Source organism: Pseudonaja textilis, chromosome 1, assembly GCF_049901715.1.
Source record: "Pseudonaja textilis isolate UNSWEBS1 chromosome 1, rPseTex1.2, whole genome shotgun sequence".
NCBI lineage: Eukaryota > Metazoa > Chordata > Lepidosauria > Squamata > Elapidae > Pseudonaja > Pseudonaja textilis.
Genome location: NC_141990.1, coordinates 223,103,028 through 223,391,385, shown reverse-complemented (window position 1 = coordinate 223,391,385; position 288,358 = coordinate 223,103,028). Strand labels below are relative to the sequence as shown.

The 288,358-nt window shown below is 39.7% G+C and overlaps 6 protein-coding genes across 12 annotated transcripts; 3 read left to right on the top strand and 3 right to left on the bottom strand.

The window, feature by feature from the left end:
- Positions 1-2,147: 2,147 nt before the first annotated feature.
- On the bottom strand, positions 2,148-32,705 carry FNTB (farnesyltransferase, CAAX box, subunit beta). Its single transcript, XM_026708061.2, has 12 exons — positions 32,470-32,705; positions 22,301-22,365; positions 20,339-20,411; positions 17,417-17,508; positions 14,488-14,634; positions 12,724-12,807; positions 11,533-11,619; positions 10,319-10,448; positions 8,480-8,612; positions 7,401-7,512; positions 5,915-6,029; positions 2,148-4,489 (listed from the first exon to the last, which is right to left on the bottom strand). The coding sequence occupies exons 1-12, from the start codon at positions 32,626-32,628 to the stop codon at positions 4,382-4,384; spliced, it is 1,305 nt and encodes a 434-aa protein (XP_026563846.2). The 5' UTR covers positions 32,629-32,705; the 3' UTR covers positions 2,148-4,381.
- Positions 32,706-42,486: 9,781 nt separating this feature from the next.
- Positions 42,487-66,728, top strand: RAB15 (RAB15, member RAS oncogene family). Of its 2 annotated transcripts, none has more exons than XM_026708063.2 (7): positions 42,487-42,699; positions 55,655-55,715; positions 58,896-58,956; positions 59,886-59,963; positions 61,275-61,364; positions 61,939-62,004; positions 63,022-66,728. In XM_026708063.2, exons 2-7 carry the CDS (start codon positions 55,669-55,671, stop codon positions 63,178-63,180), a joined length of 501 nt encoding a protein of 166 aa, XP_026563848.1. In that variant the 5' UTR covers positions 42,487-42,699; positions 55,655-55,668; the 3' UTR covers positions 63,181-66,728. The 2 variants fall into 2 exon arrangements, with proteins under 2 accessions (XP_026563848.1, XP_026563847.1); XM_026708062.2 differs by having other exon boundaries at positions 42,514-43,138.
- Positions 66,729-70,054: 3,326 nt separating this feature from the next.
- On the top strand, positions 70,055-77,202 carry GPX2 (glutathione peroxidase 2). Its single transcript, XM_026708065.2, has 2 exons — positions 70,055-70,346; positions 76,718-77,202. The coding sequence occupies exons 1-2, from the start codon at positions 70,122-70,124 to the stop codon at positions 77,066-77,068; spliced, it is 576 nt and encodes a 191-aa protein (XP_026563850.1). The 5' UTR covers positions 70,055-70,121; the 3' UTR covers positions 77,069-77,202.
- A 5,547-nt stretch (positions 77,203-82,749) lies between these two features.
- CHURC1 (churchill domain containing 1) lies at positions 82,750-90,766 on the bottom strand. The gene is made up of 4 exons (XM_026708067.2): positions 90,608-90,766; positions 88,014-88,149; positions 86,882-86,952; positions 82,750-84,151 (listed from the first exon to the last, which is right to left on the bottom strand). Exons 1-4 carry the CDS (start codon positions 90,644-90,646, stop codon positions 84,059-84,061), a joined length of 339 nt encoding a protein of 112 aa, XP_026563852.1. The 5' UTR covers positions 90,647-90,766; the 3' UTR covers positions 82,750-84,058.
- Positions 90,767-99,670: 8,904 nt separating this feature from the next.
- On the top strand, positions 99,671-219,230 carry SPTB (spectrin beta, erythrocytic). 6 transcript variants are annotated; one of them, XM_026708072.2, is made up of 37 exons: positions 99,671-99,925; positions 115,839-115,925; positions 142,070-142,250; positions 148,064-148,215; positions 149,908-150,081; positions 153,563-153,654; positions 155,843-155,923; positions 156,941-157,056; positions 160,532-160,644; positions 161,664-161,851; positions 163,664-163,781; positions 164,867-165,025; positions 165,240-165,542; positions 168,011-168,161; positions 169,256-170,126; positions 171,776-171,913; positions 173,207-173,963; positions 174,696-174,898; positions 175,045-175,135; positions 176,983-177,129; positions 181,063-181,326; positions 182,673-182,888; positions 183,973-184,062; positions 184,568-184,852; positions 185,945-186,075; positions 186,217-186,421; positions 188,085-188,456; positions 188,880-189,124; positions 189,307-189,445; positions 190,441-190,525; positions 190,723-190,919; positions 192,261-192,370; positions 193,311-193,386; positions 209,944-210,206; positions 212,372-212,545; positions 214,764-214,806; positions 215,815-219,230. In XM_026708072.2, exons 3-37 carry the CDS (start codon positions 142,103-142,105, stop codon positions 215,980-215,982), a joined length of 7,065 nt encoding a protein of 2,354 aa, XP_026563857.1. In that variant the 5' UTR covers positions 99,671-99,925; positions 115,839-115,925; positions 142,070-142,102; the 3' UTR covers positions 215,983-219,230. The 6 variants fall into 6 exon arrangements, with proteins under 6 accessions (XP_026563857.1, XP_087776777.1, XP_087776775.1 ...); XM_087920649.1 differs by lacking the exon at positions 99,671-99,925 and adding an exon at positions 100,127-100,479; XM_087920650.1 differs by lacking the exon at positions 99,671-99,925 and adding an exon at positions 101,600-101,676.
- On the bottom strand, positions 218,458-274,277 carry PLEKHG3 (pleckstrin homology and RhoGEF domain containing G3). Its single transcript, XM_087926228.1, is given in 18 exon segments — positions 218,458-221,551; positions 223,419-224,832; positions 225,662-225,754; positions 226,654-227,001; positions 228,020-228,066; positions 233,840-233,944; positions 234,407-234,440; positions 235,138-235,224; positions 235,703-235,795; positions 236,897-237,079; positions 237,670-237,801; positions 239,453-239,603; positions 240,872-240,918; positions 241,526-241,595; positions 242,729-242,829; positions 243,490-243,857; positions 244,476-244,549; positions 274,009-274,277. Coding segments are annotated over 18 exon segments (4,389 nt in total). The 3' UTR covers positions 218,458-220,778.
- Between the last annotated feature and the right edge of the window lie 14,081 nt (positions 274,278-288,358).

The following is a 288,358-nucleotide window of genomic DNA, read 5'->3' as shown; positions in this document are numbered from 1 at the left end:
ACATTTATGCAAGTGACAGGCAAAACTATTTGTGCTGTACGACTCTTCTCAAGAAGCAGAATTCTACCAAACCAACCTAAGATTAATCTAGCCACCAAGAGCCAGCAGCAGCATATAATTAAAGTTTTCTAGAGTTAATAATTATTTAATCATTTAGAAATCCGTTCGCAAAAGTCCATTGGAGGGCACCAGGGGGAAATATATATATTCTTAAGTTTTCGCAGGTACTTACATGTATGGTATTCAACTTTGTCCGGGTATTTTCCCACGTCATTATAGTTGTGCTTTTAAAGTTGTAGCAACATTTCAGCCGAATCTCATCTGTCATCATCAGGCTTCTGTATTGTGTTCGGACGAACACAATACAGAAGAGTTGTGCCATCATCAGGCTTCTGTATTGATTCTACCGAAACGTTGCTACAACTTTAAAAGCACAACTATAATGACGTGGGAAAATACCTGAACAAAGCTGAATACCATCTATATCTGTCTGTCTATCTATCTATCTATCTATCTATCTATCTATCTATCTATCTATCTATCTATTTATCGGCGTATAACACGCACAGGCGTATAACACGCATCTTCATTTTAAGAGGGAAATTTCAGGAAAAAAATAAGGGTAGCTCAGAACTGACATCATGTCACGGCGCTGCGCCGCCGCTAGGCACTATTGGGAACGGGATCCCTTAAAGAGGATTCGCTCCTGGTTATCGGCGTATAACACGCATACATCATTTGCCCCCTATTTTCAGGGGGAAAAAGTGCGTGTTATACGCCGATAAATACGGTATCTATCTATCTATATTTGTGTGTGTGTGTGTGTGTGTGTGTGTGTATTTGTTGTGGCTCCAGGCTTGGATTCAGCTCCTGTGATTGATATGAGTTCAAGTGAAGAGGTTACGTCAGAACAGTTTGAACCAGCCTGGCTTACTGATTGGACTGATAACCAGGATGAGGAGATGGACGTGACAAAGGACGACAGACCTGATGTATTAGAATTGTCAGGACCTTTGATCTCCTCTGGTTCTTTATCTGATGAACAGCCGGAAATGGCTGACAGGGAAGTTTTGAGAGAGTCTTCTAGTGGAGATGAGAACTTGGAAAATTTGTGGTTAAATGTAAAAAATAGAAGACGGTTGAAAAGGCAAAATCAGCTGGAGCAAATGAGAAGAGCAAGTCAGTAAATTAGCACGTTGCCTTAATGAGTATAAAAGGACACAGCTGGACTGGTGCATTTCGCCAGAAACAAAATGACTATTTGAGCGAGGACGTTACAGCAAAGAGCTTTGAGGCTGAGGATTTATTGCCAGGACTGGTTTGCCGGACAGAGTAAGATTTATGCTGTGGTTTCTGCCAGCCGTTATCTAATAAGACTTCTTTCCGTTTGATTTAATTGTGAAACGGCTGCTTTCTGTTTTGTTCGTTTGAATTTCGAAGGGGAGTCATAACATATATTTGTTTATATGTATGGCATTCAGCTTTGTTCGGGTATTTTCCCACGTCATTATAGTTGTGCTTTTAAAGGTGTAGCAACGTTTCAGCAGAATCTCCAGACGAACACAATACAGAAGCCTGATGATGGCAGATGAGATTCTGCTGAAACATTGCTACACCTTTAAAAGCACAACTATAATGACGTGGGAAAATACCCGAACAAAGCTGAATACCATACATGCAAGTACCCGTGAAACCTTGAGGAATATATATATATGCACAATTTAACCTAGAATGCAGGCAAGATGATTGAAAGTTCCAATGACACATGAGGTCATATTGTTTTAATATAGGTAGAATATTCCGATCCCTGTTCTTACCATGCAGGACAAAAATACAACCCCAAGAAGATTAAATGTAATTATTTTTCTTAATGTGTAACCTAGTACTAAAAGGGTTTTAAGGCAGCCCTCTGAATTAAAACACATTTACTGTGAAGAATTTTATTAAGTCACAACTGTACAAGTAATAAGAAAGGAATTAGTGTATACAGTACATTCAGAAAGTATTCAGACCTCTTCACTTTTGTCAATTTTGCTATACTGCAGCCTGATAGTTGTTGAAAGTCATTTTTTCCTCATTAATCTACATTCAGTACCTCAGAATGACGAAGTGAAAACAGAATTTTAGAAATGTCTGTAAATTTATTAAAAAGGAAAAAAAACCTGAAATATCACATTGACATAAGTATTCAGACCCTTCACTCAGTGCTTTGAAGCACCTTTGGCAGAAATTACAGTCTTAAGTATTTTGGGGTATGACGCAACAAGCTTTGCACACCTGGATTGGGGGATTTTCTGCCATTCTTCCTTGCAAATCCTCTCAAGCTCACTAGCTTAGTCAGGTTGGACGGTGACTGTCAGTGGATAGCCATTTTTAGGTCCCTCCAGAGATATTCAATGGGGTTCATATCAGGGCTCTGTCTGGGCCACTCTAGGACATTAAAGAGAGTTGTCCCTAAGCCACTCCTGTGTTGTCTGGGCTGTGTGCTTAGGATCATTGTCATGTTGGAAAGTGAACCTTTGGCCCAGTCTGGCGTCCTGAGTGTGGTGGAACATGTTTTATTGACGATATCCCTGTACTTTGCTCCATTCAACTTTTCCTCAACCCTGACATATCCCACTCCCTGCTGCTGAAGAACACCCCCACAGCATGATGCTGTTGCCACCATGCTTTTACTGTTGGGATATTGGACAGGTGGTGAGCGGTGCCTGGTTTCCTCCAGACATAACATTTAGAATTGAGGCTAGATCTCAACTCTTGGTTTCATTGGAGAACCTTGTTCCTCACAATCTCGAGAGTTCTTCGGGTGCTGCAATGGGCTTTCATGTGTTTTGCACTTAGGAGAGGCTTCCATTTAGCCACTCTGCCATAAAACCCAGATTGGTGGAGGACTGCAGTAATGGTTGTCCTTCTGGTACTCTGCCCCATCCCCACAGACGATCTCTAGAGCTCAATCAGAGTGACCATCGGGTTCTTGCTCACCTCTCTTACTAAGGCCCTTCTCCCCCAATTGCTCAGTTTGACCAGCGACCAACTCTTGGAAGTGTCCTGGTTGTGCCACACTTCTTCCATTTGAGAATTATGGAGGCCACTGTGTCTTAGGAACCTTCAGTGCAGCAGAAATTTTATTGTAGCCTTCCCCAGATCTGTGCCTGGCAATAATCTTGTCTGAGCTCTACAGGCAGTTCCTTTGACCTCATGGATTTTGCTCTGCTACAGTATGCCTCAGCTGTAAGGCCTTCTATAGAGAGGTGTGTGACTTTCAAATCATGTCCGGACAATTTAATTTACCACAGGTAGACACTAATCAAGGTGTAGAAATATGTCAGCAATAATCAAGAGAAACGGGAGGCACCGGAGCTAAATTCCAAGTGTTGTTGCAAAGGGTCTGAATATGTCAATGTGAAATTTACAGACATTTCCAAAATTCTGTTTTCATGTCAGTATGGGGTAGCAAGTGCAGATTAATGAGGAAAAAAATGAATGTCAAACAACTGTAGAATCAGGCTGTAGCATAAAAACTGACAAAAGCGAAGGAGGTCTGAATACTTTCTGAATGCACTGTATAGATATATTTATATATACTGTATATATCTTATAAAATGCATAAACATCATTGTATAATCAATCCCATCCCTTGACAAGCCGTTTGCAAGGGAAATAAAATCTCGCAGAAGCATTCTTATCCACCTTTTTTTGCTCTAGGCAGAAAGAGACCAATTTTAGTACCAATCTTCACGACCACACTTTCCCAGTACGCTCCAACATGTGATACAGAACTACATAGTGAGGATACGCATACACCATTTAGTTTGGTTTTCTTTCTCCTGATGTATCCAGTAGCTGGGAAACTAATCTCCTGGCTAGAAATGTTTAGTATTTCTCAGGGAATGTAAATAGCCAAATAAAGAAACTGCCTGCCAGAGCAGGAGGACAATGTACCATCTCTGGCCAAGCCATCATGCAGCTGAGGATGAAGCTGCACCCCACCCCCCCCCCATTCCTCCCACCCCCATGATGCTTAGCATAGTGCAAATGAAACAACAGAGCTGCTTTGCCAGATGCTTACGATAGTAACATGCTGCATTGTTTCAAAAACAAAGCTGCTCCTTAATGAGACAGCTTCCTGCATAAGTGAGCACCCAGCACGACCAACCATACACCATCACGCAGCCAATCAGCTATTCCGTTCTAAAAACTGGTATATTTTTGGTATGGCTAGCAAAGCTCTCTCAAAAGACAGACACACACGCACAAAGTAGAGCCTGAGGAAGTTAGCTTCATGGCTCAAGTCCCACATCAGCCAAGACGAGAGGCAGCGTTATGGCGCCGAACATCAGGACAGTACACCGCAGAGTCTCTCTAAGGGCAGCGAAAAGGCTCAGTTAGTGAAAGTCTCTTCTCTGCTTGGAATTGGCTTTTTCAGGAAGTGCATCACAGCTTGCATCACTTTGCCAGGGGAGATGTTGTAGACAGGATGTGTTGGCTGCTGTTTGGGGATGAAGGAAAGGGGAAAAAAAAGAATTAACCGCAATTCTGCTGCCTGTTGGCAGTTCTCTAACCAAAAGAGGAGGAGGAGGAGGAGGAGGAGGAGGAGGAGGAGGGGGGAGGGGAGGAGGAGAAAAAGAAGAAGAACAAGAACAAGGAGAATGCATTTCATTTTTCTTGATAAAAGCTTGACCGCAGAGCTGAGGGAGGCCCTGACTTACCTCACAATTAAATTCAGTTCAGTATCACTAAGCAAGATAGTCATTAAGCGAGGCAATCCAGATTATGACCTTTTTTGCTATGGACTTTAAGTGAATTTGATTTCCATTATTGGCTTTCTTGGTTGGGAATCTCCTGGGAAGGTCACAAATGGCAATTACCTCACCCTGGGATGCTGCAAACATATAAATGTGAGCTAGCTATTGTCAAGCACCCACATCATGATCATGTGACCATGGGCCACTGTGATAATAATTACGAGGCCCAACTGTAAGTAACTTTTTTCTGCACTGTTGTAACTTTGAGTAATTGTTAAACAAATGGTCGCAAGTTAAGGACTACCTATGTGCCAAGTTCTGACACCTCAGTTCTGGACCACTAGAAAATTTCCTCAACTTTCCTCTGACCAATGACCAATGTATTGTCAAGCTCAGTTTTATGTGACTCAACACCCTTTAGCTGTTTTCAAGGTTTAGCATTGAAGAAAAGACACGTTCCTGTGTGGCTATGTCAACAAAGCTTGCTTGCCTATCTCTACACAATGAATATAAGATTCTGCAAACTCCTCTGCTTTGTCGTCTGCCATTGTTCTAAGGCTGGTGGGGAAGATCTTTCCTTCTGATTATCAAGTCGGAAACTTATGTGAGGATGAAGGGAAAGAAAAATGTATGCAAGATTGCAGATGGACGTTTAACCTCAGTAAAATTAAGATCCCTCGTTTATGGAACATCGAGGGATTTGTAACCTAATGTGTAAGAGGCAGGGACTCTGTTGTCACAGGAAGAGTGGTATCTTCAATCTTCTTGATGTTAGAGCCAGCGGGGACTGTGGAAGGGAAACGGGGAGACACTACACAGTACACTAATATTCCCATCCTGCCTCTTCCCCGTTGTTGTCTAACGTTTGCCTCACAAGAGTATCAGTTTATATACTGTTACATATTGGGTTCTTACCTTGCACCAAGGCATGTGTTTTAACATCACTAAGCCAGCTATCCTGGTTTGTACACATATAACACTAAACTGTGGTTTACAAGCCACATTACAGTTTAGTACATTGCAAGAACCTGATTTTAACCCATTTCAAGGTACCTGTTATCCACACGTAGTTATAATTTTAAAAAGTTCTGCTTAAGAGGCTTGACAAACATAACCAATCCTGGGCATTTACATGCATAGATATCAAGTTTGGTTTAGATGGAGCTTACCAGGCGGTTCTCTGGCACTCCTACCACGACTTCATGTAAAAGATCTCCACTGCCAAAATGCTGTGCTATCGACAACCCACTCAGGCAGTAGCATGTATGGTAAAAATCTCGAGACCTGGAGGGGAATCACATACGAGGTTGAGGTAACAGAAACCAGAGTGTTTTTATGCTAGGCTTGTAAGCTTTTATGTAGAGTTCATTTTTGAAATTAGCAATAGCACTAGCACTTTGACTTATATACTGCTTCACACTGCTTTACAGCTCTCTCTATGTGGGTTACATATTCCCCCTCCCCCCCACCCAACAATCTGGGTCCTCATTTTACCAACCTCAGAACGATGGAAGGCTGAGTCAACCTTGAGCTGGTGAGAACTAAATTGCCGAACTGCTGGCAGTTGGCAGTCAGCAGAAGTAGACTGCAGTACTGCATTCTAACCACTGCACCACCACAGCTCTTGAAATTAGGTTTAGAATATGTAGAAAATCAAGCCAACAGGTAAAATAGTTAGAATAAGACTCAAGCTGTGTACAGGCCCTTGATATAGGTAGTCCTTGACTTACAACCATAATCGAGTCCAAAATTTCTGTTGTTAAGTGAGAAATTTGTTAAATGAGTTTTGCCCCATTTTATGACCCTTTTGCCTCAGTTGCTGAGTGAATCACCGCAGTTGATAAGTTAGTAACCCAGTTGTTAAGTGAATCTGAGTTCCCCATTGACTTTGCTAGTCAGAAGGTCGCAAAAGCTGATCACATGATTTTGGGACAAAGAAACGGTCATATAAACAGTTGCCAAACATCTGAATTTTGGTCACATGATGATGGGGATGCTGGGAAGATTCTAACTGTGGAAAAACAGTCATATCACTTTTTTCAATGCCATTGTAACTTTGAACAGTCACTAAATGAACTATTCTAAATCTAGGACTATCTGTACCTCACATTGAGTCAATGGGTAACCCAAAGAAAGGCAGAAAGATCTGAAGGGTGATGGTCAAATTCCAACTCCTCAGAGTCTTTAGCTGTCATTTCTCAAGTCTTTGTCTGGCCACCAATGCATATATTAATCTGGCTACATTTACCTTCACAATGGAACACAAGGCAAATGGGAAGTGGCTTTAAAGTTTGGTTGAGTTAAACAGAGTTGCCAATAAGTTTGGGATGAGCTGTTTCTCCTGTCAAGTTAAAGCAAAATTATGGCAATTTAGGCTAACTTAATTAAATGGATTGCTGAATTCTGTTTGCTCTTGACAAAAAAGTGTGGAAGTTGTTTGTTTCGGAGCAGATTACTCAGATTACCTAATTCAGATTCTGATGCTAGCACCTCCCTAATTCTAGCTCTCCAAAACACCTTCTCTGCCTATGATTTTAATGCATTTCTATTATGCAAAGGGCTTTTAAGTACCATCTGACCAAGATTTTTGATAAACCCAAATTTATCATTTCCAATAGCAAGGAAGACGCCTGTCAACAATCACCCAGTACTCACTTTCCGGGCTTGTCCAAAAGACCTCCTGCAGGACATTGGCAGCACAACAAGATGTACTCTTGAAGGGCTTGTTGGTCAAACATCCAGTGTGTCATACTGAGAGCAGGATCACCTAAGAGAAACATCACATCAATAAATACTTGTGAAAAACAGTTGAAAATAGATCCTGTACACCATACTAATGGGAATATACAAAGGGAAGCAACTTGATTCAAGTTTAGTTCTATAGCATGACCCTATTGGAGAATTATATTTCCAATTTTATTATTGTATAGATTCACTCTTCCCAAAATCTTGGACATTATCCAAGATTACTCAGTTCAGCTCTTCAGTTTTTTACGGCCAACATAGTCATTGCTGAGAATTTTGGAGTCAAAGCCGTTTTGGAAGATAAGTTAGGTAAAGCTACGTAGATGGACTCCAACATTCATTGTGCCCAGCCAGGCTTGGAGCTAACATGAGGAAGACACCAGGTCGAGAATATCCTCATGGTACACTCACAAGGGTCATTTGTAGCAAATGTGGCTCACTTAATCATGACCAATATGGCACCTCTATTTCACCCTACTGAATTTTAAGGAGACTCTGCAGGCAAGAACTAAGTTTCTAGCAGTTGCTGGCAGCTGCTGGTTTTATCCTCTAGTCTAGCCTTTCCAATTATAGGTACTCAAAAGATCATCCACTTGCCACATGATGTGCTGCAAAACAACTGGATGATCCAGTTGCTAAGGAAATAATCAAGCCCAAATGAGTACTGAGCAAGAGAGAGGTTGGAAAAGAGACAAAACTAAAAATGTACTTTGCATATCCTCGGACATGACATTTTTCATGTGTTTCTAATCTTTTGCCTGTCAGCAGTCTGTTCCATTACATGCTTCCTAGTCTTATTACTAAGTTGAAAGAAGAGCATTTCCCAGTTGCTACAAAATCAGAATGCAAAAGCTAAGATTATTCTGTGTTCTTTGTTCTTGAGCCTTCACTGAACTCCAGCATTCTTGTCTACCCCAAAGAGGAAATCAGTGTCAAGAAACTGTACCCAGTGGGGAAAGCACGGGTAACATTTTGAAGTTCAAACTTACCTTTGGCATGTAAAGCTCGATGTAGGAGAGGCAGTAAACCAGCCTGCCAGAATGAGTAGCAGCCATCCACCAGCTTGTTACAACGACCCTGAAACCCTCCTTCAAAACGCATTTGACGGCTTGTAACCCAGTGCTGGCAGAGAGAGCAAAGCAATCATCACTCTTGCCTACAGCAATCAGAGAAGCTGTTACACACAATCAACCCAACTTAGACAGTCACAGATATTTGCCTGTTTTTATTTCCTTTAATTTAATACATCTTTGTTGCAACAATGTATCCAAGTGGCCATCCTTAGTTATAAAATTGAAAGGAAACAAAAAAAACCAGACTGCTCATTCAACATACTCAAAATAATTTTATTTAACACCATTATAACATGATAAAGTGGCTATCGAGGAAAGCTATTGAGAAATGATGGTATAGCAAATATTCTCTACGCAGTCATGGATGTGACTGGTTTTCCTCAGAGAGATAATGGACCGGAACATTCACTGTTATTATTTTTAGTGCTGTGACGGTATGTTTTGTTATGTTTTCCATTTTGTATTATAATAACACAACAAATATCTATCTAAAATAATATTTAATAACTTTGGAAAGATGCTCACAGCTTTATGAAACTGAGTGAAATAAAATTGGCAATACTAAATAAATACCAGAAGTTGTGTATAAAATTTTTAATTGAAATGCTGACATGAAATGCAGACATCATTGCTAAAGCAATCTTCTACGATGGAATGAATCCTGAACACAGATCCCATCATCAAAGCCAGCAGTCCTAGTGCTGGACCGCGGATGATTGGATTGATCTGAAGCAATGAGATTGAGAATTTAAGTAGTAAACTAGTGAAGTATTTTTACAGAGTTATGGATTAGACGGAGATTTGAGACATAAGAAATAATGCTAGACTGTTTCTCCAGAAGAAATATTTACACAATGTAGAGCCCAGTTATGCAATTTTGTAATATGACAGAAATGTCCAAGTGCTAGATTTGGGGAGCAGTAAAAGAGGAACATCAACAACAAAAATGATAAAAGCAGGTTAGGGTTAAACGGGAAGCCTATTAACAATGCATTAATCATGAATTAGACCCATGATTTATTTTTGAAACTGCAATACAGACTTGGACTTATGGACAGCCAATTAGAAAAAACCTATGGAAGACTGGTTTGGATATAGTGACTGCAGCAGGCTTAGTATATAAAGATGAAAAAACAGTGAGATACCCACAATGGAGAAGTGGACAGTAAAGATGGGGAAAAATGATCTGATGATTTATGGATTTGCCAATTTAAAAGGGTTGAATAGTGGGGAAATATGATGTAATTTTAAAGACAGAAGTGTGTAGATTTACTTGTAACTGCTGTAAAGGAGATGTGGAGTCACTCCTTTATATATTTTTATTTTCTGGTTTCAGTTTGCTTTTCTCTCCCTTTGTTTTTTTCACTTTTTCACTTCATTTTTCTTCTTTTTCTTAATTTTAGTTTAAAATATTTTGTCCCAAAGGTGCTTTCTCAAGAGGCAACTGGACTTTCTGGTTATTCTTTAAAGATGTTTTGCTTCTCACCCAAGAAGCTTCTTCAGCTCTTGAAAGAAATCAACATACTCAACATATGTCTTCAAAGAAAAACCAGGAAGTCCAGTTGCCTCTTGAAAAAGCACCTTTGGGACAACCATGACCTGGATGACTGAGAATCTCCATAGACATTTATATTACTTTGTTTTATATCTGAGAACATTTTAATAAAAATTATGAAACTGTAATTCAGATGCATTTGATTTCTGTTCTTTGAATAGCATGAAATAAATAAGCGAATCTGACAAATGGTTACTTACTAATAAACTTTTCAAATTCAAAACTTGTTCATTTTTGAGAATGACCAAGGCTGCCAGTCCACAAAACGTGTATCCTCCATGGGCTTCCATGCCAGGGACACCACCGATCCCGCCCTCCCAGTTCTGACATCTAATTCAAAATTAAAACACAAAAGCAGGGGCTGTATTCTTATTCCAAGATAGAAAATAAGATTAGATAGAGAGAATGAGATGGCATATAGGGCAGAAGTAGAGAACCTGTCTATCTGGTGTTCACAGAACAATCTGTCACTGAATGTCCATAAAACCAAAGAACTGATTATGGACTTTAGGAAACATGGACAGGACCACGCCCCACGCATCATCAAGGGAGAACGAGTGGAAACTGTCCCTATGATCAGATTCCTTGGCATCCATATTTCATCTGATATTTCCTGGTCCCCTAATACCAAGGCCATAGTGAAGAAGGCTCAGCAGCGGCTGCACTTCCTGCGGGTTCTCAGGAAGAACAATCTGGATAAGAAGCTGTTGCTGGCTTTCTATAAAGCCTTTGTGGAGAGCATTCTGACATATTGTCTGGGTGTGTGGTATGCAGACTCCACAGTTGAGGACAGGAAAACTGTACAGAGGGTGATAAACACAGCTCAAAAGATCATTGGTTGCCTTCTGCCCTCCCTGGAAGACTTAGCCAGGTCCCGCTGCCAAAGCAGAATCAAGGCCATTATAGAAGACCCCTCACACCCTGGCAATTATCTTTTTGATCTGCTGCCAGCATTTTAGATCAATAAAATCCCATACCACTAGACTAATACATAGCTTCTTTCCCTGGGCCTTCTGAACCGCAAATAAACACGAAGTCACTAACTTATTAAGATATGAAAAGATGTGAAATCTCAATACCTCGTTCAGATGTATAATAACATATTACAGTACAATCCATCTCTTGTGTATTATACTCGGCAAAGCGTTGGATGTATATTTTGTGTATATTCGTAGATATGGTACTCTCAAATTGCAAATGGAGACTCTCTTATCTTCATTTTTAAGTGCTTTGGTTTTATTGCATTGTGAACAGTTGCTGGGGTGCATCCACAGTTTCGTTGTACTTGTACAATGACAATAAAGTTCTTCTAATTCTAATGCTAATTAGTGGGGGGGGGGGTTCCCTGCTTTTCCTGCTCTGGGTAGCTTAGAATAGTCTAAGACTGTTAAATTGCCAACTAAGAGTTTCTTACCTTGCGATCCATTCTGCAGTTTTTTCAAAGAGAGACTGTGTAATAATGTTGCTAAGGGAAGCTACAGATGCAGCACAATAGGCACTCCTATGATTTAAGTAAAAGAATATTTAAAAGCTTTAGATGGAGAAAGAATAGACATGGCTCTAAGTAAGAAATCCTATATTAAACTGTGCTATCTATGACACACTCAGGATGCTGTTGAAAAATAACATGCATCATAAAAAGAAGGGGGCTATTACGTTTGAGTAATTCCGCCACTCTCAAAAAAGTCTACATCCAATGAAACAGCTTTGCGTAGAGAGGAGGAGAGAGATGGTAACTCTCTGTTGACAGAGGATTTACATCACCAACACAAGGAAGGAGACAATTGCTGGCAGGTTCCCATCTGTGCTATGGGCAACCTCCCACTCTAAACTGAAAACGTTCCCCGATTTTCAGAATAGAGAGCTGAGGGGGAATGTGTCGAAGGGGGCATCGTTAACAATTGGCTTCCTTCCTATACTGCTGACAGCTGAATGAAAAAGGCTTCTGTCAGCAAAGCAACATCAATTGGGCACATTTTTTAAAGCACAACAGAATGGAAATTATACCAAAAGCTAAAGTTGGACTTTACATTCACCATTCAGTTCACCAACTCGTAATTTAATTTACATTTATAATTACCAAACATACTGTGTTGCTATTGATATTACGACAGAGAGACCGTTCTTATATCTTTTCCTTAAAATCTCATGGAGGAGAGGGGAAGTTCCAAAGAAGTTGTAGTCTTACACAAACATGCAATCATTTATTGGTTTCCCACACTGAATATTGTAAATTAAAGTTCTGTTTTAAAAGTGTTTTCTTTCTTCAATTTGCTGTACCAAAGCAAAACCTGAGCGTGTGTGCTGGGTTTTTTTACAGCAGCATGGAGCTCCTCTGAATTATAATCACAGCAAGACAGCCTTGTTGACTCTTATGGAGGGTGTTTCTGTAGAGCAGTAGCCAAGGCCTCAACCTCTTACTTTACTTCTAGCCGTGTCATTATCAATCTATGCAGAACATTAAATGCACTTCAGGAGAAACCTCCTAGTAATTAATAGCTCGATTTGCTTTTTGCAAATCAAACTACATACTACACACCAAGGAAAGGCAAAGGCAAAACTAGTCTGTAACAAGCAGCAAAAACATGGAATGTTTTTGACGTACCGGACATCAACTTCTCCCCCTATGTGCATGATGAAGGAGCCATCAGGCTGCTTCAGGGAATACAGGTATTCCAGAAGCTTCTCTCTGAAAATGAAGAATTGGTAAGATGAAGAACATCAAAGTAGCAAGAATGGTTCAGAATTTCTACACACCAACTCTTTTTCACTTTGTTGATGGCAACCACCCCACAATGTGCTTTCCTGCAGAACCTTGGGCCCTCATCATCGCTGCCTAAGGCATTTCCACAAAAACACCTGGATTCTTCACAACAGCTGCCTTCTTACCACCGCCACCCCATGTGCTGTAATACTATATCTTTGCATATACTCTTTGTTATATCGCATATCAACAAAGACCAATTCTGAGTACTGAACCAGGTCAGACGTCATATGAAACACCATGAGGCCAAATCAAGCCACATAATCGATTCCTACTCCTGGAATTCAAAGCAACTGGCCAGTACAATAAGGGAGATAGTGTACCCAACCCCTGCAGAATTCCTGGAGGATGATCTCAGAACCCTGGTTACATATTTAGCTCCATACATATTTTCTCACCTTACAACTCCCAGGCTAATTTATTTTATGGCCCAACTGTGATATTAGCAAGGGTTACAGGTAGTTCTCAACTTACAACCACTCATGTACTGATTGAAATTACAACAGCACATAAAAAAATAACTTATGACCATTTTTTATACTCATGACCATTACAACATCCCCATGGTCATCTGATCAAAATGTGACACTTGGCAACTGATATGTATTTATGACGGTTGAAGTATTCTGGGGTCATGGGATCACTTTTTGGGATCTTCTGATCAGTAAAGTTAATGGGAAAACCAGATTCACTTAGCACCTGTGCTACTAACTTAACTGCAGTGATTCACAACAACTGTGGCAATAAAAGCTGTAAAATGGGGCAAAACTCACTTAACAATGATCCTGCTTAGTCATGCAAATTTTGACCCCAACTGTGGTCATAAGTCGAGGACTATCTGTATTTCTCTTCCTTTCTCCAATTTGTGTTAAAGAGCATCATTTTATACCTTTTTGAGCAGTGCCATGTTATCTTTTCAGACTTATACCTTGAAGATCAATTGTTCCTAATATGAACGTGTTTCTTGACTAGTTTGTTTAATGTGCATGTAAATAAATACTCTTATCAACAGATCAATACTTCTCCAAACCCCATTGTGGGAGATTGTACAAACACAGTGGATGAATCCAGTGATGGATCAGCCATATGACGGCACCACATAAATCTGGGGGTTCTGCTGGTTTTTTAAAAGAAAAGTGAACGTAGCAGATTCACTTTTCTTTGGCAATTGGAGAAAAATGGTAACATTTCTGAATCTCAACTGATTTAGATTAAGCAACAGAATGATAGATAGCAGGTGAGGCTATTGAATGTGCTGCATCTGCCTGTAGTAGGGACTACACAAACATAATTCTAAACAATGTGGAGAGGCATTGGTTTCTGTTTGTTTCCCACTGTTCATCATAACCTGTAAGTCTCAAGAGCCAATTTGGCTACCACTGGTAGGGAAGGGAATGAAAGCAACAGAATGGGCTCTAGTTGCCAAAGAGCATCTGTTGGCAAAGGCTGTAAGAGAAAATAGTTTCTTGCTTGCTTTTCAGTTGTCATTTCCTCTGCATGAAGTGAAATATGGAAGCCTGGGGGAATAGTAGGGATGTTCTAGACATCTTGTATCACAAATTGAACTAATAATCCCTTGGATCCCCTTCTGAGCTATGATTTTACCTGTTGATAACACTGTATGCTTCTTCAGTGCCAATAATACAGAGAGCATTCACAGCAGCATATGTTGGAGCAAGATGTGGGTGTTGGCCTGGTCCTCCTCCAAAACCTCCGTTTGGGCTCTGACAGTGGCTCAGGAATTGACACACACTACACACCAAGGAAAGGCAAAGGCAAAGGCAAAACTAGTCTGTAACAAGCAGCAAATGCTACATTTCCTCAATAGTTCAGTTTTGCTAAAACTCTTGTCCAGTACACCCATTTCTGAAAACAGCTATTATTCAAGACTTTTTCAAATGTCTCCCTCTTGTCATGTATCACCATCATAAGGTAATTGAGGGGGGGAGGAATCCAGAACTTTTATTCTAGTGCAAATTTTATCATCATTCCCATGCCACTATATTCCACTGACACAGAATTCATATCTTCAACTGATTGTATCAAATCCGAAAAAACACAAGTGAGACACCACTTGGGCAATGAAGCTTATGGTTGCTTTATGGCTGCTCCTGAAAATATAAGGCAGGATAGGATGCCCAAGTGCATCAGGAGGGAACGTTTTGGTTTCTCTTCAAACTATAAAGGGGAGGGGAAAGATCTGCAGAAAGAGGAAAGCAGGGGAAAGGAGTGCAGAATAACCATTTTGTGCTCCTACAGGAGAAATGTATAGTGGTTGAAGAACCAAAATATCTGCTCAAAGATTGTCTCTCATTAAAATTACTTAGCTAACTGCATGATTTCCACTATGGTTTGATTCTGGTCAGATATGATTTCTGAATGCTCTCCCTTAATTATTCAGAGTAACCTTATCACTTGCTCTGATCTAATCAGGTTTCAACACGTAATAATCCTATGAATTAAACTGCCTTAATTATAGTTTGTCAAAATAGACCAATTTCTCAGCAGAGTTCATGAAATTAAAATGATCCACACTTTAGGATACAGACCACACAAGTTGCAGTTATTTTTTTAAAAAAGGAGATGAGGCATATGGCCAAAGCTCAAGGTGACTCATCCACATCATATAAAACCAGCTTAATTATTGTCCAAATGCAGTCACAGCCTTGATAGGCTTCAGTAGCTGGTCGAACATGGATGATCGAAGAAGCAAGTTAACCTTGAATTGTACCTGGTTTGGGAGGGGGGGGGGCACACTTCCAAAGGATTCCAGGGCTACTGAAATCAGCTCAAGAGCATCCTTACCCTTTAAATTCATGGTTCTTATCAGTTTTCTTGTGTGTTGGGGTTTTGGGTACAGGATACAGTACTGCCAAAGGATTCCATTGGTGATGGGACTGAACATGTGAGTAGCAATGAAGGAAGGTAAATGTCGCCCACCCCTCTGCAGCTCCAGGGCCCTCAAAATCTGTCCCAAATGATTGATTGATGGACCCCTCCAGGGCAGATTTTGGGAAGGGCTAGGACAGCGGTTCCCAACCTTCCTGGCTTAGTGGACTGGCAGGGGAGGGGAGGAGATTGGATGGTGCTGTGTGAGTGAAAGGGAGTGCATGAATGCACGCAACTCCATTTACACCAGTGGTGAGCACGAGTGCCCACTGCACACACAAATGGAGCTGTGTGCACGAGCGCCTGCTGTTCACACAAGTGGAGCTGCACACACATACACACTCGCCTGCCATTTGCATGGCCCGGTTCTGAACAGGCCATGGCCCGGTGGTTGGGGACCCCTGGGCTATGGGAGAGAAGAAAGCCCTGCCATCTGTATGAAGTGGACTGAACAATCCGCCAGTCAAAGGTGAAAATCTTGCCTCCTTGTTTGGATCCCAGGCAGGGAATCTCTGTCAGCTTTGATCTACAATGTGATAATACAATATATAATATTGCACTGTATTTTGCTAAATTAGTTGTGAAGCCTGTGGGAATGCAATGTTTTTAAAATGGGAGAAATTATAAGACTATCAGAAATGGGTCTGTGCCTCCAAAGAACAAGTCCGGTTGTTTCTCCCTTTTTTCCTCATAAACTGCAGAACTTTACTCTTGTCAGAAATGTGGCATATCTGACAGTGGCTTGTAGGGAAAAGTAGTATCTGTTGTGTCTCTCCCCTTACCTTGCAAATCTTCTCTCCCCAGAATCTTTCCTCTACATAACAGAGCTCTTGCCACCACCATTACCTAAGCCCATCACAATAAGTACTAAAAGCTTCTACTCAAGAACAAGTTATTAAGATGTTGTTGGAGCAAAATGAATGAGACAATGCACTGTTGTAGTTTTAAAATAATCTGGACACATGATGCATGGGCAATGGGATGTTAACTCCGAAAGTCAAGTGCTCTGCATAGCTGATGAAGATTTCAGAATATCAATGTCTACAGTCATTTTTTGCTGCAGAAATGTTAAAAGTAGTGGAACAGAGCTCCACTTCATATTATACTTACCATTTCCCACTATGTGAACTCTGGGTTTTAACTTTAATACAATTATTTACTGATAAGGTAGTAATCTGTCTCGCATGCATCCTGCTTCTGCATAATCATTTGTCTTTTCCACCCCAAGCCTCATTCCAATTTAAATGCTACATCAGTATAGCCACTCTTTTCATCTAATGAACTGAACTCCAGCTCATGAAAGCTTGTGCCTTTTAATAAAATGAGTTAATCAGAAAAAGTGCCACCAGGCTCTTTCTAATTTTAATTTTAATTTAGGTAACTTTATTGAGTAGCTTGTTGGAAAAACAGAATTAAAGATGCATAGAATCCAAAGCCTGATTAAACTTTTCTTGATTTCTACAGTAGAGGTTAACTGCAGTATTTTTTTAAATCTTCAATGAGGACTGGAAACTTTTAAGGAAATCATTCTTCAAAATAAGAAGAGTTATCCTCTGTTCCTATATCACATATTGTACACTGTGCAATTTCTGAGTAAATCCCCATAATGCTAAAGAAAGAGTACATCTGATAAAACCAAACTTACTCTGATGCTACTGAATCTGGTATTGGTTCCCCCAAGAGCTCCAGGCTGTGCAGGATCCAATAGCACAGCCATGGGCGGCTGGCATCCAGACACTACAAAAAAAAGAGAACTACACCTGTTCAAATCTTACACAACAAGCAGTACTATATTTGCCTCAAATGAGGGAGCATTTTGTGCAGGAGATTGCTTTATCAGAACAAAAATACTGAAAAGCAAACAGCTCATCTAAGAGCAAAGGAACTTGAACTTGGGAGTATTCTGACAGTGCCAAAAAAATTGTTATGATTTGTTCAGTAGTAACCTCTCTTTTTATTTATTACTATCCGGACAAAGCAAAAACCATATAAGTAACTAATCAATGGAGTCCCGTCCCCCCCGCCCCCAGGTCTGGCCCTCTACAGATGTGCTGAGACTGCAATTCACAGAATTCCCCGCACTTATCTTCTTTTTGGGAGCAATAGCTTAGAATTCTAGAGAGGGTTGATCCTCCAGCTGAAAGAGCTAACAAAGCCTAACAAAGCCAGCCAATAGAACTCAATTTGTCTCCTTCTAGCCCACCTAATATTCAGGTGTCTGAGAAATAGTAAAAGCAGAAGCAAAAGAGGAGAGTATGAAACACCAAGGACATTATAGACCATGGTCAAATCTATGATTAGAAACCAACAAACTGCAAACATAATCGGGAAGAAGGCGGAGCCTCCTCGCTGACGGACCGTAGATCGCGACTCTCTGCGGCTATGGTCCGTGCTCTTTTGTTGGAGAGCCCCGATCATTACGATTAGGGGGTGAAGCTGCCTTGGAGGGGCGGCGGAGTAAGGGGAAGCCGCAAGCCAGGTTGAGGGGAGCCGCATCTCCCCTCCTGGGCTTGGTCTTTCCCCTCCACCGAAGACGAATGCAGCAGTGGTTTAAAATGGCCACCCCGAAGAGGAGGACTCAGCTGGATTAAGCTTTGTGCAGGAGGGAAGAAAGAGGTAGGTAACATCTGAACCGGGACAACTGGGCAATACAACTAAACAAAAGTATCCCAGGATTAAGGTAACATGGAATTTTTAAGAAAAGAAAAGTGAGCGGCAAAATTACAAAGGCACAGGAAAAAAAATAAGAAAATATTTTTGACAGCTAAGTGGGGCTTTGAACCGGGAAAGAAAGAAGCCGGAACTAAAGATTTAACTAAATTGGAATAAAATATTTTGGCAATAAACAGGCATAAAATAAAGCTGGACTTAAGATTGTCAAAAAATAATAATAATAAAGTTTACAAATTGAAGACTGGACTGTGCTGGAATACTGAGGTTCGAAAAACCCTAAACAAAAAAATAGGGGAAAAAGGTGAAGACTTTGTATAATGGAGACTGCCACCTTTTGACAAAAACTTGAGCTCAAACAAAAGGGAAAGCATCCTGTTTCTCAATGAACTTGTGTGGATATAACACAAAAGAAATATTGAACAAAGTAAGAATCTTAGAAAGTGAAAGCAGAACCAGAATAAAGAAAAAAGCAAGGAAAGACTGACTGTGGGATTGATTGATGTTTTTGGTATAGACCCTGGGCTGGAATAATTGAGAACTTTAGAAAATTGAAAGAAGAAAGAAGGAAAGTAAAAGTGGTTTTTTTGTGGACTTTAATGATCATAAAATACAAGAGTGTGTAATGATGATATCTCTTCGGGAATTAAAAATGGAACTTAAAAATATGAGAGAATTACTACAGGAAAGAGGCGAATCACTTTGCTCTGTGTTAGAAAAAATGGAAATGGCGATTGAAGAACAAGAAGAAAGAGCTTCAGAGGAGGAGGAGTTAATTTAAGGAGAAGACATTTTAAATAGACAAAGAACATTACAAAGAAGTGGGGAAAGAAGGAAGGTTAAAAAGTTGAGATTTAAGAAGGCAATCAAAAGGGGGAATACCTGTGAAGTCGGGAAAGGCAGAAAGACCCAGCAGAAAAGGGGAAAGGAAGATATTAAGAAAGAGAGGGATATAAACTGGAATGAGAAAAGATATGAGGAAAAGAGGGGGAGGAGAAGCAGTAAGAAACAGGTGCATGAAATAAAGAAATATGGAAATAGTAAAACGTGGAAAAGAAATTGTTTTTTCAGAGATAATGGTTGATGAATTAAAAAGGGGATTCTGCAGGGTGACAAGGGGTAATAAGAATATTTCTGCAATTAAAAATATTTAGAAAATAGGGTAATACAGATACTGATAACTTTTATTAAAAATTAAGGGGGGAAAATATGCTGTGGAATCCAAATGAAAAGATGTAATGATTATTATTGTAACTTCCTAAAAATAATGGTTTATTGGGAATCAAGATGAAGGAATAAAGGTATATTTTAATCACTGAGGTGTCACACTCAAAGCAGTAAAAGGGGGGGAACCTATACTTGTTTTTTTCTTTAGTGTTAAAATTTATATTAATCTAGAATTTATAAAAAATGTGTAATGGAAAGGAAATATGACTAAAGAACCAACTAAATTAATAAGTTAATATAGACTATTAAAAGCAAGGAGAGACTTTGGTAAACTATTATTATTATTATTAATTATTATTATTATTATGCGAACATATTGTTTATCTTTATTTTTAAAATAAATATTAAAGGATTATATTTGAAATAGTTGAAATGAAACAAAAAAATGTTTCAATTGAGATTAGTGAAAGAGGCTAGAATTAGTGTGCTTGTTTCTCTCCTTACTGAAAATTTGGAATGGAAAAGGTAATAATAGAATTAAGTATGCATATATGAATGTATAATTGCTGTCTTATTTGTATGTAAAGGTGATGACCCGGAAATACGTTGTCCACTAAAAAGAGATTTTTGTTTTTAATGTGAAAAACTGAATAAAATTTGTTAAAAAAAACCTGCAAACATAATCAATAAGGAAAAAAGTATACATTTGGTTCAAATTGCAAAAAATTACCTCATAGGCATCTGTCAATTGCCTCAGTCCTCTCTTCAAGTAATGGAAATGTTTCTCTTGTTGCAAAACATACCTGATGGATTGACCAAAAGACATACAGTTTAGCAAAGTTATAGAGTACCATCAGAGTGATGAACAGACTTGCTTTTCATTCAGTTAATTAAAGGGACAAAGAATAACCTGTATTTTCCATAAATATAGTGTATATATGGAATTTGGTATGTTTGTATTTATGGATATATTCCTTGAGCAACTATCAGACCACTTCACACAAAATGAATTCTGGCTTATCAATATACAAGCAGCTTTATCTTTCTACAAACAAGCAAAATGAGTTTGGATTTAAATCAGGAATCTGATCTTATTCTTACTGGAATAAGTCTAGCCTGAGGCTCATGCATTACACTATGCAAGCTGTGGCAGTTAACTATATGTTTGTTAACGGTACTCTCTTGAGGAAGAAGCCAAGGGATCTAAGCTGTTCAGTCATTAGTTAGCCATATGGTTTGTCATCAGTTGCAAATGCAGTCACAATACACTTAATGCTATGTTAGATCAAACCAAGGTCCATATAATGGACATTCTTGTCCGGAGCCAAATGAATGCTCAGACTAGAAGTATGCAACCATTTCAGGTAATGAGGACCAGTATACAATTACAAGCAGAGTTTTGGTGACTTCAGAACTTTCGTTCATGATTTTATATATTTAACTTTGAAAAAGATTTTGTTGGATAGTAAAGAAAAGATAAACAAGATTAATCTACCTGTAGTGCCCACAAAGTAGGGTTGTAGAGAAAATAGGTGGTAGATTTATTACTTGCCCAACCCAACCCCTAATAAAGTCATTCGTTTTTTTTATGAAGGGAGAGCAATCTAAGGAGTCTTGTCATTGTAAAGTTTGAGAATCCTGCCATAAATTAATAGTGCAATGTGGTGCATCAATAATTTGTGTCAAACTGTCAGTTAATTTCCGTTGGATAAACATGAAGAATAACAAAATAATTTCCACTTCTTGCAATTTTATTGCAACATTAATGATTAACAGTGATTCTGCTATTGCTTATTACAAAACATCCAAAATAATTACCCAGTATAAAAGATTTTAAAACAAATTCACTAAAAAGTGTGTTCTCTGAAATCATGAAACATTTGGGAAAAAAACATTAAAATGGAAGAATCAGCCAAGGTGAACATATGTGATTGAAAGATTGAATTTAATAGGCAGGTCACTAAAGGGTGAATCAAAGAAATATTGTGGATCGGGCAAGGATGTTCTAGGAAGCAGATTCCTACAGATTTCAAATAATAATATAAAACCAAGAAAAATACATACATGCATAAACCCAAGATAACAAAAAAAGTCAGTGAAATGATTGATTTTATAAGTATTTTTTATTCTGCCTGTTTCTTGGGGGAGGGCTTTTTTTTGGCTAAGCCACAATTGCTAACTATGTAAAGTTTTAAAAAGAATAACAACAAGAAGTGGAGAAGAGGTAGAGATGAGGATGAGAAGGCTCTGGGGTGGAGTTTCCTCCCCTCTCCTCTGTTGTTTGCACTGGAAGAAAAGCTCCCATTCAGAACAGCAGACTGTCATCCAACACAAAAACAACAAGGGTGACTTCATGATGTTTCTCTAAGATTTAATGAATGGAACACTATAAAATATTCCACAAGTGGGCATTAAAGCTGCATACACTTATACACGCTTGAATATTTAGATACATAAACCCTTCCCATCTGCCCCCATGATTGCCCCCAGTTGCATCTTCCTTCACAAGGGCCTTTGTAGGGTTGAGAGATAATCTGCAGATGTGAGAATAAGTGTAGGAAACTTCTATAAAAGGAACACATTCCTCAAAACAGATAAGCCAGCACAATTCAAAATCCAAAATCCTTAACATAAAAAGTTTATGCTTTTTTTAACTATACAGAAGAAAAGGAACATGAATACAATAACTTACTGGGTGTCGTGATGGTTTCTCTTGTAAACATCAAAAACTTCTTGAACAATATCCTCCACTTTTGTCTGCATCAAGCCAAGGGGACAAAGAAGAGTCACAGAAAACATGGAAAAAGAAAGCACTAAAATTAGCACAATAATTGTTATGTGAAGAGGTCAGTCATCACATTACAATACAATGATGTCATAGCATAACATGTCAGAAGTATTTTAATGATTGTGAATGCACCCAGGTAGAGTCTTTTGTACCGCAAACACTTCTCTACTGGTGCAGAAGACATTTTCCATGCTGAAAGACTGCACTGGTATCAACATGGCTTTCCATAATCTTAATTAATACTTCTAGGATCAAACTATTTGAGAAACCCTATGATGTCTCATTTCCATAGTGGAACACAATAACAGAAAAATGCTAGCAATAAGTTCTTAATGAACACTAAAATGTGACACATAGCATATATTTTACTTGAATAAAATGGCAGAAGATATTTAAAATATTAATAGTAACATGGGTAGCAGCAAGAAACATTAACTGAAGAATGCTCTCAACAAATGACTCAAACTAATAAAGATCTATTGTTCCTTTAAAAAGGGGCAGAGAATTTCAATTTTCTATTATATTATTGTTTGTTCAACAGAGCAAACTTACAAAGAAGTACTTCCATTGGCAAATTAGCGGCTCCATTGTCAAAGTTTTTCTTGCCTCTACTGAACAAGGCTGTTGCTTAGTTTGCTGGCATCCCACCAACATGGTAGTTAATATATTTTTTTATTTGTATCCCATCATTATTATTTTTATAAGTAATTCAAGGTAGCAAACATATCAACATACTGTCCTCTTCTTATTTTCCCTTCAGTATCCCTGGGCCAGGGGTGGGCTTCAAAAAATTTAGCAATGGGTTCTCTGCCCGGTTGCTGGGTGGCAGTGGCCTAGTCAGCCTCCTGCACTACGGCAGAGGGTGTGTGGTTTCGCCCTCCCCAGGCTCTGGAGGCTTTCCTTGAGCCTGGGGACGGCGAAAATGGTCTCCCTGGGCTCCAAAGGCTGGAAACAAGCCTGTTTCCGGCCTTCCGAAAGGCCTATTTTTTGCCCTCTCCGAGCCTCTGCGCAGGCCCTGCACTTATCTGGGATCCAAAACGGGCCATGTGGGGACTCCTGGGAGGGGAGGAGTGGGCAAGGCTAGCCAGGAGTAGGATTTGCTGGTTCACCAAACTGCCCATAAAATTAATAACCAGTTCACCTAAACCAGGGTGAACTGGTAGCAGCCCACCCCTGGGTTGGGCTGAGACAGAGTGACTGGCCCAAGCTGTCTTTCATGGCTAAGACAGGGCTTGAACTCATGGTCTCTTGCTTTCAAACTTAATGCTAGATGCTTAATGTTTAACCCTAGACCAAACTAGCTATAGCACACATTACAATACCACACATGAATCAGATGCTGGCTGTTATGCCGGTAAAAAGTACTTTGTGGTAGGTGATCACCAAAATTCAAACCTAGAGCCTAGAAGACGAAATGAAATGAGCAATCAAGGAGGCAAGTTATTTATATTCTATTACAAGGCTCCAGAATTCTTCTAAAAGGGGCGTTGGTTCTTACCTGATACGCTTCTTTTCGTAGAGCTGCAGAGAGTGTCCAGGTTGGGAGGTGCTCCAGTCTCGGCTCTCACAGGCTGAGCTTGAAATTGAGGAACGCCTCTCACCATCACGTGGTCCTCTGGGCGCTCCCCAGTTTTGCGAAGACGAGAAGGAAGGCCCTGTTCTCATCCTAACTAAAAATTATTAGTTTGCTTGGTCGAACAGCGAGGTTCCCCACCAGACGGACTAATGGGTGGGGCTGGACACTCTCTGCAGCTCTACGAAAAGAAGCGTATCAGGTAAGAACCAACGCCCCTTTTCCATAGAGCTGCTCCGAGTGTCCAGGTTGGGACATACCAAAGCTTGGCGAGTCCTGCGGGCGGGCTCCCGTCTGGGGTGGAACCTCCCCTGGAACCTCGAGGACTCGCTGAAGGACCCGCCTGTCACAAGAAGACTCGGCGGATGCGAGTACATTAGTCTTATAATGCTTGATGAAGGGAGATGGGGATGCTCAGGTGGCAGACCTGCAGGTGTTGATTATAGAGGCTTGTGTGGCCCATGCGGCAGAAGAAGCCGCATTTCTAGTGGAGTGGGCGGTGATGCCCATGGGAACGGGGAGGGACTGTGCATGGTAGGCCTTGGCGATGGCGGCCCTAATCCAGCGGCCCACAGTTGTGGGCGTCCCCTTGCGACCGAGGGAAGCAGGTTTGAAAGACACAAGCAAGGCCTCTGACTTGCGAAAGGGCTGGGTGCGTTTGGTATACACTCTCAAGGCGCGCCCTATATCAAGGGAATGCTACTGTCTCTCCCTCTCTCGAGAGGGATTGGGGCAGAAATAGGGAGTATGAGCTCCTGAGCTCTGTGAAAGGTTGAATTTATTTTAGGGGTTGCCATCTCCGAGATCCGACGAGCGGATGTGATGGCCGCAGGAAAAAAACAGACTTGAGGGCGAGAGACTGTAAGAGAGTCTCCCTGGGGTTCAAAGGGGGGCTTGGTAAGAGCGACTAGGACCTTGATGAGGTCCCAGGTCAGAAGCGGCATATGGTCGGGGGGGGAAGAGACAACCGTTGCGAGGGCAGCGATATGACGCCTTAGGGTGTTGGTAGACAGTCCCTTGTTAAGGCCCTCCTGAAGAAATCCAGGATCTGGGTGATGGAGAGAGAAAGAGGGTTAATTTGGGACTTGAGGGCCCAGGCACCGAAGGCGACCCACGTAGCGTTGTATATACAGGTGTCTATAACCTGGCTGGAAACATTCTGCGCTTTTAAGTGGTTTCGCTCGACCCCCAGACGGCTGGTTGGGGCCATGGGGGGTTCGGATGTAGTAGAGGGCCCCGGACAGGGGACTCCTGTCGGGAGGGTTCTCCAAGGGGCACCACCAAGAGGTTGCGGAGGATCGCGAACCAAAGGCGTCTCGCCCGAGGATGATGGAGGTGGAGAGAGGCATAAAGGAGCCCCTGGGGCCCAAGGCAACAGAGGGCATTGTGACTCCCCGCCCCTTGGGGAGGGTATCCGGGAAGAATCTCAGTGGTTGGGCGTTGAGAGAGGGTGCACAGGAATACACCATGGGGAGCCCGAAGATTGAGACTGTCTCCTTGAAAGGGAAGGGTGGAGGGGCCCTTGTGTTTGGGCCAGAGTGGCCCTGCCGAACCAAGCTGCTTAGGAGTGTAATGTTCCCGATCTGTGACCTGCCCTGATGGAGGCCAGATTCGGTTCCCGCCAACGGCAAAGGCGTTCGGCTTCCCTCGTGAGCCTTGCTGACCGAGTGCCCTCTTGTATGGGGATATGTATCTTTGTGGTGTTGTCTGTGAGGACTATAACGAGAGGCTCGCGTACCTGGGGTAGGAAGCTGCGAAAGGCCAGGTGCACAGCGAGGATCTCCAGATAATCTATGGAGCGGGGTAGATCTGTTGCCGACCATTTGCCCTGAGGCAAGATGAGGAGGGCGAGAGCGCCCCAGCTGGGAGCCTCGCGACCGTGGTGACGGGTAGCCTGTCGGGTACCTTGAGGTAGTGACCCTTGTTGATGGCCGGCCCGGTCCCTCAAGGGAGGGACATGAGGACTTTTTGGTGGGACTCCGACCCGAAGTCGCGAGTTGGTCCTTTCTGAACGTTGGTACGACAGCAGAAATCATGTAGAGACGTTTGTTCCGGGTCTCGGCTAAGAATGGATCGAGAGCCGGTCCAAAGAGTTTTCCCCCAGAAATGGGGGCTGAGGCTAGCTTAGCCTTGTTTTTGACGTCCGCTTGCCAGTGGCGGAGCCAGAGCAGGCGGCGGGCGGTAACCTGGGACGAAATGGCCCTGGTAGAAAATTTTTGCAGCCTGGAAAGTGGCGTCCGCCGAGAACTCGGCCGCGGCTGTGAGCTTAGCGATGTCCTGCTGCGCTCTGAGGTTGGTTGCGGGGACATGCTATTTGAGCTGTCGAAGCCACTTGATAGAGGTTCTGATGAAAAAGGACGCGGCAGTGGAAGCTCTGACTGCCCAGGCGTCAGAAAGGTGAGCGCGGCGCAGGGCCAGCTCAGCTCGTTTGTCCTCGGGCTTGAGTGCCTCGAGGGCATCGCTAGGAGTTGAACGGGAAGCTAGGCCCACCATAGGCTCGTCCACAGGAGGGGGATCGAGCAAGAGGGAGAACTGCGGGTCAAGGTTGAAAAACCGCTTGTCCTGAGTGTTGGGAGGGGGAGGGGGCCCCGAGGAGGCTAGCTGCCTGGAGACCAGGTCGGAAAAGATAGGTGGGACAGGGATCACCTCAGTTTTCACCACAGGCTGGGAAAAGATAGAGTCGAGAGGTTCCCCCGAGGCCACTGGCTTAGGCAGAGTGGGAGGGGTCAGGCCAGAGGTATTCTTGGCCTTGAATAAAAGGGACCTAAACAGGTGCGGTTTAAACAGCCCCACAAATGCGGGCTGGTCCGGAGTGAAGCCCTCGTCCTCCAACATGTCCCCCTCCAGTGGGTCTGCTCCCGGGAAGAGCTCACTGCCCATGATGGACCCCAAATCGAGGTCTTCCTCGTCCCCAAAGAGGGAAAGTCCTCCGGGCTCCTGTGTTTCCATCTCCTCCATCCCCAAAGGCAAGGGCAAATCCCCGTGGGATGCTACCTGACCGTGCGAGACCGCTGATCCGGAGAGCGATCGAACAGATGGTACTTGAGCCTCAGGGGCCACAGGCCGTGGGGCCGGTCCGACCTTCTGCTGGAGCTCTTGCGCTATCACTTGCCGGATGGCCAGCTCCATCCATTGTTTCAGGTTCTCAGGGATCTCCACCGTGTGGGGTGGATGAAGCTCCTCCGGGCGCAGGCCTGCAGCAGTGGGAGTAATGGTGGCCTCAGGGGCCTGTATAGGCTGTGAGGAAGAGGAAGGAGCAGGGGAGGAGGGGAGAGGAGGGTGGGCGGAGGTTGAGGGAGTGGAGTTGGAAGGAGCCAGGGGCACAGAGCATAGCTCTCTGGACCGCCTGTCAATCTCCTTCTCAAGTGCCCTTTGCCGCCTGAGGGCATCCCTCTGGGAGGCCTTGGAGACTTCCTGTGCCTGTTTGCGCAGGTGGTGAGATTTTGACTTGGCCTTCAAAGAAGTGCCACGAGATGCTTTGTCATCTGCCATCTGGAAAAAGAAGAAGAATATTTTTGAATTAATGTGAGACGGTTGGCACGTCTGGATGCAGCCTACATAGAGGCAGGGGATCCCAACGCTTGTTTCACGCCCCCCTTTTGATCAAAAAATTGTTTGTTCTTTTTTTTTTTTTTTAAAGGTTAATGAAGAGCAGGGCCTAGCCCAAGAACCCAATCAGCCAGAATGAACGCCAGGCAGCTGCCCCTTCCGGGCGGACCGGGGGAGGGGGATGACAATGCTGCTACCTCGCCGGCTGGGAAGGCTGGGGGCCAAAGGCCTGTAGTGCTTGAAAGGGCTTCAAGTGAATACTTGAAGGCTGAGCAGGAATATGAGCAGTCCAGGGATCTGCCTAGTGATTAGAGCCTTATATGTGCGCAGACAGTTAGGAGAAAGGAGCCTAGAGAGAACAAGTCAGGGGCCGGAGCATGACTACAGACGATCGGCTTTGCAGGCACAATCAACATAGCGGCGACATCTGGGCGCGCCCGGGATGGCAGCCGCGATCTATTTGAAGCCAACGAACCCAGCGGCGGAAAAAAATTCTCCCAGGGAGAAGGAGAAGGGCCAGAGGGCTGCAATTGGTGGGAGAATCAGGGGATAGACTTCCCCTGAGCTAAAGACGTTCGTGGGGGGGAAACAGCGACCGGAAAAGGTGAGGCAGGAAAAAAGCGGCAGCTTCACGCTGAGCGAAGGAACGGCAGACGAAGGGGTGGGGGGCAGCGCTCGAAGTGCTAGATTCTGCCCCTAGAAGTGATTAAACAGTCCCCCCTGATAGAGAAGAAACCCTTAAGGAGTTCAAACCTCTAATCTGCGCTGCGAAGAAAGAGAGGGTCCAAAAGTAAAGAAATTTCAATGAATAGGAGTGCTGATCGACCAGAGCTGAGAAACAAACAGCCTGACTATCACGAGGCTGAGCTAAAAACTGGGGAGCGCCCAGAGGACCACGTGATGGTGAGAGGCGTTCCTCAATTTCAAGCTCAGCCTGTGAGAGCCGAGACTGGAGCACCTCCCAACCTGGACACTCGGAGCAGCTCTATGGAAAATTCTGTAATTCTAGTTCTTAGTGAATTGTTAAGAAAAAAACATATATGAAGCTTCTATTTAAAAAAATGTTGGGCCCTAAGCTCTCTGAGATATATAACAAGAGGTAGAAAAATAGAGCAGTGGAAATTTGATGTCAGCCCTCCAAAGTAAACCAAACTTACAAACCAAAGACACAATAGCTATTACTACTTTTACTATAAGATGATAGTAACAGAACCTTGAAAGTCTGAATGCATCCCATTCCTCCACTCCACCCTCTTATCTTTGTAAGAATTTGAGAGGAACATGTTTGAGACACTTTCTCAAATTACATTTCTGCCCTGGACACAGATTCCTTTTATCTAACCCATTGTCTTGATTGCAGCTCTTCCTCCTATTCCTCAAGTTGTTCCTTACTGCACTGACTGACCTGATATAGAAATGGTAAATGGACAGGAGAGAAAACATTCAAAACTTGGATGGTTTAGATAATGAAAGGCCTCACAATTAGGGGATTCAAAAGCCATAAAGGGATATGTACATCCCAATTTTCATTGCTTAAAGTAATAGCCAGCCTTGTTTTTCCAAACACAGGTTAGGCAAAAGCCAAAACAACAAAGATATTTGTGTGTGTCTGTTTTCTGTTCAAGCAATATATATCTTCTGGGAAAGCTCAAATTGCATTCTACAACTGGTCCTTGTGTCCAATTAAAGAAACATTCTGTTCACATTTTTTTGCAGGTTACCTTGTAGTATTTTCTTGTCTAAATTTTTTAAAAAATATTCTCTTCTTTCATGGAAAGATCTCCTGGAATGATGACAGTTATTGTACATCAGAGATATTTTAGGTTTCTAGCAACAAATCTCAAATCTAATTGTCATTCTGGCCTACAGTATAGAGAAGGAAAACAAGAGCAACTAAACTTAACTGTAGGCCATGGAATCCTAACACATTGGATAATACAGAATTGTTTTGACAGCTGACTTAAACATGCTTCTCTTCAAGGATTTAAGAAAGATGTTTGGCTGTTTCAAGTTTTTCTATGAATGCAGATTATAGGATTGAGATTATGCATCTTTTAAATGGCAGAATAAATATAAAATTGCAGAAAATACAGTAACCAGACAATTTTTGCTTCCTAATCTTTTCTTTTTCATGGGGAGAGTCATCTTAAAATCATGGACTTCCGTTTCCTTTGGGATTAATACAAAATAGTACTAGGACTACCAACTCAGGTTTTTAACATAGTCTTAAAAAGCATGAGCCCCTTTACCTCAAATTAAACTATACTGTGTACCTTTGCTCTCACCCTGGTGCTTCTTAGGTGTGCACTAATTGCATTTCCCCAATTTGCAGTCCCAAAGAATTTGGTGGTGTTAGGATGGTGAAAGCTAAGCTTACTAATCAGCACCAAAGAGCAGCCCAGTCCAGATGTTATAGGCTTTTCCTGCCCCTGCTTAATTCCACAAATGAATGAGAGATTGTATATGCCAAGCATAAGTGCTCTACGTCTAACTTCAAACTCCCTTCATTGTCAAGCTTAAAAAGTCTTAAGGAACAAACTATTATAGTATCACCACCAAATTAGATTTTATTACCCGAAAGGTACTCTGAACATGAAATAAGATATACTTTACAAAAAAAGAAAAGGACATTAATATAGTTGAAAATAAACTAGAATCTTTTGCCCAGTCATGCTAAATTTCTCAGTTACCTTTTGAAACAATGCATATAGCATGTATGCATGACAGCAAAATTAAGTGTATCTTTATGCAAAATATTTCTTTCCCAGGATTATATTTCATATATCTAATGGTTTGTGACCTATTAAAACTTGTGATAATAAAGTGGTTCATTTGTAAGTTTTCACAAGATACTGTTTAAGATGCTTTATTTTCTGGAACTGACTAATCCAGAATGACAGCTATGTTGATCTGTTATAACAAGTGCACAAAGAATATAGGAGGATCAATAGACTTATTGTGTTATAAAAGCTTTTGTGGACTACAAAATATAATTTGGCTATAAAAGTACAGTATACAACACAATAAATCTTCTCTGCTTAAGGATTCTTTTTGTACTGATTTATTAATGTAACTGCTATGAAGCAGTTATCTTTAAGAAAAAGCAAGCAACGGAGAATCCTAATATGGTAATAGCTTTTAACATGATATAACTCTTAGTATCTTCCACTCCTGAAAAAGAATTACAGGTGCAGATAATTTTGCCCATTAAAATTTAAATTTTGCCCATTACTTAAGCAAACTTATATAAAACATATGCTTGAGTTCTTACAATTTCAAAACCTAGAATAATTATAGCTTATAACTGACTGAACACCAGAATTTATGCTATTATCTTCCTCTCAGTGACCTGATTGTCAGGTGCAGTAAGTTGAACTTCCACACTATGAATCTACTTCCTTTTAATCAATTACTACTTTTTCAATCCATTCACACCAACTTAAAACTCTAAGGTACATTTCAACACATACACTAAGTAAAAGGAATGCCTTTGTATTAGCTACTACAGTCAAAATGTCACCCCTACAATCCTTATCAGCTTAAGCCATAGTTCTAAACTCTTATATCTTCCCTGAATGCCCCACAAAAGTTCCTAGCTACCTTATGAATACAGAGAGCTTGTGAAACTTAGAGAAGTATTTAGACTCCAGGGATTTTGCAAATCTTCCTTTAGATTTAAAAAGTTCTAAATAAGTACTTTTTTTGCAACGTTTTCAAATAAAAGAATCTGTGGCATAATTGCAGGAATGGAGAAAAGGTCACTAAAGGAGGGACTTGAATGAAATACAAAATCTTTATCTAATTCTTCTGAATGACCACTATCTGTACTTTCCACATTTCATTCTGCTCTCCTTATTGTGACTATTTCTATCTGCCTCTATAACAGGTAGTCCTCGACTTACGACCCAATTGAGCCCAACATTTATGTTGCTAAGTGAGAAATTTTTAAGTGAATTTTGCCCCATTTTACAACTTTTCTTGCCAGATTTGTTAAGTGAATCACCGCAGGTTGGTAATTCACTTAGGTTGCTAAGTGAACCCGGTTTCCTCATTGATTTTGTTCATCAGAAGGTTGCAAAAGGTGATCACATGACCCCAGGACAATCCAAGTGTCATAAATATGATACAGCTGTCAAACATCCAATGTAAATCAGGTGACCATGGGAATGCTATAATAAGTGTGAAAAATGGTCATGTCTTTTTTCAATGCTATTGTAACTTGAAACTGTCACCAAGTGAACTGTTGTAAGTAAAAGACTATCTGTACTGCTCTATGTGAGTGGATATTTCTATCTCAAAGGAAATGAATGCATTCTGTACCTTATGAAATGGTACATCCACATAAGCTGAAAGCATAAACAATGTATTATTTGATGTTTCTATTGTAACAAATCAAAATAGTTATCTAAAAACCACAGCAAATTTTAAGGACATCGGAAGATACAGACAACAGTGCTTGTGTGTATGTGTGAATTTACAACATTCAGCATTAACCATTTATTTCCACCAAAATGTTTCCTGCAGTTTCTCAACAACAGTTCTCCGGTTTTATAAAGTGATTCTCTAGGGAAGAAGACAAGGAATTCAAATATAGGGAGATGTGTTCACACAACACATTAATTGGTTTACCGAATTAACTGGGTTTTCAGTACCCACTGGACCATAACACTATCAGCCCACTACATTTCAAGTGTCAGGTACGGCCCAGTTCCTCACCAGGCAAGCACAATCAAAGAAAACATTGGATGAACGCTTGGGAACCGCACCTGGCATGAACTTCCCCATGCAATGAACTCGCACGCTTAACGGAGGGTAAACCGAATGACGCGCCCCACAGCCCGGATAGTTCTAGATATGCTCATCTAGCCCGCTAAAGCCTGAAGCAGCGCACAATGCACCCTGGGAGTTGTAGTCTAACTGCAAGAGAAGCGGGGGCGGTGTCCAGTCCTACCTGCTCCGCCGAAGTGAGGGTCCGAACTCCGTCGTCGTTCAGCCGCTCCCGATACGCGTCCCCGCTCCCGCCACACTGATGGCGCCTTCTCTCGGCGCCGCCGTGGTGGGTGGAAGCTGCTGCTGCTGCTGCTGCTTCTACCTCCGCCGCCGCCGCCATGCTCTTAGAAAAGGGCTCAATCCGCACGAACAATTCCGGCTGCCCGAAAGGCAATGGGCTTAAAACTCAGCTACGGCAGCCCGGAGAGGACAATGGTCTCAACGCGCAGTTATCGTTTAATTTTGCTGACCTTGCTTTCAGGCGCTTGCGAAATAGCTATGGCTCGCTATCGACCTCACGTGGCGTGTCGTTTGATCTCTCATTTCCAGTGGGGCCCAAATACTGGTATTAAGTTAGACACAATAAACGACTCACCTGGGTTATGTGGAACGAATGGAAATTCTTCCTTGCTTGTGACCTATACAGATAATGCTCGAGTTACGACCATAATCTTGAGGCCAAAATTTATGGTGCTAAGTGAAACATTGGCTAAGTGAGTTTGCCCCATTTTACGCCTTTTCTTGTCACAGTTATTAAGTGAATCACTGCATTTGTTAAGTTAGTACCATGTTAAGTGGCTCTGGTTTCCCCATTGACTTTGCTTGTCAGAAGTTTGCAAAAGCTAGTCACATGACCCCAGGACACCAACCATCTTGGTATGAACCAAGTATCTGAATTTTGATCATGTGACCATTGGGATGCTGCTAAGGCTTTGTGAAAAACTGATACTGTAACTTTGAATGGTCACTAAATAAACTTGTAAATCGAGCACTACCTGTACTGTTTTGTTTTGTTTTTTGCTGGATTTAAAAAAAAATGGATGGATTTGGTTTCCTGAGTTAAGCTACATTGGCTTACATCACATAAACCATATTATGGCCTAGTGTGCTTGACTTCATAAGTACACTAAGCTTTACTGTAGTTTATTTTATTTTGGTTTTGTGTGTGGAGGAAACCCAGCCAATTATATTTTATTCAAAAACACAGTTAAATCTAATTGAGTATGATGCAAAATTCATAAATATACTTTATGCCAGCATGGTACATAACTCATAACTTATAATTAGGTGCATGGTGTGAACCAAGAAAATATTTATCCATAAATTCTAGTCAAGCAAATTATGGTTAAGCTTTATAGTATAGAGTATGTCCTTTTATTAGCTTGATTAGAAGAGTATTTTTCCCTTTCCACAGATTGATTTATATTAGAAGGAAGAAAAACCAAATTACTTAGGATTTAATTGTTGTTTAACATGCCTTTACTCACACAGCTATTATATTAAGTAGATTAGGCCTTCTGTAAACCTTTAAACAGACTGCTTTGCAATACATTCCTTCCTGGCATAGACAGGTGGCACGTGGGAAGAAATCCATTTGTTCAAGTTGTAAAATTCCAGTTTTATGCTCTTTAAAGCTCACCTTGTTCCCTGTCTTTAAGCACGATGGGACCAGGAGAATGATTTCATATAGATGGAACAGGGTTTTTTTTTTTTCAGAATAGGGTAACCTTGTTTAATATAGATCAGAAAACAGCAGAGTTCCAATGAAATATCAAAACTGATAGAAATATAATTTTATCACAGTTATAAGAACTGCATTTCATATTTCTGACTTTACAGGGATTAAAATATATATTGACATAATATTATTACCCTTAGTTGATTCCCTCAACTCGGTATCTTCCAGATATGTTGGTCTTTAATTTCCAGTATTCCCACAGATAAGGAAGGAAAGGAAACATAATCCAATACACATAGATTATGCTCATGTATGTTGTGGCAGACAACTGCTCACCTACACTGAGGTACTGTTATTAGAAGGATGAAGAAGCTTGCTTATTTGTTGAGTTTTAATGCTTACACTGCTCATTGTTATATGTTTGTTTTTCAAAATGTAATCAATAAGGGATAGCAGAAGAAAGGATGGATGGACAAATGCTGTGGAGCATAGCACTAATACCATTAAAAACTAACATAAAATATATTTGGAGCTGGAAAGCAATTATGGAGGAAGTAAAACATAACACTACAACATGGGAGTGCTAAATGTAGAAGAGAACCAAAGAGAGAGAGAGAGAAAACAAAAGAACAAGAGAAAAGACAATTCCAGAGAAGCCAAATAAACTATTTTCACTGAAGAAGACATGTGGTAGATGCCAGTCCTTGAACTGGTATCTTTAGAAATGAAATGTGATTTGGCAGCATTACTACAAAACCTACAATTCTCACCACAATATTACAGAATAGTGTATTTGCTTATCCTCCAATATTATCTTTGTGCTCAAATGTCATTGCATTTGACATTTGACAAAATTACCATTTTTAATACAAATCTGACATCAAATAAACCAGTAACTTACAAGCAGCAAATAAATATTTCACCTCCGCAGGACACTGACTTTAATGTGCCTAAACTTGAAAAAACAAAGGTCAGTTGTATCAAGAAATATTTGAACTAAAAGTTATCAGTTTAACATTTATCAAATATTAAACAGATAAACATTTCCTATTACATATTGATAATATGTAGATGTGTTTGTATCATACATAATTGTTATTTTTGAGTTATCAGTAAATGTACTCCTTGTGTAGTATAACATTTCCAAGTTGCACTCAACTTCTGACTACTTCATGAATATATCGTTAGTTTCAGGGGTAGGATTCTACCAGTTCGCACCTATTCACTAGAACTGGTTGATAACATTCCAAGCAGTTCAGATAACTGGTTGTTAGAAGAAATTACTGGCCTAATCCTGTAAGGAAGGCAGGAAGGAAACATTCTGGTGTTACTTACAGAAACTGCCTCTCCGTTAACCCTTATTACATTCTTGGCAGGACTAGACTTCCTGTCTCAGGAATGTCTCTGGAGTTTTTTTCCCCTCCTTTGCTGGTACTTTGCTTGTGTGGAGTGACCATTCAAAGTTACAATGGCATTGAAAAAAGTGACTTATGACCATTTTTCACACTTACGACTGTTGCAGCATCCCCACAGTCATGAGAGGCCAGACGAAATAAGTGCCTCGATGTGAGTAATATTAAGTTGGCCACGCCCAGCCAGTCACAAGACCACCAAGCTACGTCCACCCAATCACATGACCACCAAGCCACGCCCACCAACTAAGTCACACCCACAGAACTGGTTTTTTTAAAAAGTGAATCCCACCCCTGGTTAGTTTTCTTGGCAACTGAACAGAAGAGCTTTAGCACAGAATGATTTCTAGGTTATTTTCACTTTGAGTTTAGCCTATAGTACTAGTTCTAGCCAAGTACAAGTATCCTAACCAAATACTAACCAGGCCCAACTCTTTTTCAAAAAAATTATATGCCATCTATCTTACTAACCAAAATGACTGGAGGTTTTAAATTTTTAATTTCTGAATCCAGAAAAGTCATTAAAATGCTGCCACAGCCACTGATTTTATAATCACATCTATGCATGGTAACTTTTTACAACTTTTAATTGGGCAAAATGGTGCCTCAAAGAGCAAAACCTTTTGAACACTAGAACTTCAAATGGGCTAACTGACAGAATTCATCCAAAAATCAGAGACCCATGAATATCCTGTGATGTTGAAATTTGGCAAATTTTATAAAATGTTTATATAACATAAATGTCAAATATAAAACGTGTATACAAAATGTTTTATGAGTTGACTCATAAAGTATCAGTATCTCAGAGTTGGCTATGCCCAGGTAAATGCTGGACGTAGAATGTTATCTTCAAATAAATTTTTTTTAGTTTTGGCAGTGTGGCTCGAGGCTCATGATTTAATTGGAGTAACTGCCAGAATTCTGACAATAAAATTATCATAAATACAAATGTCTTAAAATATTTCCTGTGGTCAATTCCTGATGTTTGACTATGCTATACATTTCAAGATGGGCTATTTTCAAGGTAGATACATCTCTGAATATCTCTGTGAATGTTTGAGAACTTTTCAAGAACATTAGAAGCTCTGCTATTGTTGAAGGCATTAAAGAATCTGGTAAGGAAATATCTCTGAAATGATGACCCAAGGGATCAGAGGTATGTGGAGTGTGATAATACATTTGTAAGATGTTAAGATCACATGAGTCATATTTGCTGCAGAAGACTCATGACTCCTTACTGTGACATGTTGATAACAATAGAAATTATCCTTTCTTTGTTCAGTGTGAAAAACTGAATATCCATTATATGTGAATGGGATATGCCAGTGGTGGCTAACCTTTTTGGACTCCTGTGCCAAAAATCGTGCATGTGCTTGCACTCGCATGCCAGCACCCAGAAGGCAATGTGCAACCCCCCCATGCCCCCTACGCATGCAATCCTCACCCACCTCCGCTGCCCCCTTACCTGCACTGTGCCTCACAGCTCATTTTCGGCCAGTTTGAGGCCTTTTTCGGCCTCCCAGAGGCTTGAGGAAGGCTTCTGCAAGCCAAGAATTAGGCCCGTTTTATCACTTCCGGTATTTTTGAAAAAATAGGAAGTGACGAAATGGGCCTAGGTTTTGGCCTGAGAAGCCTGCAGAAGCCTCCCTCAAGTCTCTGGGAGGCCAAAAAAGGCCCCAAACAGGCCGAAAATCAGCTGTGAGGCATGTGCATGCACAGTGAGGTAAGTTTGCATGCAGCTCGCGTGCCAGTACAAATGGCTCTATGTGCCACCTGTGGCATGCATGCTATAGGTTCGCCATCACGGGGATATGCAAACCAATCATAGGATGATTTTTATCACATCTAAATTTACTAACATAATTTGGCAAAATAGGATTGGTTTTTCAAAATCAAAGTAAGATATGTTCCCCATGCTAACCTCAGTATTATTAGTATTTTTGTGTATAATTTTAAAATCTATAGGGATTTCACAATACATAATACTGAACCTACAGGTTAGATGGTCTACAAACTAAGGAAATGATGTAGGAAGTAAATCAGAATTGTGATTTATTTCAGTTAGTTCATCTTTCCTCAAAGATGATGATTTTACTAGGTCAGAGGTGTCAAGCCCGATTGCATTGCGGGCCATATCATGATGTATCGGGGTTGGTTTTTGCCCTTGCAGGGCTGGGGTGAATATAGGCTGCATGGGCTGTATCTGGGTCGTGGGTCATGTGTTTGATATGCCTGGACCAAGTAATGAGAGGTATTGATACTTGGAAAACAGTGAAAGCTGTTTTAGGGTTTACGTGTGGATTTGTTTAGCATTGTCAGATGGGAGTCTTCAGGTGTTAAATGTCACTTCTAGATCCCCTTTTCAAGAAATAACTCAAAAAATAAAGAATTTCCACATAAGCAAGAAAAGTTAAAGTCAAGTTCCATAGCATCATATCAAATAGATCCTCTTAATTACAGGTTGAGATTTCTTGCTATCCCTTAGTGCAAACTATGTTTATTGTATGTATATATTTTTACTCCCTCTGATTATTCTTTATCAGTCTGATACGTGTCATCCAGAAATAACAAAATAGTCTTGTAAGAATGGGATATCTTGTTTAGCAGCCTATGAATCACAATGAACTGGTTCTCTCTAAATTTCTTCTGTCCTGGTGCAGAGACGATGTTAAATGATGATCCAGAAGATACGTAAGATCTATATACACTAGGTCTATATACACTGAGCAGCTCCTGTTTGCAATGGAAGTGAGATTGCTATCATAGAAATTTACCATAGCAACAACACAAGTTAGTTAGATTTAAAGGAGGAGCATACCTGTATATGATTAAGGAGTTTCCTATCCAGAATGGAAGTCCTTACACTGGTCCTGTTCCAATTATTATGATTTACAGTGTAAGCATGCTTAGTTATAAATAAGCACCATTTGAAAGGAGCTTATTTCACAGTATAAGTCCCCAGAATTATACTGTGCATACTGCAGACCCTAACTGCATATTCAGAGTTACGGATCAGTTATCAATCCTTATTTAAGGATTGTGACAGCTTGTATTGTACCTTGCTAATATGTAGATTACTTGTGTGGCATTTAACTTACAGCTCTTATGCTCGTAGATTATATACTGACAATTATATATACTGAGAAGTGAAATGTCTTCAAGGAAAAACAATGAAAGTTCAATTGCCTTTTGAAAAAAAACACACCTTTGGGACTGAGAATTATGGGTCTATTGTTCAACTTGCTCTATGATTAACAGCAAAATGTGTTACATTTGTTCAACTTGCTCTATGATAAACAGCAAAATGTACTATATTTGCTAAGTGTTGCAGAGTCTTTTTTTTTTAAAAAAAGTTACTAATAAGGGAGAACATTTGTAGGTCAGGGTTGACATGAGGGGCCCTTAGTGCTCTCTGAGCTTGCTTGTTTTCTTGCAGATGTTACCCAAACTAGGTAACATCATGAATGCCACAATCTTCCAGTGTAGATTGTAGCATTCAGCACTTTCAGAACAAAACAACGACTAAGTTAATTTATAAATATTGTGTAATAATTTGACTTGATTTTGATTTAGCATGCTGTATGAATCCCATTCCTGAGATCAAGATAGTGAAAGTCATAATAGCTTTCTGAATTACCTTCAAGGATTGTAGCACTGTTTTATTGTGGTTCTCTTTTCTGAAGTATCAGTTCCAGTTGCAGAGGAAGGTGAACAAGGAGAAGTCAAGACCAAGGACACTCCACTCAACACTCTTGTCCGTATTATTTTTTACATGTTTAAGGATAACCAGTTTGACGTAGACATGGGGAAAGTCCTGCCCTAAGGAATGAAACTAGCTGGACAGTCATGCTCTCTCAGCTTAGAATAAAGGCAATTATGCCAAGAAAGACTCATCTATGTAGTCATCAGAAGTCAAGACTGACTCAAAGGCACCCTTGTCTTCCATTCCAAACAATTCTATTTTTGAGGCAAATAGATGTGGTTAATGTTCTATCCCTGTTCCTCGAGGCTGAGGAACAGGGTTAATCTCTGTTCCAATCAAATTGATACATTTTAGGTTCAGAAACCTTCTGATTTTTGGTTCTGGACAGAATTGGCCTTCTCCACATAGAACTGATTTGGAGATCCCTATGTATTTTCAATCCTGGTTTGAAGAATGGTGGCAACAGAGGCTAGGAAATTTTGTGGATCAGTTACAGCCTTTGTTAGTTCAGAAAGCAATCCTCACTATCACTCATGACTTGGTCACCTCTTGTTTGGACAATTGCAATGTGCTCTATTTGGAATGTCCCTTGAAGACCCAAAGGCTAAATATGGTAGAGATGTCTGCAGCTGAAGTAGTTAGAGACACTATTTGCCCACAACAGGTACTTCTCGACTTAAAACAGTTCATTTGTAAGTCACTGAACGACACTGTAAAAGATGACTGGTGACCATTTTCAACATATATAACCATTGCAGCATCTCCATGGTGAGATGCTTGGCAACTGACTCCTATGTATGATGTCCTAGAGTAATATCATCTTCTGACAAGCAAAGTCAATGGGAAAGGCAGATTCACTTAAATTATTACTAATTTAAGAACTGTAGCGATAATGAAATGGACAAAACTGACGTAACAACCATCTCACTTAGCAACAGAAATTTTGAGCTCAATTGTGATCATAATTTGAGGATTACTTGTACAACAACTGCTTCACAGTGCTTACAACCCACTCTAAGTGGTTTACAGAGTCAGCATATTGCCCCCAACAATCTGGGTCCTCATGTTACCAACCTCGGAAAGATGGAAGGCTGAGTCAACCTTGAGCCTGGTGAGTTTCAAATTGCAGACAGCCGGCAGTCAGCAGAGGTAGCCTGCAGTACTGCATTCTAACCACTACACCACCATGGCTTATCGTTTCTTACTACTAGTAGATTTTTAGGTGTAATTCAAGGTGTTACTTTGGAAGACCTAAATGGTTCAGGATCTGGGTATTTGTGAGACCATTTACTTTTGAAGAAAAATCTCCATGTACCCAAGGAACATCATCTACATGGAGCACAAGGGCTGGTCATTCCTGCCACTATTTTCTCTGGAACAACATTCTTCCCAAATGTAGGTTGGCCCCAAATCCTTTGGCCTTTCAAATAATATTAAAATGTTGCTTTTAAGGGAGGTTTTAGATCTGCTGTGCTGTTTTCTTCCTGTAAGAAGGGATTTTTTTTTTTGATTTTTTTTTTGTTATTTGGATGGGAAGCAATTTGTAATACAGGTACTCCTCAACTTACAATCCTAGCTAGGCTCAAAATTGTGCTAAGCAATAAAGTTAAGTGAGTTTTGCCCCATTTTATGACTTTTCTTGGCATAGTTAAGTGAATCAATGCAATTGTTAATTTAGCAATATGGTTAAGTGAATCTGGCTTCCCAGATTGCTTGTCATTGTCTTTGACATTGCTTGTCAGAAGGTCGCAAAATGTGATCTCATGATGCTGGGACACTGCAAAAGTAATAAATACATGGTAGTTAACAAGCATCTTTTTGATCACATGACCATATTGCAATAGTATTATAGTATGATATTGCAATAGTAACTCTGAAAAATGATCATAAACCGCTGTTTTCAGTGCCATTATAACTTCAAATGATCAAATGAATGGTTGTAAATTGACAACTACCTGTACTATCTGATTGTATATTATTTCAATCTTGTTACTAGAATTAAGAATGCAAATTGTTCCAGGTACATTGTAACGAGAGCAGCACATGAACCTGTTTATTTTAAAGAGGGGAGTAAAGAAATAAACCTGAAGGGAAGTAATTCAGGCTACTTTCTAGAAGGGGAGAGGCAAAAATTATTAAATCTGAAGATGAAACTTCCTTAAGTACAGTACTAAATGCTGTATTTCATTGACACTTAAATGTAGTTGTTCTGTACTCTGACAAAATGCCTAAAGACAGCTTGACATAGTAAAACCAGCTAGGTGGTTTTAGGTGCCACCACTTGAGATCTTATTCATCCTTAAATTTATAACCTGCCAATCTTCCAGAAGCTCAGGGCAGCAAGCTTGTCTCTCTCACTCCTTTTTCCTTTTATAATTATTTCAAATAATCAGTTGAGGTAGGCTGAGAGATATTGGCTAAGTTCATATAGCATGCCAAGTAAATATATGGTTTGACTTTGCCTTAACATGTTGTGCGAAGCAAGCTGATTTTGGTTTATCCAATCAGCCATAGTTAAGCTGGTCATGAACCAGATCAATTTCTCTCTCTCACACACACACACACTTGTTCTGAGGGTGGTTATTACACTGTCAGAAACAGCAGAGTACCTAGTGTGCTGCATTATATGTTCCAGTAACCAGTTTTAGATCAGGGAGAACAAATCCCCCTTGACATTATCTAAAATGAATACATGTCATAGTATTAATATCAACCCCCAATGTTTTGAGCAACTATTCATAAGCATTTGCTGCATGGAAAATATGATCATAATCTATGGAATCTATGAATATAAGTTTATACTTCCAACAGTGGCCAGGTTAATGGATTTTCAAGCAAAGCCTTAACCGCCTTCTAGCAAAATTAAAATTTAAAAAACCCAAACCGCCCCCCCCAACCCTCCCTAGCACCTTTGTAAGTTTCTTCTTAGTGCTTTTCCTTTTTCTAAAAAGTTGTTTTGCCCCAAAGGACTAAATTTTGGTTTACAACAGTATATGTTGACTGATATGTTGACTGATAATAGTGGTCCTTACATATAGTACCACTTTTGTTGGCACAGATAAATCCCCAAGTGGCTTCAGTGGCTCTCAGAGAACCTGTTAACGACCCGATGACTGCAAAGAAGCATAATCCTTCCAAACAAGCACCCCAAGATGCTGCCAGAACTAATCCTTCCATCCCTCCCCCCATCCAGAACTGATGAAGCTTTTTTTTAGAAGCGAAACGTCTTCCTCAAGGGGAAAAAACAACAACAACAACAACACATCGCCCTGTTGCCTTTGGAAATAATAGCACCTTTAAGATAGAGGCACTTTCAACCTCCCTGCCCGTTCTCCGGCAATTTGAGGCAACCAGCGGCATAAAACTCCGCCCACTTGAAGGTTCTCAGCCTCCTCCTCCTCCCTTCATTCCCCGCCTTTTTCGCTGGTCGTCAGCACGCGGGGCAAATCGCCGGATCTCGAAGCCGGGTGCGCAGGAGAGGTCAGGGGTGGGGGTGGGGAAGGTCTCGGTTCCGCGCGCCCGAAGCGCTCCCTGCGTGGGTTCTTCTGTCACCTCCACTCTCCAATAGGAGCAGCAGCTGCCTTCCACTCCTACCCGAGAGCCGCGCTTGGAGGAGAGGTGATTTTTCTGCCAGCGGTGCCATCATCCCCACCACCAACCGCCTCCCAATTTCTCCCGCGTTCTTTGGATTTCCTCCTAGTGGATCCTAAGTGATCGAAGAGGCGCTATTGCTCGTGCTCTGTCGCTTCCTCCCGCCCCCCCATCCCCCACTTCCCCGCTTCCTGCAGCGCCTGCTTTCCCGATCGCCTCTGAGGCTACCTCCGCCCCAGACCAAGAGACGCCGGGAGCGGGAGGCGCTCGGCTGGGATGGCAGCCGGCGCAGCGCGGGGCTGAAGCCCGACCGGGTGTCCCCCCCCCGCCTTCCCCCCCGCCATGGCCAAGCAATACGACGTGCTCTTTCGCCTGCTGCTTATCGGGGACTCCGGCGTGGGCAAGACCTGCTTGTTGTGCCGCTTCACCGACAACGAGTTCCACCCTTCGCACATCTCCACCATCGGTACTGGGCGGCGCGGGAGTGGAGGGGTGCGGGGAGGAAGAAAGGAGGAAGGATCCCGGCTGGACGGGACTCGGTGGCCTCTCCGCTACCTCCTTCCTGCTGGCAACAGCAGACAAAGGCATCCGGAGGGCTGAGCGGGAGGGTGCCCGGGTCGCTTATTCGCCGTGCAACATGCCTTCTCTAGATGACGGGCGATTGTTGAGGCTGGACCCTATCCCTTCTTCTAGGGATCTCATACGGGGCGGGCGGGGGGGGGGCGTCTCACACGGTAAGCCACTGCGCCTTTGGCGAGGGTTAAGCCGCGGGTGTATCTGCACTGCCGCTTCTCATAATCTGGAACGCGGGGGGGTGGGTGGGTAGGGGTGACTTCAAACCTGGGAATCCGGCACCCGAGGCAGAGCCGCCCGCCACTTTTAGGAAAGTGGGGGGGGGGTTAGAGAGAGAGAGAGAAAAAAAACCCGTCCCCCAATCTTTTCCCTGTGCCTGAGGTTCCGATTATACCTGTTCGATGCCGCCTCCGTGCCGGACCTGCTACGGGTGCCTTCAATTGCAGGGAGTCCGTTTTTAAGTCAATCAGCGTCCCTGGATCTTGAGTTACGGGGCGGCTTCTGGTACTGCTGCTCTTGGATGCAGTAATGCCAGCTCACCTCTAAGGTGAAAATAAACGCGACGTCAGTGTTGTAAAAGCATGGGGAAGGCATATATATCCATGAGTCAGATGTGGAAGGCGGAGGTGGTGGAGTGGGGGGGAGAGAAACCAAGCACCAGAAAACAGCTATTTGCTTATTGACTTTCATTGAATGGTTATGTTGAAGGGGGGGGCGTGGAGAAGTCCCCTTTTCAAGAGTTTTGGGGTGTTTTTTCCGAAAAGACTGCTTACTTGAATCTTTGGGGGAGGGAGCCCCCCCTCCGTTGAAGAGTGCATTTCCTCAGGGCTGTTTTACTGGGCATACATGAACCAAACATACATGAACCAAAGGAAGAACACTGGATCCTGATAGCCTTCTTTTTCTCTCTGAAGCAGAAAAGTTCCAGGAAAGGGACAGATAGCTCCTGTCAGAGTTCTGAATGCTGCTGGTTGGCCTCTCATGGCCGTTGTTGAAAGTGCTCACAGACATATCAGTAGAAGTCACTGGAAATTGTGTGGAATAATGATTTTGGTTGATTAGCAGTCATTGGAAGTCCGTGAGTAGAAGCTGGTCTGGAACATGAGACCCCTGTGCTTCCATCTTTTCTCGACATAGTGACAGAGGTATGAAGTAATGGAAGGGTCTACTGGCAATCACATCTAAAGATTACAGTGATTGTAGTGTTCCAGGTAAAACCTTCAATCACTAGATTGTTCATCAAGATCAGCATTCCCCATACTTTCTGGCTTGGCAGTCCGGCCGGGGGGGAGGGGGGATGGTTCCGTGCGTGCAGCAGGTGAATGAATGCACAGCTACATTTGTGCAAGCGGCGGGCACATGCACCTGCTGCTTGTGCAGATGGAGGTTTGTGCGCGCACACTCACCATTTGCGTAGCCCAGTTCTGAATGGGCCATGTCTTGGGAGTTGGGTGCCCTCCATCTTGTTTGTGGGACTTCTAATGGAGCTTTGGACCAAAGAAAGCCAAGGAGCTTCCTTTGCATAAATCTTTGCTTGTTCATAAGTGCTGGATGTAGGCAACCAATAACCTCAGAAGCTTGGACATGAGTTTCCTGGCTGCATAGTTAGCATGAATTGTGACAGCTTCTGCGATTAAACATTTAGAAGGAACCTGAATCTTATATCTGGCATGTTCAAGGCATAGCAGAATAGTCAAAAGTTTTCTATTGCCAAATGCTCAGCATTACAGCCTGTCTTTTTTTTTTTTTTTAGCTTGGTAAGGGACGGGGAAGTTAGACCATAGTGTGGATGGTGAGAGTCAAGGAGTGATTGTTCTAATCCTTAGTATGTATAAATGTGTGCATGTATTTAGAAATGTATATAGCCATTGAGCTTAAATACATACCTCCAAGCAAAATACAGCAGCATTTTTCATCACTTTTTTTGAATCGAGAAAAGTCAACTTACTACTTTAAAATCCAAACTCTTCTACGCATTCTGCAACCGGATGCTAAAAGAGATATGATGGAAACTCAATTTTTAAAAGACAGATTCCCCTTTCAGCTCCCTTTTAAACCGCATTATAAGAATCACCTAATGCAGTGGTTCTCAACCTGTGGTCTGTGGATCCCTGGAGAGTCGCAATGTTGTCACAGGACGTCTGCAAAGGCTTGAAGCAATGTTATGATTTAAATCTTGGTAATTATGATTTAAGTCTTGGTAATTCGTGATCATGGTCCATGGCCACAAAAGGTATTTAAAGGGTCTGTGCTGAAAGTTGAGAACTTTCTAATGGATAAGCAAGCCATGTCTCAATGTGATACGTGCACTGAATATATCTTTATTACAACCAAAAGACAAAGATTTGTGGAGGTATTAAAGTCACTAAGGAATGTCCTGAAAGTGATGGCATTTTGGTTACTGTTTCTTTGATAAAGCCTTAAGCTAAACGGGTGAATACTTCTGTATTTAACTTTCTGGAAAATAAGAATGTATACATTCCAGTTATCAATTATTGTAAGTAATGTTAGCATAGGACGAGATGCTCCTGGCTCTCTATTTTTTTATGATACATTTGAAGCATAGAAAATTAAAGTCTGTACTTCCAAGAAACAGAGTGAGAAGGTATAGTATGCACAGAGTAAGATTCTGCACTTAGGTAAGAAAAACAAATGCATGGTATAAGATTAGTAGAACTTGGCTTGGTAGTAGTGCTTTTGAGAAATATCTGGACATCCTGGTAGACCAACAGATGAAGCATCGGCTAGCAATATGCTGCAGCTGTCAAAGAGCCAGTGCTGCATCAAAGAAGTATAATAATTCATGGGAAATGGTAATTCCACTACTATATATTATCCTGATCAGATCTTATATGGAATACTATGTCCAGTTGGCAGCTTTAATAAAAAATCTATGGAGGAACTAGCAGGAGTGGAAAGAAAAGTGACAAAGATAAGAAAGAGCTTTGATGATACACCCAGTGAAGAATGATGAGGCCTAGACGAATCTAAGGAAAAGAAAGAAAATGTTAGCAGTCTTCCATTGCCTGAAAATCCTGTAGATTTGTTCCTTTTCTTTGAACATAAGACATGGACCAACGAATGAGTTTTCAAAGGAAACCCAAGCTTAAATTAGATATTTCCTGACCATGAGAGTAGTAAACACTGTCTGCTAGGGTTGGGGAGCTCCATTACTAGAGATTTTTCAGGGAAAGATTAGACACCATTTATTAGATATGTTTCCTGCTGGATATTGGAAGTATTTTTCTACTTCATTCCTACTGTTTTTAAAATTGGGGGCTGTATAAAATAGGTTCCTAAAAACTTCCATCAGTTGGAAGTTTGGATTCTTAGAAAGAGGGCACCAAGAGGACACATTTCTTTGATTTTGAGTGATGCAAAAAGAAAGAAGTATTTTAAATCAATACTGAATGTAATTATATTATTAGTTTATGTTGGTGATAAGAAGGCAAATCTATTATCACATTAGTGGCATTATCTGAAAGGTGTAGGGCAGGGGTGTCGAACTTGATTTCATTGAGGGCCGCATCAGGGTTGTGTTTGACTTTGGAGGGCCAGAGGTGTGTGTGTGTGTGTGTGTGTGTGTGTGTGTGTGTGTGGCTAGGTGTGGAGGTAGTCATTGTGGGTGTGGCCAGGGTGGGCATTTGACACAGGTTCAAGATGCATTTTTTCCCTTCTTTCTTTCCATGTTCTTTATTATAACCATTTTTCCTATCTCTTCTACCAGATATTACTGGCAAATATTTATTACTTATTCTTCATATTCCACTAAACTTTTTATTTCTAAATTTATACCCCATTGTTTAATGGTCAATTGCTTTTCCAGGCAGGAAAGCTATTTATACTATTGTATTTTTATTATTCAACTAATAATAAAAATACAATTACATAAATAACATGATAATACAAAATCTAGCACAGTGGTGGGATTCAAATATTTTTACTACCAGTTCTGTGAGCATGGCAGGGGAAGAATACTGTAAAATCTCCATTCCTACCCCACTCTTGAGGGAAGATTATTGAAAAATCCCTCCCCACCCAACTAACCTGATTTCCAGCTCTGTTCTATGCAGGGCAACTAAAGAAGACTGAGCCAATCAGCTGAGACTCGGGAGGCAGAGAATATCTAGATGGGGGCCGGGGCAGGTCAGGGATGGTATTTGCCGGTTCTTCAAACTACTCAAAATTTTCGCTACCAGTTCTCCAGAACTGCTCAGAACCTGCTGAATACCACCACTGATCTAGCAGCAGAAGTAAATTTCCAGGATAGTAAATAGAAATGGCTGTCAATTATAGATTGTTAATTGTAGATTAAATGGACCTATGGTGTGTAAAATCTGGCATTAAACTGTAGCATTAACATAGGGTGTTCCCTGTTTTCTATCCAGATCAGGCACTTACTTGAAGCCACATAATTGTAATCCAGTCAAATCCAGTCCTTTGCAGCACTTTGCCGGCAGAAAACAGGCCATGAGGCCTCCACGCGGCCCATTTTTGGCTGACAGAGGAGGCAGGAGGCCATGGAGGCTGAAAATGGGCTGGTCCTTTGATATTTCCAGGCCGGCCCCACGGGCCAGATTTAAGAACACCGTGGGCCGGATCCATCCTGCAGGCCTTGAGTTTGACAGTCCTGGTATAGGGGGTTATACCTATTGCCCCTTTAAGCAATATTAATTTATTATCATTTCAATTTCAGGAATCATCCTACTGATCTGAAATTAGAGAGGTTTCACCCAAATTTAAACATCTAAGATATAAATGGAAAAACTTGCTGTTTTGGTATTTCTACAGTATACGCTTGGGTTTCTGCTCTGCAGTTTTAACTGCTTATCTTCCATGCATAAACCTACTTGGAATGAATTTGGTTTTAAAAATCTCCTTTCTTGATTTCAGCTGCTTCTTTCACTTTCAGCTATGATGATGGCAGGCAGATGTTCTGTCTGAAGCAGATGCACAGATCCTCCAACTGGTAGATCCCTCTTTTTCGTTGTCTCTCCCTCTGAGTGCACATCTTCATGGTTTCACTAGTTAACTTGTAAAAAACAATAGACAGATCAATTATTTCACTATTCCATCAATGAATTTTAAAAAAAACAAGTTTTCATTGTTCTTCCAGATAATTTGTTTTTTAAAAATGGCATGGAGAGCTGTGATTGGAGGGAAGAGATATTCCTGCCAGAGAGTGAACAAGCTAGTCAGAGTAAAGCCATTTGTACAATGAGCAGTAGGTAAACGAGGCAACACTGTTTTGACACAAATTAAAAAACGCTACTTTCAGCCCACTGAAGAAACACATGGGAGAAGGTTGTCCTCCTAGTGGATCTGGAAGCAGGCAGAGGACATTGTATGGTATTTCTGCTCTCAAGAAATAGTCAGTGGCTCACATCAGACAATCTGGTTAGGTGAACCAGTTCTAGAATATAAGGTCAGGAAAAACCCATTTTGCAGATCTGCTCCTTAAGAGAAGTATAACCCTTCCAAAGTGAGATCTAGCACCACCAAAGAACAATTTGAACCATTCAGCTTGAACAAAATGAGCTTGCTTTGACCTATCTGGACCTCTAGGCACCAGGTCAGGATTTCCATAGCAACCTTGGCTGTGATGGAGTATCTGTATCATTCACTATCATCAGGATACTTCATCCCAGAGTTATGAAGCCCTGGAATTTTCTCAGAACTTTTTAAAGATGTGGAATAGTATGGATAGGGCAACCATTAGATCATCATTTTTCACTGAAACCACTCACTAAAGAAAGACTGAGGCCACCATGGAACAATTCCTCCAATCCTCAGAAGCACCAGGACGATACCATAATTTATGATAACAGGTATCACAGAGAGGTAGACTCCCTCCATCCCAAGAAAAGACTGTCTTTCAGAATGACCCGTGCTGTTTCCATCTTAGACTCGGGCTTAAAATTCATTAGAGAATAATCCAGAAATCCATTTCTTCCAGTACCCTGTAAAACTGAAGTTGTAACAGGTTCTCCAATTCCACCCCCTCTCAAAAAAAAAAGAAAAAGAAAAAAAAGAAAGGTTGGAGATTTGTCTAAGCTGGCTAAATTGAGAAATGGGAGGACCAGCTCTTTGAAGGGTTGATTGATGGCTAATGCTTAGCTATCTCCCAATCCAGGTACATACACTCTCTCAGTTGCACAAATCTGCCAGACAGAACATGAATCTGGCTTGTAGGTGATGGAGCATGGAGGCACATTCTGTTTTCCCAGTTCAGCTAGGACCCCTGGTGTGGGTGGAATATCTTTCACCCCATTGTATATAGGGGGGGTGTTTTCCGACTTCCCTGTTGTGTGTTTTTCACCTATGAAATAGCCTTAATATTTCTCTTGTCTTATGGCACAGAAACAGATCTTCAGCACAAGCTTATTGGTAGAGCAGCCAATTAAAGTGGGAGAGAAAGACAACCACCTCAGATATCAGTGGCCTCCTAAGTGTCCCTCTGCTGTTATATGTCTGTAGTTGAGAGCATTATTTATTTCCTTCTTTTGCTGGCCTGCATTTACAGATCCTATTGGTTCTCCTTTCACAGCAGATTGACAAAGAAGCCTTCTAGCCTTTCATAGTTCGACTCATCAAGCCCGATCTCTTGCTATTGACTTTCCATGAAACAACTCCATAATGGCATCGACAGTTTCAAGATCTCATACTAAATGAGGTCATGGCAATGCTGGAACTCTTCCTTTCCATTGATCCTCGCTTTTATTTTCAGTTTTCTGATGTCATCACACAGGCCAGTTCTTCTTTCCACTTCCATTTCTCCCTTCCCTTCCCTTCTTCTTTCAAATGCTTTTATCCAGTGCTATCTCATTCTTCTCCAGTTATTTACAGGGCCACATTTCTATGTCCATGATCACCCTTCACACCTCACTTCATCTACCACTCATCCATTATTTACATATGTGAAACCCAGCCCTATCAAATGCTAAATCAATCCCTCTTACCCATACATACACTCATCTTAATGGTGTATTGTCCCAAGTGCCATCCAAAATCCCCAGTATATAGCACTTCCACCATCAGAAGTATCTATTTGTATCCTAACTTATCTCTACTTCCTTTACATATAATCCAGAATTTTAGTTTAGTTTAGTTTACTTTATTGTCATTGCACCTTGTACAACGAAATCAAACACCGTCTTCAGTGCACATCATGACCATGAGCATGAAAATAAACACAAACACACATCCTTCACCCTTCACACATTGAACCGGAAACCCCCGACACCACACCAACACTGCAATATACAGCAGAATTCAAAAGAGCTACTTCCCTGGGACAGAAGCTGTTTTTCTGTCTATTTGTCCATGTTTTTATTATTCTGTACCATCTGTCAGATGGTAATCATTCAAAAAAAGGGTTCCCAGGATGAATGGATCTTTGAGAATGTTTTGAACTTTTTCAAGGCAGCGGGAGCTATAAAACTCTTCCAAAGAGGGGAGAGGGCAACCAATGATCTTCTGGGCAATGACATTAACCCTCTGGAGTGCTTTCCTATCTGCCACTGTGCAATTGGCAAACCATACAGAGGTGCAGTATGTTGAAATGCTCTCTATGGTGCAGCGGTAGAAGAATTGCACTGAAAGACATATGAGTTTAGAGAATAAAGTCACTAAAATCTACTAATGAACTACAGAAAGTTTTCATAATCAAAGACCACATTTTGCCTTACATTTGAGATAGGTTACTAAAATTTAGCTGGTAGACTAGAACAAAAACTACATTTGATAGAATTGGATTTGCATTGTAAACATTTTTTGAAATTTCCTCATTCATGAGGGATATGTGACCCTGGTCTAATGACTTCCTTGAGAAAAAGTATGCTAGTCATGAGGGTATATCACAACCTGCATCTGCAGAGAAGAAAATTGATATGAATTAAGTACCAATCTTATATTGAAAAAGGCAGCTTTATTTGGCCAATCATAAATCAGAAAACTTTGCAAATAGGACAGAGGCTTAGTTACCTGTTCTTACCTCTTACTTAGAAACAATTATGGTTTACCTTGTCTTTTTTTATTTCTTACTTAATTATCCTATAAGATATTTTTCCCCTAGTGTTGCATAGAAATAATCATATTTTGTAGAAACTTCTTTGCCATTGCAGAGGTCATTCTAAATTCACCAAGGATTTTTCTAAGCTGCTATTGCAAATTTTTATAGCAATAGCAGTAATAAATGTGCCACTTCCTTTCATGATAGACTGTAGTCAATGTTAGGAATTGATAGTCACCTAATAGTTGGGTTGGAAATATATAAACCAGGATAGACATTTAATACTGTCTCTTTAAGGGAATGATGTAATTGCAATTGGGTGTGGTTCCTCAAATGGCCATAAGATGGAGCCAGAAACCCAGTTTCCCTGTTGCTAGATGTTGCTAGATGTTCTGATGTTTGAGGATGGTTGGTTTGCATTTTTCCCTATTGACTGTTGCTGATCGTCGTTCTTCTTGGATTGCTATGAGTCTGTTTACTGAACTGTTTATGATACTGGACTTCGTTATTTGGATTATCCCTGGACTGAAAACTGACTGCTTTAACTGTGTATGACTTGGACTGTTTGTTGGACTTTGATTAACTGTTTACTGGAAGTAAAACCTACATTTTACTATTCAGTGTATCTGTATGCTGGTTGTGTGTTATTCAACATCACTCTCACTATGCTTCCCTGAGAGCACTCATTCTCCTAACGGGGAATACCTCAACAGTCTGCAAAAAAAATGATACCATAATAATTGTCTTTAAACTGCCATGAGACATTCTGATATGTGTGGAGTCTTAACTCATTCATTATACTTTCTTTTTTTAAAAGCTATTTAATCAGGATGGAAAGAATGTACTTTGATACTACTTTTGTAGGCTTGCAGCAAAATGAACTCTTGCCAGATTGTTCATAATGCTATCCACATTTTTTTCTTACATTGAGAACTCCGTGTAGTAGCATCCTAATGCTGATGACCTCTAAGTCAGGTGATAATGTGCTCCATAGCTCCCATAATGCAGTGGTCCCCAACCTTTCCGGCTTTGCGGACTGGCCGCCAGGGGGGCAGGAGAGAGGGATGGTTCCGCACAAGCAGTGGGTGTCCATATGTGCCTGGGCACTGCTCCATTTGCGTGACCAGCAGGCAAACATTCCTGTTGCTTGTGCAAATGGAGCTGCATGCATGCATGTGCTCATCTGCCACTTCCGTGGCCTGGCTCCGAACAGGTTGGGGACCCCTACCATAACGGAGCTAGAATAGTCCAATATAATTGGATTGGCATTACAAGAGTTGAAGCTCAGTCCATTTGCAGGGCTCCTGGGGATGGATGTCTCTATTGGGAAAAAATGTATATAGTACTGCATTTTTTTCAACTGAAGAAGCAGAGAAGATTATTGCCTGGCTAGATTTTCAGGCCCGACTTTTCCAATTTCCTGAATTGCTGAGATGGAAGATTAGCAGAATCACAAGGGGTAATATTACAAATGTTGCCTGTCTTGAAAAGCCTGTTCTGTTCCCAAGGACTGTTTAGAATGTAAAACTGATCACAGATTATTTTGGCCAGGTAGCTATAAGTATGGATACTTTTGCAATAAGAACTTGCCATTCTCTCAGATACAATTTCTTCTACAATGAGCCATTTACAAAATGGTCTTGTTCTTCCCACTCAGGTGATATAAGATCAGAATCCTCGTAATAATGAGCGATATAAGATCAGAATCCTCATAATAACCTCCTGATGATGAAAATATCATTGGGGCAACTATGGGAAGTTTGCAAAGAAAAGAGTTTTGAAGTGCAAAACAGTTTGTTCCTAGTGAATCTAATGCAGTTTGTGAGTCACCATCAAAGACCTGTATGATCTCCTAAGGCAATATATTTAATCTTCAGTCAGAAATTTTTTCTGAAGAATATAGCTATTGGGATTTTTGAGCACCACAGCAACTCTTCCAGTGTTGCTGTTATTTAGCCTAATCAACCAAGCTAGTCATCTTACAGTAAATTGAATTGTATTGATTCTTTCCAATCAGTGTTTGGTTATCACACGTTAAAATGGTAGGTAGATTCTTTGGATGTTTTTATTGATTTGTTCCTTTTAATTGTTTTAATTCTTTTATAGTTTTAGAATCCAGAGTCACTGGATGAGATATATGACTAAATAAATAAACAATAGTTACCAGGAAGGACTGACACCATCGGTCCTTCTAACGTAATGCTATAAAGGCTTCCAGAGATTTTACCATTTTAATTGGACATTTCATGATTAAAGCTGGCAAAGCACTCATGAACTAGTGTCCTTCTCTACTTAGAATGTTAAAGCCTTGCTGAATTATGGCCCTGTTTCTGGATTTTAACTTCTATACAGTTTCTTATGCTACAGCTAGCGTGAAGGCTGCTTAAAGGGTTAAAAACGAAGTTCCTTTCCTTCAGGATCCCTACACTTCTACATTTTGTACTACAAGCAAAAGAAGATGCAGGCCTCAAGGAGAGTTTGGCAACATACCTGAAATAGCAACCCAGATGTCCTTTCTCAACCTGTAGGGCAGTTTTGAGCAATCCATAAAGGTTTATTGAGAATTTATCTTTTCCTGGGTGACTTTAAAAGCTGCCTGCCAGGTAAAAATTCAATAGGGGAGATTTATATCCTGGTTTATATGCTTAACAATTTAGAGACAGACAGGAAACACCGATTGAATTTCTGCACTATCCATTATTATTTTCTTCATATTACTTGTTTGTATTTGTGAGTAGCCCCTTAGGAGAATGTTAAGTCACTTAACATTTTCATGCCTTTCTGTTGCTTCCTTGTCTGAGTTTGAAAGGATCAATGCCAAATAAGCCCTTGAAACATAGCATAGGGTTCAATCTTTTAACATCAAATATTACTTATGAGAATTTCATCTTTAATTGACTGAAATGAATTATTGGCTCTGCTGCTGAGGTGTTATGGAATGCTCACAGATATTTCAAGTACTAAGAAGACCAAGAATAGCTTGGTCTGTGTATTGTAACTAGGAAGAATTTTAAAAGGAAAAGGCTAGATTGCATCATCTTAATGTTGACTTAAACTGTATGTCTGAGTGTAAATACAGCATGGAGTTAGCTTTGTATATAAGTAAGTCAATTGCTCAAGCAATGGGGGTTTGTGAAAAGAAAACAAATATAGAGGAAAATAGCAATTGTATTGGAATATCTTACAGAGCAGGAAATATGGAGGGTTATCCAAGTCACTCTTTATTTGTTATTTGTATATTCCTTTTAATTATTAAGACATCAGTCAGTTTCATGTATAAATGCAGTGTAATAGCTTTTTGTATATCATTCTTGTCACCCACCCACCCCCCAAAAAAATCTGTTGCCAAGGATTGAAAGAAACTCATATGATATAGTGAAACTTGCCATTCTGAAGTTAAGAAAAACCCCTAACAAGCAATTTCCGGAAGTGATTTAAAAAGGAAGCTTGTAAATCCAGTATCTTTTTAAAAGTGCCAACTGCAGTTTGAGCAAAGATGGTGATCCCTTAGCTCCCAGAGTCTAACCCACTGAAGACTGCTATCTTACAGTCTCCTTGTGGGGAATTACTGCATGAGCACGAAGCCTCTCCTTGTTCCAGAGAGGAATTCTGAAAAGCCAATTCATTTGCTGGCTCTTTGTCCCACCATGGTCACTGGCACCACATTGCTAAACCAGACAGTTGTTAAGTGAGTTTTGCACCATGTTACAACCTTTCTTGCCACGGTTGATAAGTGAAACACTACAGTTGTTAAGTTAGTAACAGTTGTTAAGTGAATATGGCTTCCCCATTGACTTTGCTTGTCAGAAGGTCACAAAAAGTGATCACATGAGCCCAGGACATTGCAACCGTCATAAATGCATGCAAGTTAAGTGTCTGATTTCTGATCACATGACCATGGGGATGCTGCAAGTCATAAATGTGAAAAACGGTCATAACTCACCTTTTTTCAGCGCCATTGTAACTTTGAGCGATCACTAAATGAATGGTTGTAAATTGAGGACTATCTGTTTTAGGTGTAAGCAAATAAAGAATCGGACTCCATTGGATTTCACTATGTTGGCTTTGGGCTTTGGGCTGACAGAGAATAACTCTATCTTGATTAGACTAAGTAAAAATTGATTTGGGGAATTGTTTCAACAAGCATTCAAGCTTTTGTTATTTTACCCTACCAGCAATGAAGATCTTTTTGGAAATCCAGGTAGTTTTTGATCCTGAGTTTTCCAGACTTGTAGGGCTTGACAAACACACAGACTTACGTTTCTGCTTTAGCATTCTCAGCATAATTTAATTTCACACAGCAAAATATATTGGATAATTGCTAGGATTACTGTTTGGACTTCATGTGATTTTATTTTATTGTTTGGACTTCATGTGATTTTATTTTATTGTTCATAGGAGTTGATTTTAAAATGAAGACTATAGAAGTAGATGGAATTAAGGTCCGAATCCAGATCTGGTAAGTAATACAGGTATTAAGTTTTTCTTTCTTATGGATTAAATGAGAAATCTTAGACAAGTTACACATTTTAGTATAAATTGACAGGGAATGTGATCTAATTTAAAGGGTAGTTAGAAAGTAAACATATACATACATGTATTAAAACACTTTGCAAATCACAAGCTTTTTAAATTATTAGTAGCAGGAATTAATATTCTATGCTGAACATTTTCAAGTAGAGATTCAGTGAAGCTCAGATGTTGCTTGGAGATAGGCATGGGTATCTGCAGCAGAGCAAGTGATACCACACATGTTGTGACATCATTGTGCAGCTGATGAGCTGCATGTCATGAGGCAACTAACTTAAAACACATCATTCCCATTGTTTCCATTTTGTCTTCATGATACAGTTGATAATAATGACACAGCTTCAACCATAACAATACAAGAGCAAACAATAGATACAAAATCAAGGTTAATCGCACCAAACTTGATTGCAGGAAATACGACTTCAGCAACAGAATAGTCAATGTCTGGAATACTCTACCTGACTCTGTGGTTTCTTCCCCAAACCCCCCAAACTTTAACCTTAGACTGTCTGCTGTTGACCTCACTCCTTTCCTAAGAGGTCTGTAGGGGCCGTGCATAAGCCCACCAATGTGCCTACCGTCCCTGTCCTACTGTTTTTTTTTCTTATATGTATCCATTTCATGTATTCATAACTATGTTTATACTTATACCTGTTATCTTATAATCGCTTGACAAAATTAATAAATGAATAAAATAAATATCATTATGCTTTTACTGTGTGTTTATGGTGTGAGCTCAGCAGTTCATTTGTGTAGGGTTGGGACAATCAATTCTTTGGCAGAGGATAGCACAAAACCGGGATTGAAAGCTTGTGCTGGGTTGGGCCAGAGCCAAAGCTGATGAGACAGGCAGATCTTACCCCATTTCTTCCCTGCCCAGTTCTCTCCCTTCATCTGGGATGAGGGCTTTCCTCAGCTTCCCTTCTATCTTCCATTCTCCTGACTACGGGATTGAGGAATTTTAATCCTTTGATCACACAGCAGCACATTGGGATTTGGCTGTGCCTTTTTCCTAGTGCAAATTGCAGATATTGACAGCTTAAAGAGAAGATGCAATTGAGTAATGCCCTGTTAAAAACGGATGCCTCATTGTTCATTTATGGCATGAAAGGGGGTATTTATTTTCCGATTGTTTTTAAGAGGAATACACTTAAACCTATCCAGCAGGGGGCAGCCGAGTTACACATGCTTCCCAAACTGAAATTTGAAACCTACCCTGTGTACAGTATGTTCTCAGATGGATTGACTGGGAAGTCACACCTTGTAAAAATATTAGTTGTGGCCAATTTTGGGCTGGAATCCAGATCAGATATAAGAAAGGCTGTAAAAGCAGAAAGATAATCAGTACACAGCAGCTGCTTGGACTCTTCCACTGCCCTTTACTGTCTTCATTCTGCAGTGCAAGTAAAGGAGCTTGGCCTTGGATGAAGAACAAAGCCAGTTGGAAATCGAGTTTGATTTCCAGCTTCACACAATTCAGAGAAACAGGTGGGAAAACAAGCAGTCTAATGGTTCACATTGGTCATCTGTTTAACCAATGTCCCTTAAGGCTCACTAGCCAACTAGTTTATTTTCCTCCCCTGTCCCCATCACTTTTCCTTTTTGTGTACAATACTGTATGTGTAATGTGAGCAAGGACCTCCATAGTTTACCGTAGATATGTTAAACATTTTTATGACATGATGTCAATAAGTATACATTTATCCATGAGATCCTGTTGGCAAAATTAGAATGTCATTTTCATCATGTGACCCTCAGTCCTTTGTGCTGCACCTATCCATTAGCCTTTTTCCCCCATGGATGGGCAATACATGTTAAATAGGAGGGGTATTTAAAAGAGCCTATTCTTACAGTGCAACTAGAAAGCATGTTTATCCAGAAAATTAAACCCCTTATTCCCTAAAAAGCATGCATAGAAGTGTCATCCTATTCTGAAATAAGCACCAAATGTATTTGACACGTATGCGGAAGTTTGGCATTGGCTGGTTTTTTTTTTGCTTATTTATGCTTTCATTTCAGTTCCTCTCCATTGTCCTTGTGCCACCATTCAATCATCATATGGTTTTACACCTTTTTGTATTGGTTTTGTTTTTTATATTCTTTATAAATTGCTGTCGTATATTTGAGATGAGTGGCTATATAAATTTAAATAAATGAATAAAATTCTGTCAATTAATATTTTAACATTAAAACTTAGAAATAGATCACCAGCGTTTCAAGCAGACTTAAAGCAAGAATGGTCAAACTAACTCCTCTTTGTCTGCCTTTTTTCTTCAAGTCACTCTGGCAATCTGCATATTCCTCCCCCTCCCTCTGTTTGGTGGCTCCAAGTGTACACCAATCTTGTCTAACATTGACATCCAGGATGCTCCAGTCTTTGGGCCAACCCCGTTGCCTATCCATATACTTATAAATAACCTTCACTCTGCTTTCCAAGCCAGTTGGTTTCTCAGGAACATTTGCCTTTTAGAATCTGAAAACAAAAAAGTTCTACAAAGCTGCACACAAACAGATATGCTACTTTTGAGAACAGTTTGAAGTAGATAAACAGGATGCATTCATAAAGCTTTGTCAAGATAACGTGCTTTCTATCTGTTGCTTCCTTTCAGTTTTCTCCCCTTTGTTCCCTGCTGTTTTAAAACATGCCATACAATGACATATCTGAAATCAACCTTCCTCCACGACATTGATAGATATGATAGGGAACCGATCCCCATTATCTCAGAGTTTCAGAAATTTCACCATCTTTATAATTTGGTCCCTAGCAGGTATTTATATGCTTAAATATTTTAATGCTTAAAATATTTTAATATTTAAGCTTAAATGCTTAAATATTTCAATGCTTTTATTGCTGTTATAAATCTTCTCCTTTTTAATTCTTCTTGCACAGTGGCTTGGGACAGCATATAAATGCCATCAATAAAACAACAGAATAAATTATTCCTAACTTTGTTGAGCTGCTCTGCTTTTTTTTCCCTGAAATCTGTGGGAAGTTTTGAGGTTGAGCTTTCTATCAATAGGATGCTGGTTTTGACTTCATGCCATAAATTGTGTTACCCATGAAAAGTGAGGTTTCCAGTCACCTTAATAACATCTGCTTCTGTTCCAGGGATACTGCAGGCCAGGAACGGTATCAAACTATCACTAAACAATACTACAGACGTGCCCAGGTATGATATTTTTGGCTAAAAGTAGAGACGAAATATGGTAGTCTGTGGAAAAAACTACAGTATCACATTGTAATCTGTACACTGTAAATTGCTGTATGTTTATTATATTTCCTAACACAAATGTATTTATTTTAATTTTCTTAAATGGCATTGAGGATGACCTGATTGGATGGACTGGGGATTACTGCATTTCCTTATGGCAATAATCATATTTGCTGGAAACTCCCCTTTGCCTGCCTTACTATTTTACAGTGCCCTTTTTCCTGCCCTTCCAGAGTGATGTCGCTGGAGCGTCAGACTAGTCTCACAACAGGCTCTGGGGATTTCTGTAGAGACCCTGACTAGTTTGTATTTTTCCTCACAGCAAGCTAATAGCATGTATACTTTTAGAATGTCAGGAGAAAGGCTGAGAGACCCTGGGGAGATGGGCTTGAAAAATTCATTATGTATCCTGTCCAGTCCCCAGTTAAGTATTTTCCTGCAATTCCATTTTAATCTTTTGAAAGGACAGCAGGCAATATTAAGTGCATGTGTTTCTGTGGGTATGTATGCACACACATCTTTAAATCGTTGTTAACTACCTGGGGTAGTCACGACAGGTTTCTTGGCAAGATTTTCAGAAATGGTTTTTTCTTGCTTTGTTCCTAGGATTGACAGTGATTGCTCTAAGTCACCCAGCTGATTTCATGCCTAAAACGGGACTAGAACTCACAGTCTCCTGGTTCCTAATCCGCTGCCTCAAACCGGCTCAATTACCATCTATATTAATGTATCATTCCCTAAATAGTTTCCTGTGCTCCTTTTCTGAGATAAATATTAGGGTGTGGCTTAATAGTAAATTTATTTTCCTCTGAGTAAAGGCCCCTTTTCCTTTTCACTTTGTGTGATGCTCACATTTCTTTTGCTCCCTTACCTGGTTCTCTTTGTAGGGGATATTTTTGGTTTACGACATTAGCAGTGAGCGCTCATATCAGCACATAATGAAGTGGGCCAGCGATGTGGACGAAGTAAGCATAAAAATTTCTTTGCTGTTTACTGGGGGAGGTTTGCTGGGGGAAGTTGTGGCCAAATGGCTATGCAGGTAATCCTCAAGTTACAACTGCAAGGAATCCTTGCCACCATGGTCCTAACTCATGATGATCATTAATCAGATCACCCAAGTGACTGATCCGATTTTATGAATTTTTCTGCAGCTGTCACTAAGCAAACATTGCAGTTGTAAAACAGATGCCACAGTCATAAAGTAAAAAGTGCAGTCATTTAGCGAACAGTGGCTTACTGTGGAGCCGTTTTGCAAAAACTATAAGTAAATGCTGTGTTTTGGCAAAGCCATCGTAAAACATGATCACATGACTGTGAGACACTGCAAATAACTGTAAATGCTGCCTGGGTGTTGAGCAACTGAAGAGCGGCCACATGACCTTTGGGGGGGGCGGGTCATCAGAACTTTGAATTCAGGTCATAAGTACTCCTAGAGAGATCCGTTGTAACCCCAAGTGGTTGCGAAGTGACCAGTTGTAAATCGAGGAATATATGACTGTTTCTGCACAGAAGGATGTTCTTTGACTTTTCTTTGAAGAAATCTTTCTCAGAGGTGTACAAGCATAGTTGGTAATAAATTTTCCATTTTGCCTCAGGATTGGCCACATAATTCTCACCCTGTGTACCAGATCAGTGTAGTATAGATGACAACGTGGGAGACCTTTTATGTTCTGCTTCCCCTTCTCTGAAATAATTTGCCGCCTTCTGAGTAAACTTAAAGGAAAATGTAATCAGTTTGGGATGAAGGAAACGCTTTGTCACACGATGCTGGGAATTAAATGCGGGAACTCATCAAGCCTTGGTGGCACAGTGGCTAGAGTGCAGTAGTACAGGCTACTTCTGCTGCAGCCAGCTGCCTGCAATTTGGCAGTTCGAATCCCACTAGGTGCCAGGTTGACTCAGCCTTTTATCCTTTCGAGGTGGGTAAAATGAGGACCCAGCTTGTTAGGGGCAACAGGCTGATTCTGTAAACCACTCAGAGAGGGTTATAAAGCGGTATATAAGTCTAAGAGCTTTCGCTATTGCTATTTGGTTAACTTTCTGGAGTCTGTTATACTCTGGGTCATTGACGCCCATTGCTTCCAAAACAAGTTGAAGTGCTTTATGAGATGAAGAATATTACCAGATGGTGCTCTTTTAATCCCAAGAAATAAAAGTGATTTTTCTCCTCGATATGCAAAGTACAAGAATGGATAAAAATGAGCAATACTTTTCAGCTCAGTTCTTACTTAGCTATGCGGATAGGAAAGAAGTAAAGACTCTCATATCCTTTGCAGTATGCTCCAGATGGTGTCCAGAAGATCCTCATTGGGAATAAAGCAGATGAGGAGCAGAAGAGGCAAGTGGGCCGAGAGCAAGGCCTCCAGGTAAAAATCATAGGCGGGTCCAGTTATAGAAACCAGATATTGATTGGGGTGATGGACTGGCCTCTCAGCTGACCTGCATCAGTCCAAGCAGCTCATGGCACTCAACGACATTCTATACAAAAGAACTTCCCTCCTCATGGAAAATTAGCACGTTAGGAATATTCTCACAGCTTCTATGTGAAGCTGTTATACATACACGGGTGTGTATATTTTGTGTGGGTGAATAAAAGCAATGGAAATCAATTTAACAGCATGATACACAAGTCTGTAGAAATGAAATAGGGAACCTGCTATCTTTTCTATATAGATCTCCTATATATTTTGTTCTAAATTGGGTGGATCATTGTTTTATATTAAAAATGAATTGAGGTCAGTATCGGAGATCTTGGTCAACCAGTGTCCTAACCATACATAAATAACATACAGTACAAGCTGTTGGACAATATTGCTCTTGCCTTCTATAAGTAGCTTTTTTAGATTTGGAGGTGAAATAGAGGTGGAAAGGTAGATTTGAAGATAGTAGTAGAAAAAATATACTAGCCCTCATTTGGTTTATATGTCAATTGTCTTTCAGCTAGCTAAGGAATATGGCATGGATTTCTATGAAACAAGTGCCTGTACCAACTTGAACATCAAAGAGGTAAGAATTTTGAGGATGGAATAACTCAGGTGAGAGGCTTCCAGGTCAGTTGACATCTTTACCCTTCAATCTAAGATAAGGGTTTCCAGGTCACTAAAATTTAATGGAAATCAAGAGAACTTTGTCTTCCATTTATAACTCACTCTTTCTGTCTGTCTGTCTTTCTTTCCTTCCTTCCTTCCTTCTTTACTTTCCTATTGAAAAAGAAAATACAAAATACATATATAATGTATTACAGTATATTAACATATACAGTATGAAAAACATACTCTTAAGTATGTTCGAATTGTGTAAAGTGGGTGCTCAAATAGGTGACTTAGTGTTACTTAGCTTAAGTAGCACATTCATTTATTTCTAAACATCCACAGTCACCCATATTGCAAGGATCATAATTAAAACCATGATTGGGAGTGATGATGACTCAGTGATTAAAGATGATGAACTTATCAGCTGGAAAGCTGACAGCCCATGTTTGAGATCTGTGCGCCACGTGACAGGGTGAGCCCCTGTTACCTGCCCCAGCTCCTGCCCACCAGTAGTTTGAAAGTATGCAGATACAAGTTAATTAATACTGGTAGGTACCACTTTGATGGGAAGGTAACAATTTTCCGTGCACCTTGGCATATAGTCATGCTTGATACATGACCACGGAAATGTCTGTGGACAATGCTGGCTCCCTCGGCCAAGAAACAGATGAGCATTGCCCCCTAGAGTTGGACATGACTGGACAGGGGAAACTTTTACCATTATAACCAAAATTATGTGAGCCAGTTTGGTCTAGTAACCAGGAGACCATGAATTCCAGTCCTACCATAGGTCAGCTGGGTGACTTCGGGCCAATCACTCTTTCAACCCAACCCAATTCACAGGATTAATGTGGAAAAAACAGGAGGAGAAAGGAATATTAGGTATGTTCACTGTATTGAGTTACCTATAAAGTAATAAAGGCAGGATAAAAATCAAACAATAAATAAACATTTAAAACAAAAACAAGTCTTGGTTGTTCTTCTTTTTCAGTCTTTCACCCGTCTGACAGAGCTGGTCCTGCAGGCTCACAAGAAGGAGCTGGAAGGACTCCGCACGTGCGCAGCTGATGAACTGAATGTGGTTGAACTGGAAGAAGAAGCAAGCAAGCCGCAGGGCTCAGACCATTCTCCCAAAACCTGCTGGTGTTGAAAGCCTCCCAGCGTCCTTTTCCCTCACGTCCTCAGTGCAGGTAGAAAAGTTGCCACTTAGAGAGGGCTGACTCGCTGTACTCTGTCCCTCTTGTCTTTGGTTGCCAGTTTGCCCGCCATCTGCCCTGTGGGATCCTCTTTGCATTTCCTGGTGTTTCTCCTTGATTGGTGGTTTCCGTTGCCCCCAAACTCCCTGGATCCAAATACCTTCAGATGGCTCACACTATGCAGAACATGATCCTGCTGTCTTCACGGGGGAGCTGTGGTTAGCAGTCATGGCTGAGGCTTGTTCAATAATTCATCAGACTCCAGATTCTCTGAAGTCTTGCCTATATCGGTGGGTAACCGGCTTGGGGCTAAGCCTGCTCCCCAAGAATGGGAGAAGGAGTCCCCCTGTCCCATTCACTGTCCTCCAGCCAGATCCTCTATAGCAGGCCTGTAGGTGGCTTTCCCCACCATGTGCTTTGCCACCTCATTACTGGGTTTGTCCAAATGCTTATGTAGCATTGCACTCGGGCTTGGGGCTTTCCAGCTGCTTTGGGTGTAGCTTTCTTATTTCTCATAACTGGGTTCCCTGAAATTCACCTCAGCACAAAACAAACAAAAGACCTCTTGTTCTGCTAAGCTGCAGCTCTGGGAATAAGAAGAATCTGTCCCTAAAAAAGGGGGACCATATGGGTAAATTTGCACCTCTAGCGGTTAATAAGGTTTGCCTCTTCCCAGGCTAGATTTTCATTCTAGACTACATTAGAGCCCGCTGTTAAAGGGCAATCAGGAAGACCCTTTCCTGTGATTAACTCCAAAAGTCACAGGAAGCTTCCCGTTCTGTGTATTTTTGGCGGACCTCAGTCAATCAGGTATCTAGTTATATTAATCTCTCTGGACCAGGGGAAGCAGAAATTCTGCTCTCTGTGGCATGTGTCCAGACCTGCCTTTGATTGCCTCCTTTGAATGATTTCCCCACGATCTGCTGGAGCTCTGATCAAGGAACAGATTCTGTAATCTGTGCATCAGACCTTTTTATCATTTCTTGCTTTCAAGGTCTAACTTGTAAGAAGCTTGCTCTAAATCCATCTATCTATATCCTCTCTTTAGAATTTCTTCTGCAAGCTTCTGAAATTTAGTCTAGGGCACTCGGAGGACAGGGAGATTTTTGCCATGTGCCACTAACATGCTAAGTTACAACAGACTAAAACCAGCCTCTCTGCATGTTGCACCAGCATTGCCCTCTTGTCTTGGCATTTACTTGCTTGGTGGGGGGAAGCCTGACACATTCAGTGGCATGCCTGGTACTCTTATATGCCGCCTGTTCCAGGGTAGCAGTTCCTTGTGTGCCAAAACCATGGAGCTGCTAAGATACCTCTCTTATATATGTATTAGAAATGGACCATAGCTGATATTCCACAAAGAGCAGGTGTTTACTGGAGGCTTTGGGTGATGTGGAATTACAGTTTGGGGGTCCTTCTTTATTTGGCCTTTAGCATATGACTTTAGCCAAAGCCAGTGAGTCCATTCCAAATGGTTAATGTGGCTTTTGCTGCTAGATAAGCTGTCCCTTTCTAACAAAATCTGGATGACAAATGGATCTATATTCCTTCGCTCTTTTCCTTCTTCTCTGTATTAGAAATGACTGTTTTGCTCAAGCAAGGAAAGGGGGAAGCAGTATCAATAAGACAGGATTGGAGAAAATGCCATAGAGTGGAAATAAGTGCTGGCTGACATGACATAAGTCAAGAACAAGGAACCCACATTCTTCTAGAATCTAGAGGTTGTTGAACTTGAGTTTTAAGCATCCCTGTTTATGCTACCTGGGACAGTTTGGTTCCCGGAAGGTCATAAATTCCCCTCTTCAATGTCCTCTGAAAGGTAGAAGGTCTTGAAGTTCTGAAAAGCTCTTATTTTGAAATAGCTCGCTTGACCTCTTTCTTTGGGTTGGATGGATTTGAACTGGTGTCAAGCCATTACAATAAGTGGAAACACTGATATTCTACCCAACGGTGCCTGTTACTGGCAGAAGGATTCTTGTGCTACAGATTGCGGAGGGGGACTACAAATTTTATAGTTGCTGGTTTCACAGGGGAACTAATCCTTGCCAGAACTAGTTTGATACTTGAGAAACTATAGACACAGACATACATATAGCTATTAATTTATTGTAGCTTTACTAGGACCCAGAATATGTTGTAAAGGTTGAGTTATAGTGAATAAGGTCTGAGAACCTAGAAGTTTGTCATGGGAGAGGAAAGAGGAAAAGACCGAATAAAATGGGACAGACTGAAGAAAAAGCATTGGGTTGTTTTTTTTAAAAAAAAATTATTTTAATGTATCTTTTTCAAAGCCCAAACATAATCGGGCTACTTCTTTGGAGCATTATTTGCTCTTAGTTGCTTTTGTCTGTATAATGAGTTTGAAAAGTTAAATGAAGGCTGGAGGCCAGTTCGTATGTGCTCACTGCCCAATGCCTGATAACTATCTTTCCCCTGCCCAGTTCTTTCCTGCCTTGATGGTGAACAGGTTTATCATCCTTGGTGATAAACAATTGGTACAGTTGGCAGCTTTTAAAGACTGCTTCTAAACCTCTGCCATGGAAAGGTTATGTGGGATGACATGCCCAGTATAGTTTGAGATAGGAATAAAGCAAAGCAAAAACCAGATAGTGTCTCTACCTAGCTGGTTACTAAAATATGTGAAGCAGTTCCTGATTCTTTAAAACTTGCAATGCATTACTTTCAAGAAGGCCTGCCTAAAATTATGAAGGAGAGGTATGTTGCTGAAGGGATCAGGCAGCACTTCAAATTGCCAAAGCTTTGAAGAAGACCCAAGTTCTTCAAGCCCACATGGAAGTAAAAGCATTGGTCCTTGGGGAGATCCATGGGATGGCCCCACTAGCCTCTTCTGCCTGTTGCAATTTAGCATCATGTTGATGTGCTTGCTCTATTTAGGAACTGAGAGCATAGCTGCCGGTGCTGCTACTGATGCACAAAATTGACCCCACATTAAATTCCATATGTTCAGAAAATGAGACAAGAGAAGGAGCACATGAAACTTTTTGCCCATTGATGGAAGTACATGAGTTCTCATGATCTAAATCTACAAGAGCCAGCCTGGTTGCTAATCCTTAGTTTGGAAAACTGCAATCTGAGTGGCTGACAACTTATTGAAAGCAAACATCTCCCACTCGATATGAATTTTGGGGTGGGGTGGGGGCTAATTAGAATGATTCTCTCTTGTGGTCATAAAGGTGGATTTCAGACAGTACCCAGGAGGGGAAATGGGCTGGCTTCTGAAAAAGGTAATGCTATCCAATATTTGAGGCTCCTTCTGTCCTGCAAGTCATGGGCCATAGCAACTTCTCTCTCTGTAGCAGAAAGAGTTGCACATAATTTATTGTGGGATCCAATCAAATGTACAACTTTCTGAATCCTCTGCTGTGTCTGTACTTTGTGAACTTGGCACTCTGACTGGGTTTCCTTGTATAACCTGTCATTGTAATTCATTACTTTAAACAACAAATTAACAAAACATTTACAAATAAAGATCCTTAAAGTGGTTGGTGGCTCTCGTATTTCCTTACCAGCGAATTAATCCAGTACTTGCTTATGAGAACTTCATTTGGAGCAGGGTTCTGTAATACTTTCTGGTTCATCTTTCAGTTCCCATGTAGTGGGGAGAGCTGAACAAATATATTTAACTAAAAGTATAATTACTCTTGTCGTCTAGTAATTTCCCATTTTTGTTGCCTTAAAATAAAACCATCTTCTGGAGGCCACCAGGAGTGGAATTCAGCTCAAGGAGTTCTGACTTGAAGTACAGGGAGATCAAACTGCAAACCTTCCTCGGTATTTAGAGTAATGATGCATAGTATCTTTTTTTAAAATTCATACCACAATTAGGTTCTTTGACATACAAAACTCCACATGAAGTGAGGAAGCCAGGTTTAAGCATCAGTGCAACCAAACAATACAATGATCCTTGTTTAGAAGGGATTAGGCTAATGCTAATGTGTGAGCATGAATGATTGAAAGTGTTTTTTGATTAAAACAGCTGTTTTCAACACAGTTGTTTAAAAATAATACATTATAAAAATAAATATATTTTCCAATTTAAATATATTCTTCCCATTTAAACTAAGCCCACTAGAAGTTTGAATATAAAATCAATGACATCTACCCTTGGATCTTGCTTGTACTTCACATTCTGTAAATACGACTATATACAGTCTATGGCAGTAAGATTTGTCACCGCTGTGGATGACTTAGCCTTCTCTTAGTTAAAATATGATTCAGATTGATTCACAGAAGTTAGATAATGGTATATACAAGAAAAAGGGGAGCCTAACCTTAGGAGAAAGGAAGGCTGCTGTGAATTATTAAGATATTCCAGCAGGAATTTTAAAATCTGGTTTATGGCTTATAGTTTGGCAACAACCCATTATGGTTTGTTGAATGAACTATTACTGAAGCAAACACTTAGCACAATATGTGAACTCAGTGACTGTTGTGGGCATAACTGCTTGGTGTTTGGACAAAACGGCCCTTTGTCCTTGTATTCTCAGAATGCTTTCCCTTCGCACTGATGGAACTTGCATTAATATGAGTTTGCTTTCCTCCCTCTTTAGAAAATCATATCTGATTACTGGGCTCTGGTTACATGTCTTCTCTCTCCCTGCCTGAGCTCTCCGAGAATCTAATCCAATAGTTAATAATTCAGTGCATGTTCTTGTGCCAGGAGAAGCAGAAGGGCCCTCATTATCTGGCTAGAAAAGAGGATGTGTCATTTTTCTTTTCAGATGTGTTGCAATTCTCAGAACAGAGCAACTTGCCCTCAATTTAAGGAAGCTCACCATCCATTTTCAGTTGATTCAAAATATATAAATAAGAACTGCGCATGGAATATATGTACTGTAGAAATCTTGTTTTTCATAAGAAGGTAAACAAATATCTTAATCTTTTGCACTAAACACTTTTGTTATAGAATGAAAAATGAACGTTCATCTTTCTGTATCTACTGTATATGGCTAGTAATTGTTGACACCTATCAAAATAAACTGTCAAGTGGCTGGATAGCCTTGCAGGAGATTGATTGGTTGTCCATATCAAGGGCATATTTTGTCATAGAGAAGCTGTTTTATTTTTCCTCTTAAATAATTTCAGCCATATGGGACGTGCAAGATCTTTATTCCCACTTGTGCTGGAAGGCCAAGAAAAATGTGACTATTATGAAACATTTCACAGATATTTTTCAGCAGTTTCCAATGGAATGGCTCCCCAGAACAACCTCAAGAATGGTGCCCACGTACATTCGTAAAACGAGATGTTCTCACTAGAAAATAGTCTTGCTCCAGAATCTGCTTTCTTTGGCTACCCCTAAATGTCCAGCATTCTGGATTTCTATCAACCCAAGTCTAATCAGCACCCTCAAAAGCAATGCCTCTGCATCAACCATGCTTTGTTTTTTTGGTTTATGGCCTCAAGTAGTATCTTCTAAGAATGTTGAACTCCAGGTTCCCACTTATTTTTTTTAATTTTTATTGGTTTTTAAAACAAACATGAACAAACAAAACATAAAAACATCAAGCCATCTTCCATATATATACATACAGTGTGCCGATTAGTTTAGAAATTGCTTTGTGCTTCCATTTCGTAGTCTTCAATTACAATTACATTGTATATACTCTTGTACTTTCAATCAAATATTAAATACATTAATATCATTATTAATGAATCATTTGACTATACTTTTATTCATTCATGTTTTACGAAATAATCATATTTTACTTAATTTGTTTTATAACAGTTCATATTATCATCCCAAATCTATCCTAAAATCATTTTGTAGATATAATAAGAAAAGAATACATCTTTATATATTTATTATTTTCTAAGAATCTACATATTTTATTACTATAGTTTATTGTCTAACCATTGATAGATCCCAAATTTTATAAAATTGTTTATCATCTTGTTCTCTAATTTCAAATGTCAATCTATTCATTTCAGCACATTCCAATATTTTCTTAATGATTTCCTCCTGTGATGGTGTTTTCTCATTTTTCCAGTTTTTAGCAAATACAATCCTAGCCACTGTTAATACATTTACAATCAGGTATTTCAAGTGTTTACTATATATTTCAGGTAAAATTCCCAATAAAAATATCTCTGGTTTCAAATCTATATGCTTTTTTGTCATTTTTTTCCAACCACGTGTGGATTTTAGTCCAATTTTTTTAGCATCTGCACATGTCCACCACATATGGTAATATGAGCCAGCTGATGAAATTTCCAACATTTTTCGGATTTATTCTTGAACAATCTTGCTATTCTTGTCGGGGGGGAAATGCCACCGGTAAAACATCTTATACAAATTTTCTTTATATGCTGTTGACATTGTCATTTTATAATTTTGAGACCACAGTTTTTGCCATTTCCAGGTTCCCACTTCTTGAGCCAAAGGTACAACTAGGATAAAACTCCTAGCTGTATATCCACATAGTAACTTTCATAGCTTTAAAAAGTCAGCCAATTTTTTCTTGACTTCCACTTTACTTTGGAAAACTTAAAATGCCAGGCATGGCTTCATTCTCTACAAAAGCCCTATATTCAAAGGAAAAAAAAGTGGTTGCATCTCATGGATTCCATCTATCTCGTAGAATGAGTGTTTTTGTTGTAAACAGTATGAATTATTGAGGATTGTCCAAAGTATCACAATGGCTTAGATTGCAGGCTTGCAATGGGACTCATATCACCCTGACCTGCTGCTTTGTTCCCAATCTGGAAAGAGCTAAATGAGTAACAAGGAGGGGCTACACTCTACTGATTACCCTATGAAGAAAGGCACCTTGGTGCAACCCAACACACGAGTATACAGAACAGCACTTGAAGCAGATAGTCATTCCTGCAAGCATCTCGCATTGCTCCCCTTTCCATCTACTTGGTCTACACAATGATGACTCCCATAGCCAAATCTTTCTATGACCTCAGTGCCACTGATCTCCAAGGGGAGAAAGTGGATTTCAACAATTTCAGGGGGAGAGTGGTTTTGATAGAGAATGTGGCATCTTTTTGAGCCACCACAGTGAGGGATTACACCCAGATGAATCAGCTGCAGAGCAAATACCCTCGACGGCTGGTTGTGCTGGGTTTTCCTTGCAATCAGTTTGGCTACCAGGTAAGTCCCTTAATTTGATCTCTGTTCATGACTTTATGTGACAGTAGGTAGTTCTTTCTTCTGCAACTACAAAATCAGTTTCTTTGCCATTGTGAAATGGTTGTTCTTTCTTGAGTCCTTGTATTTTTAGAAACTAGGATTTTGACCCTGTACTCACTAACTTGGGAGCTGGGAACGGTGGGGCCTATACAGTAGGAAGGTCAGAGAACACTTGCATTCTATAACTGACATAATTTTCATTTCCTCTTGCTAGGATGTTACTCATCTAAAAAAAATCAAAGTGGTGGACACAGAACTATACATTGTTCAACCCTACAAGATTCTTAAAAGAGAGCAACAAATTGCTCCAGAAACACATTTCAATGTAAAGTTCATTAATCAAGCAGACATTGTACTGCTTCTGCTATTTAGAAAAGAGTGTATTCTTTTACACAAATATGAGTTTTTTAAACATTTTCCCTGTTTCCGAAAGAAGAGTTTTGTTGAGAGCAAAGAAAGTGCTATTTAAAATGTGTATTATTTAACAAATTTTTCGGCTAATCTTACTCCTCTGAAAAATCACTCTTGAACCAAATGATCTTGGGCAGCCTTTTCCAATTTTGTGTCCATGAAATGTGGTTGATTTCAATTCTCATGCTGGGTTGAATTTAAGGAAACCTGGCACCATGGGGGATTTGCTGCTATAAGGAAAAGGACAGACAGAGAATACATGGATAAATATGGCCAACTTAAATAATGAGAAGATAAAGAATTATTAGATATTTGATCATTGGTGGGATAAGAGAAAAAAGGAAAGCTAATCTATATCAACAAGAAATCCTTCGGCTCTTGAAGCTATTCTCATTTCCATCAAACTCGTACATCAATTCGATGTGGTGTTTTATCCCTTAAACTCTTTTTTTTTCTTCTTTTGGATCTCACCAATTCCATCCAACCACAACTTTCTTGGCCTTCCCATTTCTCTCAACCCATTCACTTTTCCTTCTTGTATTTCTTTTGCAACTCGGTCCTTATTTATTCTCTTTATATGATGAAACCTGTTGAAATCTTTCATATTGGTCATTCACTTTTTTGTTTCATCCTCATTAATTCATCACTTTATCTGTTGAGTTTTAACACAAACACTTCTTAAACAACCTATTTTCCATAGAGCTGTCTCGAGCGTCCAGGTTGGGAGGAGCTCCAGTCTCGGCTCTTCCAGGCTGAGCTTGAAATTGAGGAACGCCCCTCACCGTCACATGGTCCTCGGGCGCTCCCCAGTTTTTTGCTCAGCCTCGTGGCAAACAGGCTGTTTTTCCCTTACTCCGGTCGTTCAGCATTCTAGGCCTCTTCTCTCATCGCTTTCACGTGGATCACGGCAGGCAGCGCAGGAACTCAGGTTTGAACTCCCAGGAGTGTTTTTAATATCCGAGCCGTTCCTTAAGGGGAGAAAACGGCGCCGAGCGCTCCCGCTTCGTTTGCCGCCTAATCGCTCCGCGCGAGGCCGCTTCGTTTCTGCCTGCCTCTCCTTGCTTTAGCCACCGTTCCCCCCCGCGAACGCCATCTAGCCCAGGGTACGCTTCCCTGGTTCTCCCAAAGGGTCAATTTAATTTTCCCTGGGAGTTTACGCGCTGGGGCTGCCTCCGTTACTTGCGGCCTCCATCTTGGGCCCCTGTGGCGTCCACCATCTTGGGTGTGTCCTGGAACGGCCGCCATCTTGGGAGTGGCCGCATGGCCGTCCGCCATTACTAGAGGCCCTTTACAGGCCGCAGCCTTAACTGACTATTAGGCAGCCTGGGATTCCCTCGTCTCAGCCTGCCTTTCATTCTACCAACAGGCCTCCTGCAGAAATAGGGCCTGTTGGCCCTGCAGCCTTTTTCCCCAGCAGGCGAAGTAGCAGCTCTGCCCCCCACCCCTTCCCGGTCCGTCCGGCAGGGTAGCTGCCTGGCGTTCACCTTCTGGCTGATTGGTCTCTGGGCTAGGCCCTGGTTGTACCAAACCTCTATTTTAAACAGAAAAATTTTTTTTGACTAAAAGGGGGCGTGGAACGTGCGTTGGGATTCCCGGCCTCCACGTAGGCCGCATCCAGACCTGGTTTTCAGCTTACATTATTCCCTTCTGCCTGCGGCCCCAGGGTCATTGGTTTTTATCAGAGGCCTACCAGTAGGCCGCATTGTTTTCCTGACTCCTGGCAGATCCTGGGACTGCTCAAATACCTTGCAATCCTGCCTAAGTCTCCCCCAACTAAGGAGTTAGTTGCTTGCCATGTCCCTTCCCGGTTCGCCCGGCAGGGACAGCTTGGCGTTTATTCTGGCTGATTGGCCCCGGGTTAGGCCCTACTTCCCAACACGTTACAGAACAATTCTGTGGCCTTGACAAAAAGGGGGTGCAATCGAGCACTGGGAGTTCCAGCCTCTGCTTAGGCTGTACCCAGACCCGTTAACCGCCTCGCATTAACCAGGAAACTTTTTCCTTTTTCTCTCCTCTCCAGATGGCAGACGACAATACCTCTCGTGGCACTTCTCTGAAGGCCAAGGCCAAATCCCACCACCTGCGCAAACAGGCACAGGAACCATCCAAAGCTTCCCAAAGGGATGCCCTCAGGCGACACAGGGCCTCGAAGGGAAATTGACAGGACGCTCTCATGAGTCAAGTTCTGTGCCCCGGGACCCTTCCGTTCCATCAACCTCCACCCATCCTCCTCTCCCTCCTCTCCTGCTTCTGCTTCTCCCCACAGCCTGGACAGGCCCCTGAGGTCACCTTGACCACCACTGCTGTAGAACTGCGCCCGGAGGAGTCTCACCCACCCCCATGGCGGAAATACCTGAAAACCTAATGCAGGCTATGGAGCTGGCCATCCGGCAAAGGGTAGCGCAACAGATGCAGCAGCTGGCGGTCTGGCTCCTCGGCCCTGCCCCCAAGGCCCTAGGATCAGCGGCCTCGCATGGTCAGGCAACTCCCCAAGAGGACTTAACCTTACCTTTGGAGATGGAGGGGATGGAGGCCCAAGAACCCGGGACCCTTCCCTCTTTGGGGACGAGCAGGACCTTGACATGAGGTCCCTCATAGGCAGTGAACTCTTTTCAGGAACAGGCCCCTAGAAGGGGACATGTCGGAGGCGAGGGCCTCCCTCCAGGTCAGCCCGTTTCTAGGGCTCTTTAAACTGCACCTATTTAGGTCCCTCCTGTTCAAAGCCAGGACCACCTCGGGCCTGAACCCCCTCCCCCACCCAACCCAGCGGCGGCAGGGGTTCCTCCCGACTCTCTCTTCTCTCAGCCCGAGGACAAGCGAGCTGAACTGGCCCTGTGCCGCGCTCACCTTTCTGACGCTTGGGCAGTCAGGGCTTCCACTGCCGCGTCTTTTTCACCAGGTCTTCCATCAAGTGGCTCCAGCAGCTCAAGCAGCATGTTCCCACAGCCAATCTCAGGGCGCACCAGGACATTGCCAAGATCCTGGCTGCGGCCGAGTTTTCAGCAGACGCCACATTCCAGGCGGCAAAGTTCTCCACCAGGGCCATTTCGTCCCAGGTTACCGCCCGCCGTCTACTCTGGCTCCGTCACTGGCAGCGGACGTTAAAAACAAGACTAAGCTAGCAACAGCCCCCATCTCTGGGGGAAGCTATTTGGACCGGTTCTCGACCCATTCCTGGCCGAGACCGGAACAAGCGCAAGTACCTCCCTTCCCTCTCTAGGAGGTCCGACTTCAGAGGTTCCTCCCCCTCTCCTCGCCAGGGTTCTTCCCATTCCTCCTCCTTTTCCAGATACTACCGATCCTCTCCCTATAGATCTCCCTACCGGCGGAGCCGGATGGGTCCGGAGGTAATTCTTCCAGGAAGCCCTCCCGGGATCCGGGAGAGGTTCGTCCGTCGTCCCGATAATGCAGTCGTCCCCAGGCGCTTGTTTTTAAAAAAAAAGAGAGAGGAAGGAGTGCAAGAAGGCCTATCTCTACTCCGACCTTTAACCCCTGCTTGCAACAGGCTCCTACCCCAGGAGCACTCTTGTCCTCCTCACCCTGCCCTGGGCAACTGGTCGGCAGCACATCTACCCCCATCCAATGCTAGCTGGGGTCCCTTCTTGCGCTCCCGGGCCTCACACAGATCTCTGCCTTCACTACTACTTTGATCCCCAGACAAGGCGGCCCTCGGCCAGCTGGGTCCTTGAACAAAGCCGTCCGCCTCGCCGTTGGGCGGAACCGAACCTGGCTCCCCCCAGGACAGGCCGTGGTTCCGGGAACTCGCTACGTCCAGGCAATTGGTTCCCGGGGCCTTCCTGATCCTAGCAGAGGGGCCCTCCTTCTCTCCCGGGTCATGGAGGTAGCCCATTGCCGTGTTCCCCGGTCTCTAGTTTTAGGGCTCCTCTGCGCCTCCCCTCCTTCTCTCTGTCCCAGAGTTCTCCCAGGGAATTCCCAACACGGGTCGATCTTCCCAGTTTCTTGAATCCCGGTCCCAGTGCACACCTGTTGGCCTCTTTGGCGGGACTGCCTCCTGGATAGCTCCGCCTCCTCTTTAGGCCCCTTGTTGAGACATTCCAATATCCAGGGTTTCTCCTGTTGTGCATGCCTTCCAGCGGGTCATCAGGGTTCCAGGAGAGATTCTATACCAGACGGGGCCCCACCCGCAGGACTAGCCAAGCTTTGGTATGTCCCAACCTGGGCGCTCGAGACAGCTCTATGGAAAAGGGCGTTGGTTCTTACCTGATACGCTTCTTTTCATGGAGCTGTCGAGAGCGTCCAGCCCCACACGTAGGCCGTCTGGTGGGAAACCTGGCTGTTCGACCGAGCAATCTAATATATTTTTTTCCTGAGTGTGATGAGAACAGGACTTTCCTTCTCGTCTGTGCAAAAACCTGGGGAGCGCCCGAGGACCATGTGACGGTGAGGGGCGTTCCTCAATTTCAAGCTCAGCCTGGAAGAGCCGAGACTGGAGCTCCTCCCAACCTGGACGCTCTCGACAGCTCCATGAAAAGAAGCGTATCAGGTAAGAACCAACGCCCCTTCCACGTCATTTAACTTTTATGCTTCTTCTGACATCCCTAACTCTCATTTCCATAGAATGAAGTAGGCAAACGCATAGGCTTCTTTCAACATTAACCACAATAAACCACTAACTATCCAGTACTTTTCTAGAAGCATTTGCAGATTTTAACGTTTCTCCATTTCCTCAGATTTAGTATACGATCTATCTAGGTACACAGATACACCTACTTTCTTTAGTTTTTCACTGTGTATATACAGGTAGTCTTCAATGTATAACCGTAATTAAACCCCAAATTTTTGTTTGCTAAGTGAAACATTAAGTGAGTTTTGCCCCACTTTATGACCTTTCTTGCCACATTTGTTAAGTGAATCATTGCAGTTGATAAATTAGTAGCATGGCTAAGTGGAACTGGTTTCCCCACTGACATTGCTTGTTAGAACCTTGCAAAAGGGGATCACATGACCCTGGGATATTGCAACTGTCATAAGCATTTGCATTTTGATCACGGAAACCATAGGGATGCTGCAATGGTTGTTTAACTGTGAAAAAAGGTCATAAGTCACTTTTTTCAGGAACGTAACTTTGAATGGCCACTTAATGAACCATTGTAAGTCAAGGACTATTTGTATAGTTTGCAACCATTCCACTCCATTTTCTCTCTCAAATATAATTATATTTTTTATGAGGCATTACTTTTCAGATTAATTCTTGTGTTAATCTATCTAGTATTCGCTGCAAATCATTAAAAGTCTTAACAAGCCAGCAATGCAGCATTATCTGCATCCAAAAATGCAAATATAGGTAGTCCCCTCTTAACTATTATTTGTTCATGTATTACTTCAACTTATGACAATGCTGAACAAATGGTAGCTTTGGCTGGTCCTCAAAGTTATGGCCATCGCAGTGTCCCCACGGTCACATGAGGAAAATTTGTGAGCTCAGCATCCCAGCTGTAGTTCTGACCAGTTCTAATGCATTCAATGGCATTATGTATGCAAAATATTCCATAGTTCATGCCTATTCACTTTATCATATACAAGTAGTGTTTGGTTTAGGAGCACAATTGCGTCGAGAATTCCTGTTGCTAAGCAAGATGGCTGGTGGGGCTTTTGCTTGTTTGTTTGTTTTTATTTATATATAAGTATTTTGAAAACAGTGCATTGTCCAGGCATTTCAATTTGCCAAAGGTGGTGATTAAGTGAGTCACACCCAATTTTACAACTGTTTTGGTCACAATTCTTAACCAAATCACTGCAGTTATTAAATGAAGGACCAAGAAAACTTGTATTTGAGGGTAGAATCAGTACAAAACGCACCTAACTCTCTACGCTGATGCCCTCAAGACAAGCAAGGGAGAGGCCAACTTTGTTGCAGGACATTTTAGTTCTCATCCTGCTTTCTACTTCCTCTCAAACAGGAAAATTGCACAAATGAAGAGATCCTCCATAGCTTGAAATATGTGAGGCCCGGGTCTGGCTTTGAACCCAACTTTACTCTCTGCCAGAAGTGTGAAGTGAATGGCAACAACACCCACCCTGTCTTTGCCTACCTGAAGGATAAACTCCCTTACCCAGATGACGACCCTTCCTGCTTCATGTTGGAGCCAAAGTTCATCCTGTGGAGCCCCGTGCATCGCTACGACATCTCCTGGAACTTTGAGAAGTTCCTAGTGGGACCTGAAGGGGAACCTTTCAAGCGCTACAGCTCCAAGTTCCTCACTAGCAGCATTGAGCCTGATATCCAGCGCCTCCTGAAGCTTGCCAAATAAGAAAAAAGCAGAATCCCCAACATTATATACGTAGCCTTTACATAGGCGAGAAAAAAGACTAGGAATTCCTTGCGCTGTAATTGGAAGTTTATCTTCTCCTGATGGAATCACCCAAAGAAACAGGCATGCTCAGTTTTCTCTCTCCCCTCTTTTTCTGAGTGTTTGAGGTGCTTCATCCTGGCAGAGGCAACATCAGACTTCTACTGAATGACAGTCTCCTCTAAAAGCTTCAAGGAGGAGGCTTGAAAAGTGTAAAAGTATTGATTCCTTGGCTCTCTCATTGGCTGGTACTGTTGGTTTCACAAGTCAAATAAATGAGTTAAAGAACTTTCTGCTCTGTTTATTTTTAAATGAAGCTGCCATTAATAACACCCATTCTGAAAAACTTTTTTTTGGGGGGAAATCACCTCTACTTCCTATAGTTTGCCTTCAGATGCCCCAATTTCTTCCTGGTTCCTTAAATTACTCTAGGATGGCATTTCATATAAGGACTTAATGGTAATCGCTTAATATTCTTATCCTTTCGCAGCATAAGAGCTGCAAGGAGGAGGATTTAACCTACCGATGGAGGCATTCCTCCAAAGGTTTCCTGAGTAGGGGTGGGATTCTACCAGTTTGCACCTATTCACTAGAACGGATTGTTATCATTCTAAGCAGTTCAGAGAACCGGTTGTTAGAAGAAATTACTGGCCTAATCCTGTAAGGAAGGCAGGAAGGAAACATTCTGGTGTTGCTTACAGAAACTGCCTCTCCGTTAACCCTTATTACATTCTTGGCAGGACTAGACTTCCAGTCTCAGGAATGTCTCTGCAGTTCCCCCCCCCCCACATCGCTGGTACTTTGCTTGTATGGAGTGACCATTCAAAGTTACAATGGCACTGAAAAAAGTGACTTATGACCATTTTTCACACTTACGACTGTTGCAGCATCCCCACAGTCATGAGAGGCCAGGTGAGGAGATATGTGCCTCGATGTGAGTGATATTAAGCTGGCCACGCCCAGCCAATAACATGACCAGCAAGCCACGCCCACCAACTTAGCCATGCCCATAGAACCAGTTGTTAAATAATTTGAATCCCACCCCTGTTTCTGAGGGGTTTTTTTGTAATAAACTGCTACATATCACAGGTAGTCCTCAACTTATGACCCCCAACTGGGCCCAGAATTTTCATTGCTAAGCAAGGCAGTTATTAAGTGAGTCCGACCAATATTACAACCTTTTTTGCATGGTTGTTAAGAGAATCACTGCAGTTGTTAAGTTAATCACATGGTTGTTAAACAAATTCAGCTTCCCCATTGGCTTTCCTTGTCAGAAGCTGGCCCTGAACATCGCAAATGGCAATTACATTACTCCATGCAGAGGTGGTATTTAGCAGGTTCTGACCGGTTCTAGGGAACCGGTAGCAGAAATTTTGAGCAGTTCAGAGAACCGGCAAATTCTACCTCCAACTGGAGATTTTACAGTATCCTTCCCCTGCCACGCCCACAGAACTGGTAGTAAAAATTTTTGAATGACACTGCACCTATCATAAGTACATACCCAGTCGCCAAATGCCCAAATTTTGATCAAGTGGGGATGAGGATGCTGCAACAGTCACGTGCTGTAAGTCAGTACAGAAAGAGTGACTTACAGAGTCACTATTTTTAGTGCTGTTGTAAATCTGAACAGTCACTGAACAAATGGTTGTAAGTCAGGGGACTACCTGTCGATTGTCATTAGCCTTTTGCCAAAGTCCTCTCAAGTTCAGCTCCAGCGATTACAAGAAAGAGAAGGTCTGGATTTATAGCACTGTAAAATTCTGCCCAAATCCTAGAAATAAAAACCACTACTAAGCAAAAATCCTGAATATCCAAGAGGCGGTAGCAGTCTTTCTAGTCAAGCAAGCTCTAATAAGAAATTTTCTTTTAAAAGAATGAAGCCAAGTGACAGAGTTTGGTTTGGATTATTTATTTTACAAATTAATTTACCACCAAATATCTGAACTGTAAGAAACTCGCATCAAAAAACCCCAATAAAAATAACACAAGGATTAAGAGTTGAATTAGAAAATAGGAAGAATAGGAGCACACCGATAGCAACAACCACAGAATTCCTATTAAATTCAGCAGAGTATATCCAGCAATGCCTTGTAACATACATATTACATATTTTAACAACATCTTTGATCTCAGAGTATCTGCTAATTGCAAAGAGGATGGTCTGAAAGACAGTCTCTCCTGATTAAAATTCATTACAAGGGACTGGTTTTCTCTCTCTCCTTCCTAAATAATTAATCAGAGGTTGTATTGAAAGTAAAGGAGCTTCTCTAGGAGACTGTTGTTCGATCCAATCAAACAATATACACCACCATTACTGATGTGAGCAATCTAGCCAAGCATATCAAAAATTACCTTCTGGTTTCCCCCACCTTTGTCAATAACACTATGGTTGAATAATGAGAACACAAACCAGTTTTTATCAGTGTCTTCCATCAACGTATTTTAGGAAATAGACGAAGCATACATTTTGAGATGGTTCTGGGACTCAAGGTCTACAGGGTATTCTCTTTTAGTACTTGTCAAGGAATAGCTTCATTTTTTTTTATACTCCTGATTTTTCATAAAAAGACCACATTATTCTGTGTAAAAAAAAAAGAGGGGGGGGACATCATTTCAAGCTAATTTAATGGGATAGCACTATACAGTACAAGCATATTCAGAAGTCCCACTAAATTCAATTAAACTTACTCCTGTAATTGTGCATGGAATTTCAATCTTAATATGCCATGAATGTAACTCCATTCACTTCATTGGTCTTTTTTAATGCGTTCCAGAAAAAGAAACCCAAAATCAGTTATAAAAGAATGTCCAATAAAGATGAAATAAAATGAACATTGAGAAGCAGGGTTAATGTTATCTTCTAATGGTTAAACTTAAGGGAATATGTACTCTTGGACTACTTCTGTTATTTCCCTTCACACCTCTTTTTGACTGTTCATATCATACTTTTTGGAACACAGTCTAAACCAGGGGTTCCTAAACTTTTTGAAATCATACCTTCCTTCCTTTACAGTAGTAGTCTTAATGTACCTCCCCTACAAATCCAAATACTAGCATGAAGACAAATGAACATTGAAAAGAATACAATGAAACTTGGAGAAAGGTAGATTTACGGTAACAATGTTAGCTAAAAAGTTCTTCACTCCTCTCCTGCACTCTGTCCTCAACTCTCCAAGGAATGTAACTTCACAGTTGAGGAAACCCTGATCTAAACCATTATCATCATCTATATAAAAGATAAACTGTTTGCTGTATAAACATGCAGAGGTACACACACTCATGTAAGAGTTCACAAGTCTTCGCCATTTAATCAAAACATTATTTTACAGAGCACTCATATTTAACTGAGGATGGAGCATCTTTAGATGGAGAAATGGTGGAATGCGACAACTCACCACAGCCAATTCGCCATGGCCAACTTGCTGCAGCCAAATCGCTGCAGGGCAACTTGCCATGGCCAACTCACCATAAGACAACTAGCCCTGGGACAATTTAATTGTTTATTTTTTTTAAAAAAAATGTTGTCATTCATATTTCATTCCACAATTTCTTTGGTATTAGTGTAACTCTTGTCCTGTGGCAAGTTGACCATGGCAAATTGGCTGTGGTGAGTTGGTGGGGAGAACTGTCATAGACCCGAGAAACTTCCCCATCCAAAATTTGGATTTGAGAAAAGCTGTGCAAGTTTTATAAATCTACAGGCAGATGCAACATCTGTGTTTATTGTTCTCTCACCATCTAACTTGTGGATGCTGCTGCACAATCTGCTGGCGACATTCTATCCAATAAGTATGCAAAGACACACCATGCATGTAAAATATTTGAACAAATCCAGCAGTCCCCAGGTAAATAAGGGACACAAGATGATGGGAATTTATTTATTTATTTGAAAAATTTATATTGCCGCCTGTAGGAGAGGTGGCCGAACCTGAGGGCGGAGTCAAAAAATGAAACAGCCTAGGATCTCTATGTAGACCCAAATGGATCAAGTCCAATCCCGCCTTGAATTATCTCTTATCTAGCACCAAAATAGTGCTGTTAGTTGAGTAGACTCCTGTGCATAGGCCTGAGTGGCAAATCAGTTTAATTGGAACTTAAAATGTGGTCCTGGTTTTCATGCCTAACAAGAACCACAGAATCAAATAGAATATTTCCAAATGTGGAATAATGTTATACTGTAAGTAATATTCTATTTATATGCAAACCCCCCCGCCCCCCGCCACAGCCCACTACTGGGCTGCAGCCTATTCGGAACTGGGCTGTGTGAGAGGCAGGCCATTGCACACGTGTGTGCAGGGCCACACATGTAAGCAGTGGGCCGGCACACACATGCATCTGCACCAGGCTGCCGCTCAAGTGAGTGCCCATGTGTGCCGGCTGATTGCATGGCCCAGTTCCCCTCTTTCTCCCCCACCGGGCCACAAAGTTTGGGGACCATTGCCTTAAAGAGCAAGTCCAGCTTTTGCAGACTGGCTCAATGGTTCTCCATTAAAATCAGTAAATTTAGTAAATCTGCCACCATCACATTGAGAGTATATAAAATAATACAATACGGACACCATTAGCCATGCTCTCAAAACAGAATATAGTGAATAGCTGCAAGCCTTAATTCTTGAATGAATCCCTTCTAATGTTGAACTGAGAGGTTTCAGGAGTCTTCATTCACTCTGGAATACCAAGAGAAGAAAGGTAAGCCAAGTCTCTTCACGAATTTTGATTTGCTGCCAGAAACATTTCTCTTAAGCACCAAGTGCAAAAGTAGGAACAAAAACAAATGTGTGCCTAATGGTTCTAAGCAAAAGGTCAGGTCCTAGAGGGCCTCCTTTTGAGTTAAAAAAATAAACCCATTACTCTCATTAGCGATTTCACTTTGTCCAACCTTCCAGGAACTGAGATCAATACAGTTTTAAGATAACAGACCCATGAAATTATCAGTAAGCAAGTTATAAGAGTTATTCCTTCCATTGACTTACCCTGCCAACTGGCCTTGAGTGCCTTATATTCTATGCTCATAAATAGCTTGGCAAGATGACCAGTTTTAGTTTTAGTCTTGCGGTTAAAAATCAGTATCTAGTTGCTTCATTGAGCAGGCAAGGTAATCATGCAGCATCATAAAAATCTTTGGCAAGAAGCAGTCATCTCCATCTACATCAGAGAAGTTTGCTAATGCAAGTTACAGTAAGGGCAGATACCACCATCAGGATCAGTACAGCCTTTCTAAAAGGACCAATTTCCATAGAGAGGGATGCTTCTAGAATCCATTAGCAGACACCAGGTCTCTTTCTAATTTTACATATGAGAACTGAAGCTTACATTTGCTGATAGCAGTTTAAGGTAATTTGCATTCAAAAACGGTTTAGTGGCTAAAGATTTATGGCCCTTGACTAAGTTCCTTAAAGATGAAACTTCTGTTTAATTAGTCTCAGATCAGCTCTCCCTACCTAATTTCACAGTGAAATCCTAATTAAAATAGGCCATATACCACAGGCTGGCACCATCAATGAACCACAGAAGGCAGCCTTGCTGAATCAAATACAGTTCTGTGAAAAAGTTAAAGCTTTTTTTAGTTTTCTGAATTGATGTGCATCTTTCCCAATGAAATTAATGAGGGTCCTATTGATAAAGGGAATCCAAGCAAAAAATACTATAATGCCAACCTTTTTTCAGCTTTATTTCATTAACAACAATCACCCAATATACAATGTGCCAATAGAAAACACAATTTCCCCCTTTGATTCAAGAACCGCCCATGTCAGAGGGCATGCATCCCATGGCTTGGGAAGTTCAGTGCAATTATTTAGATTAGAATCAGCAAGATTTCTTCCTCTGTTCCTTTTCTAATAAGCGTGAAATTACATGACTCTCCTAGGAGTCAACCGTACATTCTGGAAAACTTGGAAGGAAAATGGAATCTTCTTTAATTGGGGGCAAAGAAACCGCCGAGAAACACTGACTAGTTCTATCCTCCTCTAAAGCTTTCTGTGAGATAATTAAATTTATTGGCCACCCATCTTACTGTAGGGTAACTCTGGGTGGCTTACAGTTACATATACAATTAAAACATAAAAAGTTAAAATCAGATATTAAAACCAAGGACACGTGGGGATGGCGGGGGTGGTGGAGTGGAGGAGAAGTGGGATCCGTTATTATTCAACCAACCACCTCCGTTGCGCTGTTCCGCCACATCTTTAAGCCCCTACAAAAAGATAGGAGGGTTGGGGCCAACCTCACATCAGTGGGGCAAGATGTTCCAGAGGGCAGGAGCAACAGCAGAGAAGGCGGCCCTCCTCCTGGACTCCAACAGCTGGAAAAATTGGGTTGACAGGACCCACAGCTGGCACGAGTGACATGGGCCAATCCCAGTGGGGTGAGACGGTCCCTCAAGTAACCTGGTCTTACCTCTTCCTCTATTTCTACATGGTGTGCTGGATGGCTCTGGGAAAGGCAATTTTCCTCTGACACTTTTGCAATAACAATAACTTTTCGCATACATTTTTGCATCTCCTGCAAATCAGTCTTCTTTCAAATAGGAAAGCTGGGGGCACTGGTCGGTATTGGAATGGGGTAGATAGTCTCAAAAAGGTCCTCTCGTTTTTATCCTTTCCAAATATTTCTGCAAGACACAGCATTCCCTTCAATGCCAATAACACCGACCACAGCATTCTGACTTGTAGAAAACATTCAAGAAGACCCAAAGCAGGAGGCAGCAGTTCTGCCTTTTCTATGAAGCTTTCAGCAAATGAAACTTTTCCTCTCTATTCCTTTAGTTTGCAGAAATCACTTCTGATGATGGTAAAATTAAGATAGCATTTTTTTTGACCCCATATCACTTGACTTCCCACATGGATTGAGCAGAGTCTGCATTTGTGTTCTGTAAATGTCATATCCCATAAGTTTCTGTCATTTAGCACAAGACAAGACAATGGCTGAGAAAAATCGAATCAAGGCACTTCAGAACAATGGAGTCATCAGATGAGGATCATCAGGCAAGACACTGATAGAATCTTCTGCCCTCCCGCAGAGCATGCATAGCATGGTATATTCCTGGAAGGAGAAACAAGATATATTTATACTGGGTGATTGAGAATAGATGCTTGTTTCACTTGCTGCAGAAATAGATCAATTTGTGTTAACCGAGGAATCGATAATAATACTCATGGTTCAAGCAATCCTAGATTTCCGCAACCTGAGGCCTTCCAGACTCACTACATCATAGCTCTCAGAAGTTCCTATAACCATTTTTTAAATTACTAACTACTTGCCAACACTTTAAAAGATATGGTGGGTATAACATGAGATTGGTATCAATTATAAAAGCCCTCTATCTCCCCGTTGTTCACAAGGAACTGCTGAAACTACCACTTTGCAATAACTGTGCCAAAATCTGATACCACGATTTTGGTAGTGTAAAGTCATGATTTATTTGAATGCAATATAAATAAATATCACTTATTTTCATAAAATTAAGTCCTGCAACAATAACTCTAACACCATCAAATAGCAACAACTATGCCAGGTCCTTAGAAAGGACCCGATAGGTAGATAAAAATGTCAAATCCAATTTCAATATCTTGATTGACTGTGTGAACCATAAATTAAACTGATATACTGCCTGCTTCACAGCAATTCTGGGTGGTTTAGAAATTATCTAAAACATTAAAATAAGAAAAACAACAAAAAACAAAAAGAACGGTAAAAATTGCAGAATGACAAAACTGGATGGGAACTAAGGAAAACCACTCAAGTTAAAAGGAGGTTCAGTCATCCTTGCTGAAAAAGTAAGTCTTCAATACCTTTTAAAATACCACTAGAGTGATGGCTGTTCAAATCTGGGTTAGAAACCTCACTCTAGAGCAGAGGTCGCCAACCGTTTGGACCTCAGGGACCACCAAATTCATAATTTTAAATCATTAACCAGTTCTGTGGGCGTGGTCTAATTTGTGGGTGTGGCTTGGTGGTCATGTGACTGGCTGGGCATGGCTTGTATGTAAATATTATAAATATTTATATAAATATTGATTTTTTTTTTATCAAAAAAGAGCATTTTTTACCCCAAATCAGGCAGGCAAATTGAGTTGCTCACAGAATCACAGATTCATTCAGATATCTATCTGCTATCTGCTACCTCAGTCTGTCACATACAATTTGCTTGCTGGGAGTCTGCACTGAATAATAGAACCTTCAGTCCTAAGAGAGGTTCGGTTGTGCTTAAAAGCAGAGCAGAAGATCTAAAGACTAGCTGGAAAGAAAGAAATTCAACGATTTCCTGCTTTCTAGCTAATCTAAATCTCCCGGCACAGCAGAACAGATGATGGTCGGAAAAAGGAAAAATAGCAATATAACAGGTAAGTTTGCCGGGTAAGAAGTGAGTGGGTCGGGAGGGTTCCCACGGGCCATATGGGTGGCGCAGCCTTGTGTTCCTGTGCAGCCTGGATTAATTGCTTTGGGAGGGTGCTCTGGGGGGTGAGATTTTTCTGCAGCCTACCAATATTTTCTTGCGGCCCAGGGCCGCTGTTCTAGACAGCAGACACTGTACAGAGAAGGCATGCTTCTGGTGTCCTGATGACATCCAGATTGAATTGGCTGAGTAGATACCAAGGGAGGCAGAGGGTCCCTCAAGTTAGTAAGCCATAAACCATCTAGGTTTTTATAGATAAATGATTCACATCTTGAATTGTACCCAGAAGTGAATTGGCAGCAAGTACAGCTTGTGAAGCAGAAATATTACATGAAACTGCTGAGTGAGGTCATCAGCCACTTTGGGGTTTGGTATCAAAAGTATGCTGATAGCACCCAATTATATTTATTAACCCTAGGCTGACCAAGTGAGGCAGTTAAAGTCTTGCCCAAGTGTCTGGGGGCTGTGTAGGTCTAGAAGGGGATGACCTGACTTCAATTCAATCCTATAAAGACTGACCGGCTCTTGATATTAGGGATTGCCAAGGATTTTTCACCTGTATCCTTAACGGAGTACCACTTCCTCCTTTAAGAATGGTGCAGAGTCTGGAGCTTCTCTTGGACTCACAATTTTGGCTTGAAGATCATGTGGCAGCTATGGCCAAGAGAGCCTTTGTACAGCTCTGCTGTACCAGTTATTTCTCTCTTTGGATGAACTGGTCCTTCACACAATTATCCGCACCTTGGTCATCTCAAGGTTCAACTCCTGCAATGTGTTCTACATGAGGTTGCCTTTGAAAACCAGTGATTGGCATGCCTGAGTGTGCCTATATGACATCTCGGCTTCATGAACTACAGTGGTTGACAGTACGCTTCCAGCTACAGTTCAAGGCATAGGGCTCGGTTATTTGAGGATCACACATTTTGGAGAGAGAGAAGTTCCCTGAGGATGGGCTCCAGCATGAGTCCAAAGCTCAGAAGAATAAACCTCTGGTCTCAGTCACTGACTCAAGATTGGATTCTGCAGCATTATCCTGGGACACATATATTTGTCTAGTTTTTATGATCTGTTGCATCTGCCCAGAGTCAATTTGTATTTAGACAGCACCCAAACTGAATTAATAAATTAATAATAGTTTATATAACTAAATCAACTGGCTGAGTTTGCACAGCATAACCACTAAATAACTACATCAGCTGGATTCACACAACATTCTAAACTAAAATGTGGTCTATTCATTAACAACGTCATACAGTATGAAAGAATATTGAATTATATGCTGAAAATTAATTAACAATGAGCCTCAAGAAGATAAAAAGTTGAAGTAAATAAAAGGTAAACAAATTTAGTGCTTGATCAATGAAAGGCTCTTATACCTGGTAATCATCCACCACACCAAAAGTGTATTCATGCCTGGCTATCACATGGTGACAATTCTTACATACATCTGAAAAGAAAACAAAAAGATTTAGGAAAACAAAATAGGCTTGAAACCTATGCTCTAAATTGTAAAAGAAATCAAGTTGCTTAAGACATACGCACATATAGGAATCAAAAGATAATATCTACAATACCAGTCATACTAAAAAGGTAGAGTCTAATGGAAATCTCAACCTTTTCTTATTTGGGCCCCCAATTTCCATTCTTAGCCTTTTATTGATTATTCCTACTATCATCAATTCTCTAAAACTATCGTTGCTATCGCTTCAATGGAAAAATGGTGAGAGCATTGGCATGTTCTGGCATTGCACATTGGTTCACTAAATACAGTAGAAGAAAAAGCAAAAGACATACAGGATTAACAATTCTTGGAAACTGAGCACACAAATGGCAATACAGAGAAGCAGGAAAGAGTAACAGTACAAGTAGACACTTGTCTGCTCATTAAAACAACATGGCTAGGAGACATTCAGCCCTGGGATGCTGTTGGAAAAGAATATTAATCTGTTTAAAATGTGTTTATGGGCAACTGGCAATCATTACGTAGAAAAAGTGAAAAGCTAAACCGAATCAAATAAAATTAAGTTTTAATGTGAGACCATTACGCAATCCAAGGAATGTAGATCAGACTGGGAAACCAGAAGAAGATAATGTACGTTATTTTGTAGTGTTGCCCCCTACCCCCAACTTCTACATGGGCATGACCAAATACTGTAGTTATCAGAAAAGATTAATTGAAAAGTTTTGGTCTATCCTCTCTTTTGTAATTACTTGGAGTACTACACTAAATTGCCTGAATTCTGCTGAAGAACAGGAAGAGTAAATTCATTTATTCCCTTATGCCTCAATTGTTAGACGGCAAGTATTACTGGACATAGCCCAGAATCCTGAAGTGCATTATTTAGGTAACTGTGATAACAGTTTATTACCATTTTGTTTTTATAATGGGAATGAAATACATGTCTCAGATACAAAAGCATGTCTGGACACATTTAACTTTCAACGGTAGATTTCTGGATGCAGGTTCTTAATGCCCATACAAACAACAGAAAAATCTGGCCATCTTACGATCATAAGTGATTATTTCCTCTCCATCCTGTTCTTCTGTTGCTTTGTTCACAATCATCACAAAATCCCGTGTTTTGCATTCAATGCAACCAACATAGTTCATTAAATAGGATCCATTCTCCAAGCAAGTAGTACCCTAAAAGATTCAAAAGTGGGGAAATATGGTAAAATAGCCAGTGATCTCTTCTTAAATTAAGAGCCAAATTTACAAATTATTTCAAAATTCTACATTCAAAACTTCTCATATTTAAAAAAAGCAATCAAGGGAGTGATTATGATTACAGAAAACATATAGAAGCTATCTAAGTACCCCACATTATTTTATTCTACATATGAATAATTCTGGCAGATTTCCCCCAGACCTAATTTCTTTCCAGATAGAATGTATTCAATCCAGTCTTCTAAACAATATCAGATAACAGATAATCAGAGTTGGAAGGGATGTGGTAGGTCATCTAATCCAACCCCACCCCCCCAAGCGGGAGACCCTACCTACACCATTTCTGACAAATGGCCGTCCAATCTCTTCTTGAAAGTCTCAACTGATGGCACTCCCACAACTTCCAAGGGCAAGCTGTTCCATTGGTTGATTGTTCTCACTGTCAGAAAGTTTCTCCTTGTTTCCAGATTAAATCTCTCCTTGTTCAGTTTCCATCCATTATTCCTTGTCTGGCCTACAGGCACTTTAGAAAATAGATTAACCCTTTCCTCTCTGTGGCAGCCCTTCAAATATTGGAAGACTGCTATCATGTCTCCCCTGGTCCTTCTCTTTAGTAGACTAGCCAAGCCCAGTTCCTGTAACCGTTCTTCATATGTTTTAGTCTCCAGTCCCCTAATCATCCTGGTTGCTCTTCTCTGTACTTTTTCTAGAGTCTCAACATCTTTTTTATAATGTGGTGAACAAAACTGGATGCCAGTACTCTAGGTGTGGTTGTATTAAGGCTTTATAGAGTGGTATTAGTACCTCACTTGATCTTGATTGTATCCCTCTGTTAATACAATTTAGGATTGCATTAGCTTTTTTGGCGGCGGCTGCACACTGCTGGCTCATATTTAGCTAGCTGTCCACTAAGACTCCAAGATCCCTCTCACAGTTACTGCTATATAGTAAGCTGTTAAAATCTGACTTCTCCCTATATGGGCTCATACTTAATATTATAAACCGTAACTAAAAAAGGTAAAGTCTCATTTAACACATCAAAAACAAGCAATCTTTCTAACAACCCACCTGACCCTAGTTTTCAAATACTGTTTCTTCTGTGGCATATTCTTTTCCATTCCAGAGATAGAAATCAGTCAACAATGACTATGAAGACAATAATGCCACCAAAGACTTTTCAGACTATAATATATACTCTGCAATCCTATATTTAAATCCTACACTTCAGTGATGCCATTTTCTTGCATTTTTCAAATTTTCTAATCAACTGGCACATCTCTGGATTTAAATGTACTACTGATTTTCAATTGATTTCTCAATACAATGTTCTGTTTGGTTGATGTCAAGTCAGTAATTTCAACATTACATTGAGAAATGCAATTAAAAAAAACACATACACAACCTAGAGATATGATAAAATATCTTTTAAACAGTTTACTTTTAGAAACTAGAAATAGAAAATATATTTCCTATCATACATCATTAGCTGAGTTTCTTGGAAACACATAGTAATTTATAGTAATTCTGCGTAAATTAAGACACCAGACTAGAAACTGAGAGACTGTGAGTCTTGCCTCAGGCACAAAGCCAGCTGAGTGACCTTAGACCAGTCACTTTCTCTCAGCCCTGGGATAGAAGCAATGGCAAACTCCTGGGGGTGGATCTTGCCAAGAAAACTGCAGGAAGCAGCCGCCAAGCAGTCAAAAACTGACTTGAAAGCACAGCACACAGATATTGAAAAAACATCTTCTCAAGAAGAATGGTTTTGTTACTCAGTACCTATTAAGGAGAAAACCCGTTTTCTATCCCCCACCCCTCTAACTGGTGAACTACAGTGCCCAGAATCCCATATAAGAAACGACTCAATAAAAATGCTGGAAGCTGTATAGTATCACCCAGTTAAAAGTGCTGACAATTAAAGGCCTGCATCCTATGGGCAGAAAATGAGGCCCACCCACAGCTATCAAATAGATCTGTAAGAATCTTTTAAAACCACAACAGGTTGGAATATGGGGGGGGAGCTTAGAAAAAAAAGCCGGGGAGGCAGCTTCGTGCTGTGCATGGAAAAATGAAGGCGAAAAATAGGAAAAAAGGATTCCTAATCTTATTTCGTCCTAGGGGAGGGGAAAATTCCAAAGGGTAGCGGGGAAATCCGGGAATATATTTATTAGTATTGCACTTTGTCCGCTGCTCAGCGTCATTTTGGCTGATCTTAATAAAGGCATCATAGAAGGCGGGAGAAATTAATTCTGCCCGCAGAAACCGCCCCCCCCCCTCCCCGCTTTGGATCTCATCTCCTCCCCGGCAAGAACTGGTAAGGGAGGGAGGGCAAACTTCGCAGGAAGCCGAAGATTAGGGAAGATAGCGACAAAGGAAGGGAACGTGGCTGCGCCCCCTTCCTGTGCCCTACAGAAAGCCCGTTCCCCACCCTTACCCGAGGCGGGTACTCCGTCTTCACGCAGCCCCCGCACATGCTACCTTCCAAACCTCCTTCCCGAATCCGTGCGTCCCTGTGACGTCACTCTCCGCGCGCGAGAGAGAGAAAGAAAGGAAAACGAATTCTTCTGCCCCAAGTGACTCTCCGAATGGAGAGGGTGGAGCCTGTGCCGAGGGCGTGGCTTACCAGACAGATTGAATTTGAGCTAAGGTTTGCGGGTACTTAGAGTTTGAAGGGAGGAAAAAATTGTGGTTTTCCCCAGCTTTGCGCGTTGGAGCGGCTGGGCTGCAAAATGCCCTTGGAGGGTTTTTGTTCTCAAGCTTGCAGTGCTGCTACTGTTTATCGAAAGTGGATTCTACTTTTATTTTTTTTAATTCATTAATTAAATTTTTTAAATGCTTAGGCGCTTGTTTTACTTCTCCCGTAAAAAAAAAACCAATGAGATGACTAACCTAGAGATTTATAGCGTAATCCAGGCATCGCCTTTGGGGGTGTATTACCGGCACTTACGTGCATCAGCTTTATATCGCCATAGAGGCTTCGGGAGGATGTTATGAATCACCAGTGGGAATCATCTATTATGGATAGGAATAAGCACCAAGGTGCGTTTCTCCTTTCAGTAGACTGAGAAAACAAAGGAGCTTAATTCACAGGCTTCTGCATCTAAGTCTCTGCGGTATTGAAACGTTTAGACAGAAACTTTAAATTTGAGAAGTAACATTTATCAGAAAATTTACAAGAAAAAGCGAAGAATGGGCGGGTCCTTAAAGTAAATATGAGCCTTGAACTTTCCGAGGTGTATTAGCTCGGTAGTTCAATCCGATTCAATTGGGAGGACTGCTTCGTGCTACCATCACGTGTGTTTAACATAACCAAGACTTCTTCCCCACTTTCTCTCTGTTGACATTGGGAAGAATAGCAGTACTATAGCTGCTCTTGTGTTTTTGCAGAGGTTTGGGGTGAGCCAAGCGATGGAAATAGAAGAGCCAGTTTGCTGTAGTGAGATATGAATCCTAGCGCTGCTTTAGGCACAAAGCCAGCTGGATGACCTTGGACCAGTCTCTTTCAGTCCTAGGAAGGAGGCCAAAGCAAACCACTTCTGCAAAACTCCCCAAGGAAGCCTAGGAAGGGCTAATCCAGGCAGTTACCAGGAGGCAAAATCCACTGGAAAGCACCCCTCAGACTCCCGAAGTGCTAAAAACAAACATTTCAAATGTATTAATTTTAGTACCTATGGGATACAGGCTTAACAAAATTCACTCATTTGTAAAATATTTTTGAGTTATTGAAAATATTTCTAATAGCAAGATTTCTCTCTCTCATTTCCTGCCTTTAATATCTGTTAGCTACTTCTCACTCTTTTTTTCCTTTTTTCCTTCCTTTGCATAATGCTTACTCCCAAAAAGAAAAAAACATAATGGGCAAAGATATATTGTCTGTTAATGAGTTCAGGACAAATGCCCACATATTGTCAACACCTGCATACAATTCATTTAAATCTATATTAAATTAATCTCAATTTAAATATATAGAGCTTATGTACAATGGCAACTTTTATTTTAAAAAGGACTCCAATTAAGGACTATAAGGGAAAGAAAAAAATATCCTGAAAACATAACTCCTTTGACTGTACATGTTTAATAATGAAAGAGGTTTAATCAGTAGCAGCTGCCTCCTCCCCTCCCCCCCAGCCTATTACTTTCTTTTTCTGCAGCAGTGCAACTTTCTCTTCTTTTACCTCTGTAAATTTAATTATGGTATTGGAGCTTAGTGGGTGGAATGGGAAGCAGATGGGAAAGAACTGGAACTTGCCATGGACAAAGCAAGTGGATGTACAATGGAACTTCATATGTTAAGAGATGACTCCACTATATTACTATATGTAACATTATTCCAGCCTAGGACTCAAACATTTCTGCATAATAATCAGTTAAAGGTAAATGCTAAGCAGAGCAGCTTTACCTATAGGAGCAACAGATACTTTTGTGTAAAGTTGCATTATTTCACTTAATTATCAGCTACACATTAAATACTTTTAGTTTAGTTTGGTCTTTAGTAAAAGAATAGGCCTATAGATTTCTATTTAAAAATATAACCCATTTGTGTGACCTTTCTTCCCACTTAAGATACTTAGGCATGGAGGAAGATAATCTAGTTTTGCTTACTTGAGATAAGTCTCTTTTTGTGTGTGTGTGTGTGTGTGTGTGTGTATGCAGGCTATCATTTATTAGGAAGCTAGGTTTCATCTGGGTGCCTGGTTGGGGTGGGTTTGAGCTGGAGGTATTGGGGTGGGGTGGGGGTCTGTTTGTGCCCTGATGTTTGCCTGGCTTGTGGTGTGGAGATTTTTTTGTTTGTGAGTGCAGGCTTCCAAATAATTGACAGTCTGGTAGAGTCATCTCTTCTATTCATGTTTAGGACTAGTGAGCGGGGTTTCCTATAATGCTAGGTGTTGCCCTTGAAGTCGATGCTAGACCTAGGCTTCCAATTGCAGGAAGTGTGTTCCAGCTTTTTGACTGCATTTTTGCATTGGTCACTGAATTAACCCTTGGTGGGTTGGGGGATGTTTCTTCACTCTTGCCTGAACCCCAGCAGCATGCTGGCGCCTCAACCCCTTGTTTCACCAGTATCAGAATGAAAAGAGAACTATCCTTTTACACCAGAAAGTCAGCTATGCAGAGAATTGGACACTGAGATAAATCTCAACGTAATTGTGAGTTATATTTGAGGATGCCTGATAAACCAATAAAGAGACTTTGTATGGATGCCTTTGTGGAGTAAGTCTGTCTGCCTTAAATTCAGCTAGTAATTATAAAGGACAGAACAGTCCTGTTGGGTTGCAGAACCAAACCAGACAGTTATAGAGGTGCAGATGATAGACTCAGTAATTCCTCTGTAGAACTGAATCAGCAGCTTCTTGGGCAGTTTGAGCTTCCTGAGTTGGCACAGAAAGAATATTCTTTGTTGTGCTTTTCTGATGATGTTTTTTGATGTTAGGTGTCCATCTTAGGCCATGTGATATAGTAGAATCTAGAAATTTGAAGGTCTCTACTGTTGGTACTGTGTTGTATTGTAAGAGGTGGTAATATGGGAGGGTTTCTTCTAAAGTCTACCACCATTTCTATGGTTTTGAGTGTGTTCAGTTCCAGATTCTTCCGGTTACACCATGAGGCAAGTTGTATAACCTCCTGTCTGTATGTGGATTTGTCCTTGTCTCAAATGAGACCAATCACTGTTGTGTCATCAGCAAACTTCAGTTTTTTAACAGATGGATTGTTTGAGATGCAGTCATTGGTATATAGGAAGAAGTGGAGAAAGCACAAAGCCTTGGGTGGGGGCTGTACTGATTGTACAGGTATCAGATGTGATTCTGCCTAACTTTACTTGTTGCTTCCTGTCTGTTAGGAAGCTTATGATCCAATTACAAGCATATTCAGTTACTGCTAGTTTGTTTAATTTACTTAGAAGAATGTCTGGAATGATGGTATTGAATGCTGAACTGAAATCTACAAAGAGGACCCTTGCGTAGGTATTTGGAGATTCAAGGTGTTGTAGGATGGAATGCAGAGCCATATTAATAGCATCATCTGTTGATCTATTTGCTCGGTATGCAAACTGCATGGGATCTAACAGCAGATCTGTGATGGCTTTCAGGTGGGACAGCACAAGCCTTTCAAAGATTTCAAAGATGGTTTATGGGCTGGCTTTCTTAATGTTTTCTTAATATGTACCAAAATATCTGCTGGGGGCAGGGAGCTGGGGTTCTGTTTCCTTTAAGATTCTTATTTCTCTTTTAGGGGAAATATTTTATCCTGCTTTTTTTAATATTTCCTAAAATATTTCATTCTTCTAGGAGAGGGGTAGGGGCTAACTTTCTACACTACCATCCACCTGTCCTTTCTTAACATAAAAATAACTTTTTTCCCTAAGGCTGGGCATATGAATTGGAATACTATAGTCTCTAAATGTGATGTAGCTTTCACCCTCAGTGTTGATAAGCAGTCAAGACTAGCTTCTCACACATTTTGGATTAAAGTACAGCAAAAATATAAATATATACTACAACTAATAATAATAACTACTCACTGAATTCAGCCATATGGCATTTGTAGCCATAAACTATTAACAAAAAGTATATTGGGAAGAAATTAAAAATATCCATTGTAAGGAAAGCGAACCTACATTTCTGCTAGCAAAAATGGAGCAGATGTTAGTATTATTAATTAAAGTAGGAATCCTGATGAAAACTTTGCAAAATTCCATGTAATTCATATATCATCAATCAGCTTCTGAGTTTTTTTAATGAGAATCACAAAATACGTTGATAACAATGATCTGGTAAACAATATTTGGACTTTTAAAAATCCTTGCAAAAGGCTTTTGACAAATCTCTGAGCAAATCTGATAATTGTGTAAGAAGATATGAACGCTTACTAAAGAAAAGAGGAAAGTAGGAACAAATGGAGAGTTGTTTTAACAGATACGTTTACCAAACATACATAATGGTATTAATTGATTTATTCATTCAATTTGTATAGCCATCCATTTCAAACCAGTGACTCTGGATGGTAAATAATAACCACCCTCATACAAATGCAATGAGAATGTGCACCTACTAGTCCCCAGAACAATCCCTCCCCCCCCCACACACACATGCCAGGCCGCCAAGCCAGAAAAGTTGGAGACCGCTCCTGTAGAGAATGAATGTTCCAGAGGATGATGGTTCTGGCAGAGAAAAGACATCTCCTGGTCCCTGATAGCTCACATTCCCGTGAGATTGGATTGGATGGGCAGAAACATCTGGAAGAAGTCCGTCCCTTAGGTAACCCAGTCCCATGCCATGCATTAAGGACTTTAAAAATGACACCCAGAATCTTGAATTGCATCTGGAAATACACTGGCAAGCATTTGGTCCCAAAAACAGTAATATTACATGTGTCAAACAGATTGGAGCAACTTGTTCAGCTGTGTTCTATACTTGCTGAAGCATCTGAATGCTCTCCAACTTGCATCCATTCCTAACCCCACAGCAAGGCTCTGCTCACTGTCACTCATGTCCTCATGTTCTCATTTTTGATACTGCAATGTAGTTGTAAAGCCACTCAGTTTTGCCTGGATTGAACCAACGCCTCATGTAGGTGTCTGATTTGTTTACAAATGCCTTGGAATTGGCCCAGTTTGTCAATGCCATTCAGTAGTTGTTTAATACAAAATATTATACAAAATAAATAGAGCTATAAAAGGTCCCTTAAAATTGGGACAGTTAGTATTCAGATAGCAAAGACAGTCCATGCAGAATGCAATTCTACCTGCAAGCTTTCACCAACATTCTTGCTCCTGCATTTTAAACCCCATGCAGTTTGTGAAGGCTGTTCCAAAAAGCCCCAAGAAAGGCATCCTGCAGCAATCCAATATACAGTGATCAAAAAAATAAAGGGAACACTTAAACAACACAATGTAACTCCAAGTCAATCACACTTCTGTGAAATCAAACTGTCCACTTAGGTAGCAACACTGATTGACAATCAATTTCACATGCTGTTGTGCAAATGGAATAGACAACAAACAGGTGAAAAGCATAGGCAGTTAGCAAGACATCCCCAATAAAGGAGTGGTTCTGCAGGTGGTGACCACAGACCACTTCTCAGTTCCTATGCTTTCTGGCTGATGGTTTGGTCATGTTTGAATGCTGGTGGTGCTTTCACTCTAGTGGTAGCATGAGATGGAGTCTTCAACCCACACAAGTGGCTCAGATAGTGCAGCTCATCCAGGATGGCACATCAATGCAAGCTGTGACAAGAAGGTTTGCTGTGTCTGTCAGCATAGTGTCCAGAGCACGGAGGCGCTACCAGGAGACAGGCCAGTACATCAGGAGACATGGAGGAGGCTGTAGAAGGGCAACTACCTAGCATCAGGACCGCTACCTCCGCCTTTGTGCAAGGAGGGACAGGAGGAGCACTGCCAGAGCCCTGCAAAATGACCTCCAGCAGGCCACAAATGTGCATGTGGCTGCTCAAATGGTCAGAAACAGATTCTATGAGGGTGGTATGAGGACCCGACTTCCACAGGTGGGGGTTGTGCTTACAGCCCAGCACCGTGCAGGGCGTTTGGCATTTGCCAGAAAACACCAAGATTGGCAAATTCACCACTGTGCTCTTCACAGATGAAAGCAGGTTCACAGTGAGCACATGTAACAGATGTGACAGGGTCTGGAGACGCCATGGAGAATGTTCTGCTGCCTGGAACATCCTCCAGCATGACTGGTTTGGCAGTGGGTCAGTAATGGTGTGGGGTGGCATTTCTTTAGGGGGCCGCACAGCCCTCCATATGCTCGCCAGAGGTAGCCTGACTGCCATTAGGTACCAAGATGAGATCCTCAGACCCCTTGTGAAACCACATGCTGGTGCGGTTGGCCGTGGGTTCCTTCTAATGCAAGACAATGCTAGACCTCATGTGGCTGGAGTGTGTCAGCAGTTCCTGGAAGACGAAGGCATTGATGCTATGGACTGGCCCACCCGTTCCCCAGACCTGAATCCAATTGAGCACATCTGGGACATCATGTCTCGCTCCATCCACCAATGCCACATTGCACCACAGACTGTCCAGGAGTTGGGGGATGCTTTAGTCCAGGTGTGGGAGGAGATCCCTCAGGAGACCATCTGCCACCTCATCAGGAGCATGCCCAGGTGTTGTAAGGAGGTCATACAGGCACGTGGAGGCCACACACACTACTGAGCCTCATTTTGACTTGTTTCAAGGACATTATATCAAAGTTGGATCAGCCTGTAGTGTTTTTTTCCACTTTAATTTTGAGCGTAACTCCAAATCCAGACCTCCATGGGTTGCTAAATTTGATTTCCATTGATAATTTTTGTGTGATTTTGTTGTCAGCACATTCAACTATGTAATGAACAATATATTTAATAAGAATATTTCATTCATTCAGATGTAGGATGTCTTATTTTTGTGTTCATTTTTTTGAGCAGTGTTGATGTCCTAAGGCAAGCATGCAGATCTGAGCCAACAGATAAAAACTAGAATCTAGAAATACTTCCATGCTGAAAACTAGATTTTTTTACAGGAAAGTTGAATTCTTTTAACCAAAACAGTGTAAATCCTATTTCAAATCCACCTGCTTGCTAGACAGGCATACCTCTGTCCTGTCTGGATAATGTTATTAATTCACATCCAATTCAGAGTAGAGTAAGATTCCCTGTTGGTAGATGAAAAAATGAAATAGAGCTGTGTGTCATTGTATTTTTATTGATTTGATTTATACCTCATTTTGCTAAAATTATACAAAAATATTTCATATATCAACATATGAAGGGCATATTTCAAACCTGATAAAGCTTCTGAGTGTTTTTTTTTGGTATTGAATAACTTGAGAGGTGAAAAAAAATCTGAAAAACATTTTGTCCAAATGACATCTTGTAATAGAAAATAGTAATCTTGAGCCAGGTGAAAAAAATGTAATTATTATTTTGTATATAGATCATCTCCCATTATTTTGGTACAATATGATGCAATCTAAAACACCATGGGATTTACAGTATAATAGCTTGAAAGGGCAGCAGTTTGGGGAAATTTGTTTCAGAGTTGTCCTTCTCCCAATAGTTATCCTGAGTGTGGATTTAAAAAGATTGTATCTGAGCAAACAATGATCGTCCATAGAAATCTCTTGTTTATATCACCCATGAAGCAGTTTAAGTTCAATTATCACCCTATGAATTGGTCTTAAAAATTAACCTAAGGGGATTGACATTTCTATTGATTTCTAGCAATATCTTTTTGCAAATGATAGCAGGTAAACAACTTTCTTCAAATGGAAAAAAATAGAGTTCTTGTAAACACTGGACCCTCTGCCGTCAGGATCAGGAAGCAGACTCGTTTTCCCTTTCCCGGAAAGCTGCCCGTTTGCAGCAGCTTCGCGTTGAATAATCCCCACTCCTCGCCTCCCTTCGCTGTGAAGAATTCACCCTGTAAGTGTCTCCGGTGTTCCTAACGGTTTTCCTCGGCAGAAAAGCAACTACAGTAGGCCTGCAGCACTCGAGCTATATACTACACGATGAGGTTATCCTCTCCTTTGCTTTGCATTTTTAGGCGCTTAAGCAAAATGGATTTTTAAACGAAGGCGATTCCCCTCCCCTTCAAATACTGGTGGGGGCCCGGCCATCTAGCAAATGAGAGCGCAGCTTCACCCTCCCTTCCCCGTCTAAGGACGTCAAGGAAGGGCCGAAGTACAAGTTGGTGCCGGTGACGAAGGGCGCCGCCGCCCGGTTTAAATCAGAGGCGTCAAGATATTCCCTTCGCGCGAGGAAAAAAGCGGGAAATAAAAGAGAGAAACCCTTTCCAGTTGACGTCTAGCCCAGGACGGCGGGTGGGTGAAGCAGGGACAAGGGCAGCCCTGTCACACGCGGCTTATTTCTGAAGCTCGAGGCTATTTGCAGAGGGTTTTTCACGAGCTGCCCAGAAGACGCGGGAACCCGAACCCAACCACCAGCCCTCCCCTCCTCATTGCAGCACGAGGGTTGGCGGGCAGCTCAGGCGCGCGGGTTTACGGGGCGGCCACCTTCCCGTCAGCCGCTAACGGAGCGGCGCTCCTTGGTGCCAGAGGCGGGTGCCAAGCTCTGTCTCTCTCCCTCCCCCCCTTTTAGTCCGGATAACCGACCCGGTAGAGCAGCTATCGGCGTGGTTTCAAGAGTCTCACGTCGCCCTACCACAATCCTCCTGCCACCTCGGTGAAGGAGAGAGCTCCGCGTTGCCCGTGAGGGGCACAGCCTGCGCGCCTCCCCCGTCGCCACCCTAACCTCCCTCGCTCCCCTATTTCTGTGGCTCTCGCAGTTTAAACCGTGGTGGGTTTTGGTGTCCCCCCCGCCCCCCGAGTATTTACTCGAAGCAGGAGCTCGAGAGATCAGGCTCTGCTTTAAACTGGGTGTGGCCCGGTTGTTGCCTCTCTGCTCGCCGGGCATCGTTTGCAGCAGGTAGCGGTGGCGGCGGTTGCTGCGCCGGGCATCGCCAGGTGCCGCTGCTGGCGCTGGCCTGGGGGGGCCGCTGTGCTGCATTGCAGAGCAGGCGCTTCCTCCTCCTCCTCCTCCTTTCTCTTTTCCCTCCCCCGGAGGGACACGGCTATCTGGGCCGGGCAGCCGAGCGGTCCCTGAGTAGGAATGTCCCTGCTCGGCCAGATAATGTTATTTATACCACCGGCTGGAAGGGCGGGTCCACCCAGCGCTCCCAGGACCACCCCGGCCCTCCTGGGACTCAGTCTCGCCGCTGCTCTGCTCTCTCTGCTGCCTCTCCTCTTGCTACTCTAGACAGGTGAGTTCGCAAAAGCTGACCCAGAAAAGGAGCGTTGCTGGACACCTGCGAGAAGGGAGTCTTTCAGGTGGCAAGAGGCGCCTCGGCGGGGTGGAGTTGGCTTTGATGAGACTCTGGTGGTGGTGGTGGTGGTGGCGCAGGCATCCCTCTCGCCCCCCAGCAGGCTGGGGCAACCTATTTATAACAGCGCGCTTGCGTTATAGGAGAAACACGGCGGGGTAGATAAGAGTGTACGTCCCGAATTTTTCTCTCCTAAGAGAGACAACCATGGCATCGGCCCGGGAAGAGAAAAAAAAAAGAATCGGAAGATTCTCGGCTGCTTACTACGTTTGAGGGAAAAGGGTAGAGAGAATTGGGATTGAAAAGAAGGCAAAGTTATGAGTTTGTGTGAATCTGTCTCTTGCGAGATCGAGGGACCGACTGGGGCGCATTGCTGGACTATCTGGAAGTGAGTTCTCAGAAGAGAAACACCAAGATAATTTGTACTTTAGTTATCCTTTTGTAAACTCTTGTCTGCGCCTCTTTGTCCACATACTGCATTAGTGGATAGCAAGGTATGTAACGATCAATAATACTTACAAGAGAGTTTGCCTGTTTAAATCCAACATGTTCTTGCATTTAAAAATAAAAGACAAAACTCGGCATCTTGGCCTTGTGTTATGTTTACCTCTAACAAATATATTCTGTCAGAAAGCTCTGTTGTTTTTTTCCTACTATCTCTTGGATTTATCTTTTATACAATTGCTCCTGGAGTCTGTTGTCAGTTGTGTCAGTGTAAAGTAGGTATGTAGATGATGCAATCTTTTTTTTTTCTTTTGCCTATTTGTAATAATTTCATTCTTGATCTTCAGCAGTAGAATGTCTCATATCTTTGGGCAAGGTCTGGTTATTGTTAAGACCACATGGAAGAAATGTGTGGATAATATTTTGATCTGGTACAAGTAAATTGTGAGAACTTAGTGTTATTCAGTTGATGCAAACACAGAGTTTTCTTTTGTAACCATTAGTTTATTTGCCAGTTGCTTTCAGGAAAAGTACCTTTACACATGAGGTAGGACACAGAACATCCTGTATTGCTAAGTTAATAGTTACATAAAACAATATGAATCTTGTTTCAATATCCATGCTGGATTGTGGCTGATTATGTGTCTATGTGTGCATACAGTTGATTACTTTTCTCCACTGAAATTATTTATTGAATGTGTCAATTTTAAGTTTGGTTTATTAGATTTCTGTTTCATTGTGTTACTTTTTACCATATGAATATTTAAAATAAACAAATGAACATCACATTACTCCCTCTTTCTTTCTGAACACTTAAAGTGGTAGGATGATTATTTTAAAAGCCATATTGTATAAAAGAATGAGAAATGTTTTAGTAAACTAACTTTGATTTAGAATGTTTTATTTTTATTTCAAATTTGCACATATGGTATATAAAATGGATTTAAGAAGGTGTAACTGTTCCATTCTGAAGTTTAAAATATTGCCTTTAATTTTAACTGCATAGTTTATTTTAATGTACTGGGGCACTTAAGAAGTGTTGAACTATAAGGCCCATCATTATCCATTCTTAGTTAGAATTGAATTTGTAATATAGGTTGCTAAATTGGGAAAAGCTGAGATAGACATGAATATTTTTCTCTATTTTTTTTTCCAACTTGCAACATCAACTTAGGGAGGAGCAGAACCTTGAAATTGACAAGTAATGGACAAAAATGGACTTGTTTGGCTTCTTGGGGAATCTTCTTGTACAAGTTTCTCTGTTAGAAAGTATTGGTGTAACAGATATGTTACCCATGTTATAAAAGTATTGATGTGAAAGTATTGGTGTAACAGATATGTTGCCCATGTTATAAAACTGCATTTGTCTTGTTGCTGAAGAATTCTGTCAGTTACCATATTGCATGATCTTGCATTCTTGTTCATACCCTACACTTTGATATTTATTTAAAGGAGATAGGATCTAAGCTAAATACGGAACAATGTAATACATTTCATGGCTAATTCATTTTCTTTATATTTATTATTACCTGTCAGCATGATAATAAATAATGATTCTTTCAAAATGTTTAAACTGAAATGTTTCATTTGGATTTAGTCAAAATAAACTGAAGGTAAGAAAATATATTATTCTTATATTATACTATTCTTATATTAAGAATAGGGCAGAGACAGAAACATAGATATGAGATGTGTTTTTAGAAATCTTGCCATGCTACCTTTAATAGGAGATTGCATGAATATTTGTGCCTGTTAGGCTGTGCTTTGGTTGCTTTCCAACTTTTCTCTGATACAAGTCATCTATATATGATAGTCTTAAAATAATCTTACACTTCTAAGCTCTATCTACAGTAAACTCCAAGATCTACTTTTAATCCCAACTGCCTTGATACTACCACATGTGCACAAGCTACATGAACATTTGCTTTGTGACTTTCATTCATGTTTTCTGTTCATTGACTGATTTGGAAAATATTGTTCTTAATCAAAGATCCTGACATACAATTACTGTACTCTGTGCAATAGGGGATACTCTCTTATGGAGTTAGATGGTTGATTCAGGTAACCCAGTTATTGCCAACAATGACTGTCAAGACAGACGGTTTTCATATCTATTAAAAATGCCTGGGGTAAAAATAGATGGTTATGTTGATAATGAGACTTGGAGGCTGTTTTTTAAACAGAATTGAGTTACAATCTGGTCTACCTTCTTAGACAGGACAGCAAAAAGAAAAAGGCTAACTGCTTTAAAATACCTAATTATAAGATATACATTTGAAAACAAAAGTGCATTGGGTTTTTTGGGTATCACCTTAATCTTTTTCTGCCCTTATTAATCAGAACATAGAACATTTGATTTAGTGAATGTTCATTTCTAATCCCAATTAATGTTTGAGAGTTTAGACACCAGATGTAGAACCTGAGGGTTTCTATATACAAAGGATGTATTCTATCTATCCTTACGTCATATTAACACATTTCATAACCCCAGTAAATTGGAGGCATATTAGGAGCTGGGCAATCACAGTGTGTTGTATCTTTCAATAATATTGCTGTAATTGAGAACAGTTTTGGCAGATGTGCAAGGTTCAATTTCATTCTTACTGACATTTTCAGTGGAAGGAGTTCTTGATTTTAAGAACTGAGATAGAACCAAGATGGTTTACACATGCTATACTATTTCTTCAAATAGAAGAAGATACCATTTATTCTTAATAAGAAGGTGTAAGTGGCTAGGATCAGTAAGAATCATGTTTGCTCAAAGTTTGTTTAGTTTCTTCTCTTGCAGAATATAGGGAGTCACTTTAAAGTAGGTACATATAGTATACTGTAAGTACATATAGTACTACTGTACATATACATATATTCTGTGGTTTGCCAAAATTTCAGGCTAATTTCTAATCTAATGACTCTTAAGTGATTGTGTCAGGAAATGAACATGTACATGTAAACCATTTTCTGTTCATTATAACATTGTACTTTCTGCATTTAAATTATTTAGGGCACATAGAGATAATCCTTGGCTAACAACAGTTTATTTAATGGCTATTCAAAGCTACAACAGCACTGAGAAAAATGACTTATCACTGCTTTTCACATTTATGACCATTGCAGAATCTCCATGGTTACATGATTAAAATTCAGACACTTGAAAACTGGCTCATATTTATGACATTTGCTGTGTCCCAGGATCATGTGATTACCTTTTGCAACCTTCTGACAAGCAAAGTCAATGGGGAAGCCATATTCACTTAACAAATATACTACTAACTAACAACTATGGCAAAAAAGGTCATAAAATGGGGCAAAATTCACTTAACAAGTATCTTGCTTAGCAACAGAAAGTTTGGGCTCAATTGTGATTGTAAGTTGAGAACTATCTAGTTATTGAAATCAAAGTAAAACCATATTTTGTGTCTCTTATAGGTTGTGACTCCAATATAATAGTTTAGCTACAAACTTTCATACAAATTAAAGGATAATACTTTCTGAGCATAGAAGATAGCATGCAATCTGATGCAGTATGCAGTATTTCAAGCATAGTTATGATTGTATTTTATTTTATGTGAAAACACAAAGATACATTTCTAAAACCAGGATATTTAAAGATGTGCACTTGCTTTCCTTTGATTTTGTTATGAGTAAAATTGCGTTTTATTAATTGGAAAAAACGTGCATATTTCTTTGCATATTATAGTAGCTTTCAATAGTAGCTTTCAATTTGAAATAATTTTATAATAAGCACAGCAGGTTCACTAATTAGAAAGTAAACTTGTTGTATGGATCGATTTTGAAGATTCGGCAATTAGTGAATTCATCTCTAGGAACTAATACCTTAGTGCGAACTAAGTAATCTGGACCTTAATTTTACTGACTTGATAATAAATAATCATGTATACCTGCAGATTTTATATGAGATTTGACAAAATAATTAGCATGGAAAAATAGTTTTCTTCTGTAAGCAATAATCACATGCTAAAGTTGAGTCATCTCTGATCAAATTGTAAATTTTAATGAATTCCTAAACATGGCATCTTGTACAAATTTGAATGCATATTTATTGTATGACTGCATGTTTATTATTTATATAAGATAAATAGTTCATATTAGAGGTACAAAAGTTTGGATACTGTTCCAGTTATTACAGTGTTGTTTTGAAAACCATAAAGGTGATAATTAAGTAGAGTTTTTCATGAGAGATGTTGGGAATTGCCCAGCCAGTCATGGAGGATGGATCAGGTGGGAAATTAGCTTTGAATCACTATACAGCCATAGAAATCCAGCCACAAGAACCCCTCCCCCTTAACCTCCATGGAATTTTATCTGTCTATTCCCAATGGAAGGCAAGCAGCTTGGGAGTTTCTTGTGCTATAAGCAGAATACAATAAAGTAGTTAGCTTGAACTGTGCGCATATGGAGTTGATCACTTGTATCTGACAACACAATTTTTCAAGGGAACAGATACTATAACCTTTCTAATTTATTGAATTGTGATTGTTCGGTTTTGTTTCAAATAATCATATCAAATGACTGAGCATTTGAAAATAGAAATAATTCATTATTTCAGAGTATGAAATGTTTCTAGTTAGCAGTTTCAACCATGAGGATTATTAGTATAAAAGTTAGACAGAACTAACAGAATAACAGTGTTGGAAGGGACCTTGGAGGTCTTCTAGTCCAAGCCCTGTTTAAGCGGGAGATCCTATACCATTTCAGAAAAAGGGCTGTCCAATCTTTTCTTAAAAACCTTTAGTGATGGAGCTCCCATGACTTCTGGAGGCAAGCTGTTACACTGATTAATTGTTCTAAATGTCAGGAAATTTCTTCTGATTTCTAGCTGGGTTCTCTCCTTGATTAGTTTCCATCCTTTACTTCTTGTCCTGCCATCGTGTGCTTTGGAGAATAGGTTGTTCTCCATTGAGCAGCTTCGAGCATCCAGAGAGTGGGAGGTGCTTAGTCTCTGCTCGGATAGGCTGGGCTTAATTGTCAGGAAGCTGCTACTCCTCCCTGGCGTCCCACAGTTTTAGCTCAGCCTTTGGTGTGATAGGCAGCTTATCCTTGGCCGGAGCTGGAACATTTCAGGTTTGCATACTCCTAACTTGACAGACTTCTACATTTTTTATATTTCTAAAGTCCTGACTGCAATTAGGGAGAAAGCAGTCGGAATGAACAGCAGATCGCCTTGGTGATCGGGCTACATTGGTGCCCATAGTGATCATAAATTCGATCCGTCTTTCGATAGCAGCGCCTTCTTCAGAGATTGCGGTTTGCTATTCCTTCACCGAACGCTTCTGTTTTGCCATTGCGATTTGATCTTGGAGCCGTTTTAAATAGAGCACGCTCATTTTTTCTCTAATTTCCTTTGCCAGTGGTGATTCCTCCCCCAGGTGTACACAGGGGCGGTAGCGGTGGAGCCCATCTTGTCCCCTCTTCATCACTCAGTCGCACAATAACCGTTTTTTTTCCCTTGAAAGACTGAGCGGCGAAGATTACCACTGTGTTGGGGCCAAAAACTGGCCAGCGCCATCTTAAATGAGGCCGACAGTTATTTTGGCGCACAATCTATAGGACACCGCCATTTTCACATAGCATCATGTGAGAGGCCTTAATTTCCCCGTAGCTCAACACAGCTTATAGAAAGTCTGACTCACAGACGAACACAATACAGAAGCCTGATGATGGCAGATGAGATTCCGCCGAAACGTTGCTACAACTTTAAAAGCACAACTATAATGACTTGGGAAAATACCCGAACAAAGCTGAATACCATACATGTAAATACCCGCGAAAACATATGTATGTATGTATGTATGTATGTATGTATCTCTCTCTCTCTCTCTCTCTCTCTCTCTCTCTCTCTCTCTGTAGGTCTAGGTGTGTTTGGGTCTTTTCCCGTGTAAGATTAAGAGTATCTTGGCGACGCTTCGGTGAGGTCCCACTCGCCATCCTCAGGCTGGTGCTTTCAGCTTCGTGCCAGTGCAAGCAGTGTGTGATCGGAGCTGCCGTCTCTCTATAAATACTGGTGGGGGGGGGGGCTGGTGTGCTGGGCTGGTTGGCTGCACTGCTGCCTCTTGATTGGTTGATGGAGTTGATGTTGGTGTAATGGGCTGTGTGATGGCCTTGTGAGTTTTGTTGTGGAGCTATCCTGGATCTTGTGCTGTAATCTCCTGGGTCGTTTGTTTTGATCTTTTTTCCATTAGCTTCTCATTTTTTAATGGCTTGGGTAATGGGTTGTGTGATGGGCTTGCAAGTTCTTTTGTTGTGGTATCCTGGGTCCTGCGTTGTAATCTCCTGGATCATTTGTGTTTTGATCTCTTTTCCATCTTTTCGTGCACTGGCACGAAGCCGAAAGCACCAGCCTGAGGATGGCGAGTGGGACCTCGCCGAAACGTCGCCAAGATAATCTTACACGGGAAAAGACCTGAACACACCTAGACCTACATACCTGTACCCATGAAAATCTACAAAAACATATATCTATATCTATATATCTATACATCTATACATCTATATCTATATATCTATCTATACACACACACACACACACACACACACACACACAAGCATACATACACATATTCATACCCTATACAGATTACCTCATAGATAGGGTAAATGAAAAATTGCAATAGCAAACAGAGGTGGCGCTAAGGCACGGACCCTAGATAAATCCAAAAAAGCTAAGGGTCCTTCAAAGGCTGCAGAAAAAAAATGCTGCCCGATGCCAGAAGGCACTGGAAAAGCAAATTGACAAATGCACCAGGAAGGCTGGAAGAACTTCCCAGCCTCCAATTCCACTGTCTCAGACTCAACAAACACCAGTAGCTTTAGACCTATCCACGCCACCCAGGCCGGCTAGCACTGTACAGGCCTCACCAGGCGGTACATATTCCCAGGTGAGCCCCTGAGTCCACCTTCACTCCAACAGCGGCTGGTCTACACCAGGAGGAGTTCCTGCCAGACGAGTTCCAGAAACGATGAAAGCATGGATGGAGCTTGTAATCCGCAGAGGATTCGCAGCTGGGGTACAACAATCCATGATGGCCAGGCAGATGCCAGTGTCGGAATGCGACTCACAGTCAGTAACATCTCTATGCAGAACTGATTTGCACTATCCTCAGGTACCTTCTCAAGGGGAGCTTTCTATAATTTCACATATGCATCCACATGACTTACAGGAGGAGGGAGAAAGTGAGCCCCAAATGGAGCAAGTAGACGCAGTATCAATTCACAAAAGCAAAGTTCCCTTGGAGGAGAAAATGCTAGAAAGAGGGATATCTGATGACGAGGACCTTAAGCCCGACCAATCCACTTTTACAGGGCTATTTCGTCCACAGCTTTTTAAATCTCTCCTCTTCAAGGCCAAAACCACAGCTCGCCTTGAAAAGTCTCCCTCCGCCCAACCACCAGAACCTCAAGAAGAATTGGAGGATTTGATTTTCTCACAACCTATTAATGAGGTTGCTGTTATTCCAGTTCCGCAAATGTTTTCAGATCTTATCCAGAAACAGTGGACCTCAGCAGCAGTGTATCCAGCCCCTACAACCTTTGATAAGAAATTCTTTAATTTAGTTTCTGAATTGTCTAATTCCTTGAATACCCCTGAAGTAGATGAGCCAGTGGTGGCCCTAGCATCCTCCTCTGCCATTCCCACTGAAGCGGAGGAGGCCCTTAATCCGGAGGAAAAGAAAGCTGAGATAGCCCTCCAAAAGGCACATCAGTCTGATGCGTGGGCCATAAGGGCAGCAACAGCCGCATCCTTCTTCACTCTCAGATGGCTCCATCACCTGAGGGACACCATACCAAATTCTAATATTAGGGCGCACCAGGACATCGCCAAACTGATTTCAGCCGCAGAGTTTTCTGCAGATGCCTCATTCAATTTGGTCAAATTTTCAGCTCAAGCCATGGCATCGCAGGTTACAGCCCGCAGATTACTATGGCAGACATTGGCAAGCTGATACCAAACAGAAATGGAAGCTTGCCTCTTCCCGAATTTCAGGTCATAAATTGTTTGCCGCTGCCCTGGATCCGCTACTAATCGAGACCAGAAGCAAGAAGAAGATTTTCCCCTCCCTCCTTTGTCATTCTGACAGCAGAAACTTTCAGCCCTTTTGGAGAGGCTCCTTTTGTCCCTATTACCAAGGCCCATTCTCTCCCAGATTCCAGAGAACACTGGGATACAGGGGAGCCCAGCTGTCTGACAGATTGGAATTCTCCAACAGGCCTCGGAGGGGCGGACAAGGGAAGAGACCTTTTAGGGGAACAGGAAACAGAAGTTTTCGCCGTCCACGATAAATTCAGGGATTTCACTCCCATTGGAGGACGATTAAGGCTCTTTGCAGACCGATGAGACTCTTCCACATCGGATTCCTGGGTTTGTGACACTATCAGATTTGGCCTGGCTCTAGAGTTCTCCACACCCCTGAACTTTTTCATGAACTGTCCTATCTCCTGGGATCCTGTTAAAAGGAACATGATGGAGACAGCGATCAACCACTTACTGGAAATTAAGGCCATCCAACCAGAAGCCCAGGATCAACAAGGACAGGAGTTCTACTCAGTACTTTTTGTAGTCCCCAAGAGTTCAGGGGGATGGAGGGCTACCCTAGATTTAAAACGTCTCAACCGTACTCTAGTCTATCGCAAATTTAAAATGAGTATGTCACAATCCATTCTGCTTAGCATAAGAAAGGGTGATTTTTTGACTTCCATCGATTTAACAGAGGCCTACTTTCACATACCAATTAGACCGTTACACACCAAATTTATCAGATTCTGCTATAACAACCAACATTTTGAATACATCGCCCTGCCCTTTGGGTTGTCATCTGCCCCAAGGACTTTTACAAAGATTCTGGCAGCTCTAGCCACACACCTTAGGAGCACTCCAGTGAGGCTCCAGTGCTGCCTGGATGACATTTTGAACTTATCTTCCTCATCCAGGCAAGCAGAATTGGCTACTCAAGTTACATTGCAGACCCTCCAACACTATTGTTTTTCCATTAATTGGGCAAAGAGTCATTTGTCTCCTTCAACCCGCTTAACTCACTTAGGTTCGATGATAGACACAGTCGTAGGAAGAGTGTTTCTATCCTCTGAGAGACAGGAGAGCTTTAAGAACTTAGTTCAACTTATCAGAACCCTCTTCCTCTAGCCGATTTGTCTAAATTACTGGGAAAAATGATCTCCTGTATTTCTATTGTTCCTTGGGCCTGCTTCCACACTAGATAGCTCCAATGGTACCTGCTTCCGTACCAAAGATCGGAACAAAGCAATTACCTGAGGAAGGGGAGAGGAAGACCTCCCAAAGGGACATGTTGATGATGGCACCTAGATGGGGAAGTCTGGTCATGAGAGTAAGATGGCTTTTCTTCACATTGAGAGAAAAGCCGTGGTCCTGCAGAAGTTGCATCGTCAATTGTAGGTTCGTAGAGCAGATTGGCGCAATGTGGACTGGATTAAGATGTCGTCCAGGTAACACTGAAGTCTGACAGGAACCGCCCGAACACTGCCAGCACTTTAGTGAAAACTCTGGGAGCCGACAACAGCCTGAAAGGAAGGGCCTAGTATTGGAAGTGTCTGTGCTGATAGGAAAAATAAAGAAACTGGCGGTGATGACTCCAGATAGGAATATGGAGGTTGTCCTCCGTAAGGTCTATGGAAGAGAGGAGTTTCGCCCTCCGGAATGCTCTCTAGGATGGAATGCAAGTTCTGCATTTTGAAATGCCTGTATGGGACGAACCTGTTTAAAAACTTGAGGTGAAGAATGGCACACCACCCCTCAGATGCCTTTGGGACCACAAAAAGCCTGGAATAAAACCCCCGCCTTGTTGGTCCACAGGAACAGGTTGAATGGCCCTAATTTCAACCAGATGCTTGATGGCCGATTCCACCAGGACCTGTTCGGCCCTATCCCGTGAAACTGAGGCAGGTCACAAAATGCTCTGGGGGAGGCAAGAGGAATTCCAGCTGCAGACCTGATCTGATTGTCCTGAGGACCCAGGCATCCGATGTAGATTCCTCCCATTTGGTGGCAAAGAAGGCCAGACCTACGATGGGAAGGGGAAAATAGGCATTTATTTGGAGCGTCTGAAGGCACAGCCTCCTCCTCCTCCTCGAAAGGGCCATTTATCTGTTTATTGGTGCTGCTGTCTGCCAGACGCCTCAGGACGTTGAGCCCTCAGATGCCGGGGGAAGCGAGAGGAAGGAACAGCCTGAAAAGGTGGAGGCCAGAAATAAGGAGCTGGGCGGTAGTCCACCCTCTTACCCGTCAACGAGAGGACTTTTCTCTTATCCCTGGTCTCAACTAAATATGGATCCAGGACCTCACCGAATAGCTTCTCACCAGCACAAGGAGCCAATGCTAGCTTCCACTTACAGTGTGAGTCGGATTGTCAGTTACAGAGCCAAAGTAGTCACCTCGCAGTGACCGAGGAAGCCATGGCTCTAGAGGCAAACTTGGCTGACTTCAGGGTGGCATCAACTGTAAATTGAGCCACTGCAATGATTTTGTTAAGATCTTGGTGAGATCTAAAATCAGACAGAGGAAGGCGCTCCTGTAACTGATGCAGCCAGCGGATTGATGCTCTAGTAAAAAATGACGCTGCTGTCGAGGCCCAAACAGCCCAAGCCGAGGCCTGATGGTTACGTTTGAGCGTTTGCTCCGATCTTTTGTCCTTGGCCTTGAGCACGTCCTCTGGTTCAGTTGGGGTACCAGAGGAGGAGAAGGAGGCCACTACTGGAGCATCCACTGAAGGGACCACAAGGATAAAGGCCAGGGCAGGTCTTACATTGTAGAAACGCCGATCATGAGATGAAGGTGTAGGCCCAGCAGCAGGAGTGGCACATTGTTCTTTGACAAGGTCCAGAAACAACAGAAGAGAGGGGAGGACCTCTGTGTAGACCACAGGTTTAGAGAAAAGAGAATCCCCTTGGGCAGAAGAATCCCTCTGGGGTTCTGGGGCCACCTCCTCTGGGGTCAGTTGGGTGGTGACCAATGCCTTTTGTAAAAGGGGTTTAAAGACTGCCATCGAAGGAGGCTGATCCTGGATAAAACTTCCTGCTTCTGACATATAAGGGTCTCTGATTTCGCCCTCTTCTTCCTCTGACCCTGAGGAAGGACTGCTCTCAGAAGGGTATGAGTACTGCCTCTCCTCATAGTCTCCCCAGTCAGATTGAGTAGAGGGTCCACTAACCTCCTGAAATCTGGAGTATTCCCTATGTTTGAGAGGAGCCCCTAGAGAAGGGTTGGGGAACCAATCTTGACCCCTCCCCATGGGACGAAGGAACTGTTGGAAACCCTCTGCTAAACCCCATTGAATGGCAGAAGACACTACCAATGAAATGTCAGAGGAACCACTGCCCGAGGGGGCTTCACCAGGGTGTAGGCCAGCAGCAATGGGAGTGAAGGTAGCTTTGGGCCTATGCCTATGACTCCCCTGAGATGGCTGGCTAGGAGATGGAACTAAAGAAGCCTGTTGAAAATTGGGCCCAGATCTGCTAAGGTCTTAGGGGCCCATTTCCTCCTCTGCTTCCACAGGAAACCAGGTTTGGGTATAAGAGAAGGAACTAGAGTGTGCCACCCCTTCCCTGGACCCCACACACTGTCCAACCTGTGCTTCCCCTGGGAGGGAAGCTTGCTCCAAACATCTCATCTGGTCCAGGGTTTTCTCAAGCTGCCTCTCAAGAGCAGCATGCCTCCTCTTTTCAGCCTTTAATTCAGCCTGAGATGTTTTCTTTGGAGTGAGGGCTTTGGCTTTGATTCTTGCAGCAGCCTCTCTTCGTGTTAAATTGCCTCGCTGCCTCTTTCTTTTTCTCTTCTGGGCCTGAGGACCCTGTTCCTCTAGGCCCAAACCTTCAGCTGCTCTGCTAGGTTCCATGATGATAAGTAGGAGGACACAAGAGGCACTGGAAACAACCTTCAATATGTGTCGCCTATAATTGGATCTACTCCAATAAAATTAGCATCATATATAATATAACTAAATTAATAGGGCCTAAGCCAATTAAAAATGGCCATCCACCACATGCATAATGGCTGCCGAATCAAAATGGCTGCCCGCACATAGAGAGGCTCTGGGAAAGGCTTCAAGAGCCTCTGTAGCTCATTAGGCGAGGAAAGCCCTGAGCTACAAAAGAGGATTTCAGCGACGAGCAGCAGCCTCTTAAGAATCAGCTGAGAGGCGCCGCTGGTGAGTGCTGCTTGCCACCGCAGCCCGAACTCGCTCAGGAGGCTGCATGGGACGTTTCTCAGCTCTGCCCTTGTCCACAGCCTCCTGGAGGCAGCGTCGGATTCCCCAATGCTGCCGGTGAGTGGATCCCCATTCTCCAGTTGGCACAGTCAATCGGAGCCCCGAGAACTGTGTCAGTGATTATTAAGGTAAAAAAGAAAACTCCTACAGAATCTGCTATTTATCAAATTCTGCTGTGCTTTCGCTATAAAACAACTTGCTTTCTAGACACGAAGCTCGATTGACTAAGGAGCTGAGTCAAAGCTGGGCATCTGGCAAGAGGTTAGCCTTTATATACGGCAGACTCAGCTCTATTATGTAATAGGGAGGAGTCTAACCCATCCTGGACTCTCGAAGCAGCGTGGAGGAGAATATTAGACATTACAGCATCAGAAATATTAATAGCTAATGAAACAGCTGGGCTCATTTTTTCTTCTTTGTCTCTTTTTTTGTGATATTAGATCTTCCAAAGATTGCATCACTGAAGCTTGCCAAAATTCAGTCCTTTGGGGAAACAAAAGTAAATATTGAAAAAGATATATTGAACCTCCAATGGGCTTAATATACCTATTTTAAGGTAAAATAAAATCTCCCTAGAATGAAATGTGAAAAATTCCACCCTCCTTTCCACAGTGTCATTTCCTGGCTATTCCTTATTGAACAAATGTGGTCCTAGTGACAGAAAAGTATGGTGGTGTGACCTGACACCAAATATTCATGTTCAACATTCACTTTTTCCATGAGTGACCTTAGATCACTTATGCAGTGGGATCAAATGTAATCCAGAAAAATCTTTGTAGCATTGGAGTTCAAGTGTATTCATATAGATGAGCAATTAGGCTTCTCATTTAGCTTTAACATAATTCTGCAGGATCAAAAGTCATATCACAAAATGTTGAGTTCTATCCTTTAATGTAATCCATAGTTTTCTATCCCTTTAAAAGTGTACGTGGGCAGGGGGTGTATATGAGTATGCACACATTTAAATTCAGTGCTTTATATCAAGTTTATCATAGGATAAACGTGTAGAAATATTGGTGTAGCAAATGGGAACCATATGTATTGAGTAAACAGTTTAATCTCTGAAGTTCCCTGTTTGACACTATTAAAAGTGTAACAAGTCCAAGTTCTTTTTTTAAAAAAAAATCTGTTATTTATCAAAATGTAGCAGTACTTACTAATATCTAGAAGCGAACAAAATATTTTTTTATACTTAAGATGCAGGCTGCAGAGTATAGAAAACCCATTTTCTACATTCACTTAAATGTTCAACGCAGAACACTGTATAATTTTCTAATTGATATCTGATACTGAAAATGGGTAAATTTTTATTGTCCTATTTCAATTTATTTTAATCTTGGCTATGTCATTGCATTGGAAAAATCACATGCAGTTATTTGTGAATCATAAAATCAATTTAAACACCTCATTTTATGTATGTTGTGTAGTGTAACTTATTTTATTTTGTCTTCTTTGGGGTCTGTTGTAATAACAACTCTGTAAATCCACCAAGCCTTTTTTTTTTTTTTGCTTGCACAAACATTTTTTCAAGGTCAAGATTGTTAACTCTACAAATAGTTTTTTTCCAACATGTTTGCAGCAGAAACCCTGATACATTGTAGCAGTGCTTCTTTCTGGTAGCATCTAGATTTTCTTCTTCGGCTCTTAGCTTTTTGTCAACATAAAATCTTTTAACAGTTAATACTTGCATGAATACTTTTAAGTTTTTAAAATTAATTTTTATTGTTTTTTTAAAACAAATTTTATTAAGTTTTACAAAACAATACACAAACAAAGCATAGAATGTAATAACATAAGAGATCTTTTCTGAGGAAATCAATAAAACACCTCAGTAAAACACCTTATTTAAAGACAGAATGATTCCAAATTATCATATTTCCATACAAGCACAATTTAATATATATATTTGCCTTATCTGTTCAGCTTCATATCTTAATTTTTATTGTTATTGCTACAGTATAATTTACAAAAAAGAAACTCATATGTAGATTGAAAAGAACAAAAAAGAACGAACCCACTCACCCAGTGGTGGGATTCAATTTTTTTTTACTACCGGTTCTGTGGGTGTGGCTTGGTGGGAGTGGCAGGGGAAGGATACTGTAAAATCTCCAGTCAGAGGTGGAATTTGCCAGTTCTCCAAACTACTCAAAATTTCCACTACCGGTTCTCCAGAACTGGTCAGAACCTGCTGAATGCACTCACCTCAAATACAGTTTTGAGTTACAGAATATTTTTAAGCATAGAAATTTAAATTCTTCCCAGTATTGAAAATAAAAATGAATAAGCAATAGCAAACTAAAATTGAAGCTGGATTATCCTATTGGGATATATGGTTTTGGAGTACAATTTAATTAAATAATTTTAGTTATATTTAAAAATGGAAATTAATTATGAAACATTAAATTGTAGTACTTCTGTATTTCCTTCTTTGTTGGAATATTTTTAATGCAATTGTGTGCCTTATGGAGCAGTACAATGAGCATTTTAATGGCAATGCTCCTATAAATCATAATGGAGTAGATTTTGTGTATGGATCTTATTGTGTCAGACAAACCATCTTACATTACTTGTTGCTTTTAGTGAAGTCTACTGTCTCTAGGGAAAAGCTCAGTTTGCCCAAGAAGCCACGTCCTTTGGTCACATATAGACATTTGTAATGTAGCAGCTACTTGTTTGCCATCACAGAAAATCTTTAATTTTCTCCCTTGCAAACCTCTGTATTAGAGGAAAGTACAATCGAGGGCTTATTTTGTCTTTCTATTATGATTTTTGCCTCTGGAAAGCTGTTTGCAAAACTGCTTACTGTATGATGCAATTAATACCGGCAACATTAACCGTAAATGCTTTGCTGGTTCACCAGAGGCCAACTTACCATAGCTCAGTGTAGATGGATCTTAAAGTTAAATAAAATTGAATTTTACTAGTCACAAGGTACCTTTCAAGACCTTTTTCTCCATGTAGACTGCTGACCCAATAATAGAGTGTATGTGTTGTGAATCCCTATTCACTTCTAGGCAACACAGATGGGAGCATGGAAGTGAGCATCCTGTTATGGCTCTGTTTAGCTGGAACAGCTTGCCTGCTGAAATGGGGGTGGCACTTTCCCTGGGGAAATTCAGAAAAGATGTCAAATTAATGAGTTTTTTTCCCCACAGAGATTTTGGAGATCGAATAAAAGATACATTGATTTATGATGTTTTCCCCAGTAACTGACAGCAGGTGCTTAGAGTCATCTGATTGAGGTAACATATAATTCTAAGTAGTAGATGAATAAAGATTTTGGGTGTGAAATAAAAAATAAGAAAAATGGAAGCTCTGAATTTTTTGAGTAGATTATATATGAAAAGGAGATTTCCAAGCCCTGTGTTTATATGTGTGTAATATTTATTTTTTTGTAACTATAATCTGTTTCTAGTATAAGATGTATATTGTGTGTGATATTTATTTTATGTAACTATATTTTTAGTATAAGATATATGTGGAGCATTGACACAAGACATTCAAGTCTGTATGTCTTTTGGGGATTACTGAAAGTAGTTTAGAATTATGGTGTCCAATTGAGAATTAGTTTGTTCCTGAGATTTTTTTTAAAATTAGCAATTCCTAGATGCTAGTGTAAATTTTGCCCAGTTCTAATACAGCCCAATGGATATTGTCTGCTGAATTAGTATTCACCTTGGCTTTATTCTGCCATGAAGTTGTTACTTTACATGATGAGTTTATACTAACACTTCCTCACATACATAGAGTGCAGTATTTATATCATAACATTAGCTGGTGATAAAACCAACCTTGTTTGAGCATAGATGGACAAAATACTGGAAATATTAAGAATATATTAAAAAACAATCAATAACAACTGTCTCTGTATTATAAGGAAACTGTGATGATCTGGGTCATGGCACAAAGGCAACACAGTCAAATAAGCAATAAGAGTTCCTTTATTATCTCCAACTTTGCCCCCAATGTCCAGGTTACCTTCAGCTGGAGAAAAACTCTCCCAGGAATAGCCTTTAAATGTAGAAAATTCAGGCCAAAACAAGGTACACACAAACTGTAATTTAAAATCCAAACAAACCAAACTGAAGTAATTAGCTTGACAGGGTAGGGGAAAGAATTTCAGACTTGAAAGCATGGCAAAACTCACACAGTTGGGAAGACGCCAGGAACACAGATAAACCACAATGATACAAGATAAATTCACTTTTGCTCCCAACAGCTTGCAGCACACAGCTTCCTTTTTTATACATTGTTTTCCCAGCTGCAGTTAGTGAAGGGAATCAGGGCCTTTTCCTCCCTCAGAAGTCATGCAACCCACGTTGCTCTCTTTGTTCCTCCCTGCGTGCCCTAGGATGAAAAGCGGGTGGGCCTGGGTCTTCCTCTGAATTCCCTCTCCCTTGTTCTACCTCTCTCTGCTCTACCCAACCGGACTTTGCCCTTCCCCAGTTTCTTCCACAGCCAACAGAACCACACTCCCACTCCCTGTCAGCTGTTTGGCTTCATCCTCTGAGTCAGATTCCAACAGGGGCATGACAGAAACTACTTGAATTAGTTCATGCTATTACCATAATTTACGTTCAAGTTGGAGGAAATTTACCTTAAACTGCTACTCTGCCAATGTTGGAGAAATGTAAAGTCTGAAATAATATAATTCATTGATAAGGACATGGTCATAGTCAGGAAAAATACTACATTTTTAACAGTCCAGAAGATAGTTATTTAGAGACTATTTTTCTTCTTTAACTTTTGTCTTTATGGATTAATTACCTTTGCTATCCTATTCCTTGTCCATGTCTGTCTCTTAATTTTATTTGTAGAGCAGTTTATCCAAGGCCATCCAACAAGCTGTATGGTTGAACAGAGATTAAAACTACTGTATATTCTATAGGTTGCTTTGTCTGTTCTGTACAAGTAAGGAAAGAACACAGCCTTTAATCCAGAGGGATGGTATATTCAAATCGATGGAGTGTATGCAGAATGTGATTGTAATGCAAGATAGTATACTGTGATAACAAGAAGAGATAGATTATATTGTCCCAAACAATATTGCTAGCGTTGCAATGGTCAAAGTAAAGACTTTTCTGAATAAAAAATATTGAAGTCTGATAATTGTTTTCTTCAATAAAAAGTTAACTGGGAACCAAATGCGCCCTTCAGGTGTAAATATTGAAACTCAGCTTTGATTTCAGCTATGAAATTCAATCACAGTTGATAAAATATAGAAAATGAATGCTTGAAGATCTAATGCAGGGGTCCCCAAACTTGACAACTTTAAGACTTGTGGACTTCAACTCTCAGAATTCTCCAGCCAGATATTTTGGGAGTTGAAGTCCACAAATCTTAAAGTTGCCAAGTTTGGAGACATCTGGTATAATGACTAAATCATAATCCGATTTAATAATCTTGTTTGATTTAACTATAATTCTATTTAATTGGACTTTCTCCCAAATACATTGTACAGAATTTCTACCTTGGCTTATATATGTATCTATGTACGGTATATCCTTTTATCTCATGAATATGGCTTACTTATGGACCAACCGTGTAACTTATTTAATTTGTGAAGACTGCATTTGTCCCTGGTAGTTGCAATAATACCATTACATCTTTATTCAAAAAACAAATTAATTGAATTGAGCACAAAAAGGGAAAGTTAATAAGAATGAGTACAAAAACTAGAGGAGCATTATTAATTGTGCTAGTGGGGTATTTGGCAGAATGCTATTTGAAAATTTATGGAAAGTAAAATGAATAAAATCTGAAAAATGCAGGTTGCCTTGCCTTTATGATGAATGGAGAATGTGTAGATCAAAACTGCTTTTCAGCAAAAAATGTTCCACAGAATAAGGAAGATGACTTTGACAGAAACAAAAAATACTTTATTTGGCCAAGTGTGATTAGACACACAAGGAATTTGTTTCTTGGGCAGAAGCTCTCAGTGTAACATGCAAGAGCCATTACATAGGCAAAAGGGATATGTATGAAAAGCAAAAATGACTACATATAAGAGTGTACAGCATGCCTTCCAATTTTGTCATATGAAATTAAGAATGGTGTATGTCAAGAGAAACATAAAAATAAACTGAATTCTGTGGGATGATTTTTGAAGAATTAAGTATGTGTGATAAAATAAGGGATAGGGGAAAGAATGAATGATTGCAGAATGAATGTGGATTGAATAGAAGAGTGATCAGTATGAAAGCAGTATGTTTAGCTACGATGGCATTAAGAAGGCATGGTTGCATGGGATTGAGATCCTTAAGAAAAGAAGAAAAGTTAAAGATCAAGTTAATATATTAATTAGTATTTATATGAATTAGGATATATACTGTATATATAGGTGTTATGTCCCACCTTCCAAAAATAAACAGATAAGGCTGAAAGCAGCAGTCCTCGCAAATAAAGGCAGCAACCAGGAATCTTCACTGATAACAGCCGCAGCCAGCCTCCACAAGATAGTCCAAGTTAACAGTCCAAATAAATCCAAGTCCCAACAAGATATTTCAGGTTTAAATCCTCCAAGCCAAAGTCTTCGGTTCTCTTTGCAAACAATTTGTTCCCGACAAGAGTGCAGAGTCATTCCTCTTCCTTTTATAGAGAAGCAGCTAATTACTGATCTGCCCTCCTCCTGTGCTCCCGTTGGTTTCTTCTGACATCCACCCAGTGATTATCTAAATTATTACTTTCACCTGAAGACTCCATAAGTTCCTCATTAACAACCGTTCCCGGCTGTTAACCTGATTGAGAAGCGAGGAGGTTGAAGGTTCAGGCGGTCCTGCAAATCAAATGTCCTCCCTTGTAACATTCTCATTCAAAACTGCAAGCAAAACTGTTAAGATTCCCTTTTGAAATTCAACAGTCATTTCACAATCAAATCAAACTAAAGGGAGTAACGTTCCCTGGTTCTGACGTCAATCCACGATCTAACAGTCATCAGATTCAAAGTTCCTAACAGGATTGGACCTTCCAATCACAACACTATCCCCACCTCAGGGCCCGTCCCCCGAGTCTTACGTTCAGGATGTGGTTTTGAAGGGAATTCTGCATGATATCTTGAACAAGGTCTGGGGCATGTACCTTGGTCACATCCTGCCAATGACGGATCTCCGTTTCATTTTCTACTCTTCCCACAAAGTACTGGAATCGTCCCTTTTTCCATCGTGAATCATAAATTCCAACCACTGTAGTATCTGTAACAGGTTCAGTGCGGGGCCTAGATGTGAAACGTACCAGACCTAAGGCCTCCTTAAGATCAGGTCTACGCTGTTTTCCTGACGAGCCAAGAGTGGTTTCAGGTACGGGTCTGCGGTTCCCTCTCCGATTGCAGGAATTAACAAAATGTCCCAGACCCCCGCAATAAAGGCACAAGCCTTCCTGGAACCGTCTCGAACGTTCCTGCTCTGTTAAGCGAGGGCGGAGTGCTCCCAACTCCAACGGCTCCTCTGTCATATCTATGGGTTGGAAAACTCTCGGTGGCGTGGGTTGTGTACGAAAAAATGAAGATGGTTCCATACTGAGCCGTTTGCGTCCACGTTGCTGCAAACGAGCTTCAATTCGTAAGCACTGAACTATCAATGCATCCAAAGTTAAAGCCCTCTCTGCATGGACCAGCTCATCTTTGATGGCATCAGACAGGCCTTCCTGGAATGCAGCCATATGAGCCGGTTCGTTCCAGTTGGAGTCCAAACACAGCACCCGAAATTCTGCAACGTATTCCTGAAGGGAACGTTTCCCCTGAGTAATGTCCCGTAACCGTCTATCCACAGTTTGTGATTTAATCGGGTTCTCAAACATTACCCTTATTTGTTGTAGAAATCCCTGGAAATTGTCTAATAATGGGCTATCCTGTACTAATAAGGGAGTAGCCCATTTGGCAGCCTGCCCAGACAAAAGGCTGAGAATGAATCCCGTCCTGGCCCGATCATTTGGAAAGTCTTCAGGCCTCCAGGACATAAATAATTGACACTGCCCCAGAAATGCCAGAAACATGTCCATTTGCCCAGAAAATTTCTCCGGCATGGATACTGGGCTTTTCCTCACAGGAGGGGCAGGGGGAACAGCAGCAGGGCTTGGTAAGCTGGAAACATAATTCAGCAATTGTGTTACCTGATTCTGAAGCGTCACATTGCTTTGCAGGAGCTGATTTATCTGTAACTGTTGCTGCTCGATCAAATTCTGCAGCTTTTTTGTATCCATCTTGGTTTGATGATAGTTTTTCAGGCTTGAAAGCAAAAAATGTAATGTCTTACCTATAAACTCAGATGAGCAGACGAAGTTTCAAAGCTCAAAATATTCAAACGTACACAACACCGAATTCAAAGGAATAAATTAACACAGATGTCCCGTCTTTTGGCAGACTTCCCGGACTCTTATCAGGCTAAATGGAAATTAATCAATTTTTTGGCAGATTTCCCGGACTCTGTCAGGCAACAAATTTTTTTTTTTTTTTTTTCTGATCTCACAAATACGCTGCAAACATATTTCTCTTCACACACCAGAGTTGATTTATAAGTCCATCTTACCTGAAAGATGGTTTGTTTTGGGTCGGGAACAATAATGTTATGTCCCACCTTCCAAAAATAAACAGATAAGGCTGAAAGCAGCAGTCCTCGCAAATAAAGGCAGCAACCAGGAATCTTCACTGATAACAGCCGCAGCCAGCCTCCACAAGATAGTCCAAGTTAACAGTCCAAATAAATCCAAGTCCCAACAAGATATTTCAGGTTTAAATCCTCCAAGCCAAAGTCTTCGGTTCTCTTTGCAAACAATTTGTTCCCGACAAGAGTGCAGAGTCATTCCTCTTCCTTTTATAGAGAAGCAGCTAATTACTGATCTGCCCTCCTCCTGTGCTCCCGTTGGTTTCTTCTGACATCCACCCAGTGATTATCTAAATTATTACTTTCACCTGAAGACTCCATAAGTTCCTCATTAACAACCGTTCCCGGCTGTTAACCTGATTGAGAAGCCGAGGAGGTTGAAGGTTCAGGCCGGTCCTGCAAATCAAATGTCCTCCCTTGTAACATTCTCATTCAAAACTGCAAGCAAAACTGTTAAGATTCCCTTTTGAAATTCAACAGTCATTTCACAATCAAATCAAACTAAAGGGAGTAACGTTCCCTGGTTCTGACGTCAATCCACGATCTAACAGTCATCAGATTCAAAGTTCCTAACAGGATTGGACCTTCCAATCACAACATATAGGATATTATGCTTTGCAAAAATAGGGAAATATGAAGAATAGTGAGTGGTGGTGGTATAAACTAGATTTAGATTAGATTTTGTTTTCTTTCACATTTAATTTCTTTTGCTACTAGCAAAAGACTCTGAGAGTTGCATAACATTGCTTGTCCCAGAAGGAACAATATGACAGGTTTGTATTTTCTTCTTTTGTATTTTCTTCGGCCTTTTCTTACAAAAATGAATAGGTGCTATACAAATATGCTAAATAAAACCTTTTACGTGTGCCAAAAAAGTGTATAAGCAGAAACTGTAATATCAATGGACAATTATAAGATTTTGATTGATTCTAAATTGAGAGAAACTTGAGAAAGAATTATACTGGTTGCCAATTGTACTGGTTTACAATTACAATTACCAATTATAATAGTAAATTGAGTTAGCAATGATCAGTTTAAAACATGGTTGTATTTATTTAGTTTTTTTATTTTAGTGAGTCAAAGTAGTGACCTCTATAAATAAAGCAATTAAATCTAGGACTATCAGTCACTGTACCTGATCCAGAAATTGTTAGGAAGGCTGATCTCATGTACAATGTTTTAATGTATCATTCCCCAGTAATAGGCAAGGAAGAGGATGAATTTTCTTTCTGTGATTTGATTCTTGTGAATCTAGGATTGCTTGATCTGGCTGGCTCTTTTAAAACTGCTCTTATTTTCTAAATGTGAAAAAAAAGTTCTCTTTATATGACCATATCAAGGGATATTTTTAAGTAATATAACTTCTGAACAATTTGCTTGCTTATTTTGAAAAATAAACCATTAACTTGCAATCTAGATGTTAATGACTTACACTTATAGCCTTCATAATTGCATTGGCTTGAATGGGTTTCATGCATTTTATGATTACTACTGTATTTCTTTAGACATTTTCCAAGGTGAATTATCTGAGGCCTCCCATGATCAGCCATCTGGCATAGTTAAAAACAAGAAAGATCAAGCTTATTTTTATACTTAATTGTGTTTTCTTCTGAACCTCTGTGGGGATTTACAACTGGATATACAAGAAACATAAACTATACTTATTTAGTGAGAACTTTTCTGACTCGAGGTCATTCTAATAAAATGACAAATAGAAGTTATAGCTTTGTTTTTAACCTGAAAAGAAGAGGAGAGACTATGCTACAGTCTTCAATTAGAAGTATGTACAAATTTAATCTCCCCATTTTTATCTAGGGCCGTAATAAAGATAATTGAATCTGTCATGATCCTTGATTAACCAGCTCAGAACCTATTGAGAATTCTGGTTACTGATCTGTTCTCATGGTTCAGATTTATATTTGCAGATTGTTTGTTTCATTAAATCTGTTCCCATGTTGGTACATCTTACTTGGGTTGTAATACCTAAAGAATGTTCACCCTGGCATATTCACTTGAATCTAGGATTGCTTGTTCCTTTCTGGATAGTTCTTATAAAGCTTTTTTTAAAAATAATTAAAAAATAATTTCTCTTTGGAGAGCCATAGATGCTCCATCTTTCTCATTGGCTATTTAAAAACACAGCTGTCTTGTAATAGGAAAGTTATACGTACAGTTTCCAAGAAAAAGAATTCCTAGATTACAAATGGTTTGATGCCAAGTAATATAATATAAAACAGCATTTTGGTGAAAGCCTACTTTTAGTTTGGTTTCCAAAAATTTATGAATTTTAGATACAACAAGCTGTTGTCCTGTTGCTGTTATTAACTTAAGGGTTGTGCCACTTATGATATAATAGTTATGCTAATCTTAATGAACAGTCATAGCAAAATCCACATGGATGCACAAGGACCATAAGTTATCCAGCATCTTCTATTATTTATCTTCTGTGATGTGTCTCCTGAAGATCTTCCTGTCTTGGGATTGTCAAAAATAGTGAGAATATTTATAGAATAACAAAATCATGGTATTGGAAAGAACATTTAGTCCAGGGTTGCAAGTATCAATAATTAAAACATTCCAGACAGAATGTTGGTAATTGGTTTCATTGTCAAGTATTCTTATTGAAGATATAGCTAAAATTCAATCAAAATTTGCCTTTCTGTAACTTAAAACTATGAAACCATGCACTTTGGAAAAAGAAAGAACAGAATTTGAACTTATTTTGTATGACATTTGCCCAGATATTTGAAGTGTTTTCATCTAATACTGTGTTTCCCTGAAAATAAGATCCAGTCTTATTTTCTTTTGGTCTTGAAAATAAGCACTCGGGTTTATTTTGGGAGAGGTCTTATTTTTTTGACGTGCAGGAGGTGGCGAGTGTGGGGGGCAATGGGAGTGGAGTGCAGCTACCGCTGGGCCTGCCCTCTCTGTCACACTGTCTGCTTGCCCACAGCTGCAATGGGCCAAGCTCTTGGCTCACCCTGGCCTCCATCCACCCTGCCTGCTGGCCCAGCTGCTACTGGGACACTTCTTGGCCGTGGTGGGCACCATGCTGGCCTTGCGGGGGCTGTTCGCCCTCCTGGCAGCATTTTTCTTGGCCTCCCGACTAGGCTGCTTCTGCCTGGTGTGGGGCAAGTCGTCTCAGATTGAAAACCTCTGGACCGCCACTGGCCAGCCAAGGCTCCTTCGCAGGAGGAGGGGCATGTTTGAGAAGTCTCTCCAAAAGACAGATAAGAAGAAGGAGAGCTGGAGTACTTTTTTTTTTCAAGTCCCCCCCTCAAAAAAACCCCTGAATGGTGACTACTTGACTATGGAGAACCAGATGAATTGTTAAGTTTTCAAGGGGGCAGCAGTTGACAGAACACTTCTGTTAAAGCTTTTGACTGTTGTTGAAGAATGGTGTGGCCTCTTTAACACCTAAGTTTGAAAACTGTTTTATTATGTTTGAATTTATATCATTGTATTTATGTAGTTTTGTGTACATTACAATCAGTCATATAGAAATTCTTTAAATACATAATAAAATACATAAATACATAATAAAATGTATTTAAATTCAGACATAAATAGGCAAGATCCTCATGAGCATTCTTCATATCTAACTATATGTAGCTGAATAAACATCTTGAATAATATTCCATTAGTTAATATTTTAAACCTCAATCAAGGATATGAAAGAAAGAGAAATCAATATATAGCTGTCTTTTAAAGAACTACAAATGAGGGAAAAAAATATGGTAGATTTATATTGCTGAATTAATCAACTCACTTGTTATGATAAAAACTGGCTATTAGTGTCTCTGTAGAAAATTAAATTATTTTAGAACATAAAAGGGGGAGAGAATGGATATGATGGGTGGACAGGGACAAGTTGAAGTTCTGTCCTTCAAAAAGATACAATTTACTTCGCATATAGGTTAGCCTGCAAATATTTGTCAATATTGTCATAATTGATTTGCATTTAATTTGTATTTAACTTTAATTTATTTTCACCAAGAAAATCAAAAGGAATTGAAAGATCTGCACAGATAAAACACCCCTGAGACTTTTGTTATTGGATGTTCACATTGTGTCTTTGCTACATAATATTTTTCCTTTTGCTATATGGTAATCATAAAAATGGGGGGGGGGGGGACCTCAAAGAGGCCCATTTTTCGCCCTCCCCGAGCCTCTGCGTGGGCCCTGCACTTACCTGGCATCCAAAACGGGCTGCATGGAGACTCCTGGGAGGGGTGGGGCAGGGTGGGGCCAGCCAGGGGTGGGATTTACTGAACCGACCATAAAATTAGATACCGGTTTGCCCGAACTGGGGCGAATTGGTAGCAGCCCACTCCTGAATCTCCATTCTGGCCTTTTGAAAATGCTGGTCTGTTTATACTTGCCTTATGTATTGTTGTTCCAGGCAATCTAGTAGTAACTGAGCAGATAATGAAAAACCATGCCTGTTGAGAATATGCAGTATTCTGTTATAAAAAATCCTCAAATCTCAATATCTTGATAGGTTACAAATATTAGGGAGAATGCTAGGAAAATATATAGGTATCTTTAACATACAGTGTTTGATTCAATTACATCAACATCGTTTTGGAGATTGTCACTTTAATATAATTATTACAGTTCAAAATGTGGCAATCTCTAAAACAAAGTTGATTCCAACCATGTCTTACTAAACTTTTTCTTATTCGGTATTCATAATTTAGGAGCTAAATAAACCATATCAATTCAAAATATAAAACTTTATGAAAGTAAAACAAAATCTATATCAGAAAGTTATTAACAATCAGATCACAGACTTTCTCAGTATTCAGATAAATTATAACTGCCAGGTACTATCTATTTTGACCTAGTCCAAAAACATAATTAAAAGTGTAATCTTGTCAGAAATTTGACAGCCCTTATAAATTAGTCTGAGCTGACTGAACAAAACTGGAAGAACAAGGTGAAATCTGCAGATATCTCAGCATCAAAATTTGTTAAGGAAATAATCTATATACACATACCATTTGTATCTTGTTATATACAGTAGTATGTGATTACCTAATGCAATAATAAGAATTTGTTCTGGAAACATAAAACTTGTTAAGTTAATACTTCACAAAGATCTAAACTGATAAGAAGATGAATGAGTCTCATAAACAGTTAAGACTTTATTGTTTCTGTTCAGCACTTAAATGTAACCCATTGTTGTTGTCTTTTTAATGGAGTATATGTAGATATTTATCTTCAAAGACACTGTTTTAGTAGTGCAAGATAGAGGGACTAAGTTGCAGAGGCAATGAGAATACTTTTGGGAGTTGTGCAAGAACAGGTTAGGGATATACTGTATTATCTTGGAGAAAATCTATCTATATAATTGCTAAAAGGTGAAAATGACTTAATGGGACATAATTAATCAGTCACTTCCAAATACAGGGAGTGTATGATGTATCTATGGCCACTTCAGTAGAAATTAAATCTGTCATTAACTGTTTCATTTGCTCATTAAAATCTTTAAATTTTTTGTAAAAACACGTTTAAGAACAATTTAAAAGAAGTTCTATAATTCCATTTTCTACAGAACTGAAAAGGACTGTCAATTCTAGAAGTATCAACAAACTGGGCTGTTTTGGCTGGCAGAGCTGGTCCTTTTATATTTTCAGGACGACCCCATAGGCCAGATCTAAGGACCCCACGGGCCTGATCTAGCCTTGAGTTTGACATCCCTGCTCTAGTATAAGGAATCTATAGGTGAAGATGGGCAGACAAAAGAACGAGATTCATATTGTCCTGAAGAATCTTAATACTTCTTAATAAGCCAATTATAAATGTGCCCAGACTTTTCACAATCTTCCAGTCTGAAAAGGTCTGTTATCAGACATAACCTGCCCGGTATTTAAACTGTGTTCACAATTTAATGCTTTCATATCCTGTCTCATTCCAAGGATAATGGCTGTCATTTTTCTAGTAAATTTGTAATGGAGGAAGATGGTGGCATATTATTCTTATATGCATCCAGACAAATAAAGCTGTCTCCAATTCAAAAAACAAAAAAGCAATATCCTGTATAAAAGTTATTTATTTTCTTAGTTACTTACTTAGCTTATATGATCCATGAATTGATTCTGAGTGGTTATCATTCCTACCATTTATAAACAGAGATAAAATAACAAAAATAACTAATAATAAACAATACAAAGAATAAAAATTCCTATGCTAAGGGATCACAACTTTATATAAAAATATATTCTTTAAACAAGATGAAACCCTCTCATATTATTTTCTTTTCAAAGATCTATTGAAATAGCTTATAATTACTTTCCTAATAATGTTAAGGTAATTAGAGGAATTTTTTTCCAAAAGGGCTCCCACATTTGCTTAAATGGTTATACTTGTCTGACACAATGGAATTTATAATATGATATAATATTTTCATCAGATAACTGCTACTAACATTGCCAATTTTTTCTTTTTTTGTGCTTCATTCCTTTTCTTTAAACAGGAAATCCCTATTCAGAGTCATTTCTTAAAATATTTTTGTAACCTAATTTCCAAAATAGTTTCTTGTACAGACAGAATGTGATTCTGAACTTATGAATCTCCTTTAAGTTACTAGTGAGTTGTCTAAATCAGTAGAGGTAATTCTTACTGAACAACTGCCTTGTGTAGTAATCATTGCAAGTCACAATTTTGGCAATCAATTTCATAGGGCAAGGGTCAAATAAACAAGTACATGTAGTTCTTGACTTACAGCCATTCATTTAGTAACCATTCAAAGTTAGCAACAGCATTGAAAAAAGTGACCAGTCCTCACACTTACGACCATTGCAGCATCCCCATAGTAACATGATCAAAATTTGGGCATGTGTTAACCAAAATGTTGCAGTTGCAGTATCCTGGGATCATGTGATCACCATTGTGACCTTCCCAGCTGGCTTCCAACAAACAGTCCATGGAGAAAGCCTGATTCACTTAATGGCCGTGTGATTCACTTAATGCCTGCGGTGATTTGCTTTACGACCATGGCAAAAAAGGTCATAAAATCGGGCACAAGTCACTCAACAACCACCTTCTTTAACAATAGAAATTGTGGACCCAATTGTATGTCAAGGACTACCTATATATCATAATGTTTCCTGTCCATTTTCTTAAAATTTTTAAGCTGAAAAATTAAAATATCAGGACAAAGAGTTGTTGAGTTACCTACCTGAATAAGGGAATCAAAGTTGAGGGGAATCTAAATTGACTTGTCCCCAGAGAATGTTAAATGCTTATGGCCGACCACAAGCATTCAAGACTTTGGACAATAAAGACTCTTGGCTAAACTTGGCTCTCAGTTGAAGTTCTAGCTTTCAAACTGAATTGAAGCAATGAAACAGGTTTCCAAGCATTTTTTAAAAAATTTGTACAAAGCCTGATATAGCATTCTCTTTGCAAGTACTTTAAAATACTTTAGGCACTAATCTTTTTCCTGTTCAGCTTGTTGGTCTGTCTTCATTAAGAGATTATAAAACAACTCTGAGTTTTACATTGGATATCTTAAAATTATGTATTTTATGGTTAACCTGAAGGACAATAAATGTGCAAACTGATTTTAAATGAGCAAGCTCATACTGGGAACATTTAATACTTTCTGTTTGCATTTAAAATGCAATGGTAAAAGAGATCTCAGATGTCAACATACTAACATGATTGTGTTGATAGTTATCTGAGATTAGAAGTATTTAACTTCCAATGTATGCCAAGTGTTTAAAATAATGTCTGTAGAATTCAGTGCTTCAGGGATGTTGTGCTAATGCAAATTTTGCTGAACATCTGTCAAAACAAAAACAGTGCTCAAAAGTATGTATTCATGACTTGTGTTTTCCTGATGTTACTGGCAAGGTAGCAACCCTGTATTTGATACCCATTCAAAATTTAAATGAAATAGCTACCATAGGTAGCACTGAATTATTGATAAATGTGTGCAGAATTGTGACCAAGGAAAAAAAGCAATATTCTGTGCCTGTTCTTCTGGGAGGCAGTTTGTCTCCTTACCTTACATGTGCATTTCCAAATCATTAGACGAAATAATTCTGAATTTTGGCCCTGGTTCAGTCAAGCAGAGATTCATTTGAAAGTGCTGGCAGAGCTGTAGTTTAAATATTATATTAACATTTGTTTAGCATATAAAAATTGTTATAATGTTACAAAAATTATTGATACATTAACATGTTACTGCAAAGGTAATATACGGTAGGCTAGAATTTAGTTGAATATACAGTATCAGGATTTTTAAACATTATTTTGCAATGTATCACTTCTTGTTTCAGGAGATAGATTAAAGTTATTAAAGTTATTTCACTGAAGTTTTTGTTCTCAGTTTCTTATTTTTTGTGCCCGGGGTTATTGAATTCTGGAGTGAATACATTTTATATAAAAGATAAAATTGTTTTCAAATGTTCAGTTGTTTTCATAAACCCTGTTTTGTTTCAAGGTATTTATGAAACAGATAGATTTCCTCCACTCCATTACTGCAGAGTTGATAGATGTGAGTCCAGAGATGTGTGTACAGCCTGGGGGCCTATTAGCCAGGTGGTCAAATAGTATCACAGATGACAACGAATGTAAGCATTCTTTTTTGCTTATTTTGATGATCTGCCTGCCTGGTTCTTTCTGTTACTTTGGCACACTTGCATATTGCCAGTTTGTAAAAAGTAAATTGTGTGCTCTGAAATTATGCCATAGAGGACAAAACAAGGCACCATAATGTCTTTTTTCTGATAGCAGAGATTGGTAGTAAAGGACTCATTCGTTTAGTAAGTAACATGATCTTGAACTTTCTTTTAACAGAAATTATGAAGTGATCACTAGGATAATAATTATCAAACTTAATGTAATCTACAAATAGTGAAAGAGGCATTACCCATTTTCCTATTCTGTATTGTAAAATAAATTATCTTAAATGAAACAAATTCAGACATTGGACTAAGCTGCCCCAAAGGTGCTTTTTCCAAAGCACCTGGAAAATGCATCTTTGGGACAATAATGACCTGGACGATTGAGAATCTCCATAGATATTGGACTAAGCTAGTGGTCACTGGGCTTCCTATTTTATTAAAGTTCACTTTTTCAACAAAACTAAATTGTTTACACTATGTTTTGCTTTTTATGATCCTTTGACATTTATCCTCAATTTTCAGTTAAATGATTGCTACAATCACGCTGTTTCTGCAAAACTTTCTTCATCTCACTATAACTGGCTATATCTCTTTAAATGTTTATCACGACATAGGAATAAGCATTGGGATCTTAATGTAATGGACGATAGAAATCTACCCCTAAATCATGTGGTTTGTTAGGTGATTTAGGCAAGTTACATTCTGTAGTTTGAACTATTGTGCTGAATTGTTATCAGGGTACTATGAAAGGCATTACAGTTATTCAAGATTCTGCATGCTAAAAGGTGTTATGGAAACTGATAGTGACTCCCAGTTGCTGCCCATGTTCTACAGATATATGCCGGGGGGTTCAAGAGAAAACCTGATCCTCTAAGAGCTGTTTTGAAATGACAGCTGTTTGTAGATAGTTTTAGCACACACTTGCTATCTATATCTTTGAAATGAGTTGCATTGGCATGCATGTTTTCCCCACCCTCTCTATCACGCCAGCCTGTGGAAGGAGAGAGGGAGGGACCAAAGAGAAAGAGGCAGTTACCATTCATTGTTACTGCTTTAATGCAAGCATATAATTATGGAATTGCCTGCATGAAGACTACCATAAAATCTTACTTACCCGTGGCCAAGGAAATTTGCGGTAGGCACCTTTTATGGATAAGTGTGTGTGTGTGTGTGCGCGCGCGCGCGCACACGTGTGCATTTGCGCATATGTGTGCCTGTGTGTGTTTGTGTGCTTGCATGCACACTTAGAAATATAGTTGGCCAACAATACAGTAGCAGTTTTGCACTCCTATTCAGTGAAAGTATTAGCATCAGACTTACAATTGCTTTTGAAATGTTTTGCTTGAGGCAGCATTTTTTACTTTCAGCATGGTGTCTGTATTTAAGGTTCTATCCTACTGAAAGAAAGTGTTCAATTACTCCGATTGGTGTGCATTTCTGTGTCTCATACATATATCTGGTCATAAGACTTTTCTTTTTAAAACAAGCAATAACAATTTTGCTGTTTAATTTGCCTCTAGCTTTGCAATGTTGTCAGAGAAGTCTGCAAACTGAAAACTGGTAGAACTGAATGAAGTGTGGCTGGAATTTATCATAGGATTGCCTACTTAATATTTGTCTGTATTATAGTGCGTCCAGTTCACAGAGGGAACAACCAATGCATTTCATGGCACTGTGGCAACATTCCACTAGAAAGATGGCTTATAGCCATAAAAGCACATGGCATATGCACTCTCAAAAATTAATAGGTATTCACAGGAAATATATTTTCTTTTCCATGAAAAGCTCCCACCACAGTGAGACAATTTGCTTTTATTTTCTGCACTGGAATATAACAATTTAATGGGTAGCTATATGTTTATCATTACACACACACACACACACACACACACACACACACACACACACACATGTGCTATTAAAAGGTGGGAAACCTGAAGCTCTCCAGATGAAGAACCACTGCTTCTAGCAGCCAAGTTAATACAGATAGTCCTTGATTTATAACAGTTCATTTAGTGACATTCAAAGTTACAGCAACACTAAAAAAGCGACTTATGATCATTTTTCACACTTATGACCATTGCAGCATGCCTGTGGTCATATGCAAGTGCTTGACAACTGTTTCATATTTATGCAGTGTCCAGGAAAACTAATCCCTCCATTGCAAAATTTGTTTCTGGGTAGAGACATAAGTGATGCAGGGGGTTAAAAAGCATTTTATCCTGAATGCAGAAATTCATCCTTCTTAGGGAAACAGTTTTAGAAAAATGTGGTTTAACTAATCCCAAACAGCAGAAATCCATGTGGGTTGTGTTGTACTTCAACACTTGTGCACATTGCAGTGAATCAGCTAGTCAAGAAGCACTATCAATGCCTGCACATGGAAGTAGGTAGGTGGGTGGGGTTAGTAGAAAAGCCAAACCAGACACAACCCCCCCCCCTCCCCGATAATTCAACTGCTAAATTGCAAGAGACTACGCCTTTCTTGGGTGTGGTTCAGTTCAGCAAGGGCATCTTCATCAAAGCATAAGAAAATCTGTCTCTTCCCACTTTCCCCCCCAAAATTGAAGGTACTTGAAAATAGGAATTGATTATCACATCCAAATTGCATCCTTTCATCTTCATTTCTTTGGATATAGAGATAATCTCTTAAGTTATAGAGCTTTCTTTAAAAACTGTCTTCAGCCTAAAAGTTTTTGTTCCTGTACTTAATATTTTATGATTCCTAAAGGGACCTACATTTTAGGTTCCCAAAATGTCTTTGCATACAAAAACAGTATTACAATATTCTGAAACTAAGCATGAAATCTCTTTGGATGAAACAGTTACATTTTAGTCACTATGGATCTCCGTGGATCAATGTGTACGACCATAAATATATGTGTTTATATATGTCCATGAGGAAATATTAACTTATATGGATACTGTGAATACACCAGACTGTTCTAATCATGTGTCTTCTGGATGAGTTAAACGTCAGCTTCTTAGTTAGCAAGATTTTTAGTCCTATGGATTATGGGACTTCAAGGTCTACTCATTTGAAGATGGTCAGATTGGGAAAGTTTGGAGTTAGGCTAATCTTTTTTTTTTCTTTCTCTCTGGAGTATTCTCAGTTATACAACCTACTCATGTACAAATCTATATCCCTGCCCCCATATAATACTCAAGAATTTTTTTTGTGTCTTTAACAAATGCTAGATATGCATGGAATTGAACTGTCCCACTCTTCTGTCAGTTAAAAAGCCAGTTCCAACCTTGCTTAAATAATTTTTACAATATAAAAATGCAATGGAGTGATGCCCATGGAAAGTAAAAGTAAAGTATGAACAGAAAAAATATGGAAACAACTCTCTTGTCTTAAACTTTAATGAAAGTCAGTTTAATCCTATTGTATTTGTGCTTCTTATCTTGTGCTGTAGCAGGAAAAAAAATTTATATTGCAGGTTTGTATTCAGAAACCCTTTAAGATATGTCATTTCATTTTTATATTCAAATAGAGAATTAAGAATAATCATTTGTTCAAATTTAAGAGTATAAGAGTGATGGAACATGAATTGTGCTCTCTTCCTTCATTGATTTTTATATGAGTTCCTTTAATGTAATCCTAGTTATACATCATACACTGCCCAACATTCCAGGTTATAATACCTGCCAAAAGCTTAGAAAGCCCTTTCCTTATCTAATGTTCCTATTTTGGCATCAGTGTAGCTGATGTCCTGAGCGTAATTTCTACCGGATACTAAGACATTGCTGAGGAAATTGGATGAGATAGTACAGGTACCTGCTTTATTTACGATCCATACTAGCTCACTTCCTGCTCAGAGCAGTGGTAACACTGTGAGCAGGAAAGCAATTCCAATGGACAAAAATATCCATGGATGACAGGAATGTTAGAGCTGGGTAGTATTATTAGAACAGTGCTTGGCATGGTATTCAGAGCAGACTATGCTTTCTAGAAAGCTTCATGCACAGGCCAAACACACAGAAGTATTTAAGAGGAGAAAGATATAGGGAATGAATATGGGAGGGGAGGGGAATTGAGGTGGAAGGAAAATAATATAATTAGGAAAAGTTATCTGCAGTTGGATGATAAAGATATCTACTGTGATTAACATACTATGATATAATATGGTCAGCAATACATTTCTGAGTAGAATTGTGCATAAAGTCCATTTAGTAAGATAAACTTATCTTGTTTAAGACATAGAAAACTTAGAGAAGTGCAAGGCAGAACTGAACATTACAAAAAAAATTGCCTATCTAATTTCTGGTCAATAGAGATAATTTTGCAAGAATGTCATGCCTTTCTAGATAATTTTTATATTCATAGACAAGTGTATCACTTATTATTTCAGGGCTGTTTTCTAACATGGGAGGTAATAGGGAAGTTAAACTACTGTGTAATTTATCATCTAGGGAAATAAAATAAGTATTTCATTTCCCATTATAAGGTATCCCAGGACACTTAAATAATTATTTCTCTAATACTTGTAATTGGCATAGGAAGTCAGGGACTTGGGTTAGTAGGCAAGATACTTTATTGAAGACACAAACAAGCTTAGTTATGGCAAAGGTTAAGAATGGGTTCAAAATAATTGTACTCCCCCAATTTAAATCCTGTGAGGTTTTTTTCTCTCCCAGTCTCATGATGATGATTAGTTGCACCTGGTCTGTGTTTACAAAATGCTCCTCTAGTCCAAGGCTGCTTTCCAAGGCCAGCCCTCATACCAGCTCTATTCCAAAGCAATAATGTTTGAAACAGTATTGTGTGTCTAGGTTAAAATAACTTTGTGACATTAGTAGCCATCTCCCTTGTTTCTTCCACATCTATTTGCATGTTTGCAACTCCAGTACTATGAGTTTAGTTGGAGGTGCTTAGCTTTTTTCAAGTGGTTTTTAACAATCAAGCAGTATCACATCAGATTGTTTGACAGGATTTTGAATAAAAGTCATAATAATTACACTTGAAGCAGCAATAATATTTATATAGAATCAAAGGCTTTAAGTCCTCTTCCCGTATCTGAAAAATAAACAAATTAGTCAGGTTGGTTAATAAACCAATTATAGAGCTACAGTCCTATCTGCCTTAGACCTGGACATAGGAGTGAAAGCAACCTTGATTTCCCTGATTATATGGGTATGGCTTGACTTGTGACTCTTCAGATACTCGATCTCCCATACTTCATAATTAAATGAGACCAAAAATTATTATGGTTAAATAAACACAAATTGGAAGAAGACATGTTTAGTATAGAATACAAGAATATATATCCTTTCATGATGATAGACTTGCCACTGCTCTTTTCACATATGGGAATGTGAAGGGATGCTTCACTGTGTTTACATGATGGTTTTGCCTGTTTTGAACTTACTTGCTTCTTGCTTTACTAGCTTCAACTCTCACATCAGCTCTCCATTTTCTTCTTCCTCTCCTTTTTTGGACTTGGTTGTACCAAGAGTATCTCCTTAATTCCACCCATTAGACATTGGAAGGATGAACTTGTGTTTTTCCATTTCTACATTTTGTAAACAGGAGCTGATAGAGACCCTCCCCTCCTTCAGATTTCAAGGGAATAATTTTCATTTCTTTTTTTTTGGTTGAAATCAGAGAAGTTCCTTTCTTTCAAGATTTCCCCCTCACCTTTTCCTAACACTAGACAATTGGAAATAAGGAAATTTCCTTCCCTTTGCAGGGGACAGTTCAGAACCAGGAAGCAATTGTGGAAAGCTGTACATATTGAGTATGGTTGGAAGCTGCAGATGAAAGGTGTCAGTATTGAACTGTGCAAATACTGGAAATAATGTAATAAATTTGACATCCTACTTCTTAGATGCCAATTGGAGGGGAGAAATCTAATGGCAAACTGGTTGTGGTTTCCAAAATTAATGTAAGACAATGGAAATGGTGGAGATCTTGTAGAAGACCTTTGTATGAGCCAGTTCTTGCAGTTATTGGAGAAATGGAGGGTATGTGGAATGGGGAAAAGTTAGGAAACATTTGGCAGGAAGCAGGGTTGGTAGCTGTAAGTGGCCTGAAATGGTGACATCTGAGTAGAGGCATGAACGATGTTATAATATGCAATTTCAGCCAGTTGTTGTATTAGTAGTTTACATAGCAACAAGGATATTACCCTAAGGTGGCATTTATCTTCTCCATTTCCACATCCGACTGGATGATGACCAGAGAACAGGTGGAGCTTAGCATCCAATAGTTGAAATACAGCCGCCTAAAAATATGCCATGAGCTATGTATCTCTATCAGAAATTAAATGTTTTGACAAGCTGTAGTTCAGGAAAACTTGTCAAACAAATAGATGAGTTTTCTTAGGAGGCCAAAAAAGGGAATGAAATGAACCACCTTAAAAAAAAGGTCAGCTACCACCAGAAGGGCATCTCAGGCCTTCGTATATGGAATATCAGTAATAAAATCCATGGATACTATGTCTGAAAATCACCTTAAGGAGTAGGGAAATCATTTATCTAGCTGACCTGGTGGTAGAAGTTTGGCCTGGTGACTAAATGACAGGAAGAAACACAACCATTGATATCCATCCTAACACAGGACTATCAAAAATCATGGTGGAAGAAAAAGGTAGTTTTAAATGGACAGATGCCACAACAGAGCTGTAAAACCTTTTATCTCACAATGTTCTATAAATCAGGCAACAACCAGCTTGAATAAAATTTGTGAGGTTACATGATTATATTTGGCATAACATTTTTCTTGGTCTCAAAATTAATCACTTGTATTAAATGTAGGGCCATGATGGCTCTGCAGTTAAAGACACTGAGCTTGTCAGCTGAAAAGCTGACAGTTCAGGTTTCAGACCCGAGCACCATGTGATAGAGTGAACTCCTTGCCCCAGTTCCTGCCAACCTAGCAGTTTGAAAGCATACAAATGCGAGTAGATAAATAGGAACCACTGGTGGAAAGGTTCCATGCGGCTTGGTGCATAGTCATGCTGGCCATATGACTACAGAAATATTTTTGGACAACACTGGATCTGTTGCAGTGGTGGTATCCTACCGGTTCGGCCCGGTTCTCCCGAGCCGGTAGTGGTGATGAACAACAGAGACCGAACCAGTTATCTCCGCTGCTCTGCTGTTGGGCCCACCCGACCGACCGGCTCCCATACTCACCTTTATCCTCTGCTTTTGAAGCGCAGCTACTTTGCGCAGCACAGCAGTTTCAGTGCTGCGCGGCAGCTGCTGAAACGACCAGGAGAGTGCAGGCTTGCAGGAGGTGAGTCAGAACGTCCCTTGCTTGTGCAAACACCTCTGCGCCTGAACAAAGTGCATGTTTGGCATGCTCATGCAAAGCATGCCCACCAAGCCATGCCCACCGAACCGGTGGTAAAACTTTTTGAATCCTGCCACTGCTCTGTTGGCTAAGAAACAGAGATGAGCACTGTCCCTTAGAATTGGACATGACTGGACAGGGGAAATCTTTACCCTTAGCTTCACCTATAATTGTATCTATTCCAAGTCATAATAACAATTCCTACCATAAACTAGCAGAGGTTAAGGCTGTTCAGAAGAAACCATTGGGTGCTAAGTGAATATTGGCAAGTGGAAATCTCACTTTTAATGTAAATCTATGTATGTGTGCACATGCACATATATGTACACGCATACCGAAGGGGTGAAATTCAAAATGTTTCCCTGCTGGCTCTGTGGGCGTGGCTCGGTGGGATTCAGTCCCTAAAAGGAAGAAGGTGGGCGGGCATGGGTGGGGCCAAGCAATTAAAACCATCCCTACCGCCTCTCCAAACCGATTCAAATAGTCCCTACCACCTCTCCCGAGGTAGTGCAAGGTGGTTGAATTTCACCCTTGACATGTTCTCATAACTGCCTATAAGCTATATGAATAAAATGTGGCATAAGAAAATAGTTAGAACAGGAGAAAAGAGCAAAGAGAACAAGATGGCCATGATTGGAATAATAAACAAGAAGAAGAAAGTTACTCAGTATTTTTAAATAAATAAATTACAGAAGGTGATATCATCTTTACCTATTCCCATTATTTTTATGCATCTGGTTAATATACAGATAAAATGAAGAAAATTAGGGCTACCAGACCTGGACTGGGTAGCAGCATTTGAATAAACTGCGTATGTTTCTTACTATCTAATGGGTATGTAGATTTTTGCTAAAGGAATTAATTTCCTAAAGGAAATTAAACTTCAAAAGTTAATTAAAAACAACCTATTTCTACTACTCCCATTACAAGAAACACCTTGTCTGGGTACTCAAGAAGGACTCTAATTTCTTGGCCCTGTCATTAATGATAATTGAGCATATCGACACTTGCTGCATTGGATAAGATATTAATCCCTTACAAGCAGACTCTTAAACTAGCACTTTCAGCTTTAATTACAAGTGGGACAATTTCTAGTAGCATTTGTAACAAGCTGAGATGATGATATTATGTAAACACTCCAATTATGTGCTTGTATTACGTGTGAGTCATGGCAACTGTAATCATTACACACATGATTTTTGTCCTTTGTGGATACAAGATATAAGATCAAATCACATGTGTATTGCTATAAAGGCATCAGTTAGAAGGGTCTTCGAAGAAAAAGAAAGCATTCCACAGATCATGAAGCAAAGAAATCTTACTAAAGTAAAACATTATTTTTTTCCATATGCTTAGATCATATTGATTTTTGCATAGATTAGATAAACTGTATTGGGTCATCTTGATGAAACTGATATAGTTTATGTGATCTTTATCTTAGTATGCAGATAATCCTTGATTAACAAACACTTGTTCGGTGACCATTCAAAGTTACGATGGCGCTGAATAAATGGTAATTAATTACTAATCCTTGATGTTCTGGCTATCCCAGCACTCCTATGGTTATCTGATAGTGATCTTGTAGGCCACCCACGCACCCTCCCCTGCTCAGCAACAGCCTTGTCCTGTTGCGTTTGTGCCTCGCTAGTCACCTGCACATCCTCTTGGCAGGGCAGCAGCCACTTACCTACCTGTCAGCCTGCTTGCAAGCTGCCTGAGACTTAATGATCCATGATCCTAGCATAGTGATGGCAACAGGGAGTGTCAGGATTGCCATCACTAAGTGATGTAGTCATGTGATATTGCACTTTATGGCCTCATAATTTAGCAACAGAAATTCTGATCCCAATGGCCATCATCAACTGAAGACTCCCTCTTAATGCATTTATAATTAACCCAGAAGAAACATATTGAAGTGGGGAAATCAAACCATTATCAAATAGCGGTGTTGTTTTACTCTGCTATTTTTAAAGCCTTTATTGTAGAGAAAGCTTGAATATATGACAGAATTTATGAAAGGGTCGGGAAGAAGAAACTAGGTATATTTTGGATGTGAATATTAGACGTTCTCCTACTGAAAGTATTGTGTAGATTATGATGGGGGGAAATCAGCTCATATGCAATGTAAACTGTGGATATGGATGAAGCACTTTATGCCTTCTGTTTAATAATAGCATCTACTGTGAGAGGGAATAACTAATAATAAAATGGGGAAACACTTTACCATCTAGCTATTTGTCTTATCTTTCATCCGTTGCTCCATCTGGATCTGAAGGAGGCTTCATCAGCTCCTGGAGAAATGCTGCCAGTCATTGTACATGCCCCTTTGTGAAGTTTTAAAGTGGCCCTAAAGAGCCATGCTATTATCCTACAAAGGAACAAAACTGGGGCTCAAATTTGCTGCTGTTATTGCTGCATAGTCTTATTAGATGTGCCAGGGAGATGGGGAAAAATAAAGAATGGAGGGAGTAAATATTAAGATAATTTTCAGAGGGAGAACCGTGGAAAGCTGCAGTTGTTTTTCCACTTTCCTGGGCCTTGCAGGAAAAGAAGAGCAGGTGTCTGGCTAGTTTTTCATACTTTCCTCCCTCCTTTCAAACAAATAAGTTAAAAGTGACAAAGAAGATGAGCGTCCTAACCTGAAAGTCCTTTTTATTACTACCCTTTGTAAGTAAGATCATGATGCAAAATTTAATCCTGGATGAAAGTACTGACCTGTCATGTATCATGAAAACAAGGCTGAGAAAAGAATACAACAGACTGAGATGGGAAACTGGAGAGGTGGCATGGTATGTCTGTAGGAATTCCATCTTAGTGACCAGAAGTTCCATCTGAAAAAATATGTCCATTTCAAGCTTATGTTGGAGGTACATGGGTGGAGTTAGACTGCTAGGACAGTGTAGGATTACTGTTAGTGAACAATCCAATCTGTTCTACAACCATTTCCCTGTGGAATTAGGGTGATTTTTAGTACAGTAGTCCAGTTCCTTAAGGGTTCTTATTCTGGGAGATTTCAGCACCCATGTAGAAGTTGTCCAGATAGGTGTGGGTGAAGTCTTCTACATATGGCATGATACTCATGAATCTGCCCCAATTTGTTTTTGGTCCTGTGCATACAGCAGAGAACATGCTGAAGTTGGTATTTTGTATAGCTAGGGCTGGGATTTTGAGGATGTAGGATCTCTCTCATGCTGTCCTAGATTGATCTCTTTCTGATCAGTTTTTGATATTTCTGTTTGTGTGTGTGTTACAAACTTGTGCAGTAGTTGAGAGGGTAGACTGATTTGACCTAGACAACTGTTCAGCAAATATGATTTCTCAAATATATTTGAGGAATTTTTGTTACTACTTCTCTTGAAGCCCTGGCCAGTCTGTGTAACTCCAAAATGATCCAGACAATTGATTTTATTGTTCCTAAATGCCATCCTCCCTCTAACAGAGAAAAACCAGCACTTACGGTACTTTACCATGCAGCTTTTTGTTGTTGCTTCTTTATTTTAATTTCAAGGTTTTTACAGATGATATTTTTACATTAAAAAGGAATGATTTGAACTTTTAACTTTTTTAAAAAAACCAACTTGTTACTTTTTAAAAATATATTATTTGCATCTTGATTTCTTTACATAGGCAGACACTTTAGTAACATGTTGGAAAATATTGGGGTGGGGGTTTGACTCATTTTAAGACTGGTTTATTTCATTTTGGGATACAGTAAATTTTGTACACAATTTACATAGTTTAGCTTTCTGCTAGTTAGTGTTTCATAAAACAGTATAAGTATAATATATATAGTATAATAATATTTCTTAAGTTTTCGCAGGTACTTACATGTATGGTATTCAGCTTTGTTCAGGTATTTTCCCACGTCATTATAGTTGTGCTTTAAGTTGTAGCAACATTTCGGCAGAATCTCATCTGCCATCATCAGGCTTCTGTATTGTGTTCGTCAGACAAACAGACAAACACAATACAGAAGCCTGATGATGGCAGATGAGATTCTGCCGAAACGTTGCTACAACTTTAAAAGCATAACTATAATGACGTGGAAGAATACCCGAACAAAGCTGAATACCATGTATGTATGTATGTATGTATGTATATATATATAAAAGTGAAATACCACTCACGCATCATCACAAAATTTCCAGAAACATAAAGCCTACAAACTTGAAATTTGGCACACATGTTCCTCTTGGCTTCAAGGTGCTAAGAAAGGATTTTTCGAAATGACCATCAGAGCATTAGTATTTTGTATATTATTATTAACACGCTCTGATGCTAAGGAGTTCTACTCCCCCTCCCTACCTGAAAAAAATATGTTCCAAATGCAAATCACAAGCAGAGGAGTTTCAGTTTTAGTTTCACAGCACCAAGCAGCTTTAGTACAGAACAGTTGAGCTAAGCCATGCCCAGTCTCACACAGCAAATACTGTTTCAGTTTCCAAACAGCCCTGAATTCTCTCACACACTGACAGAACACTAGCCAGATGAGTACCGATGGCTGCTGATAGGCAGAGGCACAATTTCCCCCCCCCCTTATTTTCCTCCCCCAAAACTAAGCCCAATCACATGGTTTCGTAGTGAAGCACAGGTATAAACCTAGTACTTTATTAAGTATAATCTTTCTATAACCAGACCTGTTGGTCACATTAATTCTGCTGTATTCAAATATTCTGATGAAGGTACTGCAATTCTCTAGGCAAGAATTAGCATACATCAGTGTGTAAGAGAGAATCATACTTTGAAGCTAACTTAAAATATTTGCATGGGTTGTGTCATGGAGTAGCTGTGAAAAACACAGGGCATTTTTATATTGGAGTAGTAACATTGGTTTATATCCCTTTTGATGATAGGTGAAATTAGAGAAACAACAACACTCCCAGAACATGACATCAGCAACTGATTTTGATCACTTGGAGATTCAGCCGCAGTATAATCGAATCAATGCTCGATGGGAAGCCTCCGATGATGAGTTGGACAATGACAACAGTTCTGCCAGACTCTTTGAGAGATCCCGGATCAAAGCTCTAGCAGGTAAATGTACTGCATTTTGCAAGCTGGGGCATTTATTAATAAATGGATCCCAATCTTTCTTTCTAAGGCAAGAATACATGCAACTGTGAACCTTTCCTTCTCTTCTTCCCTTCGTTTTGCTGCCTCTTCTTCTTTTTTCTCTCTTAACAGCAGCCTGAGAAATCCATTGTCATAGAATCAGGTCATACAATGTGTGGCTTCTAAGCCTAGCAAAATCCACCTGCCTTCTGTTGCAGGATATTGCTACTGGAATACTCTTCCCTTTTTTTCAACCTTCCAAATAGACAAGAAAAATTAGAGGGTTTTTTAAATTTAAAAGAATTGGTATCTATTCTTAGTATGGCTTACTGGGTAATATTGCATGGACCTATTTTGAAGCTTCATTGTCTTATGGGGAGAGGGAGGAAGTGCATTTGACTGAATCCTTATTGCAGAACAGTGGTAGAACATCAGAGTACAGCTAGTCCTCGACTTACAACCACAATTGAACCCCAAATTTCTGTTGTTAAGTGAGACATATGTTAGGTGACTTTTGCCCCATTTTACAACCTTTCTTGCCATAGTTATGAAGTGAATCAGTGCAGTTGATAAGTTAGTAACAAGGATGTTAAGTGAACCTGGCTTCCCCATTGACTTTGTTTGTCAGAAGGTCGCAAAAGATGATCACTTGACCTTGGGGCACAGCAACAGCCATAAATATGAAACAGTTTCCAAGCATCTGAATTTTGATCACGCGTCCATGGGGATGCTGCAAAGATCATAACTGTAAAAGATGGTCATAAGTCACATTTTTCAGTGCCGCGGTAACTTTGAATGGTCACTAAATGAATCATTGTATTTCATTGAATTTCAAATTCCCAGAGGTTGTGGGAGGAACTGTTGGCTGCTTGTGAAGGAAGCAGAGGGTGAGTAGAAAGAAGAAAGATAGTGGCCCGTGTGCCATTAGGCGCGCGAATCACATAACTATAAACCAAGAATACCAATAAGACATTTAGGGTGAGTGCGCTTGAGATTGTGATTTTATTTTATTTCAAAATGACCGGCTTAGTTCAATGTAATACTTGTTTTACAGCTGTCTTTCGCAGTACTCTTTTCAAATTTGGATACTGTCCTCTTTGTAAAAAAATTACCAGTCTACATGGACAGATTACCTATCTAGAATCTCTCATCTGTGCTCTCCAAGCAGAAATTAGTGCCCAAACCAGCCATCTATTGAGCTGCTGTGCTACCAGCCCCCACTATCACAAAGATCCTACAGGAAAAGGAGAGCTGAACATGTCACAGCCCCTGATGGAGTCATCACTTCGGTCATGAAGCACCAAAAGTCATGCATATAGTAAGGCTTGTATCTAGAGTAGATAGAAAGCTCCATTTTAATAAACCAGATCAGCTAAATGCAAAGTTAGGTAAATTCAGTGACTAGCAGAGGATGAGAGAAAGTTTCATTAGGAATGAACCTTAAAGATAGCTAGCAAGGTGTCTTCATGTCTCTTTAAGGGGGAAATACAGATAGTGTGATTTCAGATTTAGGATTTCACTTTCTATCTTGGTTTGGTGATATAATTAATATAATTAAATAGTATAATCATAAAACAATAGAATAGCAATTAATTAGAAATTAAAACTTTAAAATCTGCTTTGCTTTGCCTCACTTAGTGGAAACAGATGGAGAAGAGTAATTGAGACTGATCTAAATTCCTAATTAGATACATATGGAAGGAAGTGATCCTTGATCTCAGGTCTTAGCCTATTAAAGTAATCCTGATAACAGGTCTTAGCCTGTTAAAGATCAAAAACAGGATTTAAATGGATTTAAACTAGAAGCCAATGCAGACAATAAAACACATGTAGATTTAAATTGGCCAGTTTCACTTTAAAATCTAGCAACTGTATTCTAAATTAAAGCTATATTTACAGAAAATGCTTAACAAAACTTGGATTTTTAAATACTGTTTGGTATATCACAAACTGTTGGCTCAGATTGGCGTGTTTCAGAGCCTATATGATCTTCCATGACCATAGGACAAAGTCCATGGATAGTTATTGAGTATAAAAGACTGGAATTTCCTGTATTTTCTAGTTCATAGCAAAGAGGATACCAGGAATGTCACAAATCTGTCACTTTTCAGATGGTTTCAAACAGTGCTCTATCACCGCTAACACTTCTTCCCATCTATTATTGCTATTTTGGTTACTTTGAATATGGCATGAGCATTTTATAAAGCTTGAGTGCTTGATAGACTGGCACATTGCAAGATGGTTCTCAGATGCAAGACTTTATTTTAATGCTATAATGCTTCTCAAAACAAAGAAATCATTTGAAAATTAAAGTAAAACATGGCTTCCTACATAACAGAAAAAATATATAAATGTTTGGCCTAGAAATCCTTGAGTGAAGAATTTATTTCAGAAAATCTCAAAAGGAGAAAAAGAGTTGTTTTGTATATTTAGCCTCAGCTAAATAGAAATTAATTTACATGGGGTTAAAACTATGGTGCTGGGTGTTTATTCCCCAAATGAAGTAAAGTGACATTTTACAAACAAACTATGCATAGACTAGTAGATTTTTCTTATGAAAATTGGTGTTTTGGGGCAATTGGAAATGGATTGGTCTCTCCCCAACTGGATAGGATTCAACAAAAAATATTAAAATTACTCAAGGTAAATTACCAAACTCCTTTTTGTTTGAAGAACAATTTAGGATGGAAGATCAAGAGAGTGCACTTATTTTATTCACAAAGACATGGATTCTTTTCAGGAATAGACATAATTTGGATTTCAAAAGCTTGACCATTTTATTGTGGTGGAATCACCAGCAAAGGAGAACGTAAAGTAAAAAAGGCATTCTACCATGGAATCGCTCTGTGCAAGAAATGGCAGAGCACAAACAATTGAAGCCTATATTTGCTGATTCCTAGGGTCATGTAAGTCAGTCTAACGAGATTAATGTTAGGTGCGAGGAACCACAAAAACTTTGTGAATAGGCCCAAGCAGGTTCTTTATTACTGATCACCTCTTTTACAAGAATCTTGCCAGAGTGACTGCATTCCCTTGGGTACCAGCTGATATGGGCTTCAGTTGCCTGGCACTTGCTTTTTCCTCCTTTGGAGAAACTCCATGCTGGAGTGCTTTGTTACTTCCCCACTTTCCTTTAGTTGGTGATTCCACTACATTTACCAAAGACTTTTTCAGGCCAAAAAATGATTTAGGAGATTTTTTTTTTATCTGGTCCTTTTAGATGGAGACTAAATGAAATGTCATTACGAAGGGAAAAAAAGAAAGTATTAAACATTATGAAAAGAAATTAAAAGAATTATTAGAAAATAATTTAAATTAAGGTTATTGATTTGAGAATGGCTTGGGATGCTAATGAAACCATTATTAAAAGTTATTAAATATAACAAAATGTTGAACTTAAGAGGAAGAGGCAAGAGAAAACACAAAATATTTTGGATGAGATCAAAAGAAAAGAAAAAGATGGAATATAAATATTTTTCAACAAATTAGGATTTCATAGCAACTGCTATCCATGTTAACAGTAAGAGAACTGGAAATAAAATTGAGTTATGTTAAACAAAGAAATTTTGAATTTGAAAACAAACCAGGGAAAGAGTTGGCATATAAATTAGAAAGAAAATGATATTAAAATTACAAGAGGGAAACATCATATTAATGGATAGTTAGGCATATAAAACGTTTTATCAATATTATTCTAATTTGTATAGAAGACATAATATTACAATGGAAAAAATAGAGGAATATATCAGAAAATGAAATTTGAGGATTACAGAATAACAAAGATAAATTATGAATAGACTTATAATAGTAATGGAAGTTTCAGAAGCTACTAAAAAGAGAAATTGGGAAAGGTGCCTGGACCAGATGGGTTATCAAGTCTGCATTATAAGTGTTTTGAGTATGAACTCTTATGAATTCCCCTACAGAGCTTGATAAACTCTATTTTACAGAAAGGAAAGATGTGAGAGACTTGGAAAAACACTAATATTATTACATGAGCATCCAAAGAGGACAAGATTTCACTTTAGCAAGAAACATAGATTGATATCACTGTTGAATAATGATTATGTTGTCTACAACAATTTTACCTGAAAATTATCTGAAAATAATTTTCAAAGAATTTATTCATGAAGATCAATCTGGTTTTTTAATTTAAAAGATAGATGGCAATTTTAGAACTGTGCTAGATATTTTGGAATATTTGGAACAACATAATGAAAAATAAACCATGTTGTCCTCATGACATGGGCAGATATGCTCAGCTACCAGAATTTTACCGTCTTGCAGAAGTGCAAATGGAAGAAAGTTGAATCTCGTTTTAAAGAATGTGGTTCTCAGCTTAGGGAAAGTGAAATCAACACATAACTTACTGGTTCCCATATGCCTGTATTTATGCAAATTCTGTCATGTTGGGACAACCTGATAACTTCAGTGTGGAACTCCATATCTCTTATGGAGATGATAATTGAATAATTAATTGCATAGCTTAATGATATTAAGAATAACAGAAAGAGCCCATATGAAACCAGCTTAAAAGTTAGGAAAAACTGTATTTTGATCCAATAACTTATCCCCATCTTCCAAATCCTAACTAGAATAGAATAGAATAATAGAGGTGGAAGGGACCTTGGAGGTCTTCTGGAATCTAGTCCAACCCCCTGCTTAGGCAGGAAACCCTACACCACTTCAAAAGTGATGGCATTCCTGACTTCAACTTGAGCTGAGTATTTGGTGTGGGTTATAGCTAGGAAAAAAACCATGGATCTCTATTTTCATATATGACAACTGCGTTAAGATTACTGCATGCTCAAAAGTTTGATACTACCCTCAATAGTGGAATGGTTGGTGAAGATGTTCAAACTTGCAAAGGTGGCTAAATTTTCTTGATTTTCTTGGTTAGACTGGACTTTTTAGATCTAACAGAAAAAAATGCACATTACTTCTAGTTTTGATTATAAGAAAAAAATAGATAATAGAAAACAGTAAGCTTTTTGTAATCATAGAGTAAGAGATAATGTTATAATTACATTTGCTGCAAAGGAAGTCAGAAGCTTCTTTCTATTTTTTATCTTTTCTCTCTGCACTTTATCTATTTTTCTTTTCCTTTCTTTTCTTTATTCTATATTGTTTGTATAATTTGTATAGTTTGTTAGTTTTTCTTTTCTTTAAAACTTTCAATAAAATTTATATTAAAGAATTCAGTTATTTTGCATCCCAACTTCTGCATACATGAAGAATATTTGCATCTATTCTGGCCATGTCTCATTGCTCATTAGACATCCACATATAGGGGTCAATGACAGGGCAGTCAACATCACATTTGTTCAAGTTCCATAAACTCTCTATGTGTCCTCCATAACACCAGAAGAAGGAGTTATGTGGGAATATTAAGTATAGAGTTTAACAAAAACTTTTTTATAGCAAAAGGATAGCACAAAAGATTTGCAACCAACTGACACACTGTATGTATATAAGATGGAAGATGTTTTTTATGTTTTCTTTGTATATGTTCGTCTTAAAAAAATAAAAACTTTTTTTTAAAAAAATCTTTTTATAGCTTTCAGCATCTTTTTTGATATTGCCCAGATGGCTAATCTTTTTCTGAAGTCCTAGAAATTGATTAGCATTTTTAAAAAATACTAATATTTTTATTTTCCACTACATTTTCTACCGTTTTCCTAATTTTTCCCCTAGATAGTACACTAAAACAGGAATTTTTCTGAATTCGCACAATTTTGTAAGTTTTCATATGAATTAGTGTAGTTTAAGAATGTAGGTTTTTTTTCTAATTTCAGATGAGCGGGAAGCTGTGCAAAAGAAAACTTTTACAAAATGGGTGAACTCTCACCTGGCACGTGTAACTTGTCGCATTTCAGATCTTTATATGGACCTCAGAGATGGACGAATGCTAATTAAATTGCTGGAGGTGCTTTCTGGAGAGTTATTGGTAATGTTATTTTATTTCCCCACTTCTTATTTCCATATTTCTCTAGACTGTGTAAGGCAAGTCAATTGTCATTCTAATTCTAAAAGGAAATAACAGTATTTTGAAATATTATTACTATCAAATATTTGGGGGGATAGATCTATCTATTTATCTATCGGTCTGTCTATCTATCTATCTATCTATCTATCTATCTATCTATCTATCTATCTATCTATCTATCTATCTATCTATCTATCACATTTGTATAGCTGCTCATCATGACTCCTATGTGCATATCATAGGTACGTCCACAGAATGCTTTTTTCCAAAACCAACTCTGATCTATGGGTTTCAAACTGCAGTTGATATTTTCTGGCTCCACTGAAATCAGAGTAATGCTTAGGTGTTTCTTTGTAGTGCTGCTGCTCTATGGATTTGAGATTTTTCCATTGATTAGAAATCTTGATCCTCATTGTTTTATAGCTCTTGAACAAAATTGCCACTACCCTAAACCTTCAGATACTGTGGTGTCATTCCAAGGCAATATTTAAAATGCAATACCTTGGCAACTTTGCAGCTTCTCCTTAGCAACCACCTCATTTCAAAAACAAAAAAACTATAGATAGGAGAGAGAAAAACCAAAAATATATTTTCCCTTTTATACGGGTTAGGGCTAGGAATCCTCGTGGCTCCAGGATGGTAATAGTATAGGGCATACATAGTACCTACATATTTCTGCATTCTTCTATCAGTTAATACAATGAATATTTGTTCTCAGTTCTTCAAGTTGTTTTGAGGCCAACAGATGTAAAACAATATCATATCAGCTTCTCAGCAGCAGTGTGAATGCCAATAGGTAACAAAATTGTTGTTTCAGTATAGAGAATACATCTTCATAGCATGTGGAGGATGTGAAGCCATTTTCAGTATCTCCAAAGTCATTCTAGGGCCCTGGTTTTGAGGGGATTGGTATAGGTCCTGGTTTTGAGAGGATTGGTCATAATATTTTATCAAAGTATTGTATCTTGACCAATAGACTCAGATAAGTAAACCTAGGCAGGTTACGTTTAGAATCAAAGGGTCTGTCAGATTCCTAAAGTGATACTGCCATTCAACTGGGGAAAGGGGGGTGGGACCCCAAGTATATTTCTTTATTCCCACTTTTGACAACTGTTGCTTTATAACCTTTATCCTGGCACCTTAATGCCTTAATTCTAACTGTATTGCCTGAGGGAATTCAGAGTCTAAGTTGCTTTTGTTCTGCTATCACTTCTGCTCAATAAAAGGATCCTTTTGAAATACCAAGTTTCAAAAGTTTTTACTTTCTTGAGTAAGGAGGAGAGGCAGGGCCTTACAGAGTTCTAAGAAGAGTTTCTTTCAGTCAGCTATATGTTCTAAACTTGGCTAAGTGAAAGTTGTTTTTTTATATCTTTATTTGCATTATTCATTTTCTTTTTATTCTTCTCACACATAACAAGTTTCATTTTAACTAAGAGCACAATGTGTTTTATTTTGGTTCTAAGAACAAAGTCCAATGAAATGGAAAAATATAGAAAAATTCCCAGCATTATTGCAAGAATTAGAACCTCTTCTTCAAAAGAGAGTAGACTGGGTGTGTGCTCTCAGTTTAGAGTAGGGGGTAGCTAAACATATTGATAAACATATTGATATGTTTAGTGTACTAATGTAAAGCTTCTTAACTTAATTCCCCAGCCCAAGCCTACTAAAGGTCGTATGCGAATCCACTGTTTGGAGAATGTGGACAAAGCCCTGCAATTCCTCAAGGAGCAGCGTGTGCATTTGGAAAACATGGGGTCTCATGATATCGTTGATGGCAACCATCGCTTAGTGCTGGGCCTCATCTGGACAATTATCCTGCGCTTCCAGGTGAGTCTTCCCAGAATCATTAGTAGGAAACTAGAGACAAATCTACAATAAGGAATTTTCAGATACATGCATTTGCTTGTCCACCATTGAGAGTTTATACTTCTTCCCAGTCTCACCAAAGTAAAGACTGATGAAGCTTGGGTTTCATTATCTGTTAAAGTATATATATTAGTCCTATCATTTTTTATGCAACTGAAAAGCCCCAAAAAAAAAAAAAAAAGGAATAGAAGCTCTTATGACCTTAGGATAGAAAATTCTGCTGTAAGCAAGGGGCAAGGGAAGCACAAAGTGCATATTCCTGAAATCTAAGCTCTTAATACATAAAATATGTATTTTTGTCAAAATAAATAAAAGCACCCATCCCATCGCTGCTGAAAACCCTCTATGGATTTTTCAAATCCTAGAGAAGATTTTGGTGGAACTGTCACCACAATTATTTCAAGAATGATCTTATATACAAACATACACAATTATTGTTGGATAAAAGCTCCAGTCATATTGGGCTTTGGGCCACAGATAAAACCGGTCAATTACTCATGTCTGTTCTAACATTTGTAGAAATAAAAAATACTTGCTATTTCTTTAAGAAAGGAAATCCCTTTTACTAATCTGACTAATTATGGTATGAAAGGACAATGGCTTTCAAAATAAGTCACACATGAGAGGACAGACAAGATAGCAAAAAGGAAACAAGGTAGCAAAAAGGGGAAAAAAATATTCCCCCCCAGAAAGCAGCACCTGGTCTCTTGAAACAGCTTTGCTCATTATAGCCAATTTAAGATTTCATCCTCACAGTCTGCTAACCCTAACATGAACATGCGCCAGTAACTGATTTCAGAAGACCTCCATCTCCTTGTAATATTCCCTTATCCCCCAGGTCAGAGCTAAGAAAGCTAAAGTTGTCTTTAACTACTTTCAAGTAGCATTTTCACTCTTCTCTCAGTACAATTAGTGTGGATGTAGCATGTTCAACTTACAGTGTAATTGATGATACAGCTAACAAGCTGGATCTACTGGCCGCTTGCTGCTGTAAACATATCTCTATCCTTGTGGTTATGGAGTGCTGCCCTCCATGGTCACTCTTGGCTTCTGCAGAGGCATTTACTAGAGTAAAGTTTGACCAGCATTTTCCTAAGCACTTACTGTTCTGTATTCTGTACAGTGGTAGATTTTGTCTTCTGTACAGATGCAGATAGATAAATTCAACAAAACATCCATACAAAGTTTTTATTATTGGTTCATCAGGTATCCTCATAACTCAAATTTGTGACGAAGTTCTTTAATGACCAATCCTTTGCATATCTGTCTTGTAGGTAAAAAGATGGTTATCTCCTATCCTTTTTCCCTCATCTCGTAGCGGTAGAAGTAGAATAGTTACCACGAGTCCGTGAGTTCAGCCAAGAGTGAGGAAACCTTCCCCAACCCCTCGAGGGTCAATTTAGTGACCAATCAGGATTACAGATGTGGTCACGTGACATGGACTACATTTCCCAGGATACCTTAACTACATTTACCATGATGCATTCCCTTAAAGGGACAGCTCACAATTGCTATCTAACTATCCAATTCCCATACACTGGCTGAACAGCACACTTCCCAAGCCTATCTTACATGGGCTTCCTTTGAAAGAGAATCTTCCTTTGTCTTTAAAAGAGAACTAAAGTTAAAAATAGGACTAACACTTTCTTGAGTATTGCACAGGAGATCAATTTAAATAAGGAAAAAAGATCGAATTTCTGCCATCAGCAAATGTATTACTTTTTCTGCTGTTTCTGCCTATCAAAAAGGATTTTGTTGTGCTGTTTACTGTTTTTATAATGGTGAGAGAGGATGTTTTTTCTTATTGCTACATCATTATGCCTGTTAAGCTATTTCTGGGAATAGCTACTTTTGCTGCCAGCAGTGCCATTGTCTTCCAGCACTATTTAAATCTGGAGCTGTTGTTATTGATGGCACCTTTTTCTTTTACTCTCTTCCCCTCCTCCCCACAATTTTAAGCTGGTTGACAAGTCATATGGGGTAAGCAGGAATAGTGCCTTCAGTGTTCCTCACAGCTCTTCCATACCTGTATGTGTTAAATTAGACAACTTGAACGCAGCTATACCTGTGTTCAAAACATCAGTGGTTTTTCTTGCTGGCTGATGATATTTGTTGAGAGGGGTAATTTATTATTGAATATTTGTTGCACTAGTGGAATCTATCAATGGCTTCTCTCAGCTTGTTAGGAAGGATTGGTGGATTCAACTTTCCTGCACTACTTAAATACTTACTTATTTTTAATGATGGAAAGACAAAGGCAAGAAAAGTTTGCAATAACAGTATGGCTGTAAGTCTTAGGATTGCTCAGAAGAAAACCCTAAAGTTGAGTTTAACTCTTCAGAATTGCAACTACAACTATTGGGAAAGTGAAATGACTGTTGGCTGACTTCCTTTCTTGCTGATATCATGCCAGTGGGTGCATTCTTTTAAATAGACACACCACACCAATGTAATTACTTTTCAGGCTTTCTTGTGTTGCACTTTGCAATATTTCTACAGCACCTGTTAATTGTTGTAAATTAATATGACAATTTATTGAGAAGTTCTTAGAAGAGTGACATAGTATTGTAAATTCCTGAACAAACTTTTTTTCATCAGAACTGCTGGACAGAATTAAAAAGCAATCTATAGTATATAATAGTTTTAAAATAACATGGAATAAGTATTGTGGAGACTATTATTTACAAAAAGAATTTTATTCAAGACTACAAGGATGAGGAACATGGCCATTCTCCCACTAATACTGTATATAAACCAGAAATATTTTAGAACTAATTAGAGGACTGAGATCCTTTGTAAACATGGAAACAAAATTTGAGAAAACAAGGGATAGTTCCATGTTTAAACAACGTTGCAGATTATTTGCATATGATGCAGTTGTTTTAAGATAATCCCTACAAAAATTTGTCTTTTCCAGTGGTTGGAGGAGAAACTGATTTTTTGATAGTAAAATTATTAGTTTGATTGAAAAACAGCTGTTTGGATTTGTAAAATAAATAAGTAATTCAAATTATCATATAGTTAATTGTGTCTGTTATAGTAATCATTTAAAAGATTCAAGACTTTATCTTGAAATAGTTCCACCAAATTATAGTGAGTTTCTTCCAGATTGTAATATTTGAGGACTACAGCTATATGTGACTTGTAAAGAAATAATCTGTTTTGTGTAAAATGCATCTCAAAACAGTTCAATAGAAAACCAATCATAAACATTTACAAGGAACATTCATCAGTTTGGACTGGATATTTGGAAATGATGTAATAACATGAAGGGAAATTAAACAAGTAATTTTTACCTTGCTTCAACCTAACTTTCTACAAATCATTTGTGATAAGATCTCTATCAGGTTATTTTTGTGAAGATCACAGCTATACAAATAAAATATGCACAAAATAAGCATTTGAAATGATAGTTGCTTTGGAATTTTTCCTTTTAATTTAGATCCAGGATATCATTGTTCAGACTCAAGAAGGCCGGGAAACGCGTTCAGCAAAGGATGCATTATTACTTTGGTGTCAAATGAAAACTACAGGGTATGATATTCCTATTGTTTTTCTCTCTAAACAGATTGTGACTTGTTGATTAAACCTATGGTATCAGCTAGGCAAACATTAAATATTAAGCAAATCTATACAGAGTGTGAAAACTGACTAGGTTTCTATTTAGTTCATGCAGTGATAGTATTAAACCATTAAACGATCAAAATAAATTACAAGGACTTAGTTGTCTAGGCCCTAGGGCAAAGAAAGAAAGCTGTGCTAAAGTGTTTCCTGTTGAAAATGTAAGTACTTTCTTTGGAGCCTTGTTTGATTTGCAGTGTATTTAAGGAAATTGGTTTTTGACCTTTTGTTTGAGATAGGTTGAAAATACTTAAATACTCTGCCAATATTACAGTCTTGATAAAAGTATTAGTGATGGAGAGAAAGAAGCAAAGACTCAAAATAACTAGCATGTATAAATAACTAGCTGTTCATCTCCTGTGCATGCTGATATTCTGTTTCAGGTGGTATGGATGGAATCAACTATGTGAAATGTGATAATATTTGTAGAACTCACAGTAGAGTTCAGCATTGTCTTAAATAATTGCCACAAGAGACTACAAAAAACAATGCTTCTTCAATATGACCTTCTTCATACAAATTTAGCTTAAAAATCTGAAAATGAGACTTGGATGTTAAAGCAATCCTTTTAGTCATCATCTGGATGAGGGGTGGTATACTTCCCCCCCACCCCCCCCAAAAAAATATATTATTATGTTTTCAGCTTTCTCCAACCTGATGTTCCAGATAGATCAGACAGACCTATGACTCAGAGTTCCCAGTTAGCATAAGGCTAGAGAAAGTTACTGTTTATCATTTGCAAATTTTGGGCTGAGTGAAATCACAGAGTTGTTAAAGGAATGAACTGAAATTGTTAGAAGAGTTACATTTAGTAAATTTCAATTGTGATGGAATGTAAGCCTAGGAACAGGGAAAGGATGAACAAATTGTTATGGGAGTAAAAGGTTTGGTAAACATTACTCAGTTCTGGGAAGGAAGAAAGCAAGAGAAAATCAAGAAACCCTCATCTGATTGTGTTTCGTATAATAAATAGTACAAGAGAAATTTAGATAGGCTTTCAAGATTCTATTATACCCACAACAGTAACAAGCATTCCTGAAAACTGTGCTTCCATATCCTGACTGTGGCTTCCTGAAAGAGCTGACACCCTTGGATAGTGAGCATTTGAGACATTTCTCCCATATCAGATATTGAATATGCTACTGTCAGTAACATGGCTATTAATGTAAACCAGTAAGTACTGCCACTTTGTAAAATGTACGTATCTTGCATCTTTGAAATAGTTTTTACATTCCTTCTTTTTTTTTCCTGTGTGTGAGAAACTAACTTCCCACCATACTCCACAAATCCATTCTTAATATTTTTACATTCATTCTATTGGCTCTGGAAAACGTTTGTGGCTTGTAATTGCTAAAGACAAAGCTAAGGAAAAACTATTTCAATAGATTAAGAATAGGTTGAAAATCTAATGAGTTGTGATATCTCACAAACTATTTTCAGCACTAATATTATTTAACCCTTCTAAAAGGGTTATCTCATGTTAGTAATGAGAAATGAGGCATAGAAATAATATACGTAGATATTTCCTCTTAAAACTATGTATGGGATTTATATTGAAAGCAAGGCTTCTGTGAGGCTTATTTTATTTCAAACATCTGCTAAACATTCACATGTATTATGTTTCTTTCAAGTCCCAAGCTTCTTCCTTTTATTGTGCAACAGTGGAAATCTATTCAACTGCTTAATTGTTTTTAACATTGTGGGCAGGGTGTTACTTTATGGAACCATATTTCTTTTCTCTCAGTGGAGGGTAGTATTTGAGATGAGCCGTTCTTTTCATTTATTCTGTTGTAAAGTAGATAAAAGTTGGATTTAGAATGGATAGAAATATCCTTGTGTGCTTTAGGTAACCCAGGTTTGCCCACCTGAATTATTATTTGTTCACCAAGCTAAATATCGTTCTTCCAATGGTGAAAAATCTGTACTGCTAAATACCAATTAGAAGTGGCTTGAAAATATAAGTTTAGTTGAAAGTAGCTCTTCTGTCTAGAGTAAAGAATATCCTCATATCAAATTATACCTGATTGGATTATAATTTTGTAGCTGTTGTTTTATGACTGATATTATCTTGTTTGTGTCCCCTTTCTTTCTTTGTAATCAGCTATCCCCATGTTAATGTCACCAACTTCACCTCCAGCTGGAAGGATGGTTTGGCTTTTAACGCTCTTATTCACAAGCACAGGTAAAGATCGTTTACAAATATTTAAGCCATTTTAATTATTTTTGCTAATAAGTCTAGGTTTGGCTAATCACCAGAATGCATATCTGTATACTTGCTACAGAGGCCTATTAGCAGGGGTGGGATTCTACCAGTTCTCACCTATTCACTAGAACCGGTTGTTAACATTCTAAGCAGTTTGGAGAACCAGTTGTTAGAAGAAATTACTGGCCTAATCCTGTAAGGAAGGCAAATAGGAAACATTCTGGTGTTGCTTATAGAAACTGCCTCTCCATTAACCCTTATTGCATTCTTGGCAGGACTAGACTTCCTGTCTCTGAAACCTCTCTGGAGTTTTTTTTTCTCCTTTGTTGGTACTTTGCTTGTGTGGAATGACCATTCAAAATTACAATGGCACTGAAAAAAGTGACTTATGACCGTTTTTCATACTTACAACTGTTGCAGCATCCCCACAGTGAGAGGCCAGGCGAGGAAATGTGTGCCTCGATGTGAGTAATGTTGAGTTGATCACGCCCAGCCCAGCCAGTCACATGACCATCAAGCCATGCCCACCAATTAAGCCACGCCCACAGAACTGGTTGTTAAAAAATTTGAATCCCACCCCTGCCTATTAGCCACCATCTGCTCCATATGAATTTTGCCTCCTTACTTCAAGGTCAGGTTCAAAACTGACCAGTATTACTTTCTCTGTTTCTGATGCTCAGAAATGAGTAGCATGGCTTATGTAGCCAAAATTGCACTATCCTCACCCAAAAAATATTGGCAGACCCCAAGGTTTGAGGACTATTATACAAAACAGGGTGTGGGGAAGGAGGACCCAGTAGTCTGTATGCTGTATGATAACAGATCGACTAACTGCAGTAGAAGATTGCAGAAGATTTTGGATTAAGCAATATGCAGGCATGGCTGGAACATGGATCCAAGGGCACACTATATTCGATAATTTCATATTAATTTACCATAGAGCGGGTACCATATTGTGTGGTTTAAAATACAGTTTACCCCCCCCTTCATTTTTAGGCCTGACCTAATTGACTTTGAGAAATTGAAACATTCAAATGCCAGGCACAATTTGGAACATGCTTTCAGCGTAGCAGAGCGGCAACTTGGTATCACACAACTTCTTGATCCAGAAGGTAAGTGCACTTGGCCCAATGCCTGCCTTTTTAAATTGAGAATTGAGCTGACAGGGCAGAGTTAAGAATTATATAGAATAATGGTTGTAGAAGCTAAGCAATAGATGCATATTTGCTTGATTGCCTAATTGCTTCATGAAGCAATTCAGTTCAGTCTACAAACATGGATGCTTATTTGTTTCTGCAATAGTATATTCTTAAGCTGTCAGGAAAGCCCTCTGAAATGAATGAGAGTGGGTCATATCATATCTCTTTGCCCACGTCACAGCTCTTTTTCAAACAGGCATTTTATTTGCAAGGCTAAAAAGCCGTTACGATCAAATCAACTCTGAGCAATGTGCGGTTTCCCAAGTCTGTAATTTGGGTTAAAAAACAGACAAAGTAAATAACAAATAAATATAACATCTTGTGTATCTTGATAAAAGAACAAAACTAAAAACCATAAATTACAATACAACCAACTCATTGTCAAAGGAACAGTCACAGCAACCCTGCTTCTGCATTTTTGGTGTAATATTATTAATACTTTCAATTATTATAGTTGTCAATTATTTTTATCAGAATTGCTTTTAATTTTGCTTGATATATATATTTTTATTTATAAACTGCCTTGAATTTTTATCATAGAAAGGTGAGATTCAGTATCTGAATAAATATCTCTGCTGTGCATTGTCACAAATTAACTACGTTGTATATGATACAGAATTTTTGTTGAGAAAATTCAATTCTTTCAGTTGCCTTCCATAAATACATTTCTGTAAAACATTCTATGTCATCATCTTTTCCCCTTCATTCTCTTTGCTTAACATGGAAAATACATTAATTTTTTTAAAATACCCAGTCATAGTTATTTTATTTTTGAAAATGCTTAAAAGGAAATCTGACCTACAGTATTATGAGAAGACTATCAGAGGAGTGGCCCTGATTCCTTACTGCCGGGTGTGCAACATGATGTCTGCAGGCACAGCTGTATCCGCTGCCGGCACTCCCACACTTCCTTTGGCACTCAGCAGGCTCATTCCACCCCACCTGGTTTCTTTATCTTTGAAAGCTGGAAATCAGCAGAGTTCAGACTTCAAATCATGCTCTCATTCACTCCCTACATATATTTAATCTCCACCTGGGCCTAGGCGATTTTTCTAACAAAAAGAAAGAGCATGGAATAACTCAAACCTTGATTTTTTTTCTACTCAGTCTTCCATTTCTCTGAAACTAAAATAAAAAACAAGAAAAGTTTCTGCAGGTGAGGTAGTATCAAGGGAATCAGTTTGTTGGTGGGGTGGGGAGTGAGAGAGGAAGGGAAGAAAAGAGATGGAAGCGACTGAAAAATCCACTCAGCAGAGGAATTGAATAATATGAGAACAGAAAGGGAAGCTAAAGCTAGGAAAGCTAACAAGGGAGAGAAACAAATGAAAAGCAACCTTTGACAAGAGAACAAGTGTGTGAGAGGCAGAAGTTTGTATAATAATTAGGGTTGCAGTTCAGTATGTATGAATGAAAGCATTGGAAAGAGATTGGGATTGAAAAATGAAAAAGGTATGCTACTGTATGTTGACAATGAAGGTTAGAGATATATATACACAGAAAAGGATATCAGAAAAACTTTGTGTGTTTGAAGAAAACTATTTTGATGATCTTCCTATGTGGGGAAATAATTTTAATAATCTTGATTTTTTTCAAATAATGAATTTAATTTTAATTTAGGCATAATTTATGAAAGTTGTCCAGTCCTTAACTTTGAAGTGAGTTTTCTAGACATTAAGTCATTGTAGTTCATAAACCATGATTTGTGGTTTGATGTATTGCGTGAACTTTGCTTATTGTAGTTTATTCAGAGCAGCATGGTTAAGCATACCATGTCTTCCCACAATAATGTGACTCAATAATTTTGTGATTGTACCCATGTACTTTTTAAAAAATCCAGCTGTATTCATATACTCAAAAAGGTTGATGGTACTTCAACACTGCATGGCTGAACTTCCCAATTCAGTTTAATAGAGGGATCAAATCCAAGCTTTACTGATTTGTAGGTATAATAAAAGAGAACACTCTTGGGGTAGAAAAACTTTCATATTGAATTTATCTACACATATAAGTAATTATCAGATTAGCAAGATAGAATGTATACCTACCAGTTAAATAGCTAATTCATGATCAGGCATACATTTTTCTAATCCTATATTCATTGATACTTAATGCTCAAGCCTCCTGTTTAGTGTCTCAGATCAATTGCTATTGTAATGTTGGATCTATTTTCAGGTTTAAACAGGTTTTGTGAACAGTTAATACTAATCTCTGATCCAGTTTTGATGATAATCCTGTCCTCAACATTAATAACTTCTACGTTGAGTATGTGTAGATTGCTTCTGCTTCATTACTGGGGGAAAATATGGACCTCCAGCAGCTATATAACCTCAACTTATGACCACAATTGAGCCCCAAATTTCTGTTGCTAAGTAAAACAGTTGTTAAGTGAATTTTGCCACATTTTACAATCTGTCTTGCCATAGTTGTTAAGTGAATTACTGCAGTTGTTAAGTTGGTAATATAAATTTTTAGGTGAATCTGGTTACATGATTAACCTTGCTTGTTAGAAGGCCACAAAAGATGATCAATGAGTCCAGGACATTGTAACAACCATAAATATGAGTCAGTTGTAAAGTGTCTGAATTTTGATCATGTGGCCAAGAGGATGCTGCAATGGTCATAAGTGTGAAAAATGGTCATAAATCATTTTTTCCAGTGTTGTAACTTTGAACAATTGCTAAATGAACTGTTGTAAGTTGAGGAATACCTATAATATAGCAATAGCACTTAGACTTCTATACCGCTTCACAGAGCTTTACAGCCCTCTCTAAGCGGTTTACAGAGTCAGCCTATTGCGCCAAACAATCTGGGTCCTCATTTTACTGACCTGGGAAGGATGGAAGGTTGAGTCAACCTTGAGCTGGTAAGAATCGAACTGTGGCAATCAGCAGTCAGCAGAAGTAGCCTGCAGTACTAACCACTGTGCCGCCTTGGCTCTTAGGATAATCTAGTCAACATACAATATGTAATGCTTGTATGATGCAATTTTACCTACCAAGTCTGTTTAATAAGTTTGTCCTAGTATTCAGTACAGTAAAGTAGATTTCTACTTTAACTCTTTTTAAAAAAAATCATTGCCATAGATTCGCTATAGTTAATAAAGTAATTATTTGCACTTTTTTGTTTGTTTATCAGGGACTGCTCGCTATATTATTCTCCAATAAATAAATAACGTTGATGCTAGAAAACAAGGTTTATTAGCCTAGCTATACTCCCATGCCTTCTGTTGTTTTTGTACTTGAAATCAGCAAGATGATCCCATGGTGAGCACTGTTGATTGTGTAGTTCTCTCCAAAATGGGAAACATAGTTCAGATGGAATTCTTATCTGCTGTCAGGTTCTGCTTTCAAACAAATAATTTTCTCTTGGAAATCTATTTGCTATTCAGATGTTTTTACGGAGAATCCAGATGAGAAATCCATTATCACTTATGTGGTTGCTTTCTATCATTACTTTTCAAAAATGAAGGTACTTGCTGTGGAAGGAAAAAGAGTTGGAAAGGTAAGAGCACTGTCATATAACTCTTGAGCAACATAATTTTTAATATTTTAGAATTGTTTCATGACATTCATTCTGTCATCTAAACAAAGGTAGACGATAAGAAACAGCAGCAGGCTGGAAATTCATGGGTTTTTTGTAGCCCATGTCTATTTTCATGATGCACTTCCAGAATTGCATTGTTTTTTTTAAACTGTATAATGTTTTTAGAAGCCTGATGACTAGTATTGCTGTGGCTATTATCAATATGGCCCTTATTTGGAAAATTAGCTGCTTTCATTTACCGTTTTCAATCTCTGTCAGGTAAAATTATAATGCCATGGACTTAATTGTTTGTTTATTTGTATCCATCTTTATTATGTTTACAAATAACTCAGGACTTCATTGGTTCAATCTCTAGAAGCCAGTTTACATTGTAATGCTATGGACTTTATGTATGTATGTAGGTATGTATATATGTATGTATGTATGTATGTATTTATATCATCTTTATTATTTTTACAACTAACTCAAGACTTCATTGGTTCCTATTCAGCAGTATGCAGCAGGAGACTGAAGCAATTGAATCTGCACAGGGTTAGAATGTGAACGGCCCATAATTTGGGGAATTATAGGAAATACCTTGATTGGACTACAGGGATACCACATAAGGAAAGTCTGCCTTATGGAATGTGTGCATATGTTTGTATATAAATTAATGTACAAACGTATGAAGTGGAGAATGGAATATGGCCATGATCATTCTTCAACACTCAAATTCGATGCAATGCTGCCAGTATGAAAGCTGCCAAAGATTTCCTTTTCGAGCCTTACAGCTGGTGGTTCTTAATCTGACTTGACACCCTTGCGTGCCCTGCAGAATTTCTAATGTGATGAAGTCAAACTTGTTGACACTGTGGAAAATTTCCATCTGCAGGATTTGGAAGTTCATAAAGGTCTTACTTAACATATTTTCAGTAGCAGCAGCAGGTGCCAAGTGAGCCGCAGTATGAGTTGTTCGGTTTTTTCCCTCCCTCCCTCAGGTAATGGACCATGCAATGGAGACTGAGAAGATGATTGATAAATACAGTGGATTGGCTTCAGACCTGCTGATGTGGATAGAACAGACCATTACCAATCTCAACAGCCGCAAGTTTGCTAATTCTCTGGCAGGCGTGCAGCAACAGCTCCAGTACTTCAGTACATATCGCACAGTAGAAAAACCACCCAAGTAAGCACCTTCACCTGGAGGAAAGTGGTTTTTTCTTTTTCTGAGAGACAGGGAAAGATTATGCCTATCTTCATTGTGACTCATTTGGCTGTGATCTGAGGCTTTCAGAAGTGTTAAATATTAGCACATCACATTGATTATGATGTAATGAATAAGAGAAGGAGAAAAAGATATCTTGCAGGCCTGAAGTCTTTTCTCTTGTTTCAAATTGAATGAATTTGGAGAATGTTGATACTAAATAAGATGCAGTAAAATATCTGATTTAATATTTCAAAATAATGAATGGAAAACATCTCTTCCATTCCCTCCAAAGATGTTAAGTAACAATTTGTGAACCAAATGACACCAAATATTAGTTTCTTCCAGAAAGTAAAACGAGTAGAAAGATATAGCTTGAGAAATGGAACCTTTAGGATGTATGTACATTGCACAGAGTGCAGTCTGGTACATGCTTACATAATAGCCAACTCCATTGAATAATTTAAGAGCTAATTCTTCGTAAATATTAGTGGAACTGCCCCAAATACCCCTGCATTTGTACTACCCACCTGGATTAGTAGTCGTGAGAAATTCCCAATTGTTCAAATGGAAGATGTTAGGCACACTAATGCTTAAGAGTGCCTGTTACTGCTCAATCCTCCCGTTTAGAGTCTCAAATCAATTGTTGCTGTGATGGTGAATCTACTTTTACAAACAGATTCTGTTAGCACTGCTTTTGACAAAAACAGTGGCAATAATCTAATCTCTGCATTTCTTTACACTGAAAAGAACACCGCCATCTAATGACTCCCCAGATAACTGCACCCCACAAGGGAGGAAGTAGTCCTTGACTTATGATCACAATTGGGACCAGAATTTATGTTGTTAAGTTAGATGGTTGTTAAGTGAATTGTGCTTGATTTTACAACCTTTTTTAAAATTATGATTGTTAAGTGAATCACTGCAGTTGTTCAATGAATCATGAGGTTGTTGAGCAAAACCATTTCCCCCTTTGATTGCTTGTTGGAAGCTGGCTAAAAAGATCACAAATGGTGATTCCATCACCCTAGAATGTTGCCATCATCATGCTGATTGCCAATCGCCTGAATTTTGATTGTGTGATTGTGAGGTTGCTACAACAGTCTTGAGTGTGAGAACCTGTTGTAAGTTAATTTTTTTGGTGCCATTTTAACTTTGAATAATTGGTAAACATGGCTGTAAGTTGAGGACCACCTGTATTTCTAACATAGCTAACTGAAAAGTAGGTTCCCAAAAATCCATTTGGGTTGCTAAAAACAAAGGAAAGGAAATGTTTCCTTTTGTGACAAGAAGAAATTCCTGTGAAAAGAAGATATTGTGACAAATGCAGATTTTTCTGAATGCTTAATAATGCTGTTTTTCTGAGAGGCCTTTTTCTGCAAGTTATGAAAGGTATAGTTAGGGGCTTTCTGTGCGGCAGATTAACTATTTCAGTATGGAACAAGAAGCATCATCTAATTACTGCTTATTCCCTTTCCTACTAAATCAGAACTGATCAGAAATTCTGTTTGAGTTTCTGTAGGTTTGGATTTCAGCCAGTGCCTCTAAAGGGATTGAATTCCAGTATTTTAAAGCTAGCTTTCTTATCTCCTTCCTTGCCATTGTATAAATTGCAATAGCCACCTTAAACACTAATTAGTCCAGTGAAAAGATGCTTCATGTACAGCATTACTTTTTAATCATTTTGTTGAGAACATGATTCAGAAAAATGTATTTCAGTGACAGGATTGCATTACATCACTTTTGGAGAGCTTCTAAACTCTAAAGATGTTTTCTTACATTTGTTTGTTCTAGATTTCAAGAGAAGGGGAACTTAGAAGTTCTGCTTTTTACCATCCAGTCCAGAATGCGAGCAAACAATCAGAAAGTGTATACGCCTCATGAAGGAAAACTCGTGTCTGACATCAACAGGGTATCTAAGATAACAGCCTTTTAATACAGTCTTAATCAGTGAAGCTTTCTTCTCTTTCTTTCTTAATTCTTAGTTTGATGGTTGAAAAAGTGGGAAAGCCATTTGTTTATATGTAAAAAAATACAGGTTCAGTTTTGAATTTTATGTAGCAGGCCAAGAAAAGTTTTGAACTGTAAAAGAGTACAAATACCACACACTTAACTGTGTTCTAATTTCATTCTGTATTATCATATGTCATTGTAGGAAAACTGTAAATGGCAGATTGGGAAAGATATTGTACAGTTTACACTAGAACCTCTGGTCACGACCATAATTTGTTCCATAACTTTGGCAATCTCTTCGTCTTCTAATGTTTCGTCTTCAGGAATTTCTGGGTCAGGGGTCGTGTTTGATCGCCACCTGAGTATGTGTTCATGACCAGATCTAAAAATTTTGTGAATTTTTTGTTCGGAACCCGATTTGGTTGTGGTGAGAATCATTCATGACCAGAGGTTCTACTGTATATAGCTATGATGGCAAACCTATGACACGCGTGCCAGAGATGGCATGCAGAGTCCTCTCTCTGAGCACATGAGCCATTTGCCCCAGCTCAGATCCGCCACACTTGCACCTTCTGCTGGCCAGCTGATCTTCAGGTCTCTGCCGCGCATGCATGGGTGGCGCACATGGGGGATTGTGCACAGTGTGGTGGGGCACACGTGGGGTGACACACACACATGTGGTGGCGAGGCGCACACATGGGGTTGCGCACAGGAGGTGGGGCTCACACGGGGGTGTACACGGGTCATGCGTGCGCACGTGTGGGGCACACATATGGGGGTAATACACATGCACAGGCATTATGAGAGGACATGAGCGCGTACCTGGAGGTCACGGGGTCATGCATGCATGCGCAGGGTGTGGGGTGCATGTGCAGGGAACACATGCTGCATTTGGCGGATGCGCATGTGTGCGCTTTGGGTACTTGGTGCCAAAAACCTTAGCCATCACTGGTATATAGCTAACATGGAAAAATGAGTGTTAAATAGATTTATCTAACAATTACAGAAGTTCCTGTAGTTTAGAGTGTATTCTTATTTGCACAGGCATGGAAGAAGTTGGAAAAGGCAGAGCATGAACGGGAACTAGCACTGAGAAATGAGCTTATAAGGCAGGAGAAGCTCGAGCAGCTTGCCCGACGCTTTGATCGCAAGGCTGCAATGCGAGAGACCTGGCTTAGTGAAAATCAACGCCTGGTGGCACAGGTAATAAAGAAGTGTCTGGGACTTTGCAAGGTGTGTAATTATACTTTCTGAAAAACCTTCTGCACATAAAGCATTTAATCCGAAGCCAGAAGGTACATTAGTTTTGATCTTTGGTATCTCAGTTACAATACCACCTCAATCCAACATCTGCCTATTTCCTACAATCAATAGACAGCGAAGATATTGCTGACAAAACTATCTTTACTTGGGACAGGATAACTTTGGAAATGATTTGCCAGCTGTGGAGGCAGCAAAGAAGAAGCATGAAGCCATTGAAACAGACACAGCTGCCTATAAAGAACGGGTACAGGCCATAGAGGAAGTGGCCAAGGAACTGGAAGTAGAGAATTACCATGACATCAAGCGTATCAATGTTCGCAAGGACAGTATCCTGCGACTCTGGGAATACCTCTTGGAATTGCTGCAAGCACGACGCCAGAGGCTGGAGATGAATCTGACCCTGCAGCAGCTGTTTCAGGACATGCTGCATAGCATCGACTGGATAGAGGAGATGAAAGTAAGGAGGGGCCTGGCTAGGTGGATTGCTGGAGATAAATTGGAAAATGGGGACGGAGGCCCAAGTGCTACAGTATAACGCTGGTTTAAGTTATTGATACACGTAAGGAATCTTGCCAGGCTCCTTAAAGTCTGATAAAAACACATATAATGAAAAACAACACCTCAGACCGATAAATGACCAGTTTCATAAGCATTGATTATGCTAGCCAGATCCCTAAAAATATTTTAACTTTTACAAGCTGTTTAGAAAGCTACTTTGAAATGCCTCTTGATTAAGGCATCTGGTACCCGCCAGCTGCATGGTTGTTCTGAATGTGCTATATTTTCTATACATTGTTTAAAAGCACCGTCAGGTAGAGCATATTTTAATAATTTGACAGGGTATAGCAGAATAAGAGAATTGGGAGGGAACTTGGAGGTCTTTTAGTCCAACTGCTCAAGCAGGAAACCCATTTCAGACAAATGTTTGTGCAATCTCTTCTTAAAAACCTCCAGTGTTGGGGCACCTACAATTTCTGGAAGCAAGTCATTCCATTGAGTAATTGTTTTCACCGTCAATAAGTTTCTCCTTAGTTCTGGGTTGCTTCTCTTCCATCCATTGCTCCCTTCAGGTACTTTGGAGAACCGTTGAACCCCTTCTTCTTTGTGTCAGCCCCTTAAATATTGGAACACTACTACCATGTCACCATTAGTTCTTTTTTTCATTAAACTGGACATAATTAGTTCCTATAACTGTTCTTCATATGTTTTAGCCTCCGGTCCCCTAATCATCTTTGTTGCTCTTCTCTGCACTTTTTTTTCTCGAAAATCTATTTCATATTGTGGCGACCAAAACTGGATGCAATAGTCCAAATGTGATCTTACCAAGGCATTATGAAGTGGTATTAACACTTCGTGTGATCTTGATTCTAGCCTTCTGTTAATGCAACCTAGGATTGCATTGTTAGGGTTTTTTTGGCAGCTGCAGCACACTGCTGGCTCATATTTAAGTGATTCTCCACTAGGATTCCAGGATCCCTCTTGCAGTTACTGCTGTTGAGCCAGGTATCACCTATTCTATACCTGTGCATTTGGGTTTTTTTGCCTAAATGTAAAACCTTACTTTTCTCTACATTGAATTTCATTTTGTTAGAAAGGGCCCAGTGTTCAAGTCTGTCAGGATCCTTCTGTATCTTAAGACTGTCTTCTGAAGTGTTGGCTATTGCTGCCAGCTTGGTGTTGTCTGCAAATTTGGTGAGTTCCCCTTCTAATGCCCTGATCGAAATCATTGATGAAGATATTGAAGAGTGCTGGACCTAAGACAGAGCTTTGAGGTACTCCACTGCATACTTCCCCCCCCATGTAGATGCAGTTGCATTGAGGATCACACGTTGAGATCAGTTATGTTATGAATCCATCTGGTTATGATGCTACCTGACCCACATTTTTCTATCTTATCAAGTAATAGCTTGTGGCCTTCTGTATCAAATACCTTACTGAAATCCAAGTACATTATATCCACAGCATTTTGCTGGACCACTAATTTTGTCACTTTGTTAAGGAATGCAGTAAGATTTGTCTGGCATAAATGCAGTGGTAGGATTTGAATAACTTAACTGGCTGAGTAGGCATGGCCAGCTGATCATGTGACTGGATGGGTGAGGTTACTTATCACATCCAGCCCCACCTCTTGGCCACTCACTTGAAAACGGCCCAAAAAACAGCCAAAAAGCAGGATGAAAAACAAGCGGGGTGGTTTGATGGTTGAAAAAACAAGTGGGATGGTTTGCCGGTTCACTGAACTGCGCAGAATCTTAACTACCGGTTCACTTGAACCAGTGCAAACCGGCAGCAGCTCACCTCTGCATAAACTTTTTGACAAACCCATGTTGGCTTCTGGTTATGACTTTGTTTGCTTCTAAGTAATCACAGATTTGTTGCTTGATTATCTTTTCAAGAATCTTCCCAGGTGTTCATGTCAGGCTGATACATCTGTAGTTTGCAGGATCCTTTTTTTTCTTCCTTTTTTAAAAATGGGAACTACATCTTCCCTTTTCCAATCATCTGGTAGTTCCCCAGTGCTCCAGGATGTTTGAAAGATATGGTTCAGTGGTTCTGAGATTATGTCTGCCAATTGCTTCAGAACTGTGGGGTGTAATCCCATGTGAGTACGATTTGGGAGTACTTGGGAATACAATTTCCATTGTTTCGAGAGAGCATGCCTGTTTCTCCATCCAATTTTGTCTTCCAAAGTGATTTCTCCAACAGGATTCAGAATGCCATGTTATAAGTCCCATAGGAGGAGATTTATAGGATTTATCTTTCCCTGAATCGTTTTTCTTAAACATGGATTTTTCCTGCTTTTTTCCTCAGGTTCATCCTAAACTGCTATTCCTTTAAAAAAAAAAGGTGTATGTGTCCATGGTCCATTCCATACTTAGTTGTTTAAAAGAAAGGGAGGTGCAGTTTCTTTTTATATTTTTTCAGGTAAAACTTTCCTCTCCTGAAACTGGGAAGCATCTGTTGGAAGCAGAAGACTTGCTTCAGAAGCATAAGTTGATGGAGGCTGACATGGCTATTCAGGCAGAGAAGATTCATGCTGTCAATGCAGCTGCCCTTAAATTTGCCAATGGAGATGGTAAGTGTTTGCCAGATCACTGAGAATGAGCGTATCATTGGTGTTTGCGTCTATATAAAAGGAGAAGGGATGAAGAGGGACAGCCTATATCTAGCCTCTGGAAAGTTTCTTTTCTTATTGGTTGTTTGAAGTGAATGCTTGTATACACTTTATCAATATTTTTATTGATTGAATGAATGAACTGCTAGCTGTATTCAAATACACTCAAATAGAATCTGTCTGGATTCTAAATTTCAGAATCATAGGTGATGGACATGTGCTTTAGAACCATAGCTGGGTGTTTATGGATTTTTGGTTGCTTGAACTGTGAACACAAGGATTGAATGTTGTAACTTGAATGATATTTTTCTTTTATGTACACTGAGAGCATTTGCACCAAGACAAATTCCTTGTGTGTCCAATCACACGTGTCCAATAAAGAATTCTGTTCTATTCTATTCTATACTGGAAAGATTTCCATAGTGTTGCTTAGTGTAGTAATTGCCAATTTTTGCTAATTTCTTCCACAGTTTAAATTTTTCCTTCTGGAATGTCTTCCTATACTTAGTATAGCATTTATGAATTTATCTAGTGGGTTATTGTGGGCTGAACACTGAATTTGCTTGTGTTCCTCGTTCCTGACTTTTAGAGTACTTGTGGCATCACTGATAAGAAGCTTCTGCTGCTAGTTAGAAAGAAAGTAAAGAAAGGGAAAAACTCTTGAACTTGTTTTGTTTCATTATTATATAATTATATCTTCTAATATAATTATTATATGATTATATTCCCTGGTATATCTCTGTACTAAGACTTGTCATGTACTTTTAAATATTTTTATTTAGTACAATTACTAGAAAAGGTGCAAGACTTCGTAAACAAGCACACCACCATTCCTGAAATATTTCCCCTTTTATTCTTTGGTTGGTTTGCATTGTTTCTCTTCCAAACTGCAAGTCATAAATTCCCTGATTTTGAAGCCAGCAAAAATGATAGTTATTTTTCACATTTATTGTGTGAATTGTACCCCAAAACTTAAACCATAAGCTTATTAATGTAAAGGAACGTGTACTCTGTATTAGGACTGCTTATAATTTTTGCCTACGTACCTTGTGCAGGTTATCAGCCATGTGATCCCAAAATAATTCGTGATCGTGTGAACCTCCTGGAATTATACTACCGAGAGCTGATTGCTTTAGCTGCAAAGAGGAAAGCTCGTCTTGACCAATCCAAGCGCCAGTGGAAGTTCTTTTGGGAACTGGATGAAGCTGAAAGTTGGATCAGGGAGAAAGAGCAGATCTATTCTTCCCTAGACTATGGGAAAGACCTCACCAGTATTCTCATTTTACAGAGGAAACATAAAGCTTTTGAAGATGAGCTACGTGGCCTAGGGGCTCACCTGAAGCAGGTCATCAAGGAGGGAGAAAGCATGATTGCTGAGAAGCATTTTGGAGCATCAAAAATCAGCAGCAGGATTGAGGAAGTGAAAGCTCTCTGGTCCCAGTTGCAAGAATTGGCAGCTTTCCGCAAGAAGAACTTACACGATGCAGAAAGCTTTTTCCAGTTCCAGGTAGATGCAGATGACTTGATGGCCTGGCTCCAAGATGCTAACCGGCTAGTATCCAGTGATGATGTGGGGCATGATGAATATTCCACTCAAGCCCTGGTTAAAAAGCACAGAGATCTCTTGGATGAGGTAGCAAATAATAAGAAAATAATGGACAACCTGAATAGGCAAGCACAGAGCTTTCCTGCTGAGTTCCGGGATGTACCAGGATTTGAGAACAGACTCAAGGCTATCCAGACAATGTATAATGAGGTGGTGTCTCTAGCAGATTTGCGCAGGCAGAAGCTACAGGATGCTTTGGATCTCTACACTATATTAAGTGAGACTGATGCATGTGAGCTTTGGATGAGCGAGAAAGAGAAATGGCTGGAACATATGGAGATTCCTGATACATTGGAAGATCTGGATGTTGTGCAACATAGGTAAACAATAACATTTTTAAATTGGATTCTCTTTTATCTATTCTTAGGGTGTGTGGAAAACAGATTGTGTTTTAGGTCATATTTAGGCAGAAACATTGAACGTTGAAAACAGTTCACCAGCTTTTAAGCAGAATATGTGTAACCCCAATTTACATATGTGGGACACAGATATTTTGTAATGTGAGAGTACATCAATGTTTGCCAGCCAAAAACAGGTATGACCATTCAAAGTACGAATACCTGACTTGATTCTTTAAATATAGACACAGACCTTCTTTCACAAAGTTATACACGGAATCATAAATTCAAAAATAATTAAGGAGTGGTAAGAGATCTTCCCTAACTTTTTGGGTGTTCTGAATAGTGAATCAAGGTGAGCAGCAGTAAAACGCAAGCTGTGTATTCAGCATCCCCAAGAACTATGGTATTCTTTTTTGAAGATAACACTCTTAGCTGTAGAATCCTTCATACCATGATCCAACACAATTATATGCAATTGGATATATTAAAGAATCCTTTTAAGGAACAGATTAATGTATGATTTTCCTGTTATTGGTGTGTATAAACACAATTTGCAGCTGAAATTGAGAGAAAGAGAGACATGTAACTTGTTTATTTATGAATGAATGGTCAAATCAATTTATTTGGGGCAGGTAGAGATTACTTTGATGTTATTTCTGAGGGCTACTTTATGTACTATTAAAACCATATTGAGTAAATTATGAACTGTTATATTATCTGAGATGAAAATAGTATGCATTTTGCAGTGGTAACCAGAATGCCTAATATGTTTATATAGCAAAAATCACACAAATTTTCATCTGCATAGTTTCCCAATACTGATTTTTTGATATGAAATGTAAAATGAAATTAAAAGGATAACAGTGAAGCACAGATAAACATTCAGAAGTCTGAACAGCCCAAAGCAACTGGTTATTTTTACATATCCAGAAATTAAACTTGTTATATGTGCATAAATCAGAACATATCTCTGCAGTCTAAGACATGAAAAAAAAAGTTTTTTTCAGGTGCTGCTTTTATGCTTAGATTCTCCTCCTAGACACAATCTAGCTACTATGCATGAGACATGATCATTGTTGTCATTGTCATTTTACACACAGGACTCCTCATTTAATGATAATAATTCAGACTAGAATTTCCGTTACTAAGTGTCATGTTTGTACAGTGTAACATCCCATGACTGCCCTGCTTAGATATAGAAATTACGGCCCTTCCAGTTGCTGTCATTAAGTGAATCACCATGGGTTATTGACTAAGCACTTAAACACCATTTGGGATCTCCTGCTGGCTTCCCCATTGACTTTCTTATAGGAAGCTCACAAACAAAGTTGCAAATTAGGCTCACGTGATCATAGAATTCTGCAAACTCATAACTGGAAGCCAGGCATCAATCACCTGGATTGTGATCATGTGACCATAGGGATGCTGCAATAAAGGTAAGTACAAAGACTGTTCTTAAGTATCACAGTAACCAGCAACATTATAAGTTTGAATGGTCATTGAACAAGTGGTTGTTATTTTAGGGACCACCTGTATATTTCACACAACTGGGAAGCCCTAGATGGCATTTCATACCAGCTTTTTATATGGTGGGTTTGGTTTCATTCATTCGAAGTGTTTTCTTGCAGGTTTGATATTTTGGAGCAGGAAATAAACAGCTTGGCTTCTCAGATTGAAGGGGTTAACAGAGCTGCTAGTGCTCTAATAGAAAGTGGCCATCCACGCAGTGGGAAAGTGAGGCAATGCCAAGAGCATCTGAATGCCAGGTAACATATTCTCTTATTTTTGTGCAACTGTTTCTTCAATTGGTTGTTTTCTAAATATTGCTGTAAATATGCAAAGATTAATAGTCAGTTTAGCTATGGCTATAACTTGTCTTCACACTGTTAGGCAAACAAGATAGACTGAGGGAATGCCATTTGTTCATCCATCATCCAGTGATGGCCATTCCCTCTCTCTATTTCTCTTCCACCATATAATGCATTGCTCCCAAAGATGGATTTCTGGAAAAGAGAAGGAAAGGGAGCAGGTAAAATACATATCTCTATGGTGAAACAAGATTTTCCTTTATGCTTATTTTGGGATGAATAAATATATCTGAGATTATCTCCTCTCTTTCTGGTTCTCCTCCTGCTTAGTATTTGGAGCCATTCTCCCAGCTTAGGACTCACAGGACTTACAGTCCAGAGTGCCACCACTGGGACTTATTTTGGCCTTTTCTTTCCACATCCTCTCCAGTTCCTCCTTCAGGCCCTGGTACTTCTCCAAATACAATTACTCTTCTTCCTGATGTTGCTTTCACTTGGCACCATTACATCTATTGCTACTACTGTCTTCTGATTCTTGTCGTCTACCATGATGTCCATTTGATTGGCCAGTAGTTGCCAGGTTTCTGAATATGGAAGTTCCATAGGATTGTAACTTTCTTATTTTCTGCAACCTTTAGTGGGATCTCCCATTAGGAGGGTCTAGCCCACATTCTGTAGAGATTTTCTTGTAAACAATGCTGGCTACTTGACTGTGCCATTCAGTATATATTGTTTCTGTTGGCATCTTGCACCTTTCCACTATGTGTTGGATTGTCTCTGAGGCCTCTCTGCACAGTATGCAATTTAGGTTCTGTCTAGGATCTGGTAGGCCCCTATTTCTATGGATCTGGTGCTTAGTGTTTGTTCTTGTACTACTATGATTAGTGCCTCAGTAGCGTCCTTTCATCCACCCCTTTCCATCCTCTAGTAGGATTTTCTGACGTCCGCCACCTCAGCTATCTGTCAGTGGTACATCAGCAAAGTCTTGTTTTGACATGGCACTTACACAGTTTGCTCTTTGTCCCACATTTGCTGCTGCTCATCTTTGGGTACCATCTTACTGATGTATTCCTGGATGTTCTGAGTTTCATCCATGATAGTGACTTTGACACTCATCAGACCCCTATCTATCTATCTATCTATCTATCTATCTATCTATCTATCTATCTATCTATCTATCTATCTATCTAATGATGTTAAAGAAGGGCATTTATTTCATCACAAAAATGCTTATTTTGCTTTGTGTCCTAGGTGGAAAGTCTTCCAGGAAATGGTGGCTCAAAGGCGAAAAGCTGTTGATTTTGCTCTTAGCCTCCACAATTATTGTGTTGATTGTGAGGAAACCAGGAAATGGATCCTGGAAAAAACCAAAGTCATTGAATCTACACAAGACCTTGGTAAAAACCTGGCAGGCATGATTGCCATGCAAAGGAAATTGTATGGCATTGAACGTGACCTAGCAGCCATTCAAGCCAGACTCTCTGTCCTGCAGAAGGAGGCTCATCGGCTTGCTGAAGAGCAGCCTGATCTAGCTGATGATATCTATAGTCGACTAACAGCTGTCTCTGGAGTCTGGCTGGACCTCCAAAATACTTTACAGTCCCAGGAGGCTTCCCTTGGAGAGGCCAGCAAATTGCACAAGTTTTTGCAAGACTTAGACGACTTCCAAGCATGGCTCTTCAAGGCACAAAAAGCTGTTGCTTCAGAAGAGGTGCCCAATTCTTTGGTAGAAGCTGAGCATCTCTTGCAGCATCATGCTGCAATTAAGGAAGAGATTGATCAACACAAGGATATTTACAGCAACATTAAGAAGATAGGAGAAAGAGTGACTCAGGATCAGACAGATACAGAGTATCGGCAGCTGGAGCAGCGGCTGGAGGGCATGGAGACAGGCTGGAATGCTTTATGTAAAATGTGGGACAATAGGGAGAAATTCCTCAATCAGTGTCTTGGCTTTCAAGAATTCCTTAAAGATGCAAAACAAGCGGAAATCATCCTTACCAATCAGGTAATTTGTTTTAACATTGTGTCACAAGATTGCATCCTGGTCCTTGAGTATTGTGAATGGCATGTTGTTCAGCTAAAAGAGATCACATTTGCAGACTGTACAGGTAACCTTGATTTATGACCACAACTGAACCCAACGTTTCTGTTGGCTAAGTGAGACATTTCTTAAGTGAATTTTATGATCTTTCTTGCCACAGTTGTTAAGTGAATTACTGCAGTTGTTAAGTTAATAACACAGTTAAGTAAATCTGGCTTCCCCATTGACTTTGTCAGAAGATTGCAAAAAGTGATCACATGACTCTGGGACACTGCAATAGTCATAAATATGAGTCAGTTCCCAAAACATCTGAATTTTGATTACGTGACCATGGGTACGCTGCAATGGTTGTAAGCGTGAAAAACAGTCATAAGCCACTTTTTTCACTGCCGTTGTACCCTCACTAAATGAACTGCTGTAAGTCGAGCACTACCTGTATGTATATAGCCTATAGCATGGACTTTGATGTCATCTAAGTATATTAAATAGTCCAAGAAAGGTTTGTCTTAGGAAACAGAAGAAGTCAAAAACTATGTTTAGCACCTGGCACACTCAACTGGTTAATAAGTTATAGCCAATAGCTAATAACTTTCCCTATAGCTACTCTCTATTTAAAAAATTAAAATAATTTTTAACTGCTTATGATGTATTCTTATTTTTATTTTATTTTTATTTTTTTTGTAACATCTGGTTTAGGAATATACACTAGCCCATACTGAGCCACCAGACACCTTAGAAGCATCAGAAGCTGTTATACGGAAATTTGAAGATTTCCTCACTAATATGGCAGCTAATGAAGAAAAGGTTACTGGAGTGATAAACACCGGGAGCAAGCTTGCTGCTGATGGGAATATTTACTCTGATAAAATTCTGGAGAAAGTTAAGATGATTCAAGAAAGGTAATGTCAGTATGAGAGTTCAATGAATTCAGACCTATAGTTTGCAAGTGCAAAAACTGAAACTGAAATGGCAAGTCATTATTGTGGAAGAAGTACCGTAGGAAAGCATTTTTCTTTAATAATAATGACATTTTTGTCATTTTTAGACACAGGACAAATGTCACAAAATCACAAGAGGCATTTGTATTACTGAAGAACAATAATGACCTGCAAAATTTCCTACAAAATTGCCAAGAGGTAAGAATTTTGAATTTTGAACTAGCTACTACTGCTAACGTAGGGATGAGTCTGTGTTTATCATGTTTTTCATGCCAGGAGAGGCAATAGCTTTGGATGATGTCAGTGATAGATGATTTTATTGTTTATGGAAGGAGTATATGGAATGATTGTGAGGTTGTACAACTTCAGGTGGCACTGAGAGCCACAGCTAAAATGGCATGGGAGTATTCCTTATACCCATTGAAGGTTGGTGTCAGTTAGTATGACTGGTAGAATGGCAGAGACAATGGGGCAGCGGGAGGAAGGTCAGGGCTGGGGGTAGACATCTACCTCATGGGTTAAGGTGGGACAACCAATTCAAGTGTGATGGGTAGGGGTAGGAATGGGAACAAGATGGCAGGCCATTACAGGGGAAGACACCCCAATACTTAAAACCCTCAGAAACGCAGATCTTTGACTGCTGTTGATGAAGGCCATACTCATTTGTGGCTTTCTTGGGGAAGAACAAGCTGATCTGGTGTGCATTACTAAGACCTGGCTGACACCATTTCTCCTCTTGGAGATGTGTCCAGATGGATTTAGGATTTGGCCTCAGCCAAGGCCTCAGGGCAAAGGCGGGATATAGCAGGATTTTCCTTTGGTCTTCAGGGATTATGCTCCCCAAATTTCCAGATGTGACATTGTTCCTGGAATTGGGCTCGTGGGATCAATTGGGAGTGTTGCTGCTGCCATCACTCCTGACACTCCCCATGGTTCAACAAGGAGTTGAGGATGTTGAAAAGAGCCAAGAGACACCTAGAACACCACTAGAGGAAAACAAAGAATGAATCTGATCGATCATAGGTCGGAGCCACTATTAAGGCTTACCTCGTGGAGGTAAGAAGCGGTGAAACGTCATTACTATATCTCTCTGCACTTATTGGGTCCACAGAGTGCTGCTATTTACACGGCCATGTGGAGGAATTTGTCAAGCACCTGACAGATAAAATTCTTGATAAGGTGCTTGATAAAATTTGTCAAGCACCTGACAGCTCAAATTCATTCACTGTTGGAATCCAGGTATAGAGAAGATTCATTGGAGATGCCCAGGGAGTGGACGCATCCAATTATGTGGGAGTAGTTTGAGCCTGTTGGGTTTGAGGAAATGGACAGGTTCCTCAGGACTGTTAGTGCAACAATTACTTTATTAGATCCTTGCCCTTCCTGATTGGTGAAAACTTCCAGGAGGGTGACTTGCAGGTGAGTCCATGCAATAATTAATATATTGCTGCAGGAAGGGAATTTCCAGGACCATTTAAGTTAGCCTTGGTCTGGACTTCACTGGACTTCACCTGCCTGGACAATTTTCATCCAAGTTTTCCCCTTTTAAGAAAAGGTGATGGAAAAAGTTGTTGTCCTGCAGATTCAGAAGGTAAATTGGATTATCTGCACCTCTTTCAGCTGTGTTTCAGGCTCAGTTATAGGCAGAAATGATATTAATTGCACTTGAAGATCATCTCTGATGGGAGCAGCATTGGGATAGTGCATCCATCGTTGCCCTTTTTGACCTCTCAGCAGCTTTCAATACTATCAACTATGGTATAATTTTGGGCTCGCATGAAACCCAGAAATTAACTGGAGAAAGGGAAATAAATAAATGGATTAGCTGGGTCTTGGAGTTCCCTTTCTATCAAAACCTGCCATTGACAAAGATTTTTTTTTAAAAAAAGCAGGAACAGCAACAAGTTGGAAAAGACAATACTGTAAAAGAGTGTCTGGGAATATCTGTAAAAGACCATAGGTTTTTATTTTGTGGGCAAAATGCTACAGGAGTCAAACGTATCCACTTTTCATACTGTATAAACATAATGCTATTTTATTGATAGCTCACCATGTGGATTGAAGAAAAGATGCTTACTGCTCAAGATACATCATATGATGAAGCACGGAATTTGCATAGCAAATGGCTGAAGCATCAGGCTTTTATGGCAGAACTTGCTTCCAACCAAGGGTGGCTAGAAAAGCTGGATGAGGTAGGTTGCTTTTATTCCTCCAGATTTGCATGGTCTTTCCTCACACTTAACATCTTAACATTTTTGTGGTTCCTTAAGTTTGTAGAATTGTTGAGATAGGGTTGGAGATCACTATCCTTTTTGTTTATTAAGTTTTAGTGTAACCATGTATGTATTTTTTGTAAACTGCTCCAAAGTGCAAATGAAGATCCATATAATAACAGAGTCAAAAAAAAGAAGGAATGATTACTAACTCTACCAAAATAGCAGTCATTATTTTTTAAACATAAATGACTACTTTTATTCTAGTTATTTTTTTAAAAATAAATTTTATTAAGTTTCCAAATTTTAAAAACACAACGATGGTGGTATGGACGAAAAACGTTGGCCACAATATAGACCTGGAAAATTGGGAGAGAATGTGGGGTTCAAATTACAAACTAATTACATCCACAGCATACAAGGAAAATCAATACAAAATAGCAGTCATTAAACAATTATTTCAGGTTAAAAATGCAGAGGGAAATTATCAATGAATGCTAAATGGTTTTAAAATCCTTGGAGGTTATGTCATCATACTTGCCCTGCTGATTTTTCAACTGTGTTTGTGATTTTTTTTTCATGCTATGCTATTCTTAAAAATTCAATTGTATAGCGTAATACGAAGAACTGTTAACACTACTAAGTTCAAACAATGGCAAACTGGCAAGTTAAAATGCTGCTTCACCTCTGCACTTTTGCAGAGGGCTAGTGGTGAAGCCAACTGCCTAACAAAATATATAGTGTGTCTCTTTTATTATTTATAGCATTCATACTTTACATTTTCTTTATATATACAAAAGAATAGTTTACAGGAATTTTGTGCATGCATGTTTTCAGACCGGACAAGATATGAGATTACTATGTTAACGTTCATCCAGTTTTTTGTTTCTTTTTAAAACAAAATGTAGGATTATTGTTTGAAACAGGAACAACAGAGAAGTAGAGATTTCCTTACATTGTTCAGTTATATAGTAGCTGCTTAATAATAGGATTTTCCCATTTCTCCCAAGTAGGAAGGAAGCTCACATGGAAACCTTTTGTGAAGAATGGGTTAAACCGCCTGTTTCTTTCCACAGTCCTAAAACTTGACAATTTCTCATAAAGCAAGTTGATGCATTTAATAACATGATGTACAGCAGCTTTAGTAGCACGAAATACTACATCATTGTTGCATATCCCTCCTCCTCAGTGAGGGGACATATTTGTAGTTTCAAGAGATTTTATCAGAGCGTGATCGGAGATATCTCCATGGGCTTTTCCCCACGCTCTCAGCAATGAGCTTTCGTCCTATATACCACTTTTAAGAAATCACTGCTCTATTTATGGAGCAGACTACTTTTTTATCTTTTCCATGGCATCATAGCTGTGTTTACATTTTCCTTCAGCTTTACGCAAAACCATTGAGTCTCACTCACTGGGTATAACTGTTTCACCAGCTTTAGCATTATCGACAGTGCACATTTTGCTTCTTCTTTAGTAGACTCTTATTATTTTAAATGCTTTACTCAAGTCAAGATTTAGTGGATGCTAGTCAACTAAACAGGACCAAAAAATGAGATTTTGCCAACAGTACATTCTTTTCTAAATAGTCACTTAATAATTCATTATAGAATTTTGCCCAATATTGATATATCAAAGTAGGTGACCTGTAATTATCCAGATCCATTCTTCCCCCTTTTCTGAAAACAAAAGCAACATTTGTCCCTCTTCAATTCTTTGGCCCTATGCCCATCTACTACAATTTCTCAAAGAGCACAGAAAGAGCTCCAATATGACAGTGTACACACTTTTTCTCAGATATAATTCGTAGTTAATCATTGTTTAAGGTTCCTGCTCCTTATTTTATCAACTTTTTTGTTTATATCGATTTGATGTGCTCTCTTCCCTTTTAGGAGAATACCAAGGCAAGGTCTGCTATCTCTCCACATATACTATTATCATACTATCTTTTCCTAGCATAAGTCCAGCCCTTCTTTTTTTCTACTGAAAAAAACTAAAGAAGCTTTTTTGTGACTTTTAGCTTCCCTTAAGTCCCCTTTGTACATAGCTCATATTTATTTCTGGTAATATTAGATATTTGGTAGTATAGTTAAAAAAGAATATAAGTAGTGCTGTGCTGGATTGGACCCCTCACTTATCTGGTCCAGCAGTCTATTCTTATATAGTAGCCTATCAATAGAACAAGGAAGCCCGCTACTCTCCCATATGGGCTTCAAAGCCAACTGTCAACTGACTAGTGAACTCAAAATAAGAAAACACTCTCGGGAGCTTTGAATTCCCAAAAGTAAAACTTTATTGGATATACCGTTTTGGTACAAAGGCTTACCTAGTTAAACAACAGCTTCCTCTTCTCCCCACCTCTGGGTGATCACATTGTCCAATTATAAGACGTCCTTTTGTTATGGAAACAGTCCATCTCTTTCTCCAGCACCTGCAGTGGCGACCTTGATGGTTGTCAAGCTCTCACAATCTCCACATACATTCTCAACATTCTATTCCCCCCTTCCCTCCCCCCCAGTTCATTGGCAAGTTGAAAAACATTAAGATTTGAAAGAAGCGAAGCGGTTCAATCTTGACAGTCACACTGTCATCAAAGCATGGATAATTACTGTATTTTTGGACTATAATACACATTCCCCCCCCCACCCCCATAACAAAGTGGATGGAAATGTCTGTGCATCTTATAGAGTAAATACGGGTCTGTTTTTGGCCTTCTGAATCCTCCGTGTGTCCTGTTTTTGCTCTCTGTAGCTTCCAGAAGCACTTTGCAGGCCAAAAATGGGCCCGTTCTTGGCCTCCCAAACCCTTCGTGGGTCCTAGTTTTGCCCTCCCCAGTGTCCAGAAGCAGTCTGCAAACCAAAAACAGGCCGACGTTTGGGCTCCCAAACCCTTTGTGCATCCTGTTTTCAGCCTCTCTGATGCCGGGGAGGGCAAAAACAGGACCCACGGAGGGTTTGGGAGGCCAAAAATGGGCCTATTTTTTCCCTGCAAAGCGCTTCTGGATGCTGGGGAGGTCAAAAATGGGATGCATGGAGGCAAAAAACTATTTTTTTCCCCTTGTTTTCCTCCTCTAAACCTAGGTGTGTCTTACAGTCTGAAAAGTACTATAATTCCCATGGATCTCCGTGAGAGTCCCTTCTTGGACATTGTACCCGTCTTCCATTTGGTATACATATCCCTTTTGACTCACAGTTCTGCTGAAAGTTTCCTATAATCTAAATTGATTTCAGAAACTGCTCACTTTTTGCTTTTGATTGAAATCCTGTAAGATTTAACTTTCAATGTCTTAAATTTTTAGAACTTCTCCACACTCTCGTTCCTTCTGACCTAAATATTTAATGTTCACTGGGCAGGATATTTTTCTCACTTGCTTGAAGTTGATTTTCCTGTATAACTATGTTCCAGTTTATTTTTTTTATAGGATCTTGAACTCAAATATGACATGGGGATTTCCTCCTAAAATTCCCATTGTTTTATCTATTCAACCTGCTCTCCCCTATTAGTTAGAGCTGATTTAGGAGAGCCAATCCCTTTGTCTCTTCTTCACTCTTATGGAAAATATTCTAGCACTGATGATTTTGCTTAGTTTGGGTAATGAAACATTTGCAAGAAAACAACCAAGCTCAGAGAGCATCAAGGACGCCTCACTTCATCCCTAACCTACAAATGTTTTATTGAGAAAATAGTTTTTATGAATGTAATGAAAGCTGCTGGAATCTAGTACCACTGGGAGGACCTTAACCGAGCCTTCAATTTCATTGTCAGTAATAGTTGTGCTGCCACATCGCTGTAAACAAAGCATTGTTAATTGGCTAGGGAGCACTGTTTGACTACTAACTATATGTTCTATCCTATGAAAACAAAAGAGAAAAATAAACTATCTTTCTCATCTTTTGTACACTTTTCTCCCAGGAAGGACAACAGTTGGCCAAGCAAAAGCCCCAGTATGCAGATGTTGTGTCTCAGAAGCTAGAGGCACTTCATCAACTTTGGGATATGCTGCAGGCAACCACAGTGGAAAAAGCACAGCAGCTGTTTGATGCTAATCGCTCTGACCTTTATGCACAGAGCTATGCTGACCTTAGCGCATGGATCAGTGAGATAGAGGAGAAACTAAAATCTGATGTCCAAGGGAAAGATCTCACAAGTGTTAACATCCTTCTAAAGAACTTGAAAGTAAGTTACAATCCTCCTAAAGATGATGTCCATGTTTATTGTTGGATACCCCTTATGGACTTTTTGCATAAAACAGAAAAAATGAACTTAAGATCTTTGGTTTTGACAATTAGTTAGGATAGTTTATAGAAAAAAGAGAATGGTGATTTAACTTCAGAGAGAAAGGTAAATCTACTGTTGAACAAATAACTACTGTAAAGAAGATCAGAAGCTACTCCTTTATATCTTTTTTCTTTTTTTACATTTTATTTATATATTTTTTCTTTTTGCACTTTAGCTTTCTCTTCCATTGTCTTTTTTCCTTATTACTTTTTTTGTATTAATGTTTACCCTTTTTGTAAAGCTTTCAATAAAATTATATTTAAAGAAAAAGTTAACAGTCCTCCTAGAGTCTCCATCTCTCTTGAACTCAGTAGCATGTAAGTCAGGCATTTGTAGGACATGTTTGGCTTTTTCTCCCAGAGAGGATTTATTTGAAGTAAATATCTCCTGTACTTTGGATCGATGCTATTGTGGAATCTAGAAAAAGATTAAGCTTTTTTAAAAAAACATTGATGGGTGCACTGTGCCTGCCCACACCCACTTTGCAGCACCTTTTTGGCTTCAGATCTGAAGTGCAGCAAGTCATCTTCAGTTAGTCTCCTGTGGCATTCTAAATGACTGGAGTAAGGGACATGGCTGAATGTTGTGGTCCACTTGACAGGGAGATTAAGGACAAGAATGGAAATAACTTTCAGAGAAAGACCTTTATTATTAATCCTCTTGAACAGAGGGTGTCAGATTTGATTTTATTGAGGGCCACATCAGGGTTGTGTTTGACCTCGGGAGACCAGAGTGGGCATAGCCAGGGTGGGCATGGCCAGCTCAACATCACTTGTGTCAGGGGCGTATGTGATGACCCAAGTGCTCTGCCAGAGAAAACATCCCCCTGAGCTCCGTTTTCACCTGCGACAGCCTCCTACAACCCTCTCCCAACAAAAACAGAGCTTGGGAGGGCTCCTGCGGCCCTCGCAAGCTCTGTTTTCATTGGCAGAGGCACCACAGGCCAGATCTAAGCACCCTGCTGGCTGGATCTGGCCCCCAAGCTTTGAGTTCGACATCCCTGTGCTAGAAAATGTCTGAAATGTATCCACAATTTACTAATTATTGTAGTAAATTGCTGTAATTTCCAACTGCCTCTCAAATAATCACTTCTAAACGATTCACCCTTGAAAGCAACATTTGCAGTCTGTTGTTCAAATATTGTCTAGATGGCAACAGGGATGATATCTGTGTAATATCAAAATGATAGAGTTAAGCATATAGATCTCAACAAGACAACAAAATGTGAAGATTTCTCATTTCAGCATCTGGATGAGCAAGTCAGCTTGCGGAAGAAAGAGATGGAGGGCTTGCTTTCTCAGGGCCCTCCAGTCAAGAGAGACATGGATGAAGTGGACAGCAAGCATGAGATCATTGAAAGGCGATTTCAGGACCTTGTAGAGCCATTGCGTAGGAAGAGAAAAGAACTGGAGATGGCTAAGGCTGGATATCAATTGGACCGGGATTTGGCAGATGAATTGGTGAGTTATGGCTAGATAGTTACTGGTTTTATTTGTATCATTTAGACCAGGGGTCGCCAATCTTTTGGACCTCAGGGACCACCAAACTTATAATTTTAGATCCCAGGGACCACTAACTGGTTCTGTGAGTGTGGCCTAATTTGTGGGTATGGCTTGGTGGTCATGTGACTGGCTGGGCATGGCTTGTATGTAAATATTATAAATATTTATATAAATATTGATTTTTTTATTAAAAAAGAGCAACTTTTACCCAAAATCAGGCAAAGCAGGCAGGCAGATTGAGTTGCTCACAGAATCACAAATTCATTCAGAGATCTATCTATCTGCCATGGGCTAGCTCAATCTGTCACATAAAATTTGCTTGCAAGCAAATTCACAAAATTAACTCACTCACACACCATGTATGTAAATATTTAATTTTTTATAAAAAAAGAAAAACTTTTACCCAAAATCAGGCAAAGCAGGCAGATTGAGTTGCTCACAGAATCATTCAATGATCTATCTATCTGCCATCAACTTATCTCAGTCTCTCAAATTTGCTTGCTGTGAGTCTGCACTGAATTTACTTGCAAGCAAACCTTTAGTTCTAAGGGAGGTTCGTCTGTACTTAAAAGCAAAGCCGAAGATCTAAAGACTAGCTGGAAAGCAAGAAATCCAACCATTTTCTGCTTCCTAGCTAATCTAAATCTCCCAGCACAGAGAACAGAAGATGGTTGGAAAAAGGAAAAATAGAAATTTAGCAGGCAAGTTTACCGGGTAAGGAGTGAGTGGGCGGGGAGGGTTCCTGTGGGCCATGTGGGTGGCACAGCACTTGTGTTTCTGCACAGCCTGGATTAATTGCTTTGTTGTTGTGCTCTTGGGGTGAGATTTCTCTGTGGCCCACCAAAATTTTCTCATTGCCCACAAGTGGGCCGTGGCCCACCGGTTGGTGACCGCTGATTTAGAGAGAAGATATCAGAAGATGGATCACATGGTTTAATTGTTTCATATATTAAGAAAATTGTGTAAGAATATATCTTTCATACTCTCTTATATACACTTTGACATGTTCGCATGTTACTTTAGTCTTTCTTCCCTAATGCAGCTTTGGGTACAAGAACGACTCCCTCTTGCTCAGTCCACTGATCACGGCACAAATCTTTTGTCAGTCCAGCTACTTACAAAGAAAAACCAGGTGAGCCTCCCCATCATAGTCGCATGTTTTTTTCCTCACCTAATTCTACTTTATAACAAAATAACTGAACTTTTGTTATAGTTATGAACATTCGAAAACATTTTTGTCTTTATGGTAATTGTTAACAAAAGAAAGCAAAGCTTTTGTCTAAAGGCCTTTCTCCATACACAACTAATTGTGAACTAAACATCTCCTGGCATCTTTACTATATGGTGTCTCACGTTTATCTTAATCTCCTTTTCAGTACATGCATTAGGCATTCTTAAATTGTTCTTATATGTACTGGAATTAAACTCGTGCTTTTCTCTTAAGCTGACAACATCCAATAGCAACTGCAAAGCATGTCATGCCTGAGGTGCCTGACCTTTAAGGACTGGAACCTTGCTGCCTTTTTTCATTCTCCATCGGGAATACCGAATACGGTTTAATAAGTGGGACAACTCTATCGAATTTATTTCTGATTTCACTGATTCCTGTCTTTAAACCTGTTCTATCCTTTGCCTAGACCCTGCAGAAAGAAATAACTGGTCATGCCCCACGAATTGAGGAAGTTGTTGATAGAGGAGAGAGCATGTTGGCTAAAGCGGAAGAGGATGGGGACTTCAGAGACACAAAAGAATGCCTCAATCAGTTAAAGGTTTCCTGGAGCACCTTACAGGAGGAAACCTTGAAGAGGCTGCAGCGCCTAGAAGAAGCCAGTGAGGCTCAGCGATACTATTTAGATGCTGGAGAAGCAGAGGCCTGGATAAGTGAACAGGAACTTTATGTAGGGACAGATGAGAAGCCAAAGGTAAGAGCACCTCCCAGGCCAATGAAGTAGTTTTTACCAGGTAGAAGACCATTCCCAAAGTGTGTTGCTTCTTTCTTGGAAAATGGCACCCTAGCAGTGTTGGTTGGGAAGTAGACCTGTTCATCCCTGGGGACAGTTAAGGCCTACATATCTTATTCTATTGGGACTGTTTTTTTAATCTTCAAAAAGCTCTAGGGAGAACAAAGTTACAGTTTCATTAATTATCCTTTCTCTCTTTTATCTCACTAATGGAAAAGAAACATGACTGGAATCCAGTATGATATTGTATGCATCTTCCTGTGTGCATCTGCGCATGTATCTATATTGTATGATAATTTATAGGAAACTGTGTAACATCCTGCATAGCAATTTTAAAAAGAGTAATGTGTGAAAGAGAAAGAAAATGTGTTTCTCTCTTTTCTTGTCTCTCATACACAAAGCATTGTAGTTTACTTTCCCGTGCAAAATAAGATAGAGTACCATAACCTAGTTATGACAGAAAACGTTTTATTTCCTTCCAAATGGAGGTGATTGATGTTTTCAACAGCATTGATTTCATTTTGCTGTGCTTAAGCTATCTTTTGTTTAGGATAAGAACTGCTTACCTAAGTGACATTAGGAATATGTACAGTTTGGGAGAAGAAGGGGTAAATTTTTCACAAATTATCTTATATTATTAAACCTGATTCAGAAGCAAGTCCATTGGAACTTACTCCCACTTAAATTCATAACTTATATACTCTTTGGCTACTTTCCACATACCTCCTGGCTTCATCTAGTACATTTTCGGCAGCAATTCTGCATTGTCCTGTTGATTCCTGCACAGCTATGTCCCATGGATCTGAGCTGCATCCTTTCCAGCTGACCAATGAGAGGTTGTAAAAATTTAGAGGGCCTTGGTTATAAGAAGTAGGGAGAAATTTTGTGAGCCAGGAGTTCTTTTCAATGAGAAAAGGAAGATTAAACTATAAAACTGTTCTAGCCTATGTAACCTAAGCCTGTTGAGGAGGGTCATATGGAAAAGGGGTTTATTTTCCTTGGACTTGTTGTTCACTGCAAAGATTCAATAGATTCAGTTACTTACCATCTCAGGATGAAGAGAGTGGCATTGTGATGCTGAAGAGACACCTTCGCCAGCAACGATCCATAGAAGAATATGGAAAAAACATCAAGCAGCTGGCCAATCGGGCTCAGAAACTGTTATCTGCTGGCCACCCAGAAGGGTGAGTACATTTGATAACAGTAACCCTGAAATCTTTGGAATATAATAGCCAGGAGAATCACTATCTATTGCATATGATTTAGTTGAGCTGCCTTTCCTTTTAGATGACTTGTCTCCAAACCTTGTCTTTGTGATTTTTCAGAGAAGATATCATCCGATTGCAGGGGCAAGTAGATAAACAGTATGCAGGGTTGAAAGACCTGGCTGAGGAACGCAGGCGTAAAGTAGAACTTGCATATCACCTGTTCAAACTGAAGCGAGAAGTTGATGATCTGGAGCAGTGGATTGCAGAGAGAGATGTAATCGCATCATCCCCAGAGATGGGTCAAGACCTCGACCATGCCACTGTGAGCAAGCAGCGTGAGAATGTCCATTGGGCAGTTCATTGTGGCCATTTTATTTTGAGGTGTAGACCATAGATTACAAGTGGTGCAACTTGACTCTACACAATGTCCTGCAATAGCTTGACAGAAAATGGCTGACAGGTGCATTACAATTGCCTATATTTTAGTAGTTAGAAATGTATGTATTACTCTTGGGGAAAGTAAAGATCACAAGCTGTTTCTAGAAGGATTCGTGTTTCTTGAAGCAAAAGCAAGAAAGACATCTGATGAAGGAAACTCTAGATAACGCCTTTTTGCCATAACCATTTAACAGATATTTAAGATATTATAGAACACTATAGTGATTTAGAAAAAGTGTCTGCAATAAATCCTACACAGAGTTAATTTATGGTACTAGATTCTGCTGAAATTCTGAAATCTATAAAAGAATCACACCTATAACACCACCACTATTTCTTTACATTCATAAGCTTTTTCTCTTCAAAGAAAATAAGAGACTGGATATAGGTGTATGAGTCAAGAAGAATGCAATTCCATTATAGGGCTAGAATTATTCTCCCAACTACTTTCCTTTCTTGTTAATATGGCAGATTTTAAAAGGCATTTATTAAGATCTCTCTCTTCCCTTATTTTGAAAATGCAGTCTATAATTGTAGGCCTCCAATCCCTAGAGGTACAATAATACGTGTCTATAGATTGTAAACAACAAAACCAAGCTAGGTCCCCAGTCTAGATTATTTCTAATTAATTCAGAACATATTAAATAATTGTCTGAGCCTTCCCTGATCATAGTTAGATAATTAAACTAGGCAACCATTTCTGCAGGCCAAACCTCTATAAATTCTCTGTGGATTAACATCTTTTTTTGATTTGCATCATCATTGCGAAATTTGCTAAAATACCTCCCTCAGGAGTTGTGAAATAGCTATTAATAAGGAATAGATCAATTTCAGTGTGACCCACAGTGATGCTCCAAAAATATTATTTCTCACTGATTGCTCAAAAGTTACCCAATTATTATCATGGTGATACTATTTTATCTTTGAGAAATCTTTGAAGCTGCTTTTGCTTCAAAAAATTCTGAACTGACATTTGTCCTAGCTGCCTATTGACTGAAGGTTGTAGATTTGGTATTAAAGGGTCAAAGAAAATAAAGAGAACAATTGAAGTTAATTTGTATTAAAATGTACATGCAGTACATGGTAACATTTTTATTTATATATTTTATTAAATTTGTATGCTACCCATCTCTTTCCAAGCAACTCTAGGCAGCTTATAATTCCATAAATAATAGAATAAAATAATTACAGGATTAAAGCATTAAAACATTAGACATTAAAAGTTAAAACATTAAAATTAATATTAAAATTGAAATGTTTATACTAAACAGTTGAAAAAAATTGATTGTGCCAAAAGGGTGATGCATTCTGTAAAATCTTGGGCAGCACACTGCCTCGTTTATGAGTAACTCTGCCTGTGGTGGGCATAATTATATGAATACTATTTCAATGTTGCCTAATAAAGTTATGTAAAAAGAATATAGCCAGTCTTTAACAAGAGAACATGGGAAGCAGCATTTTTAAGGTACTTCTATGTTTAAATTTGGGGTTAAAAGCAGGTCTGATAGCTGAAAAAGCTTGTTCATTCTGGTTTGGTTCTTGACTAGCTGCTGAGGGAAAAGTTCCGTGACTTCGCCCGAGAAACAGGAAACCTGGGACAGGAATGGGTGAACAATGTCACTCATCGAACTGATCAGCTGATTGATATCCACCCAGAAGCTGCCACGATTGCAGAGTGGAGGGATGGTTTGAATGAAAGCTGGGCTGACCTGCTTGAGTTGATTGACACCAGAATGCAGTTGTTGACAGCCTCCTATGATCTGCACAAGTTCTTTTATGATGGCAGTGAGATCCAGGTTCTTATTGAAGAGAAGCACAAGGAGCTGCCGGAGGAGTTGGGCCGAGATGTCAATACAGCCGAGTCCTTCCACAGGATGCATAAAGCCTTTGAGAGAGATATTCACCTGTTGGGAGTGCAGGTAACCTCTTAGCTTCTTAAAAGCATCTGGAGCCATCTGGTGGTATCCTCTCCCATTTGATGGCTGGGGTGAGGTGGCCAATTTACTGGGAACTTGTGAGATCTAACCAGAAGCCAATAAACTTTATGAATGTACTTAACCTAATTGAGACTACTTACCCTTGGAAAACTTTTTAGCCTATGAACCTTTTGAAATCAATACCAGAAGAAATTATACTCCTGAATTAGCAGAATTATAGTACAGTATCCACATCAAATTTATTTCAACATTTTCATTATCTAGTGTAAAGGACATATACGTTCCCATTTTTAATGCTAGAAAGTGGGTTTGAGAAAGAGTTATATTCCCGGCCTTACCTTGCTATATAGTGTACATGTCCCTGTGATTCCTCCTCTCCATATGAAGTGTTCTCTGCTCTGGCAGGTTCAGCATTTTCAGGAGGTGGCAGCACGCCTGCTGGCAGCCTATGCTGGAGAAAAGGCCATGGCCATCCAGAAGCAAGAACAGGAGGTGGTAAAAGCTTGGAAAGCCTTGTTGGATGCTTGTGAGGGCCGGCGGGCTCAATTAGTTGATACAGCCGAGAAGTTCCGTTTCTTCAGCATGGTGCGAGACCTCATGTCCTGGATGGAGAGTGTGATCCGGCAGATTGACACCCAGGAGAAGCCCAGGTGAACTCCTTCTTTTGTCCTTTTTTTGCTCAGTCCCTGACCCATTATGCCTCTCAGGCATAATGAGTCAGTGGCACTCTTAACAATGCCTCTCAATTTATATTCAGAGATGTAAAATATTACCTCTAAAATCATCCTGATGTTCTATTTTCTCATTAAGAATTGTTTGTACTTAATTTAAGGGATGTGTCATCTGTGGAATTGTTGATGAAATACCATCAGGACATAAAGTCTGAGATAGCCACTAGGGATAAAAGTTTCACTGCCTGCATTGATCTTGGGAAAACTTTACTGCAGCGCAAGCTCCATGATGCAGCTGAGGTGAGTGTGAGCTCCATGGCAGGTTTTACAAGAGATTTAAGCATCTGTTTTGTTTACAGCACTCTAAAGTGTTGTCCCATCTAGATTTTAAAGGCGTAAGTAATACCATCGGTTGCTGGAAATGAGATAATTCTTTCCTCATTCTTAATTCTCAGAATCTTGTAAGGACTTAGTTGTGAATGAAAAGAGAGGCATATATTTTGATTTGTTAGTGATAAACACTAAGAAAACTTGTTGAGCTCCAAATTCATCTTAAAGGCAGAAAAAAAAACACAAAGAAGGGTCTCCTTCAGTTACCAAAGGTGGCTCTTTGTGTTTTTGCCTAGTACTCAGACTAATGAGGGAACAAAAGAACAAAATCTACTTTTACGCATCAGATTTCCCACTCTGAAAACTATCATTTAAAGGATGCAAATAGGCAGGCTTCCCTTGTTACTTTATTCTCTCAGCCTTCCCTGAGAGTGGACATAAGCCTGCTTAGTGAAAATGTATTTGGAAGGCATTGAGGAAAGCTTGAACAGATGAGAAAGTTCAGTATTCTTACTTTGTTTCTTGACCCTTGAGGTTTTACTGCTTAAAGAGGAACAAACGGAGCAACACACTTTCCAAAAATAGGCTTGCTGCTATGATGTACAGCTTACATCTTAGTTTTTCACTCGTATTTTGTTTGTGATTTTGATTGTACTTTATACTTTAATTTAGTTGAGAGTATCACATCAATTTAAAGTAAAGTTGAAGCATCTCTGGGCGCAGAGATTCTACACAATGGCTGCATTATATGACAATTGAATTTGTCTCTGATTTATTGCACACTATCTGGGCACAATCTTCTGCAAAGTAACCTACAGTGAATTTTCAAATGTTTTTATAATATTGTCATGAATAAACCAAATGGAGCTTCTTTTTCAATGGGAAACACAAAATGAAATGTGAACAAATAAGACAAAACGTATAAAAAATCGTTAGCCCAAAAAAACCATTTTTTTTCTTTTTAGATAAAAGACAAGTTGCTACAACTGACAGAGAAGAGGAGGGAGATGATGGAAAAGTGGGATAAACGCTGGGACTGGCTTCGCTTGTGTGAGTACTGCATAAAGCGGCTCATCTCTTTGTACTGTTCTGTGCAAATGGAATTCTCTCTCTATAGAAATGAAAATCCAGATCTTCGAATAATTCTAAGTAAGGGGGGATTGATCTTTGCCTTCATTTGAAGGTCCTGACTATATGTAATGTTCCTTTTTGCTTATTTGTTTGCACGTTTGTTTCTCCCAAAACAGTGCTAGAGGTGTGTCAGTTTTCCAGAGATGCTTCAGTGGCTGAGGCTTGGCTCATTGCCCAGGAGCCCTACCTGTTTAGTGGTGATTATGGCCAAACTGTGGAAGGTGTAGAGAAACTGTTGAAAAGGCATGAAGCGTTTGAGAAATCCACAGCAACATGGGAGGAACGTTTTGCTGCACTAGAACATCTCACAACAGTAAGTTGTCCATGTGAGGAAGTTCTTTCTCTATTTTTGGAAGTTCTTTGCCTTTGGGATTGTAGGGAGGTTCAAAAGAGTTCATGCAGCTGCTCTCATTATTCCAGCTTCCTGGAAGTGACAGAACAGGAAAACAGGAAATCTTGGGGATTAATATGAAATTTAACACGCTTGATGGCACTAATGGGCACAAAGGTGTTTTAATCTTAGGGTTAAAGGTAAATAGGGACAGTGAACTGATATATAGAACTATGTATTATGTTGGAAGACCATGCATGGAGTAGAAGGAACTGATAATAGCCCCTCACGTCCTTATCATCTAATCATTGTGTGTTTATAGATATAACGTTTAAAATAATTTGAAAATAAAAGAATACAGAAGCTGATATCCAAACAGAGCAATAAAGCATACAATGTATATTAAATATTCCCATAAGAATTCTGCCAGCCATCCTAGCCCATGTTTTAAAGACTTTTTGAATAGTGGATGGAAGGATGGATGGATGGTCAGTCACCCCCTCATGAAGTGCTGGTGAGGTGGTGTGGCTTAGATGTGAATAAGTCAGAAATAAACTTGGAGAAACTAAATAACAAAAGTTTTGAAAATGTGTTTTAAATCCAGGAAACAAAATACTAGCAAGAAATTCAAATTGACCCTATCTTAATTCCTATGGGCAAAAAAGGGAAAGAAAACACAAGATATTCAAGATCCTACATGAATTCATGTTGAATCTGTTTTCTGACTAGGCTTCCCTCAAAGGGCTAACACAATTTCTGTTGGGCTCCCTTCAAATGGAATATCTTGCCCCTTAAAATGGGATCAGTTGCCTCCTTCCTTACCTTTTGGAAACCCACAAAAGCTTAGTTGTTCCTTTATTACTATATCTGGGTGATTAGTTTACATGTATAGATATTTTTATTGAGTTTATTTTTATGCTCTAACTGTTATAAATTATACTGGCTTTATTATTAATTTCATAATGTTATGTTACTTGTTAGCAGCCTTGACTGAAGCTAGATAGAAGTGGAGTAAGAAATGAATGACTTTTATAGATAATACATAATTGAAATAGTGGACTTAACTATAATTATCATTTTTAAAACATAATTTGTCCTTATTTAAAAAGAATGTATCATAGTCACTATGGAAATATATAAGGCTCTACAATACAAAGCAAGGAAGTTGATAGGGTCAGATTGAAGGTCAAATATATAGTAATTAAAAGAAAAAGACTGGGCAACAGGGATGCACGCTACATGGGAAATGCTAGCTCTCTTAAAAGCTGCTATAAGGAGTCTGTGTTTGTTTAACCCACTGAAGATAGTTTGTTTTGCACCCAGCTTGAATTACTAAGAAAGAGAAAAATTTCAGAGGAGTCTTCACAGCACAAAGTAGCTAAGACTACGGACCTGGAATTTGACTTTGAATTAGAGCCAGAATGTGAGATCAGGTAAGTATCCTAGAGATCAGTTGCAGATGAATCAGCTGCATTTTCATCATTAGTAATACAATTTTTAAAAGTATCGTACACAGTACATTTTTTACAATCCATGAAACAGATTTGCTATCTCCCCCTAGTAAACCTAACCACTCAGTACTGTACAATTGGAGCCATTACTGTTCCCCAAAGTTAAAACATGCATACAATATATAGGTTTTGAAAATGTAGCAAAATAATTGATACTTTTCAGTCCATCCTTGTTGATCTTTTTTGTCCTGTCTGAAAAAAACTGAGAAAACAAAACTACAATTTGTTTTAAACCATGCTCTAGCCTGATATATGTTCCCTTCTCCCAAAAGTATGTTTTGGATGGATAGATGGGAATTCTATTCAGTCTGATCTTCTTATGATAATGACTGATTTAAACGGAAAAAAAGTTTGTCTCTTCTGTAATTAAGAGGATTGTCTTATTTCTTATTTTAAATGGTCCTATATTTTTTAAACGTAATTATTTGGACAATTGCTTTTTTAAAAACAAGTTCCCACTGCTCGTTACATAAAGATTTTTTTTTATATTACTCTTTTTTTCTTTCTGTAATTCTGCTCATGGTTTTGATTGAGTTCTAGATCTTATATGCAATTGTAAATGTTTCTTACATAATTAAAGGTTTATACTCCATAAATCTATTTTACTATAGGTAGTCCTTGACTTATTACCATAAGTCACTTTTTTCCATGCTGTTCTAACTTCAAATGGTCACTAAATGAATGGTTGCAAGTAGAGAACTACCTGTATGTTAGAATAAAAGTATATGGATTTTTAATTACCTTTTATTTATAGCAGGCACCAACATTTTCAACATCAAATGTCTTTATGAAAAAAGTAATTAAGTCAATTATACCGTTTCAGTTTTAACATTTACTTAGAATACACTTTTGTTTGCTATAGGCCTATGGAAAAGGATGGGAAGAAGGAACTAAGTTTAGAAGATGCCATTTCCCATACTGCAGAAGATTCATCACTGGTCAGTTACCAGTTTTAGTATATCTTTCCTAGAAAATTCAGCAGCTTAATGCAGCCTTTCATATTTATGTTGTATTGTTTTACCAACTGCACTTTTCAAATGGTGAAATGTCAATGTGTCTCCTGTTTGAGCAAGAATTGATACTTTAAATGTACTTCACAGTGATATTAATTTATTGGAGGGCAAAAGACATATCAGCAGAAAAATCCAAACAGGAGAAAAAAAGGACAGTAGAATAATCATTTCCCAGTGTTGTTAGTCTGTTCTCATGCTAATAAGGCACAAGGTATGGGAGAAACTCTTTTCTTCCACTTGGGGAGTGAAAGGTGGTTGTTCAGGTTTTAAAATAAAGTGGTTTTTTTTTAAAGATTGCCTTCTAGTGCAGTTTTTCTCCTCTTCCTGAGTATAAGCTAGGAGAATGGGAGGGCTGTGATCTTGAATCACTGAGCCTAGCCTTTATTTTTGCCTTCTGGACTTGATGTGAATGAGTTTTTGTGGCAGGAAAACAGAGCTATTGTATGACCGTTTTCTTTTTTTCCCCGTTTACCCTCAGTTGGCAAAGCCTTGGGGAGGTTCTGGCACCTGAGCTCCCTCATTGGGGGTGGAAGGGATTTTGAGAACTTTGTCTTAGTTATACCCCAAAAGGCTCTACAGTACTTACACACTTCCTGTGCAGCATTGTGCAGAAATAGATTCCAAGGTTGGAGATTCCTCTCTGCAAGCAAGTATGCTACACTGCATTATGAGGCCTTTCCTAGCTAGAGCCCTATAGTAGACAGCTGCCTTTCCCAACTGTTGAATGACAGAACCTTTTACCCATCTGAACTGGCAGAAAAGTCTACCAGCACCATATAGAGCTCCCACTGCCATTCTCTGTCCTGAGTCTGTTGTTTCTGTTTTAAGCTCAAGATACAAAAGCCTAATAGATTGTATACATCTTGAGGTTGGCTGCCTTTGGACAGTGACAAAGTAAGGGAGGATCTAACATTTTATCACAGTATAGCTGAGAATGATTTAAGAGTGTCTGGCTCATGGATTGGGGAAAAGATTAAGACAATACCAAGGAACATGGCAGACAAAAGAGGTTGCTAGATTCTGTTTATGCAATGGTTAATGGAGGTGGGGAAAGACCCATTGTGCCTGGTATAGCATAGGGACCACTGATTTTTTTCCCCCTTAGTCCAGTGGTGATATGTATTATTATTTTAAAACTATTTTGTTATCTTTTAAAATCTGAAATGTCATTTATTTAAAATTCTCTAATGTCTGCATTTGCTACCATCCTTTCTGGCTCTTGTGTTGGTACAGTTTTTATATCATTACTTCTTTTGTAATTAGAATCTTTAATGAGAAATTGTGCTTTTTATAATAATCATAAGTTATATCCTTTGGTCCTTTTCATAAGTTGGGAGGGAAAATCGCATTGCTTTTAAGAATTTTCGAGCCAATGGAAGATTCTGTAAAAGGAAGAGAGAGATGTGAATCTTCTGTGTATACTCATAGTAAACTTAGGTATTACTGTAGAGGTTTTCCCAGGAACATACCTTCTGGGGGTCCCAGGGAGCTGTTGGGAAGAAAAGATACATATAGTCTCTCCTTTACTTCTGTTATCCATAGGTTCAGTTGGAAAGGCACAACTGCATTTAACTGATACTATTTTTCTGGGAAGCAAAAAATGACGTTCTCAACTGTCACTGTCAGAACACTTAATATCTGTTACTGTCAGAACACTTAATATCTATCATAAAACCATAAATTACAATATGTACAGAATTAAGTGTTCTTGACATATCTTTCAGACTTCTTTGCAGGGGTATTCTGGAGAGCCCTGTTGCATTATCAGCTTTGAATGTCAACATCCTTAACCAACAGCTTCAAAGGCTATTTGTCACATTTATCTACAGATCTAATATTTGATAGTTATTAGGAACTTACTCTGGAATTCAACAGTGTAAACCGTCAGAAGAAGAACATATCCATTCTTAATTTATTCAGTGATCACTTTCTTTAGAGTAATTCTCGAGAGACTTTCCTCTTTGCAGGCCTGATCCTGAGCTGTATATGCAGCCCAAGAAGCCTTGGCTTCCAAGTGATTTTATTTAGCCCAGCTGTATCAAACGAATGAATGCAGAGATATTCATCACCCGATCTTCCTGCTGATCCTGTGAAGTTTTCCTGTTTCCTTCCCACAGTTTTGAAGGCTTTATGGATCATGAATTGAAACTTTAACTGGAAAAACCAGAAGAAAGGGGCTTTATTTTTTTTTATACATTTGGAAAATCATTTGTAAAAGATCTATAGTATGTAAGGACTTTGAATCAAATCAAATACCCCATCAAAATATTTTATAATTATTTTTACTTGCTTAATTATTTTTTACTTGCCTTCTCTCCTTTCTAAATTTTTTTAAGCAAGATAGGCTTGTGAGATCTCAACATGGAAATCCTAAAATAAAAGATATTCGGGAGTTTATAACAATAGGCATTGTTTTGAAGATACTAACTTAACTCTTAAGCCACTTCTCCAAGTCTGGTATCCTTTTTAAAAACCATTTTTCCCTAGAAGGCAAGCAGTGGAGATATGGGTAGTAAATATATACAAAGAGAAAATATATATCCTCATGCTAGAAGTTAAATCTGAATACTCTTATTACTCAACAGAGGGTGGGACTATGTTTCAGGATTTCTATACCACTGCTTTCTTGCCCACCATTCTGTTCAGGAGTGTCCATGATAGCCCAGGTCTGCTCAAGGCCAAACCAGATGTCTGACTATGAAGTGGAGAATGAAGATTATTTGCGATCATCAGAAAGATTGTAAACATAATGTCTGCAGACTTCACAGTTTTTTTGTCAAATGGAAGATTTGTTTCCCCAGCGTCATATATAGAATCAGAGACTAAATGGAGAAAAAAATTGCACAGCATAGTGACATGTCCTGGGAACAGGGGGTAGTTTCATTTCAATACCCTATCAATTAATTATATATTTCATATTGAAGCATCACAACCATGATGAGTGGGAGGTCGCCAGAATCCAACACAGCAAAACCTGAAGGATGTGTTCCTGGTTTGGGAAATATTAGAGCATTAGATTAATACCCATCATGTCTGTTGCATTATAGCATGGAAAAAGAAGTCGCTATTCTTGTGGGAAAGAAAAAAAATAACAAATTTTGTGATTTCCCTTTTCTATAACAGTTTGTGCAACATGGTAGTAGACGAAAGTCAGCAGCGGGTTAAATCAGGAAAATTAAGAGCATGATTGACCATTTCATCTTGCAGTCAGAACACCCATACATCTCAATGAATTGTACAAATCGTATTTTGTGTGTTTAAAACAAAAGCATAAGGAAGCATCTTTGAAAAATTCTTATTATTTGAAAGGAACTTTTATTTTAAATTAGAACCATCAAGAGGAAAATGATTTGAGCCAAAAATAATTCAAAAGAAACTATTATAACTGGTTTGGGAAGTTCTAGGGATGGTGCACAAATTAGTTCAGAAATCTATTTGCTTGATAAACTATTTGGATTGTCTTCTGTGAAACCTAAGTTCCAAAAATTATTTATAGATGTAAATGTATGCATATAAAGGTATGTATACTACCTTCACACAATTGCATGTCTTGCAGGGCTACTGTGTTTCTTGAAAATACAGTGGAATAATTTGTTGATAATAGCATCTTCACATCTCCAGAAAAAAACAAAATTTATTCTGTAGATGAAAGAGGAAAAGAAAGTCAGAGGGTAGAATTCATAGCTAATGCTCTTTCCTCACTGATGTGCATTAGCCAATTAACACCGAGGCCATATAAAATCTGTCTTCATTACTGTTGACACAGAGATGTTTGGGTAACACTTTAAGATACTATAAATGTCAAACAAGGAAATAGCCTAACACCAAGCTCTTTGCTAGACATTTAGTGAGTTATCGTGCCAGTTTCTCTTGGAAAAAATGCAGAAGTTTTTTATGCTTGCATATAGAAAGAAGAAAAGGACCACAACCTAATTGTATTTCTTTAAAATTTCTGGAAAAACATCCATAATATTGATCTTTAGATGACATTGCATCTGATTTAGAGACACATTTCTGCTCAAAGTGGAACGGATGAGTTGTTTAAATTATTTCTATTTATCAAATTTATATGGCCGTCCATCTCACACAAAGTGAGTCTGGGCAGCATAGAACAATTAAGACAATAAATATATGTTAAATGCAATAGCCTAGCAATAGCACTTGGACTTATATACCCCTTCATAGTGCTTTACAGCCCTCTCTAAGTGGTTTACAGAGCCAGCATATTTTCCCCCAACAATCTGGGTCCTCATTTTACCAAAGAAGATGGAAGATGGAAGGCTGAGTCAACCTTGAGTCTTTCAGAATTGAACTCTTGGAGTGAGCAGTGAGTTAGCCTGCAGTACTGCACTCTAACCACTGCTCATGGCTCATGGTAGGGAAGTCATCTTGGGATTTCCCTGGTCCCTTGAGACCTCCAGTCTTGATAATACAACTAGGTCTTAAGAAACATCTGGAATATTAACAGGGATAAATCTAACCTCACTTTAAGGGGGAGAATATTCCACAAGGTAGGTGCCACAGGAGAGAAAACCCACGTCCTGGAACTGGTATCTACAACATGCCTTCTCTACCAGATTTGGTGGGAGGGGTAAATATAATTAGAAAGAAGCTGCACTCAGATAACTCAGACTCATGCCATGAAGGCTTTAAATGTTAAAACCAGCAAATGAATTGAACCCAGAAGCAAACCAGCAACCTGTGAAGTTATGGAGCAGAGGTGTGATATGCTATTCTAGAAGCACACATAACTTTCAACACCACTGCATTCTGTACCAGTTGAAGCTTCCAGATACTCTTCAAGAGCAATCTCATACAGAGCTTGTTATAATACTCTAGGAATGACTACAGCATGACTGTCAGTGGAAACCCCCTCCCCCCAAGCCAGGAACCAGCATAACTGATGCACAACCTGAAGCTGTGCGAAGAATTTCCTAGTTTCCGCTGCCACTGCGGGTGTTTAATGCCCAACCCTGAGGACCTATCCCACCTCCTTGGGTTCGACAAGTTCAAATAGTCTCCAGATAACCAGGCAAGTCTCCCCCACCTCTCCACCAGGTGTCTCCTTCGCATCTGTAACAAGGCCATGTCCAGCTCCGACTGAATCCAAGCAATGGCGGATGCTAAATAGATTCTTCCACACGCCTCTTTAAGAGGTTCTCTGAGCCCCCCCCGCCCCCCCCCACTCGGGAGGGCTCCTGCTACTCTAAACAGGGACAGAGGATTGTTATCTATTGATGAAATAAGGGCAGAGTAGCACAGATAATTCTCGACTTACAACCACAATTGGGCCCCAAATTTCTGTCATTAAATGAGACATTTGATAAGTGAGTTTTGCCCCATTTTATGACCTTTCTTGCCACAGTTGTTAAGTGAATCCCTGCAGTTGATAAGTTAGTAACTTGGTTGTTAAGTGAATTGACTTTGCATGCTAGAAGGTCACAAAAGGGAATCACATGACCCTGGGACGCTGCAACCATCATAAATATGAACCAGTTGCCAGGCCAAGCATCTAAATTTTGATCACACGATCATGGGGATCCTGCACAGGTCGTAATTGTGAAAAATAGTTATAAGTCACTTTTTTCATGTAGTTGTAACTTTGAACAGTCACTATATGAACAGTTGTAAGTCGAGGACTACCTGTAATAGGGCTTTGCTGCCCTTACAGCTGTGAGGCAGGCCTTTATAGCATCTCCAACCCACTTTGGTGGAGTTCATCCCTTGCTGAGCACCAGCAACACTCCAAATGTCTCCTCTCATTTCATCTCCCTCAATTCATCCATAAGCCACGGGGAGTGACAAGTTCCATTAGAGGGGAGAGGTTAGGTGGGTGTGATTCGATTCAAAGCCTCATTTGCTCTCTTATTGTGTAGTGGCCAAGGCCCCAGATGGACTGTGTACTCATACACCTTGGCATTCACAGAGCCCTTCCCTTTCTGCTCCCACCAACTGGAAAGGGGTTGCCTTCTCGTTCACTGCCACCCCAGTTCCTACTCTGGGTTCACACCGGAGGAAGAAAGCAATCTTTCATTCATAATGAGAAACTCACAGTCCAGCACTTGATATTTAGCCATCAAATTGGAGCCGAATCTTCAATTCTTCTTCAAGGCTACCAGCAGAGAAGCAAAGAGCCTCCTCAGTGAAGGGGTTACACACCAGCCAGCCACTCTACCACAGCCCCTATACACACCTGGCCACCACATACAGCTCCAAACATCAGTGTCTAGCACAGAGCAGATGATTCAGAAAGAAAGCAAAAAATAGACCATAGCATGCAATCATGAAAATAACCTCGGTTGTCTCCCATTGTCTCCACTATCATGTTAAATATTGCTTTCCTGGCATGATCCATAATTCCAGATACTTCTTGTGCTGCTTAGCTGCAAATGCCATAGGGTCCAGGAGGTTCGTTCATGGCAAAACCTAGCAAGTTCTACCTTTGTCTTGACTGGCATACCCATTGGCCTTCTGGAGACATCTCAAGTCTGGAGTTCTTCCGTCTCAAATCTAAGACTCTGCACATGTACAGTATTTTTGGAGTTCTCCTATTAGCAATCCTGACAATGTACTTCATATACTTTTCATAGATATAGCCAATGGAGGAGTTCTACAGCAGATAAATTAGCTTTTTTAGTATGATGGGGAGCATCACAGTTCAGATATATCAAATAAGTTCAAAATTATACAGGCAAAATTTCCATATGCACCACCAACAAAAATTTCAACATGCACCACCAACAAAATGCAAGTAATAAATTTTACATTGTTTTTCAAAGTCACAGTGTTGATACTTCTGAAGACATTATTTAGCCATGAAAATCTTCATCTTGTATTTATGAAGGCACACATTTCATCTTATATTTACTCCAAGACAATGGTGTATCTTGAATATCTTAATACTCTATGCAATCATATTTCCACTGAGAAGCACAGGTCATTTCTTTGTGAAGAACAACATTTTACACACTGGCTACCTCCAGGGTGAAGGTTCCAAGTGCTATCAAAAATAAAATATCCAGCAATTTTCCCTTTTTAACAGATTCCCTCTTATCATGTTAAAAAAGCAGCAGCAGCAATGGACAAATAGCTGTGGTTTCCAAATAGAAGATAGTAACTCTGGATTGCTGTAAAATTCTGTGAATCTGACAAAGGATGGAAAATAATAATAAAAGGTTCAGGGGGTTGGCCTTACTTTCCTATAGCAGTGTGATCATTGTTACATTTTATTCATTATCTGTACAAAATACACAACCATCAGCTACACCAGCAACTCACCTACAAAAAAGATTTGTCGCCTTTTTCTGGACTTCGCTATCTTTTGCCACCTTTGCAACATTCAACAAAGTTTTACAAACTTTAGCAAAAGCCGTATGCCTTCTGTTAAGCCAAGGAATGGTCTTCATGCATTTCCTATTACTCCCATTTATGTCCTATCACCAATTTAAAAGGCAAATTATAAAACCTAATAAAAATGGAATTGGAATAAGACAAAACTAAAATAGGTTAAAGGATTGGTGAAAAAGAGACATGTTATTTTTTTAAACACCAGGACAGTGGAAACTAAGTGCACTTCTTTAGCTTGGGGTCACACAGGGAAGATATGCACCCACATACTAGATATGGGGCGTCTTCAAAAAGGTCTGCTTGCTGATCTAAATAAGCGGACAGGTTTATAGCAGGAGAAATAGTTCCCCTGAAAATGAGGTCAACACCATTTACAGCTTTAAACTTCAAACCAGGTTCTAAATTATGTCTAATAAGCAATTGGCAGCTACTGCAGATCTTTCAGAACAAGCATTATATGGTCCTATACCCTGAACCAGATGTCTACATTGTGCACCAGTTGGATGTACAGTATGTTGTACTAGTGAAGAGGGCATAGATAAACATTGCAAAATGACAACTTGCTCAAAAATAAACAGCTGGCATGCACTAGTCATACTTGTGCAAATGTACTTCTTGCCATCACATCACTTGCAATTCTAATGATGGCTGGGAATCAAGAAATACCCAAGCTGCGCACCTGCTCTTTTGAAGAAATGGCAGCCTCCCCAAAACAGATTCACTTCAGTCTCCCAGGTCTAACTTCCTTTTCCCAGGCCGTGACCAACCTGTTCTTACACACCTGCACTAAACTAGTTGCAGTCTCCCATCATCCCTCTCCCCAAAAGATAGTTCTTCTATAATATTTCCAAGAACATGTTTTATTCCTCTTTGTCCTCATATAATACCACATTATAATTTAATAAGACCTGCAGTACATCACAACTGATATTAGGATACCAGCTCTACCCCAATACTTGGATAAGAAAACAACAGACCAGAATGGGGCAACTCGCTGCAGCCAGCTCACCATGACCAACTCACCACGGACAACTCACCATGGGACAACTCGTTGGGGGACAATTCAGTATAATTATTTAAAATAGTTAAAAATATTTTCATTTTTGTCATTCGCATTTCATTTTGGCACCCTTTCTTTAATGATTCTATTCCAGTATTTCTTCAACATTAGTATAACACTTGTCGCACGGCGAGTTTGTTCTGTGGCAAGTTGGGCGTGGTGAGTTGTCATAGAGCCACAACAGGGTGGGTCAGCTCTTCACTCCTGGGCAGTATCCTATTTACACTTGGGAATTGCATCATCTTTAAGCAGAGGCATTCTACCTGGGCAAGCCTTTATCAGTCTGATCCTATAAAGGGCAAGTACAGCTTTCTGGTTTTGCAGCTCTTTGTTCAGTAGGTGCTGATGTAGCTTCTGGAAACCGGGAATGTTGCTTAATCCTCTGCAAGCTTTTATGCTTCTCTCTGCTAATTGTGCTCACTGTTTCTTTCACTACTTATTTCTTCCTCCTTAGTCACTTTAATGCTCTTTTACATAACTTGCTTATGAAATCCTGGGACTTGCCTTTGCATTTGTTTAAATCTCCAGCTATATCTTACTCTGTTCACCCCTTCAGAGAAACATTTATTTCTCCATTTTTCTTTTTTTACTTCGTTCACCGCAGTGTCTTTAACAGACATCTAGAAGGCTCTACTTCTAAGGCATCATCTCTTTATCCATGTAAGATTTCTTCTTGGCTATCTTCGCCTTTCTGCAGAATACCCTTAAGTTTAAAAAATCTTGAGCCTTCTCCTAGTTCCATCTCACTAGGGTTTTTTGGGCCTGTCTTGAATTCTTTTCTCTAAAAAGCTAATCTTCTGTGTTGTTCATTTGAATATTTCTACTGTGTTGTCTATTTGAATCACAGTTCTCTCTCTGCTATAACATTTCTCATTCTGAGACATCTTAAATTATACCTATTTGTGGAATTACCAGTCCCATCGACTACTTTCTGTGGTTTTCATCTCCCTCTGCTTCCAACCAGACAACGTTATGGTTGTTAATTTGGTTACCACAAATGGCATTTGTAGAAATTTGGTTTCATAAGACTCACTATGCAGTACATTATAATTGTGGAAAATCACAAAAAGAGCAGCAAGTGTAAGCCATGTTCTACATGCTGTAAAATTAATCACAATTTTTTTTATGAAGTTTGGTCAAGCCATGATTTTCCTAGTTCATTGCTGTGCCTGCATGACTCTGAAAATATTTAACCTGGAGTCTGTGTGCTATGGAGTTTATCCTTAATTATGCCAACATTTCAAAATATACCATATTCATATACATATACACATATATAGACAGTTCTGTGTCAACAGACAGTTGATGTTTTCAGGTTTACAGGAGACTGAATGATTAGCTTGTAAAAAGCCTGTCTCCTCAAAACATTAGAATCAACTACCCAGACTTTAATAAACAACTCAATTTTTTCTTCCTTCTAAAATGAAGGGGTCTAATTTAGGGCTGGGGCTTGAATTTTAGAGTTTGAACCAAAAGTGCTCCAAAGTCAAAGTCATCAACTTTGATCCATATAATAGCTTTGGACAAACATAGTGGTGGGATTCAAAATTTTTTACTACTGGTTCTGTGGACGTGGCTTAGTGGGTGTGGCAGGGGAAGGATACTGCAAAATCTCCATTCCCACCCCACCCCACTAACCTGCTTTCCAGCTCCGTTCTCCTGTGCAGGGCAACAAAAGAAGACCCAGCCAATCAGCTGGGACTTGGGAGGCAGAGAATAGATGGGGTGGGGCCAGTCAGAGGTGGGATTTGCCGGTTCTCCGAACTACTCAAAATTTCTGCTACTGGTTCTCCAGAACTGGTCAGAACCTGCTGAATACCACCTCTGAATAAACAGCTTCAGATTTATCACCTGAATGGCAATTTACCTGAAGCCTACTTATAAAAAACACAGTTCAGAGGTAAGGAATTTCTCCCTGCACAATAAAAAGACACATCTATCTTGTTAAATGAGCCTAAGCAAGATGTGATTTACTTTAGAGGAATCCTCTGAGAATCATATTGATTGTGGCAGAGTATAAATACAATAAATAAATAAAACTGACAATTTTCTTTGGCACAACATAAAAGCCCATTTTGACTTGTAGAATTTTTTTGTTGGATCTGCAAGAGAAACTGTTGAGCACATTATCCTTGTCCCTAATCTCTCTTAATGCACTATTTTGATGTTATTCTTAAATATTATTAGGCCCATATAACTCTTCCATGCCATAACATTAAAAGACAAATGAAATCCAGTCAGGAAAGAAATTAAACAGTCACCTAAAAGCAGCAGAGGCTGTCACAATAACACAGTGATTTAAAAGTGTCACAAATATAACAAGCATAATATAGCAGGAGAAATATAAAGAACATTAAAAACATCAGGCACTATCTATCTTTGATTATTAGAAATAATTGAACCATGGTAAATCATAATTTACCTATGCAGATAGCCCTCAACTTACAATTATTCATTTAGCTACCCTTCAGTTACAACGCATTGTCTGAGTCTGGCAGGCCACAACACTTGTAATCAAAATTTGGGCATTTGGCAACCAATGTGTTGATAGTTATGATGGCTGCAATATCTGGGGGTCATGTGATTGCCATTTGCAACCTTTCCAGATGGCTTCCAACAAACAAAGTCAATGGGAGAAGCCAGATTCACTTAATAACTGCAGTGATTCACTTGAAAACCATAGCAAAAAAAATAAAATTGGGCACGACTTGCTTGGCAATGGAAATGCTGATTCCAATTATAGTAATAAGTCAAGAACTACCTTTACTTAGATGCACACCATTCCTACCCATTAGCTCATGGTTTAGTACATTAATCCAGTTGCCTGGGCTTAGCCAACATTGTGAACTAGAATTTATCTATACTTGCAAGGTACATGCAGCTCCTTGAACTAGCTCACCATATTTTAGCTTGGTGATATGGATGTTCCTTATCGTTGTCTTCACTAAAACATCTTAACCCATGGGTGTCAAACTCAAGGCCCGGGGTCCAGATCTGGCCCACGGGGAGCTTAGACTGGCCCACCATGCCGCTCTGGAAACATCGAAGGACTAGCCTGCAGCGCCTTTGCCAGGGAAAATGGAGCTTGGGGGGGCTTTGTGCAGCTTTCCTGAGTTCGTTTTCACTGGCAAAGGGTTGCAGGAGGCCATCACAACTGAAAATAGATCTCACGAGGGATGACAATAGCACTCCCAAGCTCTGTTTTTACTGGCAGAGGGTTGCAGGAGGCTGTCGCAGCTGAAACGGAGCTCGAAAGCCCAGTTTATGGCAGAGCACTCTGGCCACCACAGGTAACCCTGACACGAGTGATAGCCTCACCCACCCTGGCCACACCCATCCCAGCCCCCAAGGTCAAACACAACCCTGATACAGCCCTCAGAGTTTGACACCTCTGTCTTAACCAATAGCAAGTAGAGCGCATTCTGGGCCATTTTGTTTCTAAACAAGAATTCTCTCCCTTTTTGCTAGATATTATATCTGTTTTGTCCCAGCATTACCATGAGTTTAGGAAGCCAAATGTTTGAAGTAGCCTAAAATGGTTCAATTCCATTCCCACTGGTATTATAGACTTTGTAGAAGCCATCTTAGAACAAGTGCAATTTAGGATCAAAAGAACTGCATTTTTGATACCTATAATTATCCTCTAGTCAGTAAAAATCTGTGGTACAGATTACAATATAGGTAGCGCAATTACATGATTGCGCCTTCAAACTAACCAGTGTAGAGAATTAGCATTACAAAGGCTCTCAACTAAATTTTATTCAGTTTTATGTGCAGGACCTTTTTTCCTTTATGCAAGAGATAGCAGTCTAGTGTTATTTAATAGAATGTTATCTTTCAGAATATCAGCTGTATATCTGAGAGGAAAATGAGTTTCCCCATGAATTTAAGATTTCTTCTGAAAAGGGAGGGCAGGCATAATAAATATATAAGCACAGAAAGAAATGTTTGCAATGCCCAGTTTCCTCGTTTTGTCAACCTAGAGATGCAAACTGTAGATTAAACCACTTCTGGAAATCCCCCTTCCAGAATGTGTGTGTATATACATAGATATAAGGTATGTGTGTGTGTATACCCTGGAAAAAATGCCAGTCCAAGATTTATAAAAAGTATTAAATATATTAGATTAATTGCCAATAAAATAAGGCATCACATTTGTAACATTCATTGGTCAGCTAGCTGTACATAGGTCACTCTTTCTTATAAACAAGCCACTTTTTGTTTTCACGCACAAACACTCAAAAGTACAAGGATATGCCTCTACTCTTCCAGCAGAAGAAAACAAAACCCCCACAGAAAGCCGATGGGGACACGAGCAGATCACCTCATTGGGAACCTCCTAGTTGGCAGCTAATCTGAAAGCTAATCTGCAAAGCTACCACATTGAAAAGCAACTAGTCTCTACATCCAATATAAAGATGCTTTAACCCCCTCAAATTCATAGGAAACTTATTGGAGTGGGGGGAAAACCATTCAGTCTTTTGTAACATGGCATGAAGCTACCCTCCAGAAAAGCTCACCAAAAAACTGAGGAGAGAAAGCACAGAAAATGAAGCAGTTCTCTCAAGTGTGTGTGTGTGTGTGTGTGTGCATGCGCACACACGAGCACGCCACAAAGGTCTACAGGAGATGGCTTTCCTGCTTTAGCATGCATGAGTTTGTTTCAGGTAAGTTAATCATGAAGAAGCTCACCACAAGTTGACTGCAGGGAGCTGCTGTGGGTGTTTTCCTCTTTCCATAGAGGGAAAACACAAAAAATTACAATAGAGCGTTGTATCTTGGGCACAAGGCGAAAAGATATGCTGCACTAACCTGAACTGATTCATAAGTACCAGCTGTTCCCGTCCTAGGGGATACCTGATTAATCAGATTTTATAAATCTTCAAGCTATTGGAAATTACTGATGGCTCCTCTCAGTCAGGGGCAAGAATGAGATGAAGACAGTGTCATGAGGAATACATCTAAGCAACCTCTTTCTTCTATGATATTTAAGATGCAAATAGGGGCTCAGTCATAGAGCAACAGTGCTGCTATATGGAGGAACTACAAGCTTGTTTACTCTCATATAGTAAGATTTCTCATGCTACTCAAGGATTATCAGAAAGAATCAAGATTATTTCATAATATCTGGAACAAATGCTTTGGGAATAGAATATATTTTAAGTACTTCCCCTCTCTTCCGGTTTGCCAGGCTTCGGTGACAGCAGGGATTCGCTTTCTCCGCGATCCCTGCTGTGCTAGCTGTCTTGGTGCCTCTGATCCTGACGGATCTGGAGGATAAGGCTGCCCTGTTGGGGTAGCTGAAGATAGGGGGGATCCGGACAGGGGTTGAGGGGTATCGCAGACCCCCTCCCCAGCCGGCAATAACCCCCTATTCTCAAGGCGGTGGAGCGGTGGTCTCAATGGCCGCCACGAAGAAGCCAGCAACTGGATTAAGAATGTGCAGGAGGAAGAAGAAGGAAGTTTTAAAATGAAAGTTTTTCTTGGCTGAACCGGGACTTTAAGGACATATCTAATACCTGGAAAATTACTATTCTTTTTGGATGCTACAATGTTTCTAATGGAGGTTCTCAGCAGGGAAGGAAAGTTTTGAAAGATAAAGTTACTCTCCCTCCCTTATGGAACTAACAAATGGACATGGAAAATCTGCTCTCTAACAGAAGGTAAAAACTTAAAGCCCTTTGTTACAAGTGGGAAGGGAGAGGCTTGGGAAAAAAAATTATTCCAAGACTTTGTTGGAGGAGATGCATTGAAGATAAAGAGATTAGAAACTAACTGCAAAAAAGATTTAAAATACAGATTGGGTTTTTTTCCCTAATTGACTTTACCCCAGGAAGAGAAACTGCAAAAGGAAGAAGTTTGTGCTTTGCCTGGACTGTTTGATGACTTTGGGACTTTGGGATTTGGGGGAATTGTTTTAAGTTTGGAAATATTTGATTGGCTTAACAACAAGAAGAGGATACAGAAAAAGAAGAAGAAAAAGTTTATAATGGCTCTACCTCTCGATGAACTAAAAAAACAATATCTAAAAATAAGGAAAGAAGGCAAGGACGCTATGGGAGAAGCCCTTTGTTTTCTAGATATGGCGCTTGCTATGTGTCAGCAAATTAAACAACAGCTGGAAGAAGCGGAGGAAGAAGAAGCCATTTTTAATTAATTAAATAGTGTGATTAAGAAAGAAAGGAGAAAGAGAGGAGGGAAAAGGAAGGGCTTAAGACATAAAAAAATATCTATGAAAGAGAAAAATAAGATGCAAAAACAATATAATGCCAGAAAGCAAAAGGAAAGAAGAATGCAACAGAAAGGGGAAGCCAAGAAGGCAGAGTTTTGGAGAGGAGTGGGTAAAAAGTCTAGGTGGGCCAAGAAAGAAAGGGAAAAGGGGGGAAAAAGTTATAAAGGTATAAAACAAGATGGGGAAAAAGAAAATCTTTTTTAGGGACAAAGGGTAATGTATGATTCTTTTAAAAAAAGGGATTCTGCATAGTACACATGATAGTATTGTAGCAGTTGTATTTGTATTAAAAATAGAAAATTAGAATTTTATAAGATTTAATAAAATATTAAAATATTAAGGTACAATGTTAAAATATTTAATAAAGAATGATTTTAAGTTTTAATAAAATATTAAAGGAAATGTTTAAAATATTAATTTAATTATAGAGTTTAATGGGCTAATGTGTTGATTATTATAGATTTATTATTGTAGTATTTGTTTTTGAAATAGTAGAATGTACTAAGCAGAATCAGATTGGGACTTAGGTGTTATTTCAAATTTCAATTTAGGGGTATGATAGAAAGGCATCATACTCTGATTAGAGATTTCAGGAGAAATTATTCTTTTTTTACATTGGGAATGAGATAGATGTAAATGGAAAAATGGACAAAAGATATAAAAATATTGTCTTAAAGTATGATGAAATATATAAGTGGGGAGGAGTTATATAGAAGATATAGAATGGTAAACAAGATAGGTAATGGTATATAAGAAGAGCATGAATTTAATTGAAGTCCATACAAAAAGAGGTAATCTGGGGCCAAGTTACTTTCTAAAAGGAAGTTTTATGTTTTTTGTGCTTTATGTGTGTGTGTTTAATTGAGAATTAATAAAATCTCGGAGGAAGGCCAGATGAGAACAACTGTAAACAAGCCAGAGGAAAATATAAATGTGATGATTGAATAGCAGATAAACTAGAAAAGAAATGTGATTGAATAAGAGTAAAGAGAAATAATGTGAAATTTGTTAAAGGGAATTTACGTGTCTATATGGAAACGGGATAAATTAGAAGAATGTGATATAAAATAATGTGTTACCTGCCTTGTAAAGATTTATAATGGAAAGAGGTTTTATGTTTTTAATGTTTAATGATGTTTTGTTTTGTTTGTTTGTTGTTAAAATCAATAAAATTTGCTTAAAAAAAAAAGAATATATTTTAAATACTTCTACCCCGATTTAAAATCCAGCATATTGCAATCTAGTATCCTAAGGAGGAAGGGATGCAGTGGTTCAGTGGCTAAGATCAGAAAGGTTGGCAGTTCAGTGGTTCAAATTCCTAGCGCCGCGTAACGGAGTGAGCTCCCATTGCTTGTCCCAGTTCTGCCAACCTAGCAGTTCGAAAGCATGTAAAAATGCAAGTAGGGTCCACTTTGGTGGGAAGGTAAGAGCATTCCGTGCGCTTTCAGTGTTTAGTCATGCCGACCACATGACCATGGAGAAGTCTTTGGACAGCACTGGCTCTTCGGCTTTGTAATAGAGATGAGCACCGCCCCCTAGAGCCGGAAATGACTAGCATGTATGTGCAAGGGAGACCTTTACCTTTGTCCTAAGGAGAAAGAAATCCTAAACAATTCTCATGTTTGGACTAATATTCCAAATGAATCAAGTTCAGGCAAAGGGGGGAATTTTCTGAAATATACTTATTGTTTGTTGTCTGAGATGAATGTACAATCTTAACAACCTATTTGGGATAACGTGGAGAATTAGGTTCTTCAGAGGGATGGCATGGGCCATCCTTAACCCCTAATTTCAGCATTGCTCCTGGTTTTACTTCAACTTTCTCTCATATTCATGTTTACAGCAGGCACAAGAAGATGAAACAGGTCATGACATAGCACCAGAGGAGCTGCCTGAAGACAAACTGCCTGAGACAGACATCAATGTGGAAACTGAAGAAATTTCCACAAAGGAATCTCTTTTTAAAGTGGTCCAGACCCCTGTGAGTGAGCTTGATGAGACAGCAACCCTCCCGGCACAGATGGATAGAACTCACAGTGTACAACTTGAGGGTTACTTGGGGAGAAAGCATGACCTGGAGGCACCTAACAAGAGGGCTTCCAACAGGTACATATAATTGTTGTCTGGCTTCTGATCTGTTTTCAAATCCCATGTTGGAAGAATTTCAATATTGCACTCGAATTCATAGCATTTTAGGGCAAAGGATAAATATGTATAAGTAATAGCACCAATATCATTAAGCCTGCAGATGGAAATATATCTCCAAAGCTTTAGTTGTGTCAGAAGGAGAGACTAATAGCTGTATAAAAAGAGAAACATTTATTATTCCTGATTGCATTTTAAAAACATGGTGAAAAACAGCATGATATGCATGAAATTTTCCTCAGTATGAGTTTGTGGATAAAGGCAGCTGTACCAAAGATGTTTAGTGATGTCACAGTTCCTTAAGTCACAGTTGCCAACCAGAAAGGCAAGATATTGGCAGCTTTGCTTTGGGAAGCCATTTCTGTATTGTAATTGTGAGATGATAGTGAAGGATCGGAAAATCCCATTGCATTTTTGCTATGTCATCAGAAAATAAAGACCAGGCTGTATTTTTTTTTAAAAAAATTAAAACCTGCTAAGCATATTAACCTCATCAAAATATTCTGAAAGCCAAAATGCTTTAACTACATGACTGCTTAGATTCAACTTCACCTGCTCATTAACTTGTCTCACAAAGGTTATTGTTACAACAGGATCGATCTACCTAAACATCTAAATGGGGCAATTTATATCACGGAATCTTTCTGTTCTGTCATGGCCTTTGTTGTTTCTTCTGATACAGTATGTTTTAAAATCTCTTCTGCCAGGGTTTGTTTATTTTTCAACTGAGATATAGAATGTGTAACTACATACATTTATCTTCCTTTACTCAAACTTAAACACTGTATATATGAATGTGTTTTCTTTCCATAAACATAGCATTTTAAAAATAAATTGTTTTACTCTCACAATTATTGCTCATAGCTTCATAGCAGTTTTTTCCTGCTGAGAAATGTATCTTACCATTTGCCCCAACAGAGACTTTTTTTTTATCATGCCCTTATTTATTTATTTTTAAAAAATACATTATTTAAAAATGTAACAAGTTGTAAGAAATAATAGGGGCAATGATATAAATATGCCCTATCGGTGGGGTTTTTTTAATGACATGTCCCCAGAGATGGGGGAACAAATCATTACCATCTTTGGTTGGAGTAAGATATTCTTTTAGATTTTTTTCTTTTTTAAAAAAATTAAATTTTCAGTGACGTAATTGCGATTTGGTTAGCTCTGCAAGTTATCCTCTGCAATACTGAATGCTTGCATTTTAGTATGTAAAATGGCAAAAAATATATTTCATTTTACATGTTTTTGCATCTTTTTTAAAAATAAAATTTGATTTTATCACCAGAGTCGTTGGATATGAGATGGACTGCAGATAAATGTCATAAATAAGTTTCATCTCCTTTGAGATTGGTCTGTCTCCTAGCAGTGAGAAGAATGGCTGAATGCTCCAGTCACTACTCCCCTGTGCCATATGGCCAGGAGCTGATGCTACAGAAGAATCAGAATCAGAATAGAGCTGGAAGGGGCTTTGGAGGTCTTCTCATCCAGCTCCCTGCTCAGTATTTCATCTTTTATATATTGACCTTTTAATCGCCCAAAAGGCAGAAGAGGGTTAGGCAGTTGATGCTTTTAGAAAATAATTGATGGCAGCAGGAACTACCAAGCCCCTACCCCAAAGCAGGAGGTGGAATTAAGGTGTGAATACCCAGAAGGCTGTTGGGAAAGGAAGTTTGAAACCTCCAGGCTTCTACCCTAATAGATTCAGCCCTCATCTACAAAAGGCCATGTATACTGTTTTGTTAAACTCATTGATCAGTTCTTCACAAATTATCTTTAATATTGGCCCAATAATAATCTGTTGTATTTAATTAATAGCATTTTAAAAAATAAATAAGCAAATCTGGAAATTTCCCATTTTTTTTCTCAGACTAGCTCAGTAAGAGCACCCCTACTGTCTTATTCAGGAAATCAGCTGGGAAAGAATAAAACAAACATTATTTATTTGACTCCTGAATATGGACAAGTGGGAATCATGTAGTGCAAACCTGCCCCACGTTTAATCAGAAGTCAGTCCAATCGAAGGGAGTGAAGCTTATTTTCTACAGTTGTTAAAAAATCGTTTGGTTCCTTAACTTGTTCTGATTTTCCCACGATAAGGCATATTTCTTCCTTTGGGCTAGGTCCTGGAATACATTATACTGCGTGCTCAGGAACAGTGAGTTGACCTTCTACAAGGATGCCAAGAGCTTGGCTTTAGGTGTGCCTTACCACGGAGAGGAGCCTTTCTGGCTGAAGAATGCCCTCTGTGAAGTTGCTGCAGATTACAAGAAGAAGAAACATGTCTTCAAGCTGAGGTATGGCAGGCTGCCTCTAAGAAAATCCCACTGTTTTGTAAGAGCATAAACTGTCCTAAAGCTAAACTCAAAGGTATACTACTTTTTCACCCTTAATTTTAAAGCATGCAAGGGATTGCTTTCCACAACTCAGGTTTAAGAGTAGATTTGGCTGACCAAAAGAGCTGATTTAGATCAAATTGAGGGAAATAAATTAATATAATTTCACCTGTATTTTATTTTTGTGTCACACTAACAGTTATATTCTGTCAGCCAGTTTTTTGGAGCTTGCACTCAAAGATTATGGGTGGAATTATGGGTAACTCTGCACATTTTTTAGTATAAGTTCAATTTGAACCTTGCAAATTAGATACAGATAATCAGAGTTGGAAGGGACCTTGTAGGTCATCTAGTCCAACCCCCTCCCCAAGCGGGAAACCCTACAGCATTTCTGACAGATGGCAGTCCAATCTCTTCTTGAAAGTCTCAACTGATGGCACTCCCACAACTTCTGAGGGCAACTTCTGTTCCATTGGTTGATTGTTCTCACTGTCAGAAAGTTTCTCCTTATTTCCAGGTTAAATCTCTCCTTGTTCAGTTTTCATCCATTATTCCTTGCCTGGCCTACAGGCACTTTAGAAAATAGTTTGACCCCTTCCTCCCTGTGGCAGCCCCTCAAATATTGGACTACCGCTATCATGTCTCCCCTGGTCCTTCTCTTCACCAGACTAGCCAAGCCCAGTTCCTGCAACCGTTCATTCTATGCTTTAGCCTCCAGTCCCCTAATCATCCTGGTTGCTCTTCTCTGTACTTTTTCTAGAGTCTCAACATCTTTTTTATAATGTGGTGACCAAAACTGGAGCAGTACTCTAGGTATGGTCTTACTAAGGCTTTATAGAGTGGTATTAGTACTTCCCTTGATCTTGACTGTATCCCTCTGTTAATACAATTTAGGACTGCTGGCTCAGCTGCCAAAAAAGCTAATTAAAAATATGTTTTATCAGAGAGTAGATACCATTTACACTATGCAGGTGCATGCTTTTGAACAAAAGGTATTCTGACAGTCCTGATTCCTGGAGAATGTTTATTCATAAGCAATAAAACAAATGTGTTAAAAGAAATTTTAGAAAAAAAGATGTCGTTGGAACTGATCAAAGTTCTGTCTAATCCAATGCTTCCTTCCCCACATGGACAGTTAGAAGCTGGATACAAGGATAATAATGACTTTCCTGCTGATTTCTCTGCTGGCATTTCCTTTGATCCTGGAAGCAGCATGTAACCATAATGCCTATAGACAATCTAAACCTTAAACTGCACTTCTATGTCAAGTCTCATTTTAAAACCATTTAAATTAATATCATTCTTTATGTGATAGCAGTGGCAGTTCCCATAGCTTATATGACGTATCAAGAACTTCCTCTTGGCTATATCTTCTAACATAGGCTTCACCAGATTATTTTTGTTGTTATGGGAACAAAAATTTTTTTTGTGTTCATCCTTTTTTAAACAATCCATTATTCCATTTTTATTAATTAAAAAACCTACCCAAATATTATAATCTTTCCTTGCAGAATTGCAGCCTGATAATTTTTACTGTCTTCCCCTGCAGTTTTTTCAGCTGATTAGTATTTGTTTTGGGGTACTATGATCAGAATTATATACAATTAGATACAATATTTCAAATGTGGTTGCCCCCATAGATGCCTAAAAAGGAGGTAACAATACAAATTTTGTTTTTTAGCCCCTTTCTCAAAGGTCCCAACATCTCCTTTCACCCCGGGGTCAGTATGTTCCAAAGATCCCTTTTCCTTTACCCTCATCAACCTTCATAACAAACAAGGACATTTTTACCCATTTTGGTCCTCTTATTTTTATATCTTTATCCTTTACGCTGAGCCACATTTGCTATTTTAGTTCCTGCTCAGACATTTTGGAAAGATTGTTCTGCAGCATTTTGCCCATGCAACACTGCTGCTGCTGATTCTAGATTCTATACAGCTTTGCCAGAAGCAGGTTTCTTGAGGAAAGACAATGAATGGCTGCTGACTTTAAAACTGACATGACTGAATCAGATATTTTTGTATCTTCCAAGACCTTAAAAGTTTGATTGTTAAACTGTGTAACATTCTATATTTATATTCTCTAGCTGAGTTTTGCACAATTGAAGTGCAAATATCATGCTACCTCTCCCCCCAAAAATATGTACCCTGCAGTATTTTCAAATTGTTATCTTTTGCAGACTCAGCAATGGGAGCGAATGGCTCTTCCATGGCAAAGATGAGGTAAGGGCTTGCATATTTTTCTCAGATATTGAAATATGGACTGTATAGCATGATAAAGGGTCATTGCTATTATGTTGCTCTTCAAATGCTTTGGTGTGCCTAAACAATTAACATTGACACTGTCAAAGCCAATTGGACATGTCTACTTGAATAAGGAAGGAGGCAAAATAGATTTAAACTTTCTTCTGAGAAGAAAAAAGGAAACTTCTGAATGAATGATTGGAGCTGATTATCAAGGAACAGCTCTGGAACGAGAACACTCAAGTGAGTGGTGTTGCTCCTTTTGTTAATGATTCTCTGCCTGCTTTCTTCCCCCAGACTGCTTCTGTATTTTGGTAAATAAACAGATGATACCAAATATGGGCAGCTTTCTACTTTTCTATTCTCTGAAGCTTTGGAAAAAGAAAATGAGTATATTCATTCATTTCAAATAAGTTTAGCCCATTTTTCTGCTTGAAAAACATCAGGTAGCTTCTTCAACCTGCAAATTCTATGGACCTGCATCAGCAGAGGAAGAACATAAAATAAATTTATATAATTTCATTCTGGGGATTGAAGCAGGAAGAGTCTCTTTTCAGGTTTTCTTTTCATATTCAAAAGCAGGTTGAATAAACAGATGATTTCATATATAAGACACTCAGTCAAAAGTAGGTCTTCTGAAGTAGATTCCAGTGGGGCCCGCTGCTAGGTAAGTGTGCCTAGAGTTGCTCTGTGGATTATATAATTCACTCATTCTCATTGCAGTTAATTTCTTAGCTATTGTTCAATTTTAGTATTTATTTTCCTTCATCCCTCAATTTTCATTCGTATTCTAGTTCCTTAGGGGGATGTTTACAACTTTACAGTGGTTTTGGAGTATTTGTGAGGAAATTATTGGATTCGTATATTAAATACAAGCTCATTTCTTACTCTAATTTTTTTGATCTATCAGTGACAGCATTTTTGCTGATCTTGCAACTGAAATGGGTAATCCTGCGTTTTTTGTTTCCGTTTTGTCCGGCTCCACAGGATGAGATGCACACCTGGCTCCTGGGATTCAGCACAGCAATAATTGACTCCCAAAGCATTAAATCCAAGGCTCAGAGCCTCCCTCTGCCTCCTATCACCACCACAGATGTGAACCTGACCAAGAAAGATAAAGAGAAGAGATTCAGCTTCTTTCCCAAAAAGAAGTAGCCATCTGCTTCAGTCAGATGCCTTTGTGCTAAGGTGCATTGTGAAAAACTGCATGCACGGGTTCTCCTTGGACATCCCTGGTACCACCCAGCACTGTTCCCCACACAGATCCCACTTCCTCCTTTTTGTTTTTTTACCACATCTCCCCAGAGGGCACAAAGCCAATGTTTCAGGGAAGAAAGCAGCATCCTTGCTTCAGGACCGTCAAGCCGTGTTCTCCAAAACAGAGCTGGGAGAGGCATATTCTTGGATGTCTGACCAAATGGGCATCACTCCAGAAAAATACTATTTAAGAGAACAGTGCTGTGTAGCTTTTTAGGAATGTTACAGAGAAAAGGAGTGGAGCGGAGTTCTGTCAGGCCAAAGATGATGAAAAAAGAAGTGTGCAGTCCTGAAGCAGTTTCCTTTTCTTTGTATCGCCAGATCACTACCAAAGCTCAGGATTCTATAAGCCAATTTCCCCATCTCCAGTTGGCATAGAATCATCACATGGAATTTAGATAGTTAATATTCTCCCTCTCCCTCCTCTCTCAAAGGCAGCATGCCTTCATCCAGCTCCTGGCTCATTTCAGCATTCATGCTAGATTGTCAGGATGGTGTTTCTGGAGGCCAAATGCTTCATGTTGTGGAGAGCTGCATTCTAACCACACATGTTGTTCATGTCATAAAGCACAGTACGTTTTCAACTCTACACCCAGTAAATTTCAGTCTACACCCAATAAATTGCAGGCAAAATCCCCAGATACTCATAGTAGGTTCAGAGTATAGCCAGAAAATTATCTATATTCCAACTTATGAACTAAATTGTTTGGAATTGAGATGTTTGTAGATATACGCACCCAGGAAATAAATTGTATTCATTTCTACAGAACACCACGAGCACAATCCAGCTAATACAACTTATGCATTTCTCCCACTAGCTAAATATAGAGAGTTCAGTGGGCCTAACTTGCAACCAATCTGTGCTGGGTTTTGCTCCATGTTATTTAGTGAGATTCTAATTAATTCCATTCTTTATGGCAAAGTATTGCAACTAGAATGCAGGTGCCACGCCTGCCTACAAGCTTTCTAAAAACATCTGTCCTGTATTGGCTCAGCTTGCCAGAAGCAAATGGCTCTTCTGTTGTTCCTTTGTGGAACATGTTGTGCTGAGCATGCGCTTGCCTCAGCTTCTCTCTTCTGCAGCAATGTCTGTTGTGGTGTGTTTGTGAATGGCTCTTTAAAATAGATACTCCTCACCCTCTATGAAGTATCACAAGCCCCTAACCTAAAGCACGAATTCAGTGCAAAGAGCATCCCAGCTGAATTGCTTATTGGAAAACAGTCTTTGAAATCCAGTTGTATTAAGAGTTTAAGAAGCCTGTGGGACTGATGTTCCTACAATGGCCTTTTGGCAAGTGTGCCATTCTTGATGGGGATTTTCAGTTCTTACAAAACTGGCCAAACTTTAATTCTCTCTTCAACATCCAACCCCTAGGGCTCATTAAACTTAGTATTTTTGGTTTGGGATGATATTAGACCATTCTAAAAGTGCCTTAACCTAGGGACATTTCATGATTGCTTCTGGAGTGAGCAAATTCAATAAGCACCATGCACAGTAAGGTCTGGGTTTTGAAAGGATGCCGTAAGTCGAGTTTTACAGCTAAAAAGAATACTCAAGAGGGAACCATCTCTTTGCTTAATATACATTGCAGTGAGTGTGGCTATAGGTCCAAAGAACCAAGGTTTTAGATTCTTCAGCTCCTTTTGGTTGTCTCTCAAAATGCTGTGCTCTTCCAAATTGCCTGGATTGTAATGGGTAGGCAATAAACTCTTACTAACGCAATGGGGAGATCGAAACTACATTGGATATACTAGTGTAATTTATTTTTTAAAAGTAGTAATTATAATGGTCTGCATTGTGAACTTTCCCTTCCAAAACTATTCTGAAGCATCACTGCCAACTTTCTCCCAGTATGTGTTTAGGAGGCACAGAAAGCTACTAATTTATATGATGGCTACTTAACCTTATATAAGGCCTCATAAAATACCAAACTTAAGTTTGGGTTTGTCGGTCAAATAAACCAGTCATTGTGAGCACATGGGCTCATCCAATTGAGCAGTGTTATTTGTGGTTTAGCCCCCTCCAGTCAAGTAGAAATCAAGTTTGCTTATTTCCAGTCACTTCTGGATTAAGGGCATTTATGATTTTAATCCATATCAGGGGACAGGAAGAAAGTGCTCTTCTCTGCTCTTTCAATCTATGCCTATAGGAAAAAAAGTTATTCTAATCAGCACACTTTTACTAGAGCACATATCAAGTTAAGCCAAAGAAGGGAAGCATGGGGTTGTAATTTCACTATAGGTTTTTTTTAAACCTGATATAAAGCTATTCTCAGGCAACAGGGAAGGAGTAATACAGATTCAGCAAATTTGTTTTTATATTCAAAGTATTGTTTAAGATTGGCATATGCTCAACTGATTCATTTGCAAGAGTCACCAGAAGACTTTTTATTGAACATTTTGCTTAAATGCATTTCACTTGTACATTATAGCACTCAGTGGGAATATGTACAGGAAGAGAGAAGTGCCATCATCATTGCTTTTTTGGAGGACATTTTCACCTGTCACTCCTGAGTTTAAATTTGTAGTGCACTGCCCATTTTCAGATAACTGAAATAAAAATATGATTAAGATACTCTTTGAGGCTATTCCTGCTTTATGAGGACCACTGCCCTGCACTGTACTACCTGCTTATAGAGAGCGGCTGTATTCCTTAGGTGCATTTTCTTCCATCCTATTTGTTTAATCTGTCATGAATTGGGTTTCTGAACCCATTATAAATCTCTCAGCTTGTAGGCATTGGGTAGAGTTGACTGTGACTCACAGCAATAGGCTCTTACCTATTACAGACCAAAAGCATTATCCCATAGGATCCATTTCCTGTCTGGTGTTTGGCAACCTTATCTTATCTGGGCTTTTCCCTCTTCATTCAACTGCTTTTCACAATCCCATTTATGCAAGTCAGCACATGTTAGAAGGGAATGTCATGTGATCAGGCTCAGAATACATATACTTCAGAGTGCCAAGTAGGCCAAGGCCTCTCCTACGGGATCTGGGAGCTGGAATTAATCTCTTTCCACAGCTAGGCATCACGTTCTGCCTGCTTCCAATGTGCTTCCACTGTCCAGAGAAAAGAGCTAAAGCTTCAGAATGTGCTTCAGAAGCAATTTAACATTTTTTTTCTAATAAATGAACCAATAAGCTTTTCCTGGCTCTGTGATTTTTTTGGGGGGAGGGGGGGATGTTTGTGTAAGTATGTAATTTGTCTTCCTAAACCACGATGGGAACAATATACTTAAATGATCCATTATCTCAATACAAAGGAAAGGATGCTAACATACCTTACTAAGTTGTGGTGTTTTATGGTACATGTTAATGTCTTAGTGTTTCTGTGATGAAGAAATGCTTCCTGTGCAAAAGTTCATTGGGTGTTTTCTACAGGTGATTCAAGATCCACCAACACAACTCAGGATCATGTTATCCCCTTCAGAAGCTTTGGTGGTTTCATCAACTCAGGCTACAGTGTTTCACAGTTGGCATCAATTCCACATGCAACTACTTCTCAGGCGGCATTTACTCTTAGCCAAAATAATCTAACTGCACTTTAGATTCTTCTCATACTGGGAAGAGAACTTCAAAGGCTACAAGACTGGTTAGATTTGCAAGGGCAGAGAACTCTGTGCTTCGAGAGAGAGAGAAAGACCCAATCTTGTTTCTATCATCAGGTTGCAAGAGATTCACAACCACTGCTTCTCAAACAACAATACTCCAATCGCAAAGAGAAAAAGGTGGTGTTATGACAGAGGCTATGGATCCGTAGGATGCAAACTGTCAATTTGCCTTGGAAAGAGGAAGAAAATATCTCAGTCTTGGAGTGGTTACCATTTATTTCCTCATGTTGGAATAGGAAGAGAACTTTTTATCTCATAGGATTTCTTTTGCTCAAAAGGTATTTTAATGCAAGACAAATTATACTAAGAAGATGGGCTAAAATGAAGTAATGAAGTGACTTGAAATGGCTTAGAACCCCAATGGATTAATGCACCAGTGTCAGTCCTTGGTACTGCTCATCTTGGAGAGATCATTGATTTCAAGAGTTGCCAATCAACTTTGTAGCATTTTTTGTGCATAGGAAATGTGGTACAAAAATCAGTTATTGCAATCTTCCCCAATTATATCCCACCCGCAAACATTGAAGAGGTCAAAGCTGTATTCACTGGTCAAAAGTGGTTATTGCACAATGCATATAGATTCAAATACAAACTCTATTAGGTTGGGTATTCCTAAGCTGAGAGGCCTGGAATTAACCAAAGCCATAGTAAAATTTCTTTAAAAAAACCTTAAAGAACAATAACTTATTTTCCTAGGAGATTGAGTAATGTACATCTTGCTCTGGCTTTGTAAAGCAAAAATTTCCAAATATACCACCCCCTGAAGGGAGGTACATATTCAAATGATGATTGATGTGTATTGTCTCTGCTTTGACTGGAAGCTCCCTGATTTTTCTAAATGTATTAAGAGTTCTGCCCAATAATCCTGCCTGGTGCAGTGTCAGTGGCATATCAGATCCATGTTCAAGTTCACAGATCTTTAAAGAGAGCGTTTAAAAAAAAAACACCTCGGTTTGAGGCAGTTGCACCTTCCCAGAAATTTCAAGCATGATGTGGAACAGGCAAGTAGTAATTCTGAGTAGTAATCCAAGAAGAGGTGGAGATTTGAGAATTTAATGGCACGGGAACAAGAGATGTGGGCGTTCAGCTGGTAGAATTAAGGGTCTGAAATTTCTCTCTCAAGTTTTTTACCAGGTTGTTTTGGCTGCTGGTTTTCTCCCACCATGCTTCCTGAACATCACCCTCATGTCTTTGACGTTCTTCTGAGTCTTGATATGACTTGTACCACTCCACCAGCTCTTTGGGAGAAAGCTTCTCTTGGTCTGAAGAGGAGAGAATCTGTGGCTCTCTTTCATCCGCTTTAGCTTCATTAGTCCCCTCAGGCAACTTCTCTATCACAATCACATGCTGGTTGTTCTCCAGTGATGCCTTTGCTGTGACACAAAATTCCTTTGGCCTATCACAAACAAGTCCCTTGGGGATGGAATCCAGAGAGGACTTTCTCCTGCAGCTCTGTTTGTCCCATTGCTGACTTTTTACGTCTGTTTTTGCAATCACCTTTGAGCCCTGGGATTCTGCCTGCATCTTAGCATCATCTACCATTTTCTCAGGTGCCGAACAACTTCTGTTGACTAGCGGGGGTCTGCATTTCTCAATCGCCACCTGACAGGAATATCTGGACCTCAGCTCCCGTACGTCGGGCCAGTCGAATTTCTCAGTCATGATGGGGCTGAGGGGACTGTGAGAGAGGGTGTAGGAGCTGGTGGGGGAAGACAGGCTGACGGAGCTGTTGCTGGAAGAGAAGCGCTTAGGGGACTTCTGACATGTTGAGGAAGAGGAAAGAAGGCCCCGTGAGCTAGCCTCCTGAAGCACAATTTGTTCATAGTTGGGGAGACACAAGGGAGACTTCTTTTGGCCTGAGCAAAAAAAAAAAAAAAAAGTCAGAATAAGGCAATGTTGGGGCAAATAGAGGGGGATTTATTGAACCAACCCACTCAATGGAATTGGGAAGCTCATTCTCCTGCAACCTAACACTTTTACCTAATTAGCAGGAGCTGCACTCACAAATCAGGTATTTACAGGATAGCAATGGAAATTCTGGTCCCAATTGTGGTCATAAGTCGAGGACAACCTGAAGTACAATCTTATGGGGGTTCTAAACAATATTTAGAAGCTTCAAATGACACACAAAACAGGAATCAAAGATGTTTCTAGAGTTCTGCTTTTCAGATCCCTATTGCAGTTTTAATCCCTGGCTAGAATTCTTTTCTGGGTTCAGTTCAAGGCAGGATATTATGCACAAAACTTTAAATGAGTCATTCTAAATCCCTGTCCACAAAATTAATCAATTAAAGCTTCCAATATTTAAAATAAGCTGGGAGCAAACTATTATCTTAAATGGCTTGAGACCAGCATGTTGAAAGGTCTGGTTCTTCCTCATGTATTTATTCTGCTCCATCATCAGAGATCTTGTTCTCCATGCTGCTGCCAGCAAAATGACATCTCCATAGACGGTTGAGTTTCCAGGATTTCCTGAACTGTGGCATCTAGAGCCTTGGTGGCACAGGGGTTAGAGTGCAGTACTGCAAGCTACTCCTGCTGCAGTTTGGCAGATCAAAACCCACCAGGCTCAAGGCTGACTCAGTCTTCCATCCTTCTGAGGTGGATAAAATGAGGACCCAGATGGTTGGGGGCAATAGGCTGACTCTGTAAACCACTTAGAGAGGGCTGTAAAGCACTATGAAGGGGTATATAAGTGCTATTGCTATCTTAGTTCATTATGTCCCTTCTCAAAGAGATAGGGGCAGGTATTTCCCCGATGACCTGGCTTTTAAATAGGCTATTTGTTCGACCTACTATGTGATACAGGTAGTCCTTGACCTACAACCATTCATTTAGCCACTATTCAAAGTCATAACCACACTGAAAAAGTGACTTATGACCAGTCCTTATACTTGCAACCATTGCAACATCCCCAAGGTCACGTAATCAAAATTTAAACACTTGGAAAGTGACATGTATTTTATGCTGGTTGTAGCATCCTGGGTTCATGTGATCACCATTTATGAGGAAGATTAAGATCACCATTTATGGAGGAAGATTAATTCATTTAATGACTGCATAATTTGCTTAACAACTGCACTCATTCATTCAACAACTGTGGCAAAAAAAAGATAATAAAACTGGGTACAAACTCACTTAACAACCACCTGTTTAGCAATGAAAATTCTGGTTCCAATTGTGGTCATACGCTGAGGACTACCTGTAACTCCTAGCTGAGCTTGGCTGATCTCAAAAAGCTAAACTGGGTTGGGTTTGGTTAGCATTTAATCAGGATTAATTAACGAAATCCTGAGGATCTGAGCTAGGCTGGAAAGGCAAAAAGAAATCCCAATAGAAGGCAATGACAAAACTCTACACTATTGCCAAGGGAAAAATTTTGTTAACATTTTCCTTATGATAATGTGCTAATGTTCCCCATGTTACATTTTTATATGGTAGGATTTTAACATTGCAAGCCACCTGGGAATTCTACTAAAACAAAAAGGTACGATAAAAGTAAATTCATAATATGATACACCAAGAGATCAATTGCCTACAATTTTTAGAGGCAAAGCATTTCTGTGAGCAAAATGTCTTTTCTTTCTTTTATTAAGGTAAGGACAGGCAAGCCTGTGGAACAGACGAACAGTAATAATCTCCCTTTCTTTCTCAGCAAGCGTTGCTTCTAGGTATTGCTATAATTAAGATGATAGCCACAAATGCCTTCTTGGTCCTACATACCTTTTTCTCTCTTAACCACTCCCTGTTGGCCAGTGGAGGTGTTTCTCTGCATCTCCTCCTCTACTTCAGCAAGTCGCCTACGCATGGGTGGTTTCTGGTTCTTAATTCGGAGGCTGTATTGGCGGGCCAACTGGTAGACTTTGTTCCTCACTTTCTCTGTCAGCTCAGCCTCCGTGAGATGAGCCAGCTGCATGATGTGAGGGGGCACCTGAGGGAAACTCTGGTCTTGATCACAGCTCCCTAACTCTTGAGCTGCTTTCCAGGGTAATCTGGATGGCATGGTCTGCTCCACAGGAGCCTTGTTCTCAGGAGGGGGCACCACGGGCTCCTCCTCTACTATGTCCCCAAGATCCTCGTCCTCCAGGATAAGAAGTGGTTCGTGAAAGTCAAAGCCATTCTCCTGATTTCCTAGCCGGGCTTTCAAATAAGACTCAGTCTGGCCCAGGCCCCCATTTGCTTTGTGCTCCCTACAGTCTTCCGTCCTCTTTGGTTGCTCCATCTCCTCCCATAGTTTAATCATCTCACAAGGTGGCCTGAACTCTGCTTCAGTGATAGGCACTGGATTTTCCTCACTGGTCGTCTCCAAATGGGGAAGCGGGAGTACAACACCGGGCCTGTTTGAAAGCATCAAGGATGCTGCCTTGCCTGCTACACTATTGTCCAAGAGGGCCGGTCTCTTCCTCTTCAGCACCTCCTGCCCAGGCTCTGGCTGGGGAAGACTGTTTATCCGAAAAACAGAATTTCTCACCAGCCCTTTGGGAATGAAGGAGAGGCTCTCCCTCCGCTTGACACTGAAGTTAGCATCCTGATGCTCAGCATAATCATAGTAATTCTTGATCTTGTCCAGCAGCAGCCGGTCCTGGTGGGACAACATCGATTCCTTCCGTCGACAAGAAGAATGGTCGGACTCAACCAGACCAGGCCGCACTGCACCGTTGCAGGCACCGTTGTAGGGTTCAGCAGAGGGCTCTTGCAGGATGCTGCAACTCTGAGAGTCCACAGTCGTGCAGCCGTTGCTGCAACACTCAGCCTTTTCGCCCCCTTCCAAACTCAGAATGCTGCTGCTCCGGCTGGCCATCTTCGGGGTGAGGTAGCCCTTCCCTTCCTCGTGGACCAAGCTATTGCGACGGGAGAGGCTGCTGGCAAAGCGCTCTGCAATGATACTGGCCTGATCTAGCACAGAAAAGGGGAGGATGCTGCTGGACTGTGGTGCATGACCATCCTCTCCCTCCTCTTCCTCCTCACTGCTCAAAGGCTTCAGTTCTTCTACATTTGCAGCAGACTCCATGTTATCTGAACCTTGATCCAGAAGCCCATGATGATCTAGATCCGGATGCTGAGGGCTCTCTTCTAGGCATTCTTCCCTATGTGAAGAAATGTCTAATACCTTGTCAAGCTCAATAGGTGATCGAACCTGGGAAAAAAATCAGAGAAAAGAGATGAAGAGAGAGAAAGAATCTCAATGACAATGATTTGTGCCTTCAGAACAGTGTTGACTCTATTAGTCCCTAAAGTTTTCTTGGCAAAATTTTCATAAGTGATTTGCCATTGCCTTTTTCCTAGGATTGAGAGAGTGCTATTGGCCCAAGATACACAGCTGGCTTTGTGCCTTAGGCAAGACTAGAACTCATCGTCTTCTAGCTTCCAGTCTGTTGCCTTAATCACTATACCAAACTGTCTCTCACTCATTCTTACCTGAATTAAATTACTGTAATGACAGTTGGATGGTTATCTATTATGAGTCCTGGTGGCACAGTGGTTAGAGAGCAGTATTGCAAGCTACTTCTGCTGCCTGCCATCTGCCTGCAGTTTGGCAGTTCGATTCTCACCAGCTCAAGATTGACTCAGCCTTCCACCCTTCTGAGGTAACTAAAATGAGGACCCAGATTGTTGGAGGGAAATATGCTGACTCTGCAAACCACCTAGAGGGGGCTGTAAACCACTGTGAAGTGGTATTTAAGTCTAACTGCTATTGCTAATATGCGACATTGTTTAGCTACTAGGAAAGTGTTTCAAAGGTCAAAGTTGTTAATTTTGACACAGAATTTTCAAAGCCATAAAAATGTACTTATCTACACCTTGGTTCATCTGAATACAGTAAAGGTAAATCATTTCACATGCTGCATCCCTTGTGGCCAACACAAATTGCCGACCAGATGGTGTTGTACATGATGCAAATAATAAGAGATAGTTAATAGGCTAAGCTTTGATCAGAGCTGCATTATCTGCCAGCATTCACCTACCTTAGGCACAGGTGACACAATCTCCACAATCCTCTCTCTAATGCTGGAAGAGTGGTCTTGTCTGGGTCCTTCCTGTGTCTTGTGGCCCTTGCCCTGAACCCAAATAGCAATGATCTTGTTAGAGGACTAAATGGTTGGATCAGAGAACAGAATCATTGTGTTTATGCTGGATTATCAGACAGGAGCAGCCAAATATCTCTATTCAGACTCTATTACCATTCTGGTGTAACTTAGTCTTATTCATGTTCCCATGTATACAACTGGGGGGAAGGGGGGGTACTCCAGCTACTGAAATATATTCAACAATGATCAAAAGTTTCTATGCAGGCCCAAGACTAATATTCCAGACCCTGGACACAACAATAAGCCAAGCAAATGGAAGGAGAACGTATGTCAGTGGGATGTCAGCTGACCTGCTGCCCAGGCACAAAGTAGTTTGCAGCCAGCCATTAAGACCAACCTTTATTCAGTTTTACATCCTACATTTAGCAACTGTACAGTTCAATCTTTTTTTTAACCTGCAGGCTGATCAATGCTTTATAATCTATGCCTTCAGTACTGAATCCAAGGAAGGGTCCAAAAGCACATGGAATGGGATTTGTCAAGAGGACGACTTAAAGGTGAACATTGTCTCGTTACTGGATGATTAATATAGTGGAACTTTCCTTGCACATTACAAAATATATATCAAAAATGGATTTTCAACAGAGACAAAGCAAACTGATCCAAGAATTCTCTTTTGTTATCAAGCGCAAATCCAGTTAGGTTGTATGGAGAGCGTAAAGTGCCAAGTCAGTTGGTAGCGCCACTTCATAGTTAAGAGCCCTACATGCAGTGCTTCTCTTTTAGAGATAGCGTCCAGGCCCTAGTTGGTTATTCCAACCCCTGGTCCAGTTCCAACTGATTAGAAGATTTTAGGGAGCGCAGCCTAAGCCATGCACTAAGCCAACATGCAGAAAGGAGACGCAGCAGAGACTCAACAGGCACCTCACCGTGCTGCCCCAGGAGAAAAGCAAAGTATTGGCCCGATAGTGCCAGCAATGGAGGACTGCCATCAAGGAGCTTGCAAAGTCTGACACCTGCTCCGTTCCTACCAGCCTGTCCTCCTCCTCCTCTTCCTCCTCCTCGTCCTCCTCTTCTTCTTCTTCTTCTTCTTCCTCTTCCTTCTCCTCAGCTCCATTCTCTTCCTCGAGCCCTGTCTCCTTCTCACTGCCATCACTTTCAGCCACCTCTTCAGAAGATTCCTGGGGAAGGGTCTGCTGATCCTCCTCTTGGGATAAGCTGTTGGGGATCTGTGGGGGTTCCCCAAACTCCAGAAGGGCTCCATCACTATCTGCATGCTATATGAAGTGAGGGTAAGCAAGGGTATCCTTTAGAAAGGTCTTGGCAAGGGGATGCTATGACAACAGGACTTCTCTTCCCTTCTCCTCCATGGTTCCATTTCTTCAAGAGCTACAGAACATGGCTTAGGCTTAGGGCAAAAGTAAGTGCCCTTCCACTGGCAGGTCGGATTAACCTTTAAGAAGTATTTTAAGGGACTGAGGGCTCACCAAAAGGCACCCATGACTTTTCATTCCTTTAAAAGGGGAGCTGTCTTCCAACCTTTTCAAAAAATTCTGAATCTTACCTTTAATCCTACTGAAGATTTGCAGCCCATAAAAAAGAGAAAGAAGGCGACAGTTAGAGGACAAAAGGCAGAGTTTTAATTTCCTTGCTCAGTTATTCATCTGGCTTACTGTGTCCCTTTTCCATTGGGGGGGGAGGGCACATAGAATCAGAAGACATGAACGATATGCAAGTTTTAAGAATATATATCTTTTCTGCAAAAGGCATATCTCTGTAGTCACTTTGATCATTAACAAGAGACTTATAATTAGAAAGAGGGGAAAAAAATGGCAAATGAGCGAGTGCAGCCGCCCACAAGCTGTGCCTGACTCCACCATTTGTTTACAGCTAATATACTACCCCCAGACAGTGTTGCCAAAATAAGGCAGCAAAAACACTACTTGTGAACCATGCAATTTCCTCCTCTCTGTAAATAAGGGCAAAATTCACTGTTGTCTCTTCAATCCCCCCCAAACCCTGCCTCCACATGCACACACGCACACAAAAATCATACTGAAAATCCAGGCCCCACTCCTTCCTCCCCACATCATCATGTTTCTGGCCGTGCCCACCATTAAAAATCAGAGGCCAAGGAATCCTTCCGAATCAAAGGCGGCTGCCAGAGCCATGTGTAAAAGCAATTCTATGGGGAAAATTCTAGAGAGAAACCACCAACTTAATCACTTGGCCTAATGATAGAGAATTGGCTTCTATTTACAAGCCAGTTCTGGGGAAGACGGGGAAAGGCAATGCTTCCTTACCTTTGTCACTCAGTTGCTTGAGGATCTGTTTTGTTGGCTCTGTGATAAAAACAACATTTCCAAGATCAGTGCGTGAATGAAGCTGTGTCAAGTACAGGAGCACCCAAGACATTTCAGAGGATGAAAGCACCAACACCAACTAGAGCCCACAGCCGCAGCCTGCCCAGAAGACAACAACTTAAAGCACCCAAGTGGAGAACCACCCCAGCGTCCTGCAGGTGGCAAGGAACATGCCTCTCAGACAGTACCATCAATTGCCTTCTCTAAGCCACCAGCATTAAGTGAGCCAAAGGGCAAGTGGTCAAAATGTTCTTGGATTTTAGAACTCTTAATGCATCACAAGGCTTATGTGAGCACGTGCACATGCTCGAAAATAATAGCCTCAAGCAATTCGGTCCTACTCTGCAGTCGGAATACCTAATGCCAACAATGCTCTCTTCCCCACAAGCTTGGGTCCTGCCTGTGAGATGGGAAGGAAATGGAAAATGACTGTCCTAACAGTGACCTCTTTTCCGTATCCCAAAAGTGAGGCTGCCAAAGTCGCTGTCCTCTTTCATGAAGCCAGGGGTGGTGAGTTTTGCTGCTGCTGTGGGACAACAAGGAGCCTCTTTCCCCCATGGATGCAAGTTGGGATCTCTCCCTGTCTTCATGAGGTGATTCTTGTCTTCTCTGCTATGCTCCCTAGAAAGCCCCAAGGCTGCCTCTGGATCTAGCGAGCATCTAAGTGATTGGAAGGAATACTGACCTTGTAGAGAACCTTCCACAAGATAAGCATGAGGGGAGGGGAGGAGTAGGGAGGGAAGGAGAGGAGAGACCTTGGTTCTGTTGTCTCTGGCAGCCCAAAGTACAATGTTCCTAGAGATACAGAGCTCCATGGCCAGGTGGGAAAGAATATTTGTGCAATGGGGCCATCAACTTCAGTACTGACATATAGGAAAGCTTATTCCATTTTCCAATGGGAAATACTATTTCCTCCCAAATTGCTTTGATCCCACTGCAATTGGCCCTTGGATGAAGGCTGGTTCCAATGTGGAAAACTACGTAACCTTAAGCACCCAGGAGACAGGCCATCCCGGGATCAGGGCAAAGGAGCTCTGTGGCCGATGCCATAGAGGGACTCTCATCATTCCTTGTACTGAGGGATTCATTCTGCTGTTTAAAAGACCCACAACTTTAAAAGGATTTTGGGGGTGGGGGTGGGGGGAAGCAAAGCCTGAAAGAACAAAAAGGCTAGAACTTTGTGCACAACAATGTCAAGCTTTACATTCTTAGCTGCTCAAAGCCCTGCTTGGTCTTTTTGGGGGTTCTTGATATATTAAGAAACATTTCCTTTATATCTTGAAAAGTCAAAAGAACTAGAATTGCTCATTACAAAAAAGGGGAAAAAAATGGAATTCTCAGCGTGTTAGGTTTGGTATGGTAGTCCTCAACTTATGACCACAATTAGGTCCATTATTTCCATTGCTAAGCAAGGAGATTGTGAGGTGAGTCAAGTCTGATTTCATGACCCTTTTGTCACAGTCGTTAAGCAAATCACTGCAGTAAATGAACCATGTGATTGTTACACGAATCTGACTTCCCCTGTTGACTGACTGCTGGGAAGGTTGCAAATGGCCATCTCACACGACCCAGGATGCTGCAACTGTCGTAAAAAACCCAAACTTTGATTACATGCCCATGGGAGATACTGTGATTGATTGTTGTAAGTGTGAGGACCGGTCACAAGCCATGGTTTTCAGTGTCCTTGTAAATCTGATCACCAAATGAATGGTTGTGAGTCAAGGACCACCTGAATTAACCACTTCAATTGTGGTGAAGTACTGGATGCATAACCCTCTGAGTAAGAACTACCTTAACCTGCTGGTAGGGACTGAGAGGTATGTTCAGCCACAAATATGCACGCAAAACTACACTAGAAAAATGCTGGACCCAATTCGGAAGCTTTCCAGCCCTTTGTTTTCCATTCCACACCACCTGGATGCAGACCCACATGCCAAACTAAAGGGAGCTCGCACCCGATTTTCTGCGACTTTTAGGACCTGCCGCAGCTGTGGAGTTGTGGAGTCCATCTAAGAGCTTCTCAGCACTGGTTTTGCCACAGTATGGTTCTATGAACAGGACATAAGATGTTAGCACCAGTGGTTTTAGCTGAACGGTTCACCAAATGAAGAGGCATTTTAAAGCTTGCCAAATACTCAGCAAAGGAATGCTTTCCTTCCTCTTGTGCAATGCTTGTTTTCCATCAAGTGAAAGTTATAAAAAGGAGCTCTCATTGATAGGAAGCTCACGTATATGGAAAAGTAGAGTGCTCAAACGTTTCTTTGCCAAACGGTTTGTTTGGCTTTAATTTTTATCTGTTACTGTTTTCTCACAGGAATGAAAAGAAGGTCCGAGGACCCAATCCCTTCACTGGCTCCTATATTGACCATGTTTGTTGTCTTTGCAAAAAAACAAGAGTTCTGCTTAGTCTGGCATTCTACCCTGGAAGCCCATCAACCTCATGAAATTGTCAGTGTGGGTAGATAATCAAGATTTTAACAGTTCTATCCACATATGAGGTTCTCATATGATTAGAAGTGTGACAGAAAGAACTGATCTACATCATCTGGCTTCACCCCCCGCTGGCTCTTGAATCCTGTCATCTATATATTTGAAGATGAGTTTGTCAACTCAAAATATTTCTATGGTCTTTTTAGAGTTGCCAACAGAAAGGGAGGAGGGAGCAGTGCAGCAGCTTGCAAACCAAAACTGCATTCCATAAGTAGTTTTCAAAGACAGTTACTAGGTGACCGAAGTTTCTGCCGTGCAAAATTCAAACTGGAGACCATGACTGATGACTCTTGGCTATGGATGTGTCCCATTGGAGAATACGAATTACGATACACCCAGGGGTGGGGGAAAACAAGGGTCAAGAATGACAATGAATTATGTGTCTCAGAGTCGGTTATACCCAGGAAATGCCGGACATTTTAACTCCCTATAAATCATTTTGAAGTTTTGGAAGTTTGGCTTGAGACTCATGATTTAAATGAGGGTAACTGCTGGAATCCTGCCAGAATTCTCATATGAGGAGCCTGATGTGGATATGTGGGTGCCCCACCTTATTTAGAAAGCTTCATGCTCAGGATGGGGTAGAACCAGAATCAACAGGAAGCACCTGCAAGTGTTTCAATAAAAATTCAGCAACTACCACTGCTGCTGCCTAAACATGGAGACAAGGCAACTGGTTCCTTTGGACAATAGGTTTGTAACTCTTAAAATGATCAATGTTAAGCCCCTTTAATATTCTAGAAATATGATAAATTCAAATTTGCTCGCCTAAATCATCTCATGATGGGAAAATTCTCCTCCCTCCCACACAGGCTGCTGAACCACAAGGGCCAGCTTCCTTTATCACTAGCACATCCACCAAAGATTAAAATCTATACGTTAAGTCTTTTGCAATACCTTTATCAGAGCACTGAACTAAGCTTGACTCACACACATCTTTGGGTAAGGTAAAGAGACTGAGTAGGCCCAAATGGAATTTAGATACTCATGCATATTGAAACAGAAATTACAACATCCAAATGTCATTCAGTAAAACATAACCAGCTTGGCCAGTCTTGTAGTAACTTGCAGGTTTTCCAATACACCAAGCTTTGGAACAAGTCAGAAAGGAAACGGGCCCAGTAACTTAACTTAGCAGCTGCTTCGGTCAAAAGATGGGAGGCAAAACATGCTCATTTCCTGTAAGGGCCCTGTAAAGTTGCCTCAAAATTATGACAGTCAAAATACAACAATCACACTTAGGTAATAAATGTTATCTAATTATTCTGTTCCATTGGGTTTTGATAGAAACTTGGCCCAAGTATTATGGAGGAATAAAAAGTATCTCATAGAAGAGGGAATTTTATTTACATCCCCCACCCACCCCCTCCCGAAATGAGTTGGAACAGATTAAAAGGTACTAGCCCAGCCCAAACATTTCCATTTCCAAAAAATAAAAATTACTTCTGAGGTAATTTACTTGCTGGATCCCTCCATTTCTGGCTAGCTCAGTTATGGATATAACCTGCAGCTTCCCAGGTCAATTCACCACTTCCTAACATATTCTGAATCACCATTTTCCCAAGGAAATTAATCCGTCCTGATTCAAAAGCCTCCCGTTTCCAACATATATTCAATTAGGATCAATTAGTTTTGCAGAACAAATCAATCAAAACAAGAATAAGATATTTATTCCCATTCACAATGTCGGAAAATGCAAGCTGCTAAATCCTTGTTTTTAGAGATGGAAGAGAGGTTGTTCAGGGACCAGATTATCTTTCATCTCAGATATTATGCAGACAGATATTGTGTCATCTCGATTTAAATGGTCTAATTTCAAACCGTAGTAAGAAATTCCTAGGCAGCACTAATAACAATCACATGATATGCTAAGGACTTCTGGCCATTCCAATTCCCAACAGACTGCAAGATCATCTTTTGGAGCTAATACAGGTAGTCCTTGACTCACAGCAATTCATTTAGTGACCGCTTAAAGTTATAATGGCCCTAAAAAAATGACTTAATGACTGTTTTTCCCACCCATTACAGCATCCTCATGGTCACATGATCAAAATTAGGATGCTTGGCAACTGAGTCACATTTGTGACAGTTGTAGTGTCCCGGAACCATGTAATCAGCTTTTGCAACCTTCCGACAAGCAAAGTCAATGGGGAAGCCAGATTCACTTAACAACCAGGTTACTAGCTTAACAACTCCACTGATTCATCTAAAAACTGGTAGCAAGAAAGGTCATAAAATGGCGCAAAACTCAATATCTGTCACATTTAGCAACAGAAATTTTGGACTAAATTGTGGTTCTAAGTTGAGGATTGCCTGTACAATGATGTATGACACATCACTGCTGGACAAACCATGCAGCTGAGAGACCATAAAGATTTGTGGGCCATTCTCAAGCTCATGCCTGTTGCTGAAGATCATTGGCATAGTGTCTCTAAATCTTTTCTCTGTTCTTTGTAAAACTGCACTTTACACCAAATCATTTTAGTAACCGCACCTCAACTGCTAAATCACCATGCTGCAGAAACTGAGGTGATAAAGAGTACCCCATCATCAAGGGAAAATTCCCAGAGAAGTGTCCAAAATATACAAATCTATACTCCTCACCTGCTCTGTATAGGAGATGTGCCAGAGGTCATTGTATCTTGGCAAAAGAAATTTCCCTGTCAGCTGTACTGAGTTCTAGAACAAAATATAAAAAAGCCTAATAACATCCCAAACCAAAACAGACTGGAGGATTCACTAACGGAAATAAAAAGTTCTAAATGTAATCCTTGACATATGACTATAATGGAGCTTTCCCATTACAGTTGAAAGTTGTAATGCTTGTAAAACAGGTCAGTCATGTGACTGACACAATTTTACAACATTTTTGCATCAGCCTTTAAGTAAACCAATGGTTTGCTATGGGCACAGTTTTGCCAACACCCAGAAGTGATGGGGTTTTTTTGCAATGGTCATAAATGTGGCCGTATTGCCGAACATCCAAAGTTTGGCCATGTGACCACAGAGGGAGTCTGATCACCAGACCTTTGAAATCCAGGTCATAAATTCCCTTTTCAGGTAGGTTGCAACTTTAATGGTCGCTAAGTGATAAGTCGAGGGCTACCTGTAATCTAAACCTTCCAGAGATCTTTGCACAATTCGTCTTCTGGTCAGAGTTTGCAGCAGCAGGACCCGCAACGTTCACTCCCTGGACATAGTAGCAACAATTTCTTCTCGACATTATTGCTTATCCCCATACCTGAACCCCCATACAATTTACCTGATTGTCGACGTCCAGACCGATTCCGTTTAAGGATATCTTCAGGCTGTTGGCATGATAAGGACTTCTTCAAGTGCTCAGGGCTGTATTTGAAGTGAGGAGGATCTGAAAGGAGTAGGCGCATGTTCAATTATGTCTGTTATGTGTGACCAGAATGACACATGAGGGAATGGAAATTTAATACTATCTGGATCTGGGTCTTAAAAATAACACAAGCCCATGTTACCTCCTGATTTACAAGAACAAGTACCATTTTACTCTTAATCCACTTAATATTACATCATACAAAGAAGCCAAGACAGTGACAAAGATATTACCAGTAAATTACAGGAGACAGAACTTGGAATAGCTATAAGGGATGATGGATTCACATTCTGTTTATTATTGCTTTTTCCATCCTGTAAAAATTCCCTCAAATTAATGAAATAATCTAACCCTTAATACTGAACTTAACCTCTCCAGATGGGGTGTTATAATAAATTTTTCGACTGCTTGTACTGATGATGCAATGGACAGGAAGAATGAAACAGGAAACAGACATCTGAGACAAGAAGAGAGAAAACTTACAGAACGAGTCCATTTCCAAGATGGCTTCTTTGGCCTGAAGAAAAGGTAGATTTGCTTTTAGTGGTTGAGGTTCACAAACAGAGAAACAAATCTATGATATTGAAATAAAGATATTCCAACCCTTTGTCATCGCCAAAGAAGAGACAGGGAGTGAAGAGGACATATTTCTCTCCACTTAATTTTCATGTGCAAAAAAAGAAAACAAGGACAAATTTTCCTGCTCCAGGCATTAACCTTTAATGCTGTTAAACCCAAACTGCCAACCACAGCATAAGCACCAACATCCACACAGATATATTCCCCATCCCTTTTAGAAGAATTCTTATGTTTAGAAATTATCATTGGGCTTTCAAAGATTTGTAAAGAAGGTAAATATAACTAAAAGGATTCAGGGAAAAAATACATAGGAGCAGTAAGATGTCTCCAGGCGGATTGAACTCCCAACAACCCCAGCCAGCATGGTCAATGATTTCACTAGGTGCTATTTTGTTGGTCAAATTTAGGTATCACCCTTCTCACTCACTACTTCCCTTCTCCATGCACAAAATCTGATAAAATCTGAGAATATGCATGGTGTCCTCCAGGCCATCAGACTTTAAATCCGAAGGGCCAGATAGACTAGGGACAATGGGAGTTCTAGTGCAGAACACCTAGGGAACATGACCAAAGTGCTTCAGAAAAATTCTGATATCTAAGACCATTAGGGAAAAGGGGAAACGATACCCACTCACTTTCTGAGGGATTATGGCATGGTGATTTTCTAAGATCAGGCGCTTGAGGTGGTGAGTCCAGACCCGCTTCTCATCTCCTGATTTGGCCTGGTAACAGAAGTACACTCCATCAGTTTGAAAGGCAGTTGGTGTACATGTGATCCTACCATAGTTCAGCCTTCTGACTCTTCCTATTCTTTGCTGTTTTTGCTTAAAGCGTGCATTTCCCCCCCCCATATCTGCTCATTATTTCCAACCCTACCTTCTCCTGCATTTAATAATTCAAATTTCATTCCTATGGATTGATTATCTCAATGTGCTCTTATCATGTGATGCTGCACTCCAACCCTAAGCTGTTTTTTTATTGCTTACCTTATACCTTCTTTCTTCAAACACAGCCTGATCCCTGCATTTGCCACACAGAAGCCCATAACTACTTATTTTCTCAGTCTTTTCTGTGGGTTTTTCTAATTCCCTCACTTCTGCTAACATTGCTGCAAGCAGATTGTCCAGCCTGAGCTTCAAGCCCATCACCTTCACCAACCACCGTCCACACACTAATTTTATCAATGGGTCTTCATCTCACCTGAATGTTATACTGCTGCTTGTTATGCTTGTAGTGGGTGACCGTGAAGCAAAGTGAGTCGCGTGTGCTCTCAATCAGCATCAGAGAGGAACACTGTAGGCCAGACAAATAACACTTAAAAGTGACACTAAGGCCATCTTTATTTTATTGGGCCAGAAAAGTGCACGGCCGGGTTTACTTTGTACATAATTTTAAAAAGCTGTTGTGGGTGTTATGTCCTCTTAAAATGGGATGGTATTGTTAGTGCAGAAAAAGAAAGGGTTAGGGTCCTTTAGCTCAAGAGAGTTTACACTAGGGCTGGGAATAGTCTTTGCACTACATTTAAGCAGTTTGTATAGTACTGAAGCATAAGCCAAGGACACTCAAAGAAGGGCTGGAGAGGGGTATCTTTGGCTAGGAGGAAATAACAATAACATACTTAACTAGTTTAATCATTAAATTAACAATTTAATAATAATATTCATCTAGAACAGCAATTATCTTTAACTTTGCCTTCACCATCTCTACAGTAATGCAAATAACACACACACATACACACGTGTGTGTATCTGCATTGTATATGTATATATACAAATGTATGTGTGTGCGCGCGCGCATATACCCAGAGGCGGCGGCTGCATTGATCCACCTGCCCCCTCTTGTTTTCTGCTGTCTACTCATCCATCTTTCTTACATTGTTGTATTCTTGTGTTCTTTTTCATAGTTTACTTTATTGTTCTATTATCTTACTTTTGTTTACACTCTTTTCATTTCTTCCTTTTCGTTATTGTAAACTACCTCGAGTAGCCTTGTAGTGAGATAGGCAGCAAATAACAAATAAATATCATTTTTTTCAAGGACAACAAATTTATCCTTTCAACCGAGTATGAGTTTTGAAAAGCCTCATTTTTACACTTCTGGCTTTTTAGATGGGGAAAGGGCTGCATGTGATGAAAAGGCAGCATTGGAGGGAGGACCCATCCAGGCAGAGGTGTTGGTCTTGTGGGCCTCTACGGGGCATTATAAATTCACATCAATTTCAGCTGTCAGAAAGAAAATTTTAGCCAACAAAGGTCAGTCTTTTCACCATTTCTTGCTTCTTCTATCTCATCCTGATGGCTAAGTTATCAAATTCTCAATCTCATTTTAAAAGAACAGGACAAATAAACACCCATTTCTAATGCAAAAGAGAAGCAGAAAGGATGTCCCGCTTACTGGAATGTGACTCTTGCATATGTAGTGATCACCCCGTTTCTTAGTTATCAGCAAGATCTTGTCCAAAAGGAAGAATGTTCTCTCGTTCCTGACACGATGTACCCGGAATGTGCCCTCTAGGACAAGCTCACCATAAGTTGTCAGGTCTGGGCCCTTCCAGTTGATAAGTAAGGACTGGATTTCCTGCAAAGTCAAGGGAAAATGTAATGCCTTTATATGTTAGCCCCCCAGTATCCTAGTGATTTTCCAAATGTGCCGGGAAGGGTGGTCATAGGAATGAGTCCAGAACAACTGGAGGACAGCAGACTGGAAAAACTTGCAAGTCTATCAAGAACCATTTGAAGGAGCTCAGAGAAAATATTTGGGTTTGTTTTTTTTAATAAGTTGCTTGAATCTTACAGCAATTTATTGAAGAAATTTTTCAACAGAATTAAAATCAGCACATATTTTGAATTAAAGAAGAATGAAGAAAAGTAAATAAGAGAAAAAATATAAGGGGAAAAGAAAAGGAAACGGGAGATTCTAAAGAAAAGAATTCTGATTTTCTTGACAGCAGTTATACATTTGTACTTTACTTTTCCTCGTTAAGGTTACATCATTCTAAGGTTACATCGTATCATGAATATTTGAGTTTCTTTAGAACTGTGTAAGCACCTGAATTTTCAGAGGGATGAACATATTTGACCCTACTACACTGAAGCTACTACAACTACCTACCATCTATGTTTCAGATTGAAAGCAAGATCGGGCTCAAGACACTCCTTTCTCAATACCTGCAGCCGCACGGCATGTTCATGCTTCCGCTTCATGTCATTGATGTACCAAGCTACACAAGTCATGGTGGCAATTGCCTCTTCCACCACTTCATAGCCATCTCCTTCTCTGTCAAAGTGCTTTGCTATCTCCTAGGAGGAAAGCATACTCAGAAAGTTAGCCTGGAGCATTATGGATTTCTGTGAAGAACTTTTAATAGATATTTATTAATTTTCTAGAAAACAAATCAACTCCAGTGATCAGTGGGGTAACTGATGTTTCAACCAGATTGTCTTCCTGTCTGGAAAACAGGTAAGGAATTCTTACATTTCAATACATACCATTCTAAGTAGGTTCACATAAGTTTGATTCCAATGAGAAGTCAAACCTTCTTTTTATATATTCTTTCTTCAGAATCTTTATATAATCTCTCTCTCTCTTTTGGAGCCTTTGAGTCAGCGTTGACTCCTGATGACTACCTGGACAAGTCACTACAATTTTCTTAGCAAGACTTCAGAAGTGATTCATCATTGCTTGCTTCCTAGGAGTCAGAGTGTGTGACGGATCACCCAGATGTCTTTGTGCCTATAGTAGAACTAGACCTCTTGGTTTCTCATTTCTAGCCTGGTGCCTTAATCACATACTTGCTCTCTTCAAGGTGATTTATAAGAAATATAGGGTAGGATAGGATAATTACAAATCAACTTAAAAAGAATATTACAGGTCCATCATTAGCACCAAAAGTTCTTTGGTACGTAATGATCCTGACTGCTTTGCAAAAGGCAAACAGGTAGAGGCAGCATGTTTCATAATGCAGGCTGCCACCAAGAAGGTGCACCTCTGAGTACCATGCTTTTAATTGTATGGGATAGGAAGCTTCAGCAGTCCTTCTCAAGATGAACTCACAAGGCCAGAGGAAAGAGTCAATCCTGTAAATCAGGGGTGTTAAATTCAAGGCCCGCAGGTCAGGATGCTTAAATCCGGCTCGTGGGGCCAGCCTGGAAATATCAAAGGACTGGCCTGCGGTGCTTCTGGTGGCTAAAACAGGCTGCATGCGGCCCCCCTGCACCTCATTTTCACCCTCTAAGGTCTCCTGCAGCACAGCTGGCTGAAACCAGGCCCAAACTAGGCCAAAAACCAGGCCCAAAACTGGCCGGAAAACGGGCCCAAAACAGGCCACGTGGCCTGTTTTCAGCCAGCAGAGTGGTGCAGGAGGCATCCGCCCCACCCTGGCCCCTCACTGTTCCCCTGCTGCCGCCCCCCCCCTCCTCCACCAGCCCGCAGAGGAGAACTACAATGCTGATCTGGCCCTTGAAGAAATCCAGTTTGACACTCCTGCTGTAAATGATGGTCTCTGCAGAGCTTTCTAGGTTAAGACCAGCAATCTTGACTTGAGCTCACCAACCTACTGGCAGATACGCAGAAGATTGCTATTACACGACTAAATCCACTTTTCTCTGTAGCAGTTGGTCAAGTGCCGTTTGGATCAAATGCATCTTTCAATTTTCAAGTCTCATGTAAAGCATGTTCCAGAATTCCAATCAAGAAGCAATGGGGGGTATGAATCACAGCTCTCTCTATTGTAGAAATTAATTCTACATATCGCCATGTGTGTACCACATCAACCAAACATTATTTAAGGGAGAAATGGCCTTTCCTGGAACAGGGTACTGTAGAGGTAGCTGTTACTATTTTAAGAAAAATAAGCAGACTGCATTTCAAACTTTTTAAAAAAAGTTAAAACAGATTCCAAAACTTCAGAATCAGATAACGTAAGCAACCTGTTGTGAAAGTCTGTGTTACCTGGAGAAGCAGATGATATTTGAGAATGCGCTGGACAGGCTTGAGAAGGTAGGAGCCAAGGGGCAAGGAGTGCCGGATTTGTTCCTGCCTTTCCCGAAAGAATTTGGCCAGTTGTTTGTTCCTCATACATTCAGTCAGAGCTGCCACAGAGCTGGAAAGTTAAAGCCGATACACAATGAATGGCATCAAAGAAGACAACTGCCTGTATTCTCTGAGGGATGCAGTGACAGATCTGCTCAAAATAGCAAGTGAAGGACTGCAATAAGGGGATAAAACAACGAGCCAGAGGATAACCAGCGGCAGCCAAATCACTTCTTGTTGCCGTCCCCTTAATGTCTCCTTCTCTTTGGCTGGGATCACACAGCTGCCACACAAGCCCACAAAAAACACCACTTCTTGGATCAACAACTACACTTTGTTCCAGATTTATAAAATCAACCATTCCTGCAAAGTTTTTACAGAAAAATCTGGAACCACTTCTGGCCAGATCTAACAATTATTAACAGGTCCCTGTGTATATTCAGTGCCACCTAATTATTAGTCTTGGGGAAATCTTTTGTAACTGAGCAGAATTAATTTCTAGTTCAGCTGCTGCTCGAGAGAAAATGCTACAAAGACAGTATTCCCACTGGAGCTGCAGGGTTGGCATTTTCCCACTGGGGGGAATACCTAGCTCAATTGGCTTTTGCGTCACAACACTTGAGCGCTATTTCCTTGTTCTTTCCGTACAACTGGAAATGGTGCTGCTGTTTCCATACTGAGCGGCTGTGTTAACCCCTCACTACAAAACAAGCATGGTAGGTCAAGGATGGGGACTGGGCTGTTTGATGGAGTGCAAAGTCAAAATATGTGCTGGACAATTTGCAAGGTTTCTCAGCAGTGAAATACTTCTGCGATGGTCCAAGTATGATTCTGTGTATTTGTGGGAAAGAGTGGTTATGCAGCAATGCCAAATGAATCAGCAGCTGAAGGATGAGGTCCTTGACTTACAAATAGTTACTTATCAGTCCTCACTTAGTCAGGGCTCTGGGCACTATCATGTGATCTTGCCCAAAGATGTGGGTGCATTCCCTAACCCAATTGCCCATAATCTCAGGAATTTAGGTAAAATAGCTGAATTTACTTAACTCTAATTTATCTAGAGGAACAATCTGGATGCCTGTTGACACTGCATTGCTGACCCTCAAAACAAGCTGGAAAAGTTAACTCTTAAGATTTGAGACACCTTGTCATTGAATATGACTTCAATATACTTTCACAATATATCTTTGTCCTATATACAAACTATTCTTAGCATACACAGCGATGACCCAGAAGCATTTTGCAACATATGTAAAAAGATTCTGTTCATAGAGAGAATGAGGCTGTCCCTGTTCTCACGAAATCACGTCCCCTTTTTGCCTTGCAAAAGACACTCACTTCGGATAGTTATTGCAGTATTGAGTGTAGATGTTGAAGTCTTGGCTCTGTTGGGAAAAGAGAAGAAAGATCCATAAAACATGTTCACTTCACCCTGTTCAACCGTTCTACAAATGTTTCTGCCAGATGTCCAGCACAGATAACCAACACCAACCTCACCGGGTATGTTTAGGGGAATAATTCCTGGACTAGCACTTATGATGTTACCGAATTTGGGTAAGGAAACATTTGCAAGAAAACAAGCAAGCTCAGAGAACATTAAGGATTCCTAGCCCCTGTTCTCTTTGATGCATAGCTGGGCAAAATTTTCAGCCGCCAGACTACCGCTAATTCTTTCACCCAGGAGAGCAGATGGTCAATCTTGGCTTTTAGTGATTTTAAGAAAGTCTCTTAAGAAAGAGAAAGGTGTTTCATTTCTGAAAGATGTGGTACTCCCATCCCTATCCTTCCCTTCCTGCTTCTGAGCCAAAAGTCCTGAAATGCAGCTTCCCAGTGATATTATGTCAGGCTGCTTCAGGGCCTGTGGACTTCTGCTTTAATGGAAGCAACCCAGTGAAGGGTGACAAAGCATTCGTTCAGAGAAGGGGGTGCTGAACCCCCCAATTATGCACAATCAGAGATGAGCATAAAGCAACATCAGTTTTATCTGCTTACCCTGTGTACAAAACACTGCGCCACAGCAACGGGGTCATTGTGGCAACTATCCAGTTCTTGCAGTAGTTCACTGCATAGAAATTGAAACAGAAAGAATAATTTATCAGTCAGCTCAAGATTAAAAAAAGAAACATGTGATAGAAACTGAAAACACACCCTCACTTATACATACATCCACATAGCAAACAGGGACATGCTGGAGACAAACTTCAAAACAACCCCTTAATACACTGCAGTTTCAGAATTAAATGCAGAACAGCAGGCCATGCAATGGGTTTGGGCCCAGTACCCACCTGCACAAGGGAAGCCTGTCCACCACTGTCAAAGGAACCAAAAACACAAGGCAGATGTTATATAGAAAGAGGGGACACACACTAGCTGAACAACCAGCTGGTTCTTACTCAGGAGCCACTTATATAGTATAGCTGTTAACATTAATAAATTTGGGGTCCTAAACTGAGAATTACTGTACTAAGTTTCTGATAGAGGCAAAGTAATGAGGTAATTTCTGCCCTAGGGACTTACAAGTTTAAGAAGAAAAATAAACACAGGAGAGGAAGCAGATTTGCAAAGTTGGCATGGAACACCTAGTAGCAAATTGGGCTCAATCAGCCCCTTGCTCCTTTGGTTCCTTACAGTTTACTACTCACACACAGAAGACTGTTACTTCTCTGCTCTAGGTGTTTCTAGCCAATCATGATAAGAAGATGCTGTTCTTCACTATAGTGAGGCTGTTTGAACCAGTTCTGGTTCACACATAATACCAAGCCATGTTTTCAGGTTCATCATTATATGCAAACCATACCATGAGTACCAAACTCTGTAGTAGCCTAATATACAAAACCAAACCAAACTGATTGATTCCTGGGTGTTGGTGAAACATCTAGCTTGGCTTTTACTTCTAATAAGCCAAAGTAAAAGGAGACATAATCTCTCTCTGTATGGATTGGTTGTTTAAATCTGGTGGAAAGTGAGAAACCTAAATCAGTGACAGCAAAGACTAGCTGAAGGCAATAACTATTGCATCACCCAAGGCTGTCTCAGTTGGATGGGTTGAAGTGGTGGTACAGAGCTTTATGGGAGTAGCTTTTTTCCTGCCATGCTTTATATTTCAGAGAGGACTGAACCTTTATAGGTGAACTGTGTAAAGTGAGCAACAATTGAAATGACAGGGAAGCTCTAAGGACTATGTGTTATACTCACCTGTTCAGCTCGTAGATGTCTTCAATGTTCCCAAAGAGTGCGCTGACTTGTTCTGGCCGCAATAACAGCTCCTGAGTATCTATGATCTTCCCCAAGTAATTCTGCCAAGTCACATTACACCATGAGCATCATCATGAAAACAGGAAGCAAGAAAAGAGGGCAGACCACCACCACGAGTTCTGACCCAATATTGTGGTAATTGTGGGGGTGGTACCCTAATAACCAGCTCCTCAGGGGAGAATTTATCTTCCCTTGATCATAGCTCCCACTGGACAATTTTTCATGCTTGCACTCTGCCCAGGCACTTCTATCAAGAAGCCATTTCCTTTTCATATAGTATTCCTGATAGCAGATTAGCACAAAAATCACTGCGGGAGCTTTAAATCATGAGGTAAATCATTTACCCACAATGCATCACTTTCACATAATCTGACATGACAGGCAAAAGGTCTTCCATGAAACTGTGTGGGAAAATGGCCAGGATACTATATTCCTATGTGGAAAGGGAACAGTGAAATCCATGGCTGATAGGAAGGCATAAAGGCACTGCCCAGACACAGAGTGGGAGTACTTTTAAAATGAAACGAAAGCAGCTTGAAGTTCTACAGTTCTTCCCAGCTTCCAATCTAGACGACCAAGTTCCCTCTTGGTTAGAGGAAGACTTCAGTGGGCAAATTTAGATGAAGGGAGGACCTTAAGGTATCTACGGTGTGGCAGTGAAGTGATGTACACAGCCCAACAGGCACATTAATCGCACTCACCTCTATGATGCTTCGTAAATCCTGCACATACATGCGTTCGGATTCCACAATCTCCAAGAGAACCCGCTCTAGATAGCTTAGTTTAGAATGAGAGGCAGCCGCAGAAAGAGAAGGGCTCCTCAGGCCTCTCCAGGGCCCTGAAGAGGCATTGTTGTTGGCATTGTTCAGCACTCCAGTCTTCAGGAGCGCAGAAGCATCCAAAGGAGTTTGCGCCATGTTCTTCCAGTCATCCAAAATACAGGGAGCATTGATTAAAGCTGCAGGCAACTGCCTCATTGAATATTCTGAGACATTCATGCTCAGGGCAGTTTAAACTGGGACTCCCTCATCTCTGCCAGGATATGGGACATCCAAGAACCTGGAATTTTCTGAGGGAAGAAAAAACTTATTTTAAAACTGTGAAATGTTCCTCTGTATCTCAAGATGCAGTAGTTATATAACTAAGGAGCCATTTTAATTTTTTGTAATCAATGGGCATTAGTAACCTCTAGATTCTAGTCTATATCAGAGGCATCAGAACACACCAGGCTAATGGGAAAAGAGGTTGCCTGCTCTGCTGGCTTCCTACACAAACTCAGATCCTAAGAGTGCCTGAAACTGCTGTTGTCACAAACGTAAGAAACACTATTTACATACAGCACACATATCGTGAAATGATCTAGCCTACTGTTAAAAGATGGCTGCACATGGAAAGGTACATGTCTAATTTCTGATGGCTTCAAACTATTTATTAAATAGTTCTTTCCCTTATTTCCATCTGACCCAGGGCAAAAATAAAACAATAACCCCAAAATGATACAAATCTATCTGAACAAAATCCAGATGTATTAAAACATGTTTAGCATCACAATCATACGTTGCCTTTGTTAAAATGAAAATTATTGAAATGGGTTGGTCTTTGATCATAAATCTCCCATGAAGCAGCAGTGAGGGACATAATTGTCAACACACTCAGAACCTGAAAGTGAGCTGCTGATGAAACCTACTTGGAGCCTTTTCTGATTCCAATCCCCTGTTAACAGCCATTTGCTGGATTACAACTCCCCCATCTCCAGCTAGCCTGGGAAAAGTTCACCATCTTAAATGGAACTCAGCATTTCACAACCCAAACACATTTTCTCCACAGTACCGGTACATGTCCTGCCATGCCGCATGCTCTCCACCAAACCCTTAAGAGGCTTAGCAGGCAGACAAACAAGTGGCAACAGGCCTGTGTTGTATAGGAACCATATACAATCCACTGCAATTAGTTTCATCTCTCTCTCTCCAGTTTCCCTCCCATTTCCACAAGATGATTTGTTCTGCCTCAAAGTCAACATCTCAAAATTCTTCTGGGCCTTTGTATGAAAATTACCTTGCTTTCTTACAGAAAAACCCATCGCATCCTCACCAAACACTGGAAGGTTCTCCAGGGTATTCGTCTCCTCCCAGACCAGCATCATTCATCATCTCAGCCAGACACTGTAGATGCTAAATGAAGCACGGAGCAACCTGTGAACCCTGAGTAGCCAATGAAGGTGTGGAGCCTTTTGATGTCACTTCTCGAAACCACTCCTCTAGATAAGCACCACACCTCAAAACTGACATACTATATCCCCACTAAGGACTTTGACCAAGACACTTCTTCCTCCTTTTCCTACAAACATAGGAAGGGAAAAAAAGATGCTCAGCTATTCTGGTCAGAAAATACACAGAAGTGCTGTCATGTGTTGCCAAGCCATTTAAGTAGCATCTACACTAATTATGGATTTCCTCCATTTTTCAAGTGGCCTAAGAGCCATGGGTATATGTAAATGAAGCCATTCATCACAAGCAAAATCCCAAATGACTCCTCAGGAACTCTTTGAAGATGGTTATTTTCCAATGTCACCTAAAATTTAATTGTATATTCTCCACTCTTAATTATTCATTTTGATTTAGCCAAAAATATACTGCAGATATATCAAATATTTCCTACTAAATGTCACAAGTTAAACAAAATAATCTGTTTCAATCTGTTTATGAAACATCATAAAAGCAAAATGAAACACAGTGAAAGCTTTTGCTCATCACCACCCATAACAAGAATGTCTAAGAAATCTTTTTGTTTACTAACTAGAGACCCAACTGGAAAAGGATACCTTTCTCTAAAAAGAAGACCATGTTATCTTGATTTTTTTTTTTGTTTAACAAGGAGGCTTTGAATTCGCAAAGCTTGCTTGATTTCTAACCGTTCCAGTGTGCGAATCTACACAAAGATTGCACAAATCTCTTGTCCTAATCACCGTGTCTGGAAAAATCCACACACAGGTTACTGGCAAGGAAAGAATTTCACACACAATTAGAAGCAGCTAAGATTCTTTTGCATGTGTCTAAAGCAGGCTTTATATTATAGGCTTATATATTATCCTTTGGACTGTCACACCCAGAATTAGCAAGACTAATTGCAGCAAACCTGAAGGGATACCATGGTAGGGTAAGTTGTTTCTGAAGGAAAGAGAAAAATAGGCAAACATGTTTGCATGCTGATGTGACGTGCTGGGTCACTATTGTGGTAAACTTGAACTTGAACTTCATGGAACTTACTAATTTCCAAATTCAGCATTACATGATTTAATCTTTAAAAGCCCAACTTCTTAGCCTAATATGCAGCATGCCCTCTGTGTCAAAAATGCCTCTTAGGTAAATCTGATTCAGACTAAAATTTGAGGTTATACTGGTAATTATTAGATCTGGGTAGGAATAATCAGGTCCTTCCTTCCAAAAAGCAAGCAAGAATTGGTGTAATGGTTAAGGCTTCAGGCTAGAAACTGGGAGATCCTGAGTTCAAGTCCCACCTTCACCATGAACATCAGATGGGGGATTTTGGACCAGTCACTCGCTCTCAGCCTAACCTTCCGCACATGTTTGTTGTTGTGGGGAAGACAGAAGGAAGAAAATGTGTTGGATATGCTCACCATCTTATTTGTAAATAAAATAAAGATAGGCTACCTATCTATCTTATCTATCTATCTATCTATCTATCTATCTATCTATCTATCTATCTATCTATCTATCTATCCTGCTACCAAGAAGAAATGTATATTCACATATGCCAGGCATAAATATAACAAGGTTGATCCTAACAGTGCTGTACAAAATCTAGCACAATAGTCAGAAACTTGATGCTGCCAGGAAAAACAACAACCAGCCAGAACAGCACAAGCTGAGATAGAAAAACAGATGAGATGGTGGTGCAGATTCTTGGCGGCAGCAAAAAAAAAAAAGGGGAAAGACTGCTTCTGAACAAATTTGGCAGGGCTTCCCCATTGAGGCTTGGTGTGCTGAGGAGCAAGGGTGATTTGCCCTAAAGCTGGCAGTGAGCTAATAGGGAGAGAGTATGTCCGGCAGACTAAGCAGAAACATGTAGCCACTAAGTGAGAAAAACAGAATTCAACACTCTAGCAATCTATCATGGCTGCTGAAAGTGAAAGGACCGGGTGAAAGGAGCCCTGAGATAATTAGGGCATCAAAAGACATGTAGAGGAGGAAGGAACTACCTTTCCTGAATGTAGGATTTACTTGTGCCAAGCTCTACCCTTGCATTACCTTGAACCTCGGTAAACTCTTCAATATGATCAAAGCAAAGAGAGATTCCACATTGTCTGCATGTATTTTTTCAATAGCACATGGATTACCAATCAGAAAGTTAGGCAAGGCCAGGATAAACATTGAATACAATTTAATTAAATTTTAAGGTTGAAATTAATTTAACATGATAATTCACTGAGTATTAGTAGTTTTCCAATTCTGTTAAATATTAAGATTCAACATGAACTTTTAGAGGCATTCTGGAGCAAGCAGAATTTCCAGGGGCATTTGAGTTCTAAATTCAACTCATCAATTCTTTGCATAAATTATCTTTTTTTTACTCTGCTAAGTTTCTCTAGTTTTATTAAATACTTAACATACAAGAGCCAAGTTTTCTCTCCTTCTACAATTACACGGGCCAATTACAATTACAAATAGGTGTTCTGTTTTAAATCATCATTCAATAATGATGCAACTTCCACAGGATTAGGTAATCAGAATGAATTTCAAATTGTTATTCTTTTGATAACAACCGGCACAGCCAAAATATTTCAGCTATAACATAAAAAGAAAATCACGATTATAAAATTACGCACAGCTTCAGGTATTCCAACTGAAAAAGAACACCCTAAAGCAGGGATAGGGAGCTATGGCCCTTTTATGACTTTGTGGACTTCAACTTCCAGAATTCCTGAGCCAGTCATGCTCAACTCTGGGAGTTGAAGTCCACTAGTCACAGAGGGGCTGTAGTTCCCCAACTCTGCCTTAAAGCAATGCTTTCAAATGGTGGTATGGGACTCAAAGCTAATCTAAGTGGGATGCAGGGTAGTTACTGAAACGTTATGTTAAGACTTTAGAACTTACCATAAATAAAATAGTCGCTGCACGCCTATAAATGGAAACCCTCCTCAGAAAAAAATACGCTTTTTATTCCTACTTTGACTTCACACACTTTTCCAGAAAATGTTACAAAGCAAAAAGGTTTCACTTTCTACCACACCCTGCCTGTGAACTTTCACTAACATCTGATTTGACAAGTTGATGAACTGAATTAAAAGGTAATAAAAATCATTATGTTGCAAGAAATTATTTCACTTTTACTAATGTGATAAGAAAAGAGAGGAAAAAAAACCACCGAAAGTAACCAGTTCATCTTTGTGGGCTTTTCTCTGTCAAGTGATTTTGATGCTCTTTGGAGAAGCACAACAACAATCCCTGCCTGTGGGAATCATTCCTGCAACCACAAATATCCTGTAGGCTTTTACTGATTAGGAACTGCAAAAATGAGAGCTGAGCCCAAGCTGTCAGTCATCCTAATTCTACTATACTGAGATCATGCCTACGCAGCCACTGGCCTCACCCCTCTTTTTCTCAGCAGCAGTTTCACCCCCACGTGAGCATCCCATATCCCATGCTCCATTCCGTTCTTCCATGGAAATGGTACCATTTTCTCTCCTAGTGTCCAACCCAATTGTGTCCCATTCTCATTCTTACATTTGCTCTGTTTGCTTTTTGCGATTAGGAAAAAAGGGGGAAATTCAACCAGTCGCTAATTAAGAGGTGGGGTGAAGACACCTCAAAGCAACTGAGAGCCAGTCTGTTCTATTGGTTAAAGCACCAGCCTGGAAACCAGGAGACTGTGCATTCTAGACTCATCTTAGACATAAAAGCCAGCTGGATGACTTTGACTTTTGTCTGTCAATTCACCTGACTGTGTTATTATTGCAGGGAAAATAGCAGCAGGAAGGGTATTTAGACGTATTCACCACCTTGAGTTATTCCAAGAAATAATATGTGAGAAGAAATCTAAAAAAAATACATAACAAACCTGGGAAATGTAGAGTGATAGTGGCAAGGAATCATGGCTCCTTGGCTATAAGAAAGAGTCAGGAAATGTTGGAAAAAGCCCCCACTAATTGGAAATCCCTATACAAACACCAATTCTAGAGGGTTATTTTTTTTTGTAGTGTTTTCTCTGGGCTGAACCACAGAAAATTGGCTTCCCTTCCCAAGCTCCATGCAGCACAGCCATGTGGAAGAAGGCCAAAGAGACAACCTTAGAAAATAAAGGTGGTTGGGGCTAGAAGCCAGTCCTTCACTCTGAAATACTCTCGGCTGCCCCTCATTCCTCCCCCACAAAAGAGACCTGCCCTATAAGGAAAATGCTTAGGTTTGACATTGAACCAAGCAAGGAAATTGGAATTATTGCTGTGTACAGTAATGGAAATTTAGCAAGATGTACAGAGGAATTATTGAGTGCATCCTCTGCACTTCTATAACTGTCTGGTTTGGTTCTGCAACCCAACAAGACAGACGCAGACTTCAGAGGATAATTAGGACTGCAGAAAAAACAATTACTACCCAGCTGCCTTCAGTCGAGGACCTCTATACTGCACGAGTCAAAAAGAGGGCTGTGAAAATATTTACAGACCCCTCACATCCTGGACATAAACTGTTTAAACTCCTACCCTCAGAGCGACGCTATAGAGCACTGCACACCAGAACAACTAGACATAAGGACAGTTTTTTCCTGAAAGCCATCACTCTGCTAAACAAATATTTCCCTTAACACTGTCCAACTATTTACAAAGTCTGCACTACTATTACTTATTAATCTTCTCATCACTCCTTATCATATATCCCCTCCCACTTGTGACTGTATGACTGTAACTTCGTTGCTTGTAATCTTATGATTTATATTGACTGTTTCCTAGTATGATTTGATTGCTTATTATACCCTATGACTATTAGTGTTGTACCTTATGATTCCTGACTCTCAATGAATGCATCTCTTCTTTTATGTACACTGAGAACATTTGCACCAAGACAAATTCCTTGTGTATCCAATCTCACTTGGCAAATAGAGTATTCTATTCTATTCTATTCTTATTCTTATTCTTATTCTATGTAGCTCAATGGGAAAAATGAGGAAACAGAGTATCTTAGGGAGACTGCAAACTTGACAGAGAAAAGAAAAAGTAGGATTGGATGTGGGTAAGAAAGGGAAAAAGTGTGCCTGGGATGAATGGATCTTGGGTACTAAAATATTATGTCAGAAAGTTAATGTTTCAGAGTTGATCTTGATAGAGGTGTTACAATCATTGACACGTTAACCAAGCTTGAAATGCACTAATCTGCTCATAGGATCTATGACCAGATGTACTCTACTCCCAGTAGCCATTTTATGATGGTTTTCCTGGTTATTTCTTTTAAAGAAAAAGAAAGCTACTTTTGCTTGCGTAAGATTGGGAGGGGACTTTTTCCTCCCACCATGAAAAGCCTCTCCTCTACTTTGTGTGAAAGTGATCCATGATTTTAATGTTTAGAAATTTATTCCAAATTAAAGGCAGCCAGGGGATTTTGGGCTTGAATAAGACTGTGATTTCCAAAGAATACTCTGCAAATTCTAAGTCCATTCTCTGGATTCAATCTGTCTGTCTGACTTTGAAGTGGCAGCAAAGATAAACTTGGCATGACTTTGGAATTCTGATTATGGAAGTTCTAATCTGAGGAGTCACTGGTGGTTGCCAGGAAAACTTTTCCTCTGTCTTGCCTGCCCTCCCACTTCCAAAGCATGAATCTGTCATTTGTACTACAATCCCCTTTTTTTGTTCAAACATCTATTATCAGCAAGTGTTCTGTTTTTCAACTGACTTCTTGCAAGACTAAGAATGAGAAAAACCTGTTTGCCAGTATATCATTCTGCCTCCTAATAAATCTACATAGCAGTACATTGTACGTGAACTGGTATTTAACTGCTTTCCAGCAATTAATGTATAGAACTAAGATTGGAAAGACCTCAGCCTGGAAGCTGAGTGGGTGAGGTTGGCCATCCTCATTTCCTAGCCTAATTTACTTCACAAAACTTTTTGTAAGAAACTTCAGAAGTACTATGTATGTCATTTGGAGCTCCTGGGGAAAAGGCAGGATAGAATTCAAACCATTTATTTCGATGTAAAATGGGCATGAGAATTGCCCCCTGACACTTCAGAAGGCTTGAACAGTTATTTGTCCAACTTTGTGGAGGCTCAAAAGGGTACCAGCAAATCATTAGGTGGGAAAAAGAGTTGCTGGACTTGCATGCCTTTGTCAGAGAGCATTCTGAGCAAAACGCCAATAGCAAAAGCCTATCACAGAGCCAAGACTTCTGCACAACTAATTTTAAATGTTATAGTGCAATGGCCTGGTCCAACTCCACTGGTAGCAGGACTAACCCAATATAGTGAGAAGGAGCATCCTGTGTCAGTGTCTATAGCAGGGGTCAGCAACCTGCAGCTCTGGAGCTGCATGTGGCTCTTTTATCCCTCTGCTGTGGCTCCCTGTTGCAGGTCAGCTCCACAGTTGATAGGGCTTTTGGTTAGGACAGGTAGAGGAAAAAGGACGCTGTGCTAGGAGGAAACTCTATTATTCGGGAACTGCCATAGAGTCTGGTTGGCTCCAGAACTGAACGGGGGCTTCCGATTAGGACCTTTGTGGCTCTTTGACTGTTTAAGGTTGCTGACCCCTGGTCTATAGGATTGGACAGGTGGAGCCCAGGCATTATTTTTCAGGCTACTTAATATATTCAAGATACTCCTATCTTACTGCAGCCTAACAATATTTTTTTCTTTATGGAGCTCATGCATTAGATTATGTAGAACTCGAGAGTTAAACCAAGTCACATATACAGATAGTCCTTGACTTACAACCATTTGTTTAATGACTGTTCAAAGTTACAGTAGACTGAAAAAAGAGACTTACAACTGGTTTTCCCACTGATGCATATCACAGCATCCCCTAGTCACGTGATCATGATTTGGGCACTTGGCAAGTGGTTTACATTTATGACAGTTGTGTTCTTGGGGCACCTAATCACCATTTGTGACCTTCCCAGTGGCTTCCAACAAAGTCAGTGGGGGAAACCAGATTTGCTTGATAACCATGGCAAAAAGGTTGTAAAATTGGGTGAGACTCACTTAAGAAACACATTGCTTAGCAAAGGACTTTCAATCTCAGCTGTGATTCTACATCAAGGACTATCCCTTATAATGATTCTGGCACACTAACAAAGTGGTAGAAATGCCCAGATTTTCATAGTATATAACGAAGAAAAGTGATATGATTGGGTAACAGGCAGCAAAAAAACAAATGAGTGGTAATAAACACTAATGCCAAAGACAAAGGAAAAATAATACTAAGATGTCAAGTCTTTAAAAGATGAGCTTATCTTTTTTTTCTTATAGTATAATATGATAATACAGTATAATATAGTATAGTATAATATAGCATAGTATAATATAGTATAGTATAGTATATTTTTATACAAATGTTTTAAAACAATATGAGTTATGCCAAAAGGAAATGAGGTTTAGTGCCAATATGTAATTCCCAATGACAATTCCGCCCCCCCCAAACCATCTAATGTATCACCAAAACAAATTAATGAAATTGCTTGCTAAAAAGTAATATTTCAGCTACTTGTTATTTCTGATTTTCCAATTCTGCACCTTCCAATTTAAAACTCCACATCAGCCATTGTCAGTAACAGCCATTATTATTAATTAAACAGTTAGGAAGGTTCTCCACGATTGTCCTCATGAGGAAGATAAAATATTTGTACCTTGTGACTCTGTCCTCAAAACCCTTGAACACAATAGAAATACATAATAAAAACACTTGGTTCGCACTTAGCACTAAACTATAATGTGGTTTACTACTTTCTATCCATTCTAATTTAAGGGAGAAATTAGCAACCTTTTCAGGCCCAGAGTACCTTTGTGCAGTGAGTGATATCCTTGCCCCTATTTTCAAAGCACCTGTAATTCTATAATGCATATTCTTTAATACCTTCTTGTTCTCATTCAGACATCAAATGCGGTCAGTTAAGGAAGTTACCCTGTTGAGAGGCAATGCACCCCTAAGTCCTTTCTCACAATTCCTTTCCAACATGCTCGTGGATTGGAAAAAATGAAGAGGTAAAGTACCTCACACAATTTTCAAATCTAGCCAGGGCCAGTTTGCAGAAGTAACAAAATGTGCACCCTTCCCCTCCACCACTTCTTGCTGAAGCAGCTTTGGGTAAATATCTGAAACAGAAACCGATCACTTTATTTTTCCAAATCCAAACCACTGCCACCATTTTGAATTTTCAATTTTAAAAGCAAATTCATCATGATCGTAAAACATGCTCAGTTTTACTATAGTTCAAACACTTTGAAAAGCTGCATGTTAAATACCGGTATCTCTGAAAGAAATCAACTAGCAGCAAAATAGGCTGTGTGAATGACACAAATGATGCCATTCGTCCCTGTGTGGATTCCTACAATCAGCAGTTAGAATTATCACATTTTTGTAGCATTCTGATTTGACCATGGAGAAATTATTGCTATAGATTTATAGTGGTTAGAACACTTTAGAAATAAGAAAACAAGCATACAGGTAATGTTAAAAAGACTTCACGTTACATTGCTTAACTATAAGGTTGACTCAGCCTTCCATCCTTCCAAAGTCGGTAAAATGAGGGCCCAGATTGTTGGGGGCAATATGCTGACTCTGTAAACCACTTAGAGGGGGCTGTAAAGCACCGTGAAGTGTATATAAGTCTAAGTGCTATTGCTATATTTAACTTTGTATGATGATTGTGATCTTCTTAGTTTCACTGTAACTTGTGACTTGTTTCTGCTTTAGTAACTTCAAAAGTTAGCATTAGCTTAAATAATCACAGAATTCATTTTTGTTATTTTAAGTAACTGTTCATTTTTGTTATTTTAGGTAACTATTTTTATTATGTTTGTTTTTAGCAAGGTTTCTAATAAGTAAAAAGTGTGTTCTGACCTAGTGAAATCAGGGTGTTCTTCAGTGCCAAAAACAGAATATTTGGAATGGGAAACATTATTGATAGCAGAGTTCAGATGCAAAAGCAATCAAAAAATTGTAAAAAGTTGGCTGAACAAGTCATCCATACAGGATGTTTTGATATTTCCACGAGATACATCTAATACCGTGTTTCTCACAAAATAAGGCCGGGCCTTTTTTTTTTTTTTGACCCCCCAAAAACAGCTAGACCGTCTTTTCGGGGGTGACTTAATTCCCCCCCCATGCATCCTTGGGCGGGCGGGCGGTGACAGCTTGGATGTTGACCTCGGCGTTGGTGGGGCACTTCGTATCGGAAAACCTTCCGCCACCGTTGCTTTCCCTTCTCCTTGTGTTGCCGTGGCATTTAGAGCAACGCCGCGGCGTTTGGTGCAGCCATGCGCAGCCAGCCAGGGCTCCTCCCTACAACCGGAGCCTGGCAGAGACACTCGGCTTCAGGCACTCCTGTCACTGCCTGCCCTTTGCCTTCGAAGGCAAAGCCAATTCTTTAAAAAACAACGCCCTACTACCGGTACGACAAAGCCTCCCCTGCCCGAGAGGGCAGCCCAACCCCATGTGGGGAGGTGAATCTCCCAGGGCCGCAGCGCAGAATCAGCCCACCCCAGGAGAAGCGCCCAGCTGCCATCCCTGCCTGGTGCCGGGCAGAGCACGAAGAGCTTTGCCTGGGGCGCCCAGTGCAGCTGACAGGCAGGCCCTCCTGCCCGGTGGTGGAGCTCTCGCCAAGGCAGCGAGCGCCTCCCCGCTGGACCCTCCACTCATCCTGCCAGAACCATGCAGCCTGGGCAGAGCCGGGAAAGCAAGCCGCGGGTGCGCGCCTACCTGCCAAGCAAAAGAGCCAGGCCGACCCAAGCTTGGTTTCCTTCCCAAGCCCCTCCAGCCTGAACCCGAAGGGGCCACCAGGAGAGGACACCCAAGGCAGTTATAGCACCCACCCATCCAGGGAGGCAAGGCAACGGCCTGCGCCCTGTCCTCCTCCGAGCTGAGCCCCACCAAATGAGCGCCTCTGCCTGATGCCCATGCCGCTGCAGCGTTTGGAGCTGCCGGTGCGTTTGGAGATGCGTGGGGATGGGGACGGGCTGGGCGAGGGGTGGAAAGGACAGGCGGCTTCAGGCTCTCTCCGCCAGACCCGCCGACCAGGGAAGCAGTGCTGCTGTTGCCTTGCCTCCCTATCCGATGGGTGGGCACTATCATTGCCTCGGGCAGCCTCTCCCAGTGGCCCCTTTGGGTTCGGGCTTTGAGGGACTTGGGAAGGAAGCCAAACTCAGGTCGGCCCAGCTCTTTCGGTTGGCAGGTGGGCGCACACCCACGGCTCACTTTCCCAGCTCTGCCCAGCCCGCATGGCTCTGGTGGGATGAGTGGAGGGTCCAGCGGGGAGGTGCTCGCTGCCTTGGTGAGAGCTCTGCTGCCGGGCAAGAGAGCCCGCCTGTCAGCTGCGCTGGGTGCCCCAGGTGAAACTCTTCACGTTCTGCCTGGCGCCAGGTAGAGATGGCGGCTCGGCGCTTCTCCTGGGGTGGGCCGATCCTGCGCTGCGGCCCCGGGAGATTCGCCTCCCCATGTGAGGTTGAGTTGCCCTCTTGGGCAGGGGAGACTTTGTCGTACCGGTAGTAGGGTGTCGTTTTTAGAAGAATTGGCTTTGCCTTCGAAGGCAAAGGGAAGGCAGTGACAGGAGTGCCTGAAGCCGAGTGTCTCCGCTGGGCTCCGGTTGCAGGGAGGAGCCCTGGCTGGCTGCGCATGGCTGTGCCAAACGCCACGGCGTTGCTTTAAACGCTGCGGCAGCACGGGGAGAAGGGAAAGCAATGGCGGAAGGTCTCCCGATACAAGTGCCCCACCAATGCTGAGGTCAACGCAGGCAGCACCATATCCGGGTATGCAACAAAAGTACTTCCTAACGGCCAGCCCCCTGCCATTCCCTCCCCCCATTTCGCATGTTTAATATAGGCCTTAATTTGAGGGAGGAGCTTAATTTGATTTTATGCCTATAAAGCATGCTGGGACTTCCTATTGGGGGAGGCCCTATTGTTGGAGAAACACGGTAGCTAACGATAAACTACAATGCCCATAGCAGGCAAAGCATCGGAAGAATAGTGACCACAAAGAAAAGCAATTTTTATAGAAATGCTAATAAAAACAAAAGCAAAGCAACTTTTAGGAAGGTTTTTTTTGGAACAAATTACTACATTCCTACAAATTCTATGTCATTCCACTCTCTTTATAGATGCAAAACCATACTCTTCTTTTCCTTAGCTAAAGGAAAATCTACATTTTTATGATGCCATCAGTTTTTATTCTACTTCAATAATTATTAAATGTGGGAATCATTTTATATGTCCACTATTTATCAATGATTTGTCATCAAGTTATGAGTCTTGAAGTAAGCACTTAAAAAAAAACTCCAACATCCAAATAATAATTTTGTTAAGATACATGGAAGATGGGTCCAAAGGAACAAAATCTGGTTTCAGATCCATCATGTCTTTGCAGTTATATCTTGGAAGAAGTGACAAACAGCTGGATATATCGGATGAGGCTATGAAATGGTTTCTGTAGCATTTGCTGAACCCTAAGAAATAACTGCACAGCTAATCCTTTAGCAATCCTCACCACAGCATGATCTCAACAATGGAAGAGCTATACCCTATCACTTTTTGATGCTGATTTTAAAAAAAAATCCAGTGATATTATATTCTACATTAAAGAATGTAGACTACATACAGATTATTTAAATGTTCAAATTTCTACTACATTTACTTATCCAACCCTGAGGTACTATGATCTAACCACAGCAATTCCAAAATACTAATGTAAAAAGAAGCCAATTATCTACACATTTGTTAATAATGATGAGCAAAATTCCCATAGCCTTAAGTTTGCAAATATCTTTAATCAAGGGGGAGCCTGCCAACATGTTCTCCAGGAATGTATCATTCCTTGGCCACCCTGGCCCCTGCAATGACTGCTGAAAGCCAACACATCTGGAAAATAATTCATTGGAGAAAATTGATCCAGTTCCACTTCCTGTGAAGGTGGCTAGACAAGTCATAGTTGTAGCACCACCCTGTGGATAGAATGTCATCAGCAGGGCCTGAAGTGAATTCCAGCAAGCCTTGGCTGGTTAAGAATGGTGCAAAGTTATTATCTGGGGGCTTTACTGCAAAGCTTTTGTGGTTACTAGTGAAACAACTGGCTGGTTGAACTCAAGTATTAACAAGATGCCCGAAATTCCATTGCAACTACTATAAGCGTGTATTTCTGGGTCACCTTTGCATTAAAAGCTAGAGGTAATGAACTTGATTTGACCTCACGACTACCCTGCCTTGTATAGAATAGAATAGAATAGAATAGAATAGAATAACAGAGTTGGAAGGGACCTTGGAGGTCTTCTAGTTCAACCCCCTGCCCTGCTTGGTAGGAAACCCTACACCACTTCAAACAAATGACTATCCAACATGATTTTTAAAACTTCCAGTGTTTGAGCATTCACAACTTCTGGAGGCAAGTTGTTCCACTGATTAATTGCTCTAACTATCAGGAAATTTCTTCTTAATTCTAAGTTGCTTCTCTCCTTGATTAGTTTCCATCCATTGCTTCTTGTCCTGCCTTCAGGTGCTTTGTCTGTGGCTTTTCATAAAACCACGGGAGATGGGAGATCACTGGAGTGGGAAGAACTGAAAATAAGGGAGATGATTAAAGGGCAACTTTGTTCAGGTATGTCACATCATTCTGAAATCCTCCCAAAACTAGGGAAAAGCCCCTAGTGCTTTGGGATTTTCAGAGTGTGAAGTTGTGAGAGTGTGAAATTGTGCTTACGTACAACAACTCTTAAGGCATCCATTTTGCCCCTTAAGATTCCCCTCCCCCAAACCCTTCTATAAAACAGAACCAGGCTTAATCGCCAACTTTGGACCAACCCAGCCAATATATCCAGGCAGGAAGCAGGCACTGGACACCTTTTTCCATACTAGTAGCAGATAAAAGGGTGCAGTATCAATTACTCTATAAATTGCCTATTACTCATAGTGGTTTCAAGGTCCAAAGAAATTCAATAGGACAGGTTTTATCATGACTCTCAGATGCAATATACAGTACAAAGTCCATCTCGGCATCTTTGTAATCCAGCAGGAATGGCTGTCATTCCTCATATATTTCAACTACCAATGGCTGCGTTTGCACACAAAAAAAGAATTCTCTGGAACCATATGGAACAAACCTTATCCCTCAGTACTAAAATATGAGTACAGTACATAGGATATTATATACACTGATAAAATGTATAAGCTAACTTTTCCTGCTAATACAGCAGGATGTAAACTTAAAGTTAGCTTTCAAGACTGATACATCTTCGCTGGTGTTGTATTCTTTTATATAAAAAGAATTAATGCACACAATACAGTAATGATTAGCTTATCTTTCATGACACTCACTATAGGGAGAATTCATTCAGATATATAAAGTACAAATGTATAATATTCTCACCATGCTCTGTCAGCTATGCTAGCAATACTCAATGCCTACATTTATTTCTAAAAAATTAGAATTTTGTTTATATCCCATTTTTTTATAAATAATTCAAGGCAGCAAACATACACAAATAGTCTTTCCTTCTTGTACTTTCCCCACAATAATCACACTATGAGGTGGGTTGGGTTGAGAGAGAGACTGGCCCAAATTCACCCAGCCAGTTTTTATGCCTAAAACAGAACTAGAACTCACTATCTCCTAGTTTTTAGCCCGGTGCCTTAACCACTTGATCAAACTAGCACAACAATTACAAGTGCATATACTTTCACTTAAAACACAAATATTAAAAAAATAATAATCCAAAATTGTTGCATCAGTTTTTTACATCAAACTAAAGTTTAGTTTGTTTAAGCATGTTTTCTTGATTAAATCATGGTTCAGTTTACAACACAAAGCAAAAAAAAAAAAGCTACAACCTTATTATAATCAACCCAGCCTAATATGCTTTTTTCCCTTATCAGAGTTTCAGTTTAGGTAGTAGAGTGGAGGAGGGAAAGCTTTTAAAGGTAATAGCATAAAGTTAACTTGGCACACTTTATTCCAGTTTTCTAAATGTAAAAGCTAAATCAAATCTCAGTTAAGACAAAATACTAGCTGTCCAGACAATTTCCTGATATTCTCTCTGCATATATTTCATTTTATCAATTTTGAAATTTGAAGCAAGGATCTGGGTGGGTTTTGTACAGTGAGTAGTAAAGTAAAGTAGAATAAAGTAAGTAAGTAGAATAACAATTACTATAACCTTCCTTTTTATATAGCAAAGTTGCACTTTATATTTTACTGCTGTAATGTTAACTCCACTCTGATTACACATCAGTATAGCCCCAGACACTTATTGCTGTAATTTAGGCAAGAAATCAGAAAGCAGGCATTGTAGAAAAAACTGCCTACAAGACGACCATAGAAAATGTGTACAGAGCTCAATAATGAGTCACAGGAAGAATGGACAAGAGCAAAACACCATGGAATGTACCTTAAATTCTCTCTTCCGTGAATTGAACTGACACACCTTACTTTACTTCTAGACATGGAAATTGCCTCCCAAATATCAATCAGCAGGAGAGTCATTATTTCAAGCAGCTTGCAAGTGACCACAGGCTTAGCAAACACATATTGGGGACAGGAGGTTGGTTCATAACATACCTAGCAAACATTCTGCCAGAACAGTAATTTTCCATTCAGATGATTCTTGATGTAATCAGGATCAAAAATCAAGATTTATAAATCTTGGGCCAAAGGACTCTTTAGTTTTCAAAACTTCAGATTTCAAAAGTTCCACTCTTAGGAAACCATTCTGATGGGCTCCATCTTGAGATGGAAACCAGATTCCTTTGTTTTCCATTTCTTCCCTAAGGCAGAAAAAACAAACTTGGGGATACTTCAAGGCCCGCTTTGAGGCCAAGAAACCAAATGGAGAAACTCCAGGAGCTCACTAGAAAAGACCTTAAACTGAACAGAGCCCAGAAGGACATGGCCACTGCCCAATCCTCACCCGCTGCTTATTTCAGCATTAAATTGGGAACAAAAACAGATATGACTTCAAGAAACAGGTGCAGCCAATCACAGCTTTTTTGCCAGCTGCACTGAATCAATTATGTGAACTCTATAATGCCATGTTATTTTAACTAGCTTTTGTAATTAAAAAAATCCTGCCACAAAAGATGTCTAGCATGTGTATGATTGGACTGCAATTGTTCTTCAGATGATGTTTGACTGACATCGTCCTCAAAAGCTGCTCTGTGCCCACAAGGAGAACTATATGGGGACTGATAATGTGAGGTAACTATCTGAAACTACATTTTGTTAAATTGGCTTCCAACTGTCACAGAATCAAGAGTTGAAGCCAACTTTAGGGTGGAGATGGAGACATATTTTTTAAAAAATGGGCTTCCCCAACAACCCCACAAGTAGCCTAATTTGAGGTTTGGTCAAATAAGGGCCTGTAGAATAAAGTATTGTACTGTATAGTTTTACTTGATTAAATGGTAAATTAAAAATATCTTAGTCTCTCACTGGTTAAAGTTATATAACCACTTATAGTACTATGGCTGCTTAACAATCAACATCTCAGTATGCAGATAAATAGGTGTTACTACATCTCTCCTGCTCTACAAGGTTGCAACATACGCTTTACTACCCAGCTGAATGTTACAGGCAATTTATTATCCACCTTATTTATGTAGGAAGTTATCACCCACCCCTCTCCTACAAAAATGAAATATCCTAGGAAATATTAAAAAGGCAGAATATTTCTTCTAAAAAGAATAGAAACACAGAAGCAGAAACTTACCTCAGAAGCAGAAACTCAGTCCTCCCCGCACCTTTGCTAATGGACCATTACTCTGGCCAAGGCCAGTCTATTTTACATAACAAAGATCTCCAGGTAGAGGATAGGAATTGCCCAAAGCCCTTTCATTACATCATCATCCAGCAAGGCTCAACCAAGCCTGGGACTCAGGGCAGCTTACAGAGTTGCTCCTACATGGCCCCATGGGAGTCTGACAACCAATCAGAATACAAGCTCAAATTCAAATCCCAACAGAGGCACACTCAGCGTATCAGCCCTTCCTTCTTTTCCTTCACCTTGAAGCATGTGATCATCCTTTTCACTTTGGAGCTCCAAGGCATGTGATCCTGTCCACCATTAAACCATCTTTCCAAACAGCCTCCATGTTTCCAGTGTCTTTTCCCCCACTTGGAACTGAACTCAGAAGGATATTTCTTCCAACAATTAGGCATCCTATGCAAATGTTATAAACATTCACAATTGAGTGCCTACATGTTAACACTACAGAATACCAATGAATCAGCCAATAACTCCCACAATATCACATTCTTCTAGAAAGGCTCCAGAAGTTGCTTTTTACCATAAAATGCTCCTTTGCCTCCTTAAACAGTTTTATAGGGAGTCAGACAACGCTCCTTTTGTAACCTTGTGTTTCCTCATTATTTCCTCCAGTTTTTTTTCCCCCACATAAAAGGAAGAATTACTCCATATTCCCCTTTCTTTAATGGGAAAAGAGAAAGTAGCTGCACAACACCTACAAATCATTCATCTGGAAATACCCAAGGTAATACAAAATCATAACTTCCTTTTTTCTTTTTTTACAACAAAGCAGATTTTTTTTAAAAAACTGTTACGGTTTTATTAACCAGGGCCTCTCTTTCCCATAGTTTTCACCCCTTTAACATTTGCCATAAAGGTTGGGCTAATGTTTATAAAATCCCTGCCAGAACTGGTTGGATCCAACCTCTATTTTCAAAAAGGGACAAGTGAACTTGGTTTCTAGGAGGCTCTTGGCTAGCTTTGCTGCATTGGATTTTATGGAACAAAGGAAAGCTCTCACACCTGTTGTTGCCCTTTTCTGAACAAACACAGCCCAAACTCTCCAGTAAGCAAAAGTGAAGGCTTCCTAACCTCTATCCTTCTTCACATTACAAAGGTCAATGGCCTTCTTGAAGCTCCCAAGTTTCTGGCAGCCTGTTTGGTGATAGACAAAGTATCACTGATGTTGGCATCTAACCACACTTTTCTTACAAAAAGAAAAAGAAAAGAAACTTGGTGCATGCATCTGGCATGCACAAAGTATGAATGCCAATTATGTTCCAAATCTAATTTGAATTCACCAAATGCTCAGTCAGAAAGCAACCGGGATGTGGCTAGCCAGGATGGGGTGGCTAGATGTTAATGACACAGGACTCTGCAGTTTTATGGTAGAAGCAATGTAATTTCAGCAGGTGCCACTTGCATGCCAAATTATACCTGTTCCAATTTCCACTTCTCCCTACTATTAAAGGTGCAGGAAATTTTTTCTTTTACCTCTGATCCGCTGAGGCCAAGAAGAGAAAAGAATAGCACTGGCAAACCATACAATAGTGTTTCCATGACTCAAGGGATGACCCATTTCCCATATGTTTGAGTGTACACTTTAGTACATTTTTGCTGTTTTAAATATCAGTTTTTGATATTTACTAAAGTTCACTGAAAATTTTCTTAAATATCAAAGATATAAGGGACTATAAATGATTTTAGGCTGCAATAAAATAATAATTATGAAGAATCTCCAACTACTGTATATACATTAGGTCTTATTTCTGAATCAGTACCTTAACTTACACATAGTAAGCCATAATTTGTAAAATAAACAACTGGATAGTTCATGTAGCTTGCTGAGTCATACAACCAACCATGTGCAGACCATAATGGCTGGGAAAATACATGCTCCTAAACCATTATAGGATTTGTACAATTTCAGTTATGTACAGGTAGTCCTTGACTTACAACAGTTCATTTAGTGAACGTTCAAAGTTACAACAGCACTGAAAAGAGAGACTTATGACCATTTTTCACTGCTGCATCCTTTGCAGCATCCCCATTATCATGTGATCAAAACTCAGGTGCTTGGCAACTGGTTCATACTTATGACCATTGCAGCTTCATGTGGTCATGTGATCTCATTTTGCAACCTTCTGACAAGCAAAGTCAATGGGGAAGCCAGGTTCACCTAACAACCAGGTTACTAACTTATCAACTGCAGTGATTCATTTAACAACTGTGGTGAGAAACGTTGCAAATGGGGCAAAATTCACTTAACAAATGTCTCACTAAACAGCAAACAAAAGTATGGGCTCAATTGTGATTATAAGTCGAGCACTACCTGTATTTTGCATAATCCAGGCCAATTTATTTAGTATTGCATTGGAAAGTTGCAGTTTGATATAAATTTATCTGGGACTAAATCCCATTAAATTTAACAGGACTTATCTCAGAATAAACAAATACTGTATAGCTTAATTCATTTTTAATCATTCATTTTACTCACATCCAGATTACTCATTTAGCACTCTATTCACAAAACCTATTCCAATGTTTTCTTTAAATTTCATACTAATGACGTTTTCTTTGTTTCCAATGTTCTTTCGCCTTAAGTATTTCTTTAAAATTCTAATTCTTTGATGATTAAGCTCGCTTTACATTTCCATACCCTCAGACAGCAGTAGCAGCAGCTCTTTCAAAGCATTTTTATATTTGTACTGGGATTCAAACTAATTATTTTTAGTGATCCTTCAGTAGGCTGGGGCCTTGGGAAGACTACATACAGACCACAGACTTGGCCATCTTGGTTTATTACTATCTTTTGCAACCGCAAGCCGCTTCAAACAAATGATTTTCAAACAGATTATTTACTGGGGGGGGGGGCATCTTCAATACAATGGGGCTTAAATTTAAGTCCTTAAAATACCTCTGTGCTACATCAGAGAACAAAGGGCCCAAGGGAATTTTCAGAAGTCTTTAAGCACCACCTCTAGCAGGACATCCCCCGAGGTCTTTCTGACCCACGGAAATTCACTGAGCAGATTAGCCACTCATCCACTATCACAATTAGCAGACACACCGGATTCCAGAAAGTTACTCAACTGCTCCCTTCCCAGCTCTGCACAATCCCTTACACACATTCTTTCCTTGGGGTTTGCATCTAAATATATCAGGAAAGGATGCTTCACTTTTTTTCATTCCAGTTGCTCTTTTTATTTTTTTATGCAATCAAAATCTGCAGATTTCAAAAGTTCCACTCTCATTTTGGAAACAACTACAGGTAGTCCTTGACATGAACACAATGGAGCCCAACATTTCTAAATAAGGCTAAATAAAGCAAGTTGTTAAATGAATTTTTCCCCCACCCCATTTTATGACCTTTCTTGCCAGTTAGGTGATTCACTGAAGTTAAGTTAGCGACATGGTTTGTTAGGTGAATCTGGCTTTCCCGTTGAGAGAAGGTTGCAAAAGGTGATCACATGACTACTAGACATTGCAACCCTCATAAATACATGCTAGTTGCCAACAGTCCAAATTTTGATCATGTGACCATGATTGTAAGTGTGAAAAATGTTCATAAGTCACTTTTTTTAGTACCATTATAAGTTCAAATGGCCACTACATGAATAGTTCTATGTTGAGGATTACCTATAGTTAGATTAGATTTCAGTTTACCCGAATGGCAGTTCTCAAACCTCACATGCACAGCCTGACCGTCCCAGGAAGCTTAATGCTGAATACATGGGGGAAGGTCCCTAAAATGAGGAGTGATGAGTCTCTAATGGATTGCTTGATGTATGAGAACATGGTTGGTGGTTTTGTTTTGCCTGGATGTTTCTTTTTGTACTGCATAGATTGTATTATTTTAAATTTCATCCATTATATGCCACCCAGAGTTGCAGTGGAATACAACAGATTATAAAAATAAAATAAAATATAACTAAATAAACCACCATGTGAGGTAGACTGACCTAACAGGAGGTTATAGAAATACACTATACAAAAATAAAGCTGAACCTGGGCTACAAAGGATTTTCCATCCATAAATAAATTATCCTATGCAATTCAGAAGAACACAGAGCCATAAGTTCTGTATGTAGGCATTAGCTCAAAAGCCACCTGTAGAACAAAGAACCTTTGCAGTACAAACCCAAACTTCTGACATGCAGAGAACAAGCCATTCTGAAGGGTTTACTGATCACTTCTTCCACCAGCTATATCAGAGGTTTATATCAGAAGTCCATAAGTCTTAGTTGCCAAGTTTGGGAACCCCTAAGCTGCATCAATGTCACCATATCTAATGTTCTTTGTACAATGCTATCCTAATATAACTCAAATAGTTCACTACTCAGATGGCAAAGCTGCCTTTGCTAATATCTTTTCTACTTACCAGAATATTTCTAGTTTAGCATTAAATTTTTTAAAATAATTATTATATGGATAAAATACCGTGTGTTGTTCTTTGCTTTTTAATGAGAAATCAAAACATGCTAGAAAACTGGAGGGGAGGGAAGATTAGACATTTGAAATCCAAAGTATGTTAAGCAAATTAATCTTTTAATTAGAAAGATTAATTCATCCATTTTATGTCATTTGATTTTAAAAAGAGTCATTTTTAAAAGTTGCTTCGACTGACATGGAAGGATATCTTTGAAAGGTATCAGCTGTGCAGAGAATCTTTGAAGTACCTGTTTCTTTATCAAGAGAAAATTATAGAAATATACAATCTGTTGAAACAGCTAGAAATGTTTTTAATTTGGTGCTACAGCCATTGTAACAAACGTCTTGATTCACTAACGTATATTATTTTATTTTTCACACCTTGTTTCTCTTGAACATTTGTATAATATGTATAATTTGTATACTGAATTAGAAATACTAATCTATAGGGAACAAATGAAGATTTTTGCCTTAAAGCAAAAATGGGGAATTATAAAACAAACATGATCCACCTAACTTGGTTTTCCCCTCCTTAATTCCTTCCCAAAAAGTTTGATCACAATGGTTGAAGTTGTCATCCTAAATCTCTAAAAGCCCCTTGGGCGGAGAAAGCTGGTCTATCTATAATCCCATAAGATCCTAAAAGAACATAATGTAACTTCTTTTTTGGCAGAACCTAGGAAGGAGGAAATAACTCCAAAATTTAAAAGTACAAAAATCCCTAATTATGAAAAAGTAACTTAATCTATAAAAATTAACCTGAAAGATAAGTAAGTCAAAGATACAACCAACAGACAACTTCGGTCCAGATTCTTAAAAGGAATTTCTCCCAACATTTTTAAAAAGCATACTTCAATATATTTTGCTCACTACTCTGGACTGCAAACAACACTTAATATACTGTAGTTCCTAATAGGATTATTGCATTGAATCATACGTTGGTACTAGCTGCATAAGAAGGTTGTGCACATACTGGAAACCAGAAGGTATCTTCAGTGTATAACTTTCAATTGCTCATTCTAAAACATGATATTATTACCAAGACCATTCTCAAGTATGTTCTCCGTGAAAAAATGCAAAACAATGCAGTACATAAATACCCACTGAGTTTTGATACTGTAGTAGAAAGACCAAAAACTGATTTTCCCAATCTAGGGTCCTTTAGCTACAAACCCATTACCCCCAGCCAGCAAGTGCCCAGTTTGGAGAAGACTAGCAATCTGACACTAGGATTAAACTGAGCCATTCATATCCAGACTTGCCAATTCTAATCTTTATAAGGAATACCTGAGTCTGGGTTTGCCCAGTTTCCCTTGAGAGGCCCATAAACAATTAACTCAGAATATGAGGGGGCCTTTATTAGTAACTCAGAATAATTTAACCCAATTGTATCCCTGTCACCCCCAATCAAACCAGCCTACAGTGATTCATAAAATAAATAGTAAAACTGCAATAAAATTACGAATATTCTCCCAAAATATGGCATGTATTATAATAAAAATTAAAGCCTCCATAAATGATCCCAGACAATAGAAATCAATACCTCCAATTGTAAAATACTAACATATTCTTCAGGGATAAGAGGTTAGGATATAAAAACAAATGTTTAATTTCTTAAACTATAATGGGACAGTCTGCACTCGGAGTTGTAGGGGAGTCCCTAAAAATAATGTAGGAAAGCCCAACTTCAAGCTGATTCTAGTTGGCACCCCAAAAAAATTCAGTGGATGATCAGAGTTCCCCATTCACAACATACAGAAGAAAATGTTTCATTAGATGAAAAAAAACCCAGATGATTCTCAGACTATAGAGATTTAAATGCAACTCCATAGTTTGGACACACTGTTCTGTGTTCTGGATAGTGTACATATTATCCTGGTACAGCTGCCAGGGAAAATAAGCCATAATTCACAATTACAACCATTCATTCTATATAACTGAACATATGGCTTATAAAATCTGACACTGTATAGCTACATAATTGAAAATAGATGTTGGAACGGTCACATTCATTATTTGCAGTTTGGCCAGTTCTTTTTTTGGACAAACTGCTGCTCTGAGGTTTCCATTATAACATATAGCTAAATGAACACATATCAGTCACTCCATATATGGTCTACAAAAATCTGGATGGCCACTAGGCAGCAGGAAAGAGATAAGGAAAATTCCATTTGTTACTTTCTTAAGGTCGGCTGGATTTTTATAACTCAGAACGAGAAACACTAATGGATGTACATCACAGATGCTTCTGTGTGGCAGTGTGGCTAGAAGCATGCTCACGCTTGCAGACTGGTAATGCACACAGGGTGTGACTGTAGATTCAGTGAGGCTTGTCTGTCAGGCAATTTAAATGGCACAGCTGGTATTTTTGAGGCAGTTGCTTTCCAAAGCAAAATGAGCTCATCAGAAGTCACCCAACAATTCTGTGAAGAACAGATTCCCAGAGCAGTTTCACACTGAAGGCCCATCTGCAGATGACGAAAGCAAGCACAGATAACAGCTAACATACTGATCATTACAACCCCTAAGAAAATCAGGATCTCAATCCCTGGCTTAGCTAATGTTGGCTGGGTTAAACCATCATGTGATTTACTTTGTTTTGCCTTACAGTGCACACTTGTTTTGCATATAAAACAAACCAAGATTCATAAACATTGTCCTTCTCCACAAATATTATTACACCATTCTTCAGCATTACTGTATTTTGTCTTAACTGAGATTCAACTTAAGTTGTATATATCCAAATGCGGGCTCTGGATTTGTTGCTTCAAAGCCAATCATGCTTCATTTTGTTGCTTCAAAGCCAACCCAATTCTGGGTTCTTAAGCCCATAATTTGTTTTGTCATCCTGGCTTGGGATACGGCAAACTAAGGTTCAAGCAATTTGTTTGCTTAGCAGTCACATTAACAAAAAAAGGGCAATGTGGGAGTGAATGAACTATGGACACTGAGCAAAATATCCATTTGCAAAGGACAATTGCAGTTCACTTTTTAATTAAATATTTCAATGTGAAAAGGTGCTACCTGATTTTTAGTCATCATAGATTAACATGGCCTTCCTCTACAATATATGCTTCTGGTTTGTTTGTGTGCATGTGGGTGTGTCAGCGAGAGTGCATATGTTTTAAGGCAAGTTTGTGTGTAATCTGCCAGTTTGCAACAGATTTCTTTAACAAGAACAAAATGGCTTCTGGATTGCTTATTTCCTTTTGCCTGTAATTTCCATCCCAGCACATCCATTTATATCTCTTTGCCTTTTACTACATCTTGACTTTGCAAAGGAGGAAACAGTAAAAAGCAAGACGAGAATATCTTAGTTCAATGTTTCCTAACCTCAGCTATTTTAAGATGGATTTTAAGTCCCAGAATTATTCAGCACGCTGGCTGTAGAATTTTGGGAGTTGAAGTCCACTCACCTTTAAAATGGCTGAGACTGAAAGCTCTGCCTTAGTTGATGGATGTTGTGCTTTACTGAATGTGGTAGGGAAAAGATGAAACCTTACAGTTTCACATTCCTGCAACTGAAGCACTGAAAATGCATTCAGGGCCCTTTCCTTATAGCAGCTCATCTCCCCCTTCCCACCCAAGCTACTTAGCGCCCAAGAAGAAGGGGAAAAAAAGCTGAACAAAAAAGTGTGATGGAGCAGCACAAATTTTAAATTAGAATGCAGCAGAGGTCAAAGTTTTATTCCCACAGCTGTAGCAGCAAGCACCCCAACCTATTTGGAATTCCAGTGTCAGCTCCCCACGCACACCCACTCTACAAACCATTTGCATTAGCACTCTTATTTTTGCTGAGTTAACCTCATTAAATCCAGGCCATTCCTGGATATTCAGTGGAGAGAGCTTGTGCTGTGACTACATGCTTGTATGGAACCCAAGAATAAGTCTTTAAGCCATATAAGGAAGGTAGTAGTACAGCTGGACAAATGTATTGCACAAAGAGCTAAATGTACAGTATATCCTAGGAAGAGAAGATTGGCTTTCTTTGGAAAAGCAAATTTCTTTTTTGATACCTCTGTTAACATCTTGAGAAAACCGATGGAGTACAGTATATCTACTGTAACAGATTTACCTTCACAACCACATATGAGAATTAACTCTGATTCCTTATCTTCTTATAAGTCAAAAGCTGGAAGGGGAAACATAACTTGCCTAATATAGTAATCGACTGGATTTTAGCAACAAAAGTTAGCTTTGAACATAGTTCACCTAATTTTAATGCCGTGTGGTCTCTAGGTAGCCTTAGGCAAAAAACCTCTTTTATAACTTAATTTACCCGGTAAGACTGATGCAAAGATAATGAAATCACAAAGTGGTTTCATATACTCAGAGAAAGGGGTGGAACCAAGTTTGTTAGTACCGTATTAAAGGATGTGCTTTAAAATGTAAAACAATTCTTTGTAGCTTTACAATAGTTGCTTTTTCCCTTGGGTTTCCTACAATCAGGGATGCCTCATATCGCATTTAAAACGTGGTAGTTTTAAAAAGATAAATCTACACTATTGGAATATTTCTTTTGCATTTTAGATGTGTTCAGCCCCAAGCTGCCTGGGTGGTATTGGAAAACCCAAAGTAGGCTAACCCTAACCTGATTAATCCTCTGCTGGGAACTCACCAGAAAAGGACAGCAGGCTATAGGCTAAATTTGGAGAAGATACTAATGATAAACCAGTTCCATACTGTTACTCATGACTGTGTAATCACCAGGGAACAAGTTCAACACTTTTATCTTATTCTACATTTTAATACATATTTATTTTGCTTTACCTTATTTTTCTCCCCATTATCTTAAAGAACCCTTTCACAAGCTTGTATTAGTTTCATAACCAGCTTGGTCTAATGCAGAGCTGTCAAACTCCCGGCCTGCGGGCTGGATGCATCACACACTGACCACACCCAGTTTAGTGAAAGGGAAAAAAAAGTCCTGATATGTCATGTGACACTGGTGTGACGACATGAGTTTGACACCCCTGGACTAGTGGTTAAGGCACCAGGCTAGAAAGTGGGAGATTGCGAGTTCAAGTCCTGACTTAGACAGGAAAACCAACTGGATGATCTCCGGCCACTCACTCACCATCTCTCAGCCCAACTCACCTCACTGTTATGAGGAAAATAGGAAGAAGAAGGTGTACTGGATATGTTTGCTGTCTTGAATTTTTTGTAAAAATAAAGGTAGGATACAAATAAGTAAATAACCAAATAAAGCAAAAGGAATACCTTTGATGAGGTTGCTAGGCTGACTGTTTTCAAAGCTGCCTTTGATTTGAACTTTATTTAGCTGGTGCAGCAGGAAGAAGACATCTCACAAAGGCAATGTTTCTAAAACAGCAGCTGAATTTAAATGCTACCCCCCTTCACCTTTCTTGGATGCCAAATAGAGCGTTGCTTCAAATCCCACTAACAATTAAGGCTCTCCTTTCTACTGTTGTATTCAGCATTAATAAAATCCAGAATAAAATTCAGACAATCAAATTATTTTAACAGCAAAATATTGCATGGTTTAGGTCTAACGGCTTCCCCTTTAATTAGTTACAGTACTTTAATTCAGATATTTTCATTGTTCAATTTGAGAAAATAAAAGTAAACTTAAGTGGCCAAAGGCTTACTACAACCAAGTTTATGCATCATAACTAAGATGATGTTAGACCTTACCTTGCCCAGTTTAGGGAGGAAAATGGGTCCAGAAAGCTCTCTATTAATTAGCATAGAAATAGTTTGTGAATTGATACACCCAAAATTGAACAATCCATATTATAGTTTGTTGCATTGTATGAATCCAAGTAATGGCTAATCTACATTTTATACCAAGCCATGCTTTATATCAGGGGTCTCCAAACTTGGCAACTTTAAGACTTGTGGACTTCAACTTCCAGAATTTGCCCAGAATAATTTGATATGCAAGCCAGAGCACTCCATAAATATCAAACCACAATGATTATATCCATACATTGTATTATACCAAAGCAAATAAATCACATCATGGCTTGACATGGGTCAACTCAGCAAATGTGTCCACAGCTCACCTGAGATTTGTATTCAACATTTTCGGTTTTCATCCAAGTCTAAGAATTTTACCATTGCATTATTCTAAACCAGGGCTGTCAAACTCCTGGCCCATAGGCCGGATGTGTCACATGCTGGCCACGCCCACACCTGGTTTAGCAAAGAGGTAAAAAGTCTCGATATGTCACATGATGACATGAATTTGACACCCCTGTTCTCAACTAAAATACTGAACTGAAGAAGCTTCTTGGATGAGAAGCAAAACATTTTCAAGGAAAATAAATATCCAAGAAAGCCTAATTGCCTTTTGAAAAGCATTTTTGGGATGACCATGACCTGGATGGTTGAGAATCACCACAGACATTCTAAACTAACATTGCCATTCAACATTTATACACTCTGCAAGTCTGTCTATTGCCAAGTAACTATAAAACATATTTCATTGATAATGTAATTGAGTAACGATAACATACTTATTCAAGAACACCAGGTGAAAGGCCCGAGAGTTCTGTACTCTCTCAGAAAAGTAGGGTGCAGCCAGCCATGAGGACAAAAGCTTGACAGTACATACCTGACCTTGACTGATCTCAGCAACTAAATAGGGTCAAATCAGGCCTCTACTTAGACAGGATAGGAAATCCCTGGTTTGCAAAGTACCCTGGGAAGACAACACCTACCCACCCCCCAAAAAACCCAAACCCTACAATATTCTCCCTCAAAAGCCAAGGAAAATCATTTCCGTATTGCTGCCAGGAAAACTGTGGACATGCTTCTGAAAACACCACTTAACCTAGAGATTATCTTATTAAAATAATTTAATTCAGCATTGTTTAGTTTGCACGCATTTGATTGCTTGCAGAAATTACTACCATGTCCCTGCATTTATATTCATCATTTTCAATTTGTTCCATACAATTCTTTTCCTTAAATTAGCATCTAAATGAGAACATCAATATTTACAGATCTGATTACATTTAATGAAGAATTTCTATGTAATATAATATAGAACTATGCTCTAATAAAAGAGTTTGATTTTTACATGTTAAACTATGGTTTAATCACTATCAGCCAAACAAAGCTGCAATTATCTAGATTCACAAACAGTATTACTTTGGTTTATAAACCCCAACCCACTCATGTTGAGCCCCAAGTGTGTTATACCTTAACTTGAAGGGCAAACCCATCTCTTCCCTACGTCCTTAAAATAAATCCTTGCACTGAGAGGTGCCGGTTCCTGCATTAAACTGAAGCAACCCAGACTGGCTGGTTCAAGACAGGAATTGGTTTTCCAGGCAGGCAAGAGGTGATTTTTAGAGCCACTGATCAGGATGTCTCATAGAAGGGATTGCAAACACATGTCTGCACGGATCTAACATAACAACATTCCTGAACAGCAGGAGAGAGAGAACTGCAATTTTCAGTTCTGAGCACCCCCTTCCTCACTAACCAAACACAATCCCTCCCTCAAAAGTTCTTTATATTATTTTCAGGTTAACCAACTATCATCAAGTTTCCCTCCCTCTCCATTCCACCGATTTTTTTAGCCTCATCTAGTTATTTCCTCTTGTTGTTGAAAACAGCCACTGCTACCGTTACTACATAGCTTTAGTTCAGATTAATTGATCCACGACAATCGAATGTCCTGATCACTCTGAGATTCTTTTTGCAAATGTATAGCTATCCTGCGAATTCTGGGAGTTGTAGTCCCAATTCAATCCGGAGGAAACCAATTTGGAAACGGAGAGGGGAGGATTTGAAAGAAACTCGCCAGCGATCCTATATAACAGCTTTCAAAAGGAAAAATCCTTCCTAATTGCACGAATCTACGGCTTGTCCGGATCGTGTTGTTCATCGGGTAAGTTCGCGATTGATCGACTGTACTTAAAGCGCCCGCGTTCCTTTTCGGCAGCGCTTGAAATCAAAGATACGGACATTAGACCAACGCTTCCCTAGCCAAGAATCAGGAAATCCCATACTCTACTTTTACGCCCTCTTCGTAAGGTTTCCCCAGCTCGGTGCGGATGTGGAAGCAACAGCTGTCTAAAGAATTCCGGACGCGCGGAAAGTAACTTTGATTTCGAGACGACGAACCAAATGCAAGAGAAGGGGGGGGGACCACAACCAGGTTCACGCCTCCCCTAACGGGTCATCAAGCGCGCGTAAAGGTAACAGCACAAAGCGATTTCCGCGTGGGCTGGCAAAGGTCCTGCAGAGAAGACCAGCGACTTTGAAGAATTCCTGGAAAAGGAGGTGTCCACCACTAGGGCGGCAAGGGCGCAGGGAAAACACCTGCCCGTGTGGACAAATGGGTTGGCCGGGGATGCAGCGATGCCAAAAGAAAGGGGCGGCGGGAAGAAAGATGGAAGAAAATCCTCTTAATCGCAATAAAGAACCTGCGCTGACCCTCCTAATCCGGCTGCACCGAAGAGGGAGCGGGAAACTTCGGCGGATCGGATCCGGACACAGCCGCCAAAGGGGCGGCTCTCCCGAATTCCTTTTGGGGGGAAGAGAAGGGAAAAACTCACCCGATTCCCCAAAACGCGGCAGGGCGACCAAGTCAAAAACGCTCCGCCGGATCGCGCACCCAAAGCCCGGGCTGAAGTGAAGACCGATCCGCCAGGCAGGAAGCTGCTTCGACCGCAGATCGTTAGCTGGGAAGAGAGGAAGGCGGGGAGGGGGGGGGTGAGAAAGCAGGCGGGTCACCAACGCTCCCGGGGAGGTGGAGACTCCGAGCCGCAAGGAGGGGCTGCCAGAAAAGCGAAGCGAAGCAACTTCTGCCTGCGGGACAATGATTAACTCGGAGCTACCTGCGCCCGCCGCGCGCAGTTCCTCCTCACCTTCGTACAGTAGTTGGGGCGGGGCGATGCTTCGCTGCCCTGCCGTAGCTCGAGGCAATACCGTCGGGCCGCCCCGAAACTCTTCCTTCCCATCGCGATTTCAGAAGACCGGCGAGAACAGGAGGCTCCATCACCTGCGGGAAGTGCGATTTCCCAGTTGACACGCCGAATGTGTAATAGGGACACCGAATGTTTAGCGTGAGAGCGTGGGGAGGAATCCTGGGAGGTAGAAATCCCGATGGCTTTTCACCGTTTCCTTTTAAGGGCATTCTTCGGTCATGGTCTTTCGGGTAATGGTGTTTTGCCTTCACTCATCTGACACAGGTGGAGAAGCTACAAATATTCCAGGTTAGGTAGGACTCGGTAGAGGTTGAGCTCAATAATAAATCATCACCATCCTTCTCCTCACCCTGTTTTTACCCTAAGTTTTACATTGGACAAGTGGCACCTTTGACTGTACCATCTTACCAGAGATGAGATCCGTTTCTGTTGAGCTGTGCTTTTCTGGCGTTTTGAAGCGCCAAAAAGCTTTCCTAGATTACAACCCTTCTCTAAAATAAAATACACATATGATCATCATCTTGGATAAATGCAAGATTTTAAAGGTTAAAAACTCTTCCCATTTGCTACATGGTACAAAGTAATGATTCACATCTATCAGCCCATAATGGTTATAATGGTTCTGTGAATATATTTTAACAATGCTGTGCCAGAATTTTGTATTAACACTCTCATGAATACACTTGGCCTTAAATGAAATTGTCTGTTATAGGTAAAAGCTAACAATTTAACAATTCAATGATAATAGAATATTGTACATTGTACTATGATTGAGCAGAATTTCAAAAGCTTTCATGCATTCTCCACCAAATGCAACTCCAAAAAGTTAACAATGATGGTGGGAGGTTCTTGAACTTGTCATAGAAAAAAATGTCACAAAATTGAATCTCTGTCCATTGTAAATGTGAAGAGCACAATGAAGTGGAAAATTTCCATTCAGTGAATTAAAATTTTGACCTAGTTGCTGAGCAAAAAGTGTCATTGTACCAAGTACTATCATACCGTGTGTTCATCTGGGGATGTTGTGTTTTAAGATTAAGGCACCCACCTATGTCATGTTTCAAAACCCACTATAAAAAAATCACAGGGGCCAAACAGTCCAGCTGCACCTGTTCTGGATACTATTACATTACCAGATGCCATTCCTGTGGTCATTGGGGATATTATTTTTTAAATTCAGCTTGTGGTCACAAAAGATTGCCTCCCCTACACTATGCCATGATACATATGTAGCCCTGGATCAACAATCTACTTACAGTCACTCATGCCCTAATCACTTCCCGTCTTGACTATTGCAACATGCTCTACATGGGGCTGCCCTTGAAGAGCATCCAGAAGCTCCAGTTGGTGCAAAATGCAGTGGCCCACATGGTTTTGTGCAGACCCCAGTGTGCACATGCATCACCTCTCCTGCGGGAGCTGCATTTGCTACTAATTTGCTTCAGGGTGTAATTCAAGGTGCTGGTTGTTATCTTTAAAGCCGTTCATGGCTTGGGACCAGGTTATTTGAGGCAGGGGTCCCCAACCACCGGTCCCTGGACCGGTACCGGTCCGTGGATCATTTTTTACCGGGCCGCAAAGCTTGGGCGCCGGCATCTTGTTTTGACGGCGCTTCCGGGTTTTTGGTTGGAAAGTGCTTCTGGGTTTTTGGTTGGGAAGCGGCGTTTGGGTGCTCGCTACTTAGTTTCGTCAAAGGGGGCGGTGGCTTCGAACAAAGAGCCGTCCCGATGGCGGTGGAGTCTCGCGTTACTCAGGTACCAGTCCGTGGAAGAATAAATAATCGTGAAACCGGTCTCTGGCTCAAAAAAGGTTGGTGGCCACTGATTTGAGGGATCCTCTCTTGCCAGTCACATCTACCCGACCCATCACAGCGGAGAAGCAGGGAATGCTGCGGGAGATACACCTAATGGGACCCAGAAGAAGGGACTTCTCCAAGGTGGCTGCCTCTCTCTGGAACATCATTCTCCCAGAGATTAGAACGCCCCCCTGCAACCTAGAGCAGGATGGAGCCCATTAAATGGCTTGTGAGATCTGCTGTCACCAGGGTGGGGTGGGTGGGGGTGATTTTATGATTTCATTATATTAATTTGATTTTTTAATTAGTTTTATAGTTTTAAATGTGGTTTTTATATTCTATAAGCTACCTAGAGCCGCCATGAGCAAATAGGTAGCAATATAAATTTAATAAATATGTAGTTGGGTTTTGAGGGAGAAGATCTTTATAAACAGTGGTTTATTTGGTGACAACAAACATGTTTTTATAATTCCTTGCTTACCACAAATTGTTGCTTGTTTTAGTCATGGCTTCTGATTATAGCAGAACCAACATAATAGCTTATGCTTGGCTTATTTTTGATGTTCATACTTTGACCAAACCCAAGTTATAGAAACTATCCTGCATTATAAAAGAATAAAAGAATGCACCTGGCATGACACACACACAAACATTCACACAAAATCTTTGTAGTTGCTAAGAGTTAACAATTACATGATTGTACTGGTTGATGTTTAGACTGGATTTGGCATTTTTATCTACCTATTGAGTCTTTTCCAAGGATCTGCTATAGGCAAATCTTGTTTAATAATATTAAAGGTATCATTGCAAGATGTAAGCAGTTCCAAGAAAAGCTGCCTTTTGAAATTGACTGATGGTGATTTTGTCAATGTTAATAGTGTTCATGTGGTGCTTCAGATGTTTTGGAATTACACCCAAAGGGGCCTATCACTATTGGTACTATCTTTGTTTGCTTTTGCCACAATCATTCTACTTCTGTTTGCAGGTCTTTATATTTTGTGATTTTTTCCCCCAGTTCTTTTTTCCTCTTTTCTACTCTGTCCAGGTATTGTAATCTTCACCATTCAGATTTTTTAGTTATTATTATACTATTTCTGCTTCCTATTTTGGCACATAATCTCTATCTATCTATCTATCTATCTATCTATCTATCTATCTATCTATCTATCTATCTATCTATCTATCTATCTATCTATCTATCTATCTATCTCCTGATACAGTCACTTGATTAATGTGATAGCCAAACTGTGTGTGAGATTTTAATCTTGGATTTCTGTTTGGTATTGCATCAAACAGAATTACTCCAATGATTGAAATAATCAGAATATGATTACTTTAAAGGAAGGTAAGAACAAGGGTAGGTATGGGCATGGAGAAAGGACAAGATTTAAAATTATAAAATCTCTTTAAATTAGTTAATATTGATAAGAAAAGTTTCACTGAACAGAACTATCCAAGCTCACAAGTGAAGCAAAAATTAGTCTAGAAAGAATGTTCTTTTCCTAAAATTCCCTACTAATCACTTAGTATCTTTTTATTGTTGCCAACTGCCATTTCTTTCCCTTATGTCTGTGTTTGGTTCCAAACTCAAGTAATGATCAATTTCAAAAATACAATTCCTTGCCAAATTAAGCCTTATATAGCTGTATTTCCAAATAAGCTATAGATTATTATTTTGTCAGTAGCATTTGTTATCATAATTTGATTCAGAGCATTTTAAATTAGATGGCTTTGATTCTATATTGCCTAGACATTGCAACTGTTAGAGTTTAAATCTGGCTTGCAAAAAGTCAACATCAGTCACTATTTCTATAACAGGAAGAGAGAATCTAAAGGTAAGGGTCAATCCTGAGGAGAGCTCTGCATAACAATGAACTTGCTTGAACCTAGTTGTCATAACCTAGTTGTCATATCAGAACAAAACAATTCCATCCTTCCTTCCCTTCAGTAAGCTTTCTCCCATTCAGTGTTTCTGTGGTACCTTATGCTAAGATAATGACTCTTCAACCCTAATCCTGAGATCCAAATATAAGCTTGTATTTTAAATTAACAGGAGATTCAGATTTTCTACTTTTTGTTTTGCCTTTTTTTGTTTGTTTACATATTTTGTGTATCAACTATCAATTTTGATAGCTCTGCTTTCCAAATCTGATGTCTTCCAAAGTTTTCAGATTGCAACTCTGCAGAATTTTTGGCCAGTATAAGTAGTTTTTTATGCTACTAACTATGGAAAATTACCACATTTGTGCTTTTTCAGTTTCCAGAGGTTTTTAACACTACAGGATAGGAACTCAAAAGTGCCTATATAAACTTTTATTGTATGGCCAATGATATATGTATTATAGAACAAGAGACACCTTTCATCCATGCTTTGGATTTCTTTTCAAAGGTGCCTGATTTAAAGATGAACATTCTTCATGTCTACCTTTTCCAAAAGAGGATACATGAAAATATCAGCATGGAGAAAACTGGCCTCAGGACTTTTACTAATGTAGAAGACCCACAGAGATAGGTGAAACTATCTGATTTAGAAACATTACGATTTCGGTCCATGAAACTGGTAGTATTTCACTGTGTTGCAGCTTAGGACTTTTCTAATCAACATTTCATTGTAACAGCAATAAAAATATCTATCTCAATTTTAATTGCCTGGGTTAATCTGACCTCTTTGTGGTTAAACTGCAGCTGTTTTAGTTACCTTATACCTTCTGGGATAAAGCTATTTTTAGGCTTAAGAAACTTAGTCTCATTTTCGGGAGAGGGCGGAGCTGGCGTCATGACCATACAGCATGCGAACTTGGAGGTCTGAGATCGCTGCCGATATCTTTGCTCCTGGATGGTCAGATCTAAACCGTCCCAAAGAGATGGTGAAAGTGAAGAGCGCATCCTGTCGATCCCAGGGATACTGCAAAGTCCCTGGTAGATCCAGGAGAAGCTCGTCTTGCCAGCGGCAAAGAGGCAGCCATTAAAGCTGCTGAAGTTGGGACAGCTCCGAAACGGAAGAGAACAGAAAGAGAAAGTGTGCCAGTTTGGTGAGAACTTTTTTTTTATTCTAAGATCTGAAAGGACACCCTAAGGAAAAGAAAGAATCTGTAAACGTTTTGACAGAAGTGATTAAGCGGCGATTTTAAACAGGAATGTCAAAGTAATGTTTTTTTTTTCTCATTGCTGGATTTTCTATACACGATCTTGTATTTTGAAACTGGACTGGTTTTTTCGTTTACATCTATTTTTTTTCCTTTTTGATTTTGTAATATTTTAGGCTAGAGGCTCCCTTTAGTTATTTCTTTTTTAAAAAAATATCTTTTTCTTTTTTTATTAATTCTTATTATATCTTGCTTGGAAAAGGAGGGGGAAAGTGAGAGCAAAGAAACTTTGTAACACTGACAACTAGAGGCTTGAAAATATTCTATTTCCCTGTGACCAGACAAAGCTGAGAAAGAAAGAACTGAGACTCTCTTTCAAGGACATTGCTATTTGATAAGATAGAGGGAAGAGCATGGGAGAGTATTATTGCAGGTGCTCTTCTGGGTTTCTATCAATAGCTGGAGTCTGGTGTTGAAACCTAGGGGAAAAAAAGGTGATAAGTTTTTGGAGAAGAGAGCTATAATAAGAGCCTTGGATAATTAAACAAAATGCAGTGTGCTCTTTTTACTTTTTCTAAGTTGTGCTATCCCTCCTCACCAGCTTTATTGTATTTCATTTTATCTTTTTTTCCCCTTATAATAACTATTTGGGTTTTTGGCTTTGTTGGAGCTTGTCTTTGTTTTTTTCTTTGGAAGTCCAATCTCTACGTTTGCTTTTTATTTTAAAGGGAAAGCCTTTATAGCCTTTTTTTCCCCTTTCCTGGTATTTTTGTTTTTTCATCTACCTTTCTGGTTTATTCTTATGCACTCTTTTCTATTTGAGGCCTTTCAATTGGATTAAGATGTTGAAGAACCTGAAGAATTTTTCCTTTTCCTTTTTTCTTTTTTTTTCTCAAGCCTTTTTCTTCATCTAACTATTGATTGGATTAAGGTATACAAGAACCTGAAGAAATTTTGTCCTCCCTTTTTTTTTCTTTTTTCTTTTATCATTATTATTTGGCTTCTTTTTTCTACTATTTTTATTTTGAACTATAATTGGTTACTTTACAATTGGATTAAGGTTTAGAAGAACCTGAAGATTTTGAATTGCTTAAAATGAGTAGGAAATTTACAGCTCCTGGTTCTTCAACTTCTACTTCTTCCTCTCCACCATCTGGAGGACAACGTTCAATACAGACAATGTTAAAGCAAGAAAAAGAACAAGAAAAAGTGACTCTGCAGATGATTATGCAAGGAATTCAAAATATTCAAGCAAGATCAGAGAATATTGAAAAGAGAATAGAGAACATTGAACAAAGAAAAGAGAACATTGAACAAAGAACAGGGAAAACCAATGAAAAAGTGGAGAACATCCAACAAATGATGTTGAAGTATGATGAGAGATTCCAAAAAATTGAAGAAGATAAACAAGAGACAACAAGATTGGAGATATTGATAATAGATTAATGGTGGTTGAACAAGATAAAAGTGGTATGTTGAGATGGGAGATGGATAGATCAGAATTCTATCTTAGATTCCAAAACGTAGAGGAAGAAAAAGGACAAAACTTAGCTGAGATAATGATAGAAATACTGGCTGAAGCTTTGGAAATAACTCAAGAGAAGATGACGGATGGAATAGATGAGGTTTATCAAGTTTTCACAAGATATGCGATGAGAAATAGCTTCTCTTGGTAAGATTTACAAAGAAAGCCATTAAAACGCAAATATTGCAAGTGGAAAAAGAGAAAACATTGAAATATAAAGACAAGGAGATTGTGGTCTTGAAACAAATACCCAGAAGAGTGATAGAGATGAGAAGAGAATACCGATTCCTGACTAAAATGCTATTTAAAAAAGAGGTGAATTATAGACAGCTGATTCCAGAAGGTTTAATGATCACATGGCAAGAACAGAGACATAGAATTGACTCAATTGAGAAAGCAGAATTATTTTACACAGAATTTTTTGGAGGGAAAGAGGAAGAGGCAGAAAAAGAGATCTCACTAATTGAATTTCAAGAGGACTGCCAAATGGTGACTGAAAAAGAAGAAGGTGGAAAGGTGGAAGCCAAAGAACAACGTGAACTAAGATCTACGAGAGCTGCTAAACTTAACTACAAAATATAACTATGGAAGAGAAAAAATTGATTACAATTAACATAAATGGACTTAACTCAGCCGTTATAAGAAGGAAAACCTTTCATAAATTAGAGAAATTAAAATTTGATATAATTTGTCTACAAGAAGTACATATTAAAAAACAATATGAACAATTGTTGATACAGCCAAAATTAGGGAAAATATTTACTTCCTTGACACAATGTAAGAAAAGAGGAGTGGTTTTATATATTAAAGAGACCACCCCAGCAAAATTGATTTATACCGATGATGATGGAGGAATACTAATGGTGGAAATAATGGACAATAATATGAAAATACTCCTGATTGCAATCTATGCTCCGAATGACAAACAAGAAGAATTTTACAAAAAATTACATATGAAAATAATCGAACTGGACTATGCTAATATAGTTATAATGGGAGATTTTAATGGAATTGTAAACAATAAATTGGACTATACAGCACAGAAAACAATAAAGCAAAACAGAAAGAATCTCCCTAAATCTTTTTTTAAAATGGTAGATGAAATAAACTTAAAAGATACATGGAGAGAAAGAAATGCTAAAACTAAACAATACACCTTCTATTCAAATACACACTTATCATGGTCCAGAATAGATATGATATGGATGTCAACCGAATTAATAACTAATATTCAAGAAATAAATATTGAAACAAGTACTTGGGCAGATCACAATCCAATGACAATTAAATGGAAAGGACAAAAAAGATCTAGATGGACGTTAAATAATACTATTTTAAAGGAAAAAGACTTCACACAGTGGATGGAGAAATAATTGGCTTTTTTCTTTAGAGAAAACAAAAAAGAAGATACATCAATTCAGAATGTATGGGATACAATGAAGGCATATGTTAGAGGCTTGATAATAGACTATACAAGGAAAAAGAATACTATGAAAAGACTAGCCTCTAAGGCCTTAGAGGATGAGCATAAAAGACTTGAAAAAGTGCTACAGAAAATGCCACAGAAAAAGGACATCAAGCTAAAAATGGATATAATTAAACATAAAATGGGTCAAATAGAAAAAGAAGAATTAGCACAGAAAATTAGAGGTGCTAAACAGAACTACTTTGAAGACGCAAACAAACCAGGTAGATGGTTAGCATACAAATTGAGAAAGGAGAAAGAATCAAGGAAAATATTGCAATTAATAGATGACCAAGGCCAAGTTTGCTATGGTAGTAAAGAGAAGAAGGAAATAATTTGAAACTTCTATGGGAAATTATATATGCAAGAGAATATTGATGAGGAAAGAGTTAAACAGTACTTACAGAATGCTAATTTACCTCGGATACCTAAAGAGACTGAAACAATATAACGATGATGGAGTTAAATGAAGCACTCAAGAAGCAAAATAATGGAAGGGCACCAGGCCCAGATGGACTTCCGGCAGAATTTTATAAAACATTACAAGAATCGTTGAATCTTCCATTGCTAGAAATTATGAATGAAGTTATGTTAAAGAAGATGATACCTAAATCATGGTCAGAAGCCTATATTACACTCATTCCAAAAGAGGAGGCCGACCCATTACAAATTAAGAACTATAAACCCATTTCTCTACTAAATACAGATTATAAAATTTTTGCTTCAATATTGGCAGAAAGACTTAAAAAATATTTAAATAATTTTATCCATCCTGATCAAAATGGATTTCTGCCAAAGAGACAAATTAAAGACAATATGAGAGTAATCTTGGACACTTTGGAATACTACGAGGCACATCCTGAGAAACAAATGGCTCTGATATTTCTAGATGCACAGAAGGCATTTGATAATGTGAATTGGCGATTCATGTTATTACTGTTGGAACAGATGGGTTTTGCTAGAAAATTTATTCAAGCAATAGAAGCTATATACTACAAGCAAATGGCAAAGGTAATGATAGAGGGAGAACTGACAGACTCTATCAATATAAGAAAAGGAACAAGACAAGGATGCCCACTATCACCTTTGTTGTTTGTGTTAACTTTGGAAGTGATAAACAGAAATATTAGAGATGAAAAGAATATAAAAGGGATGAAAATCAAAAAGGAAGAATTTAAGATGCAAGCATTTGCAGATGATCTGGTTTTCATCTTAGAAGACCCTTTAGAAACAGCATCAAAATTGATAGAAAAGATAGAGACATATGGAAAGGTGGCTAGTTTGAAAATAAATAAAGATAAGACAAAGATCTTGACAAAGAATATGCTATTAAGACAAAAGGAAGAACTGGCAGACCTATTGAAAATTCAGGTCACGAATAAGATCAAGTACTTGGGGATATATTTGACAGCAAGATGTAGTACATTAAAAGAGAATAATTATATGAAACTTAAATAGCAGATAGCGCTAGATCTGGTAAAATGGGAAAATTTACAACTGTCACTAATAGGGAGAATTTCAACAATCAAGGTGAATATATTACCCAGAATTTTATATTTGTTTCAAACAATTCCAATTAGGCTTGGAAAAGATTACTTTGAAGATCTAAATAAAATTGTGTTGAAATATATATGGCAAGGTAAGAAGGCGAGAATAAAGTTAAAACTTTTGCAAGATGCTAGAATTAGAGGAGGATTTGGTTTGCCTAACTGGGAGTTGTACTATCAAGCTACAAACCTGATGTGGGTTAAGGAATGGATAACACTAAGAAATACTAGATTGTTGACATTAGAAGGACATGATTTGTTGTTGGGGTGGCATGCTTTTTTATGGTATAAAGGAACTAAAACACAGGGGTATTTTAGAAGACATTATATACGGGAGTCCCTGTGGTTAAACTGGGAGAAGATTAAAAGACAATGTTATTTGAAAATTCCAGTCTGGTTATCGACTATTGAAGCATTTTCTTATCCTATAATATACAAAAAGGAACAAACAGATATGGTGAAATATTGAATGAAAAGGGTGAACTCAAATCTATACAAAAACTAGAGGAACAAGGTATAAAGATGAATTGGTTTTCATATGCGCAAATACATTCAAGGTATGATAAAAGATTCTAAAATGGAAGGTTTCTATGATAAATTGACAGATTTAGATAAGATTTTGACAGGTACTGATGAAAAGGTTATTAAAAAACTGTATGGATATTTATTAGAAATTAAATTAGAAGAAGAACAAGTTAAAGAAACAATGATTGCTTGGGGGAAGAATTTTGGATATGGGATCGATTTAGAGAAATGGCAAAAATTGTGGTCTCAAAATTATAAAATGACAATGTCAACAGCGTATAAAGAAAATTTGTATAAGATGTTTTACAGGTGGCATTTTTCCCCGACAAGAAGAGCAAGAATGTTCAAGAATAAATCTGAAAAATGTTGGAAATGTCATCAGACAACTGGCTCATATTACCATATGTGGTGGACTTGTGCGGATGCTAAAAAATACTGGACTAAAATCCATATGTGGTTGGAAAAAATGACAAAAAAACATATAGATTTGAAACTAGAGATATTTTTATTGGGAATTTTACCTGAAATATATAATAAAGACTTGAAATACCTGATTGTAAATGTATTAACAGCGGCTAGGATTGTATTTGCTAAAAACTGGAAAAATGAGAAAATACCATCACAGGAGGAAATCATTAAGAAAATATTGGAATGTGCTGAAATGAGTAGATTGACATTTGAAATTAGAGAACAAGAGGATGAACAATTTTATAAAATTTGGGATCTTTTCTATCAATGGTTAGACAATAAAATACAGTAATGAAATATGTAGACTTTTAGAAAATAATAAATATATAAAGATGTACTTCTTTCTTAGTATATCTACAAAATGATTTTAGGATAGATTTGGGATGATAATATGAACTGTTATAAAATAAACTAAGTAAATTATGATTATCTTGTAAAACATGAATGAATAAAAGTATAGTCAAATGATTGATTAATAATGATACTAAGGTATTTAATTTTTGATTGAAAATATGAGATTATATGCAATGTAATTGTAACTGAAGACTACAAAATGGAAGCACAAAACAATTTGTAAACCAACCGGCACACTGTATGTACACACATGGAAGATAGCTTGATGTTTTTATGTTTTGTTTATGTTTGTTTTTAAAAACCAATAAAAATTTAAAAAAAGAAAGAAACTTAGTCTCATTTTTAATTAAAAGCATGAAAGTTGAATAACTATACTGTAACCAGGTATCATACTAGAGATTTGATGGATAACACACGAGAAAATTAACAAGTGTTGAAATTTAGTCTGTGGATCTTACAAGAATTACTGCCAGTAACAAAGTAAGTGAGGGCATCAGAGTGAAAGCAGAAAGTGAGAATGGTCTATTTTTTATAATAGAAAACAAAGAATGCTGAAATGACATGAAATAGACTGAGAATAAAGCTCTCTATCAGTCTGATACCAGAGTGTAAAGTAAGTCTCTATATTGCAAATGAACCAAGGCTCTGCTTCTCAAAGTTAGTAAAGATTTGGAAGATACCTCTAGAATATAGACTATCAGAACAGAACAGCTCTAAATAATTCAAAACATGAGTCAGTTTGATAGTTCAATCTATTAGATCTAAAATGGAAACTGCTTTCTGAAAAGCATATAGTCAGAGAAAGTGATCAGGACCAGAGTCAGTGAGAAACGATGGAAGCCCTGCCTTTACTCTTCCCAAAATATATGCTACACAAGCAGGTTTGCTCAAAGTTTGTTCCCTTCAGTCATTGTGATATCTCTGTGCCAGCACACAGGGCCTGTTCTAGTTCGTGCCTACGGATCCAGAAGCAGGCCTTAGCCAGCCACCTGACTGGTACAATAATGCAGCTATTCTGCACAGGAAGACAGGGTGCTTTGTGTAGTCACAGCCGCCTAAGAGCTGTTCATGCAACCCTTCTGCCTGAAAAGAAGTATTGTTCAGGATGAACCTCCCTTCAGCTTCTCCCCAACATCAGGGGGACAGAACTATTCCTAGCAGCCAAAACAGCTCCATTCAGAGTTCTCTGTATCTCCATCCCACAGTAGCTGCCAATGGGCCTGCCCACTTTAGTTCTGCAAGGGAAAACTAGACTGTCCAACATCCAGTAAATTCCAGTGTAGCTTGTGAAAGCAGGTGGATGAAATAATATTTCTGGTAATGGAAGATTGTGGAATGACTGAAGTATATGGAATATGTGGGATGGAACATGGAGACCACCCAGTAGTACTTCAAATCTAAAAACTGAAATAACTCCAAAGCAAAAGAGAGAAATCATAATGCCAGGATAAAGTCCAAATCATTTAGGAATCATGATGAATAATATATGTGGTTTATTCTTTTGAAACACATCAAAAATGAACCCAATAGTAGCATAAATAGGACTGTTAGGCAGCTCTCTGCTGTCATTTTTTTTTTGCTTTAACCATCAATATTACTATAATCCATGTTTCTCAATCATATTTATATGTGTGTATGTGCATTATAATATGCAGTGCTGAATTTGCACAGCTACTAAGAATAGAATGGTTATATCTAAGAAATCTTAATAATCTATTATGATGGCTAAACTCATCTTTGTCCTTGTAATCAATCAGGTAGATATGACATTCTCCAATTACAGCCTAGCCCTAGTCAGATTATCAAGTGTTTGTTTAAAACTGTTTCCTGATGATTAAAGCCAATGTACCCTGGGGTTAGGATTATTGTGAAAAATCAGAAGAACTGATTCTACTGGCTACAATCAAAGCTTTGACCTACCAACAGGATTAAAGAAAAGTTGTTCTAAAGCATGCTTTTGAAATATGAATGTTAGGTGTAGGAAAATTGTATCTTTACATGGCATCATAATACTATGGAGCAAAACAGGGTGTCAACTGATCAGATTCAAGATCAAACTGCAATTGTTATGATTAGGGCCTTGAATAAATCAGAGAACAGACTAATCTGAATATGTTACTTTGAAGTTTCTGTTCCAGCAAAATTGATGACAAAAATACTAAGATTTCAAGAATTTTAATTACATTTCTGCAAGGTGGTCATCTCAACCTGATGCCTTTAAGTTGGTCTATCACTCCCATTATTATATCTACAAAGGATCAGATTAGATAACACCGATCTAAAATATACTGTTAAGCAAGATGACAGTTTTTTGAAATTGTAAGAGAACTTTGAAAGGATACCCATTGTGCCTTTGTGCGAAATTTAACAGCAGACTACAATAAGATATCGCCAACCCGAAACTAAAATATAAATTTAAGACAACATAAGGAACTTGGGAAAAAGTGGAAATAACCTTTCAGGCCTCATTTCAAATATTTCTGAAACTAACTCCCAGAAATATGACGTGGAAATTTGCCACAGAATAGCATAGCATTCAAGTATTCTTCTTCTTTGAAGTTTGAAATAAAATATGTAGTCCCGTTAGGCACAAACCTTCAGTTTCAAGCAGTGATACTTTCCTACATTGTTTGAATGATTCCATGCCAGTATACTTTATGAAAAAGTTTTTCACAGTACTGAATTAAATAAGGTTCTTGGCTGTAGGTCTAAAATACGGAAGTGCTAATGCCCCCTAGGGACATAGTTTAGGATTATCAAATAATGCTTGAAAATCAGGCAGTTGCAACCACTGCCAATTCATCCAAGACAATTCATCCACGATTCATTGCTTCTTGTGCCGCTTTTGTCTCTGGGGAATAGATTGATCTGCTCTTCTTTGTGGCAAGCCCCTTAGATATCTGAACATTGCTATCATGGCACCCTTGATTCTTCTTTTCAGTAAACTAGACATACCCAATTCCTGCCGCCCTTCTTCATAGGCAACATTTAAGTCTAAAACAAAATGTCCAACTCCATTTAATGGATACAATTCCATAAAAAAGGCAAAAGCGCACTCAAATACGAGCTACATTGATTTCAACAGACTTATCAATGAACATCCTTTAATTGGCGACGGGGCTTTCCATTTCAATATTCATTCAAAGAGATTTCCTATTTGCAACTTAAGGGCGTTGAAAACCACCGGCACAGCCATTCTTGAAAACTTATCAATGAACATTTTATTTATTTATTTAATTTTATTTATCAATCACTTACAAGATAATAGGTATAAGTATAAACATGAGTAAGAATACAGGAAATAGGTACAAATAAATGGGACAATAGGACAGGGATGGGAGGTATGATGGTGCACTTATGCATGCCCCTTAATTAACATCCTTTAATTGGCGGTGACGGGGCTTTCCATTTCAACATTCATTCAAAGAGATTTCCTATTTGCAACTTAAGGATGTTAGACAAAGTTGAAGACCACCTAGCACAGCCATTCTTGAAATCCAAGCAGACCATCTTCAAAAATCTTCA

Coding starts and splice junctions, on each gene's coding strand:
- FNTB (XM_026708061.2), bottom strand. CDS start 32,628: ATGGCGGCGGCGGCGGAGGTAGAAGCAGCAGCAGCAGCAGCAGCTTCC. Junction 11,620..12,723: donor GGGGGAGAAGTTGATGTCCG/GTACGTCAAAAA, acceptor CTTAAATCATAG/GAGTGCCTATTGTGCTGCAT. Junction 8,613..10,318: donor TGAATTTGAAAAGTTTATTA/GTAAGTAACCAT, acceptor TCTCTCTGCCAG/CACTGGGTTACAAGCCGTCA.
- CHURC1 (XM_026708067.2), bottom strand. CDS start 90,646: ATGTGCGGGGGCTGCGTGAAGACGGAGTACCCGCCTCGG. Junction 86,953..88,013: donor GGAAATAATCACTTATGATC/GTAAGATGGCCA, acceptor TTTTCTTTTCAG/ATGTATGTAAGAATTGTCAC. Junction 84,152..86,881: donor GTGTGGTGGATGATTACCAG/GTATAAGAGCCT, acceptor TTCTCCTTCCAG/GAATATACCATGCTATGCAT.
- RAB15 (XM_026708062.2), top strand. CDS start 43,015: ATGGCCAAGCAATACGACGTGCTCTTTCGCCTGCTGCTTATCGGGGAC. Junction 43,139..55,654: donor TTCGCACATCTCCACCATCG/GTACTGGGCGGC, acceptor TATTGTTCATAG/GAGTTGATTTTAAAATGAAG. Junction 55,716..58,895: donor AAGGTCCGAATCCAGATCTG/GTAAGTAATACA, acceptor CTTCTGTTCCAG/GGATACTGCAGGCCAGGAAC.
- SPTB (XM_026708072.2), top strand. CDS start 142,103: ATGACATCAGCAACTGATTTTGATCACTTGGAGATTCAGCCGCAGTAT. Junction 153,655..155,842: donor TGTCAAATGAAAACTACAGG/GTATGATATTCC, acceptor CTTTGTAATCAG/CTATCCCCATGTTAATGTCA. Junction 174,899..175,044: donor GTTAAGATGATTCAAGAAAG/GTAATGTCAGTA, acceptor TGTCATTTTTAG/ACACAGGACAAATGTCACAA.